The sequence below is a fragment of the Netta rufina genome, assembly GCF_964035555.1.
Source record: "Netta rufina genome assembly, chromosome: 21".
NCBI lineage: Eukaryota > Metazoa > Chordata > Aves > Anseriformes > Anatidae > Netta > Netta rufina.
This window is the reverse complement of record NC_140145.1, coordinates 8760523-9021117: the sequence shown is the minus strand read 5'-3', so window position 1 is coordinate 9021117 and position 260595 is coordinate 8760523. Positions and strand designations below refer to the sequence as shown.

General features: G+C 45.4%; 10 protein-coding genes across 10 annotated transcripts; 3 read left to right on the top strand and 7 right to left on the bottom strand.

Moving 5' to 3' along the window:
- Positions 1-706: 706 nt before the first annotated feature.
- Positions 707-4323, bottom strand: PRR11 (proline rich 11; the record flags this gene model as incomplete). The annotated part of the gene is made up of 9 exons (XM_084299955.1): positions 707-775; positions 1240-1333; positions 1424-1483; positions 1610-1719; positions 2210-2308; positions 2447-2701; positions 2988-3110; positions 3621-3774; positions 4217-4323. The coding sequence occupies 9 exons, from the start codon at positions 4321-4323 to the stop codon at positions 707-709; spliced, it is 1071 nt and encodes a 356-aa protein (XP_084156081.1).
- Positions 4324-5117: 794 nt separating this feature from the next.
- On the top strand, positions 5118-16231 carry SKA2 (spindle and kinetochore associated complex subunit 2). Its single transcript, XM_084299850.1, has 7 exons — positions 5118-5174; positions 11247-11336; positions 12057-12233; positions 13462-13548; positions 14581-14620; positions 15014-15146; positions 15773-16231. Exons 1-7 carry the CDS (start codon positions 5142-5144, stop codon positions 15897-15899), a joined length of 687 nt encoding a protein of 228 aa, XP_084155976.1. The 5' UTR covers positions 5118-5141; the 3' UTR covers positions 15900-16231.
- Positions 16232-17370: 1139 nt separating this feature from the next.
- On the top strand, positions 17371-44402 carry TRIM37 (tripartite motif containing 37). The gene is made up of 25 exons (XM_084299539.1): positions 17371-17452; positions 18289-18390; positions 19661-19701; positions 20788-20904; positions 21787-21874; positions 22754-22876; positions 24056-24179; positions 25303-25370; positions 27435-27559; positions 28989-29039; positions 29470-29551; positions 31148-31224; positions 31750-31929; positions 32600-32714; positions 32950-33162; positions 33550-33686; positions 34366-34463; positions 35216-35416; positions 37242-37553; positions 39075-39203; positions 39696-39891; positions 40506-40624; positions 42255-42407; positions 43198-43282; positions 43717-44402. Exons 1-25 carry the CDS (start codon positions 17432-17434, stop codon positions 43718-43720), a joined length of 2961 nt encoding a protein of 986 aa, XP_084155665.1. The 5' UTR covers positions 17371-17431; the 3' UTR covers positions 43721-44402.
- A 5123-nt stretch (positions 44403-49525) lies between these two features.
- On the bottom strand, positions 49526-111899 carry PPM1E (protein phosphatase, Mg2+/Mn2+ dependent 1E; the record flags this gene model as incomplete). Its single annotated transcript, XM_084299650.1, has 7 exons — positions 49526-50592; positions 50861-50954; positions 51220-51363; positions 52658-52846; positions 54284-54483; positions 59073-59191; positions 111490-111899. 7 exons carry the CDS (start codon positions 111897-111899, stop codon positions 49526-49528), a joined length of 2223 nt encoding a protein of 740 aa, XP_084155776.1.
- An 8680-nt stretch (positions 111900-120579) lies between these two features.
- On the bottom strand, positions 120580-138568 carry RAD51C (RAD51 paralog C). The gene is made up of 9 exons (XM_084299468.1): positions 138407-138568; positions 137030-137288; positions 136655-136821; positions 135656-135789; positions 133081-133212; positions 130775-130841; positions 127169-127229; positions 124522-124582; positions 120580-120852 (listed from the first exon to the last, which is right to left on the bottom strand). Exons 1-9 carry the CDS (start codon positions 138522-138524, stop codon positions 120751-120753), a joined length of 1101 nt encoding a protein of 366 aa, XP_084155594.1. The 5' UTR covers positions 138525-138568; the 3' UTR covers positions 120580-120750.
- Positions 138569-139041: 473 nt separating this feature from the next.
- Positions 139042-168137, top strand: TEX14 (testis expressed 14, intercellular bridge forming factor; the record flags this gene model as incomplete). The annotated part of the gene is made up of 31 exons (XM_084299828.1): positions 139042-139177; positions 144006-144120; positions 144411-144576; positions 144808-144944; positions 145556-145637; positions 146103-146233; positions 146479-146592; positions 147036-147159; positions 147949-148127; positions 149332-149483; positions 150259-150449; positions 150671-150821; positions 151179-152164; positions 152884-152987; positions 153488-153567; positions 154107-154373; positions 154922-155022; positions 155330-155494; positions 156052-156145; positions 156828-156918; positions 157734-157796; positions 158919-159046; positions 159833-160020; positions 161391-161442; positions 161920-161991; positions 162812-162889; positions 164411-164528; positions 164702-164797; positions 165783-165892; positions 167657-167720; positions 167931-168137. The coding sequence occupies 31 exons, from the start codon at positions 139042-139044 to the stop codon at positions 167965-167967; spliced, it is 4572 nt and encodes a 1523-aa protein (XP_084155954.1). The 3' UTR covers positions 167968-168137.
- A 2957-nt stretch (positions 168138-171094) lies between these two features.
- On the bottom strand, positions 171095-173367 carry LOC311217701 (pinopsin; the record flags this gene model as incomplete). The annotated part of the gene is made up of 5 exons (XM_084299954.1): positions 171095-171226; positions 171689-171928; positions 172287-172432; positions 172663-172845; positions 173022-173367. The coding sequence occupies 5 exons, from the start codon at positions 173365-173367 to the stop codon at positions 171095-171097; spliced, it is 1047 nt and encodes a 348-aa protein (XP_084156080.1).
- A 3675-nt stretch (positions 173368-177042) lies between these two features.
- On the bottom strand, positions 177043-197090 carry DOC2B (double C2 domain beta; the record flags this gene model as incomplete). Its single annotated transcript, XM_084299745.1, has 9 exons — positions 177043-177179; positions 177379-177475; positions 177658-177739; positions 178921-179078; positions 179250-179376; positions 183021-183130; positions 184321-184395; positions 188782-188861; positions 196760-197090. The coding sequence occupies 9 exons, from the start codon at positions 197088-197090 to the stop codon at positions 177043-177045; spliced, it is 1197 nt and encodes a 398-aa protein (XP_084155871.1).
- A 12904-nt stretch (positions 197091-209994) lies between these two features.
- On the bottom strand, positions 209995-238056 carry RPH3AL (rabphilin 3A like (without C2 domains); the record flags this gene model as incomplete). The annotated part of the gene is made up of 8 exons (XM_084299537.1): positions 209995-210117; positions 216232-216414; positions 216863-216979; positions 222201-222375; positions 230261-230347; positions 234376-234505; positions 236529-236672; positions 237980-238056. 8 exons carry the CDS (start codon positions 238054-238056, stop codon positions 210083-210085), a joined length of 948 nt encoding a protein of 315 aa, XP_084155663.1. The 3' UTR covers positions 209995-210082.
- Positions 238057-253462: 15406 nt separating this feature from the next.
- RFLNB (refilin B) lies at positions 253463-258826 on the bottom strand. Its single transcript, XM_084299559.1, has 3 exons — positions 258573-258826; positions 257550-257659; positions 253463-256310 (listed from the first exon to the last, which is right to left on the bottom strand). The coding sequence occupies exons 1-3, from the start codon at positions 258765-258767 to the stop codon at positions 255980-255982; spliced, it is 636 nt and encodes a 211-aa protein (XP_084155685.1). The 5' UTR covers positions 258768-258826; the 3' UTR covers positions 253463-255979.
- Between the last annotated feature and the right edge of the window lie 1769 nt (positions 258827-260595).

Here is a 260595-nt window from a genome sequence, read left to right as displayed (position 1 = left end):
CCTGACACAAGCCAGGATGCTGTTGGACATGCACAAAGTGGTGGCTCTCTGGAAAGCAGCCTCAAGGTTTGGTGAAGGCAAGTCCTTGTCCTGAGCAGAGGGAAGCTGTGGCACTGGCACAGTGTGTGGCCACCACTAGTGGAGACCTCATCTCAACACTCTAGGAGCCATCCCCTTATTGCCTTGAAACAGCGTAGTCGTGTAACACAACAGGTGATCGGACACCAGCCCGGAGTGACACATAAAAGTACTTGATACACTCTTAATCACAGCATTGAATTGTCTGTGGGAACATGTAGGCTCTCACTTTAATAACACTGCTTAATTGCTTCTTTGAATTTATATAATTACCATCAAGGTCCTTGTTACAAAAAATGTAAAAGCAATATTGAATTTCAATAAACAAGCACACATTTACATGACAAGCAGAATCAGTGCCAGGAACATTACAGTCCCTGCTTCAGCAGCAGCCAGGTCTCAAAAATCTCAGGATTTTTTTTTTCCTTCATTATCAGAGAAGATGGAACCAGTCTGAGACACATTAGAAATATGTTGCCTTTAAAAAAGGCAGATTTCCAATAGTGTTTTCAAAATGCCCCCTTCTCAAATGTACTGCATTTACTTACAGATTCACTGTCTGTGTGACATAAAAATTGAATTCAAGTGGCTTCCTGACCACAAACGAAAAATACACTGTTCCATGAACCTACTTCTGTTCATCAAAGCTGCTTGCAGCACTCAGCCGGGCTGGCGAAGGACTTTTTGGATGAGCCATCTGGTAAAACAAGAACAGGGTCAGATCTTGGAAAACGAACTTAGTACTAATTGCTGCTGAGATAAAATAACGTGATTCTTAACTGACATTTCATAAAAGAAAACAGACACAGCCAATCCTCAAGATGTTATTAACCGTCAGATTTTGTTCTCCAGGAAATTGGAAGTATGATGTTGGAGATAGCACTGAATGCACGAGAATGGCCATCAAAAAAGCAACTTTTCTTCTTCGCATGGTCAAATAACCAAGGATGGGCAAGGGTATTTCCATCCTGCAGTTTCCTTACTGTTAAAATGGGAATCAGTAGAACAAGCACCCTTATTTGTGGGTACTTGGCACTTTTGGATGAGAATTATGGGGAGATTACCTAACGTATACCAACAGCACTGCATCATAGGAAAAGAGTCAGTATGCAACTGTATGGATTTTAAGGCCAGCTCATCGTTACAGACATCACAACTTGCCTGAAATTTGCGCCGTAATGCCTGTGTCATTATTGGTGTCAACCCGGTCCCACACTCAATGTTTTCTTTGTTTAGTGGAGTGCCACCCGGACTTCTGAAAAGATTGGAAACAAAGGGAATTAGTTGTCTAGTTAAATTAGTTCTCTAATTTTATTTAGAAAAACAAAACAAGAATGGGACTTACCTTTGTATATTGACCTTCTTCAGATGTTTTCGAAGATCTAACTGATTTTTAGGTGGGGTACTACTGGAAAAAGTGTTAAAATGAAACATTTTCCACTGTGTAAATAGTGTTCATCATTGTTCTGAACAGAAAAATCTGTTCTGAACAGAAAAATCTAAGAACAAAGAAAGGAAGAAAGTGTCTTACGTTAAGGAGTTTGTAATGTGAGCTGATGGCTTGGATTTAGATCTCAGACTAACACTTTGTAAATCTGAGACTGTAATTAATGCCCTGCGTGTCTTCACTGGTGATCCTGCCTGAAGTTAGAAAAGAAATGTTACCACAGATAGACTTCAGAAGGCCTCGCTGATATGAGATTTATTTAATATTGATATTCTGAGAGATTTCTATGCTTAGGGTTTTTATGCTTTTTTGAATCCTGAAGATTCTGATGCGTCTTGGACAAAGATAGGTTTATTTAAAGAAACAAAACTGCAAACAAGATTTTAGATAGGCAAAAGAAGGTGCAAATATACTGCTAACACAGACATAAAGCTACATGCCCTTAATGTAAAATTAGACCTGTCCAGCACATCATCTGACATTAGTCACTTGATTTCTTCATTTCAAATGCCCACATGCAGAATTAGAACGATTCCTTAAACTTGATCACTGAGTTTTTGCCAGAGAATAATTAATTTATTGAAGAATTCTATGAAATGCTAAGACAAGCGCTGCAGGATATACACCGATTCCAGTGCAGAGCTGCCCCCAATACACCATTTATACACACATCCTCTGGTTTACCTTGTCTGTTCTCAGGTTGCTCTCCGTCTTCTTTAGTTTTACATTCAGGAGATCTTTGAGAGTGATCTGCATTGGCACATCCTTTTTTTGTGACGGTGCCTGAAAATAAGAGGTGGTTGGAAGGGCAGTTAGGATCAGCAAGTGACCCATCCTTCACGATGACACGTGTTCCTGATGAACTGGGTCCCAAGAACCCAGCCACGAGTGCAGAAACAGAAGAACCTTCTTACTCCCTACCAGAAGTGCTTTAGAGCCGTTGCCCCGTTTGAGGAGGAGAGGTGCTGGAGGCAGTTTTGGTGGGGGCAGCGATGGTGGTGGTGGAGGAGGAGGAGGTGGTGGAGGGGGCGCAGATACAGGCTGTGGCTGTACTGCAGGAGGCGTGCACAGGGATGACAGCGGGCCCATCTGCGTTTGTGCGGGAGCACCCAGTGTTGTTTTATTGCACTTTTGACAAATAGAATTTTCTGAAGACGAAGTCACAACTCCATTCATCTGAAAACAATACAAATAAGCAAGAGAATATTAAATCCACTAATAAAAATTGGTAGAATTTAGTAAAGCTTGTGGATTCAGTTGATCCAGAGAGATGCAGATGCCCTCTTAGGATGTTCACCAGAAAGCCAGTTCCCTTTAGCCATCAGGTAACTGCAGCTTAGTAATGCTGAACGTGAAGAAGAGGTGAAGCACTCCCCGGTGAGGAGGTCTTGATTTTCTCCTCACTGACCACAGATCCCTACACAAGCCAACATTACCCTGCCCCAAAGGGATCAACACTGACCTGGAGCATTCCCTGTAGTCTGGAGAATTCAGTCTCCAACTTTTCCAGCTGCTCTCTGAATGTGTTTAGCTCCCTTAAGTAGATTTGTGATGGAAATATTGTCTCTTTAACCATCTTAAAACTCTGAGCATAAAAAGAAACAAATATTTTCAGTTATATTTCCAGATACAGAGATAACTACTGATGAAAGTTCTGTCACAGGGTCTTCTCATTGAGGTCAACAGAAAGGCACTGCAGGAAGATACAGTTTCACCAAATAGTTCCTTGGCAGGAACAACTTTCTCAAAAAAAGCCTTTTAACTTCATCTAGGAATTCTAAGGTTTAATTCACATTGGAGCTGAAAAGTGAACACAGCCACCTCTGCTATTAAAGAAAGACTGCAACTCCTGACACTGCAAATCCTGCTGATGCTGCCATATACAAACTCCAATTTCAGATATGTTTTTAATGTTTATAGCAACCTTGGACATTTTCTCATAGTTACTCCTTCAACAATAAACACGATATATATTTAGATGTTTCAATAGACGTAATTAAGTTTACAGCTTACTTTTCATATTTGACATATCTTGCATTTGAGTTCTAAGGCTGACCTCACACATTGTCAAAACCCAGAAAAGCAGAAAACTTACCTGCGCAACAGTGTTCTGGCACCAGCAATACCAGAACGACACCGTTGTTGTAAGAGGCTTTACCATGCTTCTTACACTGGGCAAGGCTAATGACCAGCGTGAGGATGGGTGGCTTGGGACAGAGGGTGGGTCTGGCGGAAGGTCACCTGCTGACCTGGGACAGAATAGTTCAGAATGAGGTCATAATTATACTTATATTATAAATATTTTTAATTCCGGTCTTTGAAAAAGGTAACAGTGAGCAAGATAACAGTGAGTAAAGGATAAGTACTAGCAACAGCAGGGGTCAGTGTAGTAAACACGAGCACAGAGGCCAGGAAAGGCTAGAAAACGCTGAAAAGTGTTCCAGCACCAAATAGGTCATAAAAAAAATAAGTATTTCGAATCTTAACTGCTTCTACACGTTAAAGCTAACGCCAGATGGAGCAGTAGGGGATACACGAGCTGACGCAGCCCCACAGCGCGCAGCCCAGGCTCTCAGTGGGCTCCGGACGCCGTTCTGTTACCTCAGCTCCATGTATCAGCACAAGCAAAGACGGGACGCAGAAATTAAGTTAAAAAAAACCACAAATTTAGCCAAAAACGGAGCTTCTTACAGCGGCGCAGCACAGCCCGAGCCGCGGGGCCCGGCGGCACCTCCTTTCCCTGTCAGGCGCCGTTTCGCTCTGGCTCTGGCTTTCCGCCGACGCCTGCACTTGGCCATTCCTGTCAGAAACGGAGAGATTATGGTGAAAACGTGGAAAAAAAAAAAAAAAACAAAAAAACATGAAATTTGATGTGGGGACGGCAAACTCGCCATATAAGGAGCGAAGGGCAAACACGACGGGGGCCATGGGGGGGGACTCCCCCCCTCACAAGTCCCGGTCCCCCCCCGGCCGCCGCTCACCTCACGGCCGGCGCCACGGATTCAAACCGGGCCCCGCGCGGCGCGTAGCCAATGGGAGCGCCGCTCTCAGCCGTCCCCTCCCTTTCCCCCCACGTAATCCGCGCGCTGATTGGTCGCTAGGAGGACGCGGGCTCCCTCCCCTCAGCTCGACGGGTGAGGTGAAGGGAGATGGGGCGGGGGAGGGGGGGAATCGCGGGCCGGGCGCTGCTCCGCTCCCGTCATTGGGTGGAAGGGTTTGAGGCTGACCAATCAGAGGAAGGATGGAGCTGGGACGGGCCAATGGGGTTGAAAGGAGGCGGGCAGGAGCACAGCCCCCCGCCAATAGCAGCCCAGCGCTCCCTACGCCAGCCAATCCCCGCCCTCCCCCACTCCACCCCCCTTCCGTCTCGCGGCGCTCCCTCCGCGAACCAATCCCCGCCCGCCGCTCCCCGCGGCGCCCAATCAGCACCCCCGTACCTCCGCCAGGGTTTACATCCCCTCCCGCCCAATAGCGACGGCCCTCCCTCAGCGCCCAACCAATGGGAGGCCGGCTCCGACTGACAGCTGCCCAATGGCGAGCCCCGTCTCTCCGCGGCCCGCGGCGCGGGGGGCGGGCATCTCCTCCGCCGCCGCCTGAGGAATGTCAACTATTCAACATGGAGACGGCGCTCGCCAGGCTCGAGACCATGGTGAGGCCGGGGCGGGCGGCGGCGGGGCCGGGGGGCGGCGGCCGAGCCCCGGAGCTGCCTCCTGAGGGGGAGAAGGGGGCCGCGGGCCTCGGTTTGGGAGGGTGGGGAAAGGGAGGGGGGGGTGGGGGGGGGCGCGGTCCTCGTAGCGGCCGGGTTGGGCCGGGCCGGGTTGGACCGTTCCATTCCGCTGCCCCCCCCCGGCCACGCGCGCGGAGGGAGGGGGGGCGTGGAGCGGCGCGCTGCTGGGCGAGTCCATTCCTCACAGCGCGGGGGGGGAAAAGGAAAGGAGAAAGGAACGGAGGGGGGGGGGGGGGGAACACACAGGACTCACACCTGGGCTGGCCCATTGTCCCCGCGGGGGGGGGGGGGCGGGTTGGGATGGGCCATTCCATAACGTGGGGGGGGGGGGGAGGGGGGGAGTGGAGGTTTCCCGCCCAGCGCTGAGGGGCTGAGGGGAGGCCGCGGGGCCCGGCCGGGACCGGGACCGGCACCGGGGGAAGGGAGCGGGGGGGGGGAAGGAGCCGCCCGCAGCGCCTCGCCCGGCCGGGACCGGCATTGCCGGGCCGCCCGCCCTCAGCACCGGGCTGCCCGGGGGGCTGCGAGGGGCCCTGGCGGCTCTGGAGCCCCGGGGGACTCCGCGATGTTGCTGAATTGCGGGGCCTCAGTCCGCGCGTGAGGTAATTCTCCAAAACCCGGTGCTCCTTTGTGGTGATTTTTGTTGTTTTTTTTTTTTTGTTGTTTTTTTTGGGGACTTCCAGGAATCGTTGGAATTCCAAAAATGTCAAAGTTGTGTGGTTTCAATGGGCTGTTAGGTGCGGTAATTGTCAAACCAGAAAGGGCCTCGTCAGGAGATGTGGGAAAAGACGCTATTCGCTACAGACACAGTCTAATTTCTATTTATGTGGTTGGGTTTTTTTTTGTTTGTTTTGTTTTGTTTTTGTTTTCCTGCCTTCTGGCAACCTTGGTTTTAATTTAAAAATAAAAAAGAGTTTATCAGTACACACACCATTAAAGGGGAGAAAAAAAAATCTAGGAAAACAGAAGGAGAACGTGATGGGGAACATTGCACATCAACACCATCCCTTAACCTGCTGTGTGCAAGGCTCTCACTGATACACAGAGCTGGTGTGCTGCCAGCTGCTCACTTTAAACTTTTAGTTTACTTTTTAATGTTCTTCAGTCACTTTTCTCCAGTACCAGTGTAGCACATCCCCGAAAGCATCAGCAGCAGCTAAGTGAGGGTGGCCTGAAAAGAAAGAAGGGGCTGAGCGTTGTCAGCAGAGGATTCAAACCCTTACCTAGTCCTCAGTTTAATTGCACTTTCAAACCACAATTTTATTGTGAAGTACCCATACTTTTTGAGGTTATTTTTGTTCTCCTGTAGTTACAGACCTGTGGTAATCATACCAGACACTCAGAATAACACGTGTAGTGTTTGATTTCAGTGACATGCTGCACTCTTGTCAGAGCTCTGAAGTTGTTCCAGTGGCAGATTCAAAACCTCAGCCCTGCCCACAGTGTGTGCTTCAGCTCCCTGTGTCTTTTGTTAGTTGTTGCTGTTTTAAAGCCCAGTTTGAGTAATTTTGTTTTTCCTTGTAACTTTTTTTTTTTTTCTGTGTAATTCTGCTTAGAAACACCCAGGCTAGCTGTGTGTTTGTTGTTATTGTAGTAGGTTTTGGTTTTGTTCTTGTCGTTTGTTTGTTTTTCAGAGTGTTATGGTTTATTTCACTGTTTTAGTGAAAGCTGTGCTTTTAAAGTTGGACTACTAATTCCTCACTTTAGGACATGTAAATAATTAAAGAGGTATTTTGATTAGTTGCCCATAAAGTTAATGGGGGTGTTTATATATGGCAGTGGAAGGAGATGGTAATGTGTCACTGTCTGACGTTCCATGTTACAAGTACACCAAAAGCATCTTGCACTGACATGTGGAGACCTCAGTGGGGTCAATTATCTGCACAGATGGCTCATACAAACTTCCAGAAGTTTGGAGATTCTGACTTGGTCTTTCCCCCTGTCCTGATTATCCAAAACCATCTGGGGAATCCATTTGAAACCCAACTGATTTTGAAATGTACCCCTTAGCCTGACATTTTTCTGTTTGAGTCTTCTGTTAAGTCCTTCCTGCAGAAGGTGGCGTCCCTGGCTGGATCTCTCCCCAGAAGTGAGATAAAACAACACTTGTATTTCCCCCAGAGGTTTTGACATGCATTTCCTGAAAAGTTTCATTTTAGTCTCATGGTACCAGGCATAAACTCTTGTGTAGGAGCTTAAAAACGATGTGAATGAAAATGCCAGGTAGTCTTCAGTTCTCTGAGGCTAGTGCTCAAAGTACAATAATAATAAGTGTTGAATGACCCACAACATTCATTAGGAGCTTCATTAGGAGACAGATTGTAAAGCTGGCTCGTTAGCAATGCTTTCCAGTATGCACTTCAGTGGTGTGCAGCAGAAGAAACTTGAGTTTGGTGGACATTCCTTTAGTAAAACTTGATACCAAATGGATAAAGGGGCAGATGCCGTGAGAGTGCTTCGGTCAGAGCGACTTAGTTAATTCCTGTGACTGAATTTCTGTTGCAATGGACCTCCTCTGTTCTCTGAGCGGTGTCTGTCCAGTGCCCTTTTTATGTTGTACTACTAGTGATCGTACACAAAGCAGTGCAATGTTAAAAGGGCATTGGCCAGCAATGCTGTCGGCGTTACTCCCCGGGTTACGGAGCCGCGAGTCCTAAGTCGCTGTTATGTCTGAGACCAAAGGTGCTTTGAAAAACAACTCCAAAGTGAGATTGTAAACTTTTTATTTTTATTTGTGAAGTGGTATTTTGTTGAGGGATTTTTGAAACAGCAAAGATCCCATGGTTTGCTGTAGCTGAGCAAACCAAGCTACCAGGACGACTATGAGGAGTTCCCATGACAGTGTTCCCACATCACCCAATTGAGGAATTTAGAAAAATATTGTTGCCAGCAGCTGGCTTCAAGGATGGGATTTACATGACTGCTAATAACAAAGGGGTTGTTTTCTTGCAGGTGGGGTTGTTTTCTTGCAGTTGTTTGTCTGAGTGCTTTTGACCAATAATCTTGTGTGAGACACTATCTGCCCCTGTTAAGTATGCTATAAAAGTCAGGCTATTCGGGCAATAAAGGGGAGCATGATCTGAACATACTGGTGTCTGTCGTGTTTTCGGCCGTTCTTCCTGCAACAGTATTTAATGACAAATCCCATCAACTCTGTGTGCGTGTCCTTAGAAGTAAGTGCCCTGCAAAGAGGAAGGAACACTGTGTAGGATTCTTAAAGCCTGCAGGGTTTTCTACAGTAATGTCCTAAGTTGGCTCAGGTTGTTCTGAGTGCATCAGCCATCAGCCATCTCTCTCCTCCCCGTTCCTCTGTTCCTTGCGTTTTCTTATTAAGAACAGTAATGCTGTCAGACCCGCCCAGTCCCCAGCCTTTGTATATGAAGTTACTGGTTTTATTAAAAAGAGAAACTGCTGTATGGAGATGCATGAAGTACACCCCCAGTTCATGGTCCTCTAACAGGCACAAGGTAACCCCAGTGATAATTTATATCCACGGTGTTTGGAAATGAGGGTGTGTTCACGTGCAGTTTAAAGTGACCGAATAAACTCGTGTGTCCATAAAATGTTCTCTGTAACACAGTTTAAGAGCATCTGTCTGATAGAGGTTTACCATTTCCACTTGCTATGAGACAAACCTAAAAAGACATAAACTTTGAAATGCAGTTGCCAGTTAAAAGAGCACCAAATAGTGCAAAAATGAATTTCTGACGGATCCGTTGAGCATTTTGTTGGGTGTGTTTTTTTTTTCCTCTTCTGGTCAGTGGAATGACAGTGATTATGACCAATAACAATGTCTAGAAACATGAAGGTTCTTGCATGTCTGTATTAGGACTGGGTGAATGTTGCCTTACCAAACGTCTGACCCACAGAAACAGCTGACATATTTTTTCCAATACGTATTTTGAATGTATTGATTACTTGTTTCGAATTCTTGCTGCTAACGAATGCTCTGACTTTATTGCACTACTGTACTTTACAGCTAGCAGTGCAATAGTATTGTCAAAGCATCTGAAAGCAGAGCATGCAGCAATGGCTTGAGAGTTGCCTCACAGTTTCTAATGCTTTCCACTAAGCCTATGAGTAAATTACAACTGTACATCACATAAAGTGCATTTTCTGTGTGACTGTTGTAGAGAATTCATACAAATGGTCCTGACCTATAACGCTAAGGTGAGATTCTTGCAGGTGCGTGTTTCCTGAGATACAGCAAGAAATAAATAGTTATAAAATAATGCTTTTTTTTGGTCCTGAATCACAGTAGCAGCGTATTGTTAATGGCTTATTGTTATCCTGGAAATCTCAAATTATCAGTGTTGAAATATTCCAAGAGCAGAGCTTCATGGATAATTTTAAAAGCCACCCATATTTGTTGTCTGCATTCCCAAGAGTTAGCAGTCAGAGGAAAGAGGTAGAGAAAAGCAGAAAACAGTTGTTCTGGCGTGCCTGTCCCTAGAAGTGAAAAACAAAAAATGTTTGCTAATGGAGGAGCACAGGAATAGTTGATCCCTTAGGAAAAGTCTCTCGTGAACTCCTTAAAAAAAAAAAAAAGTAGTGTATTAACAAGCTTTATCCTTCCTGTTTTATCATGAGTGGTTACTAAAGGCTACCTCCAAAGCACACTGAAGTTTGTGGCTTTAGCTGTAAGTGCTGCTAGTTAATACTTTGGGGTGCAGTTAACAAACAGCCTTATTTTGATCCTAAAAGTCGGAATGATTACTTCATTGCTAAGCTCAGCATAATTAGTGAAAGCTACTGTGAGCTATGTTATAAGTATCTTGAACTTGCTTTCATCATAGTCTCCTCCATGACTGTAAAATCGCCAAATGATTACATTGAGAAAATAATGAGTTTTTCTTGGTTTCTTTTTGTGAACTGGGAAAACTGCCTTTCTTTAGAGAGAAGTCCTTAATAGGTATTAAAATCGCAGGCTAAAATTAATTAAGTAATAATGCTATCAGCAGACTGTTTTACAGGGCAATTAGATAACTCTCTGGTGGGTTATTTATCCTGAGGAAATAAATGTGATGTCATCAATTTTATTATCTATTATCTATTTATTATCTGCTCTGGCTTACTGGGGAACAATAAAATGTGTAATGGTTGCTATAATAATCTGAGAGAATTCATTCCTCGTATAATTAATAACAAAATCTCTGATACACTTTGCTCTTCAACACTTATTCATAGTTTCTGCTGGATAAACAGCCTAGTATTATGGTTTAGCTGGGAGAATTGGTAATGTTTGAAAAGTAACTAGCCAAGGGAAAGCTTTATAAATTGATGGAATGTATATTAATGTCGGGGAAAAAATCAAACATCTGCAACATGTGAAGATCTGTTGAGAAAAGATGCACTGTTCTTGTGTCTTGCTGTAACTTCGCTCTTTGGAGTACTGCTTACAAACATGAGAGGTTTGGCACTGAAAGGGCACGTAATGCTGGAATGGGTGGGAACGCTTTGGGGAGCTGTCATGCATTTGGGGAGCTGTAGGAACACGGGAGTAGCGGAAAGATATAAAGCAAATATGGTCTAATTTAGGTTAGATAAATATAAAGAGGCTACAATCAGTAGAAGTGTGTGTATACGCTTGCTTAAATGGCACACAAGAGGAAAATGTTCATGTCCAGACTTACGTTTGTACCGGGTATGGCAAATGGGGTAATGTCTGCGGCTGAGAGCTTACATGTAAGGTATCGAAGTAATTCTGCAAAGTGGTTTCCTACTGCGTTGCTTTTTATTACCTGGATACTGTGTAGCTCTTTGGATGACGGGTTTTAACTTATAAAATTACAGGATTAGAAGTCTCAAAGTTTATTGCTTTATAGTTTTCAGGCTAGATGAGTGTCAGTGTAATTGGCAACCATCCTCTAATGGAGTAGATTGGAGGAGCAGAGAAGGCATCTGTCTTCTGCTTTCCTGAAATACAGGAAAGGCAAATGGTTGGGGTTTGTCTGCATTTCTTCTTAAATATAACGTGGCTAATCCTAAATATTTTAGTTCCAGAAGGCAGAATCTGATCTGGATTATATTCAACACAGACTGGAGTTTGAAATAATGAAAAGTCTTCCTGATAATCTGTCAGCAGAGGTAGTATTTTCAAATTAAATTAATAACTTTTATTGCATTCTGCGTGAAGTTGGTAATAAATAGGTTTTATTCTTTAATATGGAAACGTGAAAGTTCTTTTATTTGATGTTTTTTTACTATAATGTCTTTCTTGCATCATACACCAGGATAACTGGCATAATATGAATTTAGTGCAGAAACTGTGAGAAAACCCTAAATTCTTGGTATAGTGAAGTTCTCCCATGTTTCACTCTGAGAAATGAGAAATGTTAATACCTAATTTTCACAGAGAGTGTCCTATCTTGGCTATAACTCGTCCTCAGTGGGAGACCAAAGATACACTTGCTAGTCAGCAGTGACTAAATACAGAGCTGGGAATGGATGAGAGAAAGATGAAAACAATAAATGGCAGTATGTAGAAGCCTTTATAAATAAGTCCTTGCCTCCATGTGTATTGTGACATAGTGGAAAAATAATCTTTTTTTTATAAGTCCCTAATTTATTCCAAATCAGAAAAGCTATTAACCACAGAGTTGTACTGGTTTATTAACACCACCTATCGTTTGTGCACATGAAAAACTAAATGTATGGGTGAAAGATACTCTCAGCTGCACTTTTCATTGTAAAGGGTTGTTTCACGTTATATTCTTGTTTTTCTGACTCCTATGCTTTTAAATCTTATGTGGCAGCATGAATTTTTTCTTCTTGAACAGTTTAAATGTACCTTTAATTTCCACATAGGAAAACCCGGTTACTCTCTTAGAAGAACTCTCGGTGGTGAAATCTCGTTATAAAACATTATGTATGCAGCTGGAAAAAGTTTCCTTAGAGCAGAAGGAATCCATGAACGGCATCCGTGCTGCCCTAGAGAACACAATGAAGATGGTTCAGACACTACAGCAGCACGCTGATCTTCAGGTAGCGGTCTCATTTCAGTACCTCGGCTCTCACGCCTGTAAATGCCCATGCGTTTGTGTAACCTCTGCATAGATGTGAGTGGTTTCACTGGAAACTCTTAAATGCATAGGCTTGTAGAAAATAAGAGAACAGTTTACCAGAAGAAATGTTTGCAAGATCAAAACTATTTTTGTAAATCACTAACCTGATTTATCACTCATCAGTTAAACTAGTGGTATTTAGTCTGAATTAAAGTTATGCTGTAAGTGGATAGTATGACGTTTGAATAGTTTCACAGCTGTGTCCCAGTCCTGTGATGACTTCTTTTTAAAAGTAGCTACCTTAAAGAAATTAGAAAGAGAAACCAATTTTTGAAAAGCTTTTAAGTGACAAATGTTTTTTCACTGTCTAAAATGCATAAGCTAAAAATACACTGTAATGTATGGGTGGCAATATAGTTAGCACAAAGAAGTGTTTCCTCTCAGTGTGATAATGCCTCTGAACTCCCCCCAGCATTTTTGTAAGTGGTCTTCAGACATTGCTGCATTACAATTTTGAAAAGGTTGTGGAAGCATTGCTTTTGTCCCCCTACAAATAAAGTGATTTAGATGAAAAATCTTAATTGATAATGTAGAGGCAGAGATAGGATGGGTGTGACTAAAGCATTCTCCTGGATCTGAGCTCTCCCATCAGCGTTCTGATGACAGTGCCCTGACATTGTGTTTAATCTGTCAACAGATCTAGACAAGGTAGTGGTAAGTCTCTATAGAGAAAACGTACCATATAATGATTTAAAAGACAATAATTATTATGTCACAGGAAGAAAAAATATTTTCTCTCTCTGTGTTCCAAGGATGCGATGCCAAGAACAATTTACATATAGGATTTTGTTACAGTGGAAGACTGTTGTGTCTCTAGAGTTACATTTAGACTTTTTAGCTAATGTTGTACTTAACTATTTCCTAAAAAAAAAAATTGATTAAAATGTTATGGAGAAACTTAACTCTTCAAGTGAAATACTTCTTTATATTGAATAACTCATTTTATTTTCATTGAGCCATTTATACTACAGTGTTAAAGGAACATTGTGATTAGGTTTTCAGAAATACTAAGCTTGTCAACTTGCTTTCATTTGAAGCAACATAGGAATTTACTGTTAGTTTGCATGTGAAACACTGAGTTCATTTGTAAATATCATCACCCTAGGAACTGGAAGTATCAGAGTTCTTGGTATCTTTTTATTTTCTAGCGCTCACCTCTGTCAGAAGAAGAACAGACTGCAGCACAGCAGTTAACCTGTCAGACTGTTAAAGAAATGGAATCGCTAGCGGAAGAGGTAATTAGGCCACAGAGTGTCAGTATTCCAGAAACCATTAATCCTGAGTAGCTCAACTCAAGTCAGAAGGGCTGTTTCTGTACCTTAATATCACTCAGTTGAATGGAGTTTTTCAGAAGTGAGCTGAAGTTCCTCGCAAATCTTTCCAGCTTTACTGTGTACTGATTAAGTTGATGATTTAATTTCCTGTGAAATCTTAAATAAAGTTTGGAATATGACCAGCAATAGTTTAAGTGTATTCTAACTGTAATGTGATAGAACATAAATCTAAACGAATACTTGTTAAAAAGTTGGATATTCTCCCAGAGCTTCTTGAGGCACAGAGTCTTAGTATAGTTATCTGCAAAGGTTTGGTCTGGGTCTCATAATAAAAGCAAAATAGTAAACAAAGTTAATAGAGTATAATGGTCTTGATAAATGCTCTGTTTTTGTCTTTCCATTATTCTAAAGCACTTAAGATATAGCTGGCATAAACAGCCCCAGTGCAAAATGTAGCCATATCCTACTGCTGCTGAGGCCAGTTTAATTGGTATTGTTTCCTATGTTGTCAGTGAGTGTGTTTTGAAGATATTCTACAAGTTCTCTGAAAGGCAGAAGGAATGGAAAGCTGCCACAAAGGCCCTGGGATTTTTTGTCAGTGCTGTATTTATTTTCTGGCTGAGGAAGGCTGGGTTTAGCTACCTTTTGCTTGTCAGGACTGTCAGCCTCTGAAGGTTGCCTGAGAATAGGAAAGCCATTTTTTTCCGTTGCTGCTTGTGCAGTGCTTTTAACTACATCGGTACTGGAATGCAAAGGAGAAAGCTGAAGAAGTTCATCTGATCTGCATATGAATCTTGTTCCTATCTTCAAACTTATTTTATTTGAAACCAGGATTTGTTTAATGCCTCAGATTCTGCTGTTTACTGCAGTGGTTGCAAGACCCTTGGTTATCCAATGGTAAAATGTAATTGCTAATACAGAAATGAAATTGCAGAACCTGCTTTCTAAACTGAACTCCAAGAAATCCTAACATTATCTCTTGTTTATTTTTAGCCATTTTGTTCAGGATCTGTAGTTCCCAGCTCAATTGAAGGTAAGTGCAGGAAGAATTTTCCACTGTTTTTTTGTTTGACCCTTAAGTCTGATTCTCCCCACCCCCTACACCTAGCCCCAGTAAGTAACCTTTGGGATTAATACTAATCTCTCCTAAGACTTCCATCTCTAATATTGAACTCTAATAGTTCTCTGCTATTTAAACATATCAAGTTATTACCCAGAATTCAGCAATTAATAACTTAAGCTGTTGTACTTTCTGAAACGGCAGTTATGCCTTCAAATAATTTTACCCCTAGTACAACAGGGGCAAATCTCTCAGTCAGACCATGTAGACCTATTCCAGTGTTTTCTTAAAAAGAAGTTAAAGTACTGTCTTGTCTTTGGCCTGATTTCTGAAGAAAAAAATACCTTCTATTTTCGTTTTTTTTAGAGTCAAAATTCAAACCGTTGACTGAGGAAATGCTTGTGTCCGTACCAAGGAGTATCAGAAGCTCTGTTAAACTAGCAGACGTGAACAACTTGTACAGGGAGCTATTTAACCACTTCATTGTAAATAAGAACAGGTGAGACTTACAGCCACTCATTACTAAGAATTTTGTAAGTTGTAAAGAAATTCACCATTTTCAAATGAAACAAACAGCTAGTTAACCATTTGTTGCTCTGACTTCGCATTTGATTTTGCTCCCTGATGGCCTTCCTGGTTAGGTATATATCCCAAAGTGTTAGGCCATCATACAAAACAGCCTAAATTTCTTCGTAGAAAAGTGGCATTTATAATTGGATAATTTACAATACCAAATGTCAGATTCTTCAGAAACAGGCTGTTTGTTTTTTTCAAAATCCTAATGGTAAAGGCTGACCCTGAACTCTGCCACCACCACCCCTTATCTCTCCCACAAGCCCTGACCCCTTCCTGGGATTAGTGCTGCAGATCTCTTGAAGGTGATGGCAAAAATGAGGAAGTTTTAAGCCCGGAAATTCTGTCTCTTTAATCCCGAAGCTGGATTAGGAAGTGATTGTTCTTAGATTAATGCAGCACAGTAAAGTTGATGACAATCTCAACAAGTATGAGAATTATGGAACACTTCTTAAAAATCATTCTTTAAACAATATGGGCTTTTTAGCCGTTTTCTGACAGACCTGCTGTTTGATACCCTGTTTTGCTAAGCAGTTTGCTCTTGCCTTACAGTGCCGCGCTGAGTGTTTTGCAGATGAACAAGATGAATATGAAAGCCACTGACTCAAGAATACGAATCTTAAAAGAACTTGGTATTGTGGAACTTGACAGACAAGGAAATGTTAAATTAGTTGCATAAACGAATGTTTGGTCCGTTCTCATTTGACACACAAGCATCTTCGTCATAGCTCCTGAATTATTAGCAAGCAAGTATTTCTTTGGTGTCCGAGGTACAAAAACACTGTTGGAAAGTTGTTCGTGTATCCATATAGAAATTCTATTTCTAGTACTTAAAAATGGCAGAATGAAAAAATGTTGAGGTTGGTATTTGATCTCAGGTATTTATAGGATTTAGACGATGCATTTTTGGACAGTGTTGTTAACCATGTGACATTTCCATATTCTTGTTTACATTCCTGACATTCCTGTTTTTAAGGCAAATAACCCAAGCCACTTAATTGTACTTATATTCCTGAATAAATGATGAAAGTCAAGGAGACGGGGCCATAGATTTATTACGCTTCTGTTTAAATGACTCCTGACCCTGAGCCCTGCCCTAACCCCTGAACCTGGCCCCTGACCCCTTTCATTTTCCTTTGATGTGAACTGGCTTTTTACAGTCCAGTAAAACTGCAGCCTCGCAGAATAGCTGAGGTCTGGAGATGCTCTGGTCCAACGCCCTGCTCACATCAAGGCAGGGCCAGCTGCAGCCGGTTGCTCAGGGCTGGGGCCAGTCCTGGTTTGAAAAACTCTGAGGATGAAAACTTCAGCACCTCTGGCACCATCTTGCAGTGTTTGACCACCCTCACAGGTTTTTTTTCTTTCTTTAATTATTTAAATCTCATTTGAGAAAGGAGGATATCTAAGGTTAGTAAAGTCCTGTAGATTTTGTGAAATGATAGCCAGCAAAGTAGAGAAATTTAAATTGGTGCCTACAGGATGGGGAATGCTCCTTTCTCAACCTGTTGGTGCCCTGGTCAGTCTGTTTGGAACTTGTTGTGAAGAGAAGCAGGGCCTGTGTTGGGCAAGAGGACCGGGGATACCCTGATCGGATGCTGTTGAGGGCCGTTTTACCTACAAAGCTGCTCTCACTTCACAAACTGCTTGAAGCATCACAATCCTATCGATCCCTAACTGCTAGGCTTGCTCTTTACTCCCTCTACCTTCAACAGCCTTAAAGTTCTGCTAGCACAACGTGCTCCAAGTGACCTGTAAGCGGGAAAACAAGCCCAGCTGGGCCAGCGCCTGGTACAACCACCTGTCCTCGGGGCTGCGGTTACCCAGAGCCATTCCCAAACCCCACGCGAGATGCGGGCACCCATCCGTGCAGCCCCCCGCTGCCTGCCACCGACTCGTGGGGCGGGGAGGAGGGGGCAGCGAGCTGAGCCCGGCGGCTGCCGCTGCTGCTCACCCCCAGGGCCGGGCCGGGCCGGACAGCGGGCCCCCCCCGCCCCATTCCCACCCCGTTAAGACCCCAACCGCACCGAGCCTCCCGCAGCGCGCCCCCGCCACCCCGCGCGCGCCAACATTCGCCCTTAGCCCCGCCCACTCAGGGCGCGCGCGCGCAGTGCTTAAGCCCCGCCCCCTTTCCCCCTCCCTCCCTCCCCGCGGCCGCGGCCCGGCGCCACCGGAGCGCACCGGGGCCGGGCCGGGGCCGGGGGGGCCGCGGCCATGGACGAGCAGAGCGTGGAGGTGAGCGGCCCCCCCGGGACGGGCCCGGCACGGCCTGGCCCTGCCGTGCTCCTCCTGGGCCCTGCGGCCGTTAGAGGAGGGCCCGGCCTCCTGTGGGGCGCCTGGGGGCTGGGGGGGGCTCCTGGAGGGTCGAAGCTGGAGGGGGGCCGGTGCCTGGTGTGTAGAGTGGGAGCTGCTCGGTGCCGGGAGTAACCTTTGTGCTTGGGGCCGGGCAAGGTGGGGCCGGGCAAATGGCTTCTCCGCCGGGGGTGCGGAGAAACCGTGCGTTAAATTGAGCCCTGCTGAGCGGGGGTGGTCGGGGGGACGTGGAGGGGGCAGAGAAACCGTGGTGGGAATGGGAGATGTTAAAAGGATGTGAATCCTATTAGTCAATAAATGCTCTGTCTGAGGCAAGCTTTCGCATCAGCACTCTGTATCATACATGTGCTTAACGTGCTTCTCAATTAGCTTAATGTTAGTGTGTTGGAGCTCCTAGGTTTTTGAATCCGTGGGGACCGTGCAGTTGTTTCTGGCAACTGTTCAATGCTGTGCGAGCACAAGGAGGAATAATAGCTCTTGGCTGCGGAAATTCCCCCTTGGAAAAAGGGAAATCAAACAAAAAAATGTATTCCTTAAGGAACTGTGACCCAAAATGGGTGCTAAGGGCTGGTGGGATGTAAGAAGAGGTGGGGAGGAGAGCCGTGGTGTTTGACCCAGTATCTTGCTTTGAGATGCACTACCCATTGCTGTTTGGAATGGGATTGCACCTGTTCAACCCGGCATTCTGCCTGAAAAATGCATCTCTCATATGTCAGAAGTGTGTGGCTTAACAATAGCAATAATCTGTCCTTTTCCAGAGTATTGCTGAAGTATTCCGATGTTTTATTTGTATGGAGAAATTGCGTGATGCACGACTGTGTCCTCATTGCTCCAAGCTGTGCTGTTTCAGTTGTATTCGGGTGAGTTTGCTTATTATGGCTTACTTTTGCAAACATTTGAGCTTAGAAAATACTGTGATCTTACAAACACATTCTGCCTTCTTCCTTGCTTCTTTTTGTGGGGTTCTGAGGATTCCTTTTTCCTGCTGTGTGCTCTCTAGTTTTCCTTTCAAAATCTCTTACAACGCTGAGGAAAAACTAGGCAGGCTGTGCTTTGCCTTCAGTAGTGCTAATTATAGGGACTGTCTGGAAGAGTTACTCTTAAGAAACAGGTACCTGATGACCCTTCCTTCAATGTATTTTGAAAGTCAGTGACGTCTGTATGGAAGACAGAGTTGGGACAGGAATCAAACAATGACTGCATCTGTCAATATGGAACGTCCAGTGGGCTGAAGCAGCACCCGAAGCACCTGAATGCATTTATTATGGTGACGTTACAAATGTGTGATGCTTCAGTTCTGAGTCCAGGCATCGTGCTGTGCTAACGTAGTGCGAGAGGGTTCAGTTGGGGTTCTCAGACCTCGACCAGTACTTCAGGAATCACAACAGGCAATCATCGTTCTCTCTGAAAGCTCTGCCAAGAGCTGTCGGTGGAGGATTCGTGCTGCACGTTAAGGATGTTAGGTGGCGTGCTGTTGCTGGGTGGTGAGAGATTCTTCATGAGAATCTTTAAATGTAGCAGTGAGCTGCCAGAGGATGAGCCTCTCAGCTGCTGATCCTTTACATCTGTAAGCTGTAGTGGCCTGATGTAAAGTTCTTCCCGCAGCTCCTTGTCTTTGCATAGAACTTTCTGGAAGAGAGTTAGTCAAAGGGTCCTTGCGGATTTGAACTGCAGGTGTCTAACTTGTGTATAAATAGCTCAAGAAGAAGTAATAAGTTATCTCAAAGACTTCAGATTCAGAAAAATATCCATGCTGTGTCTTTTGCTTTCTTGTCTTGCAATATGCTCATTAGTCTGTAGCTATGGAAATCTGCACCAGATACATGGTTTCTAAGGGAATATTGGGTACCTCAAAATTCCGTTTTTAGTTTTAACGGGAGTCGTTTTGACAACTAAAGAACGGTGGTGGTGGTGTTACTAAGATACAAATAGCTACTTCTTCGGTAACTAAGTGGTTGAACAGTTAAATTACAAATCTCTAAAAATGGAAAAATGCAGGAAGGCTAAATAAAAGCTGTATTACCGCATAAAAGGTAACAAAGGGGAGTAGCTCCTAAATAACAATAGAATGTACTTGTTAGCAGTTCTTTTCTGGTGCTTTCTTTCAATTATTTTTTTTTCCCTTCATAGCGTTGGCTGACTGAACAAAGAGCTCAGTGCCCTCATTGTAGGTAAGGTATTTTTAATACAAGGAATAAATTACCAGGAATTGGGTGCGCCAGCCAGTTAGTTATGAGGGGTCTTTTTTCAATGTAGTTTGCATAAATTGTTTAAGTGTGGTTTTTGAGACCTGCTGGCTGTAGCAATAAAAATTTACCTGATATATTACTTATTCTAATGTATGGTGCAGTTGTGTGATAAGCTAAGCAAGATTTCATTCTTACCCTGTTACTTTGCAGTCTTCTATTGCCATATAATAAGAGTAACTAGGTGGTGTTCCCCTTAGAACTTTTAATGTTCATCTTGCAAGAATAAGAGACCAGAAATTCCAGTGTTCGGCCTGAAACATATTTTTATTTTATACCTGGAATTTGTGAGATTTACCTTTTGTGTTGCAAATCCTCAGAGACGTACCTCCTCAGTGTGTGCAGGTTTTGTTTTTGTTTTCAGTGCAGCACAACCCACCCCTGCCCCATGGCACACCTTAGCGCTTCTGGTGCCTGAGTACCTAGCAATTCTCGTTCTTGATAAACTGAAGTATGGGAGGTGGGGTGTGTTTTGCCCCAAGGAAGGGGAAGTAGGATGTATTTGCCTCTAAGGGAGGGGAGGTATTTATAAAAACAACCAACCGTTTCTGAAAAACTTCATATTCAACTTTTAAAGTATTTTATCATTCGTTCTAAGTGCCTGTAAGGAGGTAAGTATGTCTGTGTTCTACAAGGGGGATAGTTGAAGCACTCCTCTAGGGATGGCTGAATAATGGGAGGGATTGAAGAAGCATGAGAAATGAAATGATTTGCCCAGTGTTATCCAGGAGTCTATTACCAAATCTTAATGTAGTTCTTGATTTCCTCATGTAGCTGTTCTATACGTAGTTATGGGGTGGTTTGGTTTTCTTCCCCCAATATGAACAAATCAACTTAAAATGTTACATTTCTATTTTTTTTTTTTTTCCTCTGAAATAAATAGTATAGCTTCAGCATTTTGCCCATGGCTTTTCTAGTACTGTAGAACTGATGAACTGGTTTCATTTCGATGCTGCTCTTTTAGTTCCTGGAGCTGAATTCTCACTGTAACTCTTGCAATGCTTCTTGCAGAGCCCCGCTGCAGCTACGAGAGCTTGTAAACTGTCGTTGGGCAGAAGAGGTCACACAACAGCTTGACACACTTCAACTGTGTAATCTGACAAAGCATGAGGAAAATGAAAAAGACAAGTAAATGGAGCATTCTTCACATGAAGGGTTTTGCATTTCACTTTACATGAGTGAACTTTTAATTTCAGCTCATTTTAAAGTCAGGGGAACAAACATATTTTTTCTTACTTAAAAACTGAATTGTGCTGTTGCTTAACAGACAAAGCAGTGCTGTTTCTAATTGTCTAAAAGTTGGAGTTCATTTTTTTCATAATTAATAGCAATGAGAAGGGTTCCTAACTTTATTTGTCTAGAAAACTACTTTTGTGTTTAAGATTTACACTCATATAAAAACATATATATATAAATATTAAATATATATATAATAGTCCGGAGATTTGGAGGAAAGAAATGTGAGGAGAATCACTGAAAAATGGATAGGGACTAATTACGTGTTCCATACCTCCTCCTTGCCCAAGTTCCTGAAACCTAGTGGAGGAGGAAGGGAGAGGCATGTGTTGGAGGTTTGCCTGGTCTGTGCTTGGCTTGCTGATTGATGCTATTCCTGAAATTTTAAGAAATGACAGAGATCAGTTTAAAAAAGCTTATAAACCATTGTTCTGTGGTTACTTTATGTTGCATATGATTGAAATTTTAATAATGTGAAGGATTAACTTCTAGAATTCAGAGCTTGATTCAGTGATGATAATCTCTGCCTGCTGAGTATAAATCAGATTTTATTAATGTACTTTCTCTTTATGAAATACTTCCTGAGAGAACACTAAAAACATTTATTTTCCCCAGCTATTCTTGTTGCAAAACTACGCTGATGATTTATGCTTTACTGGAGTTCTGTGTTTCACTCTGAGTGTCTGGGTAGCAAAACAAATGAAAATATTAAACTGAGTTTGCAGAAAATTATCAGGTGTTTGCTGCTGCTTACGTGTTTATTTTTTATTTGAGGTGTGAAAATCATCATGAAAAGCTTAGTGTATTCTGCTGGACCTGTAAGAAGTGTATCTGCCATCAGTGTGCACTTTGGGGAGGAATGGTAAGAAGAAGCTTACTTAGATGTTGCACATGGTATGTTATAGTAAGAGACTGCCAGCGTTATGTGTGCCTGCAGTTTGAAGAAACAGAAAAGCTATGAAACTGGCAGTGTGGCATTGAATTACTGTGCAAAAACTATAGTTATATGTGCATTTATAATTATTACAAAGATTGGTTTTGCAAAGAAGTATCTTCTGTTTCTGATAATAGAAGTACATTTTAATTTTTGCTGAAAAATCAAAATTACCTTCTGTGTTACTAAATTCATGATGTCTTGGACAAACCATAGATGGTGGTGAAAAATTTTACGGGCAAAGGAAGTCTTTCTCTCTGAGTCCTCTCAGAGAAAGGAGTCTTTCTCTTTTACAGATCATTACTATGATCTGTAATATATGCAAAGGTTCATTGGTAGCATGATTCACCACACTTTATTATCCCTTCAGTTGAATATCTCAAGGGGAAACTGCTGTCATGCATTGGAATATAAGTGATCGAATGTTGCTTAAACGGTGTGCTGCCTTTGTTTGGGGAGGGTGTTTTAATAATAATAGTAATAACTCTTCTATCTTTGATTTGTTAATATTGTACAATAAATAAATCAGGTTATTTTTGGAGGACCATTGAGACTCCAAATAATTCTTGACAGGAAGCTTTGTTGTTGTGAAAGTCAAATTCTTGACTTCTTATGAAGGGAAGTGAAAGACAGACTTCCTACATGCAATCTGCTTTGGAACCTTTCCAAAATGAGTGATACACCAGGAGGCTTTCTTCCCCTCTCTTTCAGTAATTTAATAGGACTGGAATAAAACTAAAATGGCATGTTCTATTTCCTCCATTCCCTGCCATTTATTTATTTATCTATTTATTTATTTTTTTACAGCATGGAGGACATACTTTTAAGCCACTGGCAGAAATATACGAACAACATGTCACAAAAGTAAACGAAGAAGTGGCAAAGCTTAGGAGAAGACTCATGGAACTGATCAGTTTAGTGCAAGAAGTGGTAAGAAATTGATTCAAGATAACATTAAGTTTTCCAGCAGTATGCCGTTGTCAAAGGATAACCATGAAGCAGGAAATGGAAGTAGTGTACCATTTCATATATTCGTGGATGTTTTCAGTACCTGTGTGCTCTTGTACTCTGAACGTAATCAGGTGATCCCACAGACAGACACTTCCACTTTTTAGTTACTTTCTTTTTATAAACTGGGGAAGGACAAACATTCTCCCTGTTGTTTTTGTTGCTGCCAGACAGAAAAAGATATGAGTTAGCTAGCAGGTAATTTTTGATGTATGCTATTTAAAAGCTAGACTTGTGCAGTTCTTTGAAAGTTAAATGTTTACAAATATACAGAGTGCAGACTGCTGTGCTAAGCAAGTACAAAAATGCTTTGTTCGAGTACAGCTTATTTTCCTTTCTTTGGGAGAAAAAAAATACAAGTATATTTGAGTCTACAGTATGCTCACTAGTTAGAGACCTGAAGTTTATGTACCCCACTTTTTCTTCCACATAGTGATAAGTGTGCTAGAAACCCAAACACCTGACACATTCAGCCATGGCAGTTTCAGTGGCAATTCCAACAAAGCAGTGCAGTTCTCTGCATTCTAGGAAGGACCCACTGAAAGCTGTGACACTTACTTTATTTTCACAAGGACCACACAGTAAGTAAATTTGATTTTGTAAATCAAATTATTCTTTTTTCCAAAAAAGTAACTTTGCTAAGCTGCTCAAGTTACAGAAGAGAAACAGGTACTTGTATTCACAGATTTTGGTATAAAGGCTTCCTATAGGATAAATCTGTAATGGGAAAATATTGCTGGTTTGTTGTTAACCTTTGGTCACCCACCAGAGGGCACACTTATATATTCAATAAAAGTCAAAGGATATTCACAACATAATAATGAAGTACTTAGATTGGCAACAGGAATTGTCTATAGTACAGCTCATCTAAAAACACATTCCTATTTTCTTATTCATGCAAATTAAATATGCAAATTTCACTCCAGTAAGATCAAGATTTTTGGTTTTCTTCCTAGAAAAATAGGGATGGAGGGGGCTCTAAATGGCCTTTTTGGATAACTCTGGGGTCTGGAAGAGTGGAGTTGACGTGCAAATGAGTGAAACGTGCTAAAGTGTGACAACTTTCTTTTTGTGCATGTTTTTTTCTGAACCCTCTTTTAGGAGAGGAATGTGGAGGCTGTGCGCAGTGCGAAGGATGAACGAGTTCGGGAAATAAGAAATGCGGTAGAGATGATGATTGCCCGGTTAGACACTCAGCTGAAGAATAAGCTTATAACACTAATGGGTGAGTATTTGCCTGATGTATTACTAATGGGAACAATAGATTCATAATGTATAGGTCTATTGAGAAACTTTCTTACCCAGGAGTATGACTCCTTACACGTTTTATGGTGTTAAGCAAGGAAACTGCTGACAGAAAACTCCCTACAGCAAATCTCATATTTAATGTTGTAGTTAATCTGTTGCAGCTCTAAGTTGGTAAACATACCCTGGTTTTGTTCTGTTCTAAAATTTTTCATGCTTGCAAAATGTCTTTAGCTTTGATAATGCTTGCTTTTATTCTTACAGTTCATTTCCATTTAAAAATAAAACATAATCAATGTGCTTTAGCTGTATTTTAGGATCCTCTTCAAAACGACAGTTCTTTAAAATGCTTGCTTTAAGTTAAATCCAGGATTTGTACGTATTCTGTGCCTAAATTGAATATAGTAACAAGTTGCAAGGTTTATTTTAAGGTGTAGTGATTGAAGATCAGTCTTAAAACCTTGGCAGAATGTTTTAGTTATTTTTATCTACAGATTAACATTTTGTGTGTGTGTAACACCTTTTTTTCTAAGGACTAGCAGCCACTCTTCAGACACTGAATATATCATGGTGACAAAGTAAGTTCCCACAATAGGAAAACAGACAAATGTGGCATTTATTCTTTCTTGTCAAGGTTTTCATGACAGTTGAAATCTACAAACACGTTTAAACATTGTTTGTTCATTTTTTTATGAAGAAAACACTTACTATTGAAGTCCAGAGAAACAGTGGACTTTAAGAGAAAAGTGTCAGCTAATATAAAACGGATTTCTGAAGGAGAGTAAATCTAGTGAAGTCAAACCTGCCTTTTTTTTTTTTTGTCTGAAGAAGCGTTCCAAAACAACAAACCTATAATTTCTGGGACACAAAAATGTTTCATTACTGTCCTAACCTCAAGTGAGTTCATCACTACAGCTCTAATTAAAAACGTAGGCTTGCTTTTAAAATGCTTTCTCAATCAACCTTGGTATATTTAGAAATTCTTTACCTTATTAGGTTTTGGGGCAGCTTCCAGACAAGGGTGGGAAAAAAAACCCTAAATTTCTGAAAATCTAGCGACTGTGTCATCTCGTCTTTAACCAGGTCTTCCTTTCTTTAAACAGGTCAAAAGACATCTCTTACCCAAGAAACTGAACTTCTGGAATCCCTGCTTCAAGAAGTAGAACATCAGGTGATTATGAAAAAAAGCTGAAATGTGTTGCATAGATAATTTCTCAGTTGACCTTTTTTTTCCTATTTTTAAACTATTAATTGATGGCTAGAGCTGTATCTTCATGGTATCTTTTCATTACAGTGGCCTTAGGTTGCACATTTTCTTTTTAAAAACAAGTGTGCCTTCTAGAAATAATGAAATGTGTTATCTTCTGTTGTTTGAAAAGCTACTACAGGGATTACTGACAATTACAAAATCCACAATTATGCATTTGTTTAAGGTGTAACAGCATTTAGGCCATGTGGGTAGGTTCTGTTAGCTTTGACTCTGCCAACAGCATATGAATCGTGGTGGCTATAAATGGAGAATAAAGAAAAATCTGTTTCTCTCTCCAACATGACCTTGTATCACTCTTTTCACCTTGCTTCTAGCTACACAAGTTCAGCTTTTGTAAATGAAATACTCAAGTTCTGCAGAGCCTGATTGTACTGTTCCTGAACAATTTGTACCTGCTCTGAGATGAGAAAGTGGAAGGGTCTCTTTCCTTCGAGTATTACCACATCCAGTAATTGTCTTTCAGGAGGGTTTGATGTTGTGGTTTGGGGATGGTAGGGAAAGTTTTTTTGTGAATTATGCCCCTTGTCCTGTATTCATTCTCCGTTCTCCTGCCATGTTTTTGATTGAGTAAGAATGCTAAGCTGGCTTTGTAACCTGATCAGCAATTCCTGTGTTCTCCTTGCACTTGATTTAATTATTTCATACCTATGATGGAACATTGTGGTTGAGGAATTGATGACACCAGGAGGATGAGTACTCCTGTATCAGCATGTTTTTGCCTGTTTGTTGGGAGCCCTCCGTTTATAGCTTGTTCAAAAATTAGTTATGTTGCAACCCGAATGAAGACCTTGTAAATCTTTGAGAAACTGTGTATGCACATCTGCAGATCAGCTTCTCTTTTGTGGAAAAAGCATTCAAATTATAACAAGTTGACACTAATGAAATACAACCTCTTCTCCCTCCAAAACAGGAGGAAAAGCTTACTAGCTAAAGAGCCATGAGAAGATGCAGGTATCTGGCAACGGTTACTGCTAGTTTAAATTCATTATATATGTTTTTGTTAAAAGGGGCTTTGAATTTCACTTTTCTGTGTGTGTGGAAGTAATAGGATTATTTGAAGAACTCACGGCAAAAATGTGGCTCTTTTTAAATGTGCATATCAGTCTCACTTAAGCCTGGCAGAAAGTTTGAACTGTAAATCTAAGATGTATTCTTCTAGAATTTAAAGCATAAATAAGAAGCAGAGTAATTTGCTTCCTTTAGCAAATAGGTTTAGAAGATTCAGTAGTGGCTATTCAGGGAACATGCAAGATTAGCTTTGTTGAGATTTTGAAAACGTTTTCATTATTAGACTGGTCCTGTAGGCCACCTTGAATGAAGTGGATTGAAATGCTTTTTTATTTTTTGCCATCTCTTTAAGATAATAAAGGCTTCATCTTGTTCAAATGTGGTTGGGAAAAGAAGTACAGTGCTTGGCAGTAAGACAGTAAAGAATAATTGAAACACAGAAACTGTCTAATGTCACAGGAGCTTGTCTTGCCGTGTTGTGATATATTGAGCAAATTATCCTAATGTCTAATTAAGCTTCTTTTCCAGATTGATTTACTCTGCTATTGTTGTATAAGCACAGTAATGTATGCGACTTTGTATTAATCAGACATTTTTATACATACTCTTTTAATCTAAGTGAAATACGTACTAATTGTTTTAATTTTCACTGTAGATCTTGACAGTCTTCAATATTCAGGAGTTCCCAAATGGGTTGTGCAGGCCTGGTAGTGAGACAGAATTAAAATACCATTTTAACAACTTAAGAGAAACACATGACTATAGTAGCTGACAGTTTCAAGGGAAATAAACAAAGCAACAACAAAATACCCTTGAAGCATCATTGTAGATTGCATGGTGGGAAACTTCTGTGAAGCTGTTGCAGACATGAAGTTCATGTGTGTTTAAAAACAAGCAATCAAAATCTGTTTTGTCGTAATGATGTAAGGATTTTTTTTCCTGTTTTCCCCTGTATAGTTACGATCATGCAGCAAGAGTGAGTTGATATCCAAAAGTTCAGAGATCCTGATGATGTTCCAGCAGGTTCATCGGAAACCTATGGCCTCGTTTGTCACTACTCCTGTTCCTCCAGACTTCACAAGGTAAGTGTTGTTTCCTCTCTGTTGTAGCTTGAACTTGAAAGCTGTCTTATAACTGTTTGTTTTGCTTGTTAAAGAAGTATTTAGAAAAGAATATCCCTTTCCCATTTTACTGTGTAAAGGATTCCCAAATTGCTGAAGATTGTCCCATGAGACATTTCTTTTATATGGAAGAGGATGTTCTAGTGGCTCTGGGAGGTAGATGTATGTTGATGTGCGTGAGCCTTCTATAAAACTAGGACAGGACACTACCACTGTATTTTAACGTGTGGATTTGAACGAGTGGGTGGTAAGAGACTGATGGGCAGGTCGCTAGAGAGATTCCTAGATACCCACCTCTAGTGAAGAGGTGTCTTGCTTCTCTGCCTTGTAAGCTGTGGCAGCAGTAATCTGGGCAGTAGTGGGGTTCTGTCATTTTCTCAGTGTTAAACCCGTTATCTCTGACTGAGCTGGGCTCTGGGTTTATATGCCCAAAATGTCAAGCTGTTTAATTTCTTTTAGTAGCGTATGCCTCAAGAAGGCTTTTCTGTTCCAGCAGGGCTTATTTCATAAGTCTGTGGTCTCAACTGAGGAGTCAGGACAGTGGGTTCCAGCTGACTAGACTTTTTTTCTTTGACACTTAGCTTACCGATTTGTCCTTTTTCTCTTATTATTGGGGTCGTTCAGCATATAATTGCAAGGCTCTCATGAGATGCCTCTGCAGGTCACCTTAATTCAGAATATATAGCTAAAATCACTTCCTAACACAATTCTTCTTCGCAAAAAGAGTGCTGTTAATGCTGGATTCTGAAGAAGTCTGTGGGTTTAGGATAGCTGTCTGCAAATTGTCTCCATAAAATTGCGAGCATGAGAGACCTTAAAAGAACCCCTCAAATCCACTTGTGTTCTTTAGCAAATACCAGTTTAGCTTGCTTTTAAATGAAATCTCAAAACTATTGTCTTGAAGTGTATTCTGAAAAAAATGAAGTACTATCTGAGGAGAGTTTAAAGCTGAATATTCATTTTCCAGTGGCAGTAAGGTATGTACGGCTCTGAAACATGAACCATTTAAGCTTTGTATTTCTGGCCATGCAGTAGGTTCATCCTTCTAGAGCTATCAGGGAATTTTATGTTAAAAATTCACTCTTATTAACAGATTACTAGGCATAACAGGTAAAAGGGTAAATCCTCTTAACTATCTTTAAATACTTTCAGCTGCTTTTTCTTTGTAACATAAAATACTTGATTTGATGTGCAGTATCACATGGAGAGGTGCGGGGGAGAATGGCTTATGAACGGATTCTTCAAAAGTGCTGAAATAACCCAGCGTAGTCCTGGTGAATCTCAGTGGTGCTAGTGACCTAAATCATATGAAATGCTTCTGAAAATTCCAGAAGTTGGACTTTTTAATGTCATGTTATTCATCATGTTCTAATGTATTTTTTCCTCTCAGTGAATTGGTCCCAGCCTATGACTCAACTACCTTTGTACTGGAAAACTTCAGGTAAGATTGTATCTTAAGAAATTCCTGTGACTATCAGGAAACTTCTTCTGCTAACATGTAGTATTCTTAAAAACACTGAATAATCTTTACTGAATATTGTTAGATATGAACTAAGCTGTATGAATTTAGTCAAAATCTCGTTATTTACCAGGTGAATAGCAATTAACCGTAGCTAAACAGATAGATAAAAGGTTTTTCATGATAAAGACAAACTACTTAGTTTTCTTTTTTCAAAATATTGAATAACTTTGCAAGGAATACATATTCTTAAGGGCACTGCACATTTTGCATGGGCCTCATGCAGGCACACTCTGTGCAGCATGAAGGATGGCTCTACAGTGTTAAGAGTGCAAGTGTATGTGCAGCTTACTATTTCATGGAGGGTTTTGCTTTGTCCCTATAGCAAATGTTTTTTCTCCTTTCTCAATAGTACGTTGCGTCAGCGAGCAGATCCTGTTTACAGTCCACCTCTTCAAGTGTCAGGACTTTGTTGGAGGTTAAAAGTTTACCCAGTGAGTTACATTTTCAACTAAAATTGTTATCCAGCCTAAAACTCTTAGGCGGTGTGCTTTTGCTTCTCCTGTAGGGAAATATCAGATAGTTTCTTCCTCAAGAGAGGAGATATTGTATATAAAGAGCTGTATGGAAAAAAACATAAGTCTGCAGAGTTTTAATCATCAGCCATTGAAGTGTTCCCTCTCTGCTTCCAGATATCCATCATGAACATTCTTGTTAAAGTTAATCTGGTTAATGTAAAAGCAATTAGAATGTGTCATATGCCATAGGAACTATAATAGATGGTTTTACTCTTCTTGTCTTTGAGTGTTTCTTGTAGATATTTCTTAGTTCGAATTAAAAGAACAACAAAAAACAAGCTGAAGTCTAGATTAACTTACAGATTCGTGTTTATGAACAATACTTATTTGTGAAGCTGGGAGGAGGACAGAGTATTAGTTGAAGGGGAATCTGTTTTTCTGTGTGCACTGTTCTCAAATGCTGATGTTAAAATGTACGTATTGTACTGTCGTCCGTTCAGCGGATTGAGTGTTCAGACTTGTGAAGCAATCTTTGTCAGTGTTGGAGCGTTAACCTGTAAGGTGTAATCTATTTTACTCCACTGTTCTGGTCAGTGCTTCCAGGAAGTTCTGACTGCAGAAATGTTTGGAGAAATATCTCCATAAGTTTGGTGGAGTACAAGTTGGTGTTTTTTTTTTATCAGTCATTTGAGTGGCATCTTCAGAGAACTGTTAAGGTCACGTAGGTACAGAACTGTATTCTAGCAGTGCAGAGGTGGACTCCTGTGTAAGTTTTCAGAGCACTGTAAATTCAGGATTGACTACGTAAGGTGTGCTGTCAAAAGACATTAAAATTAATTTTCAAGTGGTAAGTTGAAATATTTCTTCAACCTAGAGGATTGAAGTTGAACCATTCTTCATCCTTGATTGAGGTGAGTGTGATGGAAATTTTGCCATATTTTTTCTTGATTTCTGGTGATTCTAATATGGTTCCTCTGTTAACTGACCTAACTTCTCATGTTGCATGTTTTTTTTTTTTTTTAAAGAAAAAAGTATTATTCTCTCATTTCAAAAAGGAAGTGGCTTTGAAATACAGTTTTACGTGAAACATTTCAGAACTAATGTTTAACTTGAGCTGTTTTCATGTTGAGGGCTTGAGGGAAAACAAGATATCTACTAAACTGATGAGCTTTTTTTACTGCTTTTTCAATGCTACGTTAATATTTTTTTTTTTTTTGGTACGTTGACAAATATTTGTCTATTCAGTCTGCCACTTAATTGAACTCGTAAAATATTAATAAAGTAACTAAAGTTCTGTTTGGAGTTTTATCAGTGATACAAATACTGGAGTGTGTATGCACTTCTAGATGCAAGCTCTATGTTGATTCAGATTGCAGGGTGAGCTCTTGGTCACAGAAGGAAAAAAAAGCAGAACTGTAGCATACAGAGTAGCCTACTGCTGAAAATACGATTGAAGCTGTTTTCTGAAACTGTTTTCTGAGCCTTGAAGAGTGGGGAGTGTACAGGTGAGGTTTGTTTGGCTTTAGCTTTTTTTTAACCAATTTATCTTCTCCTAATTTTCTATTTTTCAAGGATGGAAATGGAGTGGTACGGGGCTACTACCTGTCTGTGTTCTTGGAGCTGTCAGCTGGACTGCCAGAGACTTCCAAGTAAGCATACCGGCAGTAAGAACAGCCCTGTTGTGGTTGGGTGTATTTTTTGTTGGTTGGGTTGGTTTGTGTTTTTTGTTTGTTTTTTCTTCTGTTGGCAGAGCATCTGGAGAGGTTGGAAAAGAATGACCTGAAGTCCTGTAGTGTTGCTAGGGACTGATGCAGTCAGCATTGAAAGTGAGATTCATGTTGTCTGAGCTTTGAATCGTGCCTGTAGTATTTTCAAGATGCTACTCAGTGCCTTAATTAAGATAGAAAACAAGCTGGCTAAGCAACTGAGGAGAGTATGTGTCTCCTGGTATTTAGTCACAGACTTAGAGTTGGTCTGACAGACTGCTCCCTTCTTCTACCTTCCTTCCCCAGTAGTGTTTATGTAAATTTTCAATAACATTTTACAACCGAGTCACCTTTTCAGCTGGACGTGCCAACTTCCCAGGAAGTGCAGTTCTCTTAAACTTGACACATTCAGCTATTCTGATGTCTCTTTGCTTTGGTATTATTAATCTGTGATCTTCCTCTGTGCAGGTACGAGTACCGTGTAGAAATGGTTCACCAGTCCACCAACGATCCCACTAAAAACATAATTAGAGAGTTTGCTTCTGATTTTGAAGTTGGAGAATGCTGGGGTTACAACAGATTCTTTCGTCTAGACTTGCTAGCTAATGAAGGCTATCTGAACAGACAGAACGACACCGTGATCCTAAGGTATGAACGACAACTTAGTGTAGTTTTTTTCTGCTATTATTTCATAAAGTATCATACTTCTGTAGTAGGAAACGATTAAGTAGTTGGATTTAAAATAACTGTGACATGTTTTGTCATGAATAGATTTCACTGTCATTAGCAAACTCGTTCCTTTAAAGCTTAAGGGAGTTGAGAAAAGTTCAAATATATTTATTTGAGAAGTAGCTGTCCTTGACTTTAATATGCCCTGGTTGGAGATCTGTAGGTAACTCAGAAGAAAAAGGTATATTCTTTCCCTTGGAGTGTAGTGAGCATGGGAGAGCTTTGGGCATGAAGGAAGCCTGTAATGTAAGGCAACTAATGCTGCCAATAGAAACAGCAATGTCATGACAAATATAGAAGCTTTGTCTACTTCAGATACATCTGCAAAGTCCTACTCTTGCTACTGTTAAATGCTTTGTATGATGTTAATTCTGATTGTTTGGCTTGTGAAGATAGCTACCTCTTCTGCAACTGCTTCAGCTACAAAATGCATCCTGTTACCAGTCAGTGCATTCAGCATACTGAGTATAGAAGTACATGTTGTGATGAAATACACCGAACAGACTAGATTCCAGCTTGCCTGATGGACTTATGCATGGCTTTTCAGACTTGGAAAAGTTTCAGTTTTCTGACAAATGTTGTTTTGAAGGTTTCAGGTGCGCTCACCAACCTTTTTCCAAAAGTGTCGGGATCAACACTGGTATATTGCTCAGTTGGAAGCAGCTCAGACAAGTTATATCCAACAAATAAATAATCTCAAAGAAGTAAGTGGGATATTTTGAGATATTTACTGCTGTAAAATCACCTTTTATTGACCATCCGTGAACTGGTTTAGGTTACAAAGTTCACATTGGATGATTTTGTGTACTTGGGTAGCTATTGGTGCTTTGATATTGTCATTATTAAAATATGATATATGCAAGTCAACAAAATAACTTGATGATGCTGCTCCATTGTAGTCTTCTATGTGCACTTTTGTGTATTCTTCTATTATTTAAGAGGCTTGCGATTGAACTTTCCCGGACTCAGAAATCACGAGGCATTTCACCTCCAGACACCCATCTTAGTCCCCAGAACGATGATAGTCCAGAAACAAGATCAAAGAAGTCTGGACAAAGCACTGAAGTACTACTTGAGAATGTTGCTGCTCCGGGATTAGCGCGAGACAGCAAGGAGGAGGATGAAGAGAAGATCCAGCATGAAGACTTTAATGTAGGAATTGTCTCTCTTCTGCCTGCTTTTCTGTGTAGCTTTTTATGCTAGGATAGCAGTAGAAACGTAAGTGAACTTCTGAGTTGTAAATTAGATTCATAAGTGTCTGTGTGGAAATAGGAGATAACAAACTTGAGAGGTAGTAAGAGATGACAGAGGTGTTCAGGAACAGAGCTACACGATCCTACCACAAGAAGGTTTCCCAGCTGCAGCTGAAAAATCCAACTTTCCTGTTTGTTACCAGCTTTTAGTTTTTGCTTTCAAAACCCTCTTAATTTTTCTATGATTGTGTGACACCTCTGTGGAGATAGGATTTCTCTTTGTGTGTTTTGGTAAATGCATTAAGGTGTGAGTGAGATGTTCCTTTTTGTTCTATTGTTCCTGTAGCATGAACTCTCTGATGGTGATTTGGATGTAGATCTTGCTGGAGAAGATGAGGTGAACCACCTCGACGGTAGCAGCTCTTCAGCTAGTTCGACTGCAACTAGTAACACTGAAGAAAATGATATTGATGAAGAAACTATGTGAGTAACTTAAAGTGCCTCTGGGATCATCACTGTGTCTCCCAGTGGTAATCATCCTGTTCTAGTGGAAACTGACTCATTTGATATATTGCTGTTACGGTGTATGTGGGAGTCAGTGCAACCTGAGGGATGTTTCCTGTACTGGAAACAACATGAACTGGTACAGTTAATCTTACACATTGAATTTTCAGACAGCTAGTTCTTTTCTTTCTGGTCTCCTTTCTATTTTTTGTAACATTTTCTATCTCTGACTCTGTAAAAGTTCTTTCCCAGAACGCCAAGAAACCTGTTTCTGTACTGATCAACACTAATGAAATAGAGGCTTGGTATTAGAAAGTGGTGTGCATGGAGGTAGGAGAGTGATGATAAGGACAGGTAGTTAACTAAAACTAGAGAATTTAAATTTCTTAGCTGATGTGATGCCAAATCCTAAAATCTTCATTACAACATGTTTTCGTGTTTTAATGCATACCGATACAGATGTTTGCAGGATGAGCTTTTACAATCTAGATGTCTGTGACACTTTTACTTATTTAATTTGTGTGGCTGGGGATGCAGAAGATACTATTTACAGTGCTTCGTGTTTTTCTCAGTGGTATGTGCCATAACATTTAAATGGGGCTGCCAGAAGATAATAACTAATTGCATTCTCCCTTTTCCACCCCGATCATCACCTGAGGTCTGGAGAAAATGACGTGGAATACAGTAATAATATGGAGTTGGAAGAAGGAGATCTCATGGAGGATGCAGCAGCTGCTGCTACTCCTGGAGCGTCAGGTATGAAAAACAGCCTTCAGAATTCCCATTTATGCAAAACGCTGCTGGGTTTCTTCCCCTGCTCTTCTTGGAAGCAACACCAAGCTGTGTGTTCTGCGGGCATTTCTATTTTTGGAAATGCTGCATCATGTAGTTTGTACTGATTATTGCAGTGTGGCAGAAACGTCTCATTGGTTCAGTTAAAAAAAAAAAAAAAAGGCGGGGGGAATCTTTTGAATGTGCTCATTTAAAAACGATGTGTAAGTTAGAAGGGAGATCTCTGTGCCTCTTTGAAAACCCTTCCATTTCAATCAAAATTAGATTGCCAAGCAATTTCTAACTAATGTCTGTGTGGCCTCTGAACATGTGATACATTCACCTGGATTTTAGTGCTCTGTAAAACCTAAACTACATGGAATGAATGAAATGAAAAATCTTTACAAGTCAAGCAGAAATATATTTTAATTGTGATAATTATTTAATTATTTCTGTTCTTTAATTGTAATAATGGAAAGGTGAGCCATAGGTTAACAAGATCCTGAGATGTCGAATATATACGTATTTATGGCAGAGATGACCACAGATCAGGGGTGGCATTCACCAGAAGTGGAATTTATGCTGCAGTGGCTAATGGGGAGAGGGGAAAAAGCTATAAAGTTTATGTGCATGCCTTCAGAATAATCTTTGTATTGATTTGTTAATTAACATTTTCAATCTATTAAGAGGTTTACATAAAATAGATGAAATACTTTTTGTCCATAACTCTTCCTTAGGTACCAGCCATGGCTACACCAGTGCAAGTGGAAGACCTTCAAGGCGGGGAGGAGGTGTCCTAGGCTCAACAGCCAGTAGCAGTTTACTAGATATTGATCCCTTGATTTTAATCCATTTGTTGGATCTGAAAGACAGAAACGGTATGGAAAACCTCTGGGGCCTTCAGCCACGTCCACCTGCCTCTCTTCTACAGAACAGAGGTAACTGCACGTCACGTCTCAAATAATCTAATTGCAACCTGGAAATATCTGAGAATGCAGTTCCAGAGTTAGAAGCAGGTTTGAGGAGTGGGTGAAGGGTAATGACAGGCAGTTCTCACTGATAGCTAGACTTTCACATCCTCCTCTGTGCTCATCAGTATGCTGTATCTTACTGCCTGCTCTGACGTTTTCTTTGTCTTAATGGTTGACCTCAGCTTGAGAATGCCAGATGACTCAACTGAAAACAGCAGTGTCTATCGAGGAGGGTCTTCGCGTCTGTTCTTGGGGGATGGGACTGAAGTGGCTGGCTGGTTTGTGTAGCAACATAGCGGTGATGCAGTTCGTGCAGTTTCTTTGAAAGCTGCTGTGGGAGATGAATGAAAGGCCCTTTTGTAGAAGAGGTTAGCATTGAAAGTCAAAATAACACAAAACAGCTATCTGCTCAGAAAGCAGTTACACCTCTTGCTTCACACAATTTGTACATTTGATGGTTTAGAGTACCAGGAGCGCAGTGTGTACTAACAAGAAAAGAAATCCAGGAATTTACTTCTATATGAAAAAAAGGCACTTGGAACTAGAAAGATGTATGTAGCAGCAAAGCTGGAAACGCAAGCAGAGGGCAGAGGAATGTTGGCTAGAAAACACTAAAAACCAACAGCTCAGAAAGAGCCCACGTAAGCTCTTAGGGAAGAAAAATGGATCAAAATGTCAGGAGGAAGTAATGTGATGCTATTTAAATAATTGAAGATTATGATAAGAGTGCTTTCAGTTTGTGTGGGACCCTTCATCTGAAAACAGCAATTAAGTTCATGTGCAGCAAAAGCAAGATACCTGGCAGCTCTGGCACCTGTGGTTATTACTGATGGTAATCCATCTCCAAAAATGGAGGTCAGTTCCACAAGTACGAAAGGGGAGGCAGTGTGTGGGCTGTGTGTCTGAGCTCTGCTTTGCCTGGAAAAGGCCTAGACAAAATACCTTAAGAGGAGGCACTGCGTTTTGGGCTGTAGTACTTGAGCAAGATTAAGCTCTGCTGCTGTATTGAGTGGGTTCTTGGTCTTAAGCTCCTGGTTACACAGCTGAAATTACCTGCTCTGCTGAGGTACCCTTAAGGTTTGACTGTTCCCAGAGCTTATTCAAGTCATCCAAATAGGAGAAAGCTGCTGTTACGTGTAGAGTTTGCTGAACTTCACCTCCTAAAATGAAGGTTTCCAAGAGCCACTTGGCTTTGCAGCTCTGAACCAGCTGAATTTGCAATGAAATATCTATAGACTGTAGCACTCAGACATTAAAGTTAATCTAATTCCAGCTAAGCAGCACACAGGCATACTCAGGTGTTAGCTCTTTGACCTGTTGTCGTCGTGTTAGGTACCGAGGGGAATTCCTTCCCTAGTTTCAGATTCGAGTTCTGTGTGTTAGCATGAAATGGTGGTGGTTTGAGAATCTTATACAGGTATTTAACGCATTTTATAAAAACATTTAACAAATCTGATGTTTTAACTAGCAACCAGACTTGCTTGTCTGGCAATACAGGGTTGTCGTCAGAATTCATGTCATAGTATCGGGGTCTTCATTCTTCCATAGAACAAGTTCTGGGCCCTTCTGCTATGGCAGGGAGAGAACAGCAATCTGCTGTCCCAGTAGTGATGCAGTGCTAGCATCCTAAATACTATGGTGCTGTAGTGTACAGAAGAAAGTGTTTGTATCCGTTGTTTTATAGTAGTGCAGAATGTAGAATCCTTGTAGCCGTTAAAAAATAGATACCTGTTTTTATTTGAGAACTGTTTTACTTACCTGTTGTGTTCTTTAACTTTTCCCTTTGGTGAAGCATCATCGTATTCTCTAAAAGATCGAGATCAGCGGAGACACCAGGCGATGTGGCGTGTGCCGCCTGACCTGAAGATGCTGAAGAGACTTAAAACTCAGATGGCTGAAGTACGAAGCAAGATGTCTGATGTGAAAAACCAGCTATCAGAAGTAAGAAGCAGCAACGCTGGCTCATGCGATGGGCAGCCCAACTTCTTCTCCATTGAGCAAGGTGCTTTAGCTGCCTGTGGAACAGACAGCTGCAGCAAGCTGCAAGAAATAGGAATGGAACTACTGACCAAGTCTTCAGTTACCAGTTGTTACATAAGGAATTGTAAGTGCTCAGAGAAGGGAGGGATGTAAATGTCACTGGGATAGGTGGTTTATGTATCCAGGCACCTGGAAATAGAACTTTTTGTAGTTATTCATACTCAAGAATACATAAATTTAAAATCTAAAATTTTTAGTCCCGAATGAGTAGTACACCTACAGTGAGAAAGTTCTGAAGTTTAATGCAGTATTGAACTGATTCTAGCTGAAGGTCGTTTCTTGGTGAGTGCTGCTCTAGATCATCTATGAATTGATGTTTCGTGATGCTTGTGGAGAGACTTTGCCTTTTGAAAGGTGACCTCTTTCAAAGAGGTGCCTGTGTCTGTCTCTTCAGGTACTGTCACTGAATCCTGGTAGGTGTCACTGGTGTAAGCCAGTGTGGAATTTTTCAAGTACCAGCACAAAGACTGTGCAAGTTGCTGATGACCTTAATAAAGGCACAGATGGTTCAGTCTTCTCTCACTTCCCTGTTGCCTGGGACAGATGATTTTCCAGCATTCTGAGTTTTGATTCAAGTTACTGCTTGTCTTTTTGGAGCCAAGGCGAGTAAGAAATCTATTACAAATGTCTGAGTGGACTGAAGAGCTGGTATAATAGTCCTGTTCTTCTCTGTTCCTTTCAACATTGACCTGCAAAAAAGGGCTTTGGCAGCTCCAGCCAAGTTCTAGCCTGCATTTCATCACTTCCACAGAGCAGAAAATTTCTTCTCTGGTGCTCATTGAGGATAGAATTGCATCTTAGTTAGGAGCCTTAAATTGCACCATTAGTAAGCCACAGAAGAATCAAGCCACACCTTTGGAAATGCTAGCATTTGTGTGTTGTGTGGCTTTTAGTGCTACCTCTTTCCTTAGCAAATGCTTCACCTTTCAAAGACTGTTAAGGCAGGAGGAAGTCCCTTCACTATGCAGCAGAACTAGAAGAATGGGCATACATTGTTCTGTAAAACTGGAGCAATCTTCTGACTTGCATTGAAGCTTAAATTCTTCACTTCTATGGGATGTGGTGACAGTAAAACTTAGTGTTTTGCTGTTCCAGCTGCCACTCCATTCCTATACCTAGATACGTTTCTGTACCATGAATCACACTGACACACGGTCAGGGAACAGGGAATTTGGGAAGTTACGGATGGTGCGAGTCCCGTAACCTGACACCAGTCTAGCGTTTGAGGTCCTCAGTGACCTTGGGCTTTAAACGTAAGAGCTGAGAGATGGTTTTGCCTGTCCGTATCCTTTACACTTCCATGCTGGAGTACGATGGCTGAAGCCATCTGGGTGATCGCTTCCTGAAGGATCTCTCACTGGAAGGCAAGCGGGCATTTCTGGTGTATGCTCGGCCTTATCCCTAGTTACTTCAGCTTTGTTCTAGACCACGTCTTTGACAGGAAGGGCGTGGAAGGAGTCGTGTGCGGGTTAGGGAGTTGAACTCGATTTGTCTCATTGCTTGTTAACCACTTAAAACAAGCAGGAATGCAGAATACTGTAGCAGTTTGATTGAATCTTTGTCACATCTTAAACTGTGTTCGCAGCTGCAAGTAAGAAAAGTAACTCCCCCAAGCCTATTCGCTCTGGAGCAGCAGGGAGTCTGTCTTTACGAAGAGCTATGGACTGCGGGGAAAGCAACCTTCGGCTAAAGGGAGACATTCAAACTTCTGAGGGTAAGCAGTCATCTGAACTTGTGTGGTGCATTGCATCTTAGCATGTGTTGTGCAAAAGCTTTTCAAAAAGTCCCTTTGATTGGCAACCGAAGTTTGCCTGAGACTTGGCTGGATCTGTTCTCAAATCCTTTAAATGTTACTGTACCTGTGTAGACCCTAGATAAGTGGTCAGCTGTGGAACAGTGCCACACAGCTGACTTGTTGATAGAGCATAGATGTATGTGTTGGATATTGCTTCTGGTCCCTCTGAAGACAATTCAGGGGTTACCTTTACAGCGAAAATCATAGATGACAAAATACTGAACAAGCTTAAATTGTGATTTGACTTAAAGGGAATTCAAGAAAAATCCCAATGTGTGTGACTGAAAGAATTGTAGAGTGTTGCTGCTCCTGGTTTTTATGCTGCGTTTCCGTGATTGAAATGAAATACAGTTAATCATCCAGTTAAAACAAAAGTGGATGTGCTTTGAGCTTCTCTCCCTCTTTTCTCAGGTGGCCTAGGGAGTTCAAAGTCAAGCAGTCGGCACCACTGTCCCAGGCCCCTGGCCAGCAGTAATGCTGCTGAGGCTCTGCCTAAAGCAGAGGAAAGACCTTGTGAAGTTTCAGATTCTGATGTAGGAGTTTCTGGCTTAAATGGCTTAACTGCTGTAGAGAAGACCAGAAAAGCTGGTGCTCTTGTTGCTCTAGGGTAAGAACTTTTTTTCCCCTCCCTTTCCTTGTCTCTTTCTTTCTTCCTTTTTCTAATCTAGAGAAAATGCCAATCCACTATACCCAAGTGCTTGGAACATGGAAGTGAAATTACTTTGAAGTTTACTTGGTTGCTGTTGTTCCCTATGGAGATCAGTTTTTTGTTTTATAACTAGAGTATAGGTCATCTTTTCTTTCTTAATTGTCTGTTAATGTAGTCTGCTACTTTGATTGGAAAGGCTTTTTTCCCACAATTCGTTCCAAAATATCATCTAACTGAGGGTTGCCACTTTGGGTTTCCTCATTTAAGAGAACACTCTTCACTGGGACTCTGTTTTTCAGTAGTTTCATAATAGTTCAGTAATACATCTCAGAGGGTTAAGTGCATTTTCTAAAAATACTAAGGATTACAATTTTTTTGAAAATACAAACTTTGAGGTTTAGGTTTTCAGATTTTAAATACTTCTAAATCAGTTAAAGCTGGAAGTTTAAGTGGAAATGACTTGAAACAAGGAGTAAAACTAGATGATGCACTAAAAGGAGCTGTTTCCGTAGCTGGATTAAAGCTGAATTTCTAATGTATGTTTCTGTGTTTCTCCTAAATCCTTTCCCAAGGTCAAACTCTAAAGGATATCGCACTGAGGGAACACAGTCAGGTAGTCTGGAAAACAACGCTGAAACTGGTGAACTGCAGGGCGTGCTTTCTGAAGGCGCTTCAGCGGGGCCAGAAGAAGGTAAATTGGATGTTGTACAGGGCAAATGCAGCGTTGTCCCTCGTCCAGTCTGTGGTTGTTCATTTCTGTAATGGAAATAGCTTGAAGGGGAGAAAAAATCACCTGTGTCTATGGGTGTTGAACTTCACTATAACGTTTGGCAGCTGTTGTATAAATCTAAATGAGGAAGGAACATCTCCGTGCCACTGCTCTCTGTGGAGTAATAGTGATGTTATGGTACAACAGGAACGTGGAGAGCTAGCAGATGAGGTTATAAGGTATCACCTATGTCTCTGGACTATTGCTTTTTTTTTTTTTTTTCTACCTCTTGATATGCCTCTGGGTCTTCTGCTTTGCTGTTTGTTTTTTTGGCCATGTAGGTAATTTCTTATCTAATTAAACTAATAGTCAGTGACCTTGACTGTTAAGTTAAGCTTTCAGGAACAAGCCACAGTGGTAACTACCTCCACATCACACTAGAATCCCTCCAGTGTTTCGTTTGTATTGGGTGTTGTGGTACGTAAGCCAGTTTCCTTAGAGACTTAGAGGAAACTTTTCCCCCTCCCTTCCTGCATCCTTTCCATGCTGGAAAAAAATATTATTGCCTTTCTTTTTGAAAGTCCACGTAGAAGAGTTTTTTCTCTTATCTTGCTAAAACTCTCCTGCCTTCCACCCCTGCACTAATTTGAATTTCAATGACTGAATTGTAGCGCAAAGCCTATATTAAGGTGCCAGCATCCATCTCTATCTGCAGTGTGCAATATTGTGTAGGAGTTGGCATTTACAGAAGGTCTCTCAGTGACAAAACTGAATTTCTGCTCTTAGTCACTGCAGCGTGATCGTGATGTGCTCCCGCAGTTCTCCTATTATAGCAGAGAGTCTAATAGGAAAATGTTTTAAGAACTAAAATACTTCATTGTTAAAAACCCCAGGAAACAAATATTACTATTTTTTTTCCTTTTGGAGGAAAATCTACAGTAGAGTTGGCATCTCACTTAACTACTTGCTTTCTCTTAGCAATGACTATCAACTCTGGAGAAGTAAAAGAGCAGAACAAACCCTTTTGGTCAGCTACAGAACAGTATAAAAGGGAGGATTTTGATACCAGTGCACTCCCGAGTTGTGGCAAAACAAAAGAAGCCACCTTGAATATCATCAATAGCTCTGGTTCCTTTTTGAAGGAAAGGCATAGTTTTGTGTGCGAGACTTCAATAGATTACATAGAGTATTGCCGCTTGAAGGATGTGGTAGATGTATCTGTGTAGAGGGTCACACTATCCCTTAACTGTTAAAGAATCCACCTGTATTTTCTGTCCTACTTGCAGAGGTAGATAGAGCAGCTGGCAGAGAGTGCAGCTGAACAGGAAGGAACCTGAGTCTGCACTCAGCTGGTGGCTTGCTGGAACTGCTCCTCTCAAGCTAAGCTGTGCTGCGCAATTAGGATGTTTTCAAAGCTGGTCCCCGCTGTTTTGTCAAATTCCTTAGTGCTTTGGTAAATACATTAGCTCAAAAGATGCTCTTTCGCCCTTGTTCTCCTGCCAGCTCTTGGTATTTGATATTGATAACTCTAACATGTGAAGAAACTTTAATGCTGTAGCTACAGAGATCTTACTGCCACCATTTTTGCTTTTGTTTGTTTATTTTTTTGTAGGTGGGGCATGTCAGAAGCATGTCCTTCACCTCCTGCCAGGAATGAGCAGTGATAGTGACATTGAATGTGACACAGAAAACGAAGAGCAGGAGGATGCCACCTCTACGTCGGAGGGGTTTAACCATGCCTTTTCTGTGCAGTCCTCCAGTGAAGGTAGAACTGGTCGTGTTCGCATCTTGTGAGTCTGCCTCAGCGCTGCTGCTGAAGCAGGGGTGGTGATGGTGCCGTAGAGGTATTAAAGCATGAGTAAGAGCCAATAAGATTTGGAACTCCTCTCCTGGGATCCTAATTAAAAGCAGATCAAAACAGAAGAGGGGAACTCTCACTAGCCTTGAGAAGTCAGTTTAGGTGAATCTCCCAGGGGAAGTGTTGGAAAACCCATAGCTCCAGTTCTTCTGAATTGGAACTCCCTGTGCACCAGCACTGGCACCGTAAGTAGGCTACCTTCAGGGAGGTAACCACTGCCTGAGACATGGATTTGCATCTTAATTGGCAGGAGTGTGCTTTGAGCACTTCAGTGTAATTTTAAAAACTCATTTCGTATCTTTCTGAAAAGCTTTAACCTTCTGATCAAATGAAAACCTGTAAGGTGACATCTGATGCTGGTTGGAGCTGATTTGGGCCTGAATAAGCACCTCACTGTGCATTAGCAGGATGGCCTAACGATTCAGCCCAGTAATTAGTTTACAGCTTTGCTGTGTGTCTGCAGCAGGCATTAAATCTTTGCAACTCATCGGAATAATAAAAACTTCGCTCGTATCTGTGCTTGACTAAAGTTATCTTTAATTTAAAACCCTATGGCAGTCCTAGCAGTGTCGATCACATCGTGTACCAGTGTGTTAGGGATGAAGTACAACGGAACAGCACTTGCAAGTGATGGAACATTAACTCTCTCTGTTCTGATTGCTTGCCTGGTAAAGTTTTTTTGTTTGTTTGTTTTCAGCCTCAGAGCGGTGCTCAGCGTTCCCAGAGGGTGATCAAGTCGGTCCTGATGATCTCAGCTTTGTTAATGGAGAAGACAACACCAGGTAATTCTAACTGTTTGCCTTAGCTAGCTCCTGAGGTGACCAGATCCCTGGGGATGCACCTTTCCTGTACTGCCCCTCGAGCTGCAGAGATTAGAGGAAATGTTCATCTTCCTTCAGGTAGACAGAAGGGTGTTTGTGCAGCCTAATGCACCACAGCCTGCCCCCAGGAGAGGTAGAGCAGACAGGTGAGCTCCTGGTCTGTGTGGCTAACTTGGCTCCTCAGGGCTGTTCAGTGATCTGCATTTTTAGGGCAGCCTTTAAAAATTACACTGCTAAGGAAGGACTGCCTGAGTTTTTGCATGCTTACATAATCACCAATAAATGGGGTTTCAGTACCCAGCACAGAACTTTGAATTACCAGGTTGTATTTGTTGAAGCCTTGAAACTGTCCCAGAACAAGGGTTTTCAATGAAAGCTGACTTTCTTTGAACCAGATAGAGAACTGGCTCGGGGCCTGAAGACTCGCTGGCTCGTGTTCCTGGGAAGAGGTGCATTTATTCACTGGAGCTTAGTCCGAGGCTGTTGATGGTTTTGTGTGCACTCCATTCTGTCAATACCATTGTGTGGTTCTTCTGCAGTCATCTTAAACCTGTTACTGGGGCAAAATGACCTTTAAAGGCTTATTATAAAGGTTGCGTTCCTGCTGGCTCTGCCAGCTTCAGATGCTCTGAAAAAATGTCCAAAATGTGCTGGAGCCCTGTTTCAGGCTGTCCTCTTCTGTCATTGGAGTAACAGCCAATGCACGAATGTCCTCGTTTTAAATGGTCTGAACTGACTGAGACTACTGACTGCCACTGCTGCAGTGGCTCGAGAGTTGGGGTAAAGTAGCTGGCACAGAAGTTGTTTTCCGCAGACTGTGCTGTGGACCAACCGAACACATTGCCAAACTTTTTGCCACTGTGCATTGCATTTTGAGCTGCTAAACTACTTGTGAAGCTATGATGAAAGCTGAATAACTGGTTAGTGAAAAAGCATGAATTTATGTGATAGTTGTCCTTGTCTCAGCTGACTACTGGCATTCATTTTCATGTGAGTGTTCCGCAGTGTAAGTGCTGTACAACTCAAAGTTTAAAACTGTTTGCACTTTGTTAATAAAATGAATGTTGAAATCTGGTGTGAAGTTTTAGATGTTCATGTGTAAATATGTAAAAGGGTACAGGCTGTCTGTTAAGATAAGCAGAACACTGTCACCAAGCTTGACTTGATCTTTAGTACTGAGTTGGTATCATGCCTGCCTGAATATAGGAGAACTTTCTTCTGCTGTACAGCTGTCATTTCTTTTAAGCCCCTTTCACCAAGTAAATCAGGAAATCCACGGGGAATTTTAAAGCTGTGTTGAGGGAAGCCAGACCAACTATTTAAATCTTATACATTCAGATAGGAAGCGAGGAGGGTCTATGGCTTTTACCTGACTTGCTCTTTATGCAGGAAGTATTTCTCTGTTCCTAACTTGTACTTTATGCAGTATTTGTTTCTCAGCTGAAGGAAGGTGAGGGCAGCTTTTATGCACGTTGTTCCAGCTGATGAGTGCTGAAGGTGGCCTTATGACAAGCTGCATGTTATGATAGCGGAGCGTGAGTGTTTACTGTTGTACAGGGTGGCACGTTGATTAGTATACGCAGCCCAATTAGCAGTAATCACAGAGCCCTGCCTCTTCAACACTCACAGCTGCTTTACTCTTACAAAGAGGGCCAAGCTGAAGTAAATTATTTTAATTGGCCACATGATCTGCTCTGGAGTTGGTGTCCAACGTTTGCAGTAAAAAACAGTGCCCTCATGCTTTGCTGCCCTCACAAAGAACTTAAAGCTGATTTTAAACAAGAGGTAGGGAAACAGGCTGGGATGCCTGATTTAAGTAACTTACTGTGAGCTGGACCTGAAAGTGACTGTGCCCTGACAGCACGTTGCCTTTGTAGCTGTAAAATAGATCAGCCAGGGGCTGTAGTGCACCTTGGTGTTTCCCTGTGTAGGTACCCTAGAGCCCAGCAGTGAAATGGCATTTTTCCTTAGGTATTGCACAAAAGAAGTCATCTTTTACCACGCTGAAGACACTTAACTGTTAGTTGCTGTCCTCATTAGCTTTTAATGAAACAGACTAGCTGAATTGTGGTTTAAATTACTGTTTTATTTAAGATATTGGTAAAACTTCAACAGTTTTTCTGTATAAACAGCATAAATAAAATATGGATGACTAATACATGGTTATAACTATAAACTCATATGTGAACTGTAGAACAAGATTGCAAATGGAAAGTCCCAACACTGTTAAATGATTAGCTTTAACTTATTCACTTTATAAAGAACATGTTAGTTTCATGAACAAGGTAACACAGATAGCTCAACAGGAGCACCCAGTGCAGCAACTGACAACACACCTGGCTATCTACACAAATACGCGTTTGGGCGTACAAGTACTCAGGGTGATCTCAGCCAACTTCCCCTGTTCTTGGTTCAAGATGTCTTCCAGAGTGAAGGAGAGGGAGAAGAAAAAAAAAAAAACGCTAACACGATGCAATTGCGACATACAATAGTTGTACTAGACCCTAAGAGGTGGGATTTAGTTTTTCTTTAGCTTTAGTGCTGGCAAGTATAGTGCGATCGCCTGCTTATCAGGGACTGGAAAAAAGTATGAACATTTAAGTCAGAGGTTGTGTTAGTGCTTCATTCTTACTTATTGCACGATACAAGGGTAGAAAGTTTTGTTCCTGTTGCAAAGAGGGTATGAATTAAAGAAAGATTGCCCTAGATTACAGGCATGAACAAAGCTGCGGTATCCCCTTCGATGGCTTTGTTTATGTGACTAGTGCTGAGTGAATAAATTGTGCTAAAACAGCCCCTAATTTAGACCAATCTTTCTCTTTTTTTTTTTTTTCCTGCAGAACATTGCCAGGGTAGGGAGGATTTAGTGAGGAGATAGTGGACCTGAACTACAGCAGTCATGTCTATAAACACGGAACTCGTTATGCCTCATCTTATCTGCCCATAGGACATGCATTTCTCACTGACACACAGTGTTCCAAAAACAGAGTGGAGTTTTTATGACAATGTACCACCATAAATGTGGCGTAAGTTAGGCTGCTTTGATATTGTCCTTCAGTGTTACGATGCAATCTAAATCAAATACTGAATGGTTTTAACTTGCAAGGACAATCGATGGCACTTCTAGGTAAAAGAAAAAAGTTATATACATGCGTTTCCACCCACCTTTAGTGCAAATCGAAATGGGTTAACAGCTCCCTGGTCTGGTGCTATACTGCTCTCTGCAACGCAGACATTCCTCAGAGTTGCACATTTAAAAAGTGTGCACAGGAAACTATCAGAGTGGGGATTGAGCGAATCCCTCTAGTACTCACAGTGAATAGCTTACGAGTGAGTTTTGAGGAGCTTCAGACAAAGCCTGAAGCCCATTTCTCAAAACCAACATAATTAAAAAAAAAAAAAAAAGTTTTCACTACCTACCTCCTAGTTCTGCAAACACGCTTAACACGTAAACTGAAACTGATGCGGGTTGTGTTAACGCGAAAAGGGATACTTCAGCTCTTTATTGGAAAGATTGGTTATACAAATTTCACCACCACTAAGATGCACAATAAAAATACAAAACACAGGTCACAGACAATCTCAGTATCAACAGTTAATAAATACAATTAGATACTTTTATATTAGCCTAATATTTTTACATTGTCACCAGCTAGACACTCAAAGTACGAGATACAGAACACTTAGATACCGTTAGAGGGGGATTATTGCTTACGTTAGCAAGCAGCAAGTAAGGGCACAGGATTTTGAACTGAAGAGAACTACTTCCTATCACCAGTGGCATTAAGAGAAAACACTGCATTTCACAAAGCACTGCTTTTTTGTCTAGTGTGTAGAATCAAGAGCAGCATATATCAGACCAATAACCACTACTTTTAATATTATAGAACTTTAAAGGACTTACCTTACAAATGGTTCCTATCTACTCTATAAATATGCATTTAGTGAAGAAATGAACACTTGCTATCTATACAATGTTTTTTACCTGACCACACTGGAACTACGATGGTAGATTTTTCTCCTAGCAAGATAAATGGTATGAGTAGCAGAATTATCATGTATGAATCCACACCTAAAAAGCTATATCCTTCCCAAAACAGCACACATGCAGTCCAGTGCTCTTCAACTGCTCCTGCAGACTGGGAAGAAGTTTATCATTCGTAACACTTTGTCATTCTAATTACTCATACAAACAATTGCACTTACACCACCTTTCTCTCAGAAGCACGCTATAAGATGGACTCACTGCATCGTTATTACTGCGAATAATTTAAAACAAAGGCACCACAGAGATGCCCCAGAGTTGCATATTTTACTGTTTCTCAAATTTCCTTAGTAAATCTAACTTGGAACATATGCTGCAGCTAAAGAGAATGTTGACAACAGCTAAGGCTTAATAAGATGACAGATAAGAGCCAATGATCCCGTAAGATAAAAAGAAAAAAGAAAAAAAACCTCTGAATAAGATCAAAGGAATCTAAAGCCACACTCCAACTCCTGGTTACTCACAAAGCCTTTTGCTATTCATCAAATTGCTTTTAAAATAGTGCATCAAAGATCGGAGAAGCGGAAATTGGCAGAATTCAAACCTCGCCATCTCATCGTGTTGAATAATCTCCTGACTACTTATAATATTAAAATACTTTGCAAATTCTAGCTAAATACTAACACTGTTATTAAACTGTTACTGCTAAAATGATATGATGTACAATAAATGCTTATGAAGACTTACTTTATTCATACTACTCCAAATGTCTTCATGTAACAAATGAAAGGAACAGGATGTGCACTGAGTGGAGCTGATGGGAACAGTCTGCTTACTTAGGTCCTAATTTAATGCTCCCCTAAGTGTTAACAGCGCCTCAGGGCTAGGGCAGAGCAGGTGGGTACCCTCTGTTTGTCTGTTTCTGAGTTCCACAAGCAGTGCTCTGCTTATTAACACAAGGGCAACTGACACTCCTCACTCTTCCTTCTGAATTTGGGTTTAACCAAAGTAGAGCCCTGGATTGTCAGCAGATTTCACCCTCTGCACTAAACCCCAAGCACATCCCCTGCTCATCTGCATTCACTCCGGATTGCGCCGGCAGCCCAGCACCCGCTCTGACGCATTCTGGAAATCACCAAATTGCAGCACTGATGGTCCTTGTAGACACAGCATCTTACCGTCCTTCATGCTGCAACTTTTTATTCACTTATGTCTTTGCCATCCAGAAATCATTACTGAAACCAAACATCTCATCAAATTGCTCATTATTCCTAGCAAGCAGTTCTCTGGTTTGACTGGGTGAGTGGCAGTAGCATCGTACTGAACGTCTCCACAGACATGGGTTTGTTTTAAGACCTGAGATGAAGTTACGGTGGAAAGAGGTTGGCTCAAAGCATTAAGCACAATTATATTTGATTAAAACTAATTGAGAACAGTTTCCTAAACTGACAAACAAGAAAAATGCCACTAAAAGCACCAGAAAGATACGAAATTCCCTATGCTGTGCCTCTAGCCATAGGAAATATATTTTTTAAAAACTACAAAAAAGTTTTCTTCATATTCCATATTTTATGTTACAGGAAAAAAAAATAATAGGTAAATTATGAGTCTGTACCTCAATCGGAGTCTGAGAACAGAGCGGCAGGAGCTTAGTTTGTCCATTCCTAAGTTACCTGGTAAAACCTTGTATGGCTTTTAGTCTTTTACCTGCAAAAGTGGATGTAATTTTCTGATTCATCTTAATGCTAGCCTGAAATAAACAGAAAGCAGAACACAAAATAACCCACACAACCTGGACTTCTATGGAAACTTCCCCCCCACTCTAAAAAATTTGGCAGTTCTCAACCAGAACCCTTCCTGACGTATTGCTCCAGACACCTCCCGGGCGGGTTCGGGTTCACCTTCCTGCAGGCTCAAGGACTGTTCCCTCCCAGTGTCTGTTCAGTGCCCCAGCAGCTCGGCTCTCGCTAGTGAATGTGGCTGGATACTCGTGGGTGGGGGTGGCTGTGGCATTGCTCAGGGTGGCACCACCAGCAAACTTTGTTGAGATTGAAACGACTACATTTGTTAATTCCTAGGTCTATTTACACGTGGGTTGAGCTTTGCAGGGGACTGTAGTACCGTTCTGAAATGCCCACCTTTTTTTGCTTCCTGATGATGCCAGTTTATTTTGGGAATGTCTATTGGGAGAGTCTGAAGGGGAAACACAAGGGGGATGGTTACATTTTACAGCATTGATGAAGGTACGAATCTGGTATACAATTACTTTGTCTTCGCATCAAAAACATGCTCTCAGGGTAAGCGTTATGCCTAGCCAGCCTCCACCACGGGGAGTGTCTTACCAACGACCTGGCGTTACTGCGGCTTCGGACAGGCAAGGACAGACCCGATCCTTCTCTGTGGGAAGGCTCTCGAGCCAAGAGGGGCGTGTGAAACTTTGGTTTGAGCCTGGCTCCTCGTCGCCTCTTCCCGTTACAGAACCGGAAATGAAAGACCCCAACTCGCCTTCCCAAGGATCTGAACAGTTCATCTTCCAGCCCAAAGAAGATCGGAGACAAACCCTTCCCCCTGTAGATGCTCTGCCCTGCAGCATGCAAACTAAGGGGAGCGCTGGCCTCCCTGGGATCGCTCTGTCCACAAGCTGATGATGCGGCGCTCTCTGGTGATTCGTTCTTCTCTGTTAAACCATTCATCAAATTCGCATTCTTTGGTATACCAGGACTAAACACTTGAATTGGTGGCAGATATTTGGCACTCTTAGGTGTACTAGTTTCTGTGTTTGTCAGGTCTAAATAGCCTTGATCATCGAACAGGTTAATGCTGGACCCTATGCTTAAGCTAGTTCTATCAGTGAAGGAATCCACTCGTCCATCATACCCTAGGTCTGCAGGTGCTGAGCATTGGTGCTGGGGCCACGGTCGTTTGCAGTCATGGTTTTCCTTATCTTCCCCACCGTCTTCTTGCCCACCTTGAAAAGAGTTCTCTGTCCAGTCCGACTCCTCACTAACGCTGACTGCTGCATTCATGTCCCTGAGAAATACCACAATGACAGTAATGTTGTCGCTGGAACCGGCATCGCGAGCAGATGCCACTAATTTATGTGCTACCATGCTGCTGTCACCATTATTCTCCTTTAGATGGTCAGCCACCACTTTGACTGCCTCATCGGGATTGACTGTGTCATAGAAGCCGTCGCAGGCTAAAATGAGGTAGTCTTCAGAGCCATCTAGTACAGTGGAGGCAGAGTCTGCATCCCCACAGATATATGGCTTGTGCTCAGCGTCCCCTGTGGAAAAACAACACACAGACACGAGGCCGTGGGTTTGCAGCCACAGCATCTGGAAGGCCTTTTATTAACACAGCATGGAGCCGGTGGCTCTCATCGCCAAGTTAAAGAGATTACTTGGAACAGCCCCTCGGACTGTAGAGGTAAAAATAGAGGTCACTGCTCACAGCTGTATCTTCAGCTGTATTTCAAGTTTTGATCACTAGAAAATGAAAGTTTAATTAAAAGGGAAAGCAAGGCTAAAAAAGGAATTAAAGCCCATTCTTACCAATAGCTCTGGAGACTGACAGGCTCCCATTCACCCTCCAGGCTCCAAACCAGACCACACAGCCACCAAGGGCCTCAATGCGTTTCTTCTCATCCTAAACAGCAAGGCAACACAGGAGTTGTTTGAACAGAGCTCTTAGCACTCGCCATCGCACTCTGAACACCCCTCCAGATGAGGACAAAGGATTTGCAGATTTTCATGCTACCTTCCAGCCAAACCAGAGTAACTGGGCCATAGTCTGCCACTCTGAGAGACACTGTCAAAGCAACACTCAGTGTCCAAGAATGCCATATGAAGCCAATACCTGTCAGCTTCAATGGTAAGCACGGGTGGGTCAGTTTAAAACAGGCCATTCTCACCTCTCGATCTGGTTTGTGGGGTTTCATCAGTTCCACAGCTTGGCCTCTCCTCACAAGCATAACCTGGGAGTCTCCAAGCCAAGCCACATGCAACATATTTCCTCGGATGAAAGTCACCACCCCGGTGGTTCCACAACGCAAACTCTGTAATGGAGAAAAAAAAAGCCTACAGTTTTAAATAAGCAAACCAAAATCATTTCAAAACATGTGAACATGCAGGCTTTCTAGGATGCTTGCAGCCTGTTCTCAGGGGGAATGGGCAGCGCTTTCCTTACTGCTGTGACTGTTCTGCAACAGCCCCCCAGCACCAGTGCAAGTCATTGATTTCGCCTTGAATTGGAAGCACATTTCAGAAGCTGGGCTCAGCCAGTGATCTGCTGCTGTTCTAGCTGACTTCCCGAGCCTGCTTCCTATCTGCTGATAGAGATGCATGCATGTTAATGATCTCGGAGGGAGGTTTATTTGTAAGCACCTCAAGTTCCCTGCACTTAACTTAGCCCTGGCATAGGTTTAGGAGGCCTAGGAGGCAATCCATTTATTCTTGCTTTCTGGAGCTAAGAAAGATTTATGTTGTAGATGAGGAAAAGAAAAAAAAAACACAGCCCCCCAAGGACTAAACCTAGTTAGCATGCGAACATCAGAACAGCAGCAGCATCCTTCTAAATGAACTGGATGTTGTCAGAAGCGCGAGGGTGACATTTACACAGAACGTGAAGGCCACCACTGGGACCAGTACAGACTGGGCACCAACAGCACCGTGCTGCCCTCCCGCTGTGCTCAGCTCAGCGCCTGGTGCACCCTGCTAACAAAGGCAGCAGGAAGGTCGCTCATGGGGCAGTGGCAGTGCTGTGTGCCACACACCTCTGTTAGCCCAGCACACCACAGTCAATTTATTGATGCCTCATACCAGCATTTCTTCAGTCATTTTCATTTTTATCTTCACTATATGGTTCTGGGACTAAGGGGTGCTTTGCACCACCTGTTTGGTTCCCTGTCTTCAGTCATTTTCATTTTTATCTTCACTATATGGTTCTGGGACTAAGGGGTGCTTTGCACCACCTGTTTGGTTCCCTGATCCTCCTTAGGAGCTTCCATTCAAGCACACAAACAGATCTTGCCTCGTTTGCTGCCCCACTGCACTGGAAACTGAGGTTTGTGGATAAAACTAGGACTCCTACTCTCCAGGTCAACTCGCAGCTGCACCAGACAAGTCTGAAGTGTTTGAGAAAGCTAACAAATCTATGCAAATTCTGGTTGTTCCTGTCTGAGACCTGTTCTGATAGCCTGACATGCTGGAAACTTGTTCTGTCTGTCTCAGTGGTATGATATTCAGCCAGCTTTTTGTTTTGTTTTGTTTTGTTTTTGTTTGTTTCATACACAGAATTTGTCAGTTAATACTTTCAGAATCTAGCCCTTCTCTCCCACGTTTCTCAATCACCTCTCTGGCTGCCTTCTGCACAAAACGCTCATCGGTCACACGGAAGGCTCGGCACAGTGCCTCTGCCGGGTCATGCTGAAACATCTCCTGATGGACCATGTTCACATGGAGGTGGATGGAGGCATAGATGGCAGCATCCACTCCCCCGTGACCATCGAACACTGCAAAGTAAGCTTGCTCTTCTTGGTCCTGTCAATGAAAACAAATTGAGAAAACAACTAAAAGAGAAAGCAATGGAAACAGTTAATTGGATTGTCTCTCAAACTTTTGAGCCTGAGATTTGTGATGTCCTCTGTGGGCGTTCACCAGCATTAAACTGCACTTAGAGCCAGACTCCACCAGAAAAACAAGCTACTCAGACTATCTGCACTTTCATCAATGGGAAACAATACAGTTTGTGTGAAGTCTACATTGACACTGGAATCCATCAGGGATAAATGCCTGTACGGTTAAAATGTGAAGCCAGCTAGCCTCTGCTTTCATCTTCCCCCTGCCTCCTTTTTTAAATCTAATCCATATCACCTTAGGTGCCTGTTTTTAAAATACCCGTATGTACTCTCTCATCAGATAATTAAACGTGATTGTATTCACACATCAAGTACAGCAAAATCACTCATCTTCAAGTCAGTTTTCTCAGCTTCTCCTTATCTGTTCAAACAGAGAAACAAAGCTCTGTACCCAGAGACATCAACTCCTGTGCCTATTCAGACATATAACACACCAACCCGCTGTCAGTGCCAATTCAACCTTGACAGCCATCTCAGTGACTAGAATATTTGTACATTGTAATTTTTAAGTAATGGGCTCCAACACAAATTGGAATAAGAAAGCTGACAATTGACAGGCAAAGGAAACATCTGCCTCTGTTTGCATTAATATCATTTAAAGGCAAGAATTTGGATAGGGCATAGAAAATGGTTATTAAAGTGACAGAATGTAATAAAGAATCAATTGCACAGCAACCTGATCCCAATGGTAAAATTCTTGCCATTTTCTTTTTCTTGCCATTTCTCTGTGTCCAGTTTTATATCTCAAGGAAGAGCAAGCACGAGCATTTGACTGGTAGCCAAATAAAGAAATTAACAGAGGGAAGTCTGGTCCAAGTTCCAATAAATTACTCATGTTGCTAGATTCTTGTGCGAACTGCACTTTGTTCTGTAAATTTTGTGTTTGTTTGTTTAAACTTTCTTTCTTTGCTCTTGCTTTTGACTTCTTCCTACCAAAAGATAGGCAAAACACCTCAATCCTGCAGGTAATACAATGCATCAGCTGCCTCTCACAAACATAGGGCTGCCTTCTGCATATGGCAGGTCACTTCTTCGGCCACTGCATGAGTGGCTACATAAGATGGGGCAGAAACAAACTTTGTTTAGATAGTATTTCACCAGAAGTCTGCGAAAGTTGCTCTTTTATTTTATATACACTACACAGAAACTGCCATACAGCTGCTGTAATCACAGAATCAACTGAGCTCACTTAGGAGCATGTTTGCTTCCTGACGTTCCATCCTTCTCAGGTCCATCACATGTATGGCTTTTGTCTTCACAGTAAAAGACTGCCTAGTTCCCCCAGCAGTGTAAACTGTATTCAGCACATGTAGTTACCTTCCACAGAATCTCATTTTACCTCAAGGTTGAAGAGCATGTTGAAGTCTGGAATGCAGACGTGCTTGTCTTCCATTTTCCTGCGCATGTTCTTGATGGCATGGATGGATGTCTCGTAGTAGCGGTGGGGCTTCGGCTGGAGTGGGAAGTCTTTCACCCAGTTGCTGCAGATCTCATGGAGTTTGCTAAAAACTAAACGGGCTAGCTTCACTGTCTCAATCTCTGGGGGAAGCAAACACCACAAATAAAAGGCTAAGAGTGTTATTAAGTGAGATTTTTTTCTTTTGCATACATTACAAAGATGAAACAAAACCATTTTAGCCAAGCAGTTGAGATGGATGTCAGCAGGGAAATTCTGGCTGCTGATACATAAAAAGAGGAAGCCAAACTCACCATAATCAGCATTCATCAGTGCAAAGCTCATTGTTTGTCTTTTTAGTCTAAACATTCCTCTGTGCCTTTGGGGAACTCATTTGCAGCATCAGGAAAAATGAAAAGCAAGTATGTTTCCCTCAGCATTTGATCCCCCGTGTAGCTCTGCACAGGGTGGTGTAGCTGTGCCACAGAGCCCTGATAGGGAATTCTTCAAGGCATACAGCATCGCACACGAAAAACACAACCCATTACAGTGATGTATTGTTTCAGACCAAACCACCGATTCACAACAACACCTTACTGCAGAACTGAGGCAATACGGTAAATAAACTGCAGAAAATAATAGCATCCTTTTAAGATGCTCCGGCAGTGTACAAATTCGGGTACCTTCTTAGTTGCATAAGATTACTGTGAGATTCCCAAATAGGCAGCGCATCAAAGAAATCTGCACAAGCAAGTGAAAAAAAAACTATAAAGGTCTTAAATTTAAGAAAATGCTGAACTGTCACTCTTGAAAAGTATTTTAAAATGTGAAAACTCAGGCACTGTCAGTCATTCTGAAGTTCAGGGAAGGGAAACAGGAAGTAAGTATCAGAGTCGAACATACCAAAATCTCCTTTATCTTGGTCATTCACCAGTGCCAGAGATCTTCAAAGCTAAACAACAATCCCTACACGTCAATCACATCTCACAGAGGAATAGCTCAAATGCAAGAGTAGAACTGAGAGATGCTGTGGCCCTTCCCTCACAGAAACCCTGTGAAGAACCTACAAAGCAACATTTGCTGCTTTCAGTACTAGGTCTGCACAAGACGTGGGCTATAATGATCTGGAAGCCAAGATCCCTAGCAGCAAGTATCATCCCAGTTCCGCTGCTTATGAGTTGGTTCAAGCTTGATCTTCAAAAGCAGCCATTAAGCTGGAAGTAAGCTATACGTATAATCAAAGGAAGGAGTCCTGACTTCTGGAAATCATACAACTGGGTCACCCAGTGCCACCACAGGAATGAGTACCAGTTCTCCCTCTACACCTATCCTGCTCGCACCAGGGTCACCAGGAATCTCTGTGCTGTTTTTAAAGAGGGAACACATACAGCCTGAAATGTCCAAATTAAATTTTCCAGAAGGAAACCCCCATAGACTTACTCTTCCTTTTTTATTTTTATTTTTTTTTTCTAGTGGGCATATATGAAGGGGAAGGGCATACATTTCGGTGTCACATAGCTGTTATAATTCAGAGCATCACTCCAAGGGAGGAACGGAGTAAACCCATTTGCTGTGCTGAAACACTAAATACCCTTCCCCAGCAGGGAGTATTCGTACTGTCAGCATCATCAATAATTGCTCCTGAGGTTAAAACAGGAGAAAGGCCCACAACAGTCAAACCACCCCCTCACAGCTGTAAATTACTCATCACTCGTTAATGCTGCAGCACTGAGCCAGGGCTGACTCAGCTGTCATTGTGGTTGTGTCATGGAGAATTTCATTTCCCTCCTGCTGCTCCAAAGTCCCCAGTGATGGAAGTAGTACTTAATTCTACCACAGCTAGTGGGAAACCCAACTCAGGCATCATTATGATTTTTAGTGGAAAATCAGAGTACAGAGAATGGCAGTAATGAGATTCAGTTTCTTAGCACTTAAATTTTAAGGCCTCTCCTGAAAATTTGGGCAGTGTGACAACAGGGATCAGAACTCAGGTTTGTAGACGTGTCACTGACCAAGGTTTTCCTTAATTTAAGAACTCTGGTTTCTGACTAGCCAATGACCTCCTTCTGTCTTGGTTAGAGTAACCCCATCTCCTAGCATCTGGAAAGACTGGGTAATGGGACTTTGCAATTTGCATTGTGCAGTCTGCTGGGTATTTTTGATACCTCCACCTTGTAACACAGTCCACGGACTCCCTTGGTGGTTCTTTAACAGTGCCAAAGCTCCAGAAGAAAACCTTCCTCCCCAAATCAAGAAAACCAGATGTTCTTAGCTCTTAACCTGACCTTTCAAAGGAAAACAAATGTCATTCAATTCTCATTGAAGCTCCCTTGTTCCTCTCCGGTTCAACTGAAAGAGAAGAACCAGCCATGGCCTATGACTCTAAGATTCTATTCTTGGTATCCAAAGACACATGGTCACCCTGAATACTTCAAGCCTGTATTTTTACATTCCTGCATTTGTGGGCTCTGAACAGTTTTCTTTCTCTTCAGATTAGCAGTCTTCTTTCATGAGGCTTCTAGCTCCTTTCCAGCAGCACAACAGTAGTTTCTTTTACCAGTCCTAAGCATGCAATGATTTCTGACTTTGCTCTACTCAGAATGAAATGCGCCACTAAGAAAATTTGGATTTTTTTTTTCTTCTAGCAAATTCAAACTTGAAGCAAATCAGGTAGATGTCTTCTTGTATTATACAGAATAAAAATCTTTCTGGGCTTGTAAGAAAAGCTGACACAGAATTGGACATCAAAGGTAGAGAGCTAAATTCAGCTTGGTTTCACATTCTGCAGAAGTCAAGACATCATTAGGATGAACAGTGAACCCTGAGCACAAAAAATGAAGATGTAGAAATCCCATTTCCATCACCTGCTACAGCTCCCTTTGTTTTCTTTCAAAGCATTAAAGTCCCCTCTATGATATCAGTTAAGGGCACTCATCGATTCCAGCTCTCTAAGTAACTAGCCTGGGTTTCTCAGATGACTCCTACTAAGAAAGCTGGCGAGAATGGAGTTACTGATCTTTTGCTATTAAATCTCCTGCAGTCCTGCATGAATACCCCTAATTTCGTTATGTTTTTATTAGCCAAACCTTGTACTATTTAAGCTAATGCTCTGTTTTGAAAATTATCATTTCTGTGAAATTGCAGTATTCATATGAAATCGCTGCTTCACTGTGGTCCAGAAGATGTTCTCCGTCTTTCTCTATCCCTTTATTTTCATATTGTAATGCCTTACGCTGCGTCTGTAAGGGCATATTTTATCTTCAAGTACCTTCATTATGACAATTCACCCCAATGTACTATGTCTGAAGTCTCATACTTTTAGTGCCTGCTACAGCCCGTACACATACCAATCTCTGTTTGCATCTGTGTATTACAGATTTACTGATTTAAATATATTTAAATGGAAATTTCTGTAGGTGTGAGGTTTTTTTCCTTTTTTTTTTTCTTTTTGTTGAACTCTTTAGATATTCAGTGTGGAGGCTTAGTCAACATTTCCTTGGAGACTGTCAAATATTTATGCAAGTCTCAGAGATCTCAATTTGAAATTAATGAAGGCTGCTCAGCCAGAACAATGACAAATCTATTCCATTTACCTGCTCAGCAGGAGGAGGCAGCAGTGCCTACAAAAGGGAACCCATCACTTTTTTTTTTCCTCAGGTTTGCAAAGGCCTCTGAAAAATACATGAGAATCTTCCTCCTCAAGTAGCCAGATTTGTATCTCCTACTTAACCCCAGAATCTTTTGTTTGTTTGTTTTAATTGGGAATGAAGGGAATGGAGAAAGTGGCTTGGTGACAGTAATTTCCAGATGGAACAACAGAATTCCTTTCAATACATGTGAGGAACACTGATTTTTATTGTAATAAGCATCCCAGAAATTTTTTCAAGGCTGTTTGTTTAGTCAGCAGAATTCTGAAACATTTTAATGCATGGAAGGTACTTGGCCTTGAACTGGATGCTGCAAAAATCTTGACAGCTAACAAAGATAAATGGAGAAAAGGAAATTTTCCTCTTAAGGATGAAACATGTTTATACTACCCTGTGCTGAAACTATAAAAAAAAATAAATGCCATAGTAAAAACTACACTGACAAATAATTCAGAATTAATTTCTCTCCTCCTACATATCTTTGACTTTCCTCTAAGAATGAAGGAGAACAACTCATGCTTGCAAGCAAGCAGCAGGAGCACATAATCACAAGTGCTTGTAAAGAAATTCAGGGCCACCAGATACAGTCCTACGCTTTATGGAGATGCACTTAAAATAATATGGAGATGCACTTAAAATAAAGGATTGACTTACACCTGGTCTTACGGAGCAAAAATTAATAAAAGACACAAGTACAGCCAGAGAAAGGAACAGATAAGTAGAGAGAGAAAATGTAATGGTAAAAGTTGAAATTACACAGGTTAATATTCAAAAATGAGAAACCTCTGACTAAGAAACCAGCCACTAGTGCTATCAGGAGAGGTGGTGAATTCTCCATTCATCTTTTTATATCACAAAAGGGTATTACTTTACAAGTGAAGTTAGTCCAATCTCGTTCAGCTAGCTGGTAGCAGGAGCTAATTTAGGGAAAATCTAGTACCAATCACGTGGTAGACTAGATGGATCACTAAAGACACTGATGACTTTAAAACCTATGAGTTATCTGCAAGACAGTCTGGTACCCTATGTAAATGAAAGATCCATACCACATAGAATTGTACATTAGCATGCACAGATGTACTTACGTATGATCCCATCGGCATTGTCCACATGCTTTGGTAAGTAGTGTGCTGAAAGATCACTCTGAAGGACTTCATCTGAAGTTGCTCTAGCTAAAGCAGCGGCCAGAAACGAAGGGCAGTTACTGAAAAAGAACAGAAATACACATATATTTAGCACGGTAACTTGCAGTCAGGGTGATACATAACAATGCTTTTCTATAGACAAACTGGAATGTGGACCTTGTCCAAGCCTTGTAAAAATCCTGAGTCTTCTTTGTCAAACAGCACTGCAACCCTGCAGCAGGAGCTTCTCAAGCTCACCACAAAGATTTTAGTAGCATCGCATCATTCTTACATTCCTTACGTTTTAATGTTCCATTTCTTAGTCTTTATTTGCTTTCCAAATCTAGACTTGTCTCCCCCCCGCAGAGTTTGCCTTCAATCCTTGCTTAGTGCATACTTTCTACGTGTGCATTACACACTCTTATCTAAAGCCCCTTCTGTCCACCTCCTCCTAAGAAATGGAGTCAGGATTCCAAGGGATAAGAGAAGTCTTCAGTTTTCAGTTTCCAAAACCTTACCAAGCAACACTGAGTCAAGTTAAGGCCCATAGGAAGTCTGAAGTTGACTTGCATAAGGTTAAAAGGGAATTAAGCTCCCTTGCGAATGTTCTCCATCAAGAGAAAAGTGGCTTTAACTCACTGTAGCTTAATTAAACCTGATAAATTCCAAGGTTAATTAATCTATAGCAAACCGAGGCCACTTCAATGTACATTTTCCCATCGAAGAGGAGTTTAATAGCCCTTCATTTATGCATACCTGTGTATTACCCATTGGTCTGCCTTAACTTTTCCAGGCGTCTCTTGCTGAGGCAGCCTGAAACTTCCAGCTTCCAGTTATCATCAGGGGGAACAAGGCCCTGCTGAGATGTGTCCACCCCTGCAGGACCACGCAGACACAAGAGCTAGCTCTAGTCTCAGAAACAGCCCATCTGCAACAGAATCCTACATCAGCTAGCCCAAGGAGCAGGCCAGCCATGAGCAAATGCACTCGCTGAGCCTATTTCTCTGCTTGGACCCAGTAAGTCTGTGCTGATGCTTGCACCACGAGCAGAGCAGAGGTGCCAGCCTAGAAGCATCCGTCCAGCCAGGTCTGGAGTGGACAAACCTCCACGCACGAAGCACGGACCGAGAATGAGCACAGAGCAGAGCACAGAATGGCCGCTGCTTGCGTTCCCTCGTGGTTTGGTGCCCAGGGCAGATGGTTGCACTCGGGGCTTTTCCGAGAGGCCGTTGCACCCTCGTGTTTTCCAGATCCTTCATACCAACTGTTGCTACAAACAGCAGGGTTATGTAACACATTCAGGAAACGTACACAAACAGAGTCCTCTGACCCGTGTTATTCGCTATTCGACGCGTCCATCAATTATTTAAATAGCAGATGAGCAATAAATCTCTCTTTCCCGAGTGATGCGCTGTCACCAGCCGAGCTCCGGCCCTCGAAGTTATGCAGAGAGCCGCTCGCGCCGCGTTGCTGCGCCGCCAGTAAGAGCATTTCCTCGAATTAGCAGCTGAGCATTCCGCTCACGCAGCACGGCCGAGCCTCAACGTGCGCGCTAATGAAGCGCGACTGCTTGAGGAAATCAGCTGCCTCGGGCTGGCTCTGCCCAGCACCACGCAGAACTCTGATCCTATTTACATACGGCAACGCCTGGTGCTAAGAGTAATCAGCGAGAGGAAAACACACCGGGACCTCCTTCACTTCTGGCGCATGTAGAAGCTGATTTTCTATCTAGTCTTGTCTGCCTTTATTTAGCTCACAAAGAACAGGTTTTTCACTTCTATTATTAGCTCCCATTCCCCAGAGCCGCAGTACCGGTTGCTGTTCGTGTTGCATGCAATTTCCATGTTACAACAAAAGCAAGAGATTGCGATGCCTGGGACAGAATAATTATGTCAGCAGTTAGCAACACCACCAGAGCAGTGTTCTAAAAAAAAAAAATCCAGAGCGAGATTATTTATTATGGCACAACCTAAATAAAGCTCAGAAGAAGAATCCACGCTGAAAGCATTTACAAACAGCAGCCTCCCTCAGACGGCGCTCGCTTTAGGCACTCCCGTACTGGGACCAGCAGGAGCCCGCGCTCGTCCCCTGCCCAAGGCTCACCCTCAACAGCTCAGCACAGAAACTTTTGGGGAGAACCAAACTTGTTCCGTGCCCTTCAAGAACGGAAAAGGGACACTTGGGACCTCGACAGAAGAGGAGAAGGACCTCCAGCCACGAGCCCCTCTGCTGCATCCGATGGGGCTGGGAAGGGGGGAGGCCACGTCTCCAAAGACACACAGCCATGGGCACTCGTAGCTGGCACTTCAGACACTGTTTCATGTATAGGGACAGATTGCAAAACCAAAAGGTGCATTTACAGCCTGTGCAGCTGGACAGAGTGCTTCCCCCCTCAGCTCCAAATGCTATTTACGTGTCCCTGCAGCAGTTGCACCCAGGAGCTCTTTATCTAGCCAAAGAATGCATTTCCATTACAATACTAAACCTACACAAAAAGCCACTAAAGATGTTATTAGATAAATTAGAGGTTTTTAAGTACATCCTTCCTGATTCTCTGGCAGTGTGGGCATGTTTAGAACACCCACAGTTGCATTGCAGCAATCCTGGAATAACTCTGCTAAGGTAATAAATCAAACCTAAAAGTGGGCAGTTTCCATCAATTAAGTTTGAGAAAAACAGTCTGAAGTGGGTTTGACTCAGCCCACAGATTATTATGTTACCAGTTTAACACACAACTCTTCTCCTTGCTGATAGCGTTAAAGTGGCAAAGATTTTCCAAACATTTTCTCTGAGCTATTCCTCTGTGCTCTAAATCTAATCCAAGGTCTCCTACTGAAAAAAAAAAAGAGATGGCAAATTTAAAATTCTCATTGCAGGAAAGGTCACCATTGAGGTTTGAGTGACTTATCAATTTTGATAGAAAAGGTAGAGAAAATAAATTGGCTGAAGGCTTTCCTTCTATGTCTGGCCACTCTTTGTCCTAATAATAACAGCTGCCTGCCAAAGAATTAATTGCCCTTGACATTTGTTCATCACAAAGCTTCTTATGTAGCCTTTATAGGGCTGTGCCGTGTAAGCAGCAAAGTGACCAGATGCAGACAGATGATTTCCTCTTCCTGATTAGCACGACACCAAATTCACTTCTCTTACTTCGCTTCTGAGAGGGCTTTAGTTGAATTACTTCTCCCCTTCGAGGAACAGCAGACTGAACTGGAGCTTTTGACTGCTTTTAAAATAGATTACATCTTGAAGTCAAAGTGCTAGCAGGACACTTCATTATTGCTACACTGAGACAAATGAAGAACCAGGTCTGGTATCTTTGGTTTTAGAGTGAAAGCGAACACTCAGACAAGTACCTACTGCATCCCCCAAACCACCACAGACCCACACTCCAAAGATAACTCCCTCTAGTAGTCCTCAGCTGTCCTCACCTCTTCCTTCACCCAGAACAAGTGGCTGCAGACTGGATCCATGGGGACACGGGAGGTGCTTCGTGCCCAGCTGCTGGTGCAACCAAGGCTTACCTGCTGGCTGGCTGAAAAGCAATTCTTCCGCCCCGTTCCAGACATTCAAATGTTCTTAGTCATGAAGTTGTGGCAAACTGAAAGCAGGAGGGCACAATCTCGTTTAGCAGAGAGCTACGAGCTAGAATACCTACAACTATTCATAGCCATGCCACTAAATCAGGAGCTGACCTTGGATGTGTCACTTCACCACCCAGACCTTCAATTCCTCACCTACAGACAGGGGATGATAAGGGCACTTCCTGAGGGAGAGAAGGAGAGGAAGGAAGGCTGTAGGAGGCTTAATTCAATGTTCATGAAATACTCTGAGATTTCTAGATAGGTGCACAAGTGAAGGGAAAATATCAAGATGATATTTTCAACCTACACAAGATTTATGGAGCTCTCAGAGCTTTTTGTGCTCCATATTCTCTGTTCTCATCTGCTGCCAGAAGTGCTAAGAGGAATACCCAGGCAAGTGGGAGCTCTGGACAGGCAGGTTTCATCTCACGCAGGCAGCTAACACGGTCATAAACAACTGCACAAAGTAAACACATTTTGAAGCATCTCAAAAATGAGAAAACCATGAAAGAAATACATCAAGTTCTTAAAACTTGGTAATGCTGATGTTTCTGGAGCATTAGCACCGCTGATGGAAAAACGATGCTACAGGCACATTACTGCCCCTGACCAAAATACATGATTGAGTGCCACCAGAGCTGAGAATGCTTAGGCTGTCATGGTCTGGTGTAACTGATGAGGCATCACTAACTCAAATAAAGCAAGAAAAATGGACTGAAATGTACTGGTGCCTTTCAACGGCCAAAATGGCCAGTAAATCACAAAACATACAGCATTCCTATTACCTCAAGAAACCCGTGACACTACAGAACACCAATTGTTTTAGGTAGAATGAAACATGATTTAAATAGAAATGCTATTCAATCTGCTGAAACACAAAACAAATCCACAGGCACACGGGGTAAAACATCGTATCTAGTTTCACACAGCAATCCAAGACCAAGAACATGACCTGAAAAGAACCAAGTACAGCACATTCCCATAAGGCCTATAATTTACTGTGTTAGTAAAAGGCTTTACAGGGATGACAAGCTAACGGCACCCTTTCCAAATACATTACACTGGGGATGCAGTTTGGTAAACACTCCTGTGTTAATGTGGCCTGCTGCAAGTTCTTGTTAGAAAGCAAGTCCTGCAAGAATTCAATTTAAGAAAGCCCTCATTTGTCCCCCGCCTGTATTTACAAAACACTCCAAAGCCTCATGAGACTTTTTCCAGATGGAGCTTCCGACGCAGCCTGGAAGCTCTTTGAAGAAGCCTTTAAAGTCTTTATTATTGAAAGTTCCCATGCTGAGAGCTGCAGCAGTAACGAGCAGAGAAATTCTTTGGGAAGGTCCTTTGGCTTTTTCCCCAGCCCTCTGTTCAGCCACCCCTCGTTCCAGCAGCCAACCAGAAAGACAAGGTACGAGCTGAGGATTTTCTGGTTGTCTCCCAACTTCCTTACGTCAGACAGCCTCAGAGAGGAATATTCTGTTAAGCAGTCATTAGACCCCACACCGATTACGGGTGTATGCTCTAATTACGCCAGCCAGATGCTATTTCCAGCTCCTGGCTCTGCAGGTTCTCCTCTCCTTACTCACAAAGCATCGCCTTCCCCGTGAGCTCACCGCTCTGCTCCGACCTGGGCTGTTCTGCTGCTCTGCACAGCAGGTGAAACTTTAGAAGCTTATTCAAAGCCTTGTCACAATGGACAAATGGGCTACATTTTTTTCCTAAAACGTAGCGAAACCCTGCACTAGATTTTAGCTGCAGTGAGTTACTAAAACAAGCAAGCAAGCAAACAAAAAGAGAAGAAAAACAAAACCAACAATGCACCTCTCAAAAGATTGCATAACCAAAGCTCCTTGAGAAGTCATTTGAGCTGGCAGTGTTGAGACAGTAAAGATGCTTGATAAATCTGTCTGAAGGAGCTGAAAATGTTCTACACAAGGAAGCTGCTATCTATAGGCTTCCCCGAGACAGCTGCCTGGCCACATTCAAAATGATTCTGTCCTTGTGGTGACAGTTGTGAGCAGCAGAAATATAATACACCACCATTACAAAAACACACTGCTTCTGATATGTTCACCATGCCTATATTCCACACAGACACTGCAGGGGTAAATAAACATTTGCATTAGTAAATATTTAACCTTTTGCCTTGCACTCACTGCCATATCTAGAGCATGATCAAGTTTATATCGATGTTTTCCTACAGATAAGTCTATCTTAACTAGATATTAAAAAAAAGAGAGGTGCACTGCTCATCAGGTAACATCTCCAGCAGCTCGACTGAGATGCACCAGAGCGCCCCTCAGACTCCAGCATTTATTGCTGTAGTCATTTTGTAGTAGCCGTATCTTAGTTGTCAAAGCATTTACGGTGGCTATGATCTCAGAAATGTCCTAAAGGCTTCACAGATAAATATAGCTAATGAGAATAAAATTCCTTTTGTAAGAACAATATTTTCCCTTTGCAAATTCTTTTTAGGCTCTTTTTAGGACGTTTTTGCTAACGGTGAATAATACAAGTTCTCAATTGACTTGCAGCCACTGAAGGTCTATCTCATAAAACAGAATAAAACCTTACATTAAGCTCTTATTTGACAGCTATTACTTAGAGATACTTTATAGTCTCTCTTTTAAATAACCACCTTAAAAAAAAATAAAATAAAAAATCCCTTGAAACAAGCCGTTTACTGTCACTTGTTAAGCACTATGAAGAGATTCAAAGAGATTGGTTTTCACTTGCTCACAAACTAAGATAAATTACCCTAACCTGGGAAAACATTCAAATTCTGTCCTTGTTTTCTTTTTTTTAGAGATAGGAAGAGTCAATAAACTGCTCTCTCTAGTAAAGTATATGTGAAATAGATATGAATGGGAAACTCTGGGAAATTACGTTTGGCGATCAGATGGGAAATTTGCAGGAACACACAACTCAATTAGTGCGTGTTGGCACCGATCCCACTAAAGGGCTCAGGTGCTGCACTCATCTGTCATGTTTTTTTGCTAGGATATCATAGATAAAGAAGTAAAGAAAGCAGTGTGCTGCATGGCACAGCAAACCACCTAATAATTAAAAAAAAAAAAAATCAGGAGAGGGAGCAAAATTAAAACACTGGCACAATGCTGAAAAAAATTGCTCATGAAAGCGTGTTTGCAAAGCCATGGTTTATCTACCCCATCACCTGAGCAGCTGGGAGAGCTGCACAGGGCTCCCTGAGCCCTGCCTCCAGCCGAGCTCTGCAGGGACACAGCTGCTCCGACTGCCAGCCCCGGAGGTCCCGAGGCAGCTGGCTTGGGGTTTGTCTGTGGGTGCCAAACCCAAGATCGGGGGCCTTTCCAGCTACACCCCCAGCCTCTCTCTCTTTCAGGACACTACGCAGGCTTCCTAGCACGCTGCTTGAGGAGTTAATCAGGGGCAAGAGAGGGGGGCACTGCCCTGGACAGGCACTGTGCCCCCAGCCCCGCATCATTCCCACGATTGCACCGCGAGCTGCTCACCCAGGAGCTGGGTCTGGCCCTCCAGTGCTGCCAGACCAATCCCACCCGTACCTGGCAGGGGCCGTTCTCACCTCCCCTGCCACCAGGTTTCAGAAAATGTCTGGTATTTAGTTGTCATTCAGACTTCAACCCCGCTTTCAAATTTTATTAAACCTGGCCTGCAAGGGTGAGTGGATTGGTGGGAGGACCCTGGTGGGCAGACAGATGCACAGCTGTAAAAGCCTTGTTCCCTTACAAGCCAGACTTTTGAAATTAACTTTTGGAATGGTGTCACTAGAATTTCATCCTCTGATACAGGTCATGAGAGGAAACCCTTGACTTTTAGCTTATGCTCTTCAGTGTGTGAATTAGACTCAGTCTAATCCATGTTGTGCTGTGCAGCAAGTCTCTCCTTCCTTCCTCTGAGGCCTACGTGCACGTGACAGTGCAGAAAGCTAAGGAGATACAAGCAAGACAAAATAAAAAGTCAATTCTGTCTCTGTGACAAGGTACAATGTCACATAGGCTAGTATATGTTTAAAAAACAAATGCTACCGACAAAGCGTCCACCCAAATATTTGTGATTTTGTGACTGACGCCAAGAAATGATTGACGTGGAAGGGATGACCTGTGAAAATCCAAACTACATAAAGCAGCTCCTACAGAGCTGTTTTGCTGAAGACATTGTCTGCATATTGTCTTTGAAACCTAACTACGATTTCTCTAGCTCATTCTCACAACACGGCAGTTTTGAGGTTACTCAAGTATCAGGCTCTGCAGAGCTGATGCCACCTGCATTAAAGCCTGCTTTTAAAATGACAGAAGTTTATAATAACATGAAAAACCCTTAAAAAACGTTCAAGGAGCTGAAAGGAAAATTACTGCAAAAAATTGAATTCCCAGAAGAGACGCTATGATAGTTTTCTTCATTACATCAAAGTGCTGAAGATATAAAGTTTGCTCTTCAAATCATATTCCAGGACTAGAGTACTTCAGAGGTGCATTACACTCCCCTGCTATCATAAGAAAGGTAAACCTAAACTTCGAAGGAAGGCAGAGAAACTATTTCACTACAGAAATGGACCAGAATCCAATCACAACTCTGAGCAGCTGAAGCTGCCTCTATGTATTAGTCTCTCCCTGTCTAAATTAGTCCTTTCCTGTCTGAGCAGTAGGATTCTGAGGGGTTGGACAGTTTTTTTTTTCAATTTTACTTACTGCTATAAAGCATACTTTAGAAAATTGAAAAAAAAATAACAATTTTTTAAAAAATACCATCAGGTCACTTATTTGATAGGCATTTGTTATAATGCTTAGATATCTAGGGCTCAGCTATGTAAGTACAACTACACAGTCAAATATCTATATTCACCCTATCATTAATTAATCAAAATAAAGATTATTGGCATCACCCAAACACCTGAGTCACATGTGACTTTCAGGAATTTACACTGAAACAAAGTATTTGTCGTTGCTGTTGTTATTGTTTTACAGGGATTAGCTTGAATATTTCCAGGGTGCTTTCTCTGCTCAAACAACTGCTCACCATCGGAGTGACACACATACCTCGTCACCGAAGGCTTCTGGCTGCCCCTCCAAGTCCCCGTCACTGCCTACTTAGCGTCCCCATGCTTGGAGTGGCAACGGAGTCTGCATCTATGCAAGATGCACGCCTACCTGGAGGAACACATTTCTTAACTGGGAAACCAACGTCAACAACTATTATCTCACAGGGAGTTTCTCTGCCAGGCTGGGGCCTGTTACAAAGCTCTACAGGACATTAAAAATGTCATTGATTTCTCTCTCTTTGGCTCTCAGTCAATTTGAAAGTCAGCATAATTCAATATCTTTCTACTAGTTCCATTAGCAAAGAAAGGAATCCATGCTTCAATCTGCGCTGCCTTATTGGAAAAAGTAATTTAATTTTACATCTGAAAGCGTGCCAACATCAGCATAAGACCATACATAGTATACATAAAATTTAATTTACAAATTCTGTATTTTGTCAAGCTAGAATGAGACGCTGACTAAAATCAATGACAGCGTCTGAACTTGTCCTGAAGATATTTACATATACTCTTTTTATTTCAGGTACTTTATGTCCTAGCTGGAGTTTTGATGATCTCTCCTTACTACATTGTATTAATGACCTACTAGCCAGAGCAGTTCATCTTGCACACAATGTTGGTACAGCAGGCATGCTTTGCCTGAAAAGTTCAGACATACCATTTACTTACCACTACTTCATCTCCTATTTTTTCTCCCTGCTAAAAATACAATTTCATTGATATTTCCCTTAACTTGAAGAGATATGCTGTATACAGTCAACATGTCCAGAAACAAAAGTTAAATAAGAATCCCTCAGTGTAGAATATCTATTTTATCTCAGATCAGATTAACATGCCAAAGTTCTCTGATTACTAGCCAAAAAGAAAAACGTATTCAACTGTGTAGTAGTTTGCTTGATTTCAAACAAATGAAACAAAATGCTCTATAGCAGTACATACTGCTCTCTTCATCTATATCTCTACTGCAGATCATTATTAAGGCAAATAAAAGTAAAATGACTTCTCAAGAAAAAAAAAGAGAAAGAGGACAATGAATCTACAGTACCCATTCAAACAAACTGCTTACACCACACAAAGCTATTCCCCAAATAATTGTGCCTGTATTTATTGAAATATTTGTCTTCATGTAAATGAGAAAAATAAAAGTTGCAGGCCAGGCTTTTCAAATGACATTTGATCACTTAACTTCTTTCAAACCCTTGGACAAATATCAAATATAAGGCAAAACACAGCCCGGAAGATTTACGACCACTGAGTCAGCAGAGAACATTCTCTCTCCCTTCTCTCTCTGGTGAGACACAGTTCATCGTACAAATGGCTTGGGTGTTTACGCCAGATGTAGGATTAGATAATTAGTCATCTGAGTCCTGGATGTCAACTCTTTTGTGATACAGAATTTATTCCAAATGCACCATTTATAATCAGTTGACTTGCAAAAGCATTCTGGTGTTATACAGTAATACATCTTATGATGTACAGCCAAATATCTGCCACTCCATAGCAACATATTCTATTTCTGCTGTAGCAATACCCTGCCTGAACTTAGCCCTTCCAATGGCTTCATTTTTTGTCTGTAGGGTAGGGATAATGACAGTGACCTTTGGAAAGCAGTTCCAACTCTAGTGGTGAGTACTGCCAAGGAGGAGTGGGTATTAGTAATTAATCCCAAATCAGGGAAGGAACAGGAGATCTGCAATTCACTTGCACTGATCGCCAGAAAATATTGCTGCTCTTTTGCCTACATTTCTGATATGCCAGAAAATCAAATTAAAATGAAACACGAAAAGTCCATACATCTTGAAAAATCATTTGAGAGGTAAACAAATAACTACAAATACATTCAAATATTAAACACCGGGGAAAACTAAAGATTTATCCAGAACTTCAATTTCAAAATTACCAACACTGATGTCCACTGAACAAGACACTAAAGGGGTAAATGGCTCTAAGATCTGAGCACATGCTCTTTTACAGGAATAAACTTTTGCTTACTTGGGAAGGATCACAACCTAATTCCCCCTGTCACTTACCCTCTGCAGAATTGCAAAGGATATTCATGGTAGGGTTTTAGTTATTTTTCTTCAAAGGACAATCAAAATGTTTTAGCTACTCTGTTTCACATTAAAGTCCCAAATGCATTCTATTCTACTGAGCCACATAGTTATTTCAATCATTCTTAATAAATAACAGTTGCCAGTAGTAGTTAAGCCAACAGATCTGAATTATTTATAGTGCTGAGGAACAGAACAGCAGATAAAATGCATTAGGGCCTTTCAGTTGTTCTTGCCTGAATGACACAATGGCAGCCTTCAGACGTTTTTCCAAAGGCTGGTGCTATAACACATTCTGCTTCCAATCCCGATTTAAAAGATTTTCTACAGAGAAAACAGCCAAACCTACCACCATCCATCTTCAGTGATCGTATTCACAAAGAGCGGGTAAGAGATCTGCCCAAATATAGTACAATACCATGGATTTTAATTTGATTGAACTGGTCATGTTCAAACTACTCTCTTGTATTATTCGACAGGACTTGGTTACTTAGATGCCATTTAGCATGGCTCTGTTTGCTAACAGTTATGTATGTTAACAGTCTAGAAGCACCTCATGACGTTGAGCTCGGTGTTTCTCTTTTCCTGTGCCTATATTCCTTCCTTCCTTCTGCTGCAAAAAAGCACAGCTATCATCTCCATTTTACAATGGCAAATCCAACTTCACATTGAAGAGTGGAATGTGGAAACCCCAAGCCTCACCCTTCCTCCATGCCTAGGGTTTTTAAGAGACCAAATCATGAAACACCGGACACAGGGAAAACAACAGGGACAGAAATTATCTCAACTACACCTGACAAATTATGTCAGCCGCTCTCACTGAGGTTATGCTCTTTGTGGCTTAAAAGATGCATTCAAGTATCTGTCTGGAGTGATGGATGGGATGGAGTACCTCTGCTGACCTCTGTCTGGGTAGAAGCCTGGAGGAACGTCCTGCTTCCCCCACCATGTACGCACATCACAGGGGACTGCACCAGTGTGAAATGCTCTACGCACGATCGATTCACATGGAGAAGCGTGCCCACAAATGACAAGGAGAGATTTACACGCAGATGCTGCAGAGAGAACTGGGGGAGTAGTTGTAGCACCATAAGCTTAAGCCAAACAATTTTCCTTTTATAGTTCACCTTCGCTTTCTATATGGATCTATTTACAGCAGGAAATGCTGTAATTTGTAGTGTTTCCGAAGAGTAAAATGAATTAAAAAAAGAAAACCTGGAGAGGTAAAAATAAATTTAAAAAAAATGAAATAAGCCAGAACAAAAACCCATCCTCTACCCAAATACTATAGAAACAAGGGGAAAAAATCACTTTGGGCTCATGTGAGGGCATTAAGGCATCTGCAAGTGGCCCCATCACGTGCTGGATTGCAGGGATGAGCCTTAGTATCCAAGCTGTCAATCAAGCAGGCTCAAGAGACACGGCTCTTGGTGGTTCCCTGCTCCCCCTTCCTTGGCCGAGCTTCCCAGCTCCCCCCGTTCAGAGTTATTTAAAATCTACGCTCATTTTACCGAGACCGCTGCGTTGAAGATGCCATACGTCACAGGGGTGACCATGCTCAAAACAAGAAAGCTTCTGCTTTGGGTAAAGCAGGTCCTGAGCCTGCAGAGCACACAGCTCGCCTGCAGTGTGCGTCTATATATAGCTCCTTTTGCGCACAAAGGCTATATGAATTCATTCTGAACAAGCTCAGGATTTCAAACAAGTCTGCAGTGCTTTAGCCTCTCCCCCATCCCAAAAGGTACAGTGAATTATTTAAAACCTGGAAAAGATGTTCTAAAATTATTTCCAGCACCACTTAAAAACAAATCTGTATACGCATTCCCATCACTGTTATAAGGTCAGATGAAAGTAAGAGCTGCCAGCTTTTACAGCTATGGCATTACAAAGTAAATCTTGTAAGTTTATAGGCAATGGTTTTCTACCTTGAACTTCTCCACACAACTTGGAATCTACCTGTCCATTCACCAAAAACTGGGGCTTTGTTTATGCAAAAGAATCAGCCTTTTCTTAAAGACTTATTTGTGGCATTTTATTTTGTACGAGCAATGTTGGATTCACCCACTTACTTCGCCCACCTCAGGGGCGATAATGCTGCCCCCATCTATTGCGGCTCATGTAGAAATAACCCAACACCTCGTCTTTCTCTCTGCCCCCCTCAGGGAAGACTTATCTTTTCCCATAAGTTTATTATTAAACCTGTGATCTCTTCAGCAGGCAGACAAGCTCTAAATATAAAGAACGACTGTTACATAATGCCTCAAGAAAGGAGGCAGCAGACAACACCCTGTAGACAACACAACCCTGAGTAGCAGAAAAGTGGAAAGGGGGTGAACATCTGTGTTACTGTCTTGCCTTTGCCTAGTGCCTGGACTCAAGTCCGTCCTGTGCACAGCAGAACATGGAAGCACCTAATATATGTGTAAAACTTCGTTTTTATTTTTATGGAAGAGAAGCAAATGCAAACAAGCAACTTTATCTGGAGGTTAATTCAGGATCTAGCAAAAACTTACTCAGATCAGAAGACATCTTCCCCAAACACAACAGAACTTGTTTGAAGCTCCCCGACCCAGGACTGTAAATAATACACTAGTGAGGACTGACTCACCCACGGTGATGAGTAGGCTCAAAGCTTCTTCAAACGGAGCAGCGTCACAGTTATAATCAGCAGTTAAGAGAGTTACTTAGGAGTCACACTATCAATTACAATGGTAATGCATATTCAGGGCGTAAGTGATATGCAGACAGAGAGAATATGAAATCAAAACATTAATAAAAAATAAGGAACCTTTGGAGTCAAATGATTATCTTCTATATCTACAGTGCTTTATACATACCCAAATGATTTATCATCTAAAAATAAACGATCACTTCTACCAGCATGACGTGCAAGTTACCTTGGATGAAAACCAGCACATTGCTAATGATGGATAGAAACATTACACAACTGTTTTGAACAAACAGCAAAAAAATGGTACACAAAACAACAGGAGGAAATCTCTACGGAAATTTAAGTTTTCTGAGCTAAAATTTAAGCACAATAACGTGAATATCATCTTGACTTACTACAGCCATGATGGGATTTTCCATGTAAATGTGAACTGTAAGAATTATGTGTCTACCTCCATGTCTCATCCTGCAAACCACATCATCCTCTCATCACTCTTTGGCATCATACTGAGACACTGACTTGAAAATAAACACTCAGTGTCTGTATCTGAAATATAGACACACGTTTATGGGTGTGTCTGTGTATTTTAAATTATGAACAATCACCACAGATTCCTTGGGAAAAGGAAGAAATAAAAATACTAAAACAGAGAAAAGATCAAAAGTCACACAAAAGCAGGTAGCTAACCCGGGAACCACATCATTAAGTCACTGTGCCAAGTAATTGGAAATAAAGAAACTCAATCAATTCTGCTCCCAAAACATGAAGCCAGTACAAACTCTATCAAAGATACTGGCCTCTACAAAGTAAAGAAACACAAAGAGGCCCCTAAAAAGCACAGTTCTGTACTAACGATAGCAGTAAATTAGAATAACAATTATATAAGCACAAAAGAGCAAAGTCAGGAGGAAGCAATGAAGTAAGGATGAAATTCAAGTATGTTTTTTTAGCTGGAGAATTCTGTGAAAGAGTGCAGACAGACCATGAAAAAAGCTGTTAGTATAAGAATTTTTAACTATCAATAGAGCACCAAATGCAAAAAATACAATAAAAATCTGTATTCTAAAACCATACTGAAAAGTAGCAATGAATTGTTTTGGTTGGACTTAGCTGTAAAAGGCTGCTAATAGCACGCAAGTGATCCATCAGAAGTACAGTCAGGCTGCACAAAGACTGCCCCTAGGGCAGATAGTTTTCAAATAAAAATACAGGTGGTACGCCCGCATGAGTGAGCTTTTTACTGATGCATGGAGTCAGCATAAAAAGACGCAACTGTGACCAACTGCAATTGGTTAGATTGAAAATAATATACCAAGAAAAGAAAGATTAGGAACACCAGCTGAGCTCAGAGATAACGCAGGAAAAGTTACTGTTAAAGCAAGATTTAAGTTATAATAACACAGCGGTGGTAAATTGGAAGATGTAACATGATAGGAGACTACGCACTGCTCCCAGTTCTGCACCTGACAAACGACACTTCTTCCAGCAAATCATTTAATCTCTACACATCCATCTATCTAGGTGTCAAATAAGTTTATTGCCTTCAAGCTTTGGAGAAGTACCGTGAAATTTAATTCATTAATACCTGGAAACTGTGTTTTAATGCTTAGGTAGAAGGTGCTGGGAAAGGACACCACATTACCACATTAAGACTGCCTAATAAACTGAGTGCACACTTAGAACAAGGATTGCATAATTCCTGTTCTGGACCATACACAGCACGGTCCCTCAGGTTTTATGAGCAGTACCAAACTAGTTATATTTATACAGCAAAACTCACACATGCTTACAGGCTATGCTAACACATAGATACTATCAACCTCTGGCTAGCACGCACAACAGTAGCAGGAAGAACGCAGCAGGATGATCCTTGGCATATCGTAGTGACCAGGGACAATCTTTGCAGGGAGCTGGAAAAACACCTTACCAAAAATAAAGTCAAACCATTCAGGCCTATCTGTGCTTTCCTCCTACAAAAGGATTTCTGCAGGAGCAAGGACAAAAAATGCATCCTGATAACATAAACAGCATATCAAACAGGAAAAACAACAACAACAACAACAACAACAAAACAAAACAAACAACAAACCAATTTGCTTATTAATAGTAACAGTATCGCTACTACAGAACTAAATCTGTGAATCTTGTGTTGCTTAGGTATAAAAACTCAAAGGTGTTTAAAACCACATTTCATCATCTGTTCTGCAAAATAACAGGCTGAGGTGTGTTTCGCACCTGTTCTTCTATAACATCTTCTGGAAAAGGCATTCAAAATTGTATTTGCTTAGTGAGACCCTCATCTCCCTCTCCCGCTCGCGCTCTCTCTCTCTCTCTCTCTCTCCTATTTCAATTTCTGTGCCCCAGGACTTCCTCTTTTCTTTCTCTTGGGTTACTGTTGTAGGATGAGAGGGTGCGGTCACAAACCAGGAACATCAGTGCTCTGGTGGCATAGACAATTTTGCATTTGCTCCAGAAATATACAGAAAATAAAGGAAGAATCCTGCTTTATCCATGTGGTCAAAAACATTATTCTAAAATCTTAATCTAAAAAGTACTAAAAAAAGCAGATGGAAAAACTAAGGGTGTAGGAAAAAGTAACTTAACTCCAAATGTTTCCTGAAGTTACTGTGAATGAGAAGTTAGGGACTTGGTTTTGTATGCCCTGACAATGCTCAAAACTTCCAGAAATCCAAACAAAACACCTTGGGTAATTAAACTCAGTTCTTCCCTTCAGTGTGAGCAAAAAGGAAAACCTTCAAACATTTGTAAATGTAAATGTAAAATACTGTAGATTTTTCTATGTGTAGCAAAAAGGCAAGCTCAGTCCTACACTGCCGATAGAGGCTAGACATACAGTCCTCACCTTTGCTTTTCTATTTGAAAACTTAAAAACTAATTCAAATTAGATTAATAAACAGTAGCAAAATCAAATACAGAGGAATGCAAAGGCAACAATATGAACTCCTCGGGGATCAGGGAAATTAAACAAGAATACTTTAGAGCTCTGTTACAAAACAACAATGCTCTGGTGACAAATCTCACCCTTGTATCAAAACTCTGTATTTTCTAATATTCAGCCTGTTCTTTTTGATCAGGGCTGGTTACATAACCATCAGCCATGCCATGATTTTGCTGAAATCATTCATTTAAATTATAGATTTTTATTAGCACCAAAGACAGCTAGAAAATCAATTCATTCCCAAATAAAGTACAGCAAGGTTGGGGCCTTAGCACTGATCCACTTTCATGTGGGCTAGATGGTGGTAAAATAAAATGCTTAGGACAATAAAAGAGATTCATAAGCTCAAGTAACCAAAGAACAGAGAAAAAAAAAAAAAGGAAAACAATGCAGACAAGAATGCAAATCTGCCTGGCTCTGCTGTTAAGAGCCAAGACAGAACGTGCTCTCCTACCCAGAAGGACAGCCTGTGGCAGGAAGTCTGAAAAACCCAATAAGGATAACTGCCTGGGTCCCCTGTTTATAGCTCTGTATTAATTCTTGATATTTAGCACGGCTTGTCAAGAACAATGCGGTATTGCACAATTCTTCATGAGGCTCTTCTGCCTTTTAGCTATGAGTCACCATTGTATTAGGAAAAAGTGAGCTTAATTTAGTAAACACAGAATGGTATATTACATATTTTCTTAAGGTTTCTGATCCAGGGGGCTACATTTAATGTTTTTTAAGCAGCTGTCTCATTTCTTCCCACCCCCTCTTTTTTTTTTTTTTTATTACATAACACTATGAAAATTTTGTTAGTCTTCAGTAGGCGGCATCACAGGAAACACAGTCATGAACAGGAGAGAAAGGGGTTTCCACATTTGATGGAGGACTTCAGATCTCTGCAACACTCCCTCTACTGCACAGATGGCTTCAAAGGAGAAAGGAATTTTCCCTCAATATACCTCCTCTTGCAAAGTACACTGTCCAAACTTTCTAAGAAATGGCATGAAGGAAAATGAGAAAACTGCAAACAAATATTAGCATTGATAGCGACTTCTTAAGTATAGATCTAGTGTTTGAACAAAGAAAATGTCTAAATACTGATAAGAAAACTTCATTTATGCTGGAAAAGGGAGAGTACTTGTGCCCTTTTTAGTAGATACTCTGAGTTTGCTGTGATCCCAAGTGAAAACAATAGCGAATCTTACTGATTTTAACACCTCACTGATCAAAGATCTTCTCCGATGTTCAGTAGTGATTATGGAAGGTCTGCACGGAAAGGGAACAGCAATGTACAATAGGACAAGTCTGAATAACTCTTCAGTTTAAGTATCTCCAATGCCTTAGCATGTAAGAAAAAAAATTGTGAATAGAATGATCGAGATCAATTTGCATACCTGCTACTACAATAATTGAAGACATCTTACTTATGGCATTTCATTCATAAGAGAGATTTACATGCTGATATATTTTACTTCCAAGTTAGAAGGTATTTGTCTTTCATTGTAGTTATTTTCTGGAAGTTGTTAAAGGAAAATGGTGAGAACTATCAATAAGAGAGAGAAAAGGTGAGTAATAAGTCAGCTCCACAGATCCATCTGCATCCTACACCTGCCACAGCTTCTGATATGGGACCAAGATGGCAGAGAGTAACTGGACATTTGCTTCTTTCTATCTTCTGTGTGCATATGCATAACCCATTACTCTTTCACACCCCACGCCCTAGCCCAGGCACACACACAGCAAGCTGACTCCCCTGGTCACACCTCTGGTTTGTGCTGCCCGGGCCTGACGAGCTGATGATGAGCAGAGAAGACCTCCCAGGTTTTCTTTGGACATCCTTCCAGGACAAACTATTTCCTCCAAATGTAATTGCTGTGATGTGCAGGTGCAGAAAAAGACAAGAAATGTGAAGCAGTTGGGAAACAGAGGGAACACGGGGAAAAAGTCCTGACAGTATTACAGGATGTTCCAATAATCAGACCATGTTTCCCTCCAAGTTTTACTATTGGAAATCAAGTGCCTGTTGAAGTATTGTATTTTAATGAATCTAAAGCAGCAAGCAATTTAAAAGAAATGCAGATTTCTCATGACATGCTGCTTCATGATGAATCCCTTCGCAAGTGGGAGGACTCAGGGAGACACTTAGATTTACATACATTTGAGACCGAAAAAAGCTGTTTGACTAAGCTGGGATTGGGTCTTCCTGTGGAGTCTTCCAGACAGATCTGTCTGGAGGCTGCTGTAACATCCACTGCAAGATTGCCTCAGTCTCAGGTAAAATGCATAATTTAACTTCAGAATACAGTCTTAAAGCCATCATACCAACCTCTTCTTTTTACCATTAGCACAATACTTCAAGGTCATTCAAGCATAATATGTAATCTCTAAATTATGATTTCACCTTCCTTTTAAACAAATAAAGCATTAGTCCGTTCTATCATTGTCCTACAAATTTTAGATCTGACTACATGCCATTTCTGACAACCAGATTTATACCCCTCTATTAAAGGCTACAGTACGCATATCACAAAAATACTAATTTAATGCAAATCTACATAATATTTAAAAAAAAAAAAAAAAAAAAGGATAGTTTATTTAAAAGCTTTGTTAGACCCAACTTTATATAGAGTATCATCACACAGCAGAATAGGTAACGAGTACCTATGGCTTTTTTCCTCATTATGGCCAGTGCACTCAAGCAGTAGTAATTTTTTTATAATAAACTTCATCTGCCAAAGATCTAGGTGAAGCCTAAGCCACTCACCAGAAAATATCAGGATTCACAGCTTGGCAAATGCGGAAGAGATTTTTAAGTATCATCCATTTGCTTTTTGGCATAAAAACCAGTGCTCCGCTATCAATTTCTGTGCGTAAGAGATCCAGGATAGAAATAGCAAGAAGCATGCGTGATAATGCTTGCGGAAAGGAGTTTACCGAAAGGACAGATAAAAACTGGCAGGAAAAATTCAAACGTGCACCGCAGCGTTCACATCGAGACAGCTCCTTCACAAGGCACATCCCTTCAGCCATTACTGCACTTCCACCGGTTACAATTTACCTTCCCCTTAGGGAAAAAAGACATTCAGATTTTAAGAGAAAAACGTAAAATCAAAGTACGAGGAATTTGGACGCGGTGGCAGAAAACAGCAGATGGCCAAAGAGCGAATACACGCCTCAGTTCACTTCTGGGCCTCTGGTACCGCTCACAAGCCAGTGACGCCAGCAGAGCCCCTCTGCAGACTTGTGCTCCTGCCAGCACACGGGGGTCACTTCCTACCCCACCGTGCTGGAGCCGAGACGTCTCGCAAAGGCAGTGGTTACTCACCACAAGAACCCTGGAGCTGCAGCCATCCTGTACGGACACGCGTTCATCCTCTAATGCCTACCGGGTTCCAGGAGTAACGCCTGGTTTTGGATGCTTCTCCTCCAACCAGACAATACCCAAGCTACCTCAGCTGCAAGATCCTGGTTTAAAAAATGCAAATATCAGAGGGAAGCAATCAGAGAGCAATGAGAAAGAACGAAGGTTAAGGAAGTACTGCCCATGCTGAAATGAGACAGGAAACATGAAACAAGGAGACAGATGAAGACGTTATATAATCTTCTGTGTTAATGAGAATGGGACAAGTATTATTGAAAAAAATAACAGGAGATTCAGATTAGGTGGCAAGAAAAACCTTCCCTCTCTAACTAAAATCACCAAGAACATTAACTGCCTGCACAAGGATGTTGCTGGATCTCCACTGCCAGAAATTCAGAGAAGAGGGCAGACAAATACCTCTCAGGATAGGGTTGAGATTCAGCGTGTTCTACCTTGAGGTAGAAAGATGGACTAGATGACCTCCTGAGCTTCTTTTCAGCCCTATTTTCTATGTTTTTTCTATTCTATTAAAAACAGGTGAAATTTCCCTTAGCTCTTTTCCTTAGAAGGAAAGAGGGTAATTCAAGAGCCGCGTTATCTCCAGAGCATAGCCCTTATTAATTAACCTCATAACGTAACCTGCACTAACATTGTGCAATGTTGTGTACCCCCTCCAGCGTCTGTCCTACATAAAAGTGTCTTCTGGCTACAGAATTTAGAGCTTGATCATAAAGATATTGGTGTCCTAACTCTCGAAAATCAATGGGTATTTAGGTAACTAATTAAGAATTATAATCAGGCCTTTAGTCCAAAGCAGCAGAAAGACATGTTTTTAGAATCAGATTAGGTACTTCCTATTGCTTTAATCTTTCAGAACAGGCACCAAATAATATATTGGCTTCCTCTGAAAGATGCATCTTTTTCTCAAGTCCAGCGCCTCCCTGTCTCACATTTCCATTTAACACCCAAAGAAAGAGAAGCCAACTCTCTATCAAAGCAAATTCTACCAGGCATTTACATCGGTGCCACGGCCAGCCCTCAGCTAGGGTTCCTCATTTAAGGCTGCTAAAAGATACAGGGCTATGAAGAAACAACCCTTCTGTATCTGCCTGTAAAAAAAAAATAAATCTGCAATAATGGTATTTTTTCCCATGCAGACGGGTTTCCCTGGCAGATCTTTAGGTACATTACACAGCCAGTCTTTTGCTTGAGCAATATTCTTTTGCCTATCTACTGCTCTCATCCCCGCTGCTAATAATCAGAATTGAGAGACTTAATTACTGTACCTTTCAACAAGGCTTTAATTTTATTTTTGTTCTTCCTACTGCAAATGCCCATGAATCAGAGGGTCACTTTAAGCACAGAATTCAATTTAATTATACTCACAGGCATTTTTATCCTTAAACAGGTCAACTTATTAAAAAAATAATCTTGATTCTGAATAATGGAAAGCCTGGCAGACAATCCACAAGAGTTTCACTCTGAAAGCTCTCACATCCATTTGTTTAGATTTGTTTACCAAGACTTGGGCAAGGTCCCACTGAATGAACACAACAGCATTAACTGAAAGTGCATCTAATGTTTAATTAAAAGTGGATTTTAATAACGACTTATTGACTCTTTCATGGGAATATTTACCAATATTTTTAGATTGGAGTATTATTTACTAATAAAAGCAGGGAATGAGAAAAGCAACACAAAAGGTCACAACTAAGATTTTCTATTCCTGAACGGAATCTGGCAAAATCCTTCCCAAGTTACAGAATAAAATTATTTTATACAACCAGACCCCTTTTTCAGATAGGATAGGATCCTTTTTCAGACAGGATACGGTTTTATTAGATGCCAGGAGGATGTCTTTGATGGACTATCCTGATGTGAACCAGATCTTAAACATGGATGGAAACCCCATGGTTTTCTGTCCTTAATCAGGTTTTGTATACACACTTTAAGAAACAGAAAATCATTAAGTAGGTTTGGGACTTCAAAGTCTACAAAGAAAAATTCAGGCTGATCACGAATCTGTGCAAGGCAGAAGCCAGGAAAAAATCTGGAGAAATAACAGTTTGGCTAATTGAGAACAGGGCTCCTGGAAAGCTGTTTTCTTTCCTAACTTAAGTATTTACGCTTCAGTACTTAGCTTGGGCCTTTTCAAGGTGATCCTTTTGTGTATTTTTTGCTGTATTATGTATTCCACTACGCCTAACATGATTTCTGCACATTATCTGCAAGGCTAGATATTAAAACAGTTCTATCACCTTCCTTTATGCTCCCCATTATTTTTAGCTTTTTGTTTTCTAATAGCTCAACAAACCTGGAGCTTTATTTTTTAACAGTATGATCAACACTAATTTGAAAAGTAGCTGTCATTTTAAGCCACTTCTATATATAAAACAGCATCAACTATTTGAGGCTAAAGTATTAGAGAGGTAAATACCACAGGAAGAATGTAACACAAGGAGAAAGTTAACATATCGAACTGCAGCGCCCAGAAGCTATTACAAAGAATTACCTTAATGGACTGATTGCAAAGCCAGTTCTGGGTGCTTGAAGACCATATGCAACAGTTTTCTAATTCATCCAGTCTTATATTACAAAACTTATAACAGATGCTTGCAAACACAGAGAAAAACTAGTTGCAATTTCTGCTCCTGGAAAAAGTTGCCTTTTCCTGATTTATTAAGCTAACCACATCCAGTCAGAGCAGCAGCTCTTGAAATCCAGAAAGACGATGCAGCATTACCATGACCCTGACTTCATGTTTCATTTTTTGTTTCCTTTTCTACATAAAAGTAAACATCACACGGTTGCACCATTACAAAACCGTGAGACCTACAGATACTTATGCAAAAACACAACATCAGTAGTTGCTTATCATCTAAGTGGTGGCTGATTTCAGGGATTTATAGATGTCTGGCTTTTAGTGGAGGTTTTTCTACAAATACCAAAGCTTATCTAAACAAGATATACCCAATCACGTAGATGTCCTTCTCATATCAGTTGCCTCGAGCCAACATCAGATGTTACTCCTTTGCAACTATTATCTCGTGTCTTCAGAGGTCCCCTCTCACAGCCACATGACCTTCCCCTTCAATTAATATGGTTTTTAATCCATCCAGACTGGAAAGAGCAGATTTGCCTGTAATAGGTTCATCACAGTGCTCCCCAGGGATCTATTTTGTCCCAGGAGATTCAACATAGCATGTTCCTACAGTGCACAAGGCTGACCTAAGTGCTTTTAAGTCCTGACCTAAGGGATAACATTACCTTTATTCATCATAAAAAAAATTCCAGAGAAAAACACCCAACCACTACAATACAAACGCACAAGCTTTCTTCTGCAACGCCTGTTATATTGAAACACAACTAAGATGAGTTCAACATCCTTCTAAATTTCTTCCTACTAAATCTGCGAGCATTTCTTTAAAAAAGCAAATTATTTGGCTTTTTTTTTTTAAACAGAAATATAGAAAAAACACACATCATCTATTCTTAAAAGTTCTACTGAATTTCTGTTGCTATAACAACATGTGAAAACCTTTTTACAGTTTAGGACATCTGTAGTTATTTTTACATGCAACAGCTGGATTTGTCTGTCTGAATTTCACTTATAAGAAAACATGTTTTATTTTCTTCCTTTGAATAAGCTTTTAATATAATGACAAATGTCAGAATCCAGCAGGCTCGGGAGCTGAAATATCTCTGGTAAAAAAAACAACAACAAAAAAACCACACACATTACACTGCAAAACTGCAAAATGAGCAACAATTTGGCTAAGAGCAATGAGACTCTCACATTCTCCCTATACAAACACACCTCCTCCTCCCAGACTTGGCACTGGAACATCAAGGGCACAACAAGCCTTTATAAATGAGATCTTTGATCTCAGCGATACCACCTTCATATTCTAAATTTGTCTAAAATTTAGCAATACAGGAGAGTACCAAAAAGCTGACTTGTGATTTTCTGTAAAACAAAGCACAACAGCTTGAAACAAGCAGCATTCAGCTGAGATGACCAAGTACATGTAAAATACAGCAACTAACTATCCTAATCTTTCTCTGCAAGGTTCCCATACAATAAAGCATGGCAAATAAAAACAGTGACGGGAGGAGCAAGGGTTTTATGCATTGCATTTACACAAAAGCCAAGAAGATCTACGTCCAAGAACCCAATACAGTAGTAAACTTGAATTTGTTTTTAGGATTCATGTCTCACTAAGCTTCCGGGAAGGCTGCTTTTCAAAGTTTGATGATTTGTACTTGCTACGCCTATGCTTGCTACCAGGGGAGGTGTGAAACTCAGTGACAGAAGCTGAGCTCTCTCAGACCCCTGCAGAATTACACCACGTGCAATTTTGCCCCCAAAATCAGTTATATCTGTAAGAATGGAAATTAGGAGCTCTGATCATAATCATCCATACAAAAAATGGAGGTCGGACAACTAGGCAACACACAAATTAACAACTAAAGAAGAAAATTTATTTTAAAAACTCACTTTCAAACTATGCAGCAATGTACTTATTATTATGGCAAAATAATTTAGAATATCACTTCATTGCAGTGAATTACTGAAGTGATCTGTTCTCTCCCTGTGAGGATTGAGAAAGAGTGAATTATATCCTAATGCGTATTATAAACCACTTCTGCCATACCCAGCATGGCTTTGAAGAGTCTGGTGAAACCCACATCCCCACCTAGTTCAGGCAGAGGCAAGCTCCAGCAGTGCAAATCTAAGAGAATAAGGAGTCACAGAAGGTGATGTGGATTCCTGAAAAAATCTATCCCACTGTTTTTGAAAAGACCTGTTACTTATGAACTGAAATCACAAACAAAAAATGTCAGAGGCTCCACTGTGATGTTGGAAACACGCAACGCATACACAGTACAGAGGCAATAACTGCATGTTGCTTGCTGCACATAGATTTCAAGAAGAATATTTGCTTTATTTTAAGCCACAGAAGAGGAGGGCATGACATTTTGTGAGCAGGGTCCTCCTGTATCTTTTTTCTTTCTGTTCTGATTTTAGCTGTAAATACGTAATTACTGTAAATGCATCCAACGCCTACGTTACTTCTAAAACAGTACAAAATTGTTCGTATTGCATCTGCTAATCAATAATTACTAATGTCATGCAGAGACAGGTAAATTGCCAGTGCTTTAGCCTAGGACATTTCACGTTCACACAAACGCCTACAGTTTAAGGCAAGAGCAATACAAAAGGCAGAACCAGTCTTAATTTTTTTCTTAATAGTTTGCTTCCAGCTGATTGCCCAGCACATTAAGATGCTTATTACATACTGAAAAAGCTTACTGAGTATGACTCGGATGTCTGGAAGACTTACAGCCCAGTCGTGGACGGTAGTCTTTGTCCTTTGACACTTTCTATGCTTAATTTATTGGAAAGCTTCCTGAAGAGAGGAGAAGTGTTCAATTACCTGGCAAATATCAAAGAACATTCTTGGTGTTGCTCTTCTTCACTTGGACAGGAATTCCATACTTTGAAGGGTGACCTTTCACGCTGACCTTCTGAAGTCTGTATTTAAGCTGTAAGGCTGGAGAACTGGACACAGTACTGATCTTAAGAGTGATTTCCAGGCTGGTTAATATATAATGCATGAAGCAGCACAGAAAGTATAGACCAAATGCCCCAAGGCAGTAGTTTCTCCACAACTCTTGAAAAAGAACGAAACAAAACCAAAAAAAAAGAGCGGAAATCTGAACCAGTTGAAACCCAGTGTCTTGAAATTGTACTGAGATGTCTACCAGGATGCCCTGGTAGCTAAATAACTCTCCGAAATCTGCAAGACTGATGAATATACCTAGATGCTTTGTAGTCTTTAGGTAAGGAAATAAAAAAGCACAGAGAATAAAACTGTCTTGGAACACAGGCAAGACAAAGCAGAACACTTCTGCTCCAGGATTCATAACCCATTTGAAGGCTGACCTGAAAGGCCACTAATAAAACTGGAGATTGCAGTGCTTCGTGATATGATCTTCATGATATGAGGCCAATGTAAACAGCAAAGTATGCAGAACTTAGAGGTGTGACACATCGGGAACCTACTTGTACTGGATGGAAAGCAACATATTTGTTAGGATAAGGCGAAAAACAAGTAGTTCAAGCAACTGAAAGAATTTGAGAATGACCTTGTGTTAATCAGGTTAGCATACCCAAGGGAGTGGGAGGGAAATCTCCTTACTTAATAAGATCAGTCTTGATTTTAGAGATAATAGGGACATAATTACAAGTTGGCGAGGATGATGTGACCTCCAACCCATCTTTTTAATCCTCATCTCGAGATACTTAATGAAGCTAGTGAAAGTGGAAAATAAAATGGGGTAAGGAATAATGATCAGTGCCAAAGTCCAGTGGAGAAGGTTTCAATAACAACAACTATGCTGAATTTGTGGAAATGAAAGAAAGGAAATATTTTAACACCACATGAAATAAGGAAACCTTTCAATGTATTTTGTTAAGCAAAAGACTTCAATATACTCACAGTCGGTGTGGTTTACAGCTCTGACAGAAAACAAGGAGGAAGTGGCCAGCAAATGGATTGGCGTTTCTTTGCAGTAGCCTTCATATGCAGCATACATCTTTCCAAGTAATCTGCCAAGGTGCCTAGCCTTTCCTGCCCAGCAGTTATATTTACTGCGGTCATTACAGTGTTTTGGAAGTAAAGCCTCAACATCCAATCTCCAGCAACACGACAGGACTTCATTTTTACACAAAGGGATACATACATCTGTAACATTGCAGGTGCTACCATCTGTTCACGTATTTGAATTTGTACCCACAAAAATCTGTCGGTACAAAGCTCTTTCAGCTACTATGAATACCTTCATTTTAACACTTCAGTAAGGTCATGAGGAATATTTCAAAAATAAAAAGCCAGAGCCATGCACAAACATCAGGAAAAACATTACCATATCAACAGTCTTCCCAATCGATGTTCTGACCAATATGTTTCTGCTTATAAACTGCCTTTTTCATATTAAAGATGTGGTACAAAACAGACACTATGGGATAGAACATGAATACTGATTTGAACATTATAAAAAAATTAACTCTGAATTAAATACTATTAGCTATTCTATTTTTCTAGTGTTTGATATCAGAGGTTTGGGCATTGTAAAGACAGTATATCTGTCAACAGTGATTGACCTTGAATAAAGGCTCAATGTGACATAAAACATTCTAGAATTTTTCAGCAGTCACCCTGCTCATTTAAAAACTACTAGCATTCAAAATATGATTGACACTGATCCCCTCCCTATGTGCTGGAATTCTAAAAATTACCTTTAATAAACAGGATCAGTTCTTAATGATCAAAGTAACGCCAAATTTAGCACTCAATCGCTTTCCTACTGCTTTCCAGGTGATTTAGTAAATCTCTAAAACCAAGCAAAAATTCAGAACCTGGTGACTTCAAGATCGTATTGCTCTCTGTTCACAGTTGCATCTTAAGATGAAATTAAAGTTGCTATAAAAAATTAATATTTACCAAATCTGAGGTTCAAATAAACTTAAAATGGAAATAGCACTTAATGATAGCTTTGAGAGAAAAAAAAAAACAACAATGAAAAGCCATGAAATTTCTCTGCGTTCTATCCTTCATGTCACTAACAGTCTCCCTAGAGATACACACACACACAAAATTAAATTAGTGCTTTCAAACTGACAACTGTGGTTAAAAATAATAAAATGAAGCCCTTTTAATCAGAAAGAACTGCCAAAAGGTGCATTCGCTGAAGCTTGCCACTGCTAACCAAGGTCGGGCCAATCTGGCTGGTAAGAACACGGCTTAATGTGCAGAGAGTTGTGAAGCCTACCACGGCTTTTCGAAGCCACGACCTCCTGCCAAAGCTCAGAGAGGTGCTGGTGAGCTCTTTTCTGTGCTCTCTGGCTGAAGACTGAGTTGCTATGATGTATGTCTGCAGCATAATAAGAAAAAACTGTGGAAAATGTGAAGATCACAGGCATGTTCCCCGGAAAAAAAAAAAAAAAAAAAAAAAAAGATTTGATTACAGCAAGTCAGAAGCAATCCTGACCCATAAATACCTTACTAATGCTCTATGAGGAGAGAAAAGACAACCAATTCATTCCCATTTCGGTATCAATCCAAAAAAAGAGCAAAGAGAGGGAAAACAAACCAAGTATTTTGCTGAAAAATCCTAAGTTACTAAAGAAAGAGTTTTTCTGTTGTTATGGAAACACAGAAAACAAAGGCTAGGAAAAAGAAAAGTGAATAAAGAAGCAATTTAAGCTGCAAATATAAACATGTTCTTGCTTCCTGGAAAAAGTCCTTCCAAATGATTTTGTTGCTGCTGTGGAACTAAGCAACTGAAAGCTACAAATTTTTCCCCACGGAAACACAGATAAAAATTGGAAATCCACCGTAACAAAATTATAAATAGGGCAAGGAACAAAAAACAGGCAGAGATATCAAACTGGTATTTTCCACGCACAAAAAAAACCCTTGATTGCTGAAAATGCAGTAACTTGAGATACTTGTTTTAAACAATCAACAGTTTGGTGAAAAAGGACATAATTCTGCATTTACCTGGATAAAAAATGCTTATTTTTTTTTATCTCCCACATTTGTACTTCTATTTCATACATACTGAGCAGGTAGCCAAATAAATAATTCCATTCTCTGAGCATAAAATACTTACTACAGTTGGTTAGATCACTTTAAAAGAAGCTATTCTAACCATGCAGAATAGAATTTTAAATTTGATATTATCTGATAGTCTATAGATTTTTTTCAAATTAAATAATAATAATAAATTTAAATGCTTTCTGACACAGTCCAAAGTTACACCAACAAATAATGGTAAATAATTGTACACATACAGTTGATAGGCAGATTTGGATTTAGTTTTTTAGTGAAATGGTAAAAATCAGTTGTGCTACTGATAGAACATTCTTATGTACCTGGATAATCTACATTGGTCACGTACCATGGAACTTCTAAATGAAAATGAGAAAAGAACTGATGATGGATCCTTTACTGACAAGCAGAGAAAATTGTCACTTTCTTCTACAGAAGGGCAGTAAATGCAAAAATCTTTGAATCTAATTTAATGCACCTTTCCACCACACCAGAAAGAAGGAAAGAGATTTTTTACTTGAAGCTCTATTATAAAGTATATATAAATTAAGAATAAGAGGCTATGATAGCTGGGTTTTCATCGCTCCTAAATATTTGAGAGAAAGATTGCAAGTGAATCCTCAATAGCTTTAAAAGGTATTTTTGGTCAAGTAACCTGACAGCACTTATTGAACAACTCTGCTGCTGATGGAATAATGAGCAGGAAAGCAACTTCACGTTCACTAACCATTTTTGTCAATAAGCTCATCTTTGAAAATAGTTTCTCCTCCTCGCAATAAACAAACACATAAATAAATAAATAACACCAAGGACAATAGGACACAGGCTTCATATTATGGACCCAGTGATTTCTAAATTCATTCTGGAAAAAGAACCACTTTCAGTGTAAGTCATCTATCAGTCAAGCAGCTCTGTAGCTTTTTGCTCCCTGCAGGGCAAGGTCTGCTCATCCTTGCTTCTGTCACTTTAAACTACAGAAGGGCGGAAACCAAGCATCTAAGAGCACTGCTACCTTTTAATTCTCTTAGACAGATTTGTCCCCTTCCAAACAGGATTTTTAAATCACTTTGTGACAAAGAACTCTGAGCTCTGGCATCTGAACTGTGCTGACACTAACGTTATTCTTTAAGAAAAACACTGAGCCCTTCGTGCATATAGACATGCACGTGCGTAAACAAAATCAAGTGATGTTCATACAGATGTTACCACTGCAGCTGGAAAAAGTGACTGAGCTGTACTAAGTTACTTGGTTTTACTTTGGTGTGCTGACTCCATGCCCTTGCACATACCTCTTAGTGCCAAATACCTGTATAACTTTGATGCTCTTTGCACAGAAGAAAGTAGAAACTTTTTTAGAAGTAGAGACACAGATCTTCTCAAGATCTAATACCGCTTTTGGGAGAAAAAAAAAATCCAGGTAGAGGAAAACTTGGGTGATTATTCAAAATGAAGCATTTCACCTCGTTTTGGGAGCACACCCTGAGCCAGCCACCTCGTACTTTTCCAATACTCACAAGCAACACACACATAAAACCAGGTCCCCGTATACCAACTGATGTGAAGTGCCACTATAAAGTATTGTGACATCTCTGTTTGACCCGCTGTATTTTAAGAACAAGTTTAAAATTCTAATGCGCAGCAGAAGTCCCTGCACCAGGCCTGTGGCTGCCTGCAGAGCTTTACTGCTGGTTCTGAGCCAGGGGAAGGGGAATTGCAGCAGAGAACTCTGGGGAAGCAGCCTCAGAACATCTTTTTCTTTGGGTCGAGCGCAAGAAGGACTTTAGAAGCACCAACACGATACCCCTGCTGATTTCCTGTCTCTGCTGCGCTTTTATCTTTGGTGCACAAAAATCGGTTACAGTCTCTGCCATAAGAGATGCAATATACTGATTTATGCCTAATTAAGGATGAAGCACAGAAACAACATTTGATTGTTGTTTACCTTTCGACATCTGTTGGCCTCTTTCAAATACAGTGATTTGAAAAAAGGGAAGAAACCTCACTAATTGCTCTTAGAGCTGCGTGAAGAGTTCAGGCTTTCTGTTTCTGGGCTTTTGTAGGGATGAGCTATGTTTCAGATGTAGTGTGTGTTGCTATGGTAATTATTATTTTACTGAATGGTATACATTCAGAACTGATTTCATATTGTCAGACAGCAATTAAACAGATTAGGCTGTGTATACTCACAGTTCTGAAATATTTCCAATTTTGTTTTAAATGTTAGGGCATGTGAAAAGCACTGGCCTGACAGTCCTGGAAAATGAAACACTAATTCAAAGGGCAGCTCCAGCTGTACAGGTTGCCTCTTACCTCCTCAGCGGCCTATTCACAGGCCAGTGCAGAGATGCAGCAAGACGTTTGGGTGCCTCAAGTCAGACACTCTCTCAGGCTCCTTGCAGCTGCAGCTGTCTCCTGCTTATCCTTCTGCTGCAGACTTGAAATCTCTCCTTCCAGACGGCTGTAGCAGCCACAGTAACTGCCAGAGATCAAATATTTTAGCATCTGCCTTCCATTATTACCGTAGTGGTCAGGAGAAAGTTTTTGGCCTCTCAGCTGCTAACCACTGAGGAAAAATGGCACGTGAAGATAAATCATGTTCCTCATCCTGCAGTCCCATCTCCTGCCATGCAGCTCTCATGGACAGCACACTGCTCAGAGCACAGAAACGTCCACACGGCATCAGCTGCAGCCCTGCATCCTACGTGGGTACCAGGACTGCAGTTGAGGAAGAGAAACAGGAATCAACATGATTTAATTCCTGAGAGGTTCTAAGTATATATTCAGGAATATATATATATTCCTGAAATACCAAAATGCTGAAAATTGTGTAACCAAAACCAGGAAACCTGAAGTTTTATTTGCCATGCTATAGCTTGGCAAAGGAGGACATTTTTATGGCAGGAATGGGAAATCAAGAGAGTCCAGGCTTGTGCCTAGCTTTTATATATGCTTTCTTTGGTAAATCAATCAGTTGTGGAATCCCATTTTTTCCCATGCTAAGAAATAACTCAAGAAGAAACTTGATGTATGTGAGTAGGGGTAGTCAGGGAGACAAATGATGGGTTTGAAAACTCATGGATGAAAAACCACTAGAAAAATGCACAGAATTATGAGGAAGGAAAGTAACTGTGCAGCCTCTGAACAAAGTGCAATCACCTCTAAAAAAAGAGAAATTTCAGCATCTGCATCAGTTCTGTAGGCCCATGACAAGATACATGCAATTATACAGGCAAAAATAGGGTCAATCTTTAAGCTCTGTGGGGAGGACAACTGACAGACACAGAGCAGTAAGGAAAATGGTAAGATGTTCTTTTAATTATCTGTATATTTTTTGGTCATCCTCTCTAGCAAGTAAATTATTTTCATAGGTTGACACATTACAGCTTGTGGGAGAAGTCAGTTAAGAGATCAGGAATGAGTCAGCGTTAGAAGGAGGATAGAAACATTAATCTTGAGGAAAGAGCTGAAGGGCAGAGGAAAACAGTATCATTCACAAGGAGAGGAAATATTATGGGCACAGAGGGTCTGAAAGGTGAACAGAGTGATTGCTGCAGAAGGCAACAGCCTGCGGGGAGCTGAGGGAACACAGGCCATAAACAGGGAAGGAAAAACAGGACGAAAATAAGGCGGAGCCTTGGAAACTAAGATAAAAGCAATTTTGATTGTGAAAGGAGAGCATAATTTGCCCAAAGGAGGTTATGTCATGGCAACATGACTGGAACAATGGTAGAGCGTTTGCTATTTCTCTGGGTGATAAGGAATCGACATCATCTAGTCATTTCACTAGCGGCATTTCAGCCTGTTCACAAAGGATCTGGCATTCATTCAGGAAAGTCCTGACTTATCTCTTTGTCCCAGCTCCCAACCCTGTGAATAGTGTGGGTTTTTTTGTATGACATCAGCATATCAGTAAAATATCTAATTTGTTCACAATTGTAATCACTCCTTAAAAATCACTAAACCAGGAATGACTTTGATACCTTTCAGATCAAGCTGTCGTATTTACAAAATGTAATTTGTTGAGTAGCCCTGACATATGGTCAGAATAATTGGGTTTTCTTACATATGATCATCTTCCAAGAAAAAATTGACTCTGAGGGAACTATGAAGGAAAAAAAGGATGTAAAATGAACCAGTATTTAGTTCCAAAGGAACTTATAATGCACACTTAATTTTAATAGTGATTGAAACTATCTGCTTGGCTTCGTATTCAGGATAATCATGACTAAAACAAACTGGTGATTCTCTTTCTTATACCTTTCAGAAAAAAAATATTTTTGTCTGTAGAGAACAGGGAAATGCAAACAAGGGTCACATTAACCAGACTTAGTGCTACCAAGAGCTTGAAAAATTAACCTTAACTATAATTTCTACAATTGGGACAGGAAGGAAAAAAAACAAAACTATTAGTGGCAGGATTCCACAATGCAAGTTTAGTAAAGCTCATAATCCTCGGCTTTCCAAAAGGGCTGCAACATGAAAGTGCCGTGGTGAACAAACAGATCATTCTTTAAGACAGCACTAGCAGCTGAAGGACAAGCGAAATGGCAGCCACAGCGACGTCCCCGGCTTTCTCCTTAAAATGGTTCGAACGCCATCCTGCAGCCCTTGCCTAGTTAACTTGCTATCAGCACGTGTGAGGCTGAAGTAAGTTATTTTAGGAGCCAACTGGGAAGGAGATTCTGCTTTTTTGAAATTGAATTGTTTTCTATGGTTTAAGACTGTTTCCATGGAGAGACCACAGCACAGAAACATCTTTAGGCCAAGAGCCTTGCTGCAGGCTTATCTGAATGAAAGCACCACAGCAGGAAGGATAATCGAGGCCAGTTGTTAAAATTCATGGGCGTTCTCCTATGCTTCACAGAGGAGCAATTTATTTGCGCTATTTTGATCTGTTAAGCATTTGAAAGTTAAACAGTGCTATACATACCTTCTCCTAAATGACATATCTTAATATAATATTTATTAAGGATAGAATAATGTTAGATGCAACAGTGTCATGATACTGGATGACAACAATGAAGTGACAGACAAATTTATACTTAGACAAATGTAAAAGGATGCACGGGGTGGGAAATATTCATCCTAACTTCACACACAAAACAGTGGGCTCTGAATTGTCTATTACCACTCAGGAGAAACATCTCCTAAGTTATAATAAATAGTTCTGCGAAAATGCCAGCTTACTCTTCACTAACGTGAAAGGAAGCAAATAGAGTGGTAGTAATCAGTAGAAACAGAAACTTTATAACAGAAACAGAGTAATCAACAGAAACAGAAACTTTACAAACACTGAGAGTGCAACCAATGGGAATGCTGCGTCTGATTTGGGCCTCAGCCCCAGTTCCCCTCCTTCCACCTTCCCCCTCCCAATGGACACATACACACAGAGCAAGAAAAGATACGGAAAAGGGTAATAAAACTAATCAAAGAAAGAACAGTTGCTGTTAGTTGCCCATCGCGTGGGCTGTGGCAGGAGCCGGCAGAGCAGAACTGCACCAAAGCAGGGCCTCTGGTCCTGCGCTGGCAGCTCAAGCTGAGATTCAGTGCTTACCGACTGCAGCTCTCGTCACACCGAGCCACGGCACTGCAAGGGGATGCTGGAGGCTTCTTCCAGTCAGGGCAATGTATGGAGTGCAGCCTGCTAGGCTGCAAGGCCAAACCGGTGCAGTCACAGCACCAGTAACTCAGCACAGCTGCAGAGGAAATATCACAGTTTCATAGGCATAGCCCACCCCAGCAAAGGAAAACTATCCACAGTTGTGAAATATATTTTGAGTCTTTGCTTACAAAAGATGATCAACTGCACTGCCTTACAACCCAGTTGAAGAACCTTCACCTTGTTTTCATGTATTGCACCAAGTTGTGGATGCTATGCCTGTGCTAGAAGGGCATCTCCACACCTTTCCCAAAACAACAATAATTTAAAACCTGAACAAAGAAAGAAAGGCAGCCACTGCCAATTTTCTCTGGCAAGTCAGGACATTGCCACTTGTGCTGGCTTTGCTCCTGGCTCTCCTGCCCACAATAAATGTCAGTGTCACGTTCTCATAACTCAGCACCAAGTCACACAAGCTGATACTCAGAAGACGATAGCTGGGTCTGGGAGCATTTGCTGTAGCTGAAGAAATTCCAAGGCACTTAATACCAGAACATTTACCTTTGACATCAGAACCTATGTATACACAAGAGGAACAATTTATGCTGACATTTTCCATAGCAATGCTCTTTTCCATTACAAACGCATCATGTTCTTCTTTCAATTTTTACGCAGAAAAAACAATGACCTTACAAGTAACATTTCAATTTTCAGGAAGTTTTAACTAAGATGATCATCATACCCCAAGGAATATAATGTTAAAATATTATTCTCTTGAACTTTGCAAATCACAGCAAGATACCGGGATGAGTAACAAACCTTTCACTGATTTAATACATATGCGCTGCTGTGAGATGTTTTTGCGCACAAAGGTTAATTTGCTTCTCTCTGCACAATAATATTTATAATTGATAGAGTCCATATTCGCTCGCTCAACCTCAAGTATCCTGGATATGAACAGCAGCACACAGAAGCAAAATGACGACATTTTGACCATTTTTTTGACCTGCATTTCTTGGACTGATCAGGAAGTATCTTGTTAAGATGCAAATGAGCAGCCCACATGAAAGGAACTCCAGCCTACCGACTGCTTTTGTAATTCCCTGGGTTACGACAAACATTGCTAAACGCTGGCAGACATTTTCTAATCACTACCTGCAGACTTGCACATTGTGCATTGATCAAGACCACATTATCAATATTCTGTATAATACACACGGGTAAGTAACCTTTTGCTTTTTCTTCTTAAGAGAATTCAGTTCTGTGGCTACCATGGGTAAATGAAGCAAGGACACGGATGAGTCACAAAAGTACTTTCAGCCAAGATCCTGCAAGCAAGGCCTGTCAGCTGAAAGAAACGGAATGCTAATCTATTTTGCTTCTTGAAATTCTGGATCCAATTCCACCTTTTTGTTGCATCTTTGGGGACAAACTCAGAAAAAAAACAAAAAGCTTGCTTTGTCACTTTTCTTCTCCAGAGAATTCAGGAAAAGAATCTATTTGTACCATTGCAGGTTGAAAGAATCTGAATCAACAGTGACTCGCTCAGCTAGTTCCTGACTCAAAGACAAGTGAATCGAGAACACATGGCATCTTTTTCTCCAACTGTAGCAATTAGCCCCAATGGATTTTACACATTCAAAAATACATTTATGATGCCTCATTAGCTTGGCTTGATGAATAAATTCCATCTATCAACATTTATTTTACTAGATTTCACTTCTACTATACTTGACTGGAACAGGAAATGAAGAAAAATGTAGGCTTGCAGGAACTATTTGCACAAGGACTTCATTATGGGTGAAGAAAAACTATTTCAGAAGTTTATTTATTGTGGGTAAGAGAGAAGAATTACCCACCTGCTTTAAAAGTTCTTCTTAACACTCATCTTACAGAGAGGTAAGGACGTCGATTGCTGTCTCCCCAGTAAGATTGTCAGAAATCAATGGCAGCTGTATCCAGAGAGCTGAAAGTGATGATCACCTGCCTACTCATTCGGCAAGAACTGAGCTGACACGAGTTGGTGGCATTGGCCTGGTTCTTTGTACACACCTGCCCTGACCATGTAAGTCACCAGCAGAACTGCCAGCAGCATGCAGTTTTGAGATGAGTGCTGACCAGGGATGAGGGGTGGCAAGGCAACAGCGACCAGAAACCCAAAGAACCCCTGCGCTAACTCCTTTCTCCACAAGAATTATTTGAACTGGAAGATGCCATAAGGAAAACTGGTAGCGCAACTGGTATAAACTGTTCTGATAAGTAACAGAGGACGTGAGCTTCAAGAGAGAAAGAACAGTCTCTATCAGCCCTAAATTGAAATGCATTCCTTTACAGAGCATGGGTACATATCTGTGTGTATGTATTTTTAAAAATGAAACAGCAAGCAGACAGATGTTGATTTATGGAGAGTTAGAATTAAGATAGCCTACTTACAGATGACACCATTCAGCACTAGGTTGTTTTGTCCTATTTTATGTTACTTTTTCATTGCCAAATGCCGTAACATCGCCCCATCTCCAGTGTATTTTAATAGCACTTTCATACCACAAAGGTACTAAAAGGCCAGAACATTTCAGTAGCGTGTATATTAAGGCTTCCATCATGCAAGAATAACTACAAAATTGCTATTTTGTGTCTGTGATATCTACCTGTAGAGAGGTAGCTGTAATCCTAAAAGTCTTTATCTCTCAATCTTATCTCCAATACAGTGCTGAAATGACTCATGTTACCAAATGGAAAAAATAAAATAAAATAAATGTGGGCTTATGCTATGCTATATTAAAAGCTTGGCATTATTTGATTAAATAGCTACATTTGCCTGCTTTGATACTACAATCACAGATCTTACCCTTTCTGACAATACATAACCCGAGACAGTTGGCACTCTATCAACCATTCCAGACTTGGAAGGATTATAGGTGCACTGACAGTTAAATGGAGTTAAAGTCCTCTGCCAAAGACAGATAAGTAGCAAGCACTCTTTTGATAAGTCCTATCAGAGCTACAGTCTGACATGAATTCCTTTGCAAGGCTACTAAATCTTATGCTCTGACCCTCACTATGCACAGTGCCATGTGCCCCAGTAGAGGCTGAACTCCCTTGCACCAACAAATCCATTCCTTGCCCTTCCCCAGCTACATGCATGCTGCTTCACATTTCTGACCCAAAAGAAGAGGTCAGGCACGGTGGGGCAGGGAGGGGGAGAAGATGGAATGCTTTTGTAATAGCAAGGAGGCCTAGCCAGAATTGTTAATCCAGTTAGCTGCAAAACAAAAATCTGGTGGCTTTGTGACAAAGGAATGAGGCTGCACAGTACAGTGCAAACGCTGAGAGTTTACAGACAAACAATAATTTCCATCATTTGCATGGAGTTACTCCTCTGAAAGCAGTTTCCGTAGAAACACTGCAGTTGGGGGGCAGTTTAAGTCTTAGATCTTTTAGTTCCAATGATTCTTCTGCGCGCCAGATTTTTATGATAATCATCCATGTAGGCACACACATGCAGAGCACGAGGATACCTGCCAGTACCACTCAGTAACAGCAGATCGAGTTGGCTGAACTCTTTTATCGGAGTATCATGATGCTCGCTTCTGTAGAATTTGGTCATACTTTTATTCACGTAACCGGGTTGCTACATCATTACAAATCCATTCTGAAATCTCTTCCTATCTTCAACATCATTTGGTAAAAGAACAGAGCTCCAGCAGCAAAAGCATTACTGTGTGTGTAATGAAGATCTCAGATCAAACATCTCAACAGCTTCATTTAAAATAAACGCATTATAATTTCCTAGATTATTACCTGCCAAAGCTCAGTGGGTGGTCTCTGAAGGCCTACGCCGTCAGGAATCCCAGGTTCTTAGAATCTTGTCATATCTGTCTGCATCCACCCCCTCAGTGTTTCCAGTTTCCCTTCTTCTGCTTCAAAAAGTAATTCCCTTGCTAGCTGTCACATTAAGATACTGGGATACAGTTCTGCTGCTGCACTTCTGGGTTCTAACTGAACCTGATTGTCAAGTTGGCCAACAGAACGCGAGTACCACCTACTGCAGTGCCTTGAGCTAATGAAAGTCAATTTCTAATTTCTAATCTTAATTGCGATCCATAGGGCTTGAATGAAACTTACTCATACAAATAGAGACAGAACTGATAGGAAGCATTTGTATTCCGTGTGGCTGTTTAGGATTATACATGATCCAGATTTGGTCCTTCAAGTTTGGATATTTTTTAGGGAGAGGGATGTGGCAGCCCAGTGCGTTATCACAGGAGCAAATCTGGCTAAGGTTAAGAGCACAGTCAAACCTGGGAAAAAAACTGGGAACTGGTTTCAAGTCACATGTAGTCAAACCAGCTTTGAATTGTATATTATCACTGTATAGTTACATTTATATATGAACAGACATCCATTAAAGTACCTCCTAGACCTCCTTGTGAGCAGCATATTCCCTGAGGGTGTTAAGGTCTAACTCCTGACTGAGAAATCACCTCTGGCTCTTCACTCCCTCTTCTATACCCAGTGATACAAATCAGCCAAGAGCATGTGAAGTTTACTTATGTTCACATGGCGTTCTCTGAAATGTGACCTAGAGGGAAGTTTTGTCCTTTATCAGAATTTGCCTGCTTACCTAATTCTGTACACTAACACATCAATTAACTGATTCTGTATTTTCCAGTCTGCTTATAAGCGCGTTATCTTTAACCAAAGAATCTAATTTTATCTTAGCAGTGAGCATGGACAGGCTTGTTTACTATCTTGACTGCCTTACACAGGATCTAGGCTGTGTATTTGTGTCTGGTGTTTTCTTATTTTGTTTTTAATTGAACTCCACAACTGGGCCAATAGTTTGCAGAGAGAAAAACATCTACAAGATATTTTCAAGCATGATATCAAGGGTAATACTTCCTAAAGGGCTCTGTCTACGGTGCCATTTTTCAGAAACTTTCCTAGTTTGTTGTTCCCACCAGTGTTATGATAAGGGTAGCGATTTTAGACACCTCACTGTAAAATGTCTTTATCGTGTCGCTTACCCTTGCACTAAGTGAGAATAGCAGCCTATATTTTCTACTGATACTAGCACTAGTACTCTCTGGTGTTTTCATGGATAGCACTGTAATGGTTTTATAACTACATGCAGAAAGGAACAGTAAAGTCAGAGTAAAATCAATCACCCTGTATCTAACTACCAGTGCTGTTTTAGAAATGCATTGCTTTATCTTACACATATTGTTTTTCTTTGATTACAATTAACTACAAATGAATAATTAACTTTTGCAAGCAAATACAGAGAGTGACCTCATCCTCCTACAACTAACGTGTAAACTCTATTTGGATCCAGGAGGATGAGAAAACAATGAACCTGTGGAGCACTGACTTGCGGAAAGCTTTCTTTCACAAGTTATCCAAGCACATAGGCTGGAACATGGAACCTGGAGAGTCATGAGTATATTTATTACAGCTGCATGTTCCTTATTTTGGTACTAAGTGACCATAGCACTCCACACAAGTTCTGCTAGCAGAGTACCTGATCTCTTATATACGAGAAAGAACAAATCTACTAATTACCAATTCCAACCAAATATATGTATTTGGGTGGCTGGAACTAGTTGGTCAGTTAGCCTTTGACTTCTGAAACCAAGTACATTGACCTCCCAATAGCTAACAAGCAGCAACCAGAGTTCATTAACACCAGCTTTTTACGCAGCTTTGCTATGTCAGTGTACCTCTGTTTTTTATGAGACTTCTAGACAATAATAAATTCTTATTTCCCATTTACAGAACAGTAAAATAACATTAGAGAATGATAGATTCATCTTTTCAAACTGTTCCTGGAAGGATAAAAACATCTATATCTGATTTGAATACAGAAACATTAGTTAAACAAAACCATTTGGACTGTCTATTTACCTTGCCAGACTTCCTTCATCATGAAGGAAATATTCAATACTGATTTAAAAAAAAAAAAAAAAAAGAAAAAAAAAGACTGTGAAACCTCAGAAAAATTACAGTCCTATAAACCCATTATTACAGTGTTAAAGCTGTTGTACTACAGCTACTTCTGACAATGATTGGATAAATAAGTGCATATGGTTCTCTAAGAACATACAGTTTTCACCAAGGAATTGAAAAGAATATACAGTTTCTCACCTTGGTGAGGGAAAAGGGACACCAGTCCTTTAGTTCTCATTGATTTCAGCTATCCGACTTTAAATGGAACTGATCAGGCTATTAGGTTCAATCAACACTTTACTCAGATGTTTAAACACAGCCCATTAGGTATGAAGTTAGCAGGTAACTGACTAAAGAAGTGAGCAGGCTAGCAATTTCTTTTAATAGTGTTTTAGCTGATCTGATGTTTCAGGTGGTCTTATCCCTCTCACAACTCCTCTTTTAATTACTTCCATTTGACAGAGCGTCTATTAGATTCTCTCAATCTGTCTCTTTACTCTTAAAGTGTTAATTGGCAGCCTCTATGGGTGTTTGGAAAACAACCCCATTTAGATTTCCTCTGTTACAGGTTTTATCACCAGGTTTTCAACCATTAGCCAAAATGATCATGGTGTTAAACTCAAAAACTGAGCTTTTCACCTTTTGGAGAAATCATCCTGAATTCTAAGTTGTGCAGAATCTCACGTTCTACCACCTTCTTCCATTTCTTCACTGCTTCTCACACATCATTAGTATACGGCAGTAACTGGAGTTTATATTTATCCTACAAATAAATGGCAGAATCTAACTCTTAGAGGCATGGTTCTTCTCCATAGATCTTGTTTATAGAAAGACACAAAGCTTTTTTGAAGGGGGCTGAGGGTATGGAGAGAAGATTCGGAAGGAAAAGGATTTGGGGAGGATTTTTTTTTAAACATTTACTTTAAAATGAAGACTGATTTGCTCTTTTTTTAACTATAATTTTTTCCAACTTCCTGTCCTGTTTTATGTATTTATCCTTCCTTATTCATAGAATGGAAAAGTAAAACAAATCTTTCTCCAAAGAAATACGTGGTAAATTAATTGATGCAGTTCCGAAACATAAGAGTCAATGGAACTACAGGAAGTGTTAGTTTATTCTTGGATTAAAACGTAGCAATTTTTTGAGGGTCATATCCTGTGCCTTTTTATTTAGCCCAAACTTCCTTTGGCATAACTTGGAAGCTGTTGACATGCCGAAAATGAGAATTAACCTCCATACGTATTGTCTAGCTTGGCACTTTCCTCAAACTTTCCATGTGTACTGCTGCCGCTAGTGTTACTTACTACAAGGGTAGCTATTTCAGACGTCTCACCGTAACAGCTTTTGTCGTGTCGCTTAACCTTGCTCTAACTGAGACTTGCAACGTGCAGCCCCTACTGCTCCATGGATAGCATTGTTTGGTCACCAAAACTGAGCAGCTAAGAAAAGTAAATACAAGATCCTGGTGAATGTCTTTCAAGAGCCTAGATGGGCACTTTAGCTAGATACAATTCTATGGTACTCCTTCTAGAAAAATAGCTAATTTAGCCGGTTTTCTTGACTACCCTTGCAAGATCTATTTTGCTGCAACCTTTTTTCTAGCAAATGCTCTGAATCTTTATTCTCCTGTAAGTACTGATACAACCTTCAGATGCCTATCACTGCAGAATCCCACAAGATCCCATTATAGAACACACCACAAGGCTACCAGAATAACATAAAGATATGGTATTTTTAATTTTTTTCGCAGTAGTGAGCATATTGGAAAATGAGGAAAACATTCTGCTGGCACATAGTATTTAAAATAGTTTATGATCTTATGCTATTATTTCCTTGTTACTTTTAACAAACCTAATTTTTTTTTTTTTTCAGCCCACAGGAATTTTGGGTTTTACTCCCACACTGCAGCAGCCCTTCATTTTTTTTCCCGCCCCCTGATTTAACACCTCTGAACATTTTCTTTCCTATGTGCTAGATGGCCACAGGCAAAACGGAATGGCCCATTTTCAGCACTGAAAGGAGGCCGATGAATTCCTTTTCAGTCCTGCCCAAAAAAGTTCGAGTGAAGCCTGAACCAGCTCCCTGCAAAGCATCTCTTCACTGGTAACAGGCGGCTAATAGCAAACCCGCAGGAGAACAAGAGCATAAGGAAGTACCAGATCTTTCCCTAACTTAGAAGTTAAGGTAGTGGCATAGCCCTAATATCTCGCAATGAAGTTAAAACAAGCATCAACACAGCAGTGCAAAACCAGCTTTCAGAGTTCGGTTTCTTTTTAGGGAGTCTGCCACAACAAACGAGGGAAAAGATAGACCTGTGATGAGTTTCTCTATTTTGCAGGTCCATTTCACTTGACAAGGAGTCTCTAAGAAATGAATGGAAGCCCCAGGGGTGGGTCACTCAGGTGGTGATATTACTTCATTCTTTCTTCCTCTTTCTGTTTTATTATTTCACCCTACCCGACTAGCTGCTTTTCATATCTTTACAAATATAAAACAGACTTCCTCAAAGTGCTTTCTTTTTTCTTTCTGTACTTCCTCAACAGATGTTTTTTGTTATCTCTAATTCAGATGGCAATTTTCTCAGAATTAAAAACAGAAAATACCCCCCCAAGGTGTTACTTCCAGATCTAATATTTTGTTCCACTCCATAATAAAGAGGACAAGACCAAGAGCCAGCTTTTCACTCCCTTCTTATTCCAAACTTTTGTTTGGCGAGGTAGTTTTTCTTCATCAATGGAGTGATCAAAATTTGGTATCTAGGTGAGCACAGAAAAATAAACAAGGAAAAGAAATATATACACACGTACCTGTGCCTCACCATAACATTTCTTGGGCTGTTACCACCTTCATCTTTATTACTCTTTTGTCAAGATACATGGAAACAGAAATTGCATTACTTCAGTTTTCAAAGGACAGTAAGTTGAACTGAATAGCTTTCAATCAAACACATTTTGCATTAATACAGAAATGATGTTTTGTATTTCTTAAAATGCAATGTAAAATTAATACAAATAGAACACCTTTTACAAACAAATTTAATCAAGTTACTTAAAGTCCACTGCTTTCTGCATTAAATTCTCAATTAGTTAGGATGAAATTAAGAAATGTTTTTCAGATTTGTTGTATCCTGCTATATACACCTATTCACACAATTAAAAATGCCTGTTCTTTCTCCCTGTTGATGCACCTTTCTTCTCTCACCTCCCAAGACACAGGGAGAGTTTGGAATATTTGGGGGGAAAATGTTTTAGGATATTCTGTAATTTCAAAGGATAAACTGTATTTTCTTTAATCCCCCGAGCTAGGTTTAGAACTTTGAGGCTTGACTCAAATGTTTAGAAAGGACTCCATGTCACAAACATCAGCAGCACTTACAAAGACAAGGTGAGTGTGAATTGCACCAACTCCGTTTTGTGAGATGCTACACTAAAGGCACCTAATACCCAAAAATGCTATTCTAAAATTAGCGTACAATGTAATTAGGAAGATTTTAAGTAGTCTATCCAATCATTTGGGTCATTCATAATCAGTCACACTGAAAAAGGTTAACGCCAATGAGGAAAGTTCAAAGCACTTAAAATTCATTCTCAACTGAGCAATGCACTGGGGAAGATGCTCACGTTACTTAACGAAGGCTCAATTCCCCGCTCCAGCCAAGCAGCCTGTGTTTCCTGCCCCAGCCAAACCCTCCTGGAAACCACATCTTCCCTTCTCCGCTGACTGCAATGGGAATTGCACAAGTGTTACGTGGTGATAAGTCTAACCCCCCGGGTTAGCTGGAAGGTGATTCTTTTCATGAATTTTGCATGGTTGCTACCACTGAAGTAAAAAGTTAAAGGCCAGAAGAACTCACAATAATAACAACAATGTGCAGTATTTGGTCTAAGAGCACAAGACTGTTCCGAGAGACCAGAGGAGAGAAAGATGTTGTGAATAGGTGGTATGTCCCACTTTCTCTTTAGTTTTCTAAGGCAGGAATGTATCTCAAAACTCATCCTTTTGGGGCACATCAGAACTAATAATAATTAGTAGTATTTGCTACCACAGAGGAATCGTATGTACAAGCAACACTTTGTAATCAGTTCTACATGTCAAATTTTTTAAATCCAAGATCTCTGTTAAGTTATCCATTATAACAGATGTTTCTCTGAAGTTAAGGACTAACCTTAGTTCATTCCAGCATTTACATCAGTGCTCATTTCTACTGGGGGCACTTTCACCAACAATTCCCATTTGAATGTTAAGGAGAGGATCAAGTTGTTTCCTTGGAAAAGCTGAGTCAACTTTTGGGGAATGTCAAAAGGAGAGATTAAATTCATCTGATAAGCGATACAGCCCTTATTCTCAGTGGAGCATACCCACTGCAGTGAGAAAGCAGAACCAAGAACAGCCCAAGGCAGCTGTGTTCGGCAAGCAGAAAAACGATCTGCTCGCTCAATGACCGAATTCCCCCAAACCTCGAGCAACATTCAGCTTTTGACTGCTTGGTACCCACACACAGGGTGTTGCACAGCTGCTAAGAAGAACAAGACATCTGAGAGCATAACATCTTTTGAGATAGGGACCTTGATATATGAACACTTGGGTTCAGTCATGCTTGCCTCAAACACAACCATTTGACGACAAACAGAATGACACTACCTACAAGTAAAGTTTAGTTTAAAATATATATTATGCTGTATATTTAAGCGTGTATGATTGGTTTTGTACAAAATCCTATTTTTCATGCAGGTGGTTAATTTTAGATACTTTGTCCCTGGGCCACATTGCCTCAGCTGGGCTCACAGGTTCAAAAAGAACTGAATGTTTCCCCCAATTTTCAGGTGACCCATTATAAATTAATAAACCAAATACTTTGCTTAAAAATACAATTCCTACTGTGAGATTTAGCAGCACTATCATCTAATTAAAATTTAAAAACAATAAAAAAAATACAAGCAGTGGGTAATTGAGCAGAAGTTTGTTGTATGTAAAGTCGGCACACATGGAAAAAGAAGTTTTTGTTACAGAATACATTCCCTGTTAAGAAACAGAAAAAGCAAAGCATAACTACTTGTTAAATTCTCAACTACAGGGTGTGGGGTTGAGCCCACTATAACTTCAAGTTAGTATTAAAAGTTAAAGAATTTTTCTAAAAGCTAATTAATATAATGCACGGAGTGGATTTTTTCGTAACACTAATGAGAAATAACTTACCACATTCGTTTCAGATTTTTGAACCTCCATAAGAAGGTCATAGCCTGAGGTGAAAGGAACAGCCCTAGAAACATTGCCAAGAAGTTAAAATGCCAAGTCCTATTTTTATACACTGCTTCTATTTTTAGTTACACCAGGGTGGAAGTACAGAGCATATAAAAAAATTATATTCTCAAATGAGAGAAAGTACTCAAATTCTTTATTGTAAGTGAAGAAGAAAAGAAACTAAACCCTCACAAAAAAGCTTAACAGACCTTACAGGATCATAAAAAATCTGCAAAAAATAACTTAAAAATCATATCCTCTGAGAAAATGGACTTCAAGTAGCTTCCCACAATTTTACCCAATTAATCCAATATTCCTTTTATTGTAATTCCAGCAACAAAAAAGTGCAAATGTTTCGCAATTCAGACTTGCCTGCATCCAAGTACATTTCTGCCATGATCAAAGCTTAGCATCCAACTTTCCAATCCTCTACCACAAGGAACATAAAACTTCTCGACTGATCGCGTGCAGGGTCCAGACCTGGTGAGCAGTACTAGAGCTTAAAATACTGGTTCAGTTACTCAATCACTAGTTGCCTTTAGCTGTTTTCCATCCAATATAAACATAAACTGAGGTAATCCTGCAATCTAGTTAACTCATTTAACTTCTGTATTAATTATTGAAGTACCCAAGGGCATCTATTTCCCTTGCAGTTCTAATTTACGAGACTCATGATTACTTCTTTATAAAATGCCTTATTAGACGTGGGTGATGTTGTTTCTCCCTAATGAAGCACAAAGGCACAGCAGAAATGTTGCTGTAAAACAAGCCTACAATCTGCATTCATTTCATCTAATCGCTAAATACATTGTAACAACAAAAATCTTAAATATTTGGTTAGCAGTTGATTTCAGCCGACTCGAAGACGAGGAACTACCTGCCGACACACAGCAGTGACCATTTGCAGTCTTGTGGCATGTCACAGGTTACTGACATGTCACAGACACACGTTGTCCAGGATGCATTTATTTTTACAACCATTTGCGTTACGTAATCGTGGTTGCATTGCGTTGCATAAGACAGTCTTGCAGCATGGTTCAAAGAACATTTAATGTTTTAAAGCGTTAATTCCATCTCATCTCGTTTCTCACATATCCTTCCTGGTTGGTGAGAATGCTCATGAGAAAAAAAACGGTGCACAAAAACACCACCAAGAAAGAACACGATGCAGAACAGCCTGAGATTATTTCAGTGACATCAAATATAGGAACAAAAAGAACTCTCATTATGTGTACTACATGCCCTGTTGCTTTTGCTCTTAATGTGATCATGTAAGCAATTTAGCAAGACAACTAAAAATGAATGAGCACATATTCCAGTGACAGAGCAGTCAAGATGCTGAAACTTCTATTAACATAGGGGGAAGCCAAGTAAAATTTCAACATCAAGAAAAATTTTTTTTAAATGTTCTGTGGAAAGAGCCACAGCTGAGTAGACCATCGTTTCTTCAAAGTATAGGTGGATAAATGCTCTGTCATTGCTATAGGTAATTACAGGGAGGAATTTTAAGGGCAAAACTACTTTGTACAGCATGCTTTGTACAGAATCACTAAACAAACCCAAAAAGGAACGAAGCCTACCACACTCATCACATCCAAAAGTCAGGCAGAAGTTGTTTCACAAGATGGTCAAAAGATTTTAGTTAGTCAAAGGTTTTTGAGTACCCTATAAATGAAAAATGACATGCTGCAAATAGAATTTATTACCCATGTTCCTTCTTGATAAGCCAGACTAGTTTCAACTGTGGTTACATAAGGTCCAAAAAAAAGGGCTTGTTAACACAGGTCTAATTACTCAGCCAATACCTGTGCAGAAGTGAACAGCTTCACTAGGAGCAGTAGGATCTAAGCAAATTGCTTTGGGGTCATAAAAATCTCAGTGTGAATAGGCTCCTAGCTAAATTAACTCCCCTTAGTTTGTTGTACTATTAGAAACTTTCATTGAAATAAAAGCACTGGAATGAATACAGTCCCGTAATCTGCTCACCAAGAATGAGTTTTTTTAATGGTTATATAAAGCAACTTCCAAGCATAATCACCACTGCACTTGTAAAACTCAGCATCCTTTAATCACAAATTAGTAAGAAGTTTTGAAATGTCACCATATATGTTAACCATTACAAAATGTAAATCTGCAATTTAAATAGCTCATTTTAGCTCGTACACTTTTTTTAGAAGGAACATCAAAATATCTGATTTGATTCAGTATTTCCAAACGCGTGGGAGCACGAACTGAAGATGCCTGGAAAGCAACTTAAAGAATCTCTTGCTGGGTTTTGAAAGCGATTATCGCCAAGTATCACCTGCTTGTAGATTATCATGATTTCCAGTCTCAGGTGCTTAAAATATACCCACCTCTGAATGCTAGGACATCACCATCACTCAGCACATGGATTAAATTTCATAGAAGCGTCTTTTAGAGAGCCCTAAGACATTGGCAACAACACTAATTTCTCTTAACTTTCCGCGTGCACTTCTACTAGATTATGTAGAACCTCTCACACAGAAGCACAGGGAGCTCTAGGACCAACATCCTCTGGTCTGGGAATATGGGACCAGCTGGGCACCTCCACAGACCCTTGTGACAGAGCTGGGAGCTTGCTGCTGCCACCCCACAACCCCACGCTGGGTGCCTGGTTCAACAGCTGCACTCAGGAGGAGATTCCTGATCTCAGCGGGGCTGCAGCAGATGCCTCCAGCCCGAGGCCACCACGCTGTCCTGCTGCCACCCAGGAGCAAGCTCAGGCATGGAAGCAGAACGCCGGCACAGCCACGGGTGGGAAATCCGTGGGTCCCTCTTTGCCAAACCTCCTCACCAAACACCATAAAATTCCCCAAAAGAGGCTCAACCAAAGTCTGCTTAAGTCATTTATTGTGAACACCGGCCAACATCACCATCTTCATTTTCACTGTAACTGCGCAAAAGAAGATTAAACAAGTACCATCTTAAAAAGGATGGGTTCCTGCTTTGTTGGCCTCTGTGATAAACATTAGAGACGGCAAGTAGTGTGATTATATTTCCTATAATGGCTTTTACATTGCAATCAATAGAACAGGTGATAAGAGGCAAATTATAAAAGAGTAAAACATCACAGCCTATTTAATGTGAAGTTAAAAAAGCAATCTAGCATAACATATGAATTTCAGTTTACAGATATCGACAACAATGCCAGCTTTCATACAACATGGTGAAGAAAGCAAGTTAAAAGCACATATGTCTGCTTTTTAAAGGGAGAAGATAGGGTCTCTTCACTCACCAGTTATGGAGGCAGCAGACAGAACTTGTGTTTTCAGCTGAAGAGCTTTAGAAAAAGATTTCTGCTCACATACAATTACCATGGAACATCTTCCTTTTTAACTTAAAATTGCAAGATTAAAGGGGGGAAAAACACTCATTTACTGTCCATATTTTATGTCATTCTAATGTTAAAAGGCTGAGTCTACATTGCTTTTCTTGACTTTTCATAGCAAGACTGTACAGAATACTTAAAAACATTTCCTCTCTTTGAAATAAAATAGAGAGGATTAATTTTTAAAATCTCTCTTAAAGCCTTACAGATTTTAGTCCTGGGATCTATGATATTCTGGGCATGTTGCACAGTACTCTACAAAGAACTCTAAAAGGGCAATCAATGCTTGCAAGTTTTTCTTTTCTTGTCCCTAGTCAGAGCAAGATTTTTACAGTCCTCAGAATGAGCACTTGGTTTTCAGCACCTTAGTTAAGCAATGAAGTTGAAATAACATTTTTTTTCTAACACACAATTTTTTGCAAATTTGAACACTGGAGAAACAGGTCTGCTTTCTAAGTTCATGAAAGATGGTTTTGAATTAATGTTTGAAAGCAAAATACCGCAGCACCAAAACCACTGGAAGCAAACCTGAACCTACAAATGACAGAAACTCTATTAATTGCTGGAAAAGCCTGGGGATAAAAGTAGGGGACGAAAAATGAGAGGGAGAGAGAGAGAGAATGAAAAGGCTGGAAAAAAAGAGCAAGACACATGCAGAAAATATACCACTGGATTTTTCAGATTAAGTCATCTGTTCAGGAAGAAATCTAACAGCAAGATACTTTTGTTCCTCCTGGTGACACAGCTTCTGAGGGTGCACTGTTTAACTCGGCCCAGCCCCGTCCTCTCTTAGCAACCACAACTTTATTGATTATTTTTTCAGATGTCTTGTCAAGAACCAGCTTTTAAATACATTACTTTTAATAAAGTATCAGTAGGAAGAGGAATAGAAAAGATTATGATGTACTCAAGTTAGTACCTTCTTCCTTTAATGTAAGTCAGAAACGATGCCTGCTCCTGGCTCGGTGGGAGCAAGCCATGGGGTCTCATTTAACAGATGTAGGATTAAGTGCTTACTATATTTGCTGCTGCACTGCAACTGTTTAAATTATACAGCTTTCTCTTGATTAGGATGTTAGAGAAGAAAATCACAAACTTTCAAGCTATCATCATGCAATGTTCTAATGTAATTCCTCAGGAGTTACTCTCTTTTTGGTTATTCTCTGCATCTAACATACCTCCTGTTAATCATTTTCCTGCTGCTGAGGATCACTAAGAAAGCACACGGCACACATTTTGTGGCATTTAGACAGATACAAAGATTACATTAATCTAATTTTCCAAGCATATGCTGTCTCCAGAAAGAAACCAGGAACTGGAAATCTCTAAGGGGGATATGAGTCTTTTGGAAAATAGCAGGAAAAATCTCATAAATAGAAACTCTTCTTATACTGATCTGTACAGAGGCATGAAACTATTACTTTTTTTTTCATGATTGGCAATATGTTCCCATTTCTGAAACGATCTTACTTCCCTCAAAAAGAACTAAAGTAGAGTGCTCAAAATAGCTGAGAAACAGCTGTTGGGTTTTTCACAGAATGAGGATTTATCCTCATTCTACATATAATGCAAACCAGTCATTTGACTAATGTATAGTTACAGTTACAGAAAGCATGCCTTCACAATATAGCCCTTCTTGCTAATAACACACCAATAAAACGTTCCCTGTTGCATGAGTTTATGTGCACTTTTTTTTTTTTTTTTAACACTGTCACAACCACCGGGCACAGAAGTTTTACTCATATGCATGAAGTTTCTTGTCTCTAATCATCTATTCAAAGCCCTCGCTGTAAATGGGGAAGTCATTTACTTCTGCCAGTGGAATAACCTTTTGGCAGTTTTAAGTTTCACTGGCGACTGGTGAGGACACTAGAATACAATACTTCACCTGGAGACCACTTTTGCATGCTTGCACTTACCTCAGATTCCATCACCACACAAGAAGCAGCTACTTCAGCTTAGCTCCCTGTGTTAGATGTGGCTTGCAATATTTAAAATGCTCTGAAGAATTACATTTTGCAGTTACCTTGGCCAGCTGTACACAAATCAATGTCTACCAATCTTCAGTTAAAATACATAAGTTTACTATTGAAATGCATTTTCTAAACATTAACAAGTAAGTTATTTAAGCCTTTGGAAAACAACTTTTCCCAAACGATCCCCTGGTCTCTTTATTTTGAGGCTGATGCTGCCTTTTGCTTCCTAATGTAGGTGCCTAGAGGAGGAAGCCTGCATCGACTTCACTTTAAACAAAGCCAAGATACTTCATTCAGCAACCATCAAAAGATTCATACAAAGGCTGCAGGAAAATACATACTGGCATGAGCTATTCCTACACAAGGAATCCTCTCAAAAGGTCTTTGCTTAATGATTTCATCCAGGAACAAGGACCTCAGAAACTGGGGAACCTGAATCTGCATGTCCTGGGGTATGGGGACACAGAGGGACAACACACACACAGACAGACACACAATTTCAAAATCGTTTAATAGATGTACCTTAAATAATACTTCAAAAATAATCTGTCCTATACCTAAAACTTTATCTGAAGTCTGTTTTAATAAATTTAAAAAAGCACATTCTAAATATGTGGAAGGGATGTGCCACTCTTTTCTCTGTCACATCCTGTGTATTCCCTGCTGTATTCAAGAGAAAGACTTTGCAAAGGTGGCGGGGTGAGCGTGTGTGGATGGATGGGAGAGCTTTGTCCTCCGCAGCTATCATTGTGCTGCTGTCCCCATCGCCCACAAACGCAGGAGGCAGGTCAGAATGGAACAGAAGCAGACCATGCAGTTGTAAAACCCGATTTTTTCTCTATTTATTTCTTGTGACCGAGTAACACCTCCCATTACAATTATCAGCTCGATGGCAGAAAGCTCCCCGGTGTGCTGTGCATATTTTCACAGGTTCATTTGTCTCCTCCTGTGGCATCAGTTTAAAAAGGCTCCTAAAGAAACGCCACTAACAACCATTTCTATTTCCAGCCTTCAAAGCCAACGCTGAGCACAATACAAAGCCCTGGTAACTCATCTTTAGGTTTCAGTCCACAGACTTTTCTCACTGGGAATAGCTCCCATCTGTTTCCTCTTTATGCACCAGCCTTTAGAAAGCACAGATCTGGAAACTGCCTGTGCACAGAACAGAGCGAGCTGGCTTTCCCCCGCTGACGGCAGAAACAGCCCCAGGATCGTGGACACCTTTCTCCTATGGCTTTCTTCTCCTCTCTCCTGATCCGTAAATGCACGGCGTGGTTCTCTTGATGTGGGTTTTTTTTGGGGGGGAGGAAGGGAGGGACTGCCTCTCTTTCCCTTGTTCTCCCCTTCCTTCTTTCTTGGCAGAGGCTTCCCCATTTACACACCCTCACGCAGGGCACATTTCCATGTCGAGCCTCGGAACAATCAACCACGGGCACCCTCCTCCTGCTTGGGCACCGTGAGACGTGTCTGTGTGTGTGTGGTGTGTGTGGTGTATGTGTGTGTGTGTGTGTCCCAAAAAGCCAAGCTGCTCTCCACACGGGTGCCCCCAGACCCCGCTCCCCATCCCGGGCGAGGCGCTGTGAGGGGAACCCCAAACGGGGGGCACCTGCCCTGGCTCTCCCCTCAGAACAGGTTCCTGCAGCCCCCTCATCCCCCCCTCAGCAAGAGGGGAGCCCCACGGCCCCACACACAGCCGGGATCCCCTCAGCACCACACAACCTCCCCCTCAGCCCCCTCAGGGGCCGGAGCCCCCTCAGCCCCTCACGGACTCAGAGCCCCCCGGGACCCCTCAGGCTCCACAGGGGGCCGAATTCCCCTCATCCCCTCACGGAGCCGGGTCCCCTCTGTCCCTCCTCATCCCCACAGGGGGCCGGGTCCCCCTCATCCCCACACAGAGCCAGACCCCCCTTTATCCCCTTCAGCCCCTCATGGAGCCGGGTCCCCCCTTGTCCCCCTCAGCCCCTCACGGGGTCGCGCCCCCCCTCAGCCCTCGCACACTCACTACTTGTACAGCTGCTGCAGGCAGAGGTCCAGGCACTCGCCCTCCACCTCCTCCTCCGTGATGTACTCCGAGAGCGGCCGGGGCAGCGGGGGCAGCGGCGGGGGAGGCGGCAGCGGCGGGGCGGGCGCCTGAGGGTCGCCGGCGTCTCCCTCCTCCACCTCGGCCTCGGCGCTCGCCGCCACCGCCGCCGCCGCCGCCGCCTCCTCCTCCTCTCCCTCGGCCCCGGGCTCCTCGGCGGCCGCGGCGTCGGCAGCGGGAGGCGGTGAGGGGGGAGACGGCACCGGCGCCGCCGGCTCTGCCCCGAAGGGCCCGCGGAACTCTCCCAAGAACAGCTCGAGGAAGCGGCGGTAGCTCTTCTCCTCCGCGCCGCCTCCGCCGCCGCTGTTAGTGCCCGAGCCGCCCGCGGCCATCGCTTCGCATTCCCGGCCGCCCGGCGGCGGATCAGCACTGCGCCCGCAGAGAGCTCCCTGCCCGCCGCCCGCCTCCCTCCCGCCCTCCCGCCTGCGCGCCGCGCGCGCGCGCGCTCCCGACACGGGGACGCGCACGCCGCTGAGGTGGTTGAAGGCGGAGGGGGGGGGGGGGGAGGCGGGAGCGCGCCCGGCGCTGAGGGGAGCGGGCGGGGGCGGGCAGACGCGGGGGCTCCTGACGGGATCCTGCGGGCGGGCTCCCTCTCTCCGTGAGGTGCGGGGTCACCGCCTCAGGGGGTGTCCGTGTGCTGTCCCCCCCGCACGGTCACAGCCTGCAAGTGACGTGAGGGAGGCAGCTGGCGTCCTGCTGCCGATAAAGAGATGTTTGTGGAAAGGGATTTTGGCTTGCGTTATATAGACGTCGCGTTTCGTGTGTGGAAGGCGTTAAGCGGTGCTAACGCCGCTTCCACGGCTCCCGAATCGAAAAACACCAGCGAGGAGCAGGGTCGTTGCTGGTAATCGTCACGTATTTAATTAAGGAATTGGGGTCCTTAATATCTGCTGGGCCTGGCCAAACGGCCAAGCCTCACCTGCAAAAAGTGCTGGGGTCTGAAGGGGTTGGAGTAAGGACAGCAGCTCTGCAACCTGTTGTGCCCCTCGCTGGGCTAATTACTGGCTGAAAACCTGCCTGCTGCCCGTCGGACGGTTAGTGCGGAGCCAAACTAATTTTAGAGTATTTCCACTAATTTTAGGGTATTTTCACTGATTTTAGAGGATTTCCGGAAACTGCGCTGCCTGATAGTGTTGCGATCCTGTGAATGTGTGAGGGCCAAAAGGGTTAAAGCAGCGATTGTCAGGGTTGGTTTTAGCCTTTCGCTGCCAAAAGCTATTAAAGCGAGAGAGAACCAGACAGCTTCCCCCCAAAAGAGTATCTCCCAGTGTATTTTTTCAGTATACCAGCTATAGGTTTTCAATCTAGCATCTGTTTACTTCAGAATGCCAGGTGAAAGTGAGAGGTAAAAAGGATTTAAGATCTGTGTGAAGAGGTAGCCAGCAGTTGCAGCTGATGACATCATTGCTTTTTTTTTATTATTATTTTTTTAGGTTTGTCTGTACTGCATCATCTGTGAGTCACAAGCCTCGAGAGAATGCCTATCACTGCAAGTATCCAAAAACCAGTTTTAAGTTCATTAGTTGTTTTTTATTAGTAACTCAGGTAGTTGGAGTTCCTGAGAAACTATAATCTAGATAATCGTAGTGCAGCACGGTCTCAATTCTAACAATCCTGATTACAAAATCTCCTAGAAATAACAGCCAGTTCAACGAGATGTATGATCAGCTTCATCTTGTTTGACAAAAAGCAATTAAGCTGCACAAGAAAAGATTTAAAAAGCATTTAGATAATCTTTTTTTTTTTTTTTTTTTTTTTTGTTAATTGTATATTTCTGAGTTGTTTCAAACAGTGTATAAGAGTATCTGAGAGTAATACCTACTCTGCTTCATGTCGAAATGTTAAAGTTACCAGATGTCCTTGATTCATCTTGGCAGTCCCCATGTGCTTTTTGTCATTTGTCTAATTGCAGAGGACACTAATTAAAATGAAATAGAGTAGAACTTTGCACTCAGGATACTTTGTCAAGTTTTGGCACTGTGGTCAAGTTAGTATTGTTTTGCTTCGATATTAAATAAAGAGCTTATGGCCCTAAGCCATGTTGACATTTGTTTCTGGGAGGGAAGGTGAAAAACCATTCTTATTAACCTGCAATGTGGAACATATGGTGGCTGTGGGTGGTATGGCTAAGTTAGGCAGCCAGGAACCTGCTATCACTTCACTGTGTGGAGACAGCGGGGTGGGCAATTACCGCAGAAAGTAGCCACGCTGCTGCTTGCTGCTGTCCAGAAAAGGAAGCTCGAAATGCGAGGTATTATCAAGTAAGCACTAATCTATGAGAGGGGCGTTTGGGACTATTATAAAAATGTTTTTAGTGTTTGATAACTCTGGAAGCTAAATTTAGACTGCCTCAGTGCGCTCTCCGTTCCTGGGTAGGAACAGTATGAATGGTTCCTATGTGCTGAGGTTTGGTGAATGGAAAAAGTTCACAATTCATAAAGTTCTGAGCCTGAAATCATTGATTTACAATATACTGGCAAATGGAGGATAAGACTTGCACCTGAGAAGGAAACGCAGGTGTTTCTATCCTTTTTGGCTTCATCATGTTGTTGTTTTAGGAAGGTTTTACGCTCCTATGTTAGAAGGAATCTGATTTATTTTAGCCTTGAAAATGTGTCTTCCTCTTTCTCATTTTGCTGATGAGAAATAAGCGGAATTTTAGCAGGCCTTGGGGAGGTGACCTGAATAGTATGGAGTGCAAGAAGAAGTGCTTTTTAATTTTTTGTAACCTTTGGAAGTAATTCCTGTATGCTGACAAGTAGGAGACATGTAGAGATGCTAAAAACCATTTGACAATAATACACCTATGTTATATGTTCTGATACTATACAAGAGTATAACAGGAAAACTTAATGGGAAAAAAATGCTTTCTGAGGCAGTCTCTTTAAAATGTAGGGCTGTTGCAGTAAAGCAGAAGTAATTTTTGAAGCTGTATTCTGTTTTCCTGACCAGATGAAACCACCAGAAAAGTATGCATTTTCAAGCCTGTGGCTGTTCTCATTTTTGAAGGCAATTCTACTGTTGAATTTCATGCAGTGTTGTATACGGGGCAATGTGTTATATGATACTTGTACTGTTGAAATATATTAAAATTGTATGTATTCATACCATCAATGTCGGTCACCTTATGAATGTGAATATACGTCTGTGTTCTTCTTATAACTCTTAGAACTCAATAATACAATTATTGTTCAACTTCACTCAATATCAATTAGTTATGGGTAAGGACAGTGAGAATTTTAAAGGAATAAAGTGCAATGGCTCTTGTTTATGAGCAGCATCAAGTTCCAATTAATTTTCTTAAGGTTCAGACTTTATTCAACTGCACTTTCAAAAAGCAGAGCAACTTCTGGCATCACAGTTGCACAGGCTTCTTTGCCACAATAATTACTCTGTTAAGATGTTCCTAAGAATCACTGTCTCTTTCCCTCCCTCCCTCTCTCTCATGTTTTTTGAGGCCAAGTCAGCTTTTTAAGTTTAATATTTATAGATTATTCTGAAATATCCACACTCATTGCAAAACACAGGATTTCAGGCCTGAATCCCACTTCCAGCTGTCACGGAAATTTCCAGTCCCATTCCAAAGGAAAGTTCCATTTTCAGTGTTCCATTCAGACCCCTGTTTAGGAAAGGGATTTTTCTGAATAGCAATTGTGAGAAACAGGATATTGGTCCATGCCCAGTTAGTTAGATTTGGAAATCTGTTGGAGAAAAGCATGTGGAAAAAAAGAGCAAACGAGAAGCTGAGCCCTTCAAAATGACTTAACAGGTCTGGAACACTCTCAGAGCAGATCTAGCACAATGTGCCTTGTTCCCCATTAACAAAGGCGAAGTTTGTTACGTCATAAAATCTGTGACTGACTGATTGAAGTGTTCCTGTAGATTAGTGCCCATGGGATTGCCTCAGCAAAACACAGCTGACCACATAACACTTAGTAATGTGGTCTGGAAGTTGTCAAATCGTGAGATCATCCTGCAGGCAGGAGCACACCAGAGTCCAATAACTCGTTAAGGTTGATCCACTTCAGCTATCAGTCACTCTTCATTATCATTTTCCTTTTACTGCTAAACAGAGCTGAGGGGCAAAGACCTGATATCAGTAAGCAGCAGAGTTTGCTGGAAGTGTTGCTGTGCCAGGACATTGCTCTGTTCTTTCCATTTTTGTAACACATTTCATCCGAGGCCGAAATCCAACAGCACCATACTGTGTGAATCTAGCACTACTGGAATTCCTAAACCTGAAGCTCACTTTTGTTCAGCAGAGGCAATAAAAAGATTGTGCACTGCTTAAATCACATTTATACTCTTTCCAAAGGATTTAACGTGTGTGTATTTTGCCCTTTCAGGATGGTTGTGAAGTTCCTCCTAAAGTGAAAACGAAGTTTAAGTGAGACTTGTTAAGGCAGGTGTCTAGTGGGATATATATAAAAAAAATTATATCTGTTCTTCCATCAATTTACTTTGAATGACTTGTTTGACATCTTACCGTAGATCAGATTCCTGTGATATCCTGCTCCAGTCACAAGACCTTGAATTTTAGTCATCTCCTTAAAAGTGTCTGTTAAATAAAGAAGGGGGAAATTAATCACTTGCGTGAGAACCAGCAACCAATTGCTGTTGTGTCCAGACTGGGTATTATATTTAAAATAGATAAAACAGATAAAATAGAATGGTAGGATTCACAGACTCTAAAATATGTATGCAGCTGATGCTAACTTCCTTTGAGCAGTCTCAAATTCTGTGCTTTAGCCACAGAAATTTGTGTTAATTGTACAAAATAAATGAATGAATGAATTACTTTAAAGAGAAACATTTATGTAATGTCTTCCATAACACTTGTAATCAAATGTGTAGTAAGCCTCTATAGTGAAAAAAGGTGTGACATTATGTTAAAATCTCATGTTGACAATCTCTTACTTTGTGAAGGTGATTTTCATGCTCTAAAACATTTTTATCTACTTATATAATAAAAAAGAATCATTAAGTAAGAGTAGTTGTAACTATGTTTGCTGAAAGTGCAGTAGTTCACACTAAATAAATTAGAGTATTGGAAGGATATGTGTTGGAAATTTAGAAATCCAAAATAATGTAATGTGAGATACCAAACTGAGCAAATATTCAAACAATGTGCCTGGAAACTGTGAAAAAAACATTGACATCTACTTAGAACCAGTTCTTAAGATCCATAGAGTCTCCTTTTTATATTCCTATATACATTACTAGGTATTTTATATTTTAAACATTCTCTCTTTTCATTGTTGGAAAATTAAGTCTGTTTATGTATATGTATATATCCCGATGCCTCTCTAGTTCCATTTAAATCAGTGGCAAGAAATTTTTGTGAGAAATGAATAGTATTAGCTATCATTCTTGAAGAATGACTTCAGTAAAATATATACTTTTTGATGTACCCTTTCAGTATGTAATATTTTTACTGCTTATATAGTGATTGAACTATTGCTTTTAATACCATTTATTATTTCTATAGGTTTAGTTACAACAGTGTAGAGCTTCGTATCTCTAATAAATAGATGGGGCATACAGTACAGATACTGCTTGCTGGTAGGAAGCGAGGTGGCAGCTCACAGTTTAACAGTGGGTGCATTTGTGGGTGAAATTCGGAACTGGGAAGGTGGCCAGTTCCTGGTGATTTCATTCTTCAGTGTAGAGCATCAATGCAGAAATCTTCCACTAGCTAAGGGAAGCCAACTTTCCTGACCCTAATCATCCAAAACCGCTCTATGGCTGGAAGCCACAAGACATTGAGTAGCTTTGGGAGCCAGGGAGAGGGGAAGCCCAGGAGCAGGTAGCAGCTGGCACTGGTTCCCAGTCGCGGGGAGGACTGGTGCGGAGGAGGACTGGGCAGGCTGCTTGGCAGCCCTATGACACTGCCAAATTCAGCAGCCGGTGGCTCGCGTTCCCCTACAGCAGGGTGGCTGCACTTGGAATGGTTGGCAGCCGCGGGTTAACTCCTCGTTCTGTACGGAGAAGTATTATTTCCCTTATGTATTCTGTTGTAACATCTGTGATACCGCAACGTATGTGCTCTATTTATTTTATTTCCCTCATGGTACTCAGTCGTAGGACAAGAAAGCATCAAACCATATTTTGTAACTTAAACATATTTAGTATAAAATTAATACATGTTAAAACAGTATAATATAGCTTAATGTGCCTTTCTAAATCATTATGATCCTGATCATGAGACAATCACTTCTGAGAAGCTGTAACGTAGTGACTTGTCCTTCCAACTGACATACATGTACACTTTTTGTTCAGAAAAAGGATGGAGTTAAAAAAGCAGGCAGTAAGGATTTCACCTTTGTCATTAACCCATGAAATGCCTTAGAGGAAATCTAAGTTTAGTCCTGTTGCCCCAAGTAACTGAAATTCGACAGAAAAATAGATGTTATGTTTTAAATATTTTTTCTGACCACTGCATTTGACATCCAGGTTAGCAGCTGAGCCTCCTTCCACATTAGTCAACCAGTTTGTAATTGACTTTAATATGAGACTGACCGCATAACTTGAACCTTGGCTACACCTTCCTTCCTTCGGTTAAGCTATTTCCTCTTGGGTTTTCTTAATCTTATTCTACTTGGAAGTTAGTTGGTTTGTCAGATGGAAAAGAACACGTAAAATCAGGAAGAAATAAATTATTTTCCCTTCCCAAACTGAGGAGCTTCAAAGCAGGATTCTAGGCTTGAGAAGCAGCCCATCCTAACCACAGAGTGTTCTTCTTGCCAAGCCTTGTGGTGGATACTGTGTTCTTGTTGTGGTGACAGAGGAGGTTCCTACATCACAAGTAAATGTCAGCCCTACAAAACTGAATAATATTAAACTCAGCGTGACGGTGAAAGCCGTTGCCTTTCAGAAAAGTGGAACTTGAGCACCAAACCAAACAACCTATTTTATTTCAGATTCAGTGCTATGAAGCAGCTAGTTAGAATTGTACTCTTGGTGCAGTCATAAAATTGTTTTCTGCCACTCACTGTTGTGCCCTGATGCTCTGAAATGCAAGAAAAGTCTAGGTACATGTAAGAAAATATCAACTTGCCATGGAAAATTTATTGGTGAAACAGTGGTCCAATTCTTCCTTTATATGCAGTTCCAAGCCTAGCACGGCTTCCTTGTCTCCAGCAGATGAGAACAAAATCTGGCTCATTTAATCTAATTTTGTCTCTGCCAACAGATCCTTCTCTCTAGTTCTGGTCTGCAGAGCTGATTTTTATTTTTTTTATACATATATATACACACACATAAAACCTCAGCATAGACAGCTTCCAGTATTTCTTTTAAAGGTTTTGTAACTCCCACTGTTAACCAGGAACTACTCTTTTGTTTGTTTGTTTTTGATAATGACATCTAGAATACTGAAGATCTGACGCTTACTCAGACAAAATGATCTATCTTGGTATACAGGATCAGCATCTCAGCTCGGGCTTCTGGACAGTACACTACTACAAACAAAAAGCAGAACACCCAGCTGAAATTAATAGTGTATTGGAGACATCCTTACTCTCCACGCACATGGAAGGACGTGCTGAGGATATTAAATCAGAAGACAATACATTGACAGGAATGGATTTTTCCATAAATACCAAACATGCTAGATGGCAGCTATCACTCGTAACCAGCAGTGCTTCTTAAAATATCGCCACAACATCCTTAATGGATGGTTTTCCTTGTGGCTACGTAAACATGTGTACTGTGCTAGCTCCCCCCTCCCGCACCGCGCCACGTAGGAAGCTATTATTCCCAAATGGAGCGCTTGCTTGGTGACATCACATGCAGTAGGACCCTTTTGTTTGCCTGTGTCTCCTGCATGGAAATGTTTGTCTGAGTCACAAATCCTGCCGTCTTTCTTCCTCTGTCATGCTTGCTGGAGAGCTTCTCCCTGACTCATGGTTTTTAAATTTTGATAGAGCCCAGTTTGGTGTATGGCAACTGACTACTTTTCCTTTTAATATTTTATTATGTAAATTATATCTAAATACTATAATGATCTACAAATCACTGCCACTTCCTTGCAGCTTTTTAAATAGAGAGGTTTTGTGACTCAGATTCAGCATTGAATTTTGTTTTAAGGCAAAGGCAGTTTAGTGTTGCTAAATTAAAAATTAAAGATAGTGACTCCCACAACTTGAATTTTCCATTTAGTCTGCTGGCTGAGTTTCCTCAGCTATAACATTATCAAACTGTGCCAGAAAGGGGTCATATGTGTGCATGTGTACAAATAAACACTTCTCACAATTGAAGTAATTACTATTTTGCACTGTAATACCTTTCTTCTCCTCCAATAATCTCATCAATTTATTCTCTATTAATAAAAAAGGACAAATCCCTGCTGTATTTTTAGTGGACACTCATTCATTTGGTTTAGAGTGTGGAGCTGCTAATATACTGCTGGTGTCTAAGAAGCTCTGGTCTCCTCTTTGTTAAATGAAAGCCACAAACAAAACAGACTCCAAATACAGAATTTTCATTCTGAATGCTTTGGTAAAAGGAGAAGCTAAGGGCTAGGCAGCAGTTTGGCTCAAACAATGGTAAACATTCTCACTTACCCAGATAGGAACATATGGATTAAAGCTTTTGTCCTTCAAATCTAGTCTTTTGTCTCTATCTTACCACTACAAGATAAATGAGAAGTTCAAAACAGTGCTTTGACTGCCCTTGATCAAGGACTTTGCAGCAGGTAAGGGCTAATGTCCCAATCTGGCATAGTATTTAAGCATGTATTTATCTTAGAGCATCTATCAGCAGCTCCACAGCTTTTTGCCCTGGTTTGAGGCAGGCGAGCAGATTGCTGCATGAAACCTTGTTAAAATTCAGAGGCACACAAAAACAGATGAGTGATCAAGAACTGTGTCATTAAACATACTGCACTAGATGCTCGCATTGCCTTTTCTTTTTTTTTTTTTTACCCGGAGTAAAAGTAGTTGTATTCTCCATCTCAAAAAAGCAGAAGCCTTTTATTATATAAAAAAGATTTTATTATAAAATTATGCCATACACAAAGGAGTTTTCTGCCACATAAATTTTCATAGTGTAGTTTTAACATTAAAATAATGTCCAGAAGCAGGAATTTAAGTTAAAGAGTCTGTCAGGCTACCTCTGGTTGCCTGTTCTCTATGCAGCTGTTCTCCAGTAGCACACCTTTTTGTATTCTCTTTTGAATTGCTGTTATTTTTCCTCTTCTCTCCGAGGCCGTTTGCGAGGGTTCATTTCAGTACTTTCCGTGTTTTGGGTGACAGCTGGAGGCTGCACATCTCGGAAGCCATGGGGCTGTAATATGTAAGTAAAATCATGTGATATCACTTCTATGGATATAAAGCATGAGTAACTAGTTCCCAGAAGATCAGAATAAGGAAGGCATGATGCTATCGTTTATTTTAGCTGAGTGGCTGCAGAATGTTTATAGACCAGGCTAAGCTCAGAACTGAAAAGTTCTCAGCACACATACTGACTAATAACTGCCTCTCCTGGTTTTACTTTTTAAAGATACTTTCTCTTCATCAGTGAGGCTAGCATCTTCATTTTACCATTAATAACCCCTATGACTGCAAAGCAGTGCTTCTCTGTAAATTAACTTATGCTGTCTATTTATTTAAATTAAAAGCCAAATCCTTCAGCCCATATTCAAGTCAAACTCCCACGGAAGCAAGATGACTGCTGGATTATTAATCACCTCAGCCATTTTCAGAAACAAAACTGAAAATCTCTAAGACCTAGGGTATTTTTGCTTCATGCATCTATTTAATGAACTGAAAACACTGATGAGACATTTTAAGAACAGGGTATCTGAATCAGTCTTTCCAGACTGCAGAGACTGCCCCAGCATAGTGATTTATGGGACACAATGGGCTGAGAACCTTTAACTGCCAAAAACTACACATCGAATTGAAAACTAGATGCTGCTACCCAGTAGAGAGCTTAAGGTGATCTAATTTGCTTAGTAACTCTGGTATTTTCTGTTGCATTAGCTCACAGTTTGATGATATTAAAAGATATTAAAATATGAAAGATCTGGAAAATTTGGTTAGTTAAATGTCATCAATTATCACATAACATTGAGATGTTATATGAAGCCTGCAACTGTCTTTCCATCTCCAAATGCTGTGTAGGGAGCCCTGCTGACAGCTTGGTGAAGGGCTCTCACTGCAGTACAGACTTAAGACAGGAAAAGGTGTTAAAAAGAAAAAGAAATTGTTTTGGGAATCCTAAACACCCAGGTAGAGACAAGGGGAGGGGGGTGAGAGCATTTCAGGAAGGCTGGCACTTCAGGTTAGTGCAGTGTGAAAAATCAGCTAGAATTACTATCAAATATGTGACATTTTATTTTATATAAAATGCCAACGTGTCCCACACCAAGATTAACCCAAGACAAAACCAAACAAAATGTTTTGCTTAAGTCTCTCATCTCTCTATTTCTAATTCTAAATGCCTCAGTCTGCTATTTTTTTTTAAGGGAACAAACAGCTAGAGCGCCACAAGGGCAGAACTTGTGCAGTCCCTCTATTTTAAGCAACTCAAGTGTTATTCTAAATAGCATAATGGGGAATCTTCAAGTTTAGTGTTTCACTGCTGCTTGCATCTAATCTTTGCCATTTCCCTTAGGCACAAAGGTGGATCAAAGCCAAGAATCCACTTAATCCAGCATGCTAGACTCTCGGTAAAAGCATTCCAATGGCTATAAAGGCCAGAACATGATGGAGTAGGCTGCTTAGTATGGATGTTTTGCATTCAGTTAAAGGCATGTGTATACTAGACACAGCCTCTCTCCAGTGAAAAAGAAAATAAGAATTTTGTATGCGTATCCAAAGCCTGATAATCATCTTTATATGGAGAGAACATGGCTAACAGAACTATGGTTTAAAAAGGGCCACTTGGACCTATGTAGCTTGGACTTGTTACTGTCATTCTGGGTTGGTCTTCAGTGTCTCCTGGAGTCCACAGACTGCATCAGGACTGACAAAGATAGATGGTGTTATTACTTGAAAGGTAAAGGTATTCTCATTGTTAGTCTGGCAGACTCTCCAAATTTCAGGGAAATACCAACAGTTCCTACCCAGGGTACAGGTTCTGGGTCTCTGCCTTTCATGATCAAATAATCAGGTCATACTACCTGGGACATTTAGCTCATCTGATTCACCCGTTTATTCCCTTGTGCTTAAATCAATTTGCATTTCTTATTCTGCACTTAAGAATGAATCTTTATCAGCCTGTGAAAAGTAGTATTTAATTTGGTAGGTGTTTCACAGCTTCCACGCTTGCTCAGACTGGTGACCAACACTTGGAAAAGAACTAGAGCTCAGGCACTAAGTTACATACTTCTCCATCAGCATACAGGCACCGAACAGTTTGGTACTTTTGACAAACTGGCTATCTGATTTGCATTGAAATTAACAGCACGTATAAGCCTAAGCATCTTAGAGGATCTGAGCTTCTTGAATTTATGATTTTTTGTATGCTGGTTATAGATGTATGCACACACAGATGTGCTAGATTATTTGGAAGCACTGAACACATATTTACATCTTCCAGTTTAACCACTGAGATGGGAATGAGAAATAGTAACAGCAAACAGTTACAATTAGACCCAAATTTCATGAAAGAAACAGGGATAATACATTTTTTTTTTTACTTAGAGAAACCGTCTGCTGAAGCAGCTCAACAGGATTAAGGGGGAAAAAAAAACACGGGGATAATCTGAAGTTTTAACTAATCTTTGATTAGGATGCATGCTCAACTGTATTTCAAGATAGTGTGCATTCACATGGATGAGGAGAACATAGCTGTTTTATAATATGTATAAAGCTGAAAAGGCAATTAAACTAAGATAAAATCCATGCGTTTGGCAGCTGGAGAGAGAGGGCTACACAGTCACTCCACATGATCTAAACAACCTTAGAATGCGTTCCCATTTACCCTTCCAGTCTTTACAGATCTAAAAAAAAAAAAATAATAACATATAAAGTGGTATTTCATCTATCCAGGTGAATATATTTAGAAGTGAGGAAAAAAAATCAGATTTCTACTCAATAGTTTGAAGACCTCATTTTATGGCAGCATTAAAATCTGCAGGAAATGCTATGGCAACGTGTTTCCATGAGGACACACAGCAAATAGCTATGGCATGTACCTATGTATCTGACATTTGAAGATACGAAAGTTGAGTGCTTGCTTTTTAACCTATGAACACTTTAGACAATATATATTCTCATTAATATGCACCTAAACACTCCACAAAAGAAAATCATAGAATTTACCTAGGGCTGAATAAGGACTCCAGCTGGAGGCTCATCATTTAATAGTGATGGAAGAAGAAAATCTGTAGGTACTGCCTGGTCATAAGGTCACTGGTAGGACACTACAAAAGCTACAAAAGACCTAAGTACAACCTGTGTTATATCAGGCAAAGTACTTAGAGCAGAGATGTGGAAATATGTATGGCATAAAGCACTGCTAAGGCCTCTGGAATACCATATGTGATGCTCATTCTTGTCCTAAAAAAAATACATTCAAACTGCAACAGATGCAGAGAGGAGCCACTGGGGAAACAAACAGTCTGACAAGAGAGAAAGCAGCCTGGCTTGCTGAGGTCTCCCGAAAGGAAGGCTCAGAGTGCAAGACTGTCTTCTGGAATCGCACATAGGCCAAGAGTTAACATCAAGGGCAGATAAACTAAGCAGCAATAGCACAAGAAGAGATGGATGCACGTTGCCTGTAAATTTGTTCTTGAAATCAAACTCTTTTAACTCTTAAGAGCAGTAACATGCTGGAACATTTTTATAAAAAGGAGCAAAATATTCATTAACCTGGAGACATCCCAGTATTCCTGGCTAAGTAAGCTGAAATGCAACACTAAGAAAGCAAACTGCATTCTCAGATTTGTCTGTATCTGAAAAGTTACATCTAACATTTCTGTATCTCCATCCCAAAAGAAATACTAACTGTAATGGTATATGGTATGGTTGACTCCTTCTGGCTCGGTGATTTGTACAACGTTGCCAACCTGGTTAAACAAAAACAGATAATAATCATCAGCGATACAATAATACAAAATTCCAAGTAACCAAATGATCAGACCCAAATTTTCCCACAATCATGGAGTAGATCACCAGTGCAATTCCTACGTGTGTATTTTCATATAGGTTGTATAAATTGTGGATGCCAAAATCCCCTCCCTGTGTGACCTGTCAGCTCAAATACAATACAGGCCTACTAACAAAGAACGACTAATTAGCCTTGCTTCATCACAGTATTTCATCACTTTTTATGAACAATATTAATTCTGAATTAATTTCAAATGCCACTTTCTTAAAATGCAAACAAAAAAGGTTTTGAGCATAATTCTTTCCTACTACATTAAGCAATCATTTGTTGCTTCACCTCTCAGGGTTGGGAGATACTCTCAAGAATTCAAAAACTTTCTGGGAGTTTTTTTCCTAGGTACTTCACAAGGCTGTCAATATAACCTAGTAGATGAAGAATGAGAACAAAATGTTCTATTTCTAAGCCTGACCTTGCCACTGACATACAGCATAGCTTTGAGTAAATCATTTCTCTTGTATTTCTCCTTTAACACTTTTTCGATTTTGTTCATTTAGATTCTAAGCAATGTATCTTGATTTCTGCTTATGCAGCACCTAGCCCAGTAAGTGCTTGTATAACACAGACTGAAGATTGCAAAACACCTCAACAGCAAGAGATTTTTCAACCAGTTCCATGGCTGCTAGTCTGCACCAAGCCCACCTGCCCAAAACTACACTTATGCAAAGCCAATTCAGAAAGTGTTCTCTCTGTTCCAGGACAGCTTACCAAGGATCTTGTTAATTATTTTTTTTTCCCTCCCTGAGGTGCCATTCTATTAGAGAGCACGTAATTACAGCCTGAGGAACACTGCCACTTCATATTAGCTACGCAGGGAATTCCTCAGAACATGTAAGTGGTGGGTTACACTTTACAAAACAGCCTAAATCTGAAGCTGTAGAAGCCATGCTTTTACAAGCGCTCAGCTGGAGCTCTGCTGCATACCTCTGACTCAACAGGATCTTTCCTCACAGTACTGAGAGCCCTTGTAATTAAGCTCTGACACATTTCCAGTAGTAGAGAGAAAGAAAGAGACAGGTATCACATTTAGTCAAAGCACAGTAAAATAATAATAATAAAAAAGGCAAATGGATTCTCTAATGGTCATCTTTGCACCTCAATAACCTAATATAAAACCAAGAACGACAAAACCACTATGGATCATCAGCTACAGGTAACTTATGTACACGTGCAACAAAAGCTAGCTACTTCTGCTTTTTACAGATAGGCAGTTATAATCTAAATTGTTATGCTTCTGCACGCCCTGCTCCACGTTAGCTGCATATTTAGCACAGTAAATAAACCACGTTTGCCTATCTTTGTCTTTCTTTCTGGAACCTATACCTCCATATTTCCTCACTCTGTTGCAGAAGGAAAAAAAAGCTCTTCAATTCTGATATACAAAATTAACTTTTGTTCATTCCGCAATCGTCATGTTGATGCAACTTCTCCCTTATAAAGGCTGTTAACTAATCAGTGTTAATTTAATTCAAAATTAAACAGACAGCTGTAATCATTCTGCATTGCCTTCAAACTCAGAATCTGAAAAACAAAATTCCGTAAGAAAATGTCACAGCATTTCTCTTTCAAGTTTAACAAGCAAAACTATGCACTACAGCACTCCAGTAGCGTTTTTGTATGTTGTTTGCAGAAGATTAGGGAATTGAACCAAGCCTCCTCAAGTCGCAGCACTGCGATACTACATGCAAGGCAAATTCAACTGTCCAGGAAATGGAAGTGAGCTTGCAATACAGAAAGAACCAGGAAACAAAGCAGACCTCACTGCAGCAGACAGAAGTTTATACTGTTTTTAGAAGGGTCATCTTCACTCCTTTGGGCTTCTAAAATTATCTTCCATAGGTCCACTCTGTACTGTAAGGCAGCTCTCTTCCCAATCCTCTACAGCTCACTGTAACTGAGTATTTGCATAGCTGTCCAGTATTTCAGAACCATCCTACCACATTTAAAACCGGAAAGGTCCAACAGCTGCCACTGAGGCTAAGGGGCCTCTGTTCTGTCTTTGTGAGACTTAATATGCAGGTGGAACGCTTTCTTTGGCATCAAACAGATTTATACTGACCGGGGCCTAAAAGACGGAAGCAAAGAAATTCTACTCCCTGCTTGCAAAGTACATACAGTGAGAATGAATTTGCAGGAAAGCTCACAAGTCTGTGACAGAGACAAGCCGTAACTTTTTTTTTTTTTTAAACCTAGCTGCCAGATCCTGAATTCTTGAGCCTAGGGAACTGCCATTAGGCTATTTTGATCAGACATGGCACAGCACTGCAACAAGCCGACCATAATAAAAAGGAGAAGCAGAACAGTTCAGTGACACCATCTTAGGTTGAACTAGATAGTTCTTAAGCCTCAATAGCCTGGGTCATAGAAGACCAAAGACAAAAGTCAAATTCAAAACCCTGCTTGGCAACTAGAGCTGGTTTGAAAAGACTCTGAAATGTCACACTTCTCAGTATTGCTATGTACCTTACTGGCCTACACTTTCACTTACCTCTGACTTTTGTCCCAGTGAAAGATTAAACGCACAGTAGCAGCATGTCCCCAGCTTTCTCCTGGGTAACATAAAATGACAGGCCATTTTATTTATCTCCTATAAAAGCAGCAGCATCAGTAAATTGAAGTGAAATTAGACCAGTCTTCAAACAAACAAACAAACAAAAAACCCACCACGATTAAACCATATATACTTTTCTTGTAGTAACGAATCACATCTTTTTCATACATGCAAGGATCAAATATACTGAAACAATGAATAACCCATGGACTCCACTGTATTTTATAGAAAGCTTGATGCAGTACTTTTTGTATTTGTAGAAATTTTTTATGTATACTTAATAAAGGATGGGTACTAGACTAATCTTGAAAACAGAGGCAGTAGGAAGAAAAGATTTTTCTAATTACTACTTAAGAAGTCTAGTGGGTATGTCTAAATCCTACTCTAAGATTCTGATATTCTGTCTCTTAGGCGTAATTATAAGCAAACATCACTCCCTTTGGGATACATGCTTTGGGAAAAAGTCAATGATTATTAAAGTATTAAGGGCCCCTGAAGCAGTCTTCCACTTCTGACAGAAGAATGCAAAAGGAACACAACCAAAAGTGAAGGGAAAAGAAAAATAAAAAGAGAACCAAGTTAGGAATGTTACTGTATTTCATGGGAAATGGCCCCACCGTTTTTTCACCCCTACCAAGCTCAGTCAATTTACAGACAGATTTATTTGGTGTTTTTCTCTGTTCATCCGTTCAGTAGTCTGAAGATGGATTAGATTTTAAGAGTCATTTGGGTTAAGTGCTGCAAGCCTCTCCTATTCACCTGCACACAGGTCTAACTTCTGGATCACTTATTCATTGGATCTCCATCACGTCTCTAGGCCCACATGCCCCATGGGCTCTGGTACTCATTGTAGCATAGTAAAGAAAAAAAACATGATTTGGCTGAAGACCTAGGCCCTCTAGGCATCTTGCCAGACCCCGCTCCATGATATTTAATTTGAGATTTTGGCTACCAGACACAGTTCCGAGTCAGATCAAAACACATTTTACAATGGGTACAAATTCCACACCAGAATTTTTCCAACTCTATCAAATATAAGAAAAGTATGCTACTGTAAAACGAGACATTTCTGAGTTAAACTGGTTGCAGATTAATATTTGACCTCCTTTCTAAATATATCAAGTAGAAATGTCTAGGAACACCCAGCTTAGCTATCACTGGTGGGAAAGAAAGCTGCCCCTCCATAAAGCTCTTGACTTAATACCTTGCAGCATCTGTGCTTTTTTTCCTCATAATTAAGAGCTTCCCTTCTGCTAGGAAGATGAGTAAGAGTTTAGAGATTAATGCCTTTGTACAATCTTAGAAATGTCAAAGGCTTACCAGTCAATGGGGGAAAAAATATGTAGGGGAGGCAATAGGATTCACTTCATTTGGGGTTTTGCTCCTGACCCATTCCTAAATAGTTTATTTGGCTACAACCAAGCATAGCTGAGTATGAGGTTCTTTAGCCTTTACAATGGGGCTGTTGAAATAGCATCCTTTCAGAGAGGGTCATAAAAAGCCACACCGTAATCCACCAGCTCAATACTTGCACTGAGTCTATGGAATAAATTCACATCAAATTGAAAACAGCTTTGTATCATTCTGAAATACTCAACTTGAGATATTGCTGTTTAGAATGAAAAGAACATCTCCTTGCTTGAATTTTTTACCAGCTGCTACAAACCCTCAATTTTGCAGGGTACATACTATTTAGTTCAACAACACCATGTGGTTACACATGCTCTGGTGAGAGTCACAATCAGTTTATGGTCAATAGGAGGTTATGTCAAATTAAATGTTTGTAAAAAGTAAAAATATGCGCAAGACAATACGTGATGCCTATGAATTATAGCCTGCTCTGAATCCTTTCATATTCTTTATTGTCCCTGCAACTTAATAAACAGAATAGCTCTCAAACATTGCTGGCTATTTAAAAAGGACAGAATCTATTAGCTTTAATTCAGTTTATAGCCAGAAAGGCTGCCAAAAATAACTAATACATCAGAGAGCAAGAGGCAAAAATGACAAAAAGGGTCAGATACTGAAAGCTGGTGCTTTATCTGCATGCACAGCTCAGAGTTCCACATTCTCCAAGGAGATGATCTGTATTTGTTCATCTTATCTTACATCTGTGCCTAATGGTTCAATGCCTGTACAGACACTGAGAACATCTTTGCCTTTGTACTGTCCCCTTTCTCTCCTTCCCCTCCAGGACAAGGGGTTCATTACTTAGTTCACAGAAACTGAAGCTGTGGTCAGAGAATTTGTGCCCTTTAACTGCATCACAAAATAATGTGTAGTTATGACCTACAAGAAGAAAAAGCTCAGAATTTAACTCTTAATTTGTCAAAACCTCTACTTCAGAAGAGCTGTTCTATTTTCCCCTGTGGCTAGGGAGACCAGACCAGCAGAAAACTCTATACGAGGTATTCTGCTCATTACAGGGTGAAATGGAAGCCCGTAAAAAGAACACTTAAACACACTACGGGCAGGCTGTAATTGAGGATCCCACAAAGAACTCCCCTCTACATCCTAGCTGCAGGGAGCAATGGGTAGGCAGTTCCAGCCACGCACCAAGTAAGAAACACCTTTGCAAATAAGCAATAGAAACATGTTCAAGTGTGATGGCAAAACAAACAATTTAAACTTATCTGGAGAGGCAGTGAATGATTCTCAGGGAATTCAGGAAATTGCAGTGTATTTTGAGGTGTGCAACCACTAAACTGGACACGTGTTCTTGTTGGTGCTTTAACCTGGTCATCGCCACCTTTGTGCTAGAGGTTTAATGCTCCCTCCTCCATCCCTACGTTCTTTGTATGATCACTCACCAGACAGTTTCAACCTAAATTACCTGATTTACCAGCAGCTTACTTACTACTTAAATAGCTGAAGCTTACCTGGCCCACTTTTGGCAGAAATGGATTGGGAGACAGTCACAAACAGCTCAGCCAGCATAAAGGATGAGGCAGTGACCTCCAGCAGGAGTAGTGGCCTCCTTAGCTGACACAGCTGCAGCTGGAACAGAGGTACCTCCACAGCCTAAGATCCTCAGGGGAAGGCTGCATCACACTAGATGCAGGTCTCCATCTAGTTACTCAGGCTGTTCTTAGCAGCACCATGTGCTTCCCCTTAAAGGGTGATTCAGTCTGCTTAAGGAATACTGATAGGTGTAATAATACAGAGTTAAGTATTAAAAATTGTTGAAAAACAAAAAAAAAGTCCAATGTTCTCAATCTGAGTTCCTGCAATTTTCAAATGTCATGACATTTGACATTTTTAATCCCTTTTCAAATACCTAACCGTAACTCTAACCTCCATGCCATGTTTGCATTTAGAATAAAATTTAATAGTTGCTAATTATAATTACAATGCTGACATATATAAGCCCTACTGCAGTTCCCCAGTGCTGGCGGTTCCAGATGGGACTAACAGTTTCACCATGGATTCCGCTACTCTGCAGAAATTCAGCAGGCAACTTCATTTCCTTTGCTCACAATGCCAAAAGAGAAGTCGTACACGGAAATATTAACTCAGGTTTCAACTCACAAGCTAAATACCTACCTAAAGCAGGTACCAACGTGGACTGGCTTTGTCCAATCCTTGTTGTCATTTGGTTTGTCAGAACTACCTATAAATGGAAACAGAAGCAAACAAAATTTCCAGAAAAGCAGCATACTAGTGGGAGGGAAGGCATGGATTTGTAAAAAGCTTTATTGATGAAATAATTCCTTAAGCACAACTCTTGCCAACGGAAATGAAGCAGTGTGTTAACAAGAAGAAACTATAAAGGTGCCTCATCTTTTCTCAACAGCCAAAACAAAATAAGACAAGCCTGCAAAATGTATTTTCAGTGTGCGTGAAAGGCCTTTAAATCTATCATTCAAGACTTATAAATAAATAAATAAATAAATAATTTTATTCTTTCCCAAGGGACACAAATTCTGCACAGCTTGTATCTTCTACAGCATTTGTATTGAATACTGTTTGGATCAGTATCTAGATGCACATGACTTGTACTAGCCCTCTATACAGAGACGAGAGTTCAGTCACTGTGGCATAAATGACCTTGATGGTGCTGCACAAAGCGTGTATAAGTCTAGTGATTAACAGAATTTCTGCACCTTGTAGTCTAAAAATGCGCAAGAGGGTACAATACAAAGCAGAATGAAAGTGAACAGACAGAGCGGGGGAGTGTTTTCGCAGCACAAATCACTCGTAGGAGGTTCACAGACAGTCTAGGTTAGATCTCTGGTAGAAATGGGGGTGGGTGAGACAGAAAAGAGCCAGAAATATTAATTGCAAAGTTCATTAAAAATGAAAAATAAAATAAAAAAACAACGTACCTATCTTAAACCTTACGGGTTTTCATTGTTTGACATGCTGTATGATTCTTACTTGAACAGGTAGAAAAGCACACTAGAGCAAGCAACTCCACTGAGCACAAGGGGCACACGCTAAAACTCATCACAAATGGATGACAGCAGCCCCCCAAAGGCTCCCCACCTCATTACTGGGGAAGGGCTGCTCTGGACATCCCAGCACAACCCACTGAGTTCACCTTTACAAACTCAAGAGAATTACCTTGCTACCATTCAGATTGCCCAGCTCTGCTGCCAGTCAAGTAATTTCCGAATTTATTTCCACGTAGCTTGCAGTCTAACTCAAGAACTAACGAGAAGGTCACTGAGTTAAACCATTTCTGAGGCTCTGTGACTGATCATTCTTTTTTAATCATGTGTTTATTTAGCAAGGGTTTGTACTGAACTCCTCACTTTTTCAATAGAAAAAAAAAGTGTATTTCCCTTGACGAAAAAAAACATGATACAATGACAACCACTCCCTCTCAAGGTCACCAGGTACCCAATTTACGAGTGAAAGCACTCTAACTGGAGGCTGTGCAAACGAAACAGTCACATAACATTCGTGTCCCCTGGTGCTCACACCAACAGGAGGAGCATTTATAATTCATGTCATAGGGGAAAAGGGGCACGCTTTCAGCAGCGAGCACCATCACCTAACCCAGGCAGAACACAGAGCTGTGCTCCTTCCCTTCCTGCAGCTATCAGAGGAAGCAGAAGGGGAGGCTCATTTTTAGCAGTTCCGAACAAAAGCCAATTGCGAGAGAGAGTTGTGGGTGACAAGGAAGCAAGACACCTGGAAACAGATACAGTGGCAAGCACCATTTTGAGACCCAGTAAGCTCTAATTCCTGAACAATGCTTTTTTGTGCCATAACAGACTTGCCAAAACAACTTCTGGAACAGATACAGCTTCCGAGTGCCATCTGCTGGTTACACGGCTGCACACTTGCAGGCCTCCATACTGGCATAAATGATGGAGGAACAATGCCCAGGAAGGAAGCTGTGGGTTTCCATGGGTGCCAAAACAGCAAACCAAACTGCAGCAGATAAATTGTTTTTCCTCCTTAAGGACAGAGCCTCCGCTGAGACAGTAGTTTATTTTTAAACAAAGGGTAGTTGTAACTGCTAAATATTCTGATGGCGTTTAACGTGTGTGCTTTGTAGGGAGAAGTTACTGAAGAAGCATTCTATTTCCAACCAAACTATGGAAGAAGATGATATGAAACAATAGGAAAAAAAGACACACTACCATTTAATTAAGATTCACAGGATGCTTTTTATTCAAATTTTACTTACTTTGGCAAGTGCAAGAATTTTCCATCTACACAGTTTTGCCTGTGTGATTCATCTATACTTACCAATCAAACTGGCAAACATAATAGGAAAGGACATTCCTGCAGCTTTAATTTGCTGTCTACAGACAACTACAAATCACATTGGTTTAATTCTTTGTAATGTATTTATTCCAAAGTAGCATCTTTTGTGATTTAAGCCTACCCAGACTTACCGCTGATTTATGATCATTCGCTATGATGATCAGCTGTTGTGCCAGACCGTTCAAAAGCCTTGTTCGAAGTGAGAGGTCCTCAAAGTCATGGCGAAATGGAAATGCAATTCCATCAATCACCACCAGTCGGACCTCAACACAGAAGAAAAGGAAGAACTGTCATTACTATCCTACAAACTGAAAAAAACAAAAGAGATCTTACAGCTCTTTGTAACAGCTTCGGGATGTTTTACACAAGGTGATAATTTTCTATACTGGCATCCACGAGAGTATCAAATAAAACTTAATGTTATTGCAGACAATCAGCATTGCACAAAAGAGTGCGAGGTAAAGAACCTCAAGCTCCAAACGCACTAGAATGCTTGCTAAGTGCAGTACTGTATTATTCACAGAACTATACTTCAGTCAACTCTCCGCGAACACTTTATTTCACCTTCTCCCTCAAAAAATAAGAGCCAAACCAAAACCAGAAGACATGCTGTTTGCAGTCACTGTTAATATCATCACATTCTGAAGGTCCCATCTATCTCGGAAGCATTCATTTTAACAGATGCTTTAAGATAGTCCAGACGCTATGCAATGGAGCTGAGTATCTATCCTGCCTGGAGACGCTTGCTTTGCTGAATTATGGCTTTTGTAGCAATCATTAGCTGAGCACAATGCTGCTGCAGGCTCATCACCCTCAAGACACTACATAAACATTAGTCTGGGATTTTGATTTATACTAACTTAATTTGTTGTAGCTGTTCTGTTGACCCAAATTTGCCTGAAATACAGAAGGGAGATGGATTGCCTTACGGTGTTCACGTTAAGCTGTCTCTAAAATCTTGGCTATCTGCATTAACGTACAAGACAACAAAGTGGAAACAAGAAAATTCTCATTTTCTGTATATTGATTTAACTCATTTAGTAGAAAGTAGCTTTGTGGCTGGAATATATAAGCCTGCAGCAAACACAGTGAAATGGCCCTGTGGCTCCAACTGGAAGAAAAAAAATCTTTATTTGAAAAGAACACCAAATAGTTGGAACCAAAATAAGATGTTTTTCTCTTATAATTTTTCTCCTTCCTGCAAATTAATTTCTATGAGCCTGTTCATCTTTGCTGTGTATAATTGTTGAGTGTAAGAACAATCAGTTTAACAGTATAAACATGACTCACATTAAAAGGGAATGTATACATAGTTATGTAACTTGCCTATCAGATTAAAACCCAGGTAGGATGTAATTTAGTTTATTTTCTTCCCGCTGCACTTGTTATAAAATAACACAGCCTCGCTTTGAAAAAGTTTAATAATACATACCCTTCACATCAGAGTTTTTCTCTGAAAGACCTTAATGAATTGTTTATTATGACAAGGATATTTTCTAAGATAGCCTTTTATACTTTATCGTTGTTTCTCTTACTACTAGGATCTTAAAGTAACTTGTATCACCCCGTCTTTCTTTGCATCTCTCCTAACAAAACCTAAAACCTGGAGATTTTCCTGCAGTCCCCAGTCTCAGCTCCAGATCTGCACAGAAGGATCAAACTAATTTTAATGAGAGCTAGATTGCAATGAGCAATCTGTCGAGCCACTTATAGCCTGTCCAAGGAACCACCAGAAGGTCTTATGGTTTTCCTGCAACCTTCAGTATTTCAGGCTCCAGGCCAAGCAGCAATAATCAGCACAGATGGTACCAAAGAACTGCAGCCCAATGTAACTGTGCTAATGAAGCCGTGTTCTTTCCACAAGAGCAAACACAACAGGGCACCGTTAGTACCTGGCAGAGAAAGGGAAATACCAGACTACACTATGCAAAAGTAAGACTCCCATCTGTGCTTTCAAGATCATAGCTTCCAAAAATGGAAATGATATGCAAAAAACAATTTAACCAAACAACACTGATTTGTGCTCTGTTGCAATGAGGCACAAATCTCCTTCCCCAAATCCTGCTCGGGAGTGATCTGCTGTGTAGAACCTAGAAATCTGGAAGGGAGGTGGAGAAAATATGCCTTGCAACAGCATTTCACTAAGAACTAGATGGTAGGCAACTTTTTGGCTGTAGTCCACCCAAGAGTTAAGCTGCAGGCTCTCGTTGCTTGTAGCAACAGAAGATGTACTAGAAAGAAGTTACAGTCACTTTCTGGATGCCAAGATGTGCAGGATACTTCTGGTCCTCAGTGATCTTCCAGGGGGAAAAAACTGGCACTAGGTCCTTCTGATCCCCCTGCACAACGGTCATCACACACGCACTGAGCTCAGACACCTGCAAGGCAGTTGTGTGATGATTCCCAAATCAGTCCTCATAGAAATATAACCTTTGTGGCAACAAAGATCCAGTACCCTCACCTTAAATTCGAGATTCAGAATGGTGACAGCATTGGTAGCAAAAGCTAATTACTTTCAGAAGTAATTGGGACAGGAATGAAAAGCAAACAAGCCTTACATTTGTACTCTGGCATCAGACAGTATATTACTGCCAGCCAAGCTGATGAGGCACCAGCATGTTACTCTTATTATACCGGAGAGTATCCCTGAAAATCTTTAGTGGAAAAATGAATGTTATCTTCAGGTAAGTCTGCAATAACTCTTACCTTTGAATGCTCTGAAAGAAAGTCTGGGAGCAGGTAGACCTGTGCTAGAAGCTCTATGTAGTCACGGCAACGGAAGTAATATATGTGAGAAAGGATACTTTCAAGAGAAAAAGTCTCCAAAGCCTTCTGATGATCTGAGAATAAATAGATGAATAACTGAGTCAGAAATCCATACTAGTGCATTGCTACTATGGTCATTCCACCATACTATGCCTTCCACATACAGCAACAACAGCAGCAAACACCCCAAAAACTTTGTTAAGACAAACAGTGAAGGTAAAGAGTGTGGAAAACATGTCTTCCATCTGGCTGGAAAGTCAGGAAGGTAGCGAGCAGATGCTATCTCAGCACTTGCACGTGGGTACACTTGAACCTCCAAGGGAGTGTGCCAAAAATGAAAAATTAATTTCTGAAAAAGAACTTTTCCTGTAAATCATTTTCAAGCCAGAACACCACTAGAGGACAACAGTGAGCATTAATCATGCATTGTTTAATGTACAGGAAGTAGCCCATTTATCTTGGGCTAAAAGTGTCCTTTTATCTTTGTTCAAACACCGTTCAGCCATGCTGCCTTAAGAAATTCTGCCTTTTCTTTTTCCTCAGCTGCTCTTCCTGTCTCTGCACTGCAGCACCTTATCCTTCAGTTTTTCCGGCAGAGCTGTGTTTGCTTTTGCTGTAAATTCAATCATTAAAGTGATTCATATTTAAAAAAGATAAACCAAGATCCCTAAAACAAACAAAAAACTACCAACGAATCATCACCCAGAAAAAAGAGTTATTCTTAAACTAGATCAGCTCAGCCTGCAGCATGGCTCCAGTCACAGTGACGCAGTTCACGGTATCATACGTAGGGGTGGAAGTAAAAGGCTGGCAGGAAGAACTACTTAAGCCAGCACTGCTGCTGAAACTCTCAAACTGCAAAATAGCAGCCTATGACACACCAGTTTCACTCAGATCCCAGCCTACTAGACAGAAAGAAACGTGTCACAGAATCATTACCTTCTTCTTGATGAGCTTCAGCAATTAGCTGGCAGTGCTGCACACAGGCGGCTGCAATATCCGCTACTCTGTCTACCATAAAACTTCCTTCGGTGTCAATGAACACCGCTTCTCCACAGACACCCCCGAAGCATTCTGGAATCTGTACATCTACCGCCAACTGCATGCTGTCACGGGAAACAAAGACAAAACCATAAACACGTTTGTTACAAGCATCTTCCCTCCTCACTCACTACATTTCTGCTGAGAAACACATAGAAGAGGAAGGTGCCTAGCCCACATCAAACTGCGAATTGATCAGGACTCTCATTGTAATTAAATTCAACAAAGAAAAGTGATTCTCAGTTGCACAAAAGTAATCTAAAAATAAAATACCATAGCTGTGTTTTCCCAACACCAGGCGCTCCACAGACCTCAGTGATCTTTGTCAGCTGCACGCCACCTCCCAGAATATTGTCTAGGGCCGAACAAAAGGTGATGATGAAGCCCTGTGCCTGCTCTTCTTCCAGAAGCTCCAGTGCTGTGCACTTTCTGGTGGTGGCAGCTCCCCCAGCAGTCCTTGCTGCATCGCCAGAACATTCCTGCCTTACAACCTGCAATGCCTCCAGTGCCTCTTCTTTGGAGATTCCAATTTCTAGGAGAGACAAAAATCATGAAGTGTTACCTTATTTTTATAAACAGCAATTTAAAATACAGACAGTACAACTTTTTAACAAAACGTGCCAATTCTGATGCATAACTCAAAATTATTAATTCTTTTAATGTAATAGTGCACAGAGCTTGCCAACATCTCCGGAACTAAAGACCTTATTTTCAAAAGAGCTGATTTTCAAAGCAACTCAGACCAATGATGCACTGGTGGCAATAAGCACTGTGTAAATAAAAAGCCCAGACCACTGTTCACAGATGCTGTTAGGATCTGGGAGAGCAATGTGCATCGTCTACACTGAATGCACTGTTAAGTTAACGTCATTTGAAGCAAATAAGGCCCTGAAAAACGAAGTTAGGCTGCAGACTAGTAAGTGGTAGTGACACCTACCTGCTGGTACCGTGAGTACTTGGGGTATTCCGGGGCTGAGCACCTTCACACCTTATTTTTAGATGTGAAGCACAGCCCTAGGAACAGAAGTGAGGCAGCACAAGCACGCTTGGGTACATCTTTATACACGGGGAGGCCAGGATCTGGCTACCACTACAACGGATCATCATAGATAGCAAAATTTCTAATAATAAAAATCGCGGTGCGCTTCTTACAAGGGCTGTACAAATCACATTGTAGATTCTTGAAAGGAAAAAAGCTCCTTAACTGTACACGTTACTTTCTTATGCTTAAAACAAAAGCAGCTTCCTAACTGCTTACGGTGGCTGACTGTGCTTCAAACGTGCAAGGGGGGAAGTCAGCGAGAGGGCGTATTCTGAATTTTTAGCGTCCCATTTGTGTTTACCACTAAACTTTTTTTTTGCAAAAGGGAATATTCTGAATTTTTAGCGTCCTATTTGTACTCATCACTCAACTTTTTTGTGTATTTCGTGTTGTTTTTATTATTATTATTATTATTTTGGAAACGAGAAGGAACTTTTGCCCATTTTCTTCCTTGGAGAGGTGTAGAACTCCCTAAACATCCCCCCCCTTCCCTGTCCCCTCAGAGCGACTCCTCAGGCAGCACCGAGCCCCCCCCAACCCCGGGCCCAGCCCCGCGCCCCACACCCGCTTCCCCCCGGGGCCGACCCGAGCCCTCCCCGTGCCTCTACCTCTGCTCAGCCCGCAGGGCCCGGTGTCCAGCAGCTCCTGCGCGGTCTGGAAGCCGGCAGCCGCCAGCCTGGCCCTCAGCGCGGGGCCGAGCGGCAGGCTGCCCACCGCCCGCTGCATGATGCCGCCGCCCCCCCCCCAGGGCCGCGCTAGGCCGCACCGGGCCGCGCTAGGCCCCGCCTGGCAACCGGGGGGGGGGGTGGAGCACTGCGCATGCGCCGCCCGCTGAGGCGCGAGGAGAGCCGGCACGTGACCGCGGCCGTTAGGGGGCGGTTGAGGGCGGTTGGTGCTGAGGGGGCGCTGAGGGTCCTTGGGGGGGGGGGGGGTGCGGGCTCCGTGCTCCCTTCAGCCCCTCAGAGAGGCCTCTGTGCCCCGCAGGTGTGAGAGGTGTGTTGGTATTTCCCCGCTGTCAGCTCTCGGCGCCCCTCCTTGTGCCCCTCTCCCCTCATCGGGGTGTCAGGGCCTGGGGCAGGCTCTCCTCAGCGAGCCGCCGGGCTCAGCGCCTTCGTTCTCTCCTCAGGGTCCCCGAGGAAGGAGTGGCCACTGCTCAGAGTCACCTGCTGGTGTGTCGGAAGCGAGGAATAAGTCCTGCTGTGGTGATTTGCAGCTATCTGCCAATTTGTGTTGAGGGAAGAGGATGGCGCACACACTCCCGCTTCCAATTCCCTGCCCTGTGCAGCTGGGGACGACAAGAGGGGACTCCCCCGAGGCTCAGATGCATGAGTGTGTCAGACAGGGGAACTGCGTCAAGGTGAAGAAGCTTCTGAAAAAAGGTAAAACTTCAGTTTAGAGAAGTCATTACAGGAAAGATTTACTTACTCCTGTATGTTTGTGTTTGTGGTAAACAGGTAGAATCAGCGTAACGTCTGTTAATTCAGTTTTGTCATTGAACGGTGTTTAAAAAAGGTAACATATTGGGTCTTTTCTGATAAACGGCACCAATAAGTAAAAAAAAGTATGAAGAGAAGTAATCTGGAAAGACTTAATGTTTTAGTTGCAAGGTTACAGTACCGAAATCGTAAAGAAGTAATTGAATACTGTAAAACGTTCTGGAAGTCTGCTTTAGGAATATGTACATAGGGTTTAAATTCTAGTTCTGCTTGTAAAGGTCTTAAAGTACTGCTTAAATGTTGGTGTTTTTAGCACCCACATTTTTAATGACAGGGAGCAAAGAGCACTGCAAATGAAATGTAGTATTTGATGCAGTTCTACCCCGTTATTACAAGCAGCTCTGTTTCCAACTTGGAGAATCCAAGAGCAGAACGCTGATAGCACAGAAGCACTGGGACAAAAAGCAAGAAGGAGGCAGTAGGGACAAAACAGGGAGCTCGAGGCGTGGTCTCTGTCCCTGGAGGCAAGAAATATGATTGTACGGGTATTATTCTGGGATCAAATGTCATCTTTTTCAAACCGTTTTTAGGGATGTGAGCAGCAGGTGCAGCTCCTGGGGGTGCGACTCCGCTGCAGCCCTGCGGGCGTTGCTGGAGCGCTGCGGGGCGGGGCCGGCCGCGGGCGCGTATGATTGGCCGGGCAGCGCGCTGCATCCAAATGAGGGGGCGTGGCCATGGAACGCACTCGCGGGGCGCTCCCGGGGAGCGCGGGGCCGCAGCGGGGGCGCGCTCGGCGGCGGGGGCGCGGCGGGGCGCGGGGAAGGGGGGAAACAGGGGATTAGGGTGGGGACCGGGGGGTTGCCGTGAGCTAGGGGCCGGTTGGCGGCCGTGGGACCCGACGAGGCGGAGGTGTAGGGTCAGGACTATACTTTCAGGGATCATTTCTGTAGTTGGTAACTAGAGGAGTGTGATCGAAAGTGTCCGGCGTCACAAGCCACGAGGAGGAGCTGCGTGCTGTCTCCTGAGCGCGAGGCGGGCGGGCGGCGCTGCTGCAGTGCAGGAGCCTCCCGCCATCGATGACCGTTCCCGACTCCTTTCTGGGGTTTGGGAGGGAGAGAGCACAGGCTGAGTGGTTTGTGTCCGTATTTTAACGTGTGACAAAAACAGAGCAAATTCCTACCGCCTAGCAGAGAGGGTGCGGTGCTGCCAAAAGCTCCGTGCCTGCGGTAGCTCCATGTCTGCGCAGGGGGCATTCAGGGGTCTCCACCCCAGTGTTGCCCGGGCTGGAGCAGGCTGCGGGGATGCACCGAGGTCCCCTTATCCCTGTCCCTGGGTGGCCACAGGCACTCGGGGCCGGCAGAGCCAGCTCGCTCCGCCTGCTCCCTGCACGCCACCCCCGGGAGGCCGCGCCGTGTGGCCGCGGTGTCGCTCACGGGCACCGGAGCTCCTCGCTCAGCACGGTCACGGAGCGGCCCCGTTACGGCCCCACGCGACCGCTGTTCCCGGTGCCACCGCTGCTAACGCCGCTGCTGCGCTCACTCCGCGGCGCCCCGTGCCCGCGCAGCCGCTGCGCTGCCTCCAGGGGGCGCCCCCGGCCCCGCTGAGTGGAGGAGCGGGAGCGGTGTCCACCCTCCTCCCTCCCTGAGAGCGGCGAACCTGATTGGCCGGGCAGCGCGCTGCATGCAAATGAGGGGGCGTGGCCATGGAACCCACTCGCGGGGCGCTCCCGGGGGGCGCGGGGCCGCAACGGGGGCGCGCCCGGCGGCGGGGGCGCGGCGGGGAACGGGGAGACCGGGAAGGCTGCGGGGCCATGCGGGAACCGGGGGTTGCCGTGAGCTCGGGTGCGGTCCGCGGCCGTGGGACCCGCTGGGGCGAGATTTTCGGGTCAGGACTATACTTTCAGGGATCATTTCTGTAGTTGGTAACTAGAGGAGTGTGATCGAAAGTGTCCGGCGTCACAAGCCACGAGGAGGAGCTGCGTGCTGTCTCCTGAGCGCGAGGCGGGCGGGCGGCGCTGCTGCAGTGCAGGGGCCTCCCGCCATCGATGACCGTTCCCGACTCCATTATGGGGTTTGGGAGGGAGAGAGCACAGGCTGAGTGGTTTGTGTCCTATTTTGCTTGTAAAAAAACAGACTTAATATGAGCGGTTTCATGGAAATACTTCATCTGCTCCATGAGCTCATATTCCCCTGGCACACATCGGCCCTGAGCTGCTTCTTGCCAGCGCAGCTCCTGGTGCCCCCCCGGCCACTCGGTGCCCATCCGTAGTAGGGACAGCAGCGGCCAGACTAAGAGTGGGGAGGGGGCGGCCGCGCTGCTTTGGGTGTCGGTGTCCCGAGGATCTGGGGGTGGTGAAAAGAACTGCTTCGGAAGTCTGTTGGCACCCCAGTGCGGGGGCTACGTGGTGGTGTCCTGGAGCTGGCTGTTGTAGGAGGGAAGACGGCATGGAGGGTGCTGGGAGCGGTCCTGGGGGACTGGGCCAGCTCGGCAGGGGGCTGGGGAGAAGAAGCGTGCCGGGCTGCGGGAGGCACCGGGAGGCCGCGTGCCTCGGGCTCCGTCCGCAGCACCGTGACCCCTGGAGCAGGGCTTCCCGGGGGCTATGGGGTGCTGCTTGGTGCCCTGCTCTGCACGCTGCGCCGGGACACGGCGTGAGGCAGGATCCGGAGGCAGTGTGGGGCCAGGAGAAGCCGCTCCGTGTTGCGCTGACACCCGGCTGTCCCCTCCGGGAGACACCGCACCGCGCGGGGTTGCTGCCCTGCCCCTGCCGGCGGCTCGGCGCTGCCCGGGGACCACCGGCCCCGACCCCGCTCCGGGGCTGCAGCGCGGGGGCGGGGCCCTGAGAGCGGTGCGCCTGATTGGCCGGGCTGCGCGCTGCATGCAAATGAGGGGGCGTGTCCCGTTAAACCCACTCGCGGGGCGCTCCCGGGGCGCGCGGGGCCGCAGCGGGGGCGCGCCCGGCGGCGGGGGCGCGGCGGGGAACGGGGAGAGGGGGAAGGCTGCAGGGCCATGCAGGAACCGGGGGTTGCCGTGAGCTAGGGGCCGGTCGGCGGCCGTGGGACCCGTTGGGGCGAGAGTTTCGGGTTAGGACTATACTTTCAGGGATCATTTCTGTAGTTGGTAACTAGAGGAGTGTGATCGAAAGTGTCCGGCGTCACAAGCCACGAGGAGGAGCTGCGTGCTGTCTCCTGAGCGCGAGGCGGGCGGGCGGCGCTGCTGCAGTGCAGGGGCCTCCTGCCATCGATGACCGTTCCCGGCTCCATTATGGGGTTTGGGAGGGAGAGAGCACAGGCTGAGTGGTTTGTGTCCTATTTCATTTGTAAAAAACAGACCTAATGTGAGCGGTTTGAAAGAACGATTGCTGCTGATCTCTTTTCGTGTCTCACTGGACCTCGCTGTCCCTGAGCTGCTTTTTGCCAGGGCAGTGCCTGGTGCCCCGCAGCCTCTCGGTGCCCATCGGTAGCAGGGACAGCAGGGGCCGGGCCCCAGCGTGGGGAGGGTGCGGCCGCTCTGCTTTGGGTGTCGGTGTCCCGAGGATCTGGGGGTGGTGGAAAGAACTGCTTCGGAACTCTGTTGGCACCCCGGTGCGGGGGCTACGTGGTGGTGTCCTGGAGTTGTGTGAGGGGAGATGGCGTGCTGTGCGTTGGGAGCGGTCCTGGGGGACAGGGACAGCTCGGCAGGGGGCTGGGAGAAGAAGCAGGAGGCACCGGGAGACCGCGTGCCTCGGGCTCCGTCCGCAGCACCGTTAGCCCTCGAGCAGGGCCCCCTAGGGTCTGGGGGTGCTGCTGAGTGCCCTGCTCTGCGCGCTGCGCTGGGACACGGCTGCAGCGCGGGGGCGGGACCTTAGAGCGGTGCGCCTGATTGGCCGGGCAGCGCGATACTTGCAAATGAGGGGGCGTGGCCATGGAACCCACTCGCGGCGCGCTCCCGGGGGGCGCGGGGCCGCAGCGGGGGCGCGCTCGGCGGCGGGGGCGCGGCGGGGCGCGGGGAAACGGGGGAAACAGGGGATTAGGGTGGGGACCGGGGGGTTGCCGTGAGCTAGGGGCCGGTTGGCGGCCGTGGGACCCGACGAGGCGGAGGTGTAGGGTCAGGACTATACTTTCAGGGATCATTTCTGTAGTTGGTAACTAGAGGAGTGTGATCGAAAGTGTCCGGCGTCACAAGCCACGAGGAGGAGCTGCGTGCTGTCTCCTGAGCGCGAGGCGGGCGGGCGGCGCTGCTGCAGTGCAGGAGCCTCCCGCCATCGATGACCGTTCCCGACTCCTTTCTGGGGTTTGGGAGGGAGAGAGCACAGGCTGAGTGGTTTGTGTCTTATTTCTTTTGTTAAAAAACAGATTTGTGGTTGTGGAAGCGGTAACGTGACGCCTCGGGGTGTTACAGATCTGTTTTTCCTAAAACCCAGGCTGCTGTTCTGCGCTCTGATTGTAAATCGATTTGTTGGGTCAAACCTGTCAATATCCTTCTTATTAACCCTCTGAGGGAATTCATCTTATAGTTGAGTGCCCTGGTGTTACCCACACTCATCTGCATTTATACTTTTTTTTTTCCCTTTGTATATATGAAAGCACTGTGCAGAAGCAGGGGCATGGCATATAGAGCTACAAGCAATGACTACTAATTTTTCATTATCGTTCAGTTAATACCACATTACATTTTCTCAGGATCTCAGAGGGAATACAGCCGTCCATTTCAGTATAAATAACCCGCTGCTTTTTTTTTCATATGCGGAGAAAAATTAAAACGCCCACCTATATAATCTTTTGTTTTCTTGTAGGCACCTTTGTTGATGCTGTGAATTCTATGGGCCAGACGTCTCTCTTCACTGCTGCATTGTTAGGTCTTGGTAAAATAGTGGATGTGCTGTTGGATTATGGCTCCGACCCTAATCAGTTAAGTACGAAAACAAGTTTATAATTTTAAACTGGAACTGGTATTTAATCTTGTGGTGGGTTTGGTCAGTGTAATACACAATATTCGCTGTATCTTGTGAAGAAGTGCTTAACAGCACTTTTGAGCCAAAGCTCCTGAAACGCAAGTAGGTGCTTAATTTTGCTTTTTCCATTGTATCTGTTGCTGTTTGGGTATATGGAAGCTTTATATTTACGCTGCTTACTTTCTCAGAGTCTCAGCGGTTGAATTTGGTAGTGGTTGGCTGAAATCTTGATTTCATGTTCCTCAGTCGCTGTTATGATGGAAGCACCCCGGTCCATGCAGGTGCATTCTCAGGAAATCAGTGGATTCTTAGCAAGTTACTGGATGAAGGAGGTGATCTGAGAGTACACGATAAAGATGGAAAAAATCCACAGTGCTGGGCTATGTCAGCTGAAAAAGAAAGCAGTGCTCAGGTATGTGTGCATTTAAATGGATATGTCTAATTAGTCACCCAGTGTTTGAGATTTTTTTGTAACATTTTCATGTAATTTTCTTCAAAACCTTTTGCATATAAATTTCCTGAAGTGCCTACTTATTTGCAGTATTTCAAATAATGGGGTATTTTTTGTTGGCCAGGATTTACTAATTCAAAATGGAGTAACAGTTCTGAGGTCACTTTTCTCTTCCTCTCCTTCTCCACCCAGATGCTGGAATTTATACAGCGCTGTACATTCCACATGCAGGCTGCCATTCAGAATTTTCCCTGTGATCAACTCAGGAAGGTTTGCTCCTCAAAAGCACTGGTTTGTAGTCCATCTAGGTTTGGTGGTCTCGTTCAAGGGTAAGAAAATATTCTCATGTGCTGATGTATTGACCCTCCTGGACTCTTACCTCCATATTATCTAAAGAACTTAACATGGTTTTGTTCCTTTTTGATGCTATTGGATTTGAAACCAAAGCATATTAGGAGTGATCATTCTTTTTATTTTTGTTATGGGAGTTCCAAATAGAAATTGGTAGCTGCAGATGTCTCTTAATATTTACTCTTGAAATCAATGATAAGAAATACTGTATTTAGCAGTGTTAAAATGGCTGTAACATGAAGTAGTTTGTTTCTTGACTTTCCAAGGTCACTAAATCTTTCAGTGGTGTGTTTACAATAATTTCATGAGCTTTTATGTCAGGTATTTGCTAGGAAAAATCCACACCTGTGAAGCAAAGGTGATGCATGGTGCCTGTGTGCATATATATATATATATATGTATTTGGCCACCATGCTTGAAACATCATAATGGTGTATTTTATAAGCTTCAATTACTTACTTGCACAATAATTTGAAATTTCAGCATATGCATTACAATTATGACATGAAATATACATGGCTGTTGTTATTTCTGCACTTTCCTTCTGCCTTGGCATATTAGTTACTCCTATTATGTTTTTGATATTTAGAAATGTTGACAATCCTTTGGGTAGATTTCTGAAAGGTGGAGCTAATGCAGGCAGGAACATTTACAGCTTTGGTTTTGGGAAGGTAAGATGCTATGGATAATGGTTTTCTAATGATATTAGTACAGATTTCATGATTTTTGGTCAGATGATCTTCGCAGTAATTACCTTGCCTTCATTATTTTTGATTCTTAGCATATTCTTCTTTCTACTGAAATGGTGGAAAAAAGCTGTGGGGACCCCAAATGTTCAGACCTTTAGTCATTGTCATTAGGCCTTACCAGAGGAAGCTGGTTTGGAAAAACAAACAAACAAACAAAAAAACACAACAGTAAAGTATTTCCTGTGACTGTTTCTGTGTTCCTTATTCAACTCCACTAGAAAGTTAAGCTTTTCGTATAGATAACCTTAAGGCTTTATTGTGATGCTTTGGCTAATGTTCACGTTGCAGTGATGGGGTTAAAGTTTTTAGTGAGTTTGTGGCAGATACAATGCAGGTCTTGGGAACTGTTGCACATTCCTTTCGGTTTATGTACGGGTGCTGTTTCAGTTCTATCTTGCAGGCAGCAGGCATCTAGGGTACTTGGCATCTCTCCCTATTATTGGGGAAAGAGAAGTGGTTCAGGCAGATGATGAACCGACGTTTTCTTACCGTGTTGGACCGTGCATGATCATGACAAAGTGAGTGAGATCAAAGGGATCTTACCCCCTCTTCATGTGTACCTGTTGCTGTTCAGTAGCGAACTGTACAGGGCTTAGTCTGGGTTGCTTTCCTTGTCTGGTGTGTATTCATCCACTATTCCATTTTGGAATCACAAAATTCTTTGGAAGTAGTCTTTGGAAGTAGTCTTGTAACCAGAGGGTGAAGGGGGTGGGGATATGAACCTGCAAAAAGCGTGTCGTAGATACTCCTCTTCTCCTTGTAGCTTAATGTGGGGAAGCAGCAGAGTTACAGTGAAGGAACTCAGCTTTGAGCCACATCAGAACTGCAGTAAGCTGCGCTTAGCTGATCTTCTCATTGCAGAGCAGGAGCACAGTAGGTAAGAACAAGTGAATGTGCAGTGGGAACAGGTGCTGCAGGGGTCTGAGGCTAGGAGAAGGCCTGACAGTCTTCCTGAGGTGAATTGCACTGTGACTCTGCTTTCTCTCCAAATGAGAAATGCAGGTCGTCTTCTCTCTCTTCCTACTCCATTTTCTTCACTATGTATAATAGAGGAGAAAATGATACTCTCTTCTGATAGGTCTGTGGGAATGCTTCATTGCATTTTCCTGGATGGCTTGCTTATAGATTGCCCTAGCAGCAACAGCAAGCCCTATTATTTAAGAAATAAATCTTCCTAATCTACTGTTCTTTTCTAATGTTGGCTATTTAAACAATAAGTTAGAAGCATTCATGTTGTATTTGTAAAAAAGACCCAGAGGGCCAGTACTCTGTCTTTTAATCTCAGATTTGTTATAACTATTTTCCCCTCTCCCTTTGCAGTAAACTCCGTCATCCGCATTTGCTGCAGTTGATGTCTGTTTGTCTGTCTAGTGATTTGGAGAAGATCCGTTTAGTATACGAAAGGGTAAACTTTGGCTCTTTGTACAGCATCCTTCATGAAAGGGTAATTGGAATACTTGTAAATACTATAATAAATAGTAATTATTTGAGAGAAAGGAGTTCAGTAACTATATTTGCAGTCTTTACTCATATAAAATACAAAATCACTGGTCTGTATTAAGGTTTCTATTTCATTGCACAGTATTGGATACTCTGTATATGCTGGTGAAGTTTGCCATTGGCGAATACTTCAGTTGATGTTTAGGTGCAGTTGCATTGGATTTCTTGTTTAGTATTGATCTTGAACTTCTGCATGTGATTGCACCGCAAATGTGGTGAGACCAGCTTTTGTCCTTTAATATATGCATGCAATTTGCTGCAGACTGCTTGTGTATAACAATGAAGGCGTGAGATCGGTTGCATTTTTTTTGATCAACCAGTTTGTATCTTGTTATTATCACTCAATATTTTTCTCTTATTTTTTCACAGTTAATTGAATCCTTTTTCTTTTTTCTCTAAGTGTCCAAGTACAAACATCTAAATTATGGATAAGTTGCAGATAAAGACAGGAGATTCTAAGAGTTGATTCTAGTTCAGGGTGAATTTTGGCATCATCAGTGTCTTTTTCCTTAATTTCTGTTTAATGTATTAGTAGTTTGTTTGGTACTAAGAAACGTGTACGTTGTTCAGAAAGTGTAATTCGTGACTTTTACTACAAGGAAATAAGAAATGATTTTTACTACCATGAAATACATTTCATTTTTGCTTTCTTTGCCTCCTGGTGTATGATTTCTCAGTACTTCAGGCTTTAAAGACCTGCAATACAAAATGGGAACTTCTGTTTTTTTTTCAGCGTACAGAATTTCCAGTGCTGCGCATGGAGACAATTTTGCATGTACTGCTTCAAATTAATGATGCTTTGCGTTTTCTACACTCCCGGGGGTTTATCCATCGTTCGATTACATCCCATGCTATTCAGATCGTTTCTTCTGGAGAGGCAAAGCTATGCAACATGGAATACATGATAGAGAGGTAAAGAATTGCCTCGCTGTTTGTGGAGGGAACAAATACAAAGCCAGATTTAGTGCTAAATTCTGCTGAAGTGGTTTTGCAGGTGTCCTGCATGATGACTAGGTGACTCCCCTGCCTCTGAGCTAGGCAGCAGAGTTACAAGAGAGAAGAACTAAATTATCGCTGCTCAGGTACATTAAATTTGCTACAGGCTATGTGGCAAGTTTTAGGTGGACTTAGATTCTGTGTTAGGAGTATCTGAAACTATTAAGAGAAGAAGGTCTTCACTGGAGTTTAGAGGTACTGTCAGAGACAGAATGTAATTTTACAGAAGAGATGAAATTTCTCCTTGAGTCACTAATTCTGTTGCTGGGCTGGAAATACTTTAATCGCCTTCTTGTTCTGAATTTGCACTTATGGAGGCTTGCCTAAAAGGTCCGAAGATCACACGCTACATTGATCTGGGAGTAGTTATTAAGTGCCACCAGTGATGAGAAGAAGCTTTAGTACATCTTTGTCCCTTTTATAAGGGACACAATACATTTTTATCTGGTAAATTACTATATACTTGTATAAACCTCTTTCCTGCAGTGCAGCTGGATTTGAAAGGGAATAAAAGATCGGTTACACTGTAAAGAGAGAGAGAGTAAAATTGATAATAAACAAAAATTTGACAATGGAAATGTCATGAAATGAGCAAAGATACTTCCTAATGTCCTTGCAAACTCAATTTTTTACTAAATCCTCGCTGTTTCTTTTATTTACAGGTACTTGCAGCCTGCTGTGTAATAAAAAAACACATAAATCACAGTTTGTGTGAGGAAAAAATTAGCTTTTAGACGTATGTAGACGTTGCAAAATAATTGACAGTCTAGAAGACACCTTTTTCTCTTTAGTCTGCAGTCTGCTGTGGGCACAGAATGTTGAAAAATTGGTTGTAAAAATAATATGGGGAACTTTTCAACTCTGACTATTGCTTGATGTAAAGTTTTTAAAGGAGTTCTTACTTCTGCAAGAAAAATTGTGTGCTCTACAATGTCAAAATACAGGATTTGTTGGTGTGAAAATACAACATATTTTTTTGCAGGTCCGCTTGGATCTTTTAGGTATTTAAGCCAGGAGAAGATACAACAAACTCAGGTGCTTAATTCAAAAAGACGCAGTTGTTTAGAGGAATGTGCAATGCATCCCAATTTATAACTCTTTTTTTTCTCCTTTTGTATAGCAAAGATGGCGGAGAACACAGTGATCTGACTCGTATTCCTGTCCCAGTCCAGCTATTTAAATGGTGCTCACCTGAAGTAATCCTTGAAAAGGCTGTCACAGTGAAATCGGACATTTACAGTTTCTGTACAGTGATGCAGGAGGCCTTGACAGGTATGTGCATAAGCTTAGGCTTCTTTTGTCACTAGAGTAGCCCAATGAAGATGTTCAGTGCAGACTGTTTATTTTCCCTACATGGCTGCATAAAAACGTTGCTGTTACTGCACATACAGAATTAACCTGGAGGAGGAACCCACCAGGCAAAGACCAAATGTTGATGACAGTGGCAAAGACTGTTGGGGACACTTGTAAAGTGTAATTGAAAAGCTTGAAATTGACTAACTAAGGGATGAGATTAATGGTAAGCAATACAAAGATAGAATTCTGTGTGCGTTGGATTGCTGCTGTTAATCTCGTTCATGCAAGGACAGTGAAATACTCAGTTAATTTATTTTTTTTTTGCAATATACAAAACAAGTTTGTGCACCTTTCATCCTTTTCCTGAATATGAAAATTTGCAGGTAAACTTTTATTATTTGTTGACTTGAACTATTTTGACAGAGAAATGGGGTAAAAAATTATTACTCTGAAAATTTAACCTAGCAGGGTAGCTGGTTGGGAATGAAGGATACAGAGTGTAGGTTACTGTGTGACTGTCTCCTAGAGATTACTGTCAGCTCCCTTTAAAGCATCCACTGTTGATGTGAGATAGGGAGATGCCAGGCTGGATTCTGGGTTGAATACTGGTTTGGTTTCTGACAGTAGTTGCAACTTACAGAACATGCAGACAAAATGCTTCCTTGCCTTTGATCACTCTCTCGTTTCCGTACCCCCTGCCCCTCCCTTAATATACAGGTTGTGACATAAAATCTGTATTTATGCGTTGCAGAGACCCTGCCCTGGAAAGGTGTTGAAGACTCAGTTATTAAACAACTCATAATGTCAGGACAGCACTTAGAAGCGGATGTCAGACTTCCTATACCTTATTACGGTATAGTAAAGTCAGGGCTAGAACCTAAACAGAAGAACCGCTCCATGAACCTTCAGGATATTCAGTATATACTGAAAAATGATTTAAAGGTGATTTCCAGGATAGTAGCCATTCATGTTTTAAAAATGGAAGCGTTTTATGTTCATTTGGATTCAAGTTGTTCACCTTAAATCTAGGTGGGAGGTTTTTTGTGTGAAATCCGAACAGTGAGTATCCTTCTTGGATCATGGAGGCAAACCGCCTTAAAATAGAAGGTGGAGACTAGATTGGTAAATTAAAGATGCCTTTAAAAGTATTTCTTGTGTTGTAGGACTTGACTAAGTCTCAGACTGGGCACACTGATGAAATGTCAAAGGTGCAAAGGCCTGCTGTTTTCGCAGATATAAACATCTGCTTGGCGTCAACTTTTAGATACCAGAAGAGAACACTGGGACTGCATGAAAAAGAGGTAACAGAGGCTGGTAAGTTTGTTTGTTTGTTTGTTTTATTAAGGTGTTGTGCATCCTTTGCTGAGCATTTTTCTCAGTCCACAAAGATCTACTGTAAACAACTGAAATGAGAGTACTTACAGATTTGATGACATAGATTGAAAACAGAAAGCAATTAGATTTGTATTTTACCTGCCACCCTAACTATTAATGTAAACTCAAGACTGTATGTCAGGTTAATAATTGAAGTTCAGGCACACTGCTTTCAGCAGAGGTGTTAAATGCTGCTTATGTAATATCTAAAAGGTGTTGAGTGTTAAATGTACAAAAGCAGTGTGTCTGATGGACATCTGAAGGAGTAGCTAAACACCTAATATCAAATTTTTGCAGACAGCTCTCCTGCTCCAAGATACTCTCTAATTCCTGAGGAGCATAATGCTTTAGTAGACTATGAGGCATCGAGCAATCTACAGCCAGTTGCACAGGAAAAAAATCGTGACATAGATTCTGAAGTCCAGGCGACCTGCAGTGTCAGTGATGTGGATGACAGCCTCTGTAGCTTTGAAATGAATGAAATCTTCGCCAGTTACCCAGAATCTCAAGAAGACTTCCTGGAAGAAGGAGCTGGAGTAGGTCAGACTCTAAAGGATAAAGAAAAGCAGCAAAAGGTAAAAGATAAGCCTGCCCTCAGAGACCTCTTTGTGTCCCCCGGAGCGTACTGTGAGGAAAAGCCAGCTTCTGAGGAAGGTAGCTTTTCAGACTCAGTCACAGAGGATACTACGGAAGAGGAGGAAGGAGCAAGTGAGGTCTCTGACCTGTGCCTGCTGGCACAGGTGAGAGGAGATGCTGGGAGAAGAATGAGTGGTCCGTCCCCAGATGAGCAGCACATCAGTAAATGTGTCCTTAATTTAAAGATCATTCAGAGCATGTTGCAGCAGGCAGCAGATTCCCTGTGCAGAACAGAGTTAAAACTGGACAAATTCATTGCCAATGAAAGACAAAAGAAGCTGCTCCAGGAAATGGGAATGTATCAGGTTTCTAAGCAAACTTTTAATGACAGACCCTGGAACAGATCTGATGATATCTATGAAAACACCAATAACCATTTTTCTGGAGCTAATATTTTTTTATGGAAAGCCATAGGTCCACCCTCAAGGGATTATATTCCACCTCTGGTAACACGTGAGGCACGAGGAGGTTTGGGTGGAAATGGTTTCCAGGCTTTTTCAAAGGCAGCAGAGGAAATGCAGGCAGCTCAGAATGAAAAGTGGAAGAGCTTTCATCAGATGAGTAAGAGTAAAAATGAAAACAACCAGCATGATCTCAGCTTCAGTGGGGTGAAAAGCCTGGATAACCAAGAGGGCCTAGACCGTGAGGTAAAGTGTGGAGCAGTTGTTTGTTACTACTGTGTTCTTTAACGGGTTTATGGTAAAGAGAAAGTTACGAATGGCATCTAAGAGAAAGGAATAATCCGTCTTTTAAAATGCATGTGCATGCTATATGCATTATATATAGAAAACAAAATGGTCAACTCAGTGTTGCAGTAGTAATCTTATTTCTTCCCCAGAAAAATACTTGTCTAATAACTGAGGAGGGAGTAAAATCTTGTGCTAAAATTGATGTGGGACTGTTAGGGAAAATGGCAAGCAGAGAAAGATATTTTTTTTTTTACTACTTTTTTTGGGGCTGTAGGGCAGTATACTTAGTTAAGGAGGTCTGAGCTGCCCCTTAATGATCTAGAATTCTTTATTAACTATAAGTAGCTGACATGCTTAGCTGAAAAAGAGAGAAATGTGTGTTGTATCTGCTGTGGGACTGATCTTGGGTCATTAGATCTACTCCTTCCTCTGGGAGACAGGTGTCATGACAGTCTGCTTACATACACATGAAACCTGCTATAGATCCAGGCAGAGCTTTTAATAAGTTAAGGCCTGGAGTTGTGATCCTTTCACTTGAGAAGTACTACTGATACTGAAATAAAATGTAGGAAGTAAAATTTGCATGGTCTGATTCTTAGTATGTCCCATAGACAGCTCAACTGATAATTAACAGAGTGCCCAACGTGCTGAATCATGGCTTGTTGGACTCATTTCAGCATTTACTCCCACGTGTATCTGTAAGATGCAAAAATAAGTTCAACTTGCAGTGTCAGAGAGGGAGTGATTCACATTCTGCAGCAAGTGGAAGTGAAGAAGAGAGGTGGTAAGTTTTGATCACGTTCACAAAAGAATTAATTCTAGCAGATTCATCTTGCTACAGCCACTGTCAAAAGTAGACACATCCAGGATAAAAGATGGCATTGAATGTTTTTACAGTAAGCCAGAAGCCATCTGTCCAATTAAGACCCTACCGTGACTCATTGTCAGCTGCAGAGCTGACAGGGTAACTACTGCAACAGGGCAGTTACCTCTAAAGAGTGGTATTCAGACAGATTGCGAATGCTTTTCTGATAGAGGTCAGTAGTCTGAAGCTAACAGTGCCTAAGGAGAGCAATCTAACAGTGAAGCGTAAGGCGGCTCTTTTCTCTGTACACAGCCTCATTCAGTTCTCAGTAAAAACACTCTAGGTTTCGTAGGAGTAGGATTAGGCCCTCCGTTAGGGGCTGTGGGACAACTTCTAGTGTTTTATTGACTGGGAATACTTAACAGAATACGCTTGTGCATTAACAGTTTCTCATGTCTTGTAATGATTTATCATAGGTGCTATCCAAAATCAGCTTCTGAAATTTACAGTACAAAAATAAGTGAGGAGAGAAGGATGAGGCAACCAGAGTGGAGAAGTAAGTAAATCAGCGTTAACGTTAGCAATCTTACTGCAGTGCAGTGCATTAAAACTTAACACATTTCATTAGTTCAGAAAGGTCTGTCTGCCTTAATCGCTTTATTAGGCTGTTCTTGGTGGAAAACCAAATGAGTGGAATCCAGCATCTTGTGCATTCAGGCCAGGAATGATCACAATCACACTAAGATGGTTTGACTATAAAGCTCAAGGAATATCTGACCCTGTTTCAGAGGATGTAAGGGAGGGACGGCATATGAATTTAGAAAGGGAAGTATAGCAACGACCAGTGGGTGGCAGTAAAGAACGAATAATAGAGAATGCAAACTAACAAAAATTATTCATGTGAAGGCTTGTCTGTAATGATTTATGCAGGTTTTAAATTTAAATAGAAGGAAGCATCTAGTTCTTCTCTGTATAAAGGAATACACAGGCTTATAACTTCAGCATTTCCAAGTATGCAGATACAATGAAACGTGGGAAAGGGTTTGAAGGTTTAGATCCTGTTGTGCAAGCTGGAGATTTTGTTCTTTTGTGTAGATGAAGTAAAGCAAATGGCCAAAAGAGTGGCCTCAGGACAACTGGAACTGATTTCTACAAATCCAACCAGTGAATGTACATCTGAAAGTGAAACGGAGAGTATAGAGGAAGCCTTTCAACACGTCGCCATTAGGGTCCAAAAAAGTCGAGACCAACAGAGGGAGAGATGGCATGCAGGTGACAACGTTGAGCCTTGGGATGTGGGTTGTGAGGATAGATCTGCATCTGAGGAGAGTGATTTGGAGTCTATGTTCATAAGTTCTGGGGGTAAGGCTGAAAAAAGGATTATTTCATCTCCCTTTTTGTCTCTTTCCATCTCCCAGCAGATTTCATCTTCTGTGATTTTGTTAAAATAATTGGCCATTTTCTCTTTCAGAGTCTCCTGTCCAAAGCAGGTCAATGGCTAAGGCATTGGCTAACATAACGTAATACTCAGTTCTGTTATTTAATAACTGGATGTAATGTCCAGTGAGTGTGGAGACCCTTCATCATCATTAACATATATTAGTATGGGAGACCCAAAGCTTTTAAATCTATGGCTATGCTCTCACACCTTTATTTCTTTTAATTGGAGTTGAAAGGTGCTTTTTCTGTAGCAGCACAGTACAGACAGTGTTTTTGTAATAGTTACAGATAAAGGAACAAGAAAAGCTTCACCTGCTTAGATTAATGCTGTCTTCTGCCTGTCATTTCTCCATGTTTTTGGCAGACAATGTAGTTTTACTCTCCATTCTCATTGATGCTACATCAGTGTTCAGAGCACTAAATTCATGTTACTTTTAGCCTAATGATTGTGTTTCATTGTGACATCCTAGGGAGAAGTTGCCAGTCACCATCACAATATGAACAAGCAGGATCTGGAATAAATACTCCTAAGACTTTGGTCATTCCTCAACAAGCTGAGATTCTCTCTAGAGTATGTATAGTATTCCAAGAAATCTAGTTCCTGCTTGTTTTCCCTGAAACGTTTTAGCCTGGTCTCTCCATGTTGCTCACTGAACTACCAGAACAGCTGATTGTTTCAGCTGTGATACGACTAGCAGTCCTCCTGACATATTATTTATAATGGTTCTGTAAATTGTGAGGCGCAGAAGCTGGGTCGAAACACAGAACAATCAATTTATATATTGTTTCAGTTTGATGTATTATTGTTTAACATTACTGACTAAAATGTATACTCAATAGAGCGAAGAAAGCATCTTAAATGATAACATTTTTCACAGGGGCATTCGAGAGAATTACCTTGTTCTTGTACTTCATCTGCTGACATGTCTGAAGAATTCTTGACTCCAGATTATTTCCTTCCTCCTACTGCTCAGGGAAATACAGATCTAGAGGTAAAAATCACAGACAAGACAGGAATGAACTCTGTTTCAAGAATCTTGGATGTAAGTTAAATCACATGTGAGTTTATCAGGCTCCCATTTGATTTGAAGAAATTTAGAAAAATGGGAGAACTTTTGTTTTTTCTTCTGAGTATTTACAGAAAGATTTACCTAAATGGAAGAAAATTTTGACCCTGTTCCTTTTTTTTTTTTTTTTTTTTTTTAAAAAAAAAGCAAAACAAACATAAAAACAACACCAAAAACACACAAACTTCTAAAACAGGAGGGACATGTTTTCTTGATTTATTTACTAGGAAATTACATAATCTATGTAGCCTTAAAATTATTCTGGTTTTGGCTGAGAAAAGTTTGAGGCAGCCAATCATGTTAACCTTTTCTTCCCAGCTCTATCAAATACAAGTACTCAGTCTTAAAACAATCTTAATTTCTTGAAGATTCGAAACTTGTACAGACTGTTGAATCCAATCCATACTGTTTGCTGATGAGCTCTTGAAAAACCATCTCTATTTTGATTGGGATCTTCCTCTGTGAGTTGTCTTACCCTTCTTAACTTGCCTGTGAGAAATTTGAATTTACTTCCTTTTTCCCCTCTGCTCCAGACCTCAAATGTTGGGGACAAATTAGAAGACCATTGTGATGTCCTTTTACAGAGAAGGAAATCTGAAGATGCAGGATCAGGTATTCAGGTCTCAGGTAAATGTGTTCTTTCTTCTGAAGACCCTCTGGAGTCAGGGAGACAAAATTTTGTATGTAATTTTTGTGAGCATCATTCCTGTCAGAAGGCTGAAGCTAGGTTCCTTAGGGTTGCTTGGTCTTTTCTCACTGATACAGTTAGAGCTTAGAACATTTGGGATTTTAGCAGATGAGATTTGGACATTGCAGTCACTGAAATAGCATTGATGCGATGATTATGTTCTTGCTCTGTTTCAATTTGATAAAAACAAAACAAACTTGTTAGCAATTATACCCTAAGGCTAAGTTTGTTTTCATGTGACTTGCAATGGTGCTGGAAACTGAATTAGAGTTGCATTTACACGTTAATATTCTTATTGCTATAAGTGTCTTGAGCTTAAACTGTAAGAGCTGAGTTGTGTGTGCAGAGAAACAATCTTGATCCTTGCTTTAGTCTGTTGCCTGTCTTAGCTCAAATGTGTAAATGTTGTGATATTCCCTGGTGCTTTAGTGGTTGACTGTCTGGCAGCTGTGGTATGTTTATGAAAATGCATCTTTAAAGCACATTTGTCTCTTGACAACAACAAAGGTCAAAAGAACTAAAAAATTTAATAAAGTTGCAATTTCCTGTTCAATGAATTGTGTCACTTTCCTTTGTACTTGCAAAACCCAATAACAGGGAACATTTGTTATTTGTATTCAGGAGGAAAAATATTATTCTGCGGCACAGCAGCACAGAACTCTGGCAATAACACACTAGGAGTGAATCAGCTTAGCCATATGCCTGTAGCCAGGTAGATAAACTTATTTTCATCATTACTTCAAGCATAAATTAGGTTATAGAGTGTGTTCTCTCTATTAATTCTGCATATATATCTAATATTCAAATAAGGTGCTCGTGGTGCTTTTTTAATGATCATCTACATGTCATAGCTCCTTGCCAAAAATTCTTAAAGGTCTTTCATGGCTTTGTTTTTTACCGTGTTCAGTATATTTTTTTTTTGTTTGCTTAATGAGGGAGTAAAATATGAAAACTAAGTCATGAATATTGCAATTCCTTTTACACTGAACAGAATATCAGTTTTAAAGATAAAGATAATAACAGAGCAAAGATAATTGAAATTATGGCTTTTGTCATCTCGTTTAATTTTGTTCTGCTTTGGTTTTGGAGCTCAAGTGGCATGAAGATCATGCTTTTTCACATTCCCTCAGAAGAATCTAATGTAAGCGTGCTCACTGCATGTTGCCTGCAGATAACATTAGCATGTGCTTGGGGACTTGAGGTCTCATACACCAAAAACCTGGTTTACCTATCCGATATCTTTGTAAATTCTGTGTTCTAGTAGTACAAAGAGATGTCGTTTACATGTTTTCTTCTTACTGGATGACTTTGTGATTCTGTGATACAAACCCATAATGTGCTTAAAATGGTGCTTTTCTTCTAGCTCACTCTAATTTCTAAGGTTTTAAGCAAAAAAGTTTCTATGCCCTGCTGTCTACCTGAGAGAGAAGGTCATCCTTTAAACACTATGAGAGAAGAAACAAAATACATTTATTTTCATAATTTTTCTGACAAGATCAATGAATATGACCTTTTCCCTCACTCTAGTGGTGAAGCAGCCCAAGAATTGATATCAAGAGAGCCGCAGGAAGACTCCAAAGAAAAAGATATGTAAGAGCCACAGACTGTTCTATGCTGAAATTGCAGCAAGTTGGTCATTACCATTGTAAAAGGTCTATGTTGATACAAAACAGGAAGATACCACAGACTAAAGCTGAGAGATGGAAACCTATTTGGATTGTTGAAAGTATATTTTTATTGTGATAACCTGGGAGATGGGTATAAAAGAGCTATCACATGCAGTTACCCTTAGCTTAGGTTGAATTTTTTACGTATTGGTAAGTAATAAGCAGTGTCATTTGGGTGTGCCTATTCATTTTACAGTGTTACTGTAACGTTCTTATAACAATATTATTATTAAACATTCTAACTATCCCTTGTCTCTTCCATGTGCATTACACAGAAGAAATAAAATTAATTTGAAGAGTGAACTGTTAGTATGTAGCTACATAAGTTATTACAAAAGTACTATATAGATATTCTCAGGAGAAATGTGCACAAGAGGTATGTGACTTAACTATTAAAGTTAGCTTTTATTCACAGATAATGGAAATTTTGCATAGAAATCACTGACTTGGTAACAGTGAATTTATGATCATTTAATGGTCTTCTGAGAATAACATAATCTCCTGCAAATGGCGTTACTTTGCTTAATATAATTCCAGTCCAACAGATTTTTTTTGCTACTTGAGCGTACATCACTTTTGTGCGGATCTGTAGCAGTTTCAGCTTACTTGTGTAATTCTTTTAAAGGCTCCTAAGACCTTATGTTATTTTTAAGAGATCTTTAATTTTTGTTAAATGTTTAAGGTTTTCCCTTGGCTTTGGATACAGTCTTCTTCCTAGTGGTTCACATTTGAGGTTCTTGTCCTTTCTGGAGGTAGTTTCCTGTGGTTGCTTTTATAAAAGTTACTAAAATGAAGAAATTCTGTAAAGCAGAGGAATGTTAATAATTAACCTTTTCTGTCTCTGCAAGATCATTGAAGATGTTGTTCTTTAGCCTTTGAAGAACTCTTTGATAAGTTGTCAAAGTGATTGTCTTGCTTCCCTCTGGAAAACTAGATAAGACTGAACAAAAGTAAAGTTTGAAGAACCTAAAAATAGCAGAAATTAGTGATTCACAAGTGTAATAAGTGGCTATTCTAACTGTCAGAACATCTTTCAATACTTCAGATCACTGACAGATATTCAGGATTTGTCAAGTATTCCCTGTGAGGAGGAGAACTACTACAAGAATATAAATTGTAAAACACCCAGAGTGAGTCATGCACCCACAAGTGTCAGCACTCCACTCAGCTCAGGTAACTGCAGCGACAAAAAAGGGAGGACCAATGAATTACTTAAACTTTCGATGCCAGAAGTCAGACCTTTCTGCCAACACTTGCTAACATAAAAGCTGTTTGTGCGAATCATGGAAACTCCATTCATTTAAGTGCCAGCACAGAAACGTTACGCTTGGAATAAGTAATCATAAGAAAGGCCGTACCTGTTGTTTGAAATCTCATTGTTTTTGTCTGCAGAGTTAAAACTTTATGGTTAAAGCCTGTTTGGTCAAAAGCAATCTCTTAAGACACTAGAACTAGAGGAGAGTTTACAGACTGACAAAACAACTGTCTGAAAAGCCTGTGAAAAATAATCACTTGGTAGTTAATGCTTATGTTAGCCTTTGTGAATCAGAAATCATTTTATTTGGAGTAATATGTGTAGAACTTTGTATTTTGAAGACAGTATAAAAAACACTGTTTAGACTGTTGTTAAGATGATCTCAAAGTTTGTCGAGCTTTAGTTTGTTACCCTTAAAACAACACTTTTGTTTGCTTTGTATTTCATTAATTTGGTTTGCTATGGGAGTCATAATGTCTCATTTGGTAAAGTTTTGCATAAATAATGTCTGAGTTGAAGCTCCTGGGCGAACAGTTTGGACTTCCACTTAGAGATCATTTTGTGGACAATAATCTTGGAGATTCCAGTTCAGGTGCCTGTTCAAATACAAAAAACCTTTTTCTACTTCATTGAAATGTGACCAATATAATAATTTTCCAGCTTTGCTATCATCTCGCCCTCTCTCTTCTTCTTTTTAATTCTAGAGGAAGAAAATCCAGTAGCCTTTAAGAAATACCAACATGGCCGTGAAGTAGCTTTGGATTCTTCCTCTTGTAGTTGTCAAGAGGGGTCTGCAGTGTCCAGGACATTCACTACAGCCTATGAAGAAGGAAGGAGCACTGAAAATACCTCTACCCCTGTAGAAGTACGCTCATCTGGATTGAATGAGCCTGTAAGTGAAGGAAATTACACAAATTACACAAATGTTGGGCTTCCCGTTGCACCTAACCCTGTGCAAATGTAGAGAACCACCTAAATGGCCTTGCCTGCACTATCCTGGCCTTCTCAGCACTGGATCCAGTAATCTTACAATACCAAAGTGGTAAGTATCAGCAAAATGATTGGGTAGGAAAGGTGTGTTTTTGTTGGAAGAGTTCTGTTGGTGAGTTGATCTTCTGTGTCTACAGCAGGTGGCTTATCTGAATGGTTCAGAATTCACAACTCAGCTGGTGAACTCTAGGTTTTTAACTTTGTGGAAGTGGTGATTTGAATGAAAACAAATTGTGTGTGTGTGTATTCAAGTTTTCTTGTGAAACTGAAGGGTTATCACAGTCAGTGGGGGAATATAAATGAGTGTAAATAAGCAATTCCATGAGGAAAAAAGGTAAAAGTAGTTTGGATGCAAGTAAGTGTTCATAAATCCCTTGTATTATTGAGGCTGTTTGTCCTTTTTATTGCCTGCAGACATGGCATAATGTTATCAACTTTGTTGTCTTTCTTTGGAGCTGACATTTTTCAAGGCTGTTGCAGTGATTTCTGGTAATCTTTTTGGAACTGAAGGTGTTCTGGAGACAGAACGTTATCTTGGCTGTTTTTCCAGGCAGCTTACATATAGAACAGTTGCTTTTATGCTTTTCCTATTCAGTGTTGGGGTTGTCGTTTAAAGATTAAATTAGTTTGTTCAACCAGAACAGTAGTAACTGCATTCAGTGTCATCAGGTCAGCTGTGTCTTTAGGCTTGCATAGCAGACTATTAAAATTTATTAAACCCATTAACAGCACAGTGCTGCCTTGACTGGCTCTGTAGAGAGATCTGAACGTGTCACTTCCTTGTCTAAAACTTTCTTCTAGGATCAAGCACCTGAAGTACCAATTTCCATTTTTGAAGGACTTGCCTTTGATTACAAATCCTTGATTTTTTGGGGGATTCTTCTGGTAACTAGATGTGCCTGGCTTTAATAATTAAAGATTCAAAACAGAGTGGGAAAGCGAGAGATGTCAGAACTGTCCTTTCAGAGAATTTCTGTCCAATTGTCTGTACACAGTGTTGAAATGAATAAAGAGTGTGTAGCTGACAATATCTTAATGACCAGCAAAAAGATGAGTGAAAAACAGCCTAGGCAAAATTTCTGACACATCTGGCTTACCTGGATCCTACCTCTTTCATATTCTGAGTACGTTGAAGAGCTTATTTAAAAATTTAAGTAAGACTTTAATTAACACTCTACCTCAATTTGGACTTAGTATATTAAAGGCAAGGATTGGAGAACAGCAGTTCTTCAGTTTACTTCTTTGTGTTTCATTCTGTATATTCTTACACAGGATGGATTGTCAGCAGTTGCTTCATCCTTGAGAAGCACCAGGAAGGCATCTGGTAAGTCTCTTAAGCCACTCCCCAGCCCAATTAGAGTGATAAAAAATGGATAAACAGATTTAAAAAGCAGTTTTGCAGTCTTACTATTTTTTTTTTCTGGGCATCTCTTTGTAGGGATTAAAAAAAAACAAACTTTGCATACAATTTTGTGTTGGTAGTGATTGTTAAGTTGCAAATTCTGTGTTTGCACTTGCAGGCTAAGATCTCTGACCTCTAATTAACCTCCGTTTGCCGTGTAAATATTACTGGCCTAAAACTTGCAATGCAAAAATGAGAGCTATATGTGCAAGTTTAGCTCTAAATGACTTTTCCATTCCAATGGTACTTAAGGATATTTCATAAAAAGTGAATGAGCCAGGCTCATGGAGATTGATAGATGATATACGTCAGCAAGATGCGGTCATACTCTAAGCTTATATCACAGTTATTAAGAATTAATCACTGCTAATTAACTAGACTTTTTTTCCTCTCTCTCAGCACCATCACAGGCACCTAACCACTTCATTGATGATCTCCCTCCACCAGCCCAAGAGCTGCTGGATGAAATTGGTAAGAGGCACTTCATCCGAAATGGTATGAGACTTGCCAGCTGTGTTTTAAAGCCAAGGACAGTACGGTACTTCAGTACACAATCAGGATTTCTCCCAAATCATTCACTACTAAAATACACAAGAGCTTCCAAATTAGTTGCAGTCAGGTCAATGAATAGGAAGTTAGGCATCAACAGCTTGAATAATGGGCAGTTATTTAAGTTAGTCCTTGAAGTTTCTGCCTTTCATATAACGGTTAGTTACTGCTGACGACAGCAGTTAGCTTATTGAGTATAGATGTAATTTAACTCTGAGATGAACTTTGCATAGACTGAAGTTTTCAAAGGTGTCATGGAGCTATGCATGTTCTTCATTAAAAGCAATGCCAGCTGATTAGCTCCATTAGTCAGGTATTTTTGTAGAGCTTAGTTTCAGTGATACACATTTGTTTTTTTTAGTCGCATTCTTCTTGAGCCAGAACACAGAGTAAAAATCCTTCATTATTTTTACTGGTATGGGTTACAGAAAAATTTCTCGTCGTTACTCAGCAGTGAACTTCCTAACCAAACACCAGACAGAAGTTTAATTAAAAGTATATAGGTCCCGTGCTCTTTTAGAAATGAAGCGCATAGGCAATTCTAGTCTTTTTATTACCTTATTCACCAAAACAGGGCTGTGGAGACTGTCACCAACTGAATAAGTAATGACCAGAGACAATTTATGAGATTAACATACAGACTAACTATAGATTATGTAAGAGTTTTCATCGAGTTTTGGGTGGGTAAAGAAAGTGGTACTTCAGATTTTACAGATGTAAGGAAATACGTTGTTTTTAACAGAGTACTTAAAGCAGCAAGATTCTATCACTCAAGACTTCGAAGAGAAGGGATTATTTGACTGCGGAGTGCAAATAAATGGTTAGTTGATAATAGTCCTAACATAGAGATTACAACTGGAAAGTAACTTTTCTGCAAAATTACTTGAATACTTTGAAAAGTTAATACTTTGAAAAACTTAATTTTCAGCTTTTTTTGTTTATATTTGTGGTTGCTATCTTGGAAAATTCAGCAGAAATTTGAGAGGGCTCCCCCTTTCTCGATAAGATGATACACAGTGTTTTCACAAACAGTACCTCCTCCAGCAGTGTTTGCTGTCTTTCTCTGTGCATTCACCTCTCTGAAGTCTGCAGAGATCCGTTATGGAACGCTTGCAGATTTGAACCATCAGAATTGATCTTCTACTTTCATTATACCACTGTAACATATGCTGCGTTCAGTCGTAAGTGATGAAACCCACAGAAGTATAGATGGTGAGCAGCTGATGTAAAATAGAGCTGAAGTTTCCACTCTGAAAGGCGGTTCGGTTGAAAGTAGCCGGTACACACGAACCGCTTATGTTTCATATTCACCATCATGAAATAGTGCTTCTGATCTTGTGGTGTCAGAAAATAGCATCTGTTGGGGTAATCAGTGTTAAGTTTCCTGTTCTGTTATAAAGGTACCAAAGATAGCAGCGGTAAATCTTTGTGCTTCTGAAACTGCAAATAGTAGTAAGTGGGAATCATTTTTAGATGTACAGCAAGTAAAGTCAGGAGCAGAAAACATAAATCTTTATAGACTCTGCATTTGTTTCCAATGAGTCAGAAAGTGAAGAGCAGTTTTTTGTATTTTTTTTTTTAAAAGGGCAAAATATGAGTTAGTCTGTAAAAAAGCTAAATAGCATAGTCACTTGAGAATAACACTGGCACTTGTTTGTGTTATCCTACAGCTTTGTTAGATCTTTTCCCATTTAAAATTGTTACCCAAAGGATAGAAGCTACTGTGACTTTATTCATAGGAGTATCTTGTTTTTAGGTGGCAAGGAATGCAGCAGCCTGTATTGCTTGCTGTTCAATCACTGTGGTTTTGTTGTATTTGCATAAAGTACAGCTATTTCAGACTCCATTTTTATGACAGCCTACTGCTTCCTGCTTATCATAGCTTAGCAGAAGGTGGCTGAATATATTCACATGCTGGAGAGAAGAGAACTTAGTGAGATAAGTCTTGGGGTGGGGGGGAATATCATTGGATTTTGCTAAGTAGGGTAACAAAGCTAACATCCACAGGTTTTCTTTTGATTTTTCTTCAATATCTTGGATTGTAAGGCGAGAGATTAAAGATTAATTTCTACATGCATTTTTCATTTTAGTATGAAGCAAAATGTTCACTCTTCTGAATCTAAAAATGTGTTACAGTAAAATATTTATCTAGGTCTTGCTATTGGCTGCCTATGACTGTAGATAATGCGAACTTAACTGGTAGAAGATCAGATGACTGAGGAAAGAAAAATTAAAAAGTAGACTACTGAAAGTTTCCCAAGTGCAGTAAATAAAACCACAATTTATTCAGTATCTTCTGTTCATAACTTTGCTATTAAATTCTTTCTGTTTATGTGAATAGTTGCTGGTCAAATTAAAATGGAAGACAGAGACACAAAAAAAGAAATTGACCAAAATGAGAAGAGAGATCATAGTGTATTGACTAAGGAGGCATTTAATTTAGCAGAGGAAACAGAAAGGTATGAAAAAGACAATGATAATGGCATATTTAGCTTTGAATTACAAACGTTTAGAATATTCAATGCTTACATTAAGTCAACTCTCCTAAGAACTGTGATCATTTCTACTATTTTCTTTCAGAATGGATAGTATTAAACTTGCCAGCATTCATTTAAAATCTTTTATTCAACAGGGCTCACTCCACTCTTGACGACGTTTTAGAAAGAATTCTCCATGCTGTTCCTGCAGATGAGGAAATCCAAGAACAACCTCAGGGACATGCCCTTGGGTTAGCTGATAATTGATATTTTGTTCACAAGTTTATCTTGTTTATCTTCTGTATCCAGACCTATGTGGGACTTCAGGAAATGCACTGTCATTCTTCAGACAGTAATGTTTTGGGGAGGAGGCATTGGAGGCATCATTCAGAACTTTCGGTATTAAATTGGAGGGCAAAGAATATCAGGTAGTTTCCTGTAGTTGAAAAGTAAATGTTTCAAACAGGCAAGGAAGTACATCATTTTAACAGAAATTTGAGATAATTTGCCAGAACAGTAGATGTTCTGAGGTAATGAGAAGAATGTATATTAAGAGAATAAAATCGTGAAAGATCTTTAAGAAAAATAAATCTGTAAAGAAGAGTTTGAGAAAGCCAATGTGCTTGGCCACATAGAAAGAAATGAAGAAAATGGCAGGCATCATATCTGTATCATTTTAAGAAAAAAATGCGTAGCCCAAATAACTTTTTTTTCCCTCCTAGAACCAAGGATAAGAGCTTTAAACTCTGAACAGCTCCATGGTGAATGCCAATGAGTAGTCATAAGTCATTCTTAACATATATCTTACTAAGGAACACAAGATAGTCTTGTGCTCAGCATCAGGATTTTTTAATATAGAAGGCAAACTGTCATGATAATCAGGAGGATTTTGCTGATAGGGCAGTCTGACTCCTGCAGTGTGTATATATAGCTGTGTTCATAAGTGGCTCAATCCAAAGCCCATTCACACTCCTAGTTAAACTAATTTTTTGTAACACACACAAGGAATCATTGGAGCCTGCTTATAGATGTGAAGGTAAAGCACATCTGTAGACTTGGTGGGGAGTGATTGTTTGGGGGTTGGTGGGGCATATGCCCATTACAGGTCAGAGTGAAAATAAAAAGGCATCTAGTATCTCCAGGGGCTTCTATTTTATTATTTTGTATTTATCTTCTCTGAAAGAAAAAAAAAAAAAAAAAAAAAAAAAAAGAAAAGATAAAATTCTGTCATTTAAGGGCTGCAAGCCTGAAAGATCCAGAAGATCTTGGAAGGAAGAAAGGAGTAGAGGAAGGCGGAGCTGAAGCTGGAAGCAGCGAGCCAGAAGGCTGTGCAGGGAGTTCAGAAGGTCCTCTTCATCTGTAAAGCTGCTGGATGCTGGGATGGGCAGTATCTCGTTGATTATGTTTTTAGCACTGGATTTGTCGAGCTTGCACAGAGTAGAGTTCTGCATCTCTCCATTTTCCCCTGATCTGGATGCTGTTTCTACCCTGTGATTTTAGAAGAGAGGAAGCCGTTCTTAAACTTTTCAGAGACCCTTGGGGTTTTTATTGCTTTAGACTGACAGCATTCTGGACTATTTGTTGGAGTTGCAGAGGGTATGTCTCGTAGTGAGAGTGCAGTTTACTCTACTGACCTCTCCAAAGCTGGTATTGTTGCCTCTGTGTCCCATTTAGTCTTCAGCCTCTCTGGCTTAGGCACCTAACGGCTTCACGCTGTTGTAAGGACTTGGAGTTGTTATCACTATGGTTTGGTGTGTACCTGTGATGCGTATGCTAATGCCATCAAATCCCTTAAACATCTGTCTGTCTAGTCTTTCCTGGCTTTCCTCCAGTAGAAACTGGAAGCAGAGAGGAAGGCACAAACTGGAATGAAAGCACTTCCTCTATTCTAGGACTGTTGGAGTGATGAAGCGATTTTACACAGGTTGGCAGCCAAGGTGTTTTTCTGCAAGCAGGTTTAAGGAACTTAGCTTTTTAGATCCGTGTAAGTAGTTCTTCTATAACATGCTGCTACGGTGCCTGTGACACAGCTGTGTTGCCTGTGACACAGCTGTGTTTTTATATTAATGTTTCGGTCAGGACATATGGGAAGGGAGTTAGTGCCTAAAATTCAAGAAGTGAAGGAGTTGTTCGCTTATGTTTTCATCATCACATTAAGGAGTAGAAATATCTCCTATTTTGGGCCAAAGTTTCCATTTTGTATGTAAGATAATTTTTGGTTAACAAGGTAAGCTGACTCCTGGTTAGAATACAAAGAACTACATAAAAGAAATAACATAACAGAAAAACATTTTTGTGTTTCACTTGATTTAAAAAAAAAAAAAAAAAAAGCCTGCATTCCTTGTACTTAACTCCAGATCTTCATTAGGGACTGTCAAAGCTGACTAGTATTCTGCAGCTAAAGTAAGAGGTTACCGTTACCATTGTTCAGCATTTATCAATTAAAGATGTTTCTTGTTAAAGGAAGAGGATGTCATATTTACATTAATGTGCACTTACTGGTTTTGCAGAAAATGTGAAAGAACTGCCCTTTCTTTTGGGAAGAAAAAGGCAGTAGACTTCGATTTTTCAGAGAGAAGTGATTTTTTCAATGTGTAGCACAAAATGATTTAAAGGAAACTAACCTTCGATGTTGTGAGCATTTAACACTTCTACAGCATCTACAGCAATCAGTTCTTCATCATCAGTATTTCACTTGCTAGTTAGGCACCCAAAGTTTGAAATGTCCTAGATTGTTAGTTTAGGAAATATTGATGGTGATTTTTAAACTCAGAGTTCTAGAGGTAATGTGGTAATGTTATTTGCACAGCATTAGCATATATGACCCTATTTTCCGTCCCAAAATTACTAGGATGGTAGGAGCATGCTTCAGGCTTTGAAAACAATGTTTTCTCATCACAAAGAGGTTCCTGTGTAATAGACCCAGCAGAGCAACAGAGTTCAGGCTGGTTTCAAGTGCAACTCGATGGATCTAGCCAAAGGGATCTGTAGCGCTCAATTCAGCATGCTGACAAAACCAGAGCATTCTCTTTGAAGTGTTGTGACTGTGTATGCTTTTGGTTTTGAGCTGAATGCTTTTTTTGTTTTGTTTGTTGTTTGTTTTTGTTTAGATACACACCCTGAAGATCAGAAATTCCACTTACGGAAACGGCTGTCTTCACCTTCTCCATTTAGGTGAGCATCTCCATGAATTAAATTGGGCTTTTTGCAGAAATTTATGTATTCTCTCTCTGCATGAGATACATTTCTTGTCTTCCATGCCCAGGAGGCAAGAGCTGCAATATAAAATTCCATTCTCTTCAACTTGTACAGCTTGATATAAGAAACAAACAACTGTGTAACTCTTTTAAACTATTTTTTACCTCTTTTTTTTTTTCCTTACAGGATAATTGTTTTGGATCAGAGCAGCTGTCCTACATGATTAGAATGGACAGTGGAAAAAAATGTAATATTTCAAATGTTTACTGCAGCTGGTACAATATACAGCACATGAACTGCAACCCTTTCTGGCCAAAAAGACTGAATGCTCTCTCTTCCTTTAGCTGCAGCAGCAAGTACTGAAAAAAAATCTTAATGCTTTACCTTGTAATGCAGCTGATACTGTTTTTATATGAAGATTATATCAGTAATGCTGCAGAACTGATCTGTTTTTGGAGTATAACACCACTTAGTAAGCTGGCTATGTGTTTCCTTCTCTTTCTCTGTATATGCATGCTTTCCTAAGCAAAAGAATTTGTTGTATTATGCAGTTTTCAGTGTTACAGACAAAATGATTGTGATTCTGTGGGCTGTTTTCACTGCTCAGGCTCTCATTTAATTTTTCCATGCTGAAGTGTAGAGTGCTGTGCTACAGCCCATGTGGTGTATGTTTTTCCTTGCTCATTAAATTTAACAAGGGTAATTTCTTGTTTTCTCTTAGTGCTTTTGTGATCTAGAGTTGAACTGATTTGACTGATTAAGGGGATTAATTGCTGTGCAGAAAGTTAATGAGAAAAAGATAGTGTTCTTTCAGAGGTTGCAACTGCACCAATACGTTCCCTGTCAGTATTAGACAAGAATATGCAAAGCTATTTCTGGTTAGCATTACATGTTGTTTAATTAAACTACAGTTTTGGTAGGCCTCATCCAAAAAAAAAAAAAAAAAAAAAAAAAAAATCCCTGTAATTGAGTTTTGGATCAGGCTTTTGATGGGCACAGCAACTTTTTAATACTGTTCAGGTGCAGGATGTGTAACGGTTGTCCTTATCCCTGTTGAACAGACAGCGGAATTTTAGCTGCCTTCATGTACTTGGGTGTACCACGTGTTGCTTTTCCATCCTTGTTCTGCCTATCTGTAACTGTTAATTAATTGGGTTTAATGACACTAATAAAAGTTTCTAAGCTTAATGCTCTGTCATTTGGTTCTTCTGTTTTTTATTTGTTACTTCTGATCATCAAGTTAGGTATAATGCAAGATACTGATGTACAACTGCTCCAGGGCAGATGCTGCAAACTGGCACAATTCAGAGCTTTCTTCAGAAGAGATCATGAAAAAATAAAGAAGTCTTTCATCCATTTAGTTATGTCAGGGTAGTATAGAGCTGAATCACCAGCAGCAGGGAGATTACGTGGGTTAAGAGCTGTGTCAGTGCGTGGCAAAAAGGGCTTACTTTCGCACATTACACAATTCCAGGCAGAAATTCCAGATTTTCTAATCTGGGCTCCTGCATGTGTGTGAGTTCTGCATCCTCCCCACAGGCAGAGGAACATCATACTCTTCATACGTGCTGCTGGAACAAGATCCTGTTTTACATAGGCAAAGGACTAAGGAAAAACTAGTGTTGTGTTGCAGCTTGTTGCAAAGAACGCATGGTAATGACACACACATGCAAAAGTTAAGCCACAGGTTTTGTGTGTGATTGCTTCAGGCAATGGCTGTGTGGTTTGTTCCATGTCAGAACCTTGATGAATTAAAGAAAAAAGTCATTAGAACGTGCTGGTCTGCAGCAGTGTGGTGGAGTGGAGCGAGCACGTGAGTTTTTACATGCACATAATTAAAAATCACTTTGGCTTGCAACATGTGAAATCTTAGCTTCTTGGATTTCTTTCTCTATTTTATCTATCAAACCAAATGGTGAGCAGACTGTGAACCATTTTCCTATCTCTTTTTAATCTTAATGTGGAAAGTTAATATTTCTGTTGGTAGAGAGCCTTTCTCATAGCCCATAGCTTGTCTGCTCTCCTTATCGAGGCCAGAACACAGCAGTTGGAGATCTCAGTTGTTCAGCTGCTTGTACTTTTCCAGAATTATGGTTAGAGTGAATGTAAATCACCCTAATAACATAAAGCATGGACGCAAAAGCTGTAATTAACAGGAAGAATTAAACAAGGACCAGTGAAAGACAGCAGAAACGATCAGAGGGGGCCAATCTAATGCTGCCTTTCAGCCTCCCCAAGAATGAGAGGCCAATTAATTAAATTAAAACAGTGATACTGAGCTGTTCTAATTCCTCTCTAAGGCGCTAGCCTGTGAGCAGTTTTGCATGCAGAAAAGCGAGGGAAGAGAGGAAAGGCAAGGAACAGGGATGGAGATGGGGTGAGGATGGCTGCCCTGGCCCCCTACCACCCTGGTCTGGCCTGCAGATGTTTTATTTGAAGACCCTCACAGAACCCTGCATGCAGTAAGGACATCAAGTGAAGGTATGCAAGGGAAAAAGAAAATGCTCATTTGCTAAGCAGCAGCCAAATCCTCCAATCCCTTGTATCTGTCATCACACTGGATTTGTTTTGTTGAATTTGTTTTTTTAATTATTTTTGTGGCTGGGACTCAATGAGGAAAAACCTTAGTCCCCAAGGTTTTACCATCATAATGTGTGCGGATCCAAATTGTCTTTCTCCTGATCAAGATGTGGACTGCATGCTAGTGAGGGAATGAATTTGTTGAGGTGAGCAGCCGTCAACATTGCTCCCCTCTAGCCCCATTTGTGGCTTTGCTGCAACAGCAGAAGCTGTGTGAAATGGTGGAAGGAGGAGAGCAGCAAATGGTGTCTTGTGCTGTGGGACTCTCTACCAGCCAGTAAAACAGACAAAGCTGATGTTGTAAACATTTGCCAACATTTATTAATTCAGTCTGCACCTAAACATACCTGCATGATTTTTCCAACATGACCTAACACTTCACAGCAAGCTCAGGTCATGCAGGCAGGACTCGGTCTATGCAGGGACAGCCAACAGACGGCTCCTGCCTCTGGCACACTCTGCAGGTGCCAGATAAAACCAGGGAGCCTTCAGCTGAACTCCAGGGCTGAAGAGTAACTTGTGATTTTCTGCACGAAAGAAAAGTTGCTGCTGTATTTTGTCCTTAAAAAACTCCTTATCCCCCGAGGTGAGGGTCTGGGAGGGACGGGTGAAGTAAAGGCTTGAACTTATCCGACAGAAGGCAGTGCGGGTTGCTCTGGGGAGCAGGGTGAGGACTGCTGGGTCCCCTTGAACCGCTGCTCCCCGGCCTTTCTGGATGCCCGTGTTGACGAGGCTGCGCTGACGTTTGTGCAGGCAGCAGCAGGCAGCGGTCACACGGGGTGCGACGGCGACACCTTGTTCATGGCGATGCCTGCGCGGGGCCCAGGTGTCTCTGGTGTGGTTCTTCCCGTCCCCCGGGGGCAGTAACCGCAGCACAGCATTTTCAGCAGGCAGCTCTGAAACTGGGCAGGGGAAAAAGGAAGGTTACGTGTGGGGATGGAAGCTGGTGTCCATCTCGGGGCGTCAGGCAGAGGCGATGGGGAGGGCACCCTGCAGCCCATTGCGGTTTGGGTGAGATTGGGATTTATTGCCAGCCCAACTCGTGGCAGAGGCTGGCAGTTTATTGACTACAGAAGTTGCATTCCGCGTGCCCTGTATGTGAATGAGCAGTTTGTAATCTAAAACCAAGTTGCTTTGCTCCATAAAATTATGGAAGCAGAAAATGAGCTTGTGTTCGGGCTAGGAGGCTGCTCCCTCCCTTCCCGTTTTATTCTAATGCCTTTCCTGCTTGTACAGCACCTCCTGGGCCAGGTGGGCCAAGGCTTCCAGGTAGGATGGATGGTCCCTCCCCATTTTATAGGGCCACTAAGTTGTTACCCAGAAGCTCCAGTGAAGCTGTTTTCATTAGCCTATGGCCTTCTCACCTGCTTGTTCATGAAGACATAGATGATGGGGTTGTACACGGTGGCTGTCTTGGAGAAGTAGGAGGGCAAGGAGGCGAGAGCCGGCTGGATGGTGATGTCCTTGTTGGTGGCCACCACCAGGGCAAACGTGGTGTAGGGCAGCCAGCAGATGAGGAAGGCCATCACCATCACGACCACCATTCGTGTCACCTCCCTCTCCGCCTGCTGCGTGGTGTTGGCTTCCTTCTGCTGGGCCGCAGCCTGTGGGGAATTGGGAAGAACCAGCCTGTTGCCTGCTCCCAGCAGCACATCCAGCCCCGGGAGCACTGAAATCAGGGGACAACGGGGCTTTAACTAAGGTTTTGTGCTCCCGATGCCAAGGAGCTGGAGCGAGGTTTGGTGGCAGCACCGTCCCCATGCTCAGTGCTTGTTTAAAATAAAGGTGTGCACCTGGTCACAAAACCTGCCATGGGTTCTTCATCCTGATATGATGGAACACGTTAACTCACCTGTCAGTGACAAATTGCCTCTGCTGAACCTACAAAACCCCACAGAACTGCAGGCCCAGTACTCAAACACGGGACCCTGGCTGGCTGTGCAGAGGCCCCGCAGCACTCACCGCTCGCAGGGTCACGAGCAGGTTGGTGTAGGAGAAGAGGATGAGGCCGAGGGGCAGCACGAAGCAGGCGACGAACAGGGCCAGGATGTAGCTGTTGTTGTTGCTGCCACCCGTGTACCAGTTGGGCCCACATGAGGTCCTCAGCCCTGGAACAAATGAGGTTTGAAACAAACGGAGAACAAACTTAACGTGGAAAGCCTTTCGGTAACAGACTCCAAAAGCTCTCTTTCCCCTGAGTGAGCCTTCTTTTTCTCCCAAGCACCTCTTAGGTTTCAAGATAAGCTCCCTGAACTCTCCAGCCACCCCATGCTTGCAAACGCCGAACATGGAGGTGACGACGAGGCACTGGGTACCCCCCAAAGCCCTCCTCCCCTACCTTCGGGCACGTAGCTGCTCCAGCCCAGCAGTGGTGGGGTAGTCCAGAGCAGCGACCAGCTCCAGGTGAAGGCGCAGCCGCTCACGGCGTGCCGGTGCTGGAACCGAAAGTCTCCCAGGGGCCTGCAGACCACAACGTAGCGCTCCAGTGCCAGGATGGCCAGCGACCACAGCCCCACGATGCCTGCGGGCAGGAGGAAGGATTGTGCCTGATTTTTTCCTCACAGAAGGGGCAGCTGTGAGGATGTGAGGCATTGCCTTTAGGAGACCCAGCGAGTTGCTGCCATCCCCGGGGCTCTGCAGGATGCAGCTTTGCTCAATGCTGTGTCCCCAGCCCAAGGCTGAGGCTCATGCCCTTACCTGTGAGGGAGACCATGAAGCCTTCCAGCTCACACATCCGCCTGCCGAACACGAAGAAGCCGTTGATGTTATTGGAGAGGCTGACGGAGCTGCCGCAGAGCGTCACCAGCAGGTTGGCCAGGGCCAGGTTCACCAGGATGTAGTTCAGGGGGGACCGGAGCTTCTTGTACCGGATGGAAACCACGATGACCAGCCCGTTCACGACCGAGGCGCAGACCACCACGACGCCCATCAGCACGGCCACCGACGTGTACATGCTCCGCGGGGCCTGGTGGGGCCACTGGGGGCCGTCGAAAGGCCCCGGGGTCCCGTTGCTGGGAGGTGCCTGGGAGCTGCTGGGGGACATTGGTCCTTCCTGCAGCACCAGCACCGGCAAAGCCTGTGTAAATCACCCTCCCCAAAAGCCCCCAGCCCTCTTTATAAAGCCTCAGAGGAGCTTTGTATTGAAACACCTTAAGCTTTTTCTTAATCTGAATGGTTTGGCCTCCCTCCCCATTTTATAATCAGCTCTGTATTCCAGGGGGGATAAAGAGTGACTTAAACAAAAAAACCTGATGACTGCCCGCTGCCTCATTTAATTGAGTAGATAGATTTTGTTACGTGAGTGCCCCAGTGGCAACACAGCCACATATATATGCACATACACATGAATACATATATATATGTGGCGAAAGTCTGAAAGAGCATGAGAGCATGCTACCTATACCTACAGTTCTTTCTATAATTATATATATATAAATATATATATATCCACAAATAATATATACAGATATCATTATATTAATATATACAGATATATTATATATCTGTATATAGATAATATATATTATATGCTTACATAACCTATTGTATATAAATATTTTATACATATATATGCATGTTAAATTATATAGAAAACAAATGTAAAAAGTACATGTAATATATGAATGAATATATATATACATGCATGCATATATTTAGTATATACAGGGAAGAGATGTCTAAATTATAAACAAAATATATGTAGAAATACAACAATTAGATATTTTATTTATGATAATACTATAATAGACAGAAGGATGAATGTGTAGTTTTGTATATGGGGGGTTAGGGAGATATATCTATAGTGTGTATATATATACAGAGTATATAATATATAATATATATATAACATATATATTAATAAATTATATAATATAGTATATATAAAATTGTATACACAGCTATACATATGTATGCATACATCTATATATTTATATAGCGCTCCATGTATAGATGTATTTGTAGACACACATACATGTATTATAATACCATAATATTGCTATTTATTGTTACGTATTATAATACGGTAGCATTTTGATGTATAAAAGAGTGCATCTCATGCACACACACACGCACACATGCACATGTCCACGTAACTCTGTGCTGTGCCCCATGCAGGCAGCAGCAGCACGTGGGGCGCAGGACACCAACAAGTAATTACGTAGGCGTGCACATTTGTATCATTACAGGTGCACGTGTAACTGCTGTGCACCTCTGTACGTGTGTGCAACCACGCCTGGCTGGCGGCTCTGTCCCCATGCTCACAGCCGGTGACTGAGGGCAGAGGATGCGGGCTGTACATGCATATTTGGGCTGGAAAGTGCAGATTCTGCCCATGAGAGACCCCTGGAGAATCCGGAGCACTGGTGGGACCCCAGCCATGGCTGGGCAGCCAGAACCAAAGGGTTTTTACCCCACGCACTGGGAACACAGTGACCAGCGTCTGCGGTGGAAAAATGAATTGTCCCTAATACCCTTCTGCTGATGCAGCGCCTTTGAGTGATGAAAAGTTAACGGAAACTCCAAACACCAGAAGATTTTGTGTTTAATTCTCCCTTGCCCAATCCTTTCACCTTGACAGTCCCCATGCAAACCTCTCAGCCCTTTTGGGGTGGGTCAGGGGCCTGGTGACAGTGGGGACACTGTAGGTACAGGGTTTGACAGCAGAACAAACCTCAGCAGCTCCCCATACATGTACGTCAGTCTAAAAACTTTGGGTTTGCAGCAAGAAAAATGTCCCCAGTGCCTGGGAATGCAAAGCACAGGGGGACTGGGGCCACACGATGTGACACCACCATGGTACGGCCACGGGGAAACTCAAAAGCTGCACCTCCTTTTTTTTTTTCTCCCCCCTTTTTATTTCAGGTTCTCGTTATAAATATTAACAAATCTGACCAAAAGTACACAGATAGATAATACTGAAATACAAAATTCCTTTAGGATGCAGGTAAGGACAATTTCTGCAGCCTTCACATTGTAGCAAAACATCGGTATCAAACATTTCACAAGGCTGGCGCGACGACCACCGCTCTGCATGCAGCTGGGATGCACGGACAGTCCGCTTAGAAAAGGCTTCGGTGCAAAGTGATGAACCCCCACGTCCTGCTCCCCCGCAGCCATAAGGCAGTTTCACAGCGACATGCGCTTGAACCCGTCGCTTACTGCTGCCAACGTTGCAGGTGGACGCTCCCGCGCCCCCAGGGGCTCAGCACCCCGAAATCAGCCCCCGGGCATCACGGTGCTGGAGCAGCGGCAGATCACCCGGAGCATCCTCGTGGACACGCTGCTGGCATTCAAATAAAATCCATGCATATCTGTAGAACGCATTACAAATATTAAGTTATTAAAAAAGACCCTATGAACATTTCCCTCCCTCCCCCCCATATCAAACAAGGTGTAACACTGTCGGAACTTGGAAAAGTAAACGGAGGTCTGATTGCTTTCCAAAAGTCGTCAACACCCACGCGCACACGCACACACGGATACACGGCTCAGAAGCTGTAGGTAAAAGATTGAGACCGAACAGAACAGCAGCTCTTCCGAAGGAGTCGCAGTTTAAAGGCTTCAGAAATTTCTGGCAAGGTGCAGCATTTCGCAGAAAGTTTTCACCCGTCAGTGCCTCGCTGGGTTTTGCACGAGAGCCGGCAGGGCAGGATGCAGAGGACAACTCAGACCTGGTGCCGTACAGAGCTCAGACCTGGTATTCCCGTGCTGTATGCAGGAATTTGGGCTGGACCCGTGCATGCTGCAGCAAATTGGGTGAGCTGGCGGCTGTGCCCGAGCTGAGCACCTCGCGGACAGGCTCAGCTTGTGGCACACAGACAGCATGCAGTGGAAACTTCCTGGCTCCTAAGCAATGGCATGCACTGGGAAAGGAGATGAAGGGGAAAGTGATAGAAAAATCCAGCCTAAAAGCCGCCTTTCCTGGAAAAACAGAGGGGCTGAAGCTCTCAGGAAGCAGCGCACGGGGAGAGGAGCAGCTGGCACAGCCTGGGGCTGCCCTGCTCGGTGTCGTTGTTTTATTCCCCGCTTTCATTCCCCACGACAGCTCCCAGGGAGGCGGCTGGGGCTGTCCCTGGGGGTTTGTGGGGGGCTGCAGAGGTGCTCAGCCCCTCAGCCTGCCAGCTGACTCGCACGGGTGATGGGAGAGAACAAGCACATTTCTGGAAGAGAAGCAAAGTCTTCCTAGGTTATCAGAGAACACAATCATTCCGACGGAGGAGCTTTAAATGCATAAAAGACTGTTTAGGCCCAAACCACAGAGACTGACAAACCACCAGAAATATGGCACAATCGCCTGGATAAAGTAGTTCCATGTTTTAGTGACGCCTTTTTGCTCATATTAGATACACGAACGAAGACTGATGCATTCATTTTTGCCACTGAATTGCAAGGCAGCAGGAAGGTCAGTCAGTACAGCGACGAGTTGGGAGAGGAGTCAGAACTGTAGTGCATGCAGGTGTGTGTTGAGAGTGTGTGTGTGTGTGTGCACGAGTGTCTGTGCATGCTCGTGAGCGTGTGTGTGTGTGTGTGTAAGGGTGCTGAGAGGCATTCTGGAAAAGCCTTAGGGACCGGGACCCGCTGAGCACAGCGAGGAGCCTCTGCCTTGCTCCCTGGGGAGTGTGTCCCCGTGGCGTGGCACGGGATGTCCCTTCTCCCTCGCAGCAGTGCCTCGCTCCCCTCCGCCCGACACCGTGGAGGCGAGCAGTCCACGGGGTGCTCAGTCGCTGAGGACGGCCCCTGGCAGCTCGTTCGTTAGCGTGTGCCAGCGCTCGATTTTCTTGTCCTTGTTTTTCAGGCAGTCGAACCAGTGCTTCAGCCTCTCGCCTTTGGCATTAATTCCCAGCACGACTCCACCTTGGGAGAGACAGAGAGGAGAGGTGGGTGGGCACCTGCCTGCAAGACACACCAGGACACACTGGGGCACACCAGGACACGCCGGCCATCCCACCCCAAAGGAAGAATTGGGGAGTGAAAGAGGCAGCCGGGACAGGGGGCAATGCCACTTAGCCAAGATCTCAGGAACACATCCAGCGCTTCCAGATGCCCCACTCACCTATGAAGTCATTCGATTTCCCGATGTCGTAGTCCCACACGGTGACTTCCAAGGTCTTTTTGGCCAGGTCGCCGTGCTTTATCTCATAGCAGAACTCCTGTGGGGAGAGCAGGAGCCTTCAGGCTGAGCTGTCATGGGGCCCAGCGCCAGCAGCGCCATTCCCCACGGGGAGCTCAAATCTCTCTCCTTGTGCAGTGGCCGGGGTGTTTTATTTTCTCTTTTAAGTCACAGCACTGAGAAAAGCCCCCCAGGTGAGAACCACGAGCAGCAAAAACCCACCTCATTGAATTCAGGGTTCAGTGTCTTCTTCTTCACCGCCGTCTTATGCTTCGACTTCTTGTCCTCATCCGGTTTCAAGTAGCTGCAAGAAAACCATTTGAGGCAGTCAGCACACAGCCGCTGGGCAGCACGAGGGTTTTCCCCTGTTTTTGTGTCCCAGGTCAACATGTTCCCATGTTGGCACTCTCCGTATCTTGCTTGTAATTCAAAAATTAGGGCTTGCAGCAAGAAACATCACTCGTCTGTCTGCTCTGCTTGTAGCCCTGCAGGTATGATCACTGCCTGCCATACATGTGAGGCAGCATCCAAAACAACCACGAAAAACAAAGGGAATTCTGTTGTTTCAGGAGCCAAGCTTTTCCGATGAGCATTTGAAAAAGAAAGGGTGGATTTTTATACAAACGTCTCCACTGCTAAACAGCAATTGAGTAGGAAGCTGAAAGCATTCTGCTGATAAACTCCATTACTGGCCTCCCACATACCAGGCACGTTTCATCCCAGTCACTCTGTCTCAACAAATACCATCCCTAAAAGTGCTGCATTTGGGGTCAGAGCACTGGGGACAGGGATGAGGGACGGGCGCAGGTTGCCAGCCCTTCCTGCCACATCCGTCTCCACTTGGCAGAGTGAAAATTTGAAAATTGATATTTCCTCCCTCAAAAAAGAGCCGTGGCCATCATCCTGCCTGTGGGCACAAAGCAGTGACTCCCCTGGCACCCCAGCACCCCGGGTAACACAAACATCCCTGCCCCACAGGGTGAGGGCAGCTCACAGCAGCCCACCCCAGCCATTTCTGGGCTTTTTTATTTTTTAAAAGGACATTTTTTTTTTTTTTTCAGAAGGAAGACAGCCCCATCATTTACATCGCAAAGCATCGGTAGGACCTGCAAACGTGCCCCCAGCCCTGTTAACCAGCCCCTGGAGCCACCAGAGCTATGGGGTGCGATTAAAGTGCTGCCTGACCTAATTAGACACGCGCTGTAATTAGAGCCTTTCTGAAGCATGGCAGTGACCTGGTGGGCGCATGAAGGGGGGAACAGGACAGTGCAAGGCACATCAAAACCATCAGGGACCGGGTACTGCTCGTCACAGGGCAGCCACGGGGCAGGCTGACACCTTTGCTACTTGGCGTCATCGTGGAATAATTGCTGGGGAATAACGCTCACAAGCTGCTACCGTGACGCCCTCATTTGCATCTCTTAATGAGAAGGATTAATCTCCACTGCGGGGACAGGCGAGGCGGGCCGGCGGCGCGTCACTCACGTTTTGACGTAGGGGTCGGAGTAGCCATTGGCGTCCATGGCGGCCAGGTGGGCGCAGCGGATGATGCCCACCAGCAGGCCCTGCTTCTGCGAGCTGTACTTGAGGGAGATGAGGATCCGGCCGCGCTCCTCCAGCGACTTGTCCTCTGTTTTATCTATCTGGGGAGGGGGAACACAGCCAGTCCAGGGCTGCCCCAGTGCTGGATGCCCACCATGAGGCCTGCGCCTTGCTGGCGTCAAATATCACTCATACACCGATATTAAAACAGCCCAAATGCTGCCTGCTGGCACCTCTCAGGTGTCACACTGCCCTCCTCCCCGCCAACTCACCGGCAGCTGCTTCTCCAGGCAGATGCTGAAGTTTTTGGTCTGGTTGGGCTTCAGTTTCTTCAGCGGGATCCGCGTCTCCCCGATGAACTCGTTGTGGCGGAACTTGTCCTCGTCACACACCGAGATCCTGAAAGGAGCACAGGGCGGTGTGAGCGGGGCTGTGTGGGGGCTCCTTTTTCCATGATTTTTATTTTTTTCTGTGACAGCTTCCCGTCCTTTCACTGCCTGTTTTTCCCCCCTGGCAGACGCTCCTGTTGTCGCCCATTTCTCACCTTGGCCTTGCTGGGTCTTCATAAACCCAGGAACAATTCATGAAGGAATAAAAGGAGTTACAGATGAATATTGCCCTGCAATCCCATGTCACTGGAATGAATTGCACACCATGGCTCTGACCGTAGATGGTTTACCCATGGATGGGTGGTTTCTCCATGGGTGGTTTATCTGCGTGTGGTTTACCTGTGGGTGGTTTCTCCATGGCAGTTTGACCACCAGGGAAGAAGGAGGCAGTGAGGAGCCACCCAGACGGTGCAGCCAAGCCGCATGAGGAACACCGGGTCGGGGGAGCAGGCAGAAGGAGAGGGTTTGGGGAGAAAACCCCAAGAGGGGCCACGGGAGTGCTGCTCTCCAGAAATGGATGCAGCGTTACTATAGATACGCGCAAAGAAAAGCACCCCACCGCAACAGCAAAATCCTCAAAGAGAATCTGAAATGCAGGCAACGTATTTCTTAGTTCCCTTCCTCTCTCTCTCTTTCAAAGACCCAAACCTACAAAGGAGCAGCGGTGGCTCTAGACAAGATGCAGCATTCACCAACGCGTGCGTGGCCCCATCCTGCTGCAGCTCCAGGCAGGGAGCAGCAAGCCTGCGGTTACAGAGGATGAACCGGAGATGGGAGCACAGGGCCAGGCTCTGGTTCTGCACCAGGGCATGGCAGAGCCATGCTGCTGCCTATGCACCTGGGGGAGCAGCGCTCGGTGTGGATTTTACCTCTTGAGAACAAGAGCAACAAGATCCCCCACCCTGAACCTTGCCTGGATGCACCCCAAAAGTACTTCGAGGTGTCGGATGTGGTTGGTCCATCTGACACCCCTCCAGCCCTATAGCCACCTGGCTGTGGTCCCTCCACTCCACCGGTGTGGTATCTGTCACTGGTGGCTGGTGGTGCATTGGCCCCGTAAGTCAGTGCAGAGGCGTGAGTCAGATCGGCACGCAGCTCCGGCCCCAGCCCTGCCTTTGGAAACAGGCGTAATGCAATTACACCGGCTTGAATTTTATTACGAGGAATCAATGTGATGGAATTTTTATGCCTTGGGTTAGAAAATCAGCTCCATGACAAACAGTGAGCACACGTCTCCAGCAGCCACCCTCGCTCCCCGTTAGGAGCTCTGTACCGCGAGCATCACCCCCCTCCCGCCTCTCTCTTCATTAAAGCCAGTCCCTCGCACCCTGCTGTCGATCTGACAGCTTCCAGGAGGGCTCCTGACCGCCGGGCTAAGGCCGTGAAACCGCCGCAGCAGAGAGCCGGGGAGCGCGCGAGCGATCGCCGCTCACCCAACTTCTCCTCCCACTCCTCCCGGCCCTGACTCACTGCAGCTCCAGCCACCCCGCAGCTGACTCACGGCTGCTGCCTGCACAGGAGCTCCTCCGGCCTTTTTTCCCTTGTGGGAAGGGGAGAATGGGGTCAGCGAGGAATTTAGTTGGAGCCTCGTACCCTTTCCCTTAATGTACACAAGTAACAGAGGATGCTGAGGACGCAGCGCCTGCCTCTGAGCTCCCCATGGTCCCTATAGCAACTTGGGAGGCTCTCAATGCAGAGGCACAATGCCTTAAGCACAGACAATGCCTGGAAAGGAGAGAAAATGGCAAGAGGCAGCATCTGGGACTGTCCAGTGTGGGTCTCCAATCAAAACCCCTCCGTGTCTGAGCGCAGGAACCACAGAGCTGTCAGACACCGGCCCGAGGCTGCCCACGGTTCTGCAGCAGCGCTCGTCCAGGGCTCGTGGTGTAATGCAATCTGGGACCCCAAATCTCCACGTATCCGCAGTGTGCCTATTAGACCTGATCAAATACTATTTTCTGAATAATATATTTAATGAGTCATGATGTTTGTCAAACACATGATTAAACAAAGAATTCCTGGCATTCGCAGGCACGCTGAATATCATATGAATAATGCATCGCTCCGCCAATATATCTGGATATGAATAATCGTATCCAGTCTCCGGCCAGCTCCGGTATTTATTACGAATACAATCTATTTATTGCCTATTACACGGATAATTTAAATGTAGGCGGCTGCATTCTGCCCACTTCAATTTCCCCTGCCCTGCGGTGCTGGTGGGGGGCTCTGGTGCTGCTTGGGCTAGACTCAAGGATGGTTTGCTCGATGAATGGATGAGACCTTTCAAGATCCTCCCACCTGATGCATTTCCTGAAATCTGAAATACATCTCAGGGGGTTGGTTCATTAACAAAATTCTGCTTGCCAGTCCCTCAGACATCTTGCATGTCCCCTCTGTCCCACAGGGACAAGGGACAGTGCTGGGGGCACAGCTGGGGCTGAGCTCAGGGCAGGAGCAGCCCAGGTGGGCAGGGAGGCTGTGGGGCCCTTCAACATCTCCCCAGGAGCTGGGAGGCAAAGGCTGGTGGTGGCTTGGATCTGTTATTTTTACAAAGACTCCATGGTCAGGGCACAGGCAGGCAGGTATCCAAGTGAGGAGCAGCAACACGTCCCTTCCACCTATCTGAAAAGAAGGAAATCCAAGCACAGACTTGAAATAAAAGCTGAGTTTTCTTCCTTGTGGCTCAGTTGTAAGAAGCCTCATCTCCTCTACGCCTGCCTCAGGATAAAGAAACTCTCTTCTGCTGATGCCTTCTGCCGCGGGGATGGAGGAAAGGAAATAGGAGGCTGGGGAATTGTTCTTCAGCTAAATGAAGAGCACTTGAGTTTTAGGCACTGGCTGCCCCATGCAAGGGAAAGGAATGGAGCCATGGGCCCCAGGAGATGGCGAGATCAGGGGAACTCCATGAGCCGTAGGCAAGGGAACGTGTACCCAGGTACAGAAATGTAGCCAGAGCTGGGAAAGGACGAGGAAAAACATCTCCTTTGAACACATACACACCCATCTACCTTAGTTCTGTGGAGCCATGTCCAGGCAAGGCAAAGGCCCTGAGCCCCAGCCTCACAGCCTCCCCACTTCACCAACTCCTTTGCTTTTTCACTTGCACAAAAACCTTCCCAGGGTGGCGGCGGGGCCACCTGAGCATGCAGCCTGGGTCTGCCAGGAAACCTCACTGTGCAGGGACAGCATGAGGCCAGCAAGGCAGAGGCCAGCAGCTCCCAGGGGACAGCAAAGCACCGGGCACGGGGGGGACACAGGCGGGTGCAGCACCCCGAAGGTGTGTGTTGGGGCTTTTTCTCCCTGCTGCGTTTCACCAAACCTCTCCCTGCAAACTGATTTCCACGCCTGAGAGGTTGCAAACTTCAAAGTCTGCAGTGAAAAAAAAATAAAAATAAAAAATACCCACCGCTAATAATAATCAAAAACCAGAGGCTTTCCAGCCCGGCAGGCCTGCAGCACTTTCAGCATGACTAATATTTTCCATGTGAAATAACAACCCGTGGCGCTCGGTTCCTCATCTGCAGGCACGCTGCAGGCAACAGGTGGGCTCTGCCCCGTGCCCCCCGAGCTCTTTTTTCCTTTCCCCTGAGGGGAAAATGCTAAACTCTGCCTTCAGACCAAGAGGGTTGGGTGGCAGCCATGGGGCCCTACCGCAGGGTCTTGCGGATCATGTCCTCGTCGGTGATGCCGTAGTAGGTGAGCGTCTCGTTCCAGGTGGGGTTCAGCGTGTTGCGCAGCGTCTTGGTTCGTAGTTTATTCGCCTGGAAGAGCAAAGGAGGAGCATGGTGAGAGGGACCCCGACCCCCGGGCTGTGGCAGTGGGTGCCCCAAAATCCCCCTTCCCGCAGCATGGCACAGCGCTTGCTGGCTCATTTGCAAAGCGATCCAGCTCCGCATCCCCCTCCCTGGAAACAAGCAGTGAAACGGGAACCTTGGCAGAGGCAGCGAGAGAGCGGGGATTTCATTTATACAGCAGGAGTGAGAGAGGGGAAAAAAAAAAAAAAGTCTTTTTTCAGGTTCATTAAAAAATACTAATTTGCTGTTCTGGCTGGTTATTTGCATTCCTGCTTCCAGCACAGCTCCTGACTCTGGCTGACTCAAAATAAAAACTCAAAATAAATTCCTGGACGTGCATTTTGTTAGCAGGGGTAATGCCTCACGGTACCGCAGCTCCGCAGCCGCTGGGGCCAGATCCTGACCCCTCGCCCTATGGCCAGAGGGGGGTGTCCCTGTGAGGCCCCCCCGCAGCCACCCCTGCCCTCGGGCACTGCTACCTGCGGCCGTCCCCCCCCCAGCAGCAATGCTAATCAGTGCCTTTGCAGAAACTGGAAGTGACAGATAATATCGCTGATGAAAGCGCTCCTGGCTCTCCTGCTTCCAGTGGAACTCGAAATGTGGTTAAAAACTCCCTCTACCGCCCTGAACGTTACGAATTAATTCAGCTGAACCGTAACAAGTAAACATACCTCCCCCCAAAAGGTCTTCCCTTTAGTGTAAAATAAGAGCGCAATTAATATTCATAACACATACATTTAGCATTTAAATTCCACATCCCCATCAGTTACACCGCGCTCTCACTACACATCAATATCTTTAATTACTCTTCTCTCCAGCAAGCGCTGAGCTTAAGTAGATGGAAATATTTCCCTTACGATTTATACCCTGCTTTACTGGGATCTGAGGGGTTTTAAATGCAACAGGAGAAGGAAAACCAAACCACCAAACAAAACCAGAGCTGGTTTCTCCCCATGCTTGGAGCTGTCCCAGGACCTTGTGAGCCTGATGCCTGCACCCAATGCTGCTGGACTGGGTCTGTGGGGAGGCACCGCTACCCCCAGAGACCTGCGGTCCCTCGGGGATGCCCCTGGAGACACAGCTGCTCAGCAGGGAACCATCACCAGGTTCCCAAGGGAAATTCCTGGGAAGGGAGAGGGCAGTGAAGGGCGTCTCACCTTGCTGGCTCCGGGAAGCAAGTGCAATTTGACGTAGGGGTCGGCCAAACCATTATGGTCCATCGGCTTCAGGCCCTGGAGAGGGAAAAGCAGCAGGAGTCAGAGCAGCAGCGGCACCAGAGCTGTCCTGGGAGGCAGAGCCGCCCGCGGGGTGCTCTCGCTGAGCCCAGCCTCTGATGCCCACTTCCACGGGGCATTGCTGGGCCATGGTGCCCCAGGAGTAGGGAGGGAGGAGAGAAGGATCAGTGCCAGACCCAGGCTGTGTGGCAAGAGCAGAGCATGCCTGGGGCTCCCCCGTGGCGTGTCACATCGGCCACCGCGCACCTCCGCTGCTGGAGCAGCTGACTCTGACACCCTGCTCGCAATTAATTTGGGGATTAGGGAAAGCAGCGCAGTGATCTTCATGGCTTAAAATTACAGGGTTTTGTCAGTTAATAATCACTTACGAGCAAGCACACACCTCTGCTGTTGTGCTCTTCCCCTGCAGCGCTCCCCAGGGTGCGAAGGCGCCGTCCTTCCGCTCAGTGGCACGGCACCGCTGGTGGCACAGCCACAGTCAGAGCCTGGTGCCCACGGGTACTGGAGCACGGCCACCAGGAAGCCCTCACGGTGCCCCTCACTGATGGGTTTTTACCCAACCCCACCGCTCTCAGGGGATGACATGGAGCGTGTTTGCTCTGGAGCTCTGGGCAGAGGGGACGAGGCTGCTCTGCCCCGTGGCCTCTGAACAGCCACAGGGCTGGAAATGCTCTCAGGGCCATGCCCCAAACCAGTACAAAGCCGTAACAATGTGCAGAGAAACAAACTCTACAGGGAAGGGAAGCAACACAGGGGCACAACAAACAGAGCCTCATTTTTACTGGTCCTCAGTGGAAACCACAGCAGCCCTGCCACAAATGCCCTGGGCTGCTCCAGCCTGGCTGCAGGAGCCCTGCAGGGGCTGTTCCCCAGTGCCTGAGGGCATCCCTTGGCTGGAAGCATAGTGGGAGAGGCACCTGGGCATAGGAACCAGGCTGTGGGATGCTCACGGGTTGCCAGGCCCCTAGCGCAGGGTATTTGGTGCCTGGGATCAAGGAGCATTCGTAAGGCCGCTGCTGGAGTGGCCGTGCGCAATGGAAGTTGGAAGATGGAGGGTGGATTTGGGGCAAATTGAAGGGCAAGATGTTGGGGTAAATCGCATGGCATATGGAATTAACACCCAGCTGCACACTGGCAGCCCTGGCTGGCCGGGTTTGCACAGCCCAGGACCTTGGGACCAGCTGCCAACCTCGGGCAGGTTTCCACATCCACGCTGTCCTGGGGCCAGGCGGCCAAACGGGGCCCGGCAAAGAGGATTTGGCTCCTCCACCAGAGCCAGAAGGATTAAAAATATCAGCAGCAAATGTAGGCTAAATGGCTCTGTTTCAACAGCATTGCAGCTCAGGTCACCTCCCTGGCCCAGCCAAAGGGGAACGCGGCAAACACGGGGGACGGGAGGCAGGTGCCAGCTGCGGCTCCACAGGTGTCCACGGCACACGGGGACAGCCCTGGCTTGTGGGGACCCAGGGGAATGGGATCACCGGTTGCTCACAGCAGAGAGAAGTGAATCCTGCCCACAGGCTCCTGCGGCGGAGCTGCCCCACCTGCACGGATGCTGTGTGGAAAATGAAGCCATAAGCGAGCGAGCAAATTCCCATGAAAATGGATGGAGGGAGACAGGCAGCTCTGTAATTCACCCATCAAATCAGCTCAATTAAATTACCTTCTGAGGAGGCTATTTAAGGCTTTTTTAACAGATGTGCTACGGAGGATGGGGTGACAGGAGCCTGGAAAATGGCTCCTAATGCTACGTCTGGCTCCCTCCCACGTCGCTCTGCTCGGGTTCAGCACCAGTGGGATGTAACGCGATGGCTCTGCCCCACAGGGGCACGTGGGTGACAGTGCCATCACCCCTTCTGCTTGGAGGGACCTAAATCTCCTCCGAGAGAACCAAGAGGCTGAGGCAGGGTGGCCAAGGGCTCCCCAAGCCCCACGCTGGGGACAAAGTAACCCACCAGCTTCACCAGCACGGCCTCATGCCAATCTGCCCTCCCTGGGGCACTGATGCTGCTCACAACTTTCCCCTTCTTCTCCCCAGCTCCGAAATCCCCTCTGTAATCCCAAAATCCCCGCTGCGATCCCATGGGGACCGACAGCCCCGCCGCCGCCAGCTGCACTCCGTGCCACTGACATTTAGCTAATCAATAGGATTTAATTACGAGGCGGGCTAATCGGGCTGCCTATTAACGCCACGCTCGAGGCACGCAGGAATCGCAGGAGGAGGCTTCGTGCCAGCAGCATCCCCCTGTGGCCGGCAGGCTGCTGCTGCCCAAACCCAGCCTCTGGTGCTTCTTTCCAGCCTGGGGTGCTGTGTGTCCCTGCTTTGCAGGGGCCGTGTCACCCCTCGCAGATGGGCACGTCCAGAAATCACAGCCAAAGGCTCCCCAGAGCGTGCTGCAAACAAAGGAGTTGTGTTTGGAGGAGCTTGAGCCCTCCCGGAGAAAAGGGGGTGGCATCGGTGTCCCCGCTGGGGCCAGGAGCAGCAGCTGTGGCTCGGAGCTGGGAATGTCCCCGCAGTGATAAATATGGATGAGCAAATTCATAACTCGTGTTCCGTGCAGATCTCCAGCACTCGGCTGCGGGTTCGTGGGGCGCATCCAGGCGCTCGGCAGGGTGGAAGCTGCCGGGTGTCCTCCAGGAGCCCCCCGCTGCAGGCAGTGGGCTTGGCAGTGCTATTGTGTCACCATGGCTTTGCCCGAGGATCACCCGCGGCACCTTCCTCCCAAAAACAGGAGCCCAACAGAGCTACGGGACAGCACAGCGGTGTCTGTGCTGCCCCATGCCCCTATAGCCCTGCAGGGATCAGTGCAGCACGCTGGCCTTGGTTAGGCTGAGCAGAAAACAAGACCAAAACCACCATGAGCTGTGCCAGGGCACAGCCTGTGGCACCTCGTGTTATCCAGGTCCTTCTCCATCCTGTTTTGGGAGGGCAGAGCTCTGTGCTATTAGGGAAACTGAGGCACAAAGCGCCCCAGCAGGGAACCCCCTGGAAGCCCTGACCTGCAAACCGAGCAGTCGGTGGCTGCAGAGCAGAAAACTGGTGTTGGACCAAGATGGGGTGGATTTAACCGAGAGGGGAGGTTATCCAGAGGAGAAAGAAAAACCCTTCTCAGGCGGCCGACACCACGCAGCCCCGTGGGACCCACGCGTCCCGGCACTGCCCTGCAGCGTCTGCGCAGCCACCGCCAGCTCCCACCGCCGGCAGCCGGGGTCCTGGCCCTTACCTTTCTGTAGTCAAGTTTTGGCAGCTTTCCCCAGGCGAGAGATGAAATGAGAGCGAGCAGATGGCAATGTAAATAAAAGAGAAAAATGGGAGAATGAGAGCAGAATGGAAATGAACAGGACTGCAACGCTTGAATGTCAGAGCGGCGGGGGGGGCTTGTCCCACCCGCGGGCAGGGCCCAGGGCTGTATTTAGGGGGGTTCAGCTGCTGCCATTCCCTTACAGCCCAGCTCTGGGGCATGCTTGGACCAGGGCTCTCCTTCCTCAGCCCTGCCTTCGCTCTCACTGCTGTCAGAGCCTCCTCCTCCTCATGGGGCTCCTTCCTCCCCACCTTCCTCCCGCTGCAAACCCGAGCAGAAAACCCCTGCTTGGCTCCGCTCCCGAGCACTACGAGGAAAACCCGACCCGAGGCTGCCCAGCGGCTGTGCACAGCCTGAGCCGAGCTGTGGTGCCCCTGCTCCTGCTCCCGACGGGTGCGCGCACCCAGCACCCAGAGGTGCTCCGCTCCGGGGTGGGGGCTGCAGGTAATCCGGCTGTCCTCGAACATCCTCAGAAGGGAAACGGTCCCCTGGGGGTCACCTGCAGCCCCCCCAGCCCTTCCCAAGGCTGCAGGGCTGGGGATCTCCCTCCAGGCCCCCATGGCTGGGTGAGGTCAGGGAGGAGCTGAGCAGCGCCCTGAAGCCATGCGCCCAAAGGCAGAGGCAGGACCTCCGCTGCCTGTTTCTGCTCCAAAACGTGCAAAAAAAAAAAAAAGGAAAAAAAGAAGAAAAAAAAAAAGCCCAACAAAACAACAACAACAAAAAACCCTAATTGCTTCAATCACGCAGACGGCAAAGGAGCTGAGGCAGAGCACTTTGTGGCAGTGATTAGCAGCATTTAAAAGAGCCATTTATAAACTGACAGCCGGTCACAGCGTCAAGTAAATAACAACATCGGGTTGGGTGCTCTGCTGAAAGCCATAAATAGCTGCAGCCGGCTCGGCACGGGGACGGGGACAGGGACGGGGATGGGTGAATGGCTGCGTCCCACGGGACTGGGGCTGGAGATGGTGCGGGCATGGGGCTGGGGACAGCAGAGCCCCGGCCGAGCCCCCGTGTCCCCATTTTCGGCAGGGTTCTGGTGTCCCCATATCGCCCCGCGGCGCTGGCCGGCTCCACATACCTTGGCTTTGTTGATGGTGCAGTGCAGAGCGTTGTTCTCCTGGTCGTACAGCAAGCTGAAATCCAGCGTCCCCAGCGCGGCTGCAAGAGACACAAGAGGTTGTGAAGCAGAGGGACCAGCACCGCTGGCTCCTCGCCCCGTAACACAAAGGGAGCGGATGGAGATGCAACAGAGAAGCGAAGCATCCTCCAAGTAAGCCCCAGAATGAAGCAGTGGGGCTGGCACATCCTGCAGTGTTTCATCCTGGGGAGAAACTGGGGGGCTCCCCAGCCCCAAGGCTCCTCTCCAGGGGGAGCCGGGCAGCGTGGCACATTCCATCCCACACCTCCTGTGGCACTGCTGGCACGCCCGCCGCGTGTATTTGCACGCTGACACCTTTGAACAAATGAGCCACCGGTGGGACCCATTCCCAGCTCCGGTTTGGCTGCGAACTGTAAATTAAGCCCAGCGAGCATGGAAATACTTTTACGGGTAAGATGAAAAACATCAACAGCCCTCAGCCAGAGCGGCGTTCCCTCACGGCATCGGCAACCCAGCTGCGGCCGCAGCGGTGCTCGGGGCCGAGGGGAAGGGGTGGGAGGGCAGCGCAGAGCAGGAGCCTCAGCAGCAGGGGAAAATTGGGTTTGAGAAATTCTCTCCCTCTGGACAAGTCGCACCAAGGCAAAGCAACGGCAAAGCCTTAAAAAGGCTCGCTTTCCTCTGAAACATGCTCAGACCTTCACCAAGGCCCCCAGACCCAATCCCCACGTGGATTGGCATCTCCCCCAGCATGGCCTCACCTGCCAGCAGCCTTCAGCCCCCCCAGGGGCTCCAGCCTGTGTTTTGCTGTGCCCACCTTCCCCTACTGGGACCTCCTGAGGCAGCACACGTGGAGGCGACCAAAACCTCCGCGTGGTGATTTCATGGTGATCTTCCAGCCCAAACAAGGGTTTGCCTGCTAGCAAACAAAACCCGCTTCTCCAGAGTAAATATTTTGTCTTCAAAGCGAAGAAGAAAAATATTAACAGAGGTTTGTGCCAGAATAATGCTCCCCCCTTGCTCTGGAGTAATTTCATGGTGCGTTAGCTGCTGGCTCTGTGGGGTTCACCTGCTGGGCTCGGGGAGATGGAGGCGATGCAGGGTGAGGCCAAATCTGCAACACCTGTGTGTCACCTCTGGGTTGGGCTCAAGGGGCACCTGCAGAGCACTCACCACCCAAATTGTGCTGTGACTGAGGCTCCAAACTGCTCATGGGGCTGGTGGCATGGGTAGGGAGGTGGTAGCTGTGCATGGCAGCATGCAAGGACCAGCACTGGTCCCATGGCTCATGGCAAAGTCATCAAAACTTGACAAAGCTGGGTTTTTGCCTATGGAAGAAGAACCCTCTGCTCTCGCAGGCTCTCCATCCTCACCTGCCCTTTAGCCAGCCGCTGCCCGCCAGCCACAGGAGGGGGCCGCGGCTTAGCCGGCTGGATTTGGCAGTTTATAAAACAAATTAAAAGCTTGGCGTGGAAACGGGGTTTGGCCAGGAAATGCCGGCAGAGCCTCCTGTCCCCTTGGCGCGACAACCTGCCCCAGGGCGCAGCGAGCCCGGCCCCAGCAGGACGAAGCAGCAGCAGTGAGCACGGGCAGGGGTGCACGGCCCCTGCACTGCTCTCCCCCAGCACGGGGAGGGTCCTGCTCCCCGCATGGATATGTGCTGTCGATGGTGAGCTCCCGTTCCCAAGAAAGGGTCCGCCTTCGGCAGAGGGACACGGAAACATCATCGGGATGTGTTGCACTAATTGCTTAAAAGCGCGGCCGTATGGAAGTGACAAAAGGGATCAGGGTGACGTGGGGGACTTGGCAGCCGCGGCGCTGCAGCAGGAGCCTGGAGCTGGGGGGGCTGCAGGATGCGGCCTCACGGGGACACGGGCATGGGCACGGCCACGGCTGAGCCGCAGGGTGAGAGCCTGCAAAGCTCGTGGGATCCCACCAGGTGGTGAGCACGGTGCTCGAGCTGTGAGCGTCCCTGGGGTCACACCGAGCCCCCAGGTGCCAGGATTGGGCCCAAAGCTGCCCGGTGCAGCGGCCACGCAGCCGGCTTTGAACAAAGCCCTCGGCCAAGCAGGCGAGATGCCCTGCTTTTGTTGTTTTTCCCCCTCCCAGCCACCCTCGCAGCCGAGATGGAAGTAGCTTGTGCTGTTAATTAGGGGAGCGAGTGCCTAAAAAAGAAAAGGGCAGCAATTAGACGAGAAGCGCTGTTACCAGACATATTTAACTCTACTGGGCTATTCTGAATGCTGCCCTCTAATCACACGGACTGCAAATAAAAAAAAATATAAATAAATGCCTTTGTCAGGCATTACAAAGGCAGCTTAGCGCTCTCCAGGCAGCAGGCAGGATGTATCATTATTATTGCGATTATTCTGCTCCAATGATAAAATAACCATTAGGAGACGTGAACTCATTAGCAGGGCCTGACCCTCCTTCCCAGCCGCGGATCAGGAGAGATTGATGGGAAGGTGCCAGCCCGGGGCCGGCGCTCAGCGCAGGCTCTGCAAAAAAAAATAAATCTGACTCGTGCAGGAACGCGGCCTCTTCCCCCACCGACCTTTGGGCGTTTTGATTAATTCAGCGGGCTGTGAAATTATCAGCAGCCAGACCGTGTGGCTCCGGGCTCGGCCATGGCACATGTCTGGAGCCTGGGGGCGCCGCGGGGTCCTGCGCCCCCCCAGGGATGGTCCCCGTGGTTTATGGCTGGTATCTGCCATCAGACGGGGAGCCCCAAGCATCTTCTGTTTATACCTGCAGGGGTAAATCTGGGTGCTGTTCCCTAGCAGGTCCCTGGCTGTGTGGGCAAGGTGCCCTCATCCAGCAGCAGATCTGGCCCCTTGCTGGCTGGGGACACGCGAGGGAGAAGAGTTCCCCTGCCCGGGAGGTGCTGGAGATGGCAAAGAGGCACTGGCACCCGCAGAGCAGTTCCATAAACTTCAACAAAGCCCGGCAGCGATCGCTTGTGAGGGTGTTTCACCTTCCAGACTTGGGGAAGCTTCTGCAACATGACTGTTGTTGGGAAGCCCAGCAAGGCTAGGTGCTGGGAGAAAGCAAGGTGCGCGCTAAAAACTGCTCTAGAACTAATTAAAAAGGAGTCCGAAAGCCTTAAGTCCCTCTGCTTATCAGCATTGCTGCTCCCAAGATAATCTGCTCATGGATTTTGTGCCAGGGAGATCAGAGTGGAGCAGTAAAGAGACTGCTGGGGATTGTCTGGATTAGTGCTCCCTTACAGAAAGCACAGGTTCAGTAACCTTCAGGCTGGGTGTTTTTTAATGCACTATAAAAGATAGGTCCCCATTCTTCCATTGCTTTAATTTTCCTCTGCAATGGAGATAATTTTAAAGGTCCTGAAAGGCAGCAAGTAATTCTGTGCACTTACAGCCCCACGTGAAATGTCAGTAAATGACTCCTCAGGAGGAACAGAAATAATTTTTGCCATTTCCAAGCCAGGCAGCTGCGGATCGCCTCGGCGGGCACGTGTGAGGAGCGACTGACTCCCTGCGCCGTGGGGAGCAAAACTCCGACAGCCCCTGGGTTAATTCCTGGAAACAGCCCCAGGAATCACCCTGAGCTGCTCTGTGACAAAGTGACAAAGGATTTGGGACGTGTCCCGAGGGCAGCACGCTGTGCTAGGACACAGACACTGGGCAGGATGTCCTGGTCCTGCACAAAAGCCAGCAGGGACTGGATCCATGCACTCCCTTCCCGGGAGCTCCGGGGATGGCACAGGTTTGTGGCTGAATGCAACAGGAGCAAGGAATGAGCCCAACTCTTCCTTCTCACAACTGCTTCCTGCCTTTCCATGTTGTTGGGTTTTTTTACTTAAAATCTATGACAATTAATATTTCTTCATTTCCCAGACACAGCGCCAGCCCCTGGCAAGCTCCAGAGCAGGGAGCTGCTTCTCCACAAGGCTGGTTGATGGATGCTCATCAGCTCTTCTGTCTTCTCCAGGAGGAGTGTTCAGAGGAACACTTATCTGCTCAGAACAGTTCAGAGATGCAATTATGTTTTACAGCACTAAATGGTCCCTGATGTCAGCAGCAATTAGACTTTCAGCAATTTCAATTTGGAGATGGCCTTCAAATCTCTCCCTCTCTCTCCCTTTAATGAAATACGGTATTGCAATTAACAACCCCCCGAAATTGCCTTCAGTGTTAAATACAAAGATGAAAGATCCGGGAAGCCCTCGGGCACGGGGCACTGGGGAAGGGAGGAGGGAGGCAGGGCAGGTTTGTCCCCAGCTCCCCGGGGATGGCGCCCGGGGTCCGGCACCGACCGGCACCTGCGCAGGCGCCGTTGGCTCTGGTAGAGCCACGCTCCAGGCTCCGCCACCATCAGCAGTGGTTTGTTTAGCTTCCCGAGCAAAAAATACCTCTTTTGGCCTTATCTGGATTGAAAAGACGATTCAAAGGTTATAAATAGCAGTGGCAGCATATGCTAAGGAGCTGTGTTTCAGAAGTAAATATCCTCATCCTCCCGGCGCATGCTTCCCCTCCATCTCCCCTTCTTCCTCCTGCTGCCTGGCCACGAGCACCGCCAGGCGACTCGGAGACTCAGTGCCCTGCAAGACCTTTGGTCTTCTTTACGTCTTTAAGCAGACAGTAATTAATAACTGCCCTACGACTTTGCCTAATTATCATATTTGCTCAAAAAAAAAGAGCCTTCCTAAATAACTTCGGTGGCTTCCAGCTGGCGTCACAAGCCACGAGCTCTCATCCGGAGACCTGGGCTTTGTGCTGCCGCAGCCCCGTGAGCTGTCTGCTCCAGTGGGCAACCACGGCCACGTCTGTCTGTACCGGAGCACCACGCAGCTCCTCCAGCCAGCCCAGCTCCACAGCAGCAGCCGTGCTCTCGGGCTGCCTCCCCGTCCCGAAACCCAAAGCCCGGCACGTCCAGAGGAGGGAGCGAAACCCTGCCACAGCCTCACTCGGCAGCTGAGGCACGCGGAGAGCTTCTTCGAGGGCTTGTGCTTTGCGGCAGAGGGATGGCTGCGCATCCAGTGTCAGCCCCAAGCAGAGCAGTCCTTGCAGCTCTCCCTCCCAAGAGCCACGTTTCCACACCCTGCACAGCCTCCAGAGCCCTTCAGGCGAGCTGTGGCACAGCCCAGGCACTGCCACGGGGAATGCGCAGTCGCTGGAGGGGCCGTGGCTTGCTCAGAAGAGGGGAGCCGGGAGGTGAGGAGCTGCTGCCCAGCTCCTGGCAGGTGGCACATTGCCACCTAGCTGGCATTTCCTGATTTTCCTTCTGCACCGAGTTCCCTCGCCAGCACACCGCCTGACAGGGTGGAAATCAGCCCTGGAGGCTGGTGGCCCTCAGGGACAGGCCAAAAGACAGAGAGAGGGTGGTGGCCGCGGCTGGGAGCTGCAGGCTGCTCGGCTGGGACCTACGGGCTGCTTGGAGGGTGCCCCAAATGGCTGCCTCCTGCCCCAGAGCCATCAACTCGAGCCCCTGCATCAGGTGCCAAAGAAATACACTGAAATACAAGAAATAGGACTGCAGCGCAGGGACTCAGCCCCGCATCCAAGCCCGCAGCCCCGCCGGGTGCTGTAGGGCAGGGTGCTGGTGGCTCTGCTCTGTACCCAGCCCCTGCAGTGCTGCGGGGTTGAGCCACACAGCCCCGGTGCTGCTGGGCACCCAGGAACACCAGGCTGGAGAGGTAACGCTGGGCAGGAACAAATTTAGGGGAAAACCAGGCAAACACTGCATCTCCTCAGCCAGAAGCAGCCCAAATCCTCCCAGAGGGCATGGGAGCGCCATCGCTTCTGTGCTAGGGGAGGGAAACCCGCAGGCAGGTGGGACGAACGGGAAGGAGCTGACCTCTTCCCACGGGCCCTATCGTGACAAAATCCTGCACCTCTGCGGGGCTGCGCTGGGAGCATCCCTGGGGAGTGATGCAGGGACCATCCCAGCCCGGCTGCACCAAAGCCAAGGTGGAGACACGAGCAGCCAAAGCACCCGGGCAGGCACAGCTCGCCCCGCAGCACTACCCGGGCACTGCAGCGGGTGATGGGTGCTGCCCCCAGCTCCAGCACTGCCATACCCAAGCCCTCAGCCAGTCCCCATGTCCCCAAGCCGCCATCCAGGCAGGGATGTGCAGGTGACTAATGCAGCAGCCCTGAATCACCCGCTGGGGATATGAGGGGGTGCTGAAAGACTCCCCAGCTTAGCTGGTGCCTCCGGGCGGGCTGCACAAATCCCCACCCAGCTCCCTGACTGTGAAAAGGGGCCAGCGAGCCCTCGCCTGGCTTTGCAGCGTGCCTGCTAACCACATAGGATGGGCAGGCTCCATCCCACATCTCTGCACCCCGACAGAGGCTGGGGCCATCCCACGCTGTCCCCCAGCTGGGATCCCGGCCGTCCCCACTGCACCCACTCTGCTCCTGGCGCCTCTGCCAGGGGAAAACCCAGCACATCTGGCCGAGGAGCGGCGGCGGTGTGGCCGACACCTGTTACACTGCAAGAAATGCTCCTCCCAGCGCCCAGCGGGAGGACGAATGCCCTCCAGCCCCCAGCCCCGCAGCTCCCGGCCTCGCTGGGCACAGACGGCAGCGCCCTTGGGTGCTGGCGAAGGCGCCGTGCCCTGCGGCCCTGAGCGCACCAGCGCCCGCGCACACCTCTGCCCCTGCAGCCCAGCTGCTCCCGTGTCTAGCGCCGGGATGAGCAAAGGCGATCTGATAATTAGAGCAGCAAATAACCCAAATCCGGTTAAAGTCGCTGCTAACTGCCTGGCTGGGACAAACAGGGCTTAGCGGGGATGCTCCCCCTGGGCATGGCTCTGCTCTCCTCCTCTTCCTCCTCCAAGGGGAGCGTGACCCCAGCACGGGGTGGCAGCGAGGCAGCACCCACTGGGGGCTGCACCCACCGGGGGCTGGCACCCAGAGCATCCCCTGGCCACGGGCAGCAGGCAGCACAGGGTAGGGCATGGTGGTGGCCGTGCCACCTCGCAGTGAGGAGGGGCCCAGCCCTGTTGGCAGCCGCCCAGCAGCCGGGAGCGATGCCCAGGCAGGGCTGGGACATTTGGCACAGGGAAAGCCACCGCCTGCCCGGCACGGGGCCGTAAACAGCTCGGCTCGGTGGGAGCTCAGCCCACCCCTTCCCCGGGGACGGGCACGCAGCAGTGCTCAGCAGCGCTGCCTGCCTTCCTCGTCGCCTCCAGGCTGCAAACTTTGTGCTCAGCCCCTGGCAGGATCTGGCCCCTAAGGGCTGGGCTGAGCAGAGACCTTGGTTTTTATCTGACCCGGGGGGGAAGCGATGCTATCCCAGCCGCCGCGGCTGGCAGAGCCAGACAGCAGCTGCTCTGCAGCCTGCAAGCTCCACCGAGCCGTGTGGGAAGGACGTTTTGGGTGGGGAGGGGTTAAACCAAGCTGCAAACACCTGCATCTGCCGGAGCCTGCTCGGAAGCCCCCCGGTCCCTCCAGTGGGGGCTCTGCCTGCAGCTGGGGGGGGCGAGGAACGGGAGCTGGAGTTTGCAGAAGGCGAGGGCAGAGATTTCCCAGCGGGTGCCATTGCGAGCGGAGCGCCCGAGCTCGAGCTGGGCGATGCGAGCGCGTTATCGCCAGCTCATCAGCCGGGCGGCTGCACCACCCAGACGGATGGAGCGAAGGCTCCGCGCCCAGCACCGGCAGCCACCAGGGACCCGAAGCCGAGCAGGAACGAGGCAGGGAAGCGCCTCACCCGCACCGGCAAACGCAGCAACTGGTGGCTCTTGGGAGACTTCCCCAGTTTGGGTTCAGCGCCCAGCCTGGCTGCGGCAGGGATGCTCCTGGGGCCACCCCTCCTTGGGGGCAGCACCGCGGTGACAGCAGAGGGTTTGTCACTGCTGCAGTGCAATGCCAGGGACGGGCAGCATGGCCAGGGAAAAGGGTGCACGGCGCAGGCAGCAAGACAAGGAACCAGACCCCAAACACCCCCACCCCCCCACCACAAGCACACAAACTCCCGCGGAAACTTGGCAACTCACTGCAGTCGTCGGACTCGTAGCCCTCGGGGTCCACCGCCTCCTCGGGTGGGGGGCACTTGGCTGGCTGCTGGGCGGGCGTCGTGCCATACGCCCCGAAAAGCTGGTCCACGTCCTCGTCCTCCTCGCGGGGCGCCTCGGCGGGGCTGACGGAGGGCTGGCTGACGGCCGGGCGCAGGGCCCCGCTGCGGCCCACGGCGGCGGGGAGCCCGCGAGGGAAGCGGGGGAAGTAGTCGGAGATCTGCTTGATGGGTTTGATGGGGCCGGGGCAGACGTCGATAGCCATGTGCTCCTGGATACTTATGGTCATTTTCTCTCCTTTTCGGAGTGTCATGCACGCGGCTGTCGGCGCCCAGCGTCCCCGGAGGGAGCCGCGACGGTGCTGGCGGGGGGCAGGAGGCAGGCGGCGGGGAGGCTCGGCCGGGCGCCCTACGTGGCTCTCGCGCCCTCAGCCTCAGCCGCCGCACGCATGCTGCTGCCGCCCGCTCGCGCAGCCCTGATCCTGCCGGCGCTGCCTGCCAGCGAGTGAGCGAGACCGAGCGGCGGCGGGGAGGCAGGGGGTGGGCTCTCGGGTGATGTCACCAGCTAGCAACAAAGCGGCACCAGCAGCGGAGGAATGAGGGCTGTGGCCAGCCTCAGCCCCTTCCCCGCCGTGGCCCCGGAGGACAAGGCACAAGCAAGAAGCAGCAGGACCCTCAGTGGTTTTCCCCCGCTGGCTGCTCGCCGCAGCTCGGTGCCCTCGGGCCCCTCGGAGGAGGAGGAAGGTCACCGTGTGGTCCCGGTGCTGCGGGCTGGGGAGCGGAGCTGCCCTGGGGACCGCGTTGTCCCTGTGCCCCCTGGCCGTGCCGTGGTGGTGCTGTGCAGCACGCTGAGCACGCAGCCCAGTTCTGTGTCCTGTGGCCGTCACCAGCCAGGGCTGAGGCAGTGTGTGGCACTCGCTCGCGGCACACTGGGCGTGATCTCTCCAAACTGGCTTTCAGCTGCTGGCATGGAGCAAGGCAGCAGGCGAAGCATCACGGAGCAGCAAGCAATGGGCTGGGGCCACAATGCTTCCCGAACAGGGACAGGGACAGGGACTGGGACAGGCTGCCTGGTGAGTCCAGCAGCAGGGGAACAGGACTCCTGTGGCATGCACAGGGAACTGTCTCCAAGCAGGGCTTCCACTTGACCTCCCCCCAGGCTCAGACCCACACCTCTGTGCTCCCACGCGATGGGAAGAGTGTTTTTTTTTTTTGAGCCAGAACTGCCAGAAAGGCACCACAGTGAGAACACGGTGCAAGACACTGAGCAGTTGTAGGCAGCTCCAGCACCGCATCCTGCTGCTGGCTCGGGGCCGCTGGCGTGGTGCTGGACACGTCGCGTACATCGAGCCAACCCGAGAGCACACAGAGCCCACACCAAGACAGGCAGAACTGCAGCTCCTGCAGCCTGGCGTGCTGATGTCTCAAACATCACACTCCACTCATTGGAGAGATTCCCCCAAAACCAGCGAAATGACGCACAGCCTCTTTGTCTAATGAAAAATTCAGTTTTTCATTCAGATTTTGGTAAATGTTAACGAACTCCCCTGACTCATAACACACTGACATTAGGCAAACTAACCCAATTTATTTCTCGCCGGGAAGCAAACATTTCTCTCCTGAAGCATCCAAACTTGTCATCGCCCTGTACCTAGACACGATGCCCATGGGTGCTCTCATGACCTGAGGCTCGGCCTCTCCTCCCTCTGCGTGTTTTCAGTTTCAGGGCAGCCCCTGCCCGTCACATTGGGGTGAGCTGTGCTGCTCTGTGCAACCAGCCCCAAGCAAGGTCCAGAGATGTTCAGCCCCATTCCCACCTCCCAGGACTCAGAGTTTCAGTGTGGATGGAAGTGGAGATGGGAGCAGCCACGGGGCTGGTGGCAGGGTGAGCCTGGCTTCAGGCACCACATCCAGGCTGCAGCACGGGCTCGGGCAGAACGAAGCAGAAACCGGGCCCGATGCCCAGAAAATAACAGCAATTCCCTCTTAAGGAAAGGGCAAATAAATAAATAAATAAATAAAATCGAGTTACGTGTGCAAGAGCCTAATGTTGTTACTGCCGTTACACCAGCGTCATTATTTCAAATGCTTCCCCAAAGAGCTCGAGACCCGGGGAGGAGAAGATCATCCCGCGGGTCAGGGAGCTGAGGCTGTGGGGTTGAGGTGAGCCCCTGAGCCCAGCCTCCCGCAGCACCCTGCCAGGGAGCAGGCCCCAGCAGCACCCAGGGGAGACGCACACAGCCCTGTGGGGCCGGATACACGCGGGGATCAGAGACGAGGAGAGGGAAAGGCAAGGCCGAGGCAGCAAACCTCACCGGGAAGGCCCCAGGGAAGCCCCGTCCCCAGACCAGAGAGATGGAAAGAAACAAAAACAAGACTAATAGCCCAGGTGGGAATTTCTGATCCCAAGACTACTGAAAGCAGCTGGAGCCTTTCCTTAGCTTTTAATGAGGCCCCACCTTGCAAAACGAAGCAGCTGGCTTTTGATAACCCGCCCTTCCCCATCTCATGCTGCCTGATGCCTCCTCCCAGCCCCTGGGCTGACCCGATGGGGCTCCCCTGGCCATGGGCAGGTGAAGGGACAAAAATAGCCTTAGGCTGGGAGACAAAGGCAGGGCTCAGCATTGCAAAGCCTGTTTCCAGGTAAAGTCTTTAATTCCCACCGTCTGTCTAATGCCCTGGAATGTGACTTGGTTTGATCCTGCGCCCTGCCGGGGTGATGCGGTGCCGCGGTGCCCTGCACGTGGCCTTCATCTCCCTGAGCAGAGAAAATGCTGGCCCCCTCACAGCCCCTGCAGGAAAAGTGATGGATTAAATGCTGCAGGGCTGCTCTCAGGGATGCCCCATCCCTGGAGGAAGGATGGATCCTTCAGAGAAAGCGAGACGGCCAAGAGCCATCGCTGCAGTCCCAGCCCAGGCTCAGAAAAGGGACAGCTTAGACTCAGTTTCAATGCTGTCCTGCACAAGGGGCACGTGCAGAGGCTTACTCACATCCCAACCTCACCCCATGCCCCAGGCAGAGCCATGCTGCAGCACAGCTTGGTCAGGGAGCCACCCTGCCAGCGCTGCACAAAGGGGTGAGCAGGAGCCTCCCTGCAGCAAACAAAAGGGTAGCACATGGATTATCGGCATACCCGAAAACAGAGCCCCTCCTCAGTGCACATTTCAACCAAATCAAGCACTAAGCATCGCATTCTGCTGTCAAACTCCAGGTTTAAATCAACCAAATTGAGGGCTGATTCCTGCTTAATCCATGCCTCTCCAAAGGGCCAGCACAGCAGCACGGCTGCACGTCGCCGTCGCTTATCAGAGACTCGATAACTGACCCCGTGGTTATTTAATACTTCCCAGCTCAAAACCAAACCTCAAAACCAGGGATGACACAGGGCAGCACCAGCCGCACAGCTTGAGCTTTCTTTCTGCTTTTTCCCCACCATTTTTGTGCCAGAAATGAGGTGCAGCAGCATGTGCAGAGAGCCCTCCAGCCCCTTGGGGTGGCTCAGGACCAACTTTGTCTTCAGCTCACCCTGCTGATACACATGAAACACGTTTGTTTTTTTTCCAAACATGCTCAGCCCCAGCTGGGCTGTGTGCATGGAAGAGGCTTCATGGAAAGGCAGCACGTGCCCTGCTCTGGAAGCACCAGCAGTGGAAGGTCCCTGCCTCCATGGCTGGCAAAGCTCAGCTGAGCCCACGGCTTGCACTGCGGGCCCTACCTGGTTAAACGCCCCCCACATTTGCTAAATAAAGCAATAATAATAATGATAACTGGGAAACTTGGCTAAATAATCCTAAGAGGCTTACAACAGGCTGCGCCGATTACGGCTCCCCAGCCGTGCCGCGATGCCGGTGCCCCGGCCCCCGCTGCTCCTCGGTGCGAGCCCAGCCTGAGGCTATGTGCTTGCCCAGGCCCTGCTCACGGCCATCACTGCACCAGATTTAACCAGCAATAATTACAAGCTGCGAACGAAATCACAGTGGCAAAACACAGCCCATGCTCTATTACACAGAGCAGACACAAACAAACCATTTCAGAAAGAGACGCGAAGGGCAAATGGGGTTGAGAAGGAGCCCTTGCCCCCCAAAATAATGTTTAAGGTTCCCAGAGAGCTTATGAAACACCCAGCTAATGGCAAGGGTGGATGGCAGCCTTCTTGCCAGCACTGTGCTACCGCAGCTGAACCTTCAAGAATGCTTCCGAAAGGACGGGAGGCGGCAGGAAGGCATCTGCTCTCTGAGCATCCTCAGTGCCTTTCAGGATGGGCCCAGAATAGCTAAACTTTCGGCAGGGCCTGATGTTTAATGCGCAGCATATGTTGCCATTTCGATGTGAATCCCAAAATAGTTGGGTGTTTTGTTTTGTAATTTTAAAGCACTGGAATTTTTGGAGTCCTGTGAGGCACACACTGGAGGGCAGCAGCGCCTGGGTTGGGAGCATGGGGTGCACCCTGGGGTTTGGGGTCAGGCTCCAGAGCCTTGCCAGAGCTTTGCCATCAGGAGGCCAGGCAGAGCCACCTGCTTGCACCACGCCAGCTCTTCTCGCTACGTGCCTGCAAGCCGAACACAGACCCGATCCTTTGCTTTCATGGGAGGGGAGAGCTCTGTGCAGCATCAACTCCTATTAGGCTAATTTTATCTGCTCTCGGTGCCTTTCCGAGCTGGAGTCAGCGTCCTCTGAGATTATCCAGCCGACTTGTCTTAGTACTTTTACCCTTTTACCTCTTCCCCAGCTGCGGCAGGATGTCAGCATCACTTCCCAGGAGCGAAGCCCGGTGGCGATCCTGCAGCACCTTACCCACGGCTCGGGCACGGCGCCCAGCGCAGCTGCCTGCCCGCACGCCCAGCAATTTGGGCCCCAGAGATGTCCAGGAGCAGAGTTAACATCAGCATTTGGGGCCTGGCCCTGTTGCCATGGAAATTGATAGACTTTCTGCTTGCATTTTGGTGGGAGGAGGCGTTTTGGGAGTCACCACCAGCTTCCAGAGTTAACGCGTGCGAAGCCAAGAGGAGGCAGGGAGCGACGGGAGGGCTCCCTGATAACCCACAGCACCGACGCTGCACGCCGAGCTCCGGGGATTCGTGAAATAACATCTTGGTTTTGCAGAATTAAAGAGCAATTTGGCTGCATTAAGGAAGCATTATAGCTGCTCCTCTCCCACGTACGCATCAGGCTAACGACATCCTGCCAGGAGCAATCCAAAGCGGAGTCCCTGGTCTGTGCTGGTGCTCAGCCAACGTACCCATCGCAGCCCCAAGAGCTCCGGGCTGGCTGCTGCCCCGCTGTCCCTGCACCGTGAGGCTCAGCCAGCCTCGGGGACCAGCAGGCAGCCAGCTGCTGGGGCTTCCTCCCAGCCCCACTGCCAAATCCCAGCATCACGCCGAAATTTCAATAAGCAGCAGACGTTAAAAAATGCAGCGCAAGATGTGCGGGCTGTCTAGCCGTGCAACCTCGCGTCGCCCAGCCCAAGGCAGCAGAAATTTCCATTCTGCCGTGGGGAAGCCCTGGCACTTCCCAGCCCCGTGGTGAGCCAGGGAGGAGAAAACAGCAAAGAGAAAAACAAATGGGAGTCGGAGGGAGAGGAGGAAAGGTTTAAACCCCAGCGTTGTAATTACTCCCATCCGGGGGGGGCACCTCCCAGGTCATTAAGCAGCCAGAGGAGTCACTAGATGGCCCTGCTAGTCCTCTTCATCTGATCGCAGCGATGGATGTTGAGCATTGCTTGTTTAGCTGCTCTGCAGGCTTTTTGGGAAGCCTGCTCCGAACTCCCACTGGGAGGAATGGGGTCCCCGGGACCTTGCCTGGACCATGCGAGGATGTTCCCCAGGGACCTTCCTGGTGGCCCCAGGACCTGGGCGTCCCCTTCGCTCCCCGACACCAGCTCTGCTCGCCGGTGACACCGCGAGTCTCTGCCTCAGCATAATCATGCTGACAGTGATGGGTGTAAGAGCCAGGGAACCATATTAATGAACATCGTGTCACCGGCTAATCATGACATTAGCGTTATTGGATTAGAACATTTGCATAATTTGGGCACGAGTAGCTACCTGCACCGAGACATATGTTTACATGAATTTACATCTATTTGCATCCCGATGAAGCTCTTCTGACCGCATCCTTGACAGCTTTTTGGGTGACCAGCCGTGGCCGTTGGCAGCTCAGCCCCACGGCCCATCCCCTGCTGCCAGGAACAAGGCCGGGCCACCCTGATGCCGACACAGGAGCAGCATCCCTCCTCCTCACGCTGCTCACACCCGTCTGGGGACAGGGGCAACAGTTTGGTGGCCCTGTCAGCTGCGTGCTGCCCTACGAAACAAGCAGTTTGCGCCCTGCCCTCCTCAGCAGGGCTCGCTGCACCGTCAGAGTGCACATCTGAGCGCAGAGCCCTGCAGCCCACCCACAAAATGACAGGCTGAGAGCTGGGCAGCTGCCTGCCGAAACGTCCCTGAGTGCCTTGCTAATGCAGCAGCACACGGGGAGCCACCGCCTCCTTTCGCAGGACCAATAATTATGAGTCAGGACCGACCAGGAGCTGCGTGCTCGCTCCCCAGGCACCTCCAGCCCCCTAGATCACCACCACACTCCTTCCAACACACAAAAAATGTAGAGAAAAGGCATTAAAATACCACTTGCCTGGGGAATGCTGCCGCTGTGCTCCCAGCGTGGCACTGCTGGAGGAGTCCCTGTCCGTGTCCATCAGTGAAGCAGGGAAAGGGGAGGAATTCGGCCTGCCCCAGCCTCGTGCAGCTCCCATGCGCCTTCAAAGCCTGGCACTTAGCATCTCTCTGCTGTAATAACCCAAGCTATTAAGTGTGGACATCTCAAAAGTTTAAAAAAACACATCAAGACCGCTGCCTGGAGGGCAGCTGAGAAGCTCCACGTGGCTTTGGTGAAGCGTTACCCCGTGCTTTAACTAGAACACACTATTTCACACCCAAGTGGAACCTTCTGGACTCACAAAGTGCGTGAGAAACAGAAACAAACCCAGCTGAAAGGTCAGAGGGACCCAATCTCAATGGGCAAGAACCAGAATTTGTACCTGCTCAGAGGAAGAGCACATTTGCCCACGATTGTGCCATTGGGGGACGATGCCACGCCAAAGCCGAACGGCCCCGTGCCACGAGCAGCAGAGGCAGGAGCCCGGCGCTGCAGCAGGAGGAGGGACACACGCATGTGTTACTGCTGGGACCGGGGACGTGCTGACATTATTTGTGACCATGTAGATGGGATGCTGAATGCAGACTGCTGGGTGTTTGATCAGCCCCGGGGCTGTCAGCGTGGCTCACAGCTGGAGGCACCAGATAACAGGAGAAAATTAACCCCCTTCCCTCCCTCCCCTTCCCTCTCCAGTGGGCATCTCTCAGGGAAGAAAGAGGGAGGGAAGCAAGCCCAGTAAATCAGCTCTGCTGCTTTGCAGCCTCCAGCCCTGCTCCTCCTCCTGCACTGCTAGCACGGGCCTCAGACAGAGCCCGGGAGATGCAGGGGTGAGGGCCAGGGGATTCAGTCCCTGCTCTTTTTTCTGCTTCCCCACAAGCCCTGCGTGGAGCTGACGGGAGGCAGCACGGTGAGAACTGAGCCAGTCCCCAAAACACCAACGTGGGACTTGGCCCAGGCTGCAAAAATCCAAGTCCTTTATCCTTCCCTCCCCACAGAGGCAGTGAAGTGAGCAACATCTGATTTCTTCCTCTCCTTTCCCATCTTTTCGCCCTCCTTTCCCGATATTTGAGGAACAGATGCACCCATTCATAACCATGCAAAGGAAAAGTGCGCGTTTGCCTTTCCGACTGCAGTGCAGCTGGTGAGGCACAGGAGGGAAAATTATGTTTGGTATGAATACACAAATTATCCGCGCTGATCTTATTACACTTGAATGGCAAACTGACAGAAAGAGAAAACACGAAGGAGAAAGGCATTGTTTGGGCTGTGCCGATGTGGCACTGTGGTTGTTTATCCTCTCCAACCACTCCATCGTCCTGCTCCCACCACACATGGCATGGGCGCAGAAGCTGCCAGAAAAACCCAGGCAGGACCCGGGGCCTGGGAGGTGGCAGCACCACCAGACACCTCGCCTGAAATCCCCCAGCCAAGCCTCCAGTAACTCACAGGCGTTATCAGCATTAAAAAGATTGGTGTTACAGTGGTGCCAATTAGCGTCAGAGCAGGAGAATGCCCAGGGGTGATATATCAACACGGGCGCAGGGACTCCCTGGCCCAAATCCTCATAGAAATGTTCTTATTCATCACACAAACAACTCCCTGAAGCCCAGCTGTGCAAGAGGAGACAGGAGGAGGAGGGCAGCTCCGTGCCCTAGGACTGTCCCCAGAGCAGGACCAGGCTCAGCACCTCACACCAGAGGCCCGGCTTTTGCTTTGTCAAAAGATCTTTGGGGTCCCTTAGGGCCTAGAAGCCACAGCCCCCAGCTCTGCAGGGGACTGGGGCTGGATGGTGCTGGCAGCTCCTCCCTGGTGCAGCAGAACAGTCACAAGGTGGGAATCCAAACAGCTCAAAGTCACCTGCAATCCAAACAGGGAAAATTTGGCAACTTTCCTACTTAGCACTTACTACACCAGGGCTGCTCAATGATGCTAATTAAACAGGTACCTCCCAGCCACAGGCAGAAAGATTTATAGCCCCCATTTGCATTTCTCGGTTTATTTTTTCCATCCTCCAAGGCACCATTAGGACGTCCAGAGTGCAATTGCTTGGAGGAGCTTAATTTTGCATGAGGATCATTTGTCCGTCGTTGGCTTGACCATGGCTCGCCCAGGGCCCAGACCCAGCAGACTCTGCCCAGCTCCTTGGAAAAGGAGACGTGCTGAGAAGGGGCAGAGGCACTGCCCCTGGGCTGCATTTGATAACTGAAGGGTACCAGGGGAGATCCAGGAGGAAATTGGGGTCTGGGGGCAAGCGGAGGGCTCAGAGCACAACAGCTGCTGTCAGACCGATACAGGCCACAACAAAAATACTTTAAAACCGCGATCCATCTCTCCTGGCAAAATATAAACACATCGTGTACAGCCACTCACTGCAGAGAGGGAAAACAAGAGCAATAATCCCTCCAAGATTTTACAAACAGCTTCCAGTGCCAGGCAGAAATCAGCAGAAGGAAAAAGAAAGGCAATGGATGCCCTCAAGTAAATACACAGGACCTCTGCAAAGCACCAGGGACGTGAATTCATTTCCCAGAGGTGCAGAGCAGCACCCTCTGTGCCACACAGTTGGGCTGGCTCCTTTTCTGCTTTGCTACGAAGACATTTAGAGGAAATTTCTGCAGAGCAAAGGCACAGGGCAGGGGTGCACGAGTACTTGGCTGCCTGCACACACAGCACACGTCGTGCTCCCGTCTCTGTGCTGCTGCGGAGGGACACGGCATTGCCATCATCTTGTGCCTCCCGAGCATCGCAGGCATTTCCAGGGCTACCTGAACACACTGCTAATCAGGCACGCCGGCCAGGAAGGAATGTGAATCAGCTCAAGGCAGAAGCCTCCCCCGAGATGCTTACCTGTCACCTGCCATCCTGCGCCGGCTCCAAGTCTCCTCATTTAATCGCAGCACCGGCCCTTCCGAACAACTTCCCCATCTCTCCTCCCATCCCACCCACCTGCAGGGGTGCGAGGAGGAGGGAAGAGCAACTGCTGGTAGGTTTTGTTTTACAAACGAACATCAGAAATCTGCAGAGATTTTGTGCCAACATCCAGGCACTCTGATAGTCTGAGGCCATCCACGTCCGACTCATTAATGGCCAGAAAAACATTGTCTGAACACCAGCTGGTAGCTGATTTGCTTCAGGTGCGCTGAGCCACTACACAGGGTTCCCACAGAGAAAGGGCCCCCTTTCCCCTCAACCTACAGCTGTACAAAGTATGTAAAAACCTGTAAAAAACTCGGTAGGTCATGGCCAGTGTTGCTGACTCCAAGATCCCGCAGCCGACGTTCCCCTACAGCGGCTGTTGTCATGGCAAGCGGAGCGGGAAGGAACAGCACAAGAGGAGGTTAGTCCTTGACGTGCTCCATCCTTGGACTAATGGCAGCTCCCCAGCACAACAATCCCAACAGCAATTATTGAGGCGCTTTTAAAATGGGAAAAGCAGATTAAAAAGCCATTCGAAACCTTGAAGCTGAATGCAGAGCGGCCAGGGCTGCACACACTCAGCAAACAATGCGAGAGGCAAAGACCCCGACTGTCACACCAGGGCGAGACGAGCCCTGGGGGCTGCAGAGACGTCGCTGTTTCATGCCTGGTGGTTACAACACTAAAAACCTTCCACAGAGGGGCCAAGGAGCAGACCTGTGCCCTCTGCAGAGGTGCCAAAGAGGGGCAATAGACAAATGACAACTTTTGAGCACATAATTCAATTACGCTCCAGCCGTGTGAATCACAGTTCCACTGGCTGGGTTATTTTCTTTCCTCGCTGGAGCCAGCCCAAGGATTTGGAGAGTATCTGCAACCTGGGAATGGAATGAAAGTTTTTACTGTGTCAAGAACGGTAAGCAGTTGTTAGAGAGCCAAAGCTTTATTGTTTCCCGTAGTAAAACACTACATAAAAGTTGTAAGGGACGGAGATGAGAACAACAAAATAATAAAAGCAACACAAACGATCAGAGTAGACTGAGCCCTTCTTGCCCACCTTGAGCCAAGTAAAAAGGCCATCAGCTGGTGCAGGTTTAGGATTATATTCCAACCAAAGCTACAAAACACAACCAAGAGAGAGGCACCAAAGGGAAAGGAGAGCTTTAATAGAAACTACACACACACAGCTGAGTACGTTTATCTATCACATTTGAATGTGGCTAGAGATTTCCCTCGACCCACAGGGAGTTTTTCCATAGGCAGCAGAATGGTTCTGTTCAAACTCAGGTGGAATTACTCCATGGAGGTAAAATATAGAGATAAGAAAGCATCACTTCTAGTCTTGCTGGTACAAAATAGCAGTCCCAAATTAATCTGTTTTGTAAAACTTGGTCTCTGTAAAAAATCAAAACCATGCCTTAAAGCAGCACAGTAAGCTGGCAGAGATGAACAGGTTCTTGTGTAGAGCTGGCAACCCACAGCTTGGTAAACAGACCTAAGAAGTGAGGACGAGGGTGAAAATATGACTAACCTGCCTGCACTGTCCAGGAATGAATCATAAGAAACACAAGGAGAGCTAGAAATGATGTGTTCGATTTTAAAAACTCTCTCCAACTCAGTGTAGCGTTTTTAATGAGAAAGTAACAGGTTTTAAGAAAATAGTCATTTTTTTTAAGTGTCTTTCTCCTTCTTCTTTTGAAGGATTAACTTAGGCTGGCAGACCAGGCTGTCTCAGGCACAGCGGCAACGACAGAGCAAGAGAGCCTCAGTAGGACTGTCAAAAGCTCTAAGGCAGCACAGGATTTTTCTGGTGGCAGCACACTTCTGAAATTGAAGACCCTGCAACTCTCAGAAGAAACAGCGTGACTTCAGCTCTGAAATCATACCAGCACTTCAGGAAAAGCTGCCTTTTGGGTTTAATTTTCCAGAAACTGCTAACAATTTTGGCATCACCCCTTTCAGCAATGGGGCTGATCAGAGCCTCGATGGCCAGGTTTAAACAACGCAGACCACAACACTAAAAGCACCCCTCTGTGGAGAACAAGCTCGTCCCTTGCTCTCTTCAACACTGGCGGTGTGAAAACCACGTTCAGAGGCTTCTCTTTAGGCCACCTCGAGGAGCCCACGTCATCCAAAGGCTTTGTTTTCACTTGTCAAAGGGCAGAAGCAGATCACGGAGCTGGAAGGATTTTCTCAGCAACCTGCCATGGTGTGTTAGCTGGAAAAGCAGTACAGGAGCAGTGCTCTGTTGGACCATGTTCATTTAGAAAGAAAGTCAAGGATTGATTTCCAATCTCCTGTTAGAGCATTCCAGCGCCCAATCTCATTTATCTTCTTACTGCAGCCATTTGTAAGAGCATATACTACATGCACACAAAGCACCCAGCAGCAAAGGAGAGCTGAACAAAAGAGTAATAACCAAGGGAACAGGCTGACATTAACAGGCATGAATTGCTTTTAAATCCACGACTCCAGAGGGAACTTTTTGGAAACCTTCATTTCTTCAGCAAAATACAGGTCAGATCCAAAGCATTTAATAAAAATCCACAGACTCCCACTTGCCTAGCGTGCGTTTTCGTTCAAGCCTCTAAAGATCTAATTGCTCTGGAGATGTCAGCTAATCTGATTTTTCTCATCTGCCAGGCCTTGGAGGGAAATTGCCCATTCTGGAGAAGAAGCAGGACTTGGGCACAGAGCTTTCTACAGCCTGACTCATCATGACACCATCACGGTCGGCCAGATGCTCCAGACTTCCAGGAAAATGGCAAAATGCAGGCCCCTGCTCATGCAACAGATTATAAGGTGTGCATGTGGGAGGAGAATCTGCAGAGCTTAACGAGATAAAGTAATTGGAAAGCTTTTAGCTGACTTGGGTAATCGGAGGCAGCCAGCTGGCTGTGGGCTGGTGAGTGTTCTCCCACCCAGAGCTGCAGCACACACACTGCCCACGACCCCAACACCAAAGCATCGCCCTCGTTGCAGGACACACAGGCCAGCACGCAGCCAGGAGAACTGAAAAAAGTCATTGCAAACTTCTCCAGGTGTTTCTGTACTCACTGAAGTGCCTCCCTGAGCAGACAGCCCTGTCTGGGAGGGATAGCTCAGGGGAAGGGAGCTCAGCTTCAGCGGCTCATTTGGGATGCCTCCACCAGACCCACACCACCTCATGCCAGAACGAGGACAAGGCATACAAGGGGTGACAACCCAGGCACATGGAGTCTAGTGCAAATCAGAGCCCGCTCTCACCCTCGGGGCTCACAGAGGGAAAATCACCGCTGGGCGAGAAGCACTACAGGGGCTGTGGTGCTCACACCCTATTTCAGGAACACGGGGGTGAATTCCCCTTTCCCCTGAAGAAATCAAAGCCAGGGCTGTCAGGCCAGGAGCAGAACCGAGGTCTGAATTTGGCAGGCCAGCAGAGGCAGCACAATACCTTTCTTCAGCCCCAGTGAGCATTTTGCCCCTTCTAACAGACACACAGCTGGGCCCCAGGGCACGGCACCCTTCTCCCAGCATATGTCAGAGGTAGGAGGGGAACAAAACCAAACCAAACCAAACCAGAAATCAGGTCAGTGAGGTGGGGAGGACGGGCCAGCACTTCCCCAGGTGCTGCTAATGTCTGTGCAAGACCCAGTGGTCACAGAAGTCCCCGCTGGTGGCAGTTGTTGTCTGGAGTGAGGTCTACAGGAGTGGGCAAGTGTTGGATCCAGGCAAGCAGCTCCATCTCCACCTCCGTCAGCACCGGGTTCTGGTGTGAACGTACCGTTTGCCTTCAAAACAGAGACAGACAAAAGTTTTGTGTGAAAAGAAGCAAAGGGGAGAGACTTGACAAAGTTATTTTAGATTGCTTTTACCTCCTCGGTGCCATTTTAAGAGCTTCCTAAAAATAATAATGAGGAGAATGTCTGTGCATCATTACTCCACGCTCTGTCAGCAGTCAGGGCCCATTAAACTTTATTAAAGAAAGAAAAGACAGGCAAATTGGGAAAGAGGAGAAAGAAAGAGCTGTGCTGATGGAGCCGGTCCCCTCAGACTGCCGAGTTAGACAGAAAGCCAAGTCTCAGCCCTCTGAGGTTTCCAAACCAGGTGACAGCACCCACACACCACAGAGCAGGTCCTCCCCTCACCTTCCTGCCCTCTGTGTGCCCAAGCTGTGGCCAGGAGGCAACTTTTTGACCAGGAGGCAGCCCTTGGACTTTGGACCAGGAGGCCCTGGTACTCGCCTCTCTTCTGCTTCTCTGAACCGAAGGGGACACAAATTACTTCAACTCCTGACACTCTGCAGTCACCACATTCATACAAAACGTTCAAGGGGCTGCATATTCCTTCTACCGGCTCCCGGCAAATGTCCCAGTTCAAAGATAGCCTCCTGAGCCATAAAACCTCTCAATCTGTTTACAAAGACACCAAAATCCAGACTCCTAACTTCTGTATTAGACTCCTATGCTCCTTCTTTTATGTTTTGTTTTGAAAGATTACATCAACTATTGCCCTCGGTGCTTTGTGCAAAACGCTCAATAGAAAGCTGGGAGCATGAGGAGTAAACGTATTGCAGCGGGCAGAGAATAAGTCTAAGGACATGGGGACAGGAGGCCAGGCAGACTGTTTGATCAAAGACCAAAGTACAGACCTCTGCAGAGTGAAAGAAGGCACAAAAATAGGATTTTCATCCTCAGCAGCAGACTTGTTTCCAGATATATTGAGTGAAAGAGGCAAGAGAATGAGTCTTTGTCATTCCCCTATTTTCAAGGAAGAAGTCTTCAATTTAAAACTCCATGAAGAATTACAGAAATAGTGAAAGTAATTTATTTTTTAGGTACTCAAGCCTTTATTCCCTTAACTTCAAGGCAGACTCAAAGAGATGAAAATGTTTTGGTTCTACCACTTGAAGATGAAAATATTTTAATTCCTTAAAACATGGGAGGGGGCAGATGCTCCTTCTAAGATTCGTATTTACAAATGCATTGTACCTAAAACGCAAACCTTGAATCATTCCTGACACCGTCACTACTGGAATACATGTTTTATTTATAAATACAGCAGGATCGTTTGGTGCTCTGCAGTACCCATATGAGAAGGCAGAGACAGCTCTGAGGCTCTCAGCCATGAAGGCACAATTCAGCTCCTTCACTGGTGGAGGAGGGACGACTCATCCTCATCAGGAAACTCAACCCTGCGGCAATGACAGCGAGCTCAGAGCACACGGGGGCAAACAAGATGGGCCAGCAGTGGTGGGAGGCAGAGGCTGTGGGTCTGCCCCCCACATCTGACTCCAAAGACCCCCCTCTCCTCCTGTCCTGTGCCCTCACTGCAAGCTGAGGCTGAAGGCAGAGGAGGAAGAGCAGGGGCTGTGAGCGTGGCTGCCGACCCGTTCTGCCCTGCTGCAAAGAGATAAAGCACCATGGAAGATGATGATGCCTTCATCACGGATGATGCTCTCTGGCTGGAGCTCCTGTACACGAGGGAACGAGCCATCTGAAAACATTTAAGCAACCTTCCTGCCAAACTTGCAAAAACAAAAGTCACCTCCCCAAAGACTGCCACAAAGAAAGTCATTAAAGAAATTACTATCTCATTCAGAGCCTAATTGCTGTTAGGACAATTTTTTTTTCCCGACATGGAACGGAGCAGTCAGACCCGCTGAAGCAAGATGTTACCTCTTCAGCGTCCCTGAGGGAGCAAAGCAGACATCTGAGAAACAGAAGGGAAGGAAAAAAAGAAGTTAATGCTTCAACTTCAAAGATGCCCGGAGAATTTCCTGCCATGAAAATAATGCAGGATGGCTCTGCCTGTCTCCTGTATTAACAGCTTGCATATTTATGAGCAAAAGTTGATGCCTACCCCAACCAGAGAGGCACTGAGCCACGGAGAGAGTGACACCACCTCACTTCTAAATCTAGCAAACTCCTGAAAGACACAGCATAAAGCTCCCCAAATTAAGGGAGCTGGAAGCAGCGCTTCCTGCCCATCTCTCTCAGCTCCAGACCCTCTCCCTCAGCTCTGCTCGGCTGCTCCCAGCACGACAGCCACCAAGACAGCAGCCAGAGGGATGTACCTGAAGCAGCAGCTCTGCCACCCTGGGAGAAGGGCCCAGGTTGGACCTTCGGGGTCCCTCAGACCACCCCAACACCTCTGGCTGCTGCCATCACATTTCTTACACCCCTGGGTGCTGCTGTCGCCGTCTCAGCTCCCAGGCTCGGAGACATCGCTGTTTAACGTGGCTCTGTTTAACTGCCAGCTGCTGCACCACTCTTTAAGTATTAATGATTTAGACAACACATTGGCACACAGGCAGAGATGGGGAGGCTGTGATTTGCGCTCAGATGTATGCTACTCATTAATTAGCTCGTCTTGTGGCTGTTTTGCCAATATCCTCTTTTAAGCCTACAACTTTCTGCAGCCCCCCAGCCTGTGCCAAGCCCCTCTCACCTTTCCCTGCTTGCAAACTCTTCAGGCAGCCTGACCACCCTGGCTGTTCCTCGGACAAGGTCCTCAGGAAACACTCGGCAACGAGGACCCACCAAAGCAGAACTGCAGCCGAGCTGAGGGGAGATCCCCCGTGCTCTTAATCACCCCCCTGCAGGAGCCAAGCCCAAACTCAAAGATGTAATTTCCAGAAAAAGCTCTCCATGGGCTAATGAAAACCACCATAACGCATCGCTGATTTGTTTAATTCTGTTTAATATTCCCTCTCTTTAATAAAAATGTTGTAATTAAGAACAGCGAGGATTTCGCTCGTCTCTGATTGAGGCACCTCTTTGCACAGCAGCTGTGCAGCCAGAGCAAAAGGTTCCCCTCCCTCAGTGGGGGAAAAGGAAGATTGGGCTTCTCCCGTGTGCAATTCTCATTCTCTTTAGGATAAATCATCCTCCATCCAAAACAGTGCATGGCCTTCCTATGTGCACTACATACACCTCATGGCACCCAGTGGAAAGATGCAAGAGCCATGGAAAGAGGGAGATTTAGCAGCCTCCTCAGCAGCTGTGACCTCAGAGCGGACACACGATATTTAAGGTTGGAAGGGACCTCTGGAGGCCTTCATCTGCTTCACCTCCAGGAACCGGAGCTTCAGGATGAGAAGGGAGTTCAGACCCTCAGAAAATGATGCTTTTGAAACCGTTTGAAAGCAGGTGGTAAAAAAATAAAAATTAAAAATTAAAAAAATGGCATCTTCTCAGCTCCCTGCTCTCTTCTCCAACTTTGGCTCACGGGCTGAGGTTGCCTAAATCCCAATGCAGCACTGACAATGAGTCATTTCGTGACAAACCCCAGGCTTCATTATCTGCCTCACCAAACCCCAGCCGGAGCTGGAGCTGTGTGCTGGAAACCTGCAAGCCTCTTCTTAATAGCTCCTTGTTTTCCCCTGGCCATGCGACCATGCCATCGTCTCGGCCTTCAGGCTTTAAGGAGCTCAGGACTGCGAGCAGCTGCCTTTGCAGTACCACTCCCTGTGGCCCTGGATTTAAGGATGCTGAATTGTTCTACACAGTTGCACTTGAGAGCTGAATTAGAGCAGAGGTGAGAAAAAGGCAGAAAAAGAAAGCCAGTGGTAGAACAACACCTGAGGTGCTAATATAAAGCAAAAAATTGCTCCCTGTATGGTGTTAGAAAGTTTCAGAGCCTTTTAGAAAAGCTGTAGCGAAATCTCCCTTCTGTGCCCTCATCCTGCCACTGAGGATCAGGCCTTTGAACATGAGAGGATCTCTGCCCCTTGCTCTGACTTTCTGCAGACACAGCAGAGCACGGGCACTGTCCCACAGCCAGGGAAAGGCAGCAATGCAGTCTGCTGGCCTTGACACACAGGACCCATCACCTCCAGCACCCCTTAAAGACCTGAACGGCAGGAGCAGCCTCTGAGATTTGGCAGCAAGTGGCATCCAGCAGGACCCATGGTGGAAAAAAACAAAAAACAAAAACAAAAAAACACAGACAGTGAGAAGCTCGGACCTACATCAGGAAGGGGAGAGGCACCCATGCTCCCAGCTCATCATCACTGGAAGCATTTGCACATCCCAGATCTCTGTAATCCCAGGGCACATGAACCCCTCCGCACAGCAGCACGCTTCCTAGGGCACTACGGAGCTGGGTTTGCTCTTCTCTTTATTTTCTGCTCTTGCCAGGCTGCTGGCAAAGCACTGAGGCATTCCCTACTGTAGCCTCCTGGACATCTTGACCTGCACAAACCACCTGCTGCAAGCCACCTCGCTGTGCCACGCCAATTACCGAATTCCTACAAAATTCCTACACTGCTGCAGCCCCTCTCCAGCTGGGCACACTCCGTGCTGACACAGCAACCTCCATCACCTCCCCAGCCTGTCCCTGCTGACTGCAACCCCCTGCCCGGGCAGGAGGCAGCTTGCAGCCCCCCTGAACAGGGCCAGTCCCTGCTGCAGGGAGCCTGGGAAATAAGAGTAATGAAGATCTTCACAGGTATCCTCCAGTCGGCCAACCTGGCTTAACCTTTTTCTTAGCAGGATCCTCTCTGCGTCTCGGGGGCTGTTGTAACTGGGCTCATGAGATTAGTGCAGTTCTTGTTTTTTAAATGTGTGTCCGTGCTGCCTGTCATTTTCAGCTCTCTCCTGCCTAGCAAAGGGAGATCCACTGGAAAGCGCTGACCCCTTGTGCCAAGCTTTGCATAAGAGGTTTTTGCTGGAAAAAGGCATTTTCTGCCTCTCAGATGCTGTTTGCACTGTCATGGCCAGGTGGCAGCTGCTTCGAGTGGCTGGCAGGAAAGCTCCCGAGTGCTAAGCCCTGCACGAACACACCATGCAGGATGGCCATCGCCTGCTTCCAGCCACGTAGCATCAGCACCGGGGTCACACAGACCCCTTCCACCCCACAGAACAACCTGCTGCTCCACTCCAGCAGGCAGCAGAGCCAGCACACCACGGTAAACACCCACCTCTAAAGCCACATTGAGTAGAGGCTTAAAAATAACCCCCCCAGGCTGGGGCAGCATTATAATCCAGACAGAGGACAGGCAGAGCAGAAGTACCACTCATCTGATTTGCTTTGCAAAAAATAAAATTAAATTAAAGAGAACTGCAAATCCACTGAACTTGTGGAGGGAGGGAAGAACCCAGCAACAATTTTATGCTGGCTATTTCCAGCAGGAAGCACGGGGAGGGGGACTGTGACTCCCTGTTGCACTGAAGGATAAACCTGCTCTCCCTAATCCAATTTACGCCTCAACACGCACAGCACAGAAACGACTCAGGAACAAAAGGAGTGGCAGTTCGCAGGGCAGCAGGAACACTCTGGGGGGAGCGGTGCTAAACGATAACTTAAGGGGTTATTGAATAGATTAGCAGGAATCGAGGAGAGAACACATTTGCATCTCTTTCAGCTGCTCCAGATCAGGCGTGATAGCAGCCTCTGCTCTCACAGTCACTTAATTGTTCCAAGGTTGTTGAGGAGGAAAAGTATCTTTTTTTTTATTTTTTTTTTTATTTTTTGCACTGCGGAGTTCTGGGAAGAGCCATGCTTGGCTTTGAGAGCCACCTAACATTAGGAAGAAATTGTATTCAGTCTCATGAAGCTGCTGGGTTTCTGCTTTGCGCCACGAACAGCTCGGATCTGTGCTGCTGCCTCCGCAGGGCAGGTGAGCTCCGGGCCCTCCTAAGGGGACAGACCCAGGCTGCTGCGGCTCCCGCAGGCGGCTGTGGGCAGCTCCCACCCCAGACGATTACTCACGTTGCAGAATAGGTTCTGCACAAGGGAAGAAGTGAGCTGTAATGCTGTGACAGCATCTGCCACCAGCGAAACAGCAGGGAAAGGTGATGCTGGGCCACGGCATTGCCAGGTGCACTCCTGAGAGCCTTCTGCTTCGGAGGGAGGTCAGCCCCCAGCGTGGGGACGTGCCCAGGAGGGGGACATCAGCTTACCAGGGACTCTGCTGCCGACGTCGCTGTCGTGCCCCTCTGGTGGGTGGTCGCTCTGGCAGCTCTCGGAGGCGCTGAGGGCAGCCCCCTGCTCGCTGCCCAGGCTGCTGCGGCTCCCCGAGAGGGCAGGGGGGTGGGTGCTCGCCTGCACCCTGCCCACAGGCCGGCTGGGCTCCCCGCTGGGTGCTGCAGGGACACAACAGAGAGCAGTTGTCAGGGGAGGGAGAAATGGGTACAGATCCTGGACCAGGTCCCAAGAGAGCAGAAGTGTTCCTGCTCCCACCCAGGTACCCTTGGGAGCAGGAGCAAAGCCCAATTCCTGTGCTCCGCTCCCAAAATGGCACCAGCAATGCTGGTCAGGCGTGAGGAACCGGCTGCAGATGTGCTGCCAGACAGCCAGGAGCAGCTCTTGACCACAAGGACAGCCCCTGACAGGCTGCAGGGAACAGAGACCCACCACCAGTTCGACCCATTGCTGCTATTTGGTGTTAACAGACCAGACCCCAGCTGGAGCCAGTGGGCTGCACCTGCGCAGGGCAGCCAAGTTGGGGGCAAAACCCCCAAAACCAAGAGCCACACGTTCGAGCACTGCTCGCTTCCCCCCCTTCAGCCACAAGGAACAGCAGCTCCTTACCCGGTCCTGCTTGCTGCTTTCTGGCTTGTGAGCCTTTTGACCCCACAGGCGAGGAGGGCTTCTCATCCAGGCTGGAGGAACTGAGCTCCGAGTCGCTCTCGCTGTCGCTAGAAACCACTGCAGGAAAGATTGGGGGGGAGGAGAGGAGAGAGACAGTTATTCACAATGTTCATAACACTTGCAAAGAGGGTGCCAGATGGATCCAAATAAAACATGCACAAATGCTGACTCGATGATCATGTTCTCCCTCTCCAAAAAACAGCCCTACCTGCAGTTCCTCCACAGCTGTTCCCGCTTCCTCTCAAACACGATGTGTTTTTACTTTTTCCAGGTGATTTGCAGTTGAGCCACACACACCCGGCAACGCCAGCACCTGGAGCAGGTGCACGTACCACCAGCACATCAATCTCAGACCCCGCTGGGACCACGGGGAGCACGCTGCTCCTGCTCCGTGCTTTGCTGCCCGAAGCTCCCTGCCGGGGAGCGCAGTGCCCTGCAGCACAGCCAGCTGGAAGCCAGGGCTCTGCTCCTGCTGACCTGTGTGTGCACACCAGCGAGCCCCTTCCTCCTGCAGTTTGCTGCCTCCTGCACAAAGCAATATGCTAAGGGCTGGGCATGGTGCAAGGCAGGGTCCTGGCTCCAGAGTAATAGGATCCTAAAAGGATCCACGTTTTAATAATTCGGGAAGAGGGACTGGCTGCAGGTCCAGCCCTGGTCTCCTCTTCCATGTGCAGCAGGACCCCTGTGGAGGCTCCAGGATCTCTGAGGAACACACCAGATAAATGCTACACGCATCAAGCACAAAAGCCCTGCAGTGACTACACAGAGAGCCAACCTTATTAGCCCAACACCCATTCAGCAGATGCTCATCGCTATCAGCACGCTGCCTGGAGCTGTGTTACTCCTATGTCCCCAAAGCTTAACAGGCAAGGGTCTCTCCGTTTCCTCAAGGAGACTGTTCTCCACTTCCAAGGCCTCTTTATTTATCGTTTTTTAATTATTTTCCCCTGAATCCTGGCACTCATCCTGCTGCTTTCCACTCTCACAGTTTCCACACAAGCTGAAAGAGCTTCGTTTTGCCAGACACAATCCGAGGACACTCCGCACACCAGCAGGCTGTTTCCACTTTTCCATGCGATTATGCAAGCACCTCTCCTTGCTTATACCATTCAAAAAGGTACCTGGGCTGCCAACTGCAGCTTCCCGGCCTCATGGTGCTGCCAGGAGCAGGAGGGACGTGAGTGTGGTGGTATAAATAAGGTGACAGCACTGGGTAGCAAAGTCAGCTGTCAGTTCACCTCTCTTCACCAGCGCTAACATTCACTACACGCAGTCAGCAGCGCTACAAAGCCTTTAACCCTGCCCAGGGCACAAGGGCTGTATTAGTCTTCCCCCGGCACAGGCAAGCACAAGCTGTCCAACATTTCTGCCAAGGACCTCCGCAGACGCTCTTGTGTTCAGGCAGCAATCTGTACTACACAAAATATTTGATATAAAAAAAAAATAAATTAATACTTAAAATAGCTCTTTTCTGGAGTTAACATCTCTGAGGATATTAAACCGGCTGGCAGCGTTATTGCAAAGTGTTCCTGAAGATGCCCTGGCAGGCAGCTCCCCGCGAGGCGCTGTCTTAAAGGCAGCTTCAGTACTTCTACCCCAGAGCTTCCCGGGGTTATCAGGAAGCTCCATTAATAACAACCCACACGTACCAGGCTCTTTGCTACAGAATCCAAATCTCGGCTGCCAGAACCTTTCTGGCTGTCCAGTTGCCCAATTCCCTTGGCAAACGCACTCCTGTCCCATTTGGTTATCGTTTTTCATTTTGTCCTCCCGGATTCACAAAATCCATCGCTTTATAACGGCTCCTTCCTCCACAAATCCTTTCAAAATGCTGGAATTCAGGATTTATTTGGAGAAGACCCTGATGAATCAATGGAGGTGACTTTAGCTGCCTTCCCTTATGCCACTCAGCAGTTCAGAGAGGTCCAGCACAAGAGGAGAAAGATATTAATGACACGGAGGCACTTGCACCACAGGAGCAGCCCTGTCTGCTCTCATTTCCTCTGCTGCCAATAAGAGTGTGTTTTACCCACTGCACCAATGTTTCCCTTTAAGGTAATTTTTCTCCCAAAGCTCCCAGACCTTCTGCTGGCACTTTCCAGAGCCCAGAAGTCGTAAATCTGGTGTTCCAGCAGTTGCTGATATATCAATAAGAGTCGTTGGACGGCTGTACTTTCAGGGAACGTAACAGATTTATCCCTTTCCATCTCCAGCTGACTGAAAAAGCTCATAAAAAAAAAAAAAAAAAAAAAAAAGCCAAGATAAAGCTTGCAGGAAAAGCAATATTCCCATGGGGCTGGGCCACTTGTCAGGGGCCTGAGTGCCTCCGAGCAGGAGGTGATGGGGCCCTGCAGCACAGGGAGGGCAGAGGGGAGCCGGGCTGTGCTCAGCCCCACAGCCCAGGGTGAAGGAAGGAATTGCCTCAAGAAAGGGAGCACTCAGCCGGGGCTGAGCTCTAATATTAAATGCATCCATCTGGCACGAGCGTGGCTGCGATGAGGACGGGTCCCTGGGCGCCTCCCCACAAACCCAACCTGCAGGAGGCTGGCAGCTCCGGGTCACAGCAGGCAGGAGGGTCACACATGAAGGGTTTTGTTCCAACCAAAGCATCCTGCAGAGAGCAGGGACGTGTCCAAGCAGGAGGAGGGCACCAGGCGCCTGCTCTCCCCTTCAGCAGCACCATCGCGTAGCTTCAGCGCTGCCCAGGCTTGTAGAGAAGCTGGATGACACCGTGGGGACCTGCAAGGCTCGTGACCTGCCCCGGCACGCTGTCTCTGCTCCAGTGCTCGGGGATTTGGCCTCCAGCACCAGACAAACCCACCGTGTCCCCTGGCAGCCGCCGCTCCTGCATCTCCAACAGCACTGAGCCCAGCAGGCTGCATCTCCTGGCACAGTGATGGGAGAAACCGCCGGGGACTGCTCGGAGCAGCAGGCAGCCCTCGTGGCAAGCAGCACAAGTTTCAGGATCCTACTCTTTTCCTCCACCCAGTTTCTTCCCATTTTTCTGCAGAACTCGGAGCTTGGAGGAAGCAGAGCCCTGCTGCTTGCTGCTCCCCACCCCCTGGGGACCCCGTCCCGCCCGACCTGGTGCAGAAAGCCACCCACATGCCACCACATGGAGCAGAGCTGTTCCCCGGCACAAGAAATATTACTGCTGCTCTCCCCACGACAATACATTTCTGCCTTAACTAATAACAGGGTTCCCATGGCAACTGCTTGTTTATTACAGAAAAACTAAAGGTAGCGGCAAATCCCGGCATTAGCGAGAGCCAGAGAAATTACGGGTGTGTAAAAATAAAACTTCTTCCCGGTGGGTTTGGCTTTCCTTCCACGAGGCACGCTCCTGCAGCCCCTCGGTCCCTCTGCAGCAGGCACAGCGGTGGCCCCACATAAATCTCATCCCAAAAAGGAACACTTTGGGGTTGTTCTGGCCCCGTTGAAAGGCAGGATGTGGAAGGGACGCCTGCTGCTTGTCTCTCCTGGGCTCTGTGGGGGACACCCCTACGCATGTGCTGGACCCACCTGGCTCAAAGCCCTCAGCTGCTGTGAGCCGGCTGCCTGGCACCTCAGGAGCAGAGCGGTGGGGTGAGATGTGGCCAGCCAAGACCACGGAAACCCCACCGAGAGCAGACGACCAGAGCCCAGCACGTTAAATACCATCGCTCAGTCCTGAGAACACCCTGCCAAAGAAGCAGCAGGGAAGGGACACGCTCGGGCGAGGGCGTACGAGGTGTGAGCTGGCATGTGCTACGCACCACGCAGAGCTGAGCCGTGGCCCTGTCAGCCAAGGCCTTGCCAAGCTCTGCCCAGGCCCAGCCACGATTGTACCAGCAAAATCCCTTCTACATCACATCCATGTTGGGAAGGGCTGCCACGCACGGCACAGGGGGTTCGGATGACAAACAGCAGAAGGCCCAGCATTGGCAGGTGTAAAAGAGTTAAATAGAGGGGTGAGATGTCCAAGCACTCAGCTTCAGGGATGAATTACAGCCAGCAGTGCCCATTGAAAGCCGTCCAGAGGACAGGCAGCCTAGCAGAGAACGACGAGGGAAGAAAGCACCAGGAAATAAAACTATAAATTGATATTATCCCGCCCATAAAACAGCAGCCAGCAAAAATCAGAGTACAGGGAGAAATACGGCTCACCACCACGTCAGAGCCTACCAACAGCAGCTGCACTGTCCTCCAGCTGCTCCCACCAGGGCAGAAAGCACTCCCCCAAAGCAAGGCTCAATGAAAATGCAGCAAGAGTCCGGGCTCAACCTCTTTGACTCATAGTGCTTTCTGTATCGTGTGAATACTCCATCAATCAGTTCATTTGCTAAGACAGCATCTTCCAAGCGTCTCCTGGAGGGGAGCACAACCATCTATTCTTGATCCAGTTTTTCTTTAATTACAAAAGTTACAGTCAGGCTGGGAGTGCTTTCCTGGGGCCTGAAGAGAAGACTTGTAAACCCGACCCTCCTGAGTCCTCTTTATTAAAAGGTTATTCCCCCCTGCAACACGGGTAAGATTTAGCTTGAAGTGGAAGAGTGAATGCTGCTGGTACACCAGAGAGGTCTCCTCCAACTGAGGGGATCTAATAGCAAAAGACAGAACAGGAGAGAGGCCAGATCTGCTAATCCACACCAGCAAGAAGTGGAGAGAAATCAAAGCAGACTGGCAGCCGTTTTAATTCTGCAGCATCCATCCACTGCTGCGCTAATGACCCCGAATGCTCAGCTCCTCAAGGCCGTGCTGTTTCCCCCCAGCTCGCTCCAGGCACGGCACTGGAGTGGGCGTATGAGCAGTGATGGGGAGGACAGATGGAAGAGAGGGGAGAAAAAAAGCCCTACAAGGCAGCCCCGTGAATGGGATCTGATACGGCAGCGAGCCAAGAAGCCACATGTGATACATCGGTCTACTTCAATCAAGGTCTGCCTCAAAGAACAAGGATGTGAGCGCTGAAGCTGGTAAATCTTCAGGCTCTTCAGGGCTAAGTTAATGAACAGCTTCTCTGAGACGCATTTAAAGCACAACTCACCCGGGGTTATCCATGCTGCAAACCCCAACACCCTCTCCAAGGCCTGGGGAGGGAGCTTCACCCTTTGCCAGCCTCACCCGGAGCATCAGGCACAAGAGGACACAGCCAGCACAGGCTTGCCCCTGCTTACCAACTGCAGAAGAGCACCTCGCTTATCTTCCAGCAAGCCTCCCCTGTGAGCTGCATGCTGCTAGCAGCAGCAGGAGCCGGGCCCTTCTCCCCGCTTGCCTCCTGGGCAAGGAGCCCCCGACCAACCTTTGCCCCTGGCCCAGGTGAAGGAACGGCTGGTCCCGACGCCCTCGGCCTCCGACACGGCTGGCTCGCTCTGCCGAGGCTGCGAGTGCACCTCAGTGGGTTTGCTGCTGCTCTTCAAAGGCGTGATGTACTTGGGCAGCCCCTTGTAGAACCAGGCGCCAGACCTCTTCCAAACCTGTGGGAGACACAACCGACACCTTAAGCATAGGCAAACAAGTACTGCACCGGTTGGAGGAGCACCAAATCCTGGCAGACCGCTCTCCCTTCCTGGGCTGGGTCCCTCAGCCTCTGCCCCTTTATCTCTCTGTCCCTTATTTTTGTGAGGGTCAAAGACCTGCAGCAGCAGGCGTACACAAATGGTCACGCTTGGACACCCAAAACGCTGCCTTGTGAGGTTCTGAGCAGCACAACCTCGGCATTCATTTTGTGGAGCCAAGCCAGATCTTCAAACGGGTATGCTTGAAACCCCCAGAACAAGAACAACACTTAAATAACCTGAACTTGCAGCAGGAAACGGACTGAGAACACTAAACTGTAATATGTCCTGTAAGAACGCCCTCTACTCTTCAATTTAGTTTTAATGCAGCTTATGATGAAGGAGCTCTATTAAGTATATTTAATATAAAGCCTGCTGTGAGCCAGAGGAAGGGGAGAGGATGGCAGCTCAGACAAGGAGAAATGGTTTCTAAAAACCTCATTCTTTTGTGCCTTCCAGCAGTCTAATAATGAGCTAATGAGACCGTCAGGGCAAAAATAAGTTAATATAATAAAAGTATTACTTTGCATTTCATGTAAGGGGATAGAAACCTTGCACTTCTGTTCAGAGTGAAGGAGATCATAAGAGTCTGTACTCCAAGTTCCCAAAGCATTTTACATGTAGTACCACCATGATGGCAGCAGGTGCAAACACAGACTTCCCTAATTACAGCAATAAGCTTGCAACTTGTGTTTTAACTACTGGGCTTAATCAAAGCAGAGGGCAGTGACAGCATCTGACACTCATGACAGGCTCTTCTTGTGCAGGCACAAAAAGCAGGACACCACCATTGCCATTTCACTGGTGGGAGGAAGTCACTCTGCAGGTTGCCTGGTTCCTAATCCACAGCCATGAACGCAGAGGGATAAAATCTCTGTGTTCAGGGTCTTGAAACCCAAGTGAAGGCAATCTGGGTCCAGGAGGGAGCCTGGCAGTATGCTTTTAAAAAGAAGAACACCCAGCAGAAGACAGCAGAGCAGCACCATGACCCAGCACACTTGGCAGTATGAGTGTGAGTCAGGAGCTCGCCTGCACCACAGCAGGGTCTGGACACCAAGAGGTGAGAGCACCCTGCAATTACTCCGTTTCCCTGCTCGGTAGCAGCCCAGCAGGACGGTGAGGCTGCAAAAAGCTGGGAAGCCATTTTCTCAAGGGAGAAAAGACTGCAGGTTTTTCTTCCACAGGGGGTGCTTGAGCAGGCAGAGCACTTGACCCAGCCTCTGACCAGCATGACCGGGCTCCCTTGTCTCAGGGAGGCACACGCTGGGTACAGTGAGCAAAAGAGAGGCTCAGAGCAGGGGCTCCTGCAGCCAGGGGGGCTGCACCCCGCAGGGTGGTGCCCTGCCACTCCAGGGGTAGCTGGGGCACACGCAGCTTCCCCACACAAGCTGCTGGGGAGGAAGCAGCCTTTCTTTGCAGTCGTTCTCCGAACAGACCTTGCAACATCTGTAATTTAATTTGAAGCACTGAAGAGACCTATTATCTTCAGGCGAAGTACAATTTAGGCAGACCATAAAACCAATCAGACACAGCAAGGATTGCGGTAAGAACAGGCTGGGCACCCCCAGGTTTCTCCCATTACCCCCAAAGCGAGCCCAGTTAGAGAAAGAGTTAAACAATATAACACACCCAGCCCTGATGTAGTAATACCAATAGAAAATTGATGCTATGCATACATATTCACTTCACACGGGTGCCTCTAACAGCATTTGCTCTCATTGCAGCAGTACCGAAGTTGTTTTGAGATCAGTTCTAAAACAGCTGCAGCTGCAGGGGAGATGTTCTCCCCTGGAATCATTCCGGACATCTGCTCCCCCCAAGTTACCTGCACACTCCATCCAAAACGCCCCACGGTTCACGTTCTGTTCTGCACTTGGGCAAGCAGGCTGGCTTCAGCATCCCTGCATCAAAACGGATCGATGCTGCTGACTGCTCGTCATGCTAGTTTCATTGATTGCAAGTGGCCCAACAGCAAAGTTCCTGCTTGATTTTAAATTAATAAATCTATAACAGTGCTTCACAGATAAAACTCCCGCTTATTAGCAGCAGTTGGCTCTTTCCAAGAGGAAGAGTTTTGCTCCAACCAGTCCCATTAGCCTATTAGGAGAAACTCTGCCCCAGCGCAGCCTGAGTTTGGGCAGCACTGGGATCTCATCAGAGAGCAACAGCCAGCCACTTCCAGCTCCTTGCAAAAAATAAAATAAAATAAAATAAATCCACCCACTTTTAAATAACATTCAGCATCCCCTGCTCTGAGAGTGCTTGACAGAATAAGGATCTGCACCAGTGCTACCCCAGACCAGGATGCAGAGGCTCGGTGCCTGGGAGGAACTTGCTGCAGTGGCTCAGGAGCAGTCCTGCTGCTGCTCCCCCCGAGTCCAGCAAAACACAGCAGAAATCCATGCCAAATATCGACTTCCTTCAGGCTCCTGTCCTTCTGCCTCCCCTGACACCTCATCCACCTGAAAGCAAAGTGGAGGAGGACGTGGACGAGAAGAGATAGTTGAGCAAGAGGCTCCTCTTCTTATTATTTGAACCAATTTAATGGCTGTGGCCATGACAAGTCCAGAGAGCACAATGCATTTTGTAACCCTGACAATATCCCTATTAAAATTGCATCAAGCCACCAGTACAAACACAGGATGAGGCTGTATTCAGACAGTCAGCAGCAGATGCGTATTTCATCCAGCGCATTCAAGTGCTGCCTGTTAACGTGACCTAACGGGAAATCACGGGGCCCAGGTGAAACACATTACTGCTCAGGCTTCTCTCTCCTCTCTCCCCCCTCTCTGAGCACAGAAGTGCCAAAACAAGCTCCTAATCAGAGATAACATTAGGACTCGCTGATTGAGAGAGAGGAATCCTAACGAGCACTCGCGGCCCCTCCAGCCAGCTGCTGCTAGCCCCCCAGCAGTTAGCATCACCGAGCCATGAGTTCCCCAGACAGAGAGCCTTGGAAAGCCTCTTCCAGCAGAGCCAAACTCTGCTCTCCCCTCCACTGCTCGCCACGCAGCAGCTGTATCATTCTGCAGCCCAGGTTGGGCTGTGCAAGAGGAAAAGAGCCACCTTCAGCTTCCCATGCCGACAACAGCGCTATCAGCTCCATCCCTCAGCCTCAGGGAGCAAGTTCTCGTGGGCTCTACACTTGATGAAGAGAAAGGCACCTGCAAAGGCAGCTTCTTGGAGAGGACTTTGTTGCCATTGCCCTCACGCAGCACATACCCACACGCTCACTTTGTCCCAGCTCCACGCCGCGGCTCTGGCACGCTGCAAACCACTGGCTGGGAAAAAAAGAGCGAGCGCTCCTCGGCTTCGTTATTTGCATTCATCTGCTTTTCCATAACACAGAGATTTCCAATTACATTATTTACAGCAATCTGTTGTCAACTCCCACATTCAGCACTTGAGGATGAAGAAAATTAAAAGGCAGTGAAATTGCCGTTCGGAGCTTTGTTTCCGGAATAGCAAAATGTATTGCACCTCTGACCCCAACGTTTCTCAAGCTGCAGTGGCTGCCAGCCTTCAACGATTTATCATTCCCCTCTCAATCAGGCCTCTTTTTTTCCTGGGGCTCTATTCTAGAGGACACTATTTTGAGGCTAACTGCTTGCTACCACCCCCCAAAATAATATGCTAGGCTATTGATGAGTTCTCTGAATTGCAAACAGGTGCACATCACTTCGATTCAATCCAGAGTCACCCAAAATAAACACTCCCCTCCATCAGCACGGTATTTTGCCAAGAAATCATCATGCCAGGCAGGAATAACCCTGGGCTATGCTGGTTTATAATGTTCAAAATGGTACGAGCGTACATGCGAAAAGGGAAGCCCTGGGGGCAAAAAAGGGAGGAGACAATTCCATTCTTCCAGCACGGTAAGCTTCTTCCTCTGCATGGTTTATTTTGATAAACCAAGAAATGCAGCCAGCCATGAAAATGTCATTTAGCGGAGAAGAAATTAAAGGGAAAGTGAAGCAGAGGGGGCAAATTAAAACTTTAGCAGGTCCCTGATAGCTGACATGCTCTTTCATATTTGATGGGGTTTAAAAAAAGCTATTTATCTCCCCCCACCCTACTTTAACTGTTTTCATTATCACTACAATTTTGGATGTGTCAATTCAAATGTAAATGTGCATGAACGCTTCCAAGAGGATTTTAATTACGATGATAGCATCGCTAATTATGGATATATAAAAAATATATATATATATATAAAGTGGTAATTCAGGGAGGCGCTTTGCACTACCTGGTGGTATCAGTCAAAACAAGACTGTGCAGAGAGTTACATGGGCGGGCAGGGATCTGACACAACGCTGCAGGGCAGAAGGTGATGACAGAGTTCAGCCACACGCCACTGATTCAACGTGGGCACTGCTGCCCAAGCTGTTCTCCTGCTCACGTGCCCTGCCAGAGGCCTGGCAGCAGGGAATCGTTCCTGCTTTATACCTGTCGCTACAAACCCGTGGCCAGCGTTTGCTGCAGTCAGGGATCAGCCTCCCCAGTCGTGCCACAGGATTTCATGTGCATGCACTACCAGGCCTGCTCCAGGGAGAATCAGCCCACTGGCCCTCCACCTTCAGTCTCCAGGAAGGCCACACGAGATGCCAAGCCGAGGAAAGCAATGCAGTACGTCAGGGAGGGAAGAAGGAAGGTTCTTGCCCTTGAAAGTAAATGCGAGCATGACTGAATTTGCTCCTAGTCTCACTTGCATAAGCAATAAAACACAATCCACACCTGTTTTAACTCCACCTCACTCAGAAGATGTAAAGGAAAATGTCCACAGAAACCTGGAAGAACAAAAGTGTTTTGTTTTTTACAGTAAGTGCCTCTGTAAAGAGATGGGACAAGTGCTATCTCCAAAAAGCCAGTCCTGGCTTAAAGCAGATCAGGTCTATCTTATTTCAGTAGGAAGAGATGCGCTTATCATGCAGGGGTGTCTGCTGGCCCTCGGGGATGTTCCCTTTGCCTGGAGAAGCACCCAGGCTCTGTCAGGTCCCAGAGATATTTTAGTACCATAATTTCCTCCTACCACATCTCTGGCAGCTCGGAGACCCCCACCCTGCAGGCACACAGCACGCTGGGCAGCCCCAGCATTGCCAAACACGCTGCTTTGCTTCTGGATGCTTGGGACGCAAGCAGCAGGCAGAATCCATTAATCACCTCCACTCTCCAGCAACGAGACAGTGTCAGAGCAACTTGCTGCTCATTGCTATGCAGCACAGCCTTCCCAGCGGAGGTTTTCAAGGAAACAGAAAGCAGCAAAGAACACTTCTGAGTGGCTGAGGCTGGGATTCCCGACGGGATCTGTGGGCATCAAGCATTCAACCTCCACTGAAAAACTGATGTAAACAATAGCTTGCTCCTCGGTCTTCATTTTGGCCTAGGCACACACGGACGATTTACTCATGACTGAAGCCAGCACAGATTTTGCCCACACAGCAAAGGAGCAAAGAAGATGACCACACCACTACATTTTCAGTAAAATTTCAAGCTTACGGGGATAAATAATACGAAGGGGAATGGAGGGATGAGAGCTTTAGCACGTGTGCACGATGCTGCACACTTTGGCTGTTAGCTGCTGTATGTGAATGTCCAACCCCACCACGCTGGCTTTACATCCTGGTGGACCACAAGACTCAGTTGCTCACTCAGTGCACAGCAGGGGTTAAAGGGGACAATGTCAGTCCCAGGCTGTTGTCCCAGCCAGACGACACTCATTAACTCTAGCCAACATCATTTAGTCCACCCAGGTTTCTGAATGACCTCCCGATCTCACTTCACTGCCTGGCAGTCTCTCGGTAACAGAGTTGAGAGCTTCATAAATATCATGCCCAAATAGTTAGGGCAGTGGTTCAGAAAATTACAGATTGCAAACATGGCCCTGACGCGGCAGGAATCACCTACCTTGGAAACATCACATCTCATCACACCTGCTGGGGGCTCACATCTCTTCCTGGCAGGGAACACCACACCAATTACTGCCACCTCCGCGCCAGACCAGCATCAGACACTCACCCACGAGAGCTGGACAAGGCCAGGGCCCTGAGCACGGCCCTGCAAGCTGGGAGGCACTGCCTGAGCTCTGCAGCCTGGGACAAGCCCGCTTTAAGCATGCACTTCATTAGCATGGGCTAAAGGAGAGCTTTGCTTCATTACCGTGCTGTGCATTGAGAAAGGGCGAGAAGAAAGGTGAGAGTGGCTGCTGGTGATGTTATTGCATCAACACAAAGGGTTTGGGAGGGTTCCTGAAGCTTCCCGTCTGGATCCCAGGAAACAAAACTGGACCAGTACCCACACATCACGTACATCTCTGGTCAGAGCACCAGCACCACCACAAACAGGAAAGGAGACAGACTGAACGGACCTTTAAACAAATCAAGAAAAAAAAAAAAGATGAAGTTTAGGGTTGTGAGGTAAGATGAGGCTATTTTTTAGGTAGTCTCCAAGGGAAAGTTCCATCCATTTTCATTAGAGAAGCACGTCGGCTGTATCTCAGGACTCACAGAGAGAGGGATCTCTGAAGGTTATCGTTCCCTCACACACTGACCGCATGTAACACTTACTGGACAGGTTAATGTTCTTCTCTGTCCAGTGACCATGGCTCCTCATTATTTTTATAAGAAATTGAAGAAAAAAAAAAAAAAAAAAGGCAATTATACATTGTGGGATGAGAAAAAATACAAGAACAGAAAAAAAGAAATGAAGTCAATCTCAGCCCCATACCCATCTCCCCACAGGACATGGAAACTGCCTTGACCTGCCACACTCTCCACTTTGGGACTGCTGTCTGGATTTCAAAACACCTGGATGATTCAGTGCATCAAATTATTAGCAATAGCCAGAGAGCTCGAATGCTCTCTGCCTGCCCTAGTCGCATTGCCACTCAAAAATTACAGACAGCATCCATCATCTTACCCAAACAGGAATTTTGCAAGTACTCGCACACAGATAATCCCCTCCTACTTAAAACCCAAGCAATGCTAAATCTCCACAACTAATACAAAAACATTCACCATCTCAAACACCTGCAGAAACGCTCTCACTGCACTTCCAAAATTGATGGATCTAGCAGAGCACCCAGGTTTCACAGTTGGTTGCAGTGGTCAGGAATAGCTGCACTGGATTGATGTTCAAGGACCACAAGCAAAAGCTCAAAATAAATTGATGGGAACAAGTGAAAGTCCCTCTGTAATCACTGAACAAATTCACCGGCTTCACAGCACAGCAGCAAGCCTGAAGTTGGTGGATGCTGGCTGGCAGACAAGAACTGAGGCAGGCCATTACTTTTTGCAGTGTAAAGTCAAGGATAAAGGATACAAAAATTTAGAGACCTGCATCAGAAGTCTCACACGCTGGCAAGTTATGGGATTTGACAGGCAGGGGGAGGTGGGGGAACAGAGTTAAAAGCTGCAATCCTGGTTATTTTTAGAGGGACAAATATTGAAGCTAGGCTATAGATCTCTCCAGCTGTATTAAAGAACCAGCGTTAGCCAAGTTTATTTGCCACAAAGCTTGGAGGAAAACAGCAGCAAAAGGTAAGTCTCCTTACAGCCATAGCTAGAAAACAAACAAACAAACAAAAAACAATACAGGCTAGAGGGGCTGTGGTTTTTTTTTTTCCCCTCCATAACATCACAAACCAAAGTTATCACCATTGTGAGCATCAGCTGAGCCTCCCAAACCCTATATCCAAACCTCCCCACCCCATACCCAGGCAGAGGGAGGAGCCCATGCACACTCAGCACAGACACAGGGCAGGTGGCTGAGTGCTGCTGAGCCCCTTCTCTCCACAGTTAAATTTTACCTCTCTCTGTTCGCTGCAGATCTTGCACAACCAAAGGGGGCGTTTCTGGGTTCCAAAGGTTTCTATGCCACATTTGGTGCAAACTTTCTGAAACAAGGAGAGAAAAGAAAAGGGTGGTGTGAGCAGCTCCCCACAGCCATATAGCCTCCAGCAAAGAGGTTGAGAAGCATCTGTCCCAACAGTTCTGGTTTGCTTTCCTTACCAATATTAAACATGGCACAATTCTGTTATTTATCCCAGAGATACGTGGATCCTAAGAAGCTGCTTCAGGTCTATAAGGATGTTAAAACAAAGGCAAATCTACTGCACGGTCCCTGACTCCAGGGTGACAAGAGAACTGGATGGCGCAGATCAAGCCACACAACAAACAGGTATTTCTGGAGTGGTTTTTTTTTTTTTATTCTTCTAAATCCGAAAGCCCAGTCACCGTGGCACAGAAAGCAGCTGTAACCAAGCACAAAACGAGTGCAAGTTTGTGCAGGACTGTAAATCCTCCCCTCCCTTCCCTCACACACGTTGCCTGAAACCCCACGGCTTCCCCTCCATTTCGGCCAGCACTTGGCAGCTATTGATTTGTGGCTGCTTAGGGAGCGGGCACGACCGTGCCTACGTGCACGTTTCCTGAGCAGAATGCTTGATAGCACCACACAGCATCCATCCCTGCACGAGGGAGCTTCCACGTCTCCGCTGGCATTACAAGCCATTTACAACCCAAATCACCTAATTTTATATAATGAAGCTGATGGGTATCAGGCTTGGCTTGCAGTTGAATTAGAAATGGGACGAATGCTTTGATCCTCACAGAGAAAAAGCCACTCACAAGAGGGCCCTGGAGAGCAAAAGCTTGCTTAGGGAGACAATTTACTCCCCCCAGCTGGGTTTCACCCCTCTCCCCACTGAGGCTGCTCCCCCTATAACCCAGGAGCTCTGTGGGATGAAGGCTTGGTGCTCACTTTGCCCTCAGTGCCCACGCTCGGAGGAGGAGAGCAGCAGAAAGACAGTACCTGAGGAATGGCTTCACTGCATGAGCAAACACACCCAAATATTTCGGTCAGCGCAGCCCAGAGGCAGAGCTCTCGGTTCTGCTAACAGCTCAACAGATGGCTTTTGTCAAGGCTTTTGCTCTGTCTGCATCCCAGCGGGCACTTTAATGGTTTTTTGGCTGGGATGCCTACAGGTTTTCAGGAAGGGCAGAGAAATAAGAAACAACCTGCTTGGTCTGGTGCATATCGATATTCAAGATGGTGCTACCCAAGCCAAGAGGGACTGCAGATGCAAGCAGCAGATAGTGCCGCAGTTAGGAGGCACCTTCTGAAATGCACCAAATTCTCCCTTTCTGAGACCAAAACCTGAGGGAGTAACTCAGTCGTAAATACCCTCAGAGATCCCAATCCCCACATATAGCACATTCAAACACTCCCCCTAGTGGAAATTTCCCAACAACTTTCCTCCTAGCCATAAATTTTGAAAGCTCCAACACAAAACTGGGCTCTCTTCCTCCCCTTCCCTGCAGACTAGCTGGGAAATCGAGCATCACCCACAACCCCTCAGAAGACATAAAAATCAAAGATGCTAAACACAGCCCTGTTCTTCATTAAATACAAGATATCTTTCTTCTCCTACTTCTATTTCACCTTTTATACATGATCCTGATACCCTCTGCATGGTAAATTGCACATTATGTTTCGTCTGACTACTGCTATTGTTAACACGTCTGTATTTGCATACATCTTTGTCTTGCCATAATGCATTTATTTCTAAGATAATAAAAACCAATATTAAAATCATTCTTCATTTTGACCTATAAATGCTAAAACAGAAAGTGGCACTTAGGAAATCCATCAGGCTCCAAGAGCTATAGAGCCTCTATTCAGCAGAAGGGACTTGCAGAAGGTAAGTCCTCTGCTATATTTCAGATGTATCGTTACAGCAATCCCTGTTATTGAGCTAAAAGGGCCGCAACGACTTTCCAATGAGATGGTAACAGAGCAAAGCTAGCAAGAAAAATATGAACTTTAAAAATCCATAATTCCCTGACAAGTCATTGCTTATCGCGTTCAATGCTGCACAAGTGATGGATATCCCTGGGGACTGGGGACAAGCTTAAAGTAACAGCCCCCTCTGTGTGCTCTGCTGAGGGATCAACTGTTTTTGGGTTCACACCACTGTGTTACAAAGCAGGAAGGGGAAAAGCCTAGGGCACCCACTCACCATTGCCCTGAGCTCGCACACGGCTGAGAAGCGCAGCCAAGCTGAAAGCAGCTGCAAAACGCACACTGGGAAAAACAGGATCTCACCTTAAGTCAACCTCAGTGTGAATCCTCCTGAACTGTCCAACAGACTAAAAAGAGAATAATGAAAAAAAAAAAACCTACCCCAAAGCCAACTAAACAAACCCAAGAAGAACCAGTTCTTCTTTGGGTCTTTCTGGTTACAGCCCCCCAGGAGCCTCAGGCACTCACAGCCTCGCTAGCTCTAGGGGTTATTCCTGCAACTGCAAAGGGGCAGAGCAGGGCAGGGTCTGCAGCAGCTTTGCCTCCACGTGCTAGCGTGCGGGGCTTGCAGGAAGGAGGTTAGGAAGTGCTGCAGCACCATGACCTAGCTGGCTTCAGACAAGGTGAGAGCAGAATCGCCAGGGGAAGGAGGCAGGAATACAGCACATCCTGTTATTCTGCATGCTTGAAATGCAGGAAACAGCTAGCCGCCTCCTGTCTGCCAGGCAGCCCTTTATTGTCCACAGACACGTCTGCACAGAGCCCGTGCTCCCCTCTGAGAGAGTTGCCCTGCAGCTCCCCTTTAAGCCAGACCCTTCAGATACTTCCCAGTATCTTCCCGCTGCCTCCTTTCCCAGCCCTTCCTAAAAGAATCACAGAATTTCTAGGTTGGAAGAGCTCCTTTCCTCTGGCTGAGGACCCAGGGGTTCAGAAATGTGCATTCACCCTCCCAGTCACTGCCTTACCAGCGATCTCTGGTATAACCCCTGCCTTGGTCGAGCTGCTTCTGAAACAGGAGCTGGTGGAGAAGCTCACTGCACAGCCAAGGCAGCTCCCTGAGCATGGTGGAGGGGTGCTGGGCCCTTGGTACTGCCTGCAAGACCTGCAGCTCACCAACTCCACCAGCGCCAGCACAGAAGGTTCTCCATCACAGCCTGCACAGCTGCTTAAGCACAGAGCTGCCAGCACACACCCCTGCGTGGTAAGATGTGGGATTTACTCAGTGCTGCCCTGCAGACTCCATGGGACAACTCTGCAGTGATGGGGTGGGTGGCACCAGCAAGTGTCCCCTTGGCTCTGGTGCCCAGCAGGGCCACCAGGCTGCTCCCTCCCACCCTGACACCAGTCAGAAGCACTCCTGCACCCACTGGTACCCTCACCTCTCCCCAGGCACCTCTGAGCACTCGCACAGACATCTCCCCAGGGAAGGATGGGCTTCAAGTGCAGGAGAAGCAGCCTCCCAGCAGAGGGAGGATAAGGTGGTTGCCTTGGAGATCCTCATCTCCGCAGCAATGCAGTTTAACCCCTGCTTGTCGGGGAGCCCAGACGAGCAATAATCATCCCACAGGGATGTAGGATGTTATGTAGGACCTACACATTATGTAGGTCTCCCTACATGCCTGTGCTCCCTTCCAAACAACACCTGTGCAGTCCTGCCAATGACACACACAGTCACTGATGCACAGGGTAATTTATGTATCATCGAGGTTGGAAACCTTACACTGGTTTGGAACTTAAAGATGGGTTCGAGTCCCCTGTAGAAACACATTACTGGAAGGTCTAAGGGCAGACCCTGTGGGGAGGAGCAGTAAGGCACACAGACACTTCTATAGGTGCCTCTGACGGACGGATGTTTCTGCCTCGTCTCTGGAAGCCCAGTATCTACCAAGCATCTATCAGTCTGATGCACACCATCTCAGCAGTAAGTGCAGTTTGGGCACTTTAGGATCACAAGGAATAAGGTAAAAAGAAAAAACCCTGGGGCTTGACAGCACCAACCCGGCCAAGCAGGGCTAAGATAAGTTAACTCTACAGAGCGATCTCCCTTCCGAGAGCCCCGGTGGCCTTGCCTGGACAGATCTGCTACCAGGAGCAGGCAGGAACCCCTGTGAGCAAACCCACCTTTTTGCAGTCCTGACAGAAGACCGAGGTACTCCCCAGCAGCCCGAGCAGCTCCCCGCAGAGCAAGCACTGGGAGAGGCCATTTCCCATTGCGTTCTTTCTCATGTTCTCCAGCCGCTCCACCAGGCGCCTGCAGGGAACAAGGCCAGGCAGAGGTCACAGCAGGTCCTTGGGCACTGCCACAGAGCCATTCTGCTATCTCAGATCTACAGGAGGAAGCTGTGCCAAAAACCTGCAGGTGTGTGCTCCAGGTTCAGCCCTCCCGTGCAGTTTGAAGCCCCTTGCTGGGACCGTATGTACCCTCACTTCAGTCTCTGCGCTCAGTGTTTCCTAGTAGCTGGCTCTTGGTCTTCAGGGAATAAAACCCCTGTCAGTCCATCTGCTGGTGCTCACCGAGACCAGGATAAGCAAAACTGGGAGCACCACTGGCAGGCACGGCTCAGCCAGTGGGCACAGGGCAGACGGCTCACAAGAAGGGCACCCAGCACCCTTCAAGAGCTCAGTGCCACCTCAGCAGCACGGTCTCAGCACAGTGATTTCCTGCCTGGGGAGCAGGAAAAGGGTTCAGTGCTCAGACCAGGGCAAGTCAGCACACGGAAAGGGCAGAGGAGTTAGACAGTGAGACCTGCCAAGCCCTGCTCTGTTTTCACATGCACTCCCTGAAAGCAGCACTGCAGGCATGCGACTTACATCTCATTAGAAGCAGGAAGGCCAGACCGAAGCCATCAGACCAAAATGAGCCTGGCTACGGTACAAGAATGCCAGCAACTACCCCCTGCTTCGTTCAACAGCCTGCTTGGAAGACAGGAAGCACATATTGTATGCACAACATCCACAGCAGCAGGACCACGGAAAGGAAGGAAGGAGGGACAGGCGATTCGGATGCGAGATGCGGAGGGCATGCAGAGCGAGGCTGCTGTCGTGAGATCGCTGCGAGGTCATTGTCAGGCATCGTCTGTCGGCGGGGAGGATGACAAACAGCCAAACATTTCTCAGAGGCAGCAACCAGCCGCAGCCACGTGGCTCGGTCCTGTTATCCTTGCATCCCCCTTCTCATTAGTGCTAATGTCCCACCAGCCAAGCCCCGCGCTGCGAGGAGGGCAAGGTCTGTTTGGAAGAGGCACTGCCCGCGGTGCCGAGGTCAGACCGCACAGCCAGGCTGAGCCGTCGTTACCGGATTTATGATCCTTGACTTCAGCACAAGAGAACCCCCTGGAGTTAACACAGGCATTTCGGAGAACGCTTCAGCAGGGGAACAGCGGGGCTGTCGCTGTGCACAGCTACACCAGCACAGGAGCCATCAGCCCCTCGGGGTCGCTGGCTGCTTCCAGGGCTGCTGGGGTCCCCCACACAGCACACAAACATCACTGCTCATCCTCACCAGCACCAACGTGCACTGTGCAGGGACAGAGCAGAGCACAGGGGCATGGAGCTGGGCCTGCTGGGCTTGGGCTGGGAGTCACCGAGGCTTCGTGCCTGGTGAGCATAAACCCTGCTGGGAAATGCTGCAGGACAGCCAAACTCTCCTGCTTTAAAGACTGTCAGCGCAGGTCAAGTACAGACACAGCCGAGGCCAGATCTCCAGCAGGACTGAAAGCAAATAGAAACCTGCAGCAGCAAAAAGGAGAAGGATGCCTGTAAATCAAATAATTCAGGCTAACAAACCCCATCCAGAGAACTCAGCCAAGTAGAACACAAACCCATTCACTGCTCCAGGCAAAATCCCAGGGGGCTGCTGTGGACAAGGGAAAACCTAAGGCGCTGCCAGGAATGGTCTCTGAGCTGTGCCGTCCACCAGCACTGGGTGCAGCTGCACAGCTTGGCGTCTCCCCAAGCCTCTTCCAGAGCCCCCGGGGCAGCTGCCTTAGCACAGGCTGCATTTACCAGGGACTGTGTCAGTGGCTGCAACCACAGAAGTCCCAAGGCTCAAAGAAGGCATGAGAAAGGCCTGCGACGTGGGAAGAAGGAAAAAACTAAATTACATCCTTCCTAACGTTCATCACCTCCAAACAAGCAACATGGGAGGGGGAAAAAAAACGACCTAAGGGATGCTCTGACTGATGGAGGCTGAGCTCAGGCAGCCAGGAGAGCCACTTCTCCATCTGCTCTGACCTTTCCCTCTGAAGGAAGGGGACAAACGAACGTGACTGTACCCTATGCGCTGCTGCTCGACGACGTCCAATTTCTCTGCCTTGCGGATGACTTCCAGAATGACCTCGAGTTCCTGCGGGCTCAGAGCCTGCATCTTCCTCTGCTTCTCCGTCTGGAACGTGTGCACTGACCAGCCCGTCTGGAGCCTGCGGGAAGGGGTGGAGGGAGGAATTAAGTTGTGAAAGGAAAGCACAAAACCCCTGCCCCGTCCCACAGGCCAAACCTGCCCGGCACACGGGGTGTACGCCAGCCTTCCATCAGACAAGCCTGTTCCCTGGCTAACACCCACAGCGGGGGTCTCTTCTCACTGCCCAGCCCACCACAACACTCCTCCAGCAGCAATGAGCGCTGCTCCTCCTTCCCTGCCCTTTCATTTCCCTCTACAACCCAGTTTGTATTTTACCACTCCATGTCCTCCCTCCATTTGACTGTCCAAAATGAAATCTGCTCCCCCTAGGGCTAGGCTGCCTCGGGGGTGTCGTTGCAGAGATGGTGCTGATGCCAGACACCACAAATGCCCTGCAGCGAGTCCAGAGCACAAGGAGTGCCTACACCCTCCTCCCTCCAGATCCCGTGTTCCTAAGGGCCTCAGTTCAAGCACACAAATCACCAGGCATACCTGGGAATAAACAGAAATTTGGAAACTTCCTCCCTTGGTCTACCCCAGGCCTGCAGGAACACTGTGGCAAGCCACTTCCTTCCGTGCCTGTGTAGAACAGCTGACATTTCTCCTCAGCTCGCTTGGGGACAGGAGGGAGCTTTCACAGCTCAATTAATTACCATTCAGTAGGGGTTTAGAGGTCACTGGATAAAGTCACGCTTGCCAGCAGAAACCAGGGCACAATCAGGCACAGCTGTTTTAATGAGGCTTTCAGGTGAAGGCAGGGGAAGTGGCAGTGGCATGCACCGCTCCCACTCAGCCAGTGCCCCCCTCTGACACTGGGTGATCCCATATTTTCCAAGAGCCTGCAGCAGGCTGACCCCAGAGATTCAGCCAGGAGCAGAGGTGGCAGGGACAGAGCACTGGTTGCCGGAGAATTAAAGCATCCAAGAAACAAATGCAATTCCAGTGCTTGACTCACCTCCATCCCCTTGTCTTTAGGTCATGCGGTAATTGAACTTCAGTGGAAAACGAGATCAAATGACAAGTTCCTAAAACAAAGGAGCTCTGGCAGCTGGGGGATGCTCTCCATTATATATAGGGTGGTGCAGAGATACAGCCTGTCTCCAAGCACTTCCTTTCATCCCAGGAAGGGCTGGTGGGACAGACTGATGGACTCCCAGAGCACCAAGCCCCAGCTTAGCAGGCTCCTGCCCCATCCACACAGCTCACCCCGACGGTGCAGAGGGGTTTGTGTGACAGGCAGCAATTCCTGCCTTACAGCCAGGCTGCGGATGAGGTTGCTGCCCCACAACACTAATTGGAGGCTGGAAGGAGAGGATGGAGACTCACTTGGCACGCAGAGCCAGCTGCCGGTCATTGGGGCACACCCACTGGCCTGTCCCGCTGCCAAAAATCGTGTCGGCCATGACACTGGGCTGGGAGGAGGCAGGGGTCACACCTGTAAGAAGCAAACACCCGCATGAAGTGCAGCAGGGAAGCCCAGGGCAGCGCTTGGCACAGCCCCACCAGTCGTCCCCAAGGGATGCTGTTCCCAGCAAACACGACGGAGGTGATCTGCCGGCGTCACGCTCGCTGGAAGCAGACTGACTCGCACCCACAGACAGCAGTAAAAACATACCATCATCCTCATGAAATATAAGCCAATAAATACCTTCTGATACTACATTAAGACAAGGCTGGAAGTTTAGATTTTATGGCTCTGAAAAAAGGCCGCAGACTCTGTCAGCTCCATTGTAATTTCTCATCTCCAACCAGAGAAAAGTGTTGTTTGCAAGAACAATCTCTGCCCCATCACCTCTGGAGCCCTAGTGCTGCAGTACTGACAGAGAAAGCCACTCTAAAGGACACAAAGAAGCTACAGTTGCTGGGTTTTTACCTCTTAATGGGGTAAGAAACAAAAGCCCACGCGACAATCAGAATGAATAGTGGCAAGTCACTTCGTTCATTAAAACTGCCTCCATAATAGCCTGATATTTATAACTACAGCCTACAATAGCAGCTTGTTTGCATTCGCTGATGTTTAAGACAGCACCTCTTTCAGCAGATCTCCTACTGGGGCTCCTGTAACCAGCACAGTCACACCAGTGATCCCCCGCATTCGGTGACAGCTTCACCGTGAGCCGCCTGCCACACGCTCACGGGAGAAATGCATCCCCAGAAGGGACAGCCTCAGCCCTACCAGGAGCTCAAACCAACGGGAAGCACCAAGGGACAGAAGCAGCCAAAAGATTTCAGCAGAGGCAAACCCAGTCTTGATGCACCAAGCTTTCTTCCAGCTGGAATTGCTCTCCAGCAGAGCAAGTGTCTCATGAGCCTTAATGCATAAATTTCTAGGTATTAATACTTACCTTTCCCAGAGCAGACATTTGCCAGCTTTGAAACCTTACCTGCTGGGCAGAGATAACGTGCTTAATGCTGTTTGGCAAACACAAATCAGATACAATAGCAGGCAACTTATATCACCTGCCAACAGTGCAGTAATTCCCAAGAAAACACATGTTGCAGTCTCAATTCACAGCACACTTACCCCGGTGCTGCGGTTCAGCGTGCTGCACCTCCGCCTGCTATCTGCTGCCGACACACAGAGCCTTCTGCTTCGCTGCCAGGCGCAGAGGCTTCGCAAGCTGCACGGCCTTGGCCTTTTTATACTCGGGCAGCTTGTGCAAATCAATCTCTCCCCGCACTGAGCTCACATGTGCCACATGTGCCGCACTCGCCCCCCAGCGCAGAAACGCTGACCCGGGCTGCAGCACTGGCAGCTATCCCCTGCCAAACCCACGTCAGCCGCCAGCCAGGGTGGCTGCAAACCACAACCCGGCAGCCTCCTCTCCGACCATCCAGCTTCTGGAGAGCCTGAAAACCCAGCTCTTACACCAGGCAGGAGGGAGGAGGAGGAATTCCAGGCGAGGCACAGACTTCTTTCAGTGCAGGGGACAGCCGTGTAAATCAGGTGAAGGCTCCAGCAGCTCGGCCTGACTACAGCAAAGCAAGGCAGGGAGGAGATGGCATGCTGCAGGAAGGTTCAGCAGAGAAAGAGGTCAAGGCAGGAAAGACAGAGAGTTGTCACATAGTTTTATAAACATTTACTACATTAGCTAAGGGGACCGCTCTTGAAAGGCATCATCCTTTGATGAAATCCTTGAACTCTGGCATCTTCTATTTACCAGATACTTTCCTTGCTTTCACACACGCCTGCATTTCCATTTCGTACTAGGACACCTCCTGCTCTTGTCAGCCCCTTTGTGATCTCAGGCGGGGACAGAACGCAGTCCCCACATGTCCCACAGCAGCTCACATACCTGGGAGTGATCGAGCATTAATGGCAAAGGAACACAGAGGCTCCTGCCCCCAGGCCAGTGTTAGAAGAAGAGAGAAGCTAAAATTTCACACAGCACAGCCGACCCGGGATTTTTCAGAGATTTTCCGAGCCTGTGATGCGTTGTTACAGGATTATATGCACATTTACCCCCCACACAAATGCATATATTAAATTACTCCTCAGCTGTACCACATTCTCCTCCCTCCCACTCACGCACACCTGAAGAAAAGCACAGCCCACGCAATTGATGGCCACTGGCAAGGCTGAACGCATACAGCCAGACCGACGTGACCAGCACTTGGCAACTGTGGGATGTTTATCCTAGAACCCAGAGCTGGAAATCTGCCCCACAGCATGGCCGGGGCAGAGGAGTTTGCTTTGCCAGCAGCTGTGCCTTCAGGGTGGACAACAGCGCTGAATCCATCCACCCCTCCTCTGCAGAGCTTTATCTGCTCTAACAGAGCTGAAGGCAAGTCAGAATAGAGCACATCAGCTAAGCATTTTTCTCAGGAGAGACCTAACCACATTCTCCAGCCTCATACCACAGTGCGCTTTTCTCAGCATGACTGAACAAAAACAAGCAATGTCATGCTCTTTTGCCTCTTGTTACTGAGCATACGCTTTCTGTTCTCCACCATTCCCTGAGCAGCATCTGCAAAGAGAGAGGGAAAACAAAACAGCCTGGAGATCCATCATATCCCCAAGCAGTCTTCAGAGAGATTATTCCCTAAAATATTTACAGGAGCATTTTCTTTCCGCGGCAGCGAGTATCTGCTGCTCCCTCTGATGTACCCTGGCATTGCAGACGGCGTTGCACCTTTGCCTCTGGAAAAAGATCGGGGTGGTTTGACACAGGTACCTCCAAGAAGGCAACGAGAACGCCATAAGACTGCAGGCCATGGTCTGCTGGGGTGGAAACGGGAGCACTAACAGGGCTGGAGGGAAAGGAACATCTTGCACGGCCCCAGGATTGATGGCAGAGAAACGGTACCAGGAAGACATGAAGCACCCTCCCTCTTATCTCTGTACAGGACAAGAAGTACGGGGGAATCAGAAACACAGAGATAGCAAAACCCCAGCAGGCTGAGGAGTCATTTCTGTGGGCTGTGGTGAAACAAACAGCCCCCTCGCAGCCAGCCCTCGCTGTGTTACCTTTCAGAGACGCTGCAGTCAGCGCCCACCTCCCCGAACATCCCCTCCCTGTCCTCCTCTCCTCTCCCCAAGGCAGAGAGCAGGGAAGCAGCCGGTCTCCAGCAGCGAGAGCAGGAGAAACCCACAGCTCTTGGCACTGCCACAGGTACACCACATACAGAACAGAGGGGCAGCGCAGGCACCGAGTGGTACAGACAGAAACCTTCCTGCTGCACGACTCTGCTTTTCACTCGAATTAAGAACTACGAGGGAGCCCTTGTCTTGCTGGTACGAAATGACCTGCTTGAACAACCCTCCACCTGTTCACTCCTTTCCTGCGATGGAGGAAGCCATGTGAAACAAAACCTCATTAAACCCGAGTCCACCTGGCTGTGCTTGGCAGAGGAGCAGTGGGGAGCATGGCAGGGAAGGAGCACTGCCCTGCCGTGAGCCAGGAGCAGCCCGGGGACGCGTAGCTGAGCTCAGCTCTGCCTGCAGCTCTAACAGAGAGCCGCTTCTGCTGCCTCCGTGACGAGACCTGGACCAGCCAGAGAACAAGGTGTCTGTCAGCAGGACCTCAATCTGCGAGGGGAAATCTTCCGGCAAGGTCTGAGAGGAGGGAAAAGCAGCAGGGTCATGCTGGTGGCTCGGTCCTGCAGCCCTGCATGGTGACCACAAGGCAGTGAAGGAGGAGGCCTTTCCCCCAAGACAGTCCCCACTGAAGAAGGCAGTACTGCAGACACAGCCCTGCCAAAGCACTTCAGGCCCTTCTGAAAAACCAGCCTTTCACAGCCCAACAGCAGCTTCAACATAACCCATCCTTACCTGAACAACAGCGAGGAGCCTTGGCAGGTCATGCCAAAGGTTCAGTGAGCACGGTGGCTGCTATCTGACCAGCCCCAAGAGCAGATGCTTAGAGAAGAATAGAAGAACAGAGCAGAGCACAGCGATACTTTCCCAGAACATCCTCCCAACAGAGATGCCTGCATCATGCGCTCCCTGAGCCAGGCTGTAGCTTCGTATTTAACACCCTTAACACTCTTCCGTCCCAAATTTATCCACTTGCTTTTCCAGCTCATGTACACTTTCAGTACCGTCTTGCTACGCTGAGCCCCTTCCCCGCTCCACCTCGAACACATTTTGACAGTACCTTGACTGCACCAAGGCTAAAAACCGAAGGGTCCCGTTGACATTGAGGCAGTCACTGCAGCAGGCACCAGCTCCTCACGGCAGCAAAGGCACAGCTTGCACGAGCCCTCCTGCGGCTGGGCTGATTACAGGTGCCCACGAAGCATGAATCCCTCGGAGCCCTGCAAAAAAAAACAAAACAACAAAAATGTCCTACACAGCCCCATAAGGAGCTCCCCAGCCAGCTTTCATTTGCCTGGTTATTTCAGCTAAGCAGCTCACGCCTGTATTAATTTGTTTTTATAGAAAATTAATTAGTTTTTTTTTTTTTTAAATACTTCATTTAAAAAAAATAAAAATTACACAGTTGGCCAGAGCCGAGCTCCCGATCCCCGAGCCGAGCGGTGCCGGTGTAATTAACTCGCCTGCTCCAAGGGCTGCACTTCCCCCAGGACTCCCCGCTCGCATCAGGTGCCGTTCTGGCCTCGTTTTCCTTTTAGCTGCTGCTCCCTCAAAGACACAGCGTAATTACTCTCTGCTCCGCACACCAGACCCCATTAGCCCCGGGAAACCTTAGCAACTAAGCGAGTGCTTGCTCTCGTTGCTATGACAGGGGATCAGCGGGGACAGAGGGAGATAAGGGCAACCCAGCGCCTCCCGGGAGGCGAGGGAAAGGCTCTTGGTCTTCCCCTCGTGTGCTAAGGATCCTCGTGCCACTGCTGTATTTCAAAGCACGCGGCTCTTCCAGGGGGACAGAGCAACCCCTGGGGCTGCAGGAGCGTGGCAGAAGACACGTAGGTCGCTCTCAAGGCACATGAAGTCTCAGAGTTGCCACTGTACAAGCGCCAGCCTGAGTCGGGGCTGTACTCAGGCGCACATCCAGCAGTCCCTCAGCCATCCCGATGGCCAGGAGCCTGCCGCAGGCACGGCCACTTCCCAGGGGCTCATCAGGAAGCCAAGAAGCCCTCGCCCTCCTGCTTTTGGAAAGGGAGAGAGACAGCTGGAGCATGGTAGCAAGGGGATTTGTGCAGTGTCTCGCTGTGACAAGTCCCCGCCATCAGTGCCAGCCCTTTGCAGCAGACGGAGAGCCACGCAACACGACCTGATCTGACTTGACTCGTGCCTCTGCGGCTTGGGCCAACAAAGAACACGCAGCGTCCAAATAAGCACCACAAAGCCTTGGCAGGCTTAGGGACAGCGTTTAAGGAACACACGGAGACACTTGTTCCCAGTCTGTCCCATCGCGATGGCTCAATCCAAGTGCCAGTGGCACAGTGAAGACCTCATTCAGGGCCATCCCTTGGGTTCTGGCTGGCCCAGCTCAGATGAGCACAAACCAGTCTCAGCACACGGAAAGGGAGAGAAGTGTTGTTAGCATGTAAGGCTAAGTGGGAAAAGGAGCAAGCGGGGATGAAGTTTTTTGGGGAAAAAAAGAAGGTTCCCATGTACCAGAGCTGCTTCACAATCCTAGCAGCAGTGGCAAGAAGCCTAAGTGCTTTAAGACGGTGCTTGTTAAAGAGATTATAAAACACAATGCCCTGGAGGTCCATGCCAGTCCTCTGAGTGGGAAGATAAAATCAGCTCTACAGGAAAACCGACATACGGTACCAACAAGCCCGTATTAATGAGAGGCACTTATTAGCACAGCTACTTGATCTATGGTGAGCTATAAAGAACCAGTTTTTGCCCTAGCAAATCAGTCTTCTGGCTCCCCAGCACCCTGCAATGCTGGGGAGGGAAGCCAGCGCTGTTCCACCTGCCAAGGTGTATCTTTATTTACCAGACTTTGGCCTCGGTTCCTTCTGATCCCCAGCCAGGCAGGTGCTCTGCACCAAGTGAATAAATAATTCATGAAGGCAGCAGGCTCTGCTCCCTCTGACTCACCTTCTGGGGCAGGTTGATCTGGCGTAGGCCTCGAGAGAAGCAAATTAGCATCTAAATGGCTAATTAGAAAGACTCCTTTCGCTATTCTGATATGTTAAAAAGCTCAGGAGGCCTTATGTGGCGGGTGGCTGGCAGGGTGGAATCGGCACCTCCCAGCCTCCAGAGAAGCATCAAGTTTCTTAGAAAGAATTGGACAGAGAAGGGAAATGCTGAGCGCAGGCCAGCATTTGTCCAGGAATCCCTTGCAGGAGAACCCCGTGCCAGCCTGCTCCGCCGCTATAACCTCAAGTGAACCAGGAACAGCACTTCCATGGCCAGCAGAGAGACGGCTGCTGCACGGAGCCTCGCCAAAAACCTGCTTTGGGCACAGCCCTGAGCCGCAGCGCAGCCATCCTACCTGGAGGGTGACAATCCCTTTCTCAGCACCCCGAAGCCTTAGGCATCCCGGGAGGCGTTTGAGCCACACGTGGGCACGGCAGCAGCGACTCCACGTCCAGCCCTGTTGCTGGTACGAGCAGGAAGGAAGCCGTGGACTTTGACCGAGCTGCAGCAGCCCCAACACCCCGCACGCAGCAGGGCTCACTGGTGCTCGGCAGCACTTCCCAGAACCACAGGGAGCACCCACCCAAGGGCTGCAGGATGGATCCACGTGGCCGCTCCGTGCCAGGCACACGGCCCAGCTCACCAGGACTCACCAGGACTCACCACCTCCACGAGGTTGAGCACGTCCAGCCCGGCACCGCTCGCTTCTTTCCCCTGTGCCTCTGCCACTTAACGCTGGCTTCACCTGGCTGGGGAGCTTCCAGCACCGCACCCTCCAAACGGAGAGCCCTGGGGTGTGCTAGGGGGTGCGAGGTGCTCCCAAAGGGGGTGCGGGGTGCTCCCAAAATTGGTCTGCGGTGTTCCCAAAGAGGGTGCTGGGCTACCCAGTGGGAAGGGACCGGGAACCCTGAGCCCCAGCAGCCACCCGGGGCCACCTGCCCTGAGCTCCGGGGCAGGGCACGGCGGGGCTGAACGGGGCAGAGCCCCACCGCCCTCCTCTTCCTCCTCCTCCTCCTCTTCCTCTCCCCCCGGTACCCACCTGCGCCTCCGCTGCGCTCCCGCACCGAGCCCCGGAGCCGCCCCCGGGCGCGGCGGAAGCGGAGCCACCTGCACCGCCCGGCACCGGCCCCCCCCCCGCCGGCCGGGCACCCCCTGGCGGCAGCAGCCCCCGGACAAACCCCGGACAGACCCCGCGGACACGGCCCCGAACGGGGAAGGGAGCGGGGTGAGCCCCTGCTGAGTTACCCTGGGGGGAGAGAAAGGGACTGGGGATGGAGCGAGGGGAGGGAGGAACGGAAGAAGGTGGGAAAGGGGGAAAAAAAAACACGCACGAGGAGGAAAAACACAAGGCGAGAGCTGAATAGAAAGAAACAAGCACTGAAATCGAACAAAAAAAAAAAAAAAAAAAGAAAGGAAATGCAAAACCGCACGCAAATGCGCAGCCACGCACAGAATGGCCAAACAAAAAAACAAGACACAAAACCAAACAAAACACTCACAGGCACACGAAAATCCCCAAGCAGAACCCACAGGAAAACAAAGCCACAGAAAACACAAACAAAACCACCCAAACAAACAAAAACCAAAAATATCACGAAGCACACACACAAACACAACAAAAAGAAAATAAACAAAGAAAAAAAGCAAACCAAACCCCCCAAAAAACAGCAAACCCAACAAACAACTAATATTAAAAATAATAATAATAATAATAATAAACAAAACTCAGCAAATTTAAGAACTGTGGGCCAAAATCTGCACACATGACCCTAACAACAGGCACCGGCTCCAGAAGGTGGCCTGGGACCAGCAGCAAAATGTGGCTTTGGGAGGAAGGTGCAGGGCTGCTGCTGAGGGTTAGTGCAGGGAAAAACCCCAATCACCACTGAATGCTGTGCTGCCTGCAGCGGGCTCACTCAAGCCAGGTGCTCCTGAATTAACGACTGGGGAAGCAAGCTATCCACCTCCAGTCTTCCCTGTGATGGGGAAATGCAGCCACGAGGACCATGCAGTTGCTCCATCTGGAAGCCACAGCACTGTCAGGGCAGGAGGACAGGGGTTTGGGACCCACGTGCTGCTCTGGGCAGTGGCGCTGGCTGCCTGTGATGCTGCTCGAGTGGCTCTGTGCAACCCTGAAGTGCCCAGGGGGCTGTGGAGCAATAGGTGTCCCCAGAGCGGGCAGAGATGCTTGTAAGGAACTGCTGTGACGGCTGGGGGTCTGCTCCTCACTGTGCCTTGGAGCAGGAGCACACCACAGTAGACAAGACAGGCCTTTTCCTAGGCTCTGAGAGTTAAAGTGATGTTGGTTCCGTTTGCCCTTCCTGCCAGGACTGCTGCGAGAGGTCTCCCTGTGTCATCAGAAGCTGGGTCCCCTCAAAGGATGGCACGAGCCGGGCTGCTCCTCTCACCTTAGCACGCAGGGACCTGCATGGCTCTCCTGCTCTCCACAGCTGCTTCAAGCCCACTCCCTCATAGTTCATCACTGTAAAACTTGTCTCGCCTCACATTCTGAAGACTCTCACAAATGCTAATTACTGCCAGAGAAAGAAAAAAAAGAAGAAAAAATAAATCTTCAGTCCGTGCTTTTACTGCCTGCTCGTAAAAAGCCCAGCAGCCCTGCAAGCCCCCCCCCCCCCCCCATCCCTCTGTGTGTGCCTCATGGAATAAGCTTAGGCAACCTAAATTAACTTTTACGTAAATCAAGCTCAAGTCTGAGTATATGCTTTGCTTTCTTTTGGGGTTAGGCAAACGCTGAAAAATATATTAGAGGAAGCAGTGTTTGCATTAATACAGAGCCTGTATTTCCATGGAAGAAAGCGTTTGAAGATGACGTTTCACACCAGGGTACTCCTCCACACAGTCAATAACATAAATAAATTAAACACACGGTTCAGCCAACTTCAGGAAAAAGATAAATTACCTTATTTAGCAAGCCGTACTGGCAAGAACAATAGGCACAGGAAACGACACACATCGCAGAGCCTGTATCCATTCTGCTGTCAAATCAGCTTGTCGAGATCCCTGCAGAACCACGGATGCTTCAGAGTCCGACTGCAAAGCTGGGCCTTGAGAGCTGCAAGTCACAGGGAAAAAATATGACACTGCATAAAAAATTTAGAAAGGCTAAATATGAGTTTTATCTTGATAGCACGAAGTCAATTTTTAATACACTCATCTCTCAGAAAGCCAGCACTTCCAATTCCACCCAAGGAACCCTTCAAAATCTCTCTTTTATCGATGATGGGTTTCACTGAATTATTCACCAGCCCACAGCTGCCAAAGGTTTTAGCTGTACACACGACCAGGACTGTAGTGGGCAGCAAGCTGCTCCTGCAGGGCTGTCAGCGACGCTGTCAGAGCACTGCAGATGCCCCAGCTGATGCTGGCCAGCACTGGCACCTTCCCCTGCAACCCTCGGGCGGGCTCAAAAGACCCTGAGCAACCCAAAGCCAAACCAGCTGATTGCTCACCTCTGAAAGGCCACCTCCTGGGGACAGGCAGTCAGGAGGTGTCACACTTAGGGGACATTTGGTGCTCCCTTTCTCATCACCCTGACTACTCCAGCCCCGTTTAGCTGCTTTGCAATTCACAGCAAGGAGCCCAGGATTTTTTTTTTTTTTCCAAGCTACTGTTACTCTGATTGTAATTATTCAGTCCTCAGCAATTCAATTTGTACTTGTCCCTCTAATTATTATTCCTAAGCAAAAAGGTCAACGATTCAGTGACTAATCTGGCAAAGAAAAAAAAGGTCTATAGAACACACCTGTTCAAGAATATTTAAGACAAAGGAAAAGTTTAAAAAATACTGATGCTTCATAGCAAATTAAGGTACTTCTTTACCCATTTTGAAGACAAATTCCCCACTCTGATCCACTGTTTTTTTTTCACCTGCATGAACACATCTCAATTCTAATTCTCATTTCCCTGTTCAAGGTAAGTTCACAGCATCAGCTTTAATATTCCACGAGAAGACTTCCATGTTCACCCCAGCAGCTGCAGCAGGAGGTTTGTCTTGGTCATTACAGCGCATTACAAAATGATGCTTATTGGGGTTTTAAGCATTTATTTATGTCCTAATAAAATATACACTACATCTGTGAGGATCTACTTTCTGACACTGTCTTAGAGGGAGCTTTGCATTGAAGGCTTGCCAAGTTTCTTGCTTGTGTCACCACATCTATAGACTTGCTTAAAGAATGACTAACTTTTCCAGTCAGGATATAGGGCATGCTCACACTTCTCCCCTCAGAGGCACTGGCCTGTTGCGTTATCCAGGTTTGGCACCAAACTGGAGTCATCGTAACGGCCCTGTCTCACCTGAGGAAACAAGTACAGCACTGCCTTCACTTCAGGTAATGCTCACAATGTGGGCAAGCTAAAACCAAAGAGGACAATGAGAATATTCAAGCAAACTGAAAGATAAATCTCACAACCCTTACACCTACAGATCAGCTCTACTGCTTTAACACAATTACTTACTGGCAAGGGTTGCAAATTGGACTTTATGTTATGAAATCATGCAGTATTTCCTTTTAAAATATATATGCCTCCAAGACACAGTGAAACTCTCAGAGGACAGTGGAAAGTTTGTTCTTCGTATTTTTCATGTGAATTGCATGCCCACCCACTAAGACCGGAGCCTGGCTTGAACAGAAAAGGGGAAGAAAGAGGAAAGGCACAGAGAGGAGTAAGGGGGTGTGGGATTTGCCTGGGGACAGTGCACCTTCAGAATACACTTACCTGCTGCTGGAGAGCACCTCGCCACCCCTCTGCCTTTCAGCCAGCCTCAGCAGGGGCAGATTAAGCAGGGAACGCTGCTGATGGTCCTGCCTGTCCAACATGCTTGATATCAGAAGATTAGTCTTCTTCTGTGTGGACCATGCCAGCCATGACCACTGGGCTCTAATTTGGCTGGAAAGTCACATTTTGGCATAATAAAATGAAGGACAGCCACCATTACCAACAAGTAATCCCCTTCTCTCAGCCTGCAAAAATATTACACTCACTTTTCAGCCTGGATGAATTATTTACATCCCATCACTGCCGTTCCTGTTTGCCTTGCCTTTCTGCCCCGTGTCACCATCCCTTTCATCTGCACGCACGCTCTGGAGACCTGCTGGCTGCTGTACAGCATTAGTAATAACCATCACTGCAAAATCCCTGCTGTTGACACTTTGAAATCAGACCATTAGCTGCAGTCGGAGAAGTGCTGCCTGCAGCCCGCGGAGCCGCCGTGGGAGCAGCCTCCTGGGAGGCCGATTTCATCACAACCTGTCTGAATGCAGCTGCGAGCATCTGCCAAATTTCACATCTAAATAGATCAGAAGGAGAGAAGGGAAGAGGCAGAGAGGAAAGGGGGGAAGGCAACAAAACCAGAACTAAACCTCCCATTATACCCAGGGGCAGGAGGACAAAGAAGGCGGTGCATTACTTCAGTGACTGCTGCAAAAGAGCCCGCGAGTGCTCTCTCATCTGGGCTCACCTCCCAATTAAGTGCTCTCATCTCCCCAGCGAGGCTGTTAACAACTCAGCTCACCTCACAACAGGCTCGCAGAGTGGCAGGAGAGCCGCGTGTTGTGCCGAGCCGAGCTCTGTTTCCCTCAGCAACCATCCAAGGAGCCCCGCCATCGCCCTGCTTGGCAGGCTAGGCAGAGGGGTTGAAGGGGCAATTTCCCTTCAGGACTTCATGGCGAAGGCTGCAGTGCATCAGGGAAGCCTGGGCTTTCTGCCACAGCCAGGCACTGGGGGACGCAGTGATCGCAGCCAGTGCTGGGCCCTGGCCAAGCGGGCAGGCCTGGGCTGGCCCCCGCGCCATGGCTGCCCTGGAGACCTTGCTGAGGCAGCAGAGGGGAAGGGCCCAGTGAGATGGAGGGGAAGGTGCCCAGAGGAGGAGAGAAGGCGGCAGGTGAGGAGAAAGGGAAGGTGCTGAGGGGAAAGGGAGAGGGAGAGCGCTGAGGAGGGAGCCACTGAGGGAAGGGGAGATGGAGTGGCAATACCTGAGGGGGAAACGGAGGGGGAAGGCATGAGAGGAGGGAAGGGAGACGGGGGCAAAACGTCAGGGGGATGTTGGGCAAAGTGCTGAGGGGAGGTGGAGGTTGTCACGGAGAAGGGGGGATGCCATGGTCACTGACTCTCCCTCCTCTTCTTTCCCTCCTCAGCAGGCTCGGGAGCAGTGGCACAGGGCCACGCTGGGGCTCCTGCAGCAATCATCGGACAAGAGGGCAGCAAGGGCAGGCGGCGGGGGGCCAGGGGCTGCCCGCAGCCCCCGGGGGCAAAGCCATCACCAGCACCAAGCCGGAGCACTGCTGCCATGCGGGCAGGTGAGCTGGGCCAGGGCAAGGGTACGTGGGGAGAAGAGCCACAGCGCTCCCTCAGAGCCACCTGTGGCACTCGACATCTCTCGGCGCTCCAGTGCCTGTGCAGGGCTTGTAGTTCAGCCATGCAGCTTCATGTATAGCTCTGTGCATGCATACCTACACACCTACAACTAAAAGACTGAGTACATGTAACTACACAGCATAAACAGTAGGAGGCATACGACATCTGTCAAGAAGTTTCAAGAACTGCCGAAAATGCTGTAAATAACAGCAGTTTTCTGTTGGTAGCTGCAGAGCAACTCCAATGCCCACCATCCCATGGGCCTGCGTTCAGCAGCAGCATGGCTGTGCCCCTCCGATGGCTCAAAGCTTCCAGAAATGGTACTAAAAAAATTACATTGCTTGTCTTATGAATGGATGACAGCTTTGGAAAAATCCCTGGCAACCAAGATTGAATTTCCTGCATAAATCAGGTTCAGTAAGCACAGTGAACTCCATGCCAGTGCAGAAGTGCTATTAATGCATTAACGGCCTCAATAAACACATCTGACAGGTGAGAGAATTGTTAGGTTAGCCAATCGTATATATAAATATATTTCCCACTTGAAAGTAAGATTTTAGGCTGTTAGTATTTTTAGTTCCTTATTACTGGGCATGCACAGGGCACAGCAAGGACTTACCTCCTCATCCTCATTACAAAAAGAAGCAGAAAAGCCTCAGTGACGACTTACAAATTTTTGCTTCTTACCACATTGACAGGTAAACACCACCACAAACCCCGAAAGCAGAAGGCTCGCTCTGCTGCACCGCCTGAAATCATAAGTGATGGGAGGAACCCTGACTCAGCCCAAAACTACGCCAAAGGGATTCAGATGGAGGCAGAAGCAAACAAAGTTTTAGCATCAACTTCCACCATTCTGGACTCTGGTCAAACAGATCTAGGTCTTTCTGCTCAGCTTAACGAAAGCCTTCGATGGGACGGGATTCTTGAGGACCCTGTGGCAGAGGAAGAAAGGCTGCAAATCTACAAGGTGAACAGGAGGAAACGGTACGGGTTGTATATCCAGCAACATTTCCCTGCTGAGCCTTGCCCAGCTGTCAGGCATTCCCCATTACTTCATGTCAGGCCTTCGTGCACAAGCAGCGATCACCCAGAATGTGAAGATTGCTGCAGTTATTTTCCAGGGGAGCAAACACGAGCTTGTCCTGAATACCGAACAAGCCAACGGTCTCCAAGCTGCAATCAGGGCTGTCAAGAAAATCTCTCAACAAGCTCTGTAGTTCGGAGTTGATTGCTCGATGTTTTGTGTCTGCATGGAGAACAGAACATTTGCATTTTAAAAACAAACAAAGCAACCTGCTTGCTAAAATACACATGCAGCTCAGGCTACTCCAACAATTCAAAAATGCTTCTTTCTGCCTATTCATCTTGCAGGATCACTAGTCACTGCTATTTGTTAGTGTCAAAGCAATGCTGGTTGCATGACACCTGAGCTTTTCAGGTATTCAGACACATTGCAAAATTAGCAAGCACAGTCCTTGTGGCAGGCAGGGAAATTGAGCATGAGCAGCTGAATGACCCGTTACCTTGTTTGAAGGCTGAAATCATCTGCAGGTACACAAGCTTACTGAGTATTTGAAACTGAGCAAGCTGTGGAGTTTGGGAGTAGAATCCAGCCCTTGTCTCCTGGCTTGAGGGCTAATTGTTAAACACAGTCCTTTGTTACAGGAATCAGAAATTGACTGAAAAGGCCCCCAGATTTGACATTCTGAAGCATGGCATATACAAAGAAAATGGCACAGATCTCTGAAGACGGGTTTATCCTCATCACTGCACGTAACTTGAGAACCATCTGGCCAACGTAAACTAAACGCATCAGGAAGCAGTGTGTCTTGTACCCACCTACTTCAACTTCTCATAGTAAAGCAACAGCTATCATACCCAGTGCTACTATAATATTAAGATCAGTAGCCAAGAGCACACTAAAGGAGCAAGTATTTGGAAGTTAGATGGCACATATGAAAGCTTTCCAGTTTTCTGAAGCCCTCCTAAAAGATACCACTCTGATTTTTAAACCTTTTTGTAATGTCTCTTCGGATGCGTGATGTTTGAATGCTAGTGATGTTAATATATTTTTTACGCTGTTCAGCACTTTAAACACTGCACGATGTGCAAATGCTTGCACAGACTTTTGCAGGAGCAGGGGAATGCTTCAGGATAGCTTCAAAGCTTCCTAGATCCCAATAATGTCATTACATGCAAATCTGGAGCTTTTGCAAGCAGATAACCAGATGAACAATAAAAAATAAGTAAAAAAATTATCATGATTTATCTGATATTCTAATGCATCTATTTCTACTCTGCCAGTGATACCAACAAAATGAGCGTGCCTGCTAATTTAGAAGGATTTAAACAACAGATTTAGTGTCCAAAAAACCACCACTGCATTTCTCTCAAAACAAGTTTGTCACCATCTATTTTGTTTTTATGAAGTTTAATGCATAACACATTCTAGTCTTATTTTTATGCTGTATTTACTAATATAGCATTTGAGCATCTACACTTTAATTCAAAATGAACAAGAAATTCCTATCTAGTTAAATACTTGTTATATTTAAAAAGGACAACTGCTTCCACTTGTAGGATATGCTGAAACCCATACCAGAAACTGTCTTTGGACATAAAACTGTATCAGATGAAAGACTCACATACTAGAGGGGATTTTCAGCTGTCCTCAAAGCACTTTTTCCAAGACTTACTAAACTGAAAAAAATACATTTGTAATTTTTAAATACAGATGGTTTATATAGGAAATGCCTTCCTAGAATATGTAACAGAAGTAGCACATAATATAAGAGAAACAAGAGTGGAGGTTGGACCAGCAGGATATATTACATATTTATTTCTAAGTAAATACCATAATAAACACTGAAAAGCTTTAAATGAAAAAAAATGAAGAGACTTCCCTCTATTACAGTTTTCAGATCATTTATTACCAGTAAAGTAAAAGACAATTTGAAAATTAGAGTGGGAAGACAGTAAACTTCACAGACATCAGAACACTTGCACAGAGCTAATCAGAGCTTTGCAAATGTTGGAACATAAATAATTTAAAAGGTATCTCTACCAGTTAAAATATCTTAAAAAGCACGTAATTAAGTTTGCTTTATAAAAATCATGTGTTTTATCCTAAAGCCATACTGTAAGGGTAATTTCATTTCTAATTTAACTAGGAATAATTAATGATTACAACTTAAAATAATCTTCTCTCAGATCTCCTGCACACAAATTCATTGGAAGAACATTGTCAGAGCAATCCAGGGTCCGTGTTCTTCCTGGGTCCTGTGTCCAACCGTGGCCAGCACCACATTTCAGGAGCAAGGTATGTGAAACCACAAAGCAAGCAATGTTGCGATAGCTTTCCCAACAAGCAGTTCTGTCCGTTTGAAACCCACACGCTTACGGGTTGGGTTGTGCCTTCTCTTACACAAGTGCATCTTGGGGCAATGTTTAAGGGACAATCATGATGTGGACTAAAGACACATCCCCTAAATGCTGTAGTCTGAAACCAGAACATTTAATGACAAGACCATGCTGCTCTTAACAGTTTTGGAGCAAAGCCTACCTGAATTTGGCATCCTGTGTCACCCTGGAATTGTTTTTGGATCTGGTTTTCTGAGGCAAGTACCAAAGATTAAGGACATTCTGTTCTGAGCTAATAAATAAGTAAAAAACAAAACAACAACGACAAAAGAAAAAACAAACCATACAAACTCAAGCCTGCCTTCTTGCTGCATTTTTAGGCTCCCAAATTATTTCAGTTCACACTACAGTATGCTTCCACACCATTCACCCCACGTGCACATACATGCGCTAAGTTCAGCTCAAGAACAGGCTCCTGAGTTTTTAACTCACCGCAGACAAAATTCACCCTTGGTCTATGCACTAAATCCTTGTTAAAAGCAGGTACAGAGCTGACATTGCACCAGAAGGTGACCTGCACCTCAGGGGAGTTCTGGAATCCTTGAAATAGCCACGGCCAGCTGAGTAAATCCTCTGAGCTCCTACACCTCCCTCACCACCAACACGAGGCACACAACCAGAAGCAGACGCTCTCCATACTACACTGTTCTCTGTGAACATAGAAGAAATATCTGGGTAAACTAATAAATCTCCCCCCCTCCTTTTTTTTTTTTTTTCCATCAAACTCACCATAAACTAATGCACATAACATCTGGGTAGGCTTTCATAGTATCTGAAGTTACTCCCTTTGGCCCCAAACCACTTCTGCCTCTTGCTTCAATGCATGTGGGACTGGCGGGGTTATCCAGCAGCCTACGGATAGGCAAATGCTACCCAATCCTGGTGACATCCTGAGTACCAGAGGGGACGTGGACCTTTGCAATGAAAACCTCAACAGGGAAGCAGAGCTACAGCTGTGGACTTTGCTACCCAATTAAAATTTGACAGAGATTTGTTACCATTTACCTCTTTCTAAGAAATCCTTTACAACCACCACGACAGCATCTCATGTCTGATCCCAGCATCTCCCCCGCCACACTAGTTTCCTGTATACACTGCACATTTCCTGAAACTTTCCCAATTCCAACTCCTTTAGTGCAGACATGTTAGCATAGCATTGGTAAAAAAAACAAGCACTGGCGTTCTTCCAACACCACACTGTCAAGACCTGACTTTCCAACAAAACAGGGATAATTTCTGGCCTGATATTCTTCATTACAAGTCCTATTACAGGCACACAAATGTCAGCATGTTACACAGACTGCAGTGCTGTACAAGTCATTACAACAAGAAGTCATTATAGAAGATGCATCGTGCCATTCATCTAAACGACTAGAATTACCTGATGCCTTCTCTGCTGCCTGGAGCTGCTAAAGCAGTTTATCTCCTGTTCTACACTTCTTCCCAAATCGCACCTTCAAACCAGACACGAATGCCATAGATAAGGTTTTTGTATCTGTTAAAAACAGAATTCCAGATTTTATGCTATTTTTTCCCCAGCAAATTCCAGAGATTGTTCATCTGGAGGAAAGAGCCCCATGATCTAAAACAAAATACACGACAGCTCTGTCTATATATAATGAAACAACACGGTAGATTTTCTCCAAGAGAGTGAACTGCCCTTATTTTTGCACATCCCCACAAAGCATCAAATGCACTTCCACCTGCCGGACACTATTCCACATTCTTTCTCACCTGTAGTTTTTTATTTGGGAAAACACTTCCCCTTATTTTCATCTGACTACTGCACTGCGGGGCGGGGTAGGGAAGGGAACCCACGACATTCAAGGTGAAGAAACAAGTTCCTTTCAAAGTTAACGTCCCCACAGAAAACTGCATTCAGGCCTTTCTGGTGCTTAAAGCAGAAATTATTAAGAGCTGAGCAAGAGGTGGCGACAGGTAAGGTTCCCTTCACCTGGCTGCAAAGGTACGGGCAGGACGTTAGGTGGGGCTGGGACGGATGGCGGCGAGGGAGCGGCTGGCGGTCAGCAGCCGTCCAGGACACAGTCGTTCCCGAGGTACTCGGCGGTTTCCAGCTCCACGCTGGAGAGGAACCGTCGCATGGACTTGCGGCAGTTGTAATCCAGGGTGGTGGTGTACACAGTCTTGGCGTGCTTCGGGTAGACGATGGTGGTGCTGGTGAAACGCTGGGGCTTGTTGCGGGGCTCGAAGTGGACCTCTGCTTTGTAACTGCGCCACGTGCAGTTAGGGACGCAGATGACCGTCTGACTGCAAGAGGAAACGCTCAGGCCCACTGGCATGTAGACATCGTCGATGAAGTGCTTCTCCGAGTCGTACTTGACCGAGGACGTGTACCTGAAACGCGAGAGAGGGATGTGAGCGAGCTCTGCTCCAGAGCAGCGGGCTGTGGTTTTTGGAAAATGGAGCTACCGAGCATCTGGGTTGGTCCTCAGCTCTGCTCCTGGACACTTCATGCAAAAACTGTCTGCTGGTGCCTCACTCATTTATGGGAAGAGAAAAAAGCCTTACGTTAGCAGCACACACGGCCCTCTTACTGTTTTGCCAGCACTGTGAAGCATTTTCTCAAGCCTACCGCCCATCATTTTAAGGCTGAGATGTACAAAGCCTAAGGACATCTTTCAAACGCCAGTGCCTAAATCCAGAGGCCTGGACTCGTGTTTAGGCTTTGCACATAGGCATCCTGACTCCTTGGAGTGCTGAGTCCATTGAAGCAAACATTTTCTTAGTTTTCTTCTGTCAAGTCACACAGCAACTCTCTGCTCTCACTCCCGGCATGGGGCACTGTCTGAAGGCAAACTTTAAAATTCAACCACCAGGAAAAATTTACACATCAAACTCCACCAACAAGAAAAGCCTCCTCATCTGGTCTACAGAGCAAAGCTTTCATCCTTTACCCTGCAACAGCTCTGGGTCTGCTTTCACCCAGTGCTAAGCGCCTTCAGCTCCAGCCCCAGGTGGGCTCCTTCCCTTCCCAGCAGCAGGGCAGACAGCGTTTTTTACCCTCTCCTGCCCTGGGCTTCCCTTTGATTGCAGCAGTAATCGACTGGGAGCCTTCACTTCCCCTAACCATAAATCATGACCTTCAAAGGAGTAACTCACGAGCTGCAAAGTGATGCGGTGCATTAAAAAATGATGCGCTCTCTTAATATGAACTCTTTGAGTTCACACAAGCAGCCACCGTTGATAAAAGTACTTAGTATAAAACCACGAGGTTGGGAGAGCAAAATGCTTTTCCCCTCATAAAGCATTTCTAGGAAGATGGCTCTTTGAAGACCTTCTCTCGTGACTACCTTCTGGTTAATCAGTTGAGAGGCAACATTTTGGAGCAGTGCAATGAAGTAAAAGCAGGACAGTAAAACACAGTAAGTCTTCCTGGAAAAAAAAAAACATACGGGATTAAAAAAAGGCTGAACACTCCTTTAGCCTGTGCAAATGTCCAGGTCCAGGAATGTACAGCTGCATGAGCAATAGCTCTGCAAATAAATTAACTTGACTCACAGGCACTGATAAGGCCTAGCTACTCCTTTACATGCTAACTCACTCCAAACTAGATGCCTGTAATGTAATATTTACCTTATTTCCTTTGGTGGTAAAGGGTCAAACTCAACTCCTTCGCCAAAGGATAGAGGACACAGTCTTGGAGGGCAGCTGGCGAGAACAGGGCTGGGAGAGAACACGGAATTCTGCAAAAATGCAAAAATAATCCCTTTTATGTCCCAATTTGCTACATGCTGTCAAGGTTCGTGTTATATATGAGAGAACCTGCCAGTCAGGGATGTGCCTACGGGCACCGCCTGCAGGGCCCAACTCCACACACCAAGGATGGGGGCAAGGTATGGATCTCGAAGACAAAGTTCCAACCTGGGAGCTGACTTCAGAGAAGCCAGCGTTGGAAATGGAAAGGAAATAAAATCCCCAGGTAGAGCGTAACTTTCTGTAGCATAAACCATGACAATAAAACATCAACGTTCACGTTTACGAGCTCACCTTCAACGTGCAGTTAATGCTGTCTGAGTCTGTACGATAGCTTTTTACCGAATTCACCAGACCTCCCCCCAGGGAGGCCACAGCAGAGAACTACTACGGGCACCTCGCAGCGAGCAAACTTCAGCTCGCAGCTGTGCCACGGCCCCCACGCACACCAGCCCAGCTCCCTCCCGGCCACCTGGGCAGGATCCGCTCACCCTCAGCGAGCAGCGGGCACCGGAGCACCCCCGAAACCCCCTGCCAAAGGGCAGGGCCGGGGGTGCCGAACCCACCGCCCTGCGGCTGGAAGGGGCCGGGGGGTCCCCAGGGACCCTGCAGCCGCTTCTGCGCCCGAGCTCCAGCCCACGGCCAAGGAGGCTGGGGGGCAGTTTCCCCGTTCCCTCGCAGAAAAGGGTCGCGCCCCAAAACTCTGCAGATCCCAAAGCGCCCCCCCGGCAGCCCCAACCCTCCCAAACCCCCCGGCACAGCCCGTGCGCCCCTGCCCGAGCCCCAGCGGCTCCCCGGCCCCCCCGGGGGAAGCACCGGCGGCTCCTCCCCGAGCCCGGCTCCCCCCGGCGGCTTTCCATCCCCATTCCTCCCCTTTAATACCGCTGCGGGGCCGCTACTCACCGCAGCGGGGGGCGCGGGGGGCTCGGGCTCGGCGGCGGCGGAGCGCTCGGGGCTACCGGCGGCGAGCGGCCAAGGCGGGTGGGAGGGCCCGGGGCTGGGGGGCAGCCCGGAATCGGGGCTGTCGAGGCCGGAGTCTCCCCGTTTCCTGGCGTCCGGGAGCTCGGGCACGTCCCGCAGGCTGAGCCTCCCCACCATGGCCCCGCCGCCGGCACCGGCACCGCCGCGGGGCTCCGCGCCCTGCGCCCGGGCGGCGGCGGCGGGAGGGGCGTGGCCACGAGGGAAAAGGGGCGGGGTTACGCGAGGGGGGCGTGGCCTCGAGGGGGGGTGCGGCCGCAATGAATGGGGCGGGGGCGCCATGAATGGGGCGCGGTTGTAGCGGAAAGGGGCGGGGCCAATGAAAGGGGCGGGGCTTGCGCCCGGCTCTTTCCCGCGCCCCCTTGGGTGGAGGGATGGAAAGGGGGCTGGGGGCTGCTGGGGGCTGCTGGGGGCTGCTGGGGGCTGCTGGGGGCTGCTGGGGGCTGCTGGGGGCTGCTGGGGGCTGCTGGGGGCTGCACCCAGAACCCTCATCAACCCCACTCCCGGTGGCAGGGAGACCCCCAGCCACCAGCACCCACCCTGCGGTGCCACCGTAAGCAGCAAATGCCCCCAGTGGGTGCTGCAGGCTCCAGGTGCGCCCATGAGAAGGTCTCACATGAGGTCGTGGATCTGTGCCCACCAAGGCCTGGGAGCAGCAGAGCGGTGCCGTGCTGGGAAGCAGCAGGTTTTAGGCACCGGCTTGGTTCACCCCACAACACCCCAAAGCAGCTCAGCACGTCCCGAAAACAGTCGCAGGATCCAGGGCTGCGATAACTCGCCCTGAGCGAGCTGCAAGAGCTGAGCATACACGTGCACACGACCCCTTCTAAATCATTTTCCTACACAGATCTGATAGAAAACACCGAGCTCTGCCCCAGAGGCAGGGAAATGAAGACAGACTGAACCTCTGCCTGAAGTTTAACAGCGCCCTTCAAAACCCTCAACCTCTCCCCCGAGCTGCTCTTTCTCAAACTCCCCCTGAAGATTTGGGCCCTCCTCAATCACTTTTTTTTTTTTTTTTTTTTTTTTTCTCCAGACAAAGCTGCAGAAGGTGAAACAGGAAAACAGAAGAGGTCTTTTCTAGTGCTATATGAGACTTAGGGAAGGGTTTTTGGAAAATCCTAATGAAATAATTGCGCCATGTCATCAGATTCGGTGGGGGAATACTCTCGTGGAGGGAAAGCAAATGTCTGCAGCCAGCCAAAGTAAACACTCCCTGGTGCAGTAACAAGCTGTCTGGCCTGATGGGCCCAGCACAAGTGAACCCAAACCCTTAAAAAGAATTCCTCCACTGCCCCAAAATTAAAAGCAGAGCAGAGCTTTCAGCCGTAGGCGTCTGTGGTTTGCAGCTATGCAGTGCTGGGAACTCCGGATACTTCCTCCAGGAATTTACATTCCTTTGAAGAAATACTATGAGGCTGTTTGTCTTTGCTGAAAAACGCAGATGGAAACAAAAAGAACATTAAGATTTTTTGATTGAAATCTTTGGGGTCTGAGCAAATGCACCAGACAGGTGTTTTGTTCCTTTTGATTTAAATGCAACCCCCCTCCCCCGAAAAGAGGGATTTTTGGTCTCCACAAGCAACGGGAAAGCCGATCGCTTCTCGTTCCAAAATCTCCCATAAAAACCCTTGATGAAATTAGACGCCTCAGAAGGCGCTGCAGCAGTTTCCAGATGAACGCGATTATTCTTTCAGAGCTGCCACGGAGCTCCTGGGCTAAAAACCACTCTGCCAGTAATTGAGTTAGTGCAATTTAGGGGAGGGGAACCTGTGGTGTCTCCCAGCAGCTGCTCCTGCAGGGATCAGGGCAGTGAGGTCTGAGGGTGAGGATCTTGGCGCCTGGGAGCTGCACAGAACCACGGCTGGCTGTGTCTGGGATGCTGCAGAGCCATGCAGGCTTCTGGAAATCTTGCTGCTCTTTACTTACTAACCAAAAGACTCCCATG

Excerpts from the sequence above, each read along its gene's own strand:
- TRIM37 (XM_084299539.1), top strand. The coding sequence starts at position 17,432 with ATGGACGAGCAGAGCGTGGAG. Across the intron at positions 18,391-19,660 it reads GCTGTTTCAGTTGTATTCGG|CGTTGGCTGACTGAACAAAG; the intron begins GTGAGTTTGCTT and ends TTCCCTTCATAG. Across the intron at positions 31,930-32,599 it reads AACGACACCGTGATCCTAAG|GTTTCAGGTGCGCTCACCAA; the intron begins GTATGAACGACA and ends GTTGTTTTGAAG.
- RFLNB (XM_084299559.1), bottom strand. The coding sequence starts at position 258,767 with ATGGTGGGGAGGCTCAGCCTGCGGGACGTGCCCGAGCTCCCGGACGCC. Across the intron at positions 257,660-258,572 it reads CCCCCGCGCCCCCCGCTGCG|AATTCCGTGTTCTCTCCCAG; the intron begins GTGAGTAGCGGC and ends GCATTTTTGCAG. Across the intron at positions 256,311-257,549 it reads TTACCACCAAAGGAAATAAG|GTACACGTCCTCGGTCAAGT; the intron begins GTAAATATTACA and ends CTCGCGTTTCAG.
- RAD51C (XM_084299468.1), bottom strand. The coding sequence starts at position 138,524 with ATGCAGCGGGCGGTGGGCAGCCTGCCGCTCGGCCCCGCGCTGAGGGCC. Across the intron at positions 124,583-127,168 it reads CACTGGGACAAAAGTCAGAG|GTTGGCAACGTTGTACAAAT; the intron begins GTAAGTGAAAGT and ends TTGTTTAACCAG. Across the intron at positions 120,853-124,521 it reads CCATACCATATACCATTACA|CCCCATGGCTTCCGAGATGT; the intron begins GTTAGTATTTCT and ends TACATATTACAG.
- SKA2 (XM_084299850.1), top strand. The coding sequence starts at position 5,142 with ATGGAGACGGCGCTCGCCAGGCTCGAGACCATG. Across the intron at positions 5,175-11,246 it reads TCGCCAGGCTCGAGACCATG|TTCCAGAAGGCAGAATCTGA; the intron begins GTGAGGCCGGGG and ends TAAATATTTTAG. Across the intron at positions 14,621-15,013 it reads AGTTCCCAGCTCAATTGAAG|AGTCAAAATTCAAACCGTTG; the intron begins GTAAGTGCAGGA and ends CGTTTTTTTTAG.